The sequence below is a fragment of the Eumetopias jubatus genome, unplaced genomic scaffold (assembly GCF_037043125.1).
Source record: "Eumetopias jubatus isolate StellerSeaLion01/CBP00866 unplaced genomic scaffold, mEumJub1_p1.0 scaffold_13, whole genome shotgun sequence".
In the NCBI taxonomy this organism is placed as follows: Eukaryota; Metazoa; Chordata; class Mammalia; order Carnivora; family Otariidae; genus Eumetopias; species Eumetopias jubatus.
The window spans coordinates 795,358-1,075,509 of record NW_028274819.1 but is presented as its reverse complement, the minus strand read 5'-3'; the positions used below and the strand labels follow the sequence as shown (position 1 = coordinate 1,075,509).

The 280,152-nt window shown below is 57.6% G+C and overlaps 4 protein-coding genes across 11 annotated transcripts in view; 3 read left to right on the top strand and 1 right to left on the bottom strand.

Moving 5' to 3' along the window:
* The first annotated feature begins 38,718 nt into the window (after positions 1-38,718).
* DUSP8 (dual specificity phosphatase 8) lies at positions 38,719-47,948 on the top strand. The gene is made up of 6 exons (XM_028094295.2): positions 38,719-38,949; positions 40,611-40,749; positions 45,432-45,598; positions 46,135-46,294; positions 46,489-46,612; positions 46,889-47,948. Exons 1-6 carry the CDS (start codon positions 38,719-38,721, stop codon positions 47,946-47,948), a joined length of 1,881 nt encoding a protein of 626 aa, XP_027950096.1.
* A 20,905-nt stretch (positions 47,949-68,853) lies between these two features.
* MOB2 (MOB kinase activator 2) lies at positions 68,854-146,387 on the top strand. Of its 2 annotated transcripts, none has more exons than XM_028094249.2 (5): positions 68,854-68,935; positions 136,174-136,334; positions 136,902-136,995; positions 144,520-144,644; positions 145,340-146,387. In XM_028094249.2, exons 1-5 carry the CDS (start codon positions 68,919-68,921, stop codon positions 145,636-145,638), a joined length of 696 nt encoding a protein of 231 aa, XP_027950050.1. In that variant the 5' UTR covers positions 68,854-68,918; the 3' UTR covers positions 145,639-146,387. The 2 variants fall into 2 exon arrangements, with proteins under 2 accessions (XP_027950050.1, XP_087873863.1); XM_088017737.1 differs by lacking the exon at positions 68,854-68,935 and adding an exon at positions 135,536-135,624.
* Positions 146,388-154,745: 8,358 nt separating this feature from the next.
* Positions 154,746-215,381, bottom strand: BRSK2 (BR serine/threonine kinase 2). Of its 5 annotated transcripts, XM_088017902.1 has the most exons (21): positions 215,288-215,381; positions 178,393-178,487; positions 177,052-177,137; positions 174,745-174,885; positions 172,911-173,027; positions 172,266-172,299; positions 172,028-172,096; positions 171,805-171,951; positions 170,600-170,631; positions 170,103-170,267; positions 169,872-169,969; positions 169,636-169,786; positions 167,389-167,454; positions 165,429-165,489; positions 164,475-164,682; positions 163,791-163,839; positions 160,174-160,297; positions 158,881-159,061; positions 158,719-158,808; positions 156,102-156,149; positions 154,746-154,969 (listed from the first exon to the last, which is right to left on the bottom strand). In XM_088017902.1, the coding sequence occupies exons 1-21, from the start codon at positions 215,379-215,381 to the stop codon at positions 154,746-154,748; spliced, it is 2,280 nt and encodes a 759-aa protein (XP_087874028.1). The 5 variants fall into 5 exon arrangements, with proteins under 5 accessions (XP_087874028.1, XP_027950057.1, XP_027950058.1 ...); XM_028094256.1 differs by lacking the exon at positions 167,389-167,454; XM_028094257.1 differs by lacking the exon at positions 167,389-167,454 and having other exon boundaries at positions 154,746-154,921.
* Positions 215,382-266,418: 51,037 nt separating this feature from the next.
* TOLLIP (toll interacting protein) overlaps positions 266,419-280,152 on the top strand; it is an 18,556-nt gene continuing 4,822 nt past the window's right edge. The window contains exons 1-6 of one of the 3 annotated variants that reach the window (XM_088017904.1): positions 266,754-267,914; positions 268,265-268,514; positions 275,462-275,611; positions 277,348-277,530; positions 278,604-278,804; positions 279,558-279,648. In XM_088017904.1, the coding sequence (XP_087874030.1) occupies positions 277,372-277,530; positions 278,604-278,804; positions 279,558-279,648 (451 nt within the window). In that variant the 5' untranslated portion in view covers positions 266,754-267,914; positions 268,265-268,514; positions 275,462-275,611; positions 277,348-277,371. Of the gene's footprint in view, positions 266,579-266,753; positions 267,915-268,264; positions 268,515-275,461; positions 275,612-277,347; positions 277,531-278,603; positions 278,805-279,557; positions 279,649-280,152 lie in introns of those variants that run through there. The other 2 variants (XM_088017905.1, XM_028094229.2) reach the window with 2 other exon arrangements.

Genomic DNA, 280,152 nt, shown 5'->3' with positions numbered 1-280,152 from the left:
CAGGCAACAAAAGAAAAAATAGATAAATTGGACGTCATCAAAATTTTAAGTTTGTGCCTCAAAGGACACGGTCAAGATAGTGAAGAGACAGCCTAAGGTGGGAGAAAATATCTACAGATCACAGGACTCATAAGGCTCTAGTGTCCAAAATACATAAAAAAAAACTCTTGCAACTCAAAAATACAAAACAGATAACACAACTAAAAAGTGGGCGAAGGATCTTAATAGATATTTCTCTGAAGAAGACACACAGATGGCCAACAAGCACACAAAAATATTCTCAGCATCATTAGCATCAGGCAAGTGCAAATCCAAACCAGAGAGAGTACCACTTAACGCCCACCAGGATGGCTCAATAGAAAAGATGAGACACTAGCAAGCATTGGAGAGGATGTGGGAAACATGGGACCATCATGACTGCTGGAGTGGGTGCAGCCACTGCGGAAAGCAGCCTGGCAACTCCTCCAAGTTAAACACAGAGTCACTGTATGACCCAGGAAGTCCACCCAAGAGAAATGAAAACATAGGTCCACAGGAAGCCTGTACTCAAACCTCACGGGAGCACCTTCGCAACAGCCAAACGTCCATCAGGTGATGGATGGATAAAAGAGAGGTAGTTGATCCATAAAATGGAATATTATTGACAAATAATATCGATAAAAAAGAATGAAGTAGTGGCATAGGCTACAGCAAGGATGAAACTCCACACGTTATGCCAAGTGGAGGAAGCCAGTCACAGAAGACTGCCTATTATAGCATTTCATTTTTATGTAATTTCCAAAATAGGCAAATACATAGAGACAGAAAGCAAATGAGTCATTGTGTAAGGCTGGGGCCGGGGAAGGTGAGTTGGGGGGGTTTCTTCTTGAGGTGATGAGCATGCTGTATGCTTGATGGTGGGTGTAGTTGTGAAAACACTGAACACCACCCAGTTGTGCACCTTTGGTGGGTGAATCCTACGCTATGTCAATTTTATCCCAACCAACCATTACAAAAGAAGTCATCAGAGAGGTTGAGGGTCAGTGGAGGGGGTCCAGCAACCCTGGACAGAGGGTCCTGGTGAGATCAGGGCACAGGAGACTGTGAGCTAGAAAGGGGGTGGGGGTGGGGGAGGGGTGCACAAGCTGAGCACAAAGTGGGCTTGCACTCATTAAGAGCAAAGTTAAGGAGACCACCAACCAAGGGGAGAGGAAGTCAAGAAACCGACAGGGTTAGGAACAGTGATCCACCTGCCTACAGAAATCACCAAGAATCAACCCAGAAACTGTTGGAGAGCGTGGCCTTGAGCCAGCAGCCAAACTCACCAAGCAGTGAGGTCCTGGCGTCCTATCAGCATGACTGACAGACAGTGGCAAAGCTCCAGGGTTCTGGGGGGCATGGGAGGCGCCCTAGGTCCAGAGCCAGTTCCCAAACTCAGCACTGGAGCTTGTCATTTGCATTATTCAGTTCCTCTATATCCTTTTATTTTTTGTCCAAAGATAAGCCCAATTCTGAAAGTGAGATATTGAAATCGCCTTCCATAATTCCATTTTTATCCATCTCCCCTTACACTTCTAATCATTTTTGTTTATCAATGTAGCAGCTCTGCTGTTTGGGACATACGGGTCCATGGTTGTTTCAGCTTTTCCATAGAGCTCACCTTCTAGCATCAGCCTCTTTACCCTGTTTGGTGCTTTTAATCCTAAATGTCACCTTGTGCACTTGCTGCTCTGGACTTGTCCGTTCTTCTCCTCTGCCTGTCGTCTCTGTATCACTCGCTTGATTTTCAGCCCTTCTCCATCACTCTTTTACGTGTTTCTTGGAAACTGCATACCACCGAGTTTCACGTTTTTCCACAAGTCTGTGTCTTCATTAGAAGAATGCAGCCCCCTCCTGAGGAAGCTGTCCTGATACACAGTGTCTGGTCAGAGCATCCCTCAAGGATTTCTGCAGACAGGTGGGTGCCCGGGTGACAGAATGGCTGTATCCTCGTTCTTTCTGTTCGGGAGTTTCCCGCAATATTCTTCAGGGTTGTTTCTCCCAGCAATCCTCCCTGAGGCTGGGTGAGCCTTTCCAGCTGCTGACTCGCTGCTAACTAGCTCTGGGGATTGTCTTTTATTGGGTGCTTCGTTCCTGCTTCTCCCCTGGCCGTCTGCCTGCCTCCCGATGACACTCCCATTGTTCTTGCGTGCCATGTGCTGGATGGGTTCTCACCCCTTCCTCTCGTAGCTTTGCTTTATGTTCCTGTTATGTGATGTGAGATTTTCCTTCCACTTAATCTTCCAGAGCAATAATGTCAGCCCATGACTGTCCTTTGAGTCATCTACAACAGTTATTTTCTAAACTGTACTTCTTTTAGGGCAGTTCTAGGTTCATGACAAAACAGAAAAAGATGCAGAGGTCTTCCACATATGCCCCTGCCTCCCTGCATGCATAGCCTCAGCCACCGACGACAACCCCACCAGACATAGCTTTGTTGAAGCTGATGAATCTGCACTGACATCATTGGGTGCAAAGTCCTTGGTCTACACCCTCACATGTGGTGAGTGAGTCCTTCGTCTACAGCTCACTCATGATGTTGTATGTTCTATGGGTTTTAACACACATATAATGGCATGTATCCACTACCACAGTGTCATGTGAAGTGGGGTCCCTACACTAAACCCCTCCCTGCCCCGCCTGTTCATCCCTCCCCCCCAAACCCTGATAACCACTGGTCCCCATACTGTCTCCCTAGTTCCGCTTTCCCAGAATGTCATAGAGCTGGGATCACACAGTCTATGGTTGTCTCCTTGCACTTAGCAAGAGGCATTTAAGGTGCCTCCATGACTTTTCATGGCTTGATAGCTCATTTTTAAAAAATTTTTATTGTTATGTTAATCACCATACATTACATCATTAGTTTTTGATGTAGTGTTTCATGATTCATTGTTTATGCATAACAGCCAGTGCTCCATGCAGAACATGCCCTCTTTAATACCCATCACCAGGCTAACCCATCCCCCCACCCCCTCCCCTATAGAACCCTCAGTTTGTTTTTCAGAGTCCATCATCTCTCATGGTTCATCTCCCCCTCCAATTTCCCCCCCTTCATTCTTCCCCTCCTGTTGATAGCTCATTTTTTAGCACTAAAGAACATTCTAGCATCTGGATGGACTACAGTTTATTTATCCATCACCTACTGAAGGGCATCTTGGTTGCTTCCAAGTTTTGCCAATTATAAGTAAAGTTTCTATAAACATCTGTGTGCAGGTTTTTGTGTGAACATAAGCTTTCAGCTCCTTTGGGTAAATATTAAGTAGCACAATTGCTAGATTGTATGGTAAGAGTATGTTTAGTTTTGCAAGAAATCACCAAACTGTCTTCCAGAGGGGCTGCACCATTCTGCATTCCCACCAGTGGTGAGAGAGGGTTCCTGCTGCCCCTCATCCTTGCCAATACTTGGTGTTGTTTGTTTAGTTTAGTTTTTTTTTTTTTAAATCATGGTTTTTTTTTAGGTTTCAGTGACAAGATATTATTGCTTATGTAGAAAATCCCACATAATCAACAAAAAATCTAGAACTAATAAGTGACTGTAGCAAAGTTGCAGGATACAAGGTTAATATAAAATGTCAATTGCTTTTTCATATGCCAGCAATGAGCAATCAGAATTTAACATTAAAAACTCAATATCATTTACATTAGCACCAAAAAATGAAATATTTAGGTAAAAATCTAATAAAACATATACAAAATATATCCAAGGAAACTACACAACGCTGATAAAAGAAAATCATCCCAACTTGATCTGCAGAGCTGTAGATGAAGGATTCAGTGTGATCCCAATAAAGATCCCAGCCTGTTATTCCATGGATGTCGAGAAACTGATGTTGGCAACTCTAGCAAAAGGCAAAAGACCCAGAACAGCCAACACAAATAGAGGAAAACAAAGTCTGAAGACTAATATTGCCCAACTTCAATACCCACCACAGGCCACAGTAATCGCTGTGGCACTGGTGAGAAAACAGAAAAATAGATAGAGCCACAGAACAGAGATCCCAGAAACAGACCCGCACGAGTGTAGTCAGCTATTGTGACAAGGGAGCAAAGCCAATTCAGGGGATAAAGAATAGACTTTTCAACAAATGCTGCTGGAACTCTTGGACATCTACATTCAAGAAAAGAAAAAAGAGGGGTGCCTGGGTGGCTCAGTCAGCTAAGCATCTGCCTTTGGCTCAGGTCATGATCTCAGGGTCCAGGGATTGAGTCCCACATTGGGCTCTTGGTTCAGCAGGGAGTCTGCTTCTCCCTCTCCCTCTGCCCCTCCCCCTGCTTGTGCTCACTCTCTCTGTCTCTCTCTCTCTCAAATAAATAAATAAAATCTTAAAAAGGGGGGGGCGCGGGCGCCTGGGTGGCTCCGTCATTAAGTGTCTGCCTTCGGCTCAAGTCATGATCTCAGGGTCCAGGGATCGAGCCCCACTTCGGGCTCCTTGCTCAGTGGGAAGCCTGCTTCTCCCTCTCCCACTTCCCTTGCTTGTGTTCCCTCTCTCACTGTCTCTCTCTCTCTGTCAAAAAATAAATAAAATCTTTTTAAAAAAATCTTTAAAAAAAGATTGAAAAAAGGAAGAATCTATATTCAGACTTTACACTCTTCACAAAAATAAACTCAAAATGGACCACAGATCTCAACATAAGACACAAAACTATTTAAGTCCTAAAAGACAACAAACAAAAATCTAGGTGATCTTGGATTTGGTGACAACTTAGACACAACACCAAAAGGACATCCTTGAAAGAAAAATTTGTTAAGTTGTACTTCATGAATATTAAAGACATCTGCTCTATGAAAGACACTGAGAAAATGAAAACACAAGACACAGCCTGGGGGGAAAACACAAAACACATGTCAGATACAGGACTGGCATCCAAAATATACAAAGAACTTTTGAAACTCAACAATAAGAAAACAAACAACTCAATTTAAAAAGTGGGCAAAATATCTGAACATATACCTCACCAAAGAAGATACACAGATGGCACATAAGCCATCTTATGGTTGCTCCATAAGATGTTCCATATCCTATGTCCACACACCCCTGGTGGGAATATAATAATGGTGCATCTACTTTGGGCAATTTCTTATAAAACTAAATACGCTCTTACCTTATGATTCAGCAGTCCCATTCCCTGGTATTTACCCAACGGAGGTGAAAATTTACATCCATATAAAAACCTGCATGTGGATGTTTATAGCAGCTTTATTCATAATTGTCAAAACTTGGAAGTAAATGAGATGACCTTCAGTAGGTGAATGGATAAATAAAAAGAAAAAGACAAACAAACAAAACTGTGGGAAGTCCAGACAATGAAATATTAAAAAGAAATGAGCTATCAAGCCATGAAAAGTCATGGAGGCACCTTAAATACATCTTACTAAGTGAAAAAGTGAAAAAAAATCCAATCTGAAATGACCAAATACTGCGTGATCCCAATGCTATGACGTTCTGGAAAAGGCAAAACGAAGGAACTGATAACAAGACCAGTGGTTGCCAGGGGTTGGTGGAGGGAGGGGAAGAGCAATGAACAGACAGAGCCCAGAGGATTTTACAACAGTGAAACTATTATTCGGTATGATACCATAATGATGACTGCATGTCATTATGATTTTTCAAAACCATGGAATGTGCAACAAGAGTGATCCTAAAGTAAACTATGGACTTTGATTAACACTAGTGTATCAATATTGGTTCATCAATTGCAACAAATATACCACATTAAAGTGAGATGTTAGAAATATGGAAAATTAGGGGGTGGTAGGTAAAGGGGATATATGGGAATCCTGTGTACTTTTCACTCATTTTTTCTGTAAACCTAGAACTGCTAAAAAAAAATTGTCTGTTATTTTTTTTAAATCTTCATGTGCATACACCTGACTTGTCTGAACTGGTCTTCTTTTCTTGTTCACCTGCCATTCATCCCACCAGAAACTCCATTTTGTTGGGATCTGGTGCCCAGGCTCCTTGTCCCTCCAACTTGCTCACCCCCTTGTGTGATGCATGTGCCCTGCTGCCCTGTGAGGCCCACTTCACCTGCTAGAGTCTGTAATGGCTGCATTCCCACAAGATGTGAAAGGTCAGACCCCCAGTGAGGCAGTAGGTGGGATCCACTCTGCTCCCTGGTACTCCCATGACCTTCCAGAAGTAGAGGACTCATCTCAACTTTTTCTTAGCTATGTGGGAACAGAGGGAGAGAACCCTCAGGAGGCGGACAGAAACTGACTTGCACTGTGCTCCATGGCTCTCTGTTGTCAGTCCTTGCCCAGGCCACGGTCTCTGACTGTTCCCAACATCTCATCAAGCTCAGAGGTTCAAGGAAAGCCTGAACCTCATCTACCACCTCACCCATGACCTCCCTGCCTGCTGCCCTTGAAAGACACGTGGCTAGGAATTAAGGATGGCAGCAGGGAAAGGATGCTACATATTCAAGCTGCCATCACCCAAGAATGCCCTCGAAATTTTACTTCTGGTTGTAGATGCAAAAATGTTTAAATAGTAATCAACAGAATACAACAGTGTATCAAAATAAAAATACACTATGACCAAGCTGGGTTGCAGCCCCAAGCATGCAAGGATGGTTCAATACCAGGAACTCCAGTCAAAGCGGCAGATGTAGAAATAGCCACCTTCCCACTGACTAGGAAGACCTGAGATGAGAGCACAAGCCAGGCACAGATGCTGCACACTGATTTATTAAGTTCACTATTTAATCAAGTAAAAGGCTAACTTCATGAGGAACAAGGTGTATCTCTACAGAAATTATCATATAACTTGCTGATTTGTAGGATCCCTTGTCAGGACCAGAATCAGACGTAGAGACTATAAAGAAAAGTGAAAGAAAGGGTGGGAAATTTTCATACCAAGGGGAGCAGTCTAGCCAAGGGTGGATGGTTGGAGGCCAGAGGAAGAAGGCAGCCAGCAAGAGGCTGATGTCCAAAGGCATGGCCAAGAGAAATTAGGAGCAGGGACATCGGGGATGCAGACTTAAGTTTTCCTTTTCAGTAGAGTAATCCTCTTATGCTCACCTCAAGCTTTTTAACCATCCCTTCAACAAAGTAGCCTTGCATTAGCAATGGCTTGGTGATTAGAGAGAAACCACCCCTTCCCCTGTGGAGCAAAGCTGAGAAGGGGAGCAGACTCGGAAGCTAGACAAAGTAGCTCAGATGAACAGATGGTCTGAATGGAAACAGGACAAACAGTAACCAGAGATATTTGTGAGATTTTCAGAAATAATCAAGTGGGAGAAGGGATTCCTTTGCAAATACCTGGATGGGGGCTAGATTATTCTTATTTTGGTAGTAAAGGAAAGGGTGTTCCCAGAAGGGACAAAGGCATGGGTAAACTGAGGCAACATAAACATACATACACTTATTCATACTTACAGAAACCAACCAAAATGTCATCTCGAGATGACAAGGTTATGGGATTTATTTTCTTCTTTAGATTTTTACTGTTTCTAGTAAAGACCATGGATGATTTTTACAATCTAAACATGTAAGAAGAATATTGGAGAGGTCAGCACAGCACAGGTAAGGGCACCCGGGCAGGAGCATCAATAGGTCACTTGAGGCCAGCAGAGAGGGCAGGTGAACAGTGCCTGGGGCTCCTGGGGAAACACAGATATCCTGGGGCTGAGGTTCTAATTATAGGGCCCAAAACAAAGGTGGAGAAGACAAATTTAGGAAACAGAAAGTGGATGCTCACCTGAGCCAATAGGAAGGCACTGGCAAAGACGAAAAATAGGGCTTGGAAAAACAGTATAAACAGTCACAAGGAAGTCACCTTGTGCCCTGTGAGGCCACTAGACAGGTATAAAAAGGGCCCAGGCCAGGAGGCTCCACCCCTGAATACCTCCCCTCTGCACCTGCTCCTCTGACCTGCTCCACCCTCAACCCACCAGAACCATGGGCTGCTGTGGCTGTTCTGGAGGCTGTGGCTCTGGCTGTGGAGGCTGTGGCTGTGGAGGCTGTGGCTCTGGCTGTGGGGGCTGCAGCTCTGGCTGTGGAGGCTGTGGCTCCGGCTGTGGGGGCTGTGGCTCCAGCTACTGTGTGCCCGTCTGTTGCTGCAAACCCGTGTGCTGCTGTGTGCCAGCCTGCACCTGCTCCAGCTGTGGCTCCTGTGGGGGCTCCAAGGGGGGCTGTGACTCCTGTGGGGGCTCCAAGGGGGGCTGTGGCTCCGGCTGTGGGGGCTGTGGCTCCAGCTGTGGGGGCTGTGGCTCCTGTGGGAGCTCCAAGGGGGGCTGTGCCTCCTGTGGCTCCTGTGGCTGTTCCCAGTCCAGCTGCTGTGTCCGCATTGCCTGCTCCCAGTCCAGCTGCTGTAAACCCTGCTGCTCCCAGTCCAACTGCTGTGTCCCCATCTGCTGCCAGCGCAAGATCTAAAGCTCTGAACCCAGACCTTTGGTTTCTTTCTCAATGTTAGGCAAAACCTGTATTCTTGTGTTTTCCCTGAATCAGCTCCTTTCACACATCCTCTCCTGAGGTATCCACAACATTCTCCTACTTTTCTTTCATACACATACTCCTTCCTTGGCTCATCTCTACCTCTGGAACCTGACTCACTCAGAAGTGTATTTTCTATAGATGCCTCTGCTTAGAAGCAGGTGCCTGCTGACAGCTACAATAGGCCCTTCCGGCTTGTGTGGGAGCTGGCTGAGATGCGAAGCCAGGTCCAGGTTTCTGAGTGAAAACCAAGACTGTTTTAATCTGGCTTCTTAGCCATCGGGATGCTGGATCCTATCGGGCCACTTCCTACTCGCCTGTGACCCTCCTCTCCCTACAAGTTTCCTTCCTTTCTGTTGCCTCTAACTTTATCTGTTTAAAACAATAACAGTTGTATTTCCCTTTAATAAAACTGCTCTTGTCTCTGTAAGCCAACTGCATACTTCATGCGATTTTTTCTTTTCAACCTTTTTCCTGTATGGTGACAAGTTAGCAACTTCCTGGTAAATGGCCTTTTGGATCCGCCAACTATGCTGGAACATTCACAAAGAACCATCCATTGACTCCTATGTTCCCAATGGCCACCTAACATCTTCACCCTCTCTGCTCCCAGGATAAGAGGGCTCAGCCCCAGGGAAGTGGGCATGGGTGTCTGCCATGGGAGGTACAGATGGGCAGCAGGTGCTGGGTGCTGACAACCATCTAAGCAGGGACTAGATGTGTGCGCGCAGGTGAGTAAGAGATGCACGACCTCCCCCTCCCCTCTCCTCCCAGGTCCCATGTAGAATGCTCGTCCTTGGGAGGACCCCAGACCAGGCTAAGGTCAGGGAGAGGAGACGTAAAGCATCAGGATGTCCTTTCCCCACGAGCTGCAGTCCACCTTTGATTCAAATACAAAATTAGGATTTTAGACTTTAAACTGGAGTCGCCAGAAAGCTACAGCCCTGCTCACATCGCCGTGAGAGAGCAGTCTCCCCCAAGAGAAGCGAGATCAGCCTGGCACATTTGGGGGAACGTGAAGTTGTTTCACACTGACATGCACGTTGAGACTATTCTCAGAAGAGCTAACAGGCGCGGTTTTAGAAACTATACCATTTCTAGGGAGGAGGGGACAAAAGTTACGTGAGGATGTTCTCCAGCCAAATAAACACTGCGTGAAAACACAGGGGCCAGAAACACTGGTGAGTGGTGAATTCCAATAAAATGTACAGCAATACCTAAATGACGTGGATAATGGGGTGAAGAAATCCAGTATGCCCTTGAAGAAAGGATCCTTGAGATAAAGGAGATACGATATAAGAGAAAAAGACAAAATAATCCAGAAATAAAATATCAGATTTTTTCAAGCACATTTGGGAGGCAAGGAGAGGACAGAAAGGTGGTGTACCAGACGTCTCATCTCACCACGGAATATGGTTATTGTTTGCTTTGTGATGGCAAAAGAAAATATGGTTTAAGGTATTTGGGTCAAAATTTCAGTAGGGGAATTTTAGAAAGGTGGATGCACTGGGGCCTCGTCTGTATATTCCTACATCCCCACATAAAAACAGACCAGGCAGCTAGACAGAAAAACTAAAGCTCCATGGTTGAAATTTATAACAAAATCAGGTGAACCCCAAAGTGCAAATTCACAAGAGCCACGAGTCCTCTGTGGTGTCAGCATCTCTGCAGGAGAAGGCAAAAGGAGGCAAAGGGACATGTGACAGAGCTGAAGACAGGACAGCCTCAGAAGAGCCACAAATATATGTCAGAAAGTATGGCACATACCTTGAGTTCAGCACCTGAACCTGGAGGACTTTCCCCAATGTGGTGGGGAGGGGTCGCAGGGGCCTTTGGTGAGTCCTTAGGGCAAGAGACAGGCAACAGAAAGAAATGTATTTTAGGGGGCCATGTGTGAGTGCTCACTTCCCAGTCTCTGTCCATTCCCTGGTGGTTTGCAGTTCCTAGTACAGTCTAGACATTAACCCCTTAGTGGTTATAAACAGCAAGTATCTTCCCCCGAAAGTCAAACCATCTTTTTATGTTGTTCCACAGTGACCGCCACTGAACACATATATGTAATTCTGATGCAGTTAAACCCACCACTTTCCTATTATTTATGCTCTGGGATCATATTTAAGAATTCCGTTCCTACCCCAAGCATAAGAACCATAACCTCCAGCAGATACTATCTCCTACACTTTGTATTTTCCCCTTCACTTTTACATATACTTTTAGACCTTAAATCCATCTGTATTTTAGGGGGTGTGACATTAGCATCTAATTTTAATTTCCTGTATTGAGTGAGCCACCTTCCCCATTCAATTTCTTAAAAAGTAAAGTTCCCAAATACATGAGCCCTTTACGGGTTCCTGTTCTGTATCTTCATCTATTTATCTGTTCCTGTGCTAGTAGCAAACTTTTAATAGATAAGACTTTATTATATGTTTATTATATATTTAATAATATCTGGCCGACAAACCCCTTTTTGCTTATTATTCACAATTGTCTCTGTTATTCATGAAGTTTGCACATAAATTTTAGATCTGTGGGAGAAATTCCAAAATTAAATCCTCTGGGATTCCAACTGGAATTGCACGGAATACATGGACGAATATGGGGAAAGCTAATGTTTTATAATGCTGTCTGTCCATCCATGAACATGATATATTTCTCCATTTATCCAATTCTCTTGGGCTCTTTTTGAAAGAAGAGAGAGAAAGAAAGAAGAAAGAAAGAAAGAAAGAAAGAAAAAGAAAGAAAGAAAGAAAGAAAGAAAGAAAGAAAGAAAGAAGGAAGGAAGGAAGGAAGGAAGGAAGGAGGAAGGAAGGAAGGAAGGAAGGAAGGAAGGAAGGAAGGAAGGAAGGAAGGAAGGAAGGAGAAAGAAAGAAAGAAGAAAGAAAAGAAAGAAAGAAGAAAGAAAGAAAAAAGAAAGAAAGAAAGAAAAAGAAAGAAAGAAAAAAGAAAGAAAGAAAGAAGAAAGAAAGAAAGAAAGAAAGAAAGAAAGAAAGAAAGAAAGAAAGAAAGAAAGAAAGAAAGAAAGAAAGAAAGAAAGAAAGAAAATGAGGGAGAGAGAGAGGGAGGGAGGGAGGAAGGAAGGAAGGAAGGAGAAGATTTTTACATTTTCCCCATAGAGGTCTCAGGCATTCTTTATTGATTAGTTCTTAGATACATAAGATTTTGTTGACCTTTTAAATAACTTATTTCCCACTAGATTTTCTAATTATTTGTGGTGAATAGGAATGCAAGATTAAACCACAAGAGGGCGGAGCAAGATGGCGGAGGAGTAGGAGACCTAGATTTCGTCTGGTCTCAGGAATTCAGCTGAATAGGGATCAAACCATTCGGAACACCTACGAACTCAACAGGAGACCGAAGAGGAGAGTAGCAACAACTCTCTGAACAGAGAAGCGACCACTTACTGGAAGGTAGGACGTGCGGAGAAGTGAATCCGAGGCGATATTCGGGAGGATAGACGGCGGGGGAGGGGCCTCCGTCGGCCGCTTCTGGCAAGTGCTAGAGCCGCGGAGCACAAAATCGGACCTTTTAGAAGTCGGCTCCGCTGAGGGACGCCGCTGCAGTGGCTAAGCGGGGGGTGGAACCCTCCCGGGACAGTGTGGTCTCAGGACCCTCGGGGTCACAGAGAGACCGGGGGTGCCTGAGTGCGGCAGAGCTCCCAGGTGTCGGGGTGGGGAAGCCGGCTGCAGAGACGGAGCAGAGGCGCGGGCTCTCAGCTCGGGGTGGCCATAAACTGTGATCCGCGGCCCAGTCGGGGCACGGCTCCCCCAGCAGGGACCCAACAAGCGGCAGATCCAGGGAGACTCCCCTTCCTCCCCTGGGAGGAGCGGTGCGGGAGCGCACCGCAGGGATCTGCTGGGTTTGGAGACTCCGAGCGGGGTCGGGTGCCAGAGATAGCAACGCTCGGTCACAGGCCGGGTGAGCACGGAGTGCGGCCGGAGACCGGGGACACGGGAGTGACTGCTTTTCTCTGGGGGCGCACTGAGGAGTGGGGCCCCGAGTTCTCGGCTCCTCCGGGCGGAGACTGGGAGGCCGCCATTTTCGCCCTGGTCCTCCAAAGCTGTACCGAGAGCTTGCAGGGAACAAAAGCTCCTGAGAGCAAACCGGAGCAGCTTCCTTAGCCCGGACCGACAAGGGCGGGGCAATTCCGCCTCCGGCAAAGACATTTGGAAACCACAGCAACAGGCCCCTCCCCCAGAAGATCAACACAAACAGCCAGCAAGCCAAGACCAAGTTGATCGATCAAGGAGAATAGGAGAACTCCAGCGCTAGGGGAATACTGCACATAGATTCATGGCTTCTTTTTTTTTTTTTTTTTTACCATGATTCATTATTTCATCAAAGTTAATTTTTGTTGACTTTTTTTTATTTTTCTTTTTCCCTTTTTCAACCAACATCTTATAAATCCCTTTTTTAAAAAAAATTTTTTTTTAATTTTTTTTTCATTTTTAGAGTCATATTTTATCCCTTCATAGTAGTTATCCTTGTTTTTGGCATATATATATAAGTTGTTCTCTCTTTAAAATTTTGAGGTACAGTTTCTTCTAACAGATCAAAATATACCCTAAACCACTAGTGTATGGCTTTGTTCTAGTCTCCTGCCAGATCACATTCTCTCCCTTTTTCCTTTTTTTTTTTCCTTAAATCTTCTTTCTTTTTTCAAACAACTTATCTTACCAAGTCCTTTTATAAAATCTTTTATAATTTTCATCTTTACAGTCATCTTCCATCCCTTCATTGTATCAACCCTTATTTTGTACATATATGTCTTTCTTCCTTTAAAATTTTAGGAGGCACTTTTTTCTAACAGACCAAAATACGCCCAAAATCTAGTGTGTGGCCCTGATCTATGCACTAGCCTGATCATATTTGATCATATTCTGCCTTTTTTGAATTGTTTTGTTTTTGTTTTTATCTTTTCTTTCTTTTTTTTTTTTCTTTTTCTCTTTCTTTTTTCTTTCTTTCCCTTTCTTTTCCCCTGGTTTCAGGTCTTTTCTGATTTGTATACAGTATATTTGCTGGGGACGTTGTAAACCTGCTAGCCTTTTGTTCTCTCATTCATCTATTCTCCTCTGGACAAAATGACAAGACAAAAGAAATCACCTCAGCAAAAAGAACAAGAGGTAGTACCGTCAGCCAGGGACCTACTCAATACGGACATTAGTACGATGTCGGACCTAGAGTTCAGAATCATGACTTTAAAGATACTAGCTGGGCTTGAAAAAAGCGTGGAAGTTATTAGAGAAACCCTTTCTGGAGAAATAAAAGAACTAAAATCTAACCAAATCGAAATCAAAAAGGCTATTGATGAGGTGCAATCAAAAATGGGGGCACTAAATGCTAGGATAAATGAGGCAGAAGAGAGAATCAGCGATATAGAAGACCAAATGATGGAAAATAAAGAGGCTGAGAAAAAGAGAGAGAAACAACTACAGGATCACGAGGGCAGAATTCGAGAGATAAGTGATACGATAAGACGAAACAACATTAGAATAATTGGGATCCCAGAAGAAGAAGAGAGAGAGAGAGGGGCAGAAGGTATATTGGAGCAAATTATAGCAGAGAACTTCCCTAATGTGAGGAAGGAAACAGGCATTAAAATCCAGGAGGCACAGAGAACCCCTCTCAAAATCAATAAAAATAGGTCAACACCCCGACATCTAATAGTAAAACTTACGAGTCTCAGAGACAAAGAGAAAATCCTGAAAGCAGCTCGGGAGAAGAGATATGTAACCTACAATGGTAGAAACATTAGATTGGCAACAGACCTATCCACAGAGACCTGGCAGGCCAGAAAGGACTGGCAAGATATCTTCAGAGCACTAAACGAGAAAAATATGCAGCCAAGAATACTATATCCAGCTAGGCTATCATTGAAAATAGAAGGAGAGATAAAAAGCTTCCAGAACAAACAAAAACTAAAGGAATTTGCAAACACAAAACCAGCCCTCCAAGAAATATTGAGAGGGGTCCTCTAAGCAAAGAGAGAACCTAAAAACAGCAAAGAGCAGAAACGAACACAGACAACAGACAGTTAACAGTCACCTTACAGGTAATACAATGGCACTAAATTCATACCTTTCAATAGTTACCCTGAATGTAAATGGGCTCAATGCCCCAATCAAAAGACACAGGCTATCAGAATGGATTAAAAAACAAGACCCATCCATATGCTGTCTGCAAGAGACTCATTTTACACCCAAAGACACCCCCAGATTGAAAGTGAGGGGGTGGAAAACCATTTACCATGCTAATGGACACCAAAAGAAAGCTGGGGTGGCAATCCTTATATCAGACAAACTAGATTTTAAAACAAAGACTGTAATAAGAGATGAGGAAGGACACTATATCCTACTTAAAGGGTCTATCCAACAAGAAGATCTAACAATTGTAAATATCTATGCCCCGAACATGGGAGCAGCCAATTATATAAGGCAATTAATAACAAAAGCAAAGAAACACATTGACAACAATACAGTAATAGTGGGGGACTTTAACACCCCCCTGACTGAAATGGACAGATCATCTAAGCAAAAGATCAACAAGGAAATAAAGACTTTAAATGACACACTGGACCAAATGGACTTCACAGACATATTCAGAACATTCCATCCCAAAGCAACGGAATACACATTCTTCTCTAGTGCCCATGGAACATTCTCCAGAATTGATCACATCCTAGGTCACAAATCAGGTCTCAATCGGTACCAAAAGATTGGGATCATTCCCTGCATATTTTCAGACCACAATGCTTTGAAACTAGAACTCAACCACAAGAGGAAAGTCGGAAAGAACTCAAATACATGGAGGCTAAAGAGCATCCTACTAAAGAATGAATGGGTCAACCAAGAAATTAAAGAAGAATTAAAAAAATTCATGGAAACCAATGAAAATGAAAACACAACTGTTCAAAATCTTTGGGATACAGCAAAGGCAGTCCTGAGAGGAAAGTATATAGCAATACAAGCCTTTCTCAAGAAACAAGAAAGGTCTCAAATACACAACCTAACCCTACACCTAAAGGAGCTGGAGAAAGAACAGCAAAGAAAGCCTAAACCCAGCAGGAGAAGAGAAATCATAAAGATCAGAGCAGAAATCAATGAACTAGAAACCAAAAGAACAGTAGAACAGATCAACGAAACTAGGAGCTGGTTCTTTGAAAGAATTAACAAGACTGATAAACCCCTGGCCAGACTGATCAAAAAGAAAAGAGAAATGACCCAAATCAACAAAATCATGAATGAAAGAGGAGAGATCACAAGCAACAGCAAAGAAATACAAACAATTATAAGAACATATTATGAGCAACTCTATGCCAGCAAATTAGATAACCTGGAAGAAATGGGTGCATTCCTAGAGATGTATCAACTACCAAAATTGAACCAGGAAGAAATAGAAAACCTGAACAGACCTATAACCACTAAGGAAATTGAAACAGTCATCAAAAATCTCCCAAGAAACAAAAGCCCAGGGCCAGATGGCTTCCCAGAGGAATTCTATCAGACCTTTCAAGAAGAATTAATACCTATTCTCCTGAAACTGTTCCAAAAAATAGAAATGGAAGGGAAACTTCCAAACTCATTTTATGAGGCCAGCATTACCTTGATCCCAAAACCAGACAAAGACCCCATCAAAAAAGAGAATTACAGACCAATATCCTTGATGAACATGGATGCAAAAATTCTCACCAAAATACTAGCCAATAGGATCCAACAGTACATTAAAAGGATTATTCACCACGACCAAGTGGGATTTATTCCTGGGCTGCAAGGCTGGTTCAACATCCGCAAATCAATCAACATGATACAATACATTAACAAAAGAAAGAACAAGAATCATATGATCCTCTCAATAGATGCAGAAAAAGCATTTGACAAAGTAGAGCATCCTTTCTTGATCAAAACTCTTCAGAGTATAGGGATAGAGGGTACATACCTCAATATCATAAAAGCCATCTATGAAAAACCTACAGCGAATATCATTCTCAATGGGGAAAGGCTGAGAGCTTTTCCCCTAAGGTCAGGAACGCGGCAGGGATGTCCACTCTCACCACTGCTATTCAACATAGTATTAGAAGTCCTAGCCACAGCAGTCAGACAACAAAAAGAAATCAAAGGCATCCAAATCGGCAAAGAGGAAGTCAAACTCTCACTCTTTGCAGATGATATGATACTGTATGTGGAAAACCCAAAAGACTCCACCCCAAAACTGCTAGAACTCATACAGGAATTCAGTAAAGTAGCAGGATATAAAATCAATGCACAGAAATCAGTGGCATTCCTATACACCAACAACAAGACAGAAGAGAGACAAATCAAGGAGTCTATCCCATTTACAATTGCACCCAAAACGATTAGATACCTAGGAATAAATCTAACCAAAGAGGCAAAGGATCTGTACTCAGAAAACTATAAAATACTCCTGAAAGAAATTGAAGAAGACACAAAGAAATGGAAAAACGTTCCATGCTCATGGATTGGGAGAATCAACATTGTGAAGATGTCAATGCTACCTAGAGCAATCTACACATTCAATGCAATCCCCATCAAAATACCATCCACTTTTTTCAAAGAAATGGAACAAATAATCCTAAAATTTGTATGGAACCAGAAGAGACCCAGAATAGCCAGAGGAATACTGAAAAAGAAAAGCAAAGCTGGCGGCATCACAATTCCGGACTTCCAGCTCTATTACAAAGCTGTCATCATCAAGACAGTATGGTACTGGCACAAAAACAGACACATAGATCAATGGAACAGAATTGAGAGCCCAGAAATGGACCCTCAACTCTATGGTCAACTTATTTTTGACAAAGCAGGAAAGAATGTCCAATGGCAAAAAGACAGTCTCTTCAACAAATGGTGTTGGGAAAATTGGACAGCCACATGCAGAAGAATGAAACTGGACCATTTCCTTACACCACACACAAAAATAGACTCCAAATGGTTGAAAGACCTAAACGTGAGACAGGAGTCCATCCAAATCCTAAAGGAGATCACAGGTAGCAACCTTTCGACCTTAGCCGCAGCAACTTCTTCCTAGAAACATCGCCAAAGGCACGGGAAGCCAGGGCAAAAATGAACTATTGGGATTTCATCAAGATAAAAAGCTTCTGCACAGCAAAAGAAACAGTCCACAAAACCAAAAGACAACCGACAGAATGGGAGAAAATATTTGCAAATGACATATCAGATAAAGGGCTAGTATCCAAAATCTATAAAGAACTTATCAAACTCAACACCCAAAGAACAAATAATCCAATCAAGAAATGGGCAGAAGACATGAACAGACATTTCTCCAAAGAAGACATCCAAATGGCCAACAGGCACATGAAAAAGTGCTCAACATCGCTCGGCATCAGGGAAATCCAAATCAAAACCTCAATGAGATACCACCTCACACCCGTCAGAATGGCTAAAATTAACAAGTCAGGGAACGACAGATGTTGGCGGGGATGCGGAGAAAGGGGAACCCTCCTACACTGTTGGTGGGAATGCAAGCTGGTGCAGCCACTCTGGAAAACAGTATGGAGGTTCCTCAAACAGTTGAAAATAGAGCTACCATACGGTCCAGCAATTGCACTACTGGGTATTTACCCCAAAGATACAAATGTAGGGACCCGAAGGGGTACGTGCACCCCAATGTTTATAGCAGCAATGTCCACCATAGCCAAACTGTGGAAAGAGCCAAGATGCCCATCAACAGATGAATGGGTAAAGAAGATGTGGTATATATACACAATGGAATATTATGCAGCCATCAAAAGGAATGAGATCTTGCCATTTGCAACGACGTGGATGGAACTGGAGGGTGTTATGCTGAGTGAAATAAGTCAATCAGAGAAAGACATGTATCACATGACCTCACTGATATGAGGAATTCTTAATCTCAGGAAACAAACTGAGTGTTACTGGAGTGGTTGGGGGTGGGAGGGATGGGGTGGCTGGGTGATAGATATTGGGGAGGGTATGTGCTACGGTGAGCGCTGTGAATTGTGCAAGACTGTTGAATCACAGATCTGTACTTCTGAAACAAATAATGCAATATATGTTAAGAAAAAAGAAAAAGAAGAAGATAACAGGAGAGGAAGAAAAGGGGAGTATGTCAGAGGGGGAGACGAACCATGAGAGATGATGGACTCTGAAAAACAAACTGAGGGTTCTAGAGGGGAGGGGGGTAGGGGGATGGGTTAGCCTGGTGATGGGTATTGAAGAGGGCACGTTCTGCATGGAGCACTGGGTGTTATGAACAAACAATGAATCATGGAACACTGCACCAAAAACTAATGATGTAATATATGGTGATTAACATAACAATAAAAAAAAAAGATTAAACCACAATAACACACTGTTTCATCTGGCATGCATTGGAGTTGACAATGACAAGTGTGGGTGAGGAACAGGGACTCCCAGCCATGCTCAGGGTGAAGAGCAGCCCAGCCCAAGGCCTTCCACTTCAAAATGCAGGAGGAGCTTTAGGCAAGAAACTTCCAGTATGCTGTCAAATTGCAACAGAAAGGAAACAAAATGTCCATCAATGGGTAAAGGGGTAAGTCAGCGGTTGTAGCTTCAGGGAGAAAATGGGTTAACTAGAGCCATACAAACCACCTAGAGAAATCTCTTTAACAGAACCACTGTATTTTTTTTTAATTTTTTAATTTTATTATGTTATGTTAGTCACCATACAATACCTCATTTGTTTTTGATGTGGTGAGCCACAATCCATTGTTTTCGTATAACACCCAGTGCTCCATGCAGAACGTGCCCTCCTTAATACCCATCACCGGGCTAACCCATCCCCCCACCCCCCTCCCCTCTAGAACCCTGTTTGTGTCTCAGAGTCCATAGGCTCTCATGGTTCATCTCTCCCTCCGATTCCCCTCCTTCATGTTTCCCTTCCTTCTCCTAATGTCCTCCATGCTATTCCTTATGTTCCACAAATAAGTGAAACCATACGATAACTGACTTTCTCTGCTTGACTGATTTCACTTAGCATAATTTCCTCCAGTCCCATCCATGTTGATGTAAAAGTTGGGTATTCATCCTTTCTGATGGCTGAGTAATATTCCAAGAAGAAGTCAAACTCTCTCTTTTCGCAGACGACATGATACTTTATGTGGAAAACCCAAAAGACCCCACCCCCAAATTACTAGAACACATACACCAATTCAGTAATGTGGCAGGTACAAAATCAATGCACAGAAATCAGTTGCTTTCTTATACACTAACAATGCAACTGTAGAAAGAGAAATTAGGGAAAGGATTCCATTTACAATAGCACCAAAAACCATAGGATACCTCAGAATAAACCTAACCAAAGAGGTAAAGGATCTATACTCTAAGAACTACAGAACACTCATGAAAGGAATTGAAGAAGACACAAAAAGATGAAAAAATATTCCATGCTCATGGATTGGAAGAATACATTGTTAAAATGTCTATGCTACCCAGAGCAATCTATACCTTCAATGCCATCCCAATCAAAATTCCAATGACATTTTTCAAAGTGCTGGAACAAACAATCCTAAAATTTGTATGGAATCAGAAAAGACCCTGAATTGCCAGGGAAATGTTGAAAAAGAAAAACAAAGCTGGAGGCCTCACGTTGCCCAATTTCAAGCTATATTACAAGGCTCTGATCACCAAGAAAGCATGGTACTGGCACAAAAACAGACATATAGACCAATGGAACAGAATAGAGAACCCAGATATGAACCCTCAACTCTATGGTCAAATAATCTTTGACAAAGCAGGAAAAAACATGCAATGGAAAAAAGACAGTCTCTTCAATAAATGGTGCTCGGACAACTGGAGAACCACTGTATTTTGCAAAAGCAGTTTTCAGAAGGAGAGAAGTAGTGCATTACCAATTACCACACTAAGTGTAAAGCATGCAAAATAATGTTTAAAGAACACACATAATATGTTTAGTAAGAATGTAAACACCTGGGTGTCTGGGTGGCTCAGTCGTTAAGTGTCTGCCTTTGGCTCAGGTCATGATCCCAGGGTCCTCGGATCGAGCCCCGCATCAGGCTCCCTGCTCCATGGGCAGCCTCCTTCTCCCTCTCCCACTCCCCCTGCTTGTGTTCCCTCTCTCACTGTGTCTCTCTCTGTCAAATAAATAAAATCTTTAAAAAAAAAAAAAAAGAATGTAAAGACTGTGTGGGGATGATACATTCCAAATTCAGGAATTTATCTAGGGTGGGAGGGAAACAATATGGGAAGATGCATGGAGAGGGCTTCATCTATTTTTCTAATATTTTCATAACTTGGGCATCTTTACATGTTTTTTGATGTATCATTGTATATACTCTTTGTACAGCTAAAATAAACCATTTTTAATCAAGTGAGACTCTGTAGTTAAAGGGACTGGGCTGAACCCTCGGGCGGTGGGGAGTGGGGGGCACTCCCTCAAGCCTAGACATGGATTCTATGAGGGGCTGGGTCCCAATGAGTAACCAACAGCAGCTAATGCACACGGACTTTACACGAGGGGCTGAGGTCTAGAGGAAAACATGGAAGAAGATCCCAAATAACACAAACAAGAACCAGGAAGTGACTATGTGCCCAACACCACACCTGACACTGGCAGGTATATAAAGAGCTCCTGGTGTAGGAGGCTCCACACCTGAACACCTGTCCTCTGCACCTGCTCCTCTGACCTGTTCCACCCTCACCCCACCAGAACCATGGACTGCTGTGGCTGTTCCGGAGGCTGTGGCTCTGGATGTGGGGGCTGGGGCTCCGGCTGTGGGGGCTGCTGCTCTGGCTGCTGCAAGCCCGTGTGCTGCTGTGTGCCAGCCTGCACCTGCTCCAGCTGTGCCTCCTAAGGGGGGTCCAAGGGGGGCTGTGGCTCCTGTGGCTCCTGTGGCTGCTCCCAGTCCAGCTGCTGTGCCCCCTGTTGCTCCCAGTCCAGCTGCTGCAAACCCTGCTGCTCCCAGTCCAGCTGCTGTAAGCCCTGCTGCCCCCAGTGCAGCTGCTGCAAACCCTGCTGCTCCCACTCCAGCTGCTGTGTCCCCGTTTGCTGCCAACACAAGATCTGATTTTCCATTGTCAAAGGGACTCTTACCGAAGCCAGGGCCATCCCTGATCAGGAGTCATGGGTTCCAGCACAGCCATCATCTGGCTTTTCCCTGAACCCCTGATCCAGACTCTCCTCCAGCCCAGCACCCTGTGGTCCACCCTCCTCCCTTTCCCACTATGACCATTGCTCTTTGATCTCCTGCCAAGGAATACAGTGGGCATTTGTATCCAAGAATGACTTCCAAGATCCACCCCCCCCCCCAGCACCTGGAAACTGTCCCCAGCCACCTGCAAAAATGGCCCATCCCAAGCCCTGCCTGCCTGGCACCTTCTGCAGTGAGAACATCTTAGCAGGGGCAACACAGGGGTTCCTCAGCTCTGTTCCTCTGCAGTCACTAATTTCTCAGATATCTGTCCTTGAAGCATCTAATAAAGCCACTGCCCCAGAACCCCATCACTGTGCTGATGTATTTATCTGTTTCCGTCTCTCTGGTGGGAGGGAGGGGATGTAAACTGGAATAACACCTGCATCCATGCTCAGTTCCTGGACCTGCTCATAGGCCACCACTCCTAGGCTCCCAGAATGCCTTTGGCAAATGTTGGTCTGCTTCCCATCTGCAAATACTCAGTGTGTTTCCTACAGCCAACTAGCTGAGGAATGTTGAGCAAATCATTATTCCTCCCAGAACCTATGTCCACACCTGTAAAATGGGTTGCTGATATAGCACCTTCCTCGTAGAAAATGCATGCTAAAGCAGCCATATGAGATGGACTCATTATGATGGCCCTCTGGGTTCGTTCTGGCACATACCTCCTCACAGCTCCATGTTCAGCCAAGGTGGGCATGGCTCTGTGGTCTTTCCTGAAGCAATCTGACCAAAATGAAATTGCCTCTAATTGTTTCCTGTGTGGATCTGGTGCTGTGCTAAGTACTTTGCGTGTGCCACTGCACCAAATGCTCGCAGCAGCCCTGGCCTGTGGATGTAAAGTGAAGCACAGAGAGGGTACATGGAATAAAGAGCCCAACACCATCTTTGACATTGGACCACTGACAGTTTTCAGGGGTTCCCCACCTTCTTTTTACCCCAGCCAGGCAGCCAATGAGAAAGCCCATTACCACTGGCAGGGAAGTTCAAAGCATTTAAACTCCAGCCTGTGCAGGAACCCTAGGCCTAGCCCCACCCTTAAACATGGTAAAAACCAAAGCACATTCCCTCTCCTCACTCAAGTCATTCCAAACCAGCTTGGGTGCCTGCCCTGCTCACCCAGAGTCTCGTTATGTGAGTAATAAACCCTTTCCTACGCTCTTGGTGTATGTGTGGTGTCATCAGTCTGATATCTGCACCTTTGGGGCAGAGAATTGATCCCTCCCCCCGTGTGGAAACCACAAGATAGTAACACCTTGTCCACAGTCCCAATGTAGAGAGCTACAGAGCCAGGATTAAAATCCATGCAGTCTGGTTCCAAGCCCACCCATCTAACCCCTTAACTATGAAGGTTGATGATGATGTGTAAAAGCCAGGAGAGCAAAGTTTCTACTTCCAAAGGGGATGTAATATTTATGGAAGGTCGACGATCCTGCTACAACAACTAGAAAAGGCCAAATTAGTTTCAAAACCCATAGAGTAAAAGACAGTAGTAAATTGTATGTTGTGTGTATTTTACCACAATTTGTAAAAAGTGGAATACATGTATGAGGGCACTGTAGAATCAATGAGGACCAGAGAAAAACAAGTCTCGAGAGGGAAAGCTCTCAGAGATGAACTGAGTATCAACCACCATATTTTCTTACTTTGGGGAATTAACTACTTCTGGGTGTGGGCTGATCATCAAGTGTGACCCAGAAGGAGGGACTCTACTGGGAGAAAGAAAACCCACAAAACTGTTGCCATTGCCATCAAGGCTGGTGTAGAAAATTGGGACATTTGCTAACTTCCAAGGCTATGAAAGGCATAAAACTAGACCTGAGGCTTCTACAGGCAAAGTGAAATCTCCAGTAACCTCATGGTACTTAGCACATGAAGTCCTTCTAGACAAAAAGGTTTCTACCTCAGGCACAAGACAAATGTCCTGTAAGACATTTTCCAAGTTTTGAAGCTGACTGAGCATAAAACTAAAGAGCAGAGCTTAAAATATTTGAGGAAAAGTACAGAGTTCCCCACGGCCTTGAAGCACTGAGGTGATAGAGAGGAGCCAGGCTCTTAACCAAACACCAGAAGAGCCACACTTAGAAGGCTCACAAAAGTGCAATGAGCCCAAACCCAGCCCAGTCTCTACTGGATTAGAGTGTTCAGCTTCTTGCCTTACTGTGATAAGAGAGGAAAGGCCAAGTGCCCCATTAGAACATATCAATTAGACCCTCCATAAGCCCTTTTATACAAATATCTGGCATACTCTCAAAAAGTCCTAGATGCAGGAAGTGGAGTCCATGGTTAGAGGCTGAGTGACACCCGAGTGGTGCCATGATGGTCTGGGTGCCCAGGGCTGACAAAGGTCATGCTCTCCCAGGTGTTGGCCACAGCAGGCATCTCCCACAATCCACTCCACAGACTTGCTATTTGGATTTCTGTTTAATGATCATGGTATGGCCAACCCAGAGAGACATCCCCAAGGCTGATAAAATCCCACAGACACCACAGGAAGAGCTGTCCCAAGCCTAGGCTTGAGGCTGCTCTCGACTGGCCATATCAGGGACAGATGGGCAGCCCAAGGGCAAGCGCCTCACCTGACAACAACCAGTGAGCCATTAAGGAACATTCCACCTTTTCAGCACCCAGAGGTCTTGTGCTCCTGGGAGGATGTGAAGCTTTAGGGCCTAAAACGTCCTGGATAAAGATAGATGCCCCCCCCCCAAAACCAGGCAGTTTCCTTAGTGTTACATAAACCATGGACAGGATTACAAACGTTCCCCAAAGTGACCTAGCCACATTACATGGTAGACATGATGATTAAAACAGCAGGCCCCCAAATATAAAATAAATGAGGCAAGTACCCAGAAATCTGGGCCACATATGGAGCTATGGGAGGCCCCAAAGGGTCATTAGTCACCTTTCAAACCAAAAGGGCTGCCACAAAGCAAGATCCTCACAGAGGTCAAGTGCCCTCTGCCAGAGAAACTTAGAGCCAGTGTTTGCCTAAGAACAAACACCTCTTTGGGCACCCCCTACTACCTGACCCATACCCATGTATCCTGACTTGATGGTCTTCAGGGGAAGGGGAATTAGCATGGGGCTGAGGTTTCTCTGTCACAGGGAGGACCAAGGTCTCATGGCCCGGCAAGTGTACAGTGGGGCCAGGGGCTGCAAATCTTTATGGCTGTTTCAAATATGATGCTCAGATGAGCCACCCAATGGTGGTGCAGGGAGATCCCAGGCATTGTGAACAGCTAATTCAGATTGGAAACTATAGAATATTCTCCTTAAAGTTGGTTAACAGAATGGATGTCCACTGTACAGGACCCAGCTTGTTACCCTCCCATATCCACTGGCCCTTCTCCAGCCCTGGTCCCTGGCCTTGCTTCCAGAGAGGGCCAGCCTAAGGTTTGACCTTCATTATGCCTGCAGCAACAAGAGCCCCAGGAGGTTCTGCACGCGGGTCCAACTTTACTGGACCCACAGAAGCTTTGGCCCCTCCAGTGGTTTCCTAAAAGAGCTGATTAAACACACAACACAAAAGTTTAGAGAAGTAAGTAAGTTCCCCATGAAGTGAACTTTGATCTATGAGAACAGAAAACAGGAGGACAAAGTGTTCTCCTTTCTTCCTCCATGAAGACTGTCCTGAGATGTAGAGTCTCCATGAGACCTCCCTAGAGATGGCCTGTATAGACTAGCAACCAGCTGCAACTTCTTTTCCCCCTCAGTCTGGCCTCCTTTGGATCAACCCTTCAACAGCACACTTGCATTAAGCTTTGCCTCTGGCTGCTTTGTAGGCAACTCGGGCTGAGACTCTTAGCATCACCATGTACATTTGACATTATGATGGAGGATCCTAGCCAATGCAATATGACAAGGAAAAGAAATGGGTGATGTCAGGTTTGGAAAGAAACAAATGTGGGGATCCACAGATATATGATGGCCTACCTGGAAAGTCCATGTGAGTTGACAGGTAATCCGGTGGAACTAATGAGGGAATTCAGAAAGGCTAAATCAAAGTCTACAGGCAGGGCGCCTGGGTGGCTCAGTTGGTTAAGCGACTGCCTTTGGCTCAGGTCATGATCCTGGAGTCCCGGGATCGAGTCCCACATCGGGCTCCCTGCTCAGCAGGGAGTCTGCTTCTCCCTCTGACCCTCTTCCCTCTCGTGCTCTCTATCTCTCATTCTCTCTCTCTGTCGAATAAGTAAATAAAATCTTAAAAAAAAAAAAAAACAAAGCCTACAGACAAGTGACAACAAATCAGAAACTATGATTTTTACAAAGAGCCCTTCCCGGGGCGCCTGGGTGGCTCAGTTGGTTGGGCGGCTGCCTTCGGCTCAGGTCATGATCTCAGGGTCCTGGGATCGAGCCCCACATCGGGCTCCCTGCTCCGCGGGAAGCCTGCTTCTCCCTCTGACCCTCCCCCTGCTTGTGTTCCGTCTCTCGCTGTCTCTCTCTCTGTCAATTAAATAAATAAATAAAATCTTAAAAAAAAAAAAACAAAGAGCCCTTCCCAACAGCAATAGAAATTATAAGGGAAGTATGAATACATCTAACAGGCACGGATAAGACCTCTGGAGAAAATTATAAAGCAATATGGAAGAACATTTAAAAGCTAAACATGTGCATGGATGAGAAGAGCTGATGGTGCTCCCCAGATTAACCCAGCAATTCAGTGCAGCTGCAATCAAAATACCAAATGTTGAGAAAGATCATAAAAAATGGAGCTTTTACAACCCGCTGGTGGGTGATTATTATATCCCCACTTTGAGAGCAATTTAGCAACATTCAGAAAGCTAAAGGCAGGCATATCTTGTAACCTGATGCCCACACTTCTGGGCACACACCTCAGAGAAATCTGGCCCAAGAGCACTGGGATGGTATCTCTCAAAGGTTGATACACAAATGGCAGTTTCTGGTAAGTCAAACCTACACCTACCATGTGATCCAGTGGTCACACTCCTGGGTATTTACTCTGGAGACATGAAAACTTATATTAGCACAAAAACCTGCACGGGAATGTCTATAACAGCTTTATTCATAATCTCCAAAAACTGAAAACAACCCCAATGTCCTTCAGCAAGTGACTGGGTACACTGTGTTTTAAATTCACCATCAAATACTTCCCAGCAATAAAAAGGAATGAGCTATTGATACACCCAACAACCTGGATGAACCTCAAAGGCAATAGGAGTCTCAGAAGCTTATATTCTGTGTGATTCTACTCCTCTGATGTTTCTCAAAAAGACGAAACTATACTGATGGGGACAGACCAGTGGCTGGCAAGGGGTAGGAGTGGGAGGAGAATGTCCCCATAAAGGAATAGCACAAGGGATATTCTTGGGGTGACAGAACCATTCTGTATTCTGATGATGATGATGGTGCTTGAATCTACATAGATGTCAAAACCCAAAAGAGTCAATTTTGTTGAGATATTGAGAAATTGGAACCCTTGAGCATGGGCCTGATGGTGGAACTATAAAACAGTACAGCTGCTGTGGGAAACAGTTTGATGGTTTCTCAGAAGCTACACATGTATGTCATAGGATCTGGTCATTCCACATCTGGGTATATCCCCAAAAAAGTGGAAAGCAGGGCCTGATACAGATACCTGTACACTCGGGGCGCCTGGGGGCTCAGTCGGTTAAGTGTCTGCCTTCAGCTCAGGTCATGATCCCGGGGCCCTGGGATTGAGTCCCATGAGCAGGAGCCTGCTTCTCACTCTCCCTCTGCCCCTCCCCCTCACACGCGTGCTCTCGCTCACTAGCTCTCGCTCCATCTCAAATAAATAAATAAAATCTTTAACAAAAAATACTCGTATACAAATGTTCATGGCAGCATTACTCACAGTAGACAAAGGATGGAAACAACCCAAGTGTTGTCGACAGATGAATGGATACGCAAAATGTGATCTGGCCGCACAATGGAATATTATTCAGCCTTAAATAGCAGGGAGATTCTGACACCTGCTACAATACGGATGAGCCTCGAGGACACAGGATGCTCAGTGAAAGAAGCCAGACACAAAGGACAAATACTGCAGGATTCCACTCATGAATCCCGGAGGAGTCAAGTTCACAGAGACAAAAAGTAAAATGGTGGGGGCCGGGGCTAGGGAAAGGACAATGAGGTTTAGCGTTTAATGGGGACAGAGTTTCAGTTTGGAAAGATGAATGAGTTCTGGAAATGGATGCTGGTGATGGTTGCACAATGTGTAAGTACATCATGTCACTGAACTGTACCTTTAAAACTGGTCAAAATAGCAACAAGATATGCAAGTATTATGCATATCTTACCACAATAAAAAAGTCAATGAGTCAATGTTACTACATGATAATTTGAAAAATTAAATAAAATGATGCAAAAAAGAAAAACCAAAAATTGAATGTGCATACAAATCTCCTGAACTTGTTAAAACACAGATTCTGGCTTAGCAGGCTTGGGTGGGGGCTGGGAGTCTGTATTTCTAACACAGTCCCAGGTGGTGCTGGCACAGCGGGTGGGGATGACCATGAGTTACACGGTGCAAGGAGACATTTACCAGAATGTTCCTCGCAGCACTGCTGCGTGTAGAAAAACTTGCAAGCAAGCTAAATGTCCATCAGTAAAGGAATGGCTAAGTAACGGGTCTGTTCATTCAATACCAACCCGTACAGCAGCTACAATGGATGGGGTAGGCTCGCCCGCATCAACAAGGATAAACAGGCTGGAATGTGGAAAAAAAGCAAATTGAAGGACTAATGTTGTGCTCTGATACTTATACGTGAATTTTTAAAGGCACACAAGATAAGAACATGTGCTGTATGCAAGACCTATACACACCGTTAAATGATAAAGACAGAGCCGGCAAGACATCCGCCACTCTGAACATCAGCGGCCTCCAGACAGGGGGGGCAGGAGAGACCTAGGGAGCCCCCAGGACCTGGACTGCTGTTTTTGCAATCTGAAACAAAACTAGAAAACTGCTGACATGTTGGGTCTAGGAGCTAGATGTTTGTTATATCATTCTCTGTGTTTGCCGGGTTTTTTTTTTTTTTTTAATATCATGATTAAAACCCAGAAAAGAAAATAATCTTTAATGTGTTATGAAAAACATATGGAAGGATGCTGCTCACTGTACTGGCTGTAATAGCCAAAATATGGAGATAATCTGCCATATAACTATAGAAAATTCGTTCAAATATCACCGTACATGCATAAAATGCAACACCACACAGACATTTATCACCTAGTTGTGGGAAAGCAGGTCCCTGGATGAATCTCAAAAGCACTTCCTGGAGCTGAAGAACCGGGACCCAAAAGAATACACACCGCAGGCTACCCTTTCCGTGAAGTTCAGGGACAGGCAGCACCCGCTGAGTGCTAGATCAGAAGGTCAGGGGACAACTGCCTGGAAGGGGGTGAGGGAGCTTCCTGGCGCGAAGGGAATGCTCTAGGCCTTATGTGGGTGGTGATAACCGGGTGCATACAGTTGTCCAAGCCCACCTCCTTGGACAACGGAGATAGGCATTTTATTGTTAACAATGACGACTTAAAAAAAAAAAAAAGTCAGGTTGTGGGAAAAGTAATGGCATGGATACACGTTTACTATGAGCTATCGGTTGAAACCCTGAGTTGCAAATCAGCACGACAAAGCGGACCCCGCTTTTCTTTTTGCGCGGAGAGGATGCTTTAAGGAAAGTCCACCCTAGGCGTCCTCCCCGCGGCCAGTCGGGTGCAGGCGGGCGGCAGAGGGCGCGCACGGACCGTCCTGCTGCACCCGCACCTGCCGGACCCCTGCGCCGTCCCCGGGGGCGGACCGGACCCAGACGCTGCCCTGGCGCCTCACCCGCCCCGCATGGGGTCCTGCTCCACAGCTGGGGGCACGGGCCCACGGAGCTGCGATCACCGGCGGGGAGTCAGGGCCCAGCGGGCAGCCGGGCTCGGACCTGGTTCCGCCTGACACGGGCGGCTACTGGCTGGGGAGCTGGAAACCCCGCGAGGTGTTCTACGCACGGCCCAGGGCTCCAACCGCAGGCCCTCCCCAAGCCGCCCCCGCCCTTCCACATCCGGTTCCTTAGAGCCGGGGTCTCAGCGCCGGGGCGGTGAGCCAGAGGATAGAATTTAGTCCGGGGGCTGGAAAGAACCTAGGGCAGAGCTAGTGGCCTTGGGAAAATCACAGTACCTCCCTAACCCTCTGCTCCACTGTTGCAAAACTCCAGGTTTTAAGTGCTCATTTGCAGGAGAAATGACAGGATTATAAAATAATCATGGCCCAAACACACTTCCCTAGCCAGGCAGAGCCGAAAGCTGCAGGCCGCCCCCACCTACCCATCTCCTGTAGCTTCCAGAAGAAAGCGAGGACACCATCGCCTGCCCTTCAATTTACTGCCATCTGCTCAGGCCTCGCGAAGAGCGGCCCAGGGCACAGCCAGAGTTCTTTGGGGCCCGGGGCACTCCCAGGCCACATGTGGGCCCCGACCACATCTGGGCTGGGCAGAAGAGGAGCGCACCTACACACCTTCCACCTTCCTCCTCTCCTGGGCTCATCCTGGGCCTGGCCAGGGAGCAAGCCCAGCTCCTCAGTCTAAAGACTGACAGCCTCCCAACTCCTGCCAGCCCCAAGCCCTTCTGGGTCTGTCTCTGCTCCCCCAGGGCCTCCTGCAGCCGCCCGGCCCCATCTGAAGCTCAGCCTGAACCCTCCTGTGTCCCCTCCCAGGGCCCAGCACTTTTCGGACTTGGAGTGAGCCCAAACATAGGGAGGCCCCACTGCATCCCCCACCCGGCACTGACCTGGCCATGCATCTGGGCTGGGCATTCCCTGGAGCTCAGGGGCTGCCCCTGGCCAGGACCTCTCTTCTCAGCAGGGCCCTCTTCCTTTGGGTTCCATCTACAGGCAGAGAAAGAGGAAGGACCTGAACCCAGCTCCAGCCCCAAATAGCCCCTGGGTCACCAGCGCTTCCTTCCAGGACAGCCCCAGAGGACTGTGTGTCTGCAGTGTTGGCTCTGTGCCAGGAACGCACTCCCCACCCCCACCCCACACACCCCATATACTCAGCTACCCTGACATTCCTCAGGCCAGCAAGGAAGGAGGCCCCAGGCACTTCCTAAACACCTCCTCTGCAAAGCTCTGAGGCTGCAGGTGACACTGCCTGCTCTCTGGAACTGAGGATCAGAAAAGGGGCCCCCAGAGTGCCCGGCCCAGGCCCACCTGCGGCAGTGCCCTCCCACACAGCTCTGGGGTCCTGACCCTTCATTCAACCAGGGATGGCTAAGAGTTGCGTCCCAGCTCCCCCCCCCCCCTCCGTGGGAAGGGGCTGCACTCCCCTGGGTGCTGAAGCTCCTCACAGAGCCCCAAGGAGGCCCTGGGAGACCTGCCAAAGCCAGGGGGGCTCCAGGCTGGAGGAAAGACGGCCCTCACTCTCCATCAGGCAGTCTTGGAGGAGGGGTTTTAGAAACATCGGAGCTGTCTAGTCACACTCCCCCCCCCAAATAATTACCTTCAAAGGCTCCCATCAGCCCATGGGCAAGGGTCTTTGTCCTCTTTCTCAGAGCTAACTCCCCGGTGCCCAGCGCAGGGCCTGGCTCCAGAAGGTGCTCAGTAGTTACCTGATGAATCGGTAATGCATGAGTGCATCTCCTCTCCGGGCTCTCCTGGCTCCAGCCCCCTGACCTCCTCCAGGTCGTTCCTGCCTCCCTCCTGCACCACGGGTGCCTCCACAGCCTCCAGTCGCTGCTTGCATGTCACCTCCTGGGGTGGCCTCCAGACCGCCCACCGCCTTGTGTCTGGCCCCTGTTTGTTTCCGGCCCAACCTTGCTCAAGGTGTAATTACCTATGTTTGTTCCTCCTCTGGACTCCGCGCGCCCCGGCCCCCAGGGCTTGCTTCCCCACCGAGGTCGCCTGGGGGCAGACCCTCAACAGCCTTCACTGGAGGTGGGGGAGAACACACACTGTCAGGGTGGACCCCGATGAGCGCTGTGTAGGGGCGGCTTTTCACTGCAAGCGTCAGGGGCTGGAGGTGATCCGGTGGGGTTCGGGGGACAGCGCTGCACTGGGGACCCCCTCACCGGAGGACAGATGTGTGACCCGACACAAACCATCTCGCCTCGGAGCTTCCAATTTCCTGCCGAGGAACGTGGAAACCCAGCTTCCCACCCCGGGGGTCGTGGAAAGGGTCAGCGTAGGTGCTGCAGGTGAAGTGCTCGCCGGGCCTCGCTCACGGCGGGGTACCGAGGCTGGCGAGGGCTCCCCGGCCTGCAGGCCCCGCGCGAACAAAGGCTGCGGGGCGGGGGAGGCGGCGCCATCTCCCGCCCGGCCGCGGCGGGGGGAAGACCCTCGCGCCAAGACCCGTTCAGCCGGCCCCTCCTCGGGCGTGAGTGCCGCGAGGCCGGCCGTCCCCGGGTGGTGGGGCCGGGCGCCAGAGCTGGGAAGGCTTCCCGGAGGTGGGGGTCCCTGGCGGCAGGGGAGGGACGCCGTACGGTCCCTTTAAGAGCCGGTGCCCGGGCGAGGGGCGGAGGGCAGAGGGCGGAGGGCGGCGGCCTGCCCGGCCCCCCGCCCCCCGCGGCCGCGCCTCTGATCTGCGCTCGCGGCCCAGCTCCGACTGACGTCACCTGCCCTCGAGCCGCGCGCGCTGATTGGCTGCGGGTGACGTCAGGGCCTTTTTCGCTCGGCATGACCTCATCCCCGCCGGCGGCCCCGCCCTCCGCCCCGGGCCTGTCACTCGCGGCCGAGCGCGGCGGCCAAGCCGGCTCCGCGCCCCCCGCCCGGACGCCGGAGCCCGAGCCGCGCCGGAGCCGCACCGGCCGCGCCCGCCGAGCCCGGGGTGGGATGCGCGCCGCGAGCGCGCGTGCCCGCCCGCAGTGCGCGCGCCCCGGCCCGAGCGAGCGCTCCCCGCGGCGGCGGCGGCGACGGCGGCGACGGCGACGCGGCCCGCGCGCTCCCCCGGCCCCTGCCCCGGCTGCGCGGGCCCCCGCCGGGCCCATGGGCGGCGCGGCCGAGCGGGCGCGCTGAGCGGGCGCGGGTCCTCGTGCGCCCCGGACGCGAGCGACGGCGAGGTGAGCGGGGGCGCCGACTGGGGACGCGCGGGGTGCGGGCAGGGGGCTCGGCCCGGTGGGCGCCGCGTCTGGAGCGCCGGGGCGGCTGCACCGGGCGGGCGCCCGGGAGGAGGAGGCAGCCCCGAGGTGAGCGGCCCGGCTCAGGGGGACGCCGCGGACCGGCGCGGGAAGCGCTTCCCCCGCCTCCCACAGAGCCCAGTGGACCCCGGCCCGGTCCACGCTGGTCCCCCCGCTTCACCGCCTTTCTCCTCGAAATTCCTGCTTATTTTGTGGGGGGGGGAGGGGCATGCAGTAAGGACCCAGCACCTTGGCCCCTTGCGATCCAGCGTGGACCTGTACGGACCTCTGCGAGAGCCCCAGACTCCCAAGGATGCCCCCCACCCCGCCATGGAGGCCCCAAATTGGAGACGGTCGTTCCTGCCCCCGCGGGTTGGGGATGCAGGCCTTGACCAAAGGAGCGGAGGGTTTTAGCCTGTGGGAGGCTCAGGAAAGGGCCCATTCCGCGTTTGGTGGGGAGGAGCTGCAGATCCATGGCCCCTATCTGGCCAGGGCGCCACGGGTACCCCCACCTCAGGGTGCTCAGCTGGCCTCTGCAGAATAAAGACCATCCGCCAGCCTGCTGCAGAGGCAGCAGCGGGTGCTGGGGGAGGGGCTGGCACTGCCAGGCTGAGTGCAACCAGCCTCCCTCAGCCTATCTGCCCACCTTGGTGGGGAGGGGTACCTAATAGTCTGGATGGGAGGGGAGGGGGCAACAGTGGGCCCAGCCCCCATCAGGTCACCCCTGCTGGGAGAATTTGCCTCCTGACTTCCTGCGGTAAAAATGTGCGGGCTTCTGCAGGGGTGAGTTGGGGGCCTGGGTGCTGCAGTGACTGCAGGGTGCAGGGGACTCCATGGGGTGGCGGAGAGAGGTGGCAGTGTCTAATGTGGCCCCACAGTGTTGTGGTGCAGCTTGGGGTGGGCGTGGGGGTGCTGCCGGCTAGGGGAGCAGTGATCTGCTGTGTCGCCTGCCCCTGGGGGTCTGAGTGGAAGTCTGAGGGGCTCTGCACTCCCTACTGCCTCCCTCAGACCTTGCTCCAAGGGCAGCTCAGGGAAGGAGCGTAGCATCCAATGCCCCCACTCTGCTCAGGGAGGACAGATGTCCCAGGAATTCACTCCTCAGATGCTTAATAAGCACCTGCCCAGTGGGACAGATCATGTGACCAGGAGCTGGGAGTTCATCCTGAAGTCTGACTGAATACCTCCCCCTGCAGTCAGTCAAGGGCTCCAGGAGAGTTGCCGGGCAGGTTCTAGTCCCCTGCTGCCCTCAGCCCTCCGGAAGGCTCCTGTGCCCCAGGGGCTGCCCCCCCCCCCGCCCCCGGGAACAGTGGCTTCCATGCATGCAGATGCAGAAAGATGCTTGAAGTCATCCTCTGCTCCAGAACCCGACCCAGCATCCTCTCCTCTCCAGCTGAGGCTGACCTTGGGGCCCAGATGTTTCAACTGAACAGAGGGCCCAAGGGGGCGTGGAAGCCAGAGGGTATCCTGGCTGCATCTCTGGAGGCTGCAGCTCAGGGGGAAAGGAGAGGAAGGAGCCAAACCCACAGCAAGAGGGACATGGGTCAGATTCCGACCACCAGGACCGCATGGGCTGAGTCCACCTCTGCCTGGAGCCCTCCAGGCAGTGACTGGTAGATGTCCCGGGATGGCCCAGGTATGTAGCCCCGGGGGACAGTGACCAGAAGTCCTGCAGATCAGTATGACTAGAGCAAGCCAGGCAGGAACAGAAGAAACCTAGGTGTGTAGGGTCCTGAGCGTGCCCCTCTAAGGACCCACATGCTGAGACCTCTTACTGCAGGCTCTGCCCAGACCCCTGTGAACAGAGGGGACAGGGCGCCCACCCCACTGTCTCCCAGGCCCGTGGCTTCCCCAGACCAAGTTGGCTCTGCTTGGCCTTGCCATTGGCCCCTCCGGGACAGAGTAAAGGCCAGCTTGGGCCCTGTTCCATTCAGCCTAGGGAGATGAGGGGGGCAGGGGTGAGAGCATTTTGGGGTCCCTGATGAGAGCAGATGAGGGGAAAATGAGCTGCCAGTTTCTGTCCTGGCCTCTCTGCAGGAATTTCTGCCTCCTGAGGTGCCCCTGGGTCACAGCGAGCTGGACATCTCAGCATCGTGGGGGCCCCCACTGCCAGATCCTCCCAAGGGCCTGCCTATGTGTTCCAGGCACCACTCAGGCTAGGGGCACTGCTCTGAGTGAGAGCCACAGTCCACCCATGGCTGACAGTCCTGACGGTCATCTCTGGAGGTAGTGAGTTCCCCATCACCAGGTGCTGAGCAGAAGGCCTTGGTGAAGACGCCGTCAGTGGGGAGTTGGGAGTTTTCTGGCCATGCCCTGTCCCACGCTCAGGCACAAGAGTGTGCCCCATGGAGGCCCGGGGAGCCAACAGTGTAAAGAGATCTTGGAGCTGGCACCTGGGGTTTGGGGGAATTTGGTATGCAGAGGGTGAGGATGGCTGCACCCAGTGACCACATGTATGTGCATACATGTCTGTGTGTGAGTAGTTGCATGAGGGGCTGGCGTGGATCATGGGAAACAGGTGAGCCGACGGTGTGTGGACAGTGTGCGAAGGGGCACATCCTGGCACGCGCAGCACAGAAGTCAGGCTGCACTGTAAACGTGGCCTTGCAGGGAAAGGGGGGCTGCCTGCCACCTCCTAGGTGGTGCCCAGCCAGATACGGAAGGGCCTCCGGCCTTTCGACTGGGAACTGCCCAGTATCCTCAGCAACGAGCCCTTTGGGGGTGTACGGGGTTGTGTCTCTGTCCCACTGGTACCCAGGCTCTGCAATAGCAGGTGATAGGTACCGTTTCCCCTCAGTTCCCAAGAACGGGGTCTGGGCTGAGCCTGGAGTGGGTCCTTGAAATCAGAGAGGCCCAAGACCCTACAATATCTGTTTCCTCTGTGCCCGCCTGGCCTGCTCTAGCCCCACTCATAGGCTCAAAACTGTCCTAAGCTTCTGCCACTCCCACCTGAGTTCTAGGCCCCGATCCTCTCCCCGCCACCCCCCGCAGGTGAGGGTCTGCCCCCAGGAGCTTTAGATCAGGGAGGCCCTGGGGGTGAGGCTGCACACCTGGGAGGCCTGCTCAGTGCAAGGGGTCTCCTGCCGGAGGCATGCTTGGGCCAGACCTTGGCGACTTGGAGAAGGTGTCCCCAAAGGTGGGAGCAAGGGAGCCTGTGCACATGGGTGCTCCTGGCAAGCAAGGAGGGTTGGGACCAGGTGGGGCAGGGGGGCGGGGGGGAGGGCTGCAGGAATGTCACACCTGGGCTTTGGGTCTCATGGAGACCTGGCCCAGGGTCATCCCAGGCCCCAGCTCCTGGGCACCTGCAAGAAGCAAGGAGTGGGCCCAGCCATTCTGCAGAGCCAGCCTGCTCGGTGGCGGCGGCGGCGGCGGCGGCGGCCCTGCCGCAGGAGCTGCGGTTGCCTGGCACCTCTGTGGTTGCCATGGCAACGACGGAGGTGCTAACTTGCTAATGAGTCCCCCTCGGCTACAAATAACAATGCTACAGCGGGTAATAGGGCCAAGCTGAAGAGCTCCTTGGGGGAGTGGGGCTGAGACCAGGTACTGGGCAGGGGAGCATAGCGGCCCACCCTTCCAGCCCCCCGCACCCCTGCACCCCTGTCCTGCAGCCCTGCAGCCCGGCTGGGCTCTTCCCCACCCTCATCCTAAGCCTGCCTCCCTGCCTGTCCTGCAGATGGAGCGGGTGCCCCTCCACACCCCAGCTCCTCTCCTGGCCAGTTAAGGAGCCGAGGGCAGTGTTTGTGCCCAGCAGCTGCAGGGAGGGCAAAGGACCTCTCCCCCAGCCCCTTCCCTCGTCCCTGCCCTGAAGTGCTGTTTGGCTTCTGTGGCTTTAGGTGGGAAACAGTCAGCCCTCACCTGATAGGAATCATGAGCGCCCCTCTGCTCCCCACTGCATCTGTCTCAGAGACTGGGCCTCTGAGCTGGGCTCCTGGCCACACATCCAGGACAGGAGGCTTGTGGGAGGGGGCCTGGTAGCTGTGACCTGTCTGCCACAGTCTTGACAAGGTGCAGCATAGAACTCAGAAGCTTCTCAAAACACCTCACACAGGAGTCGAATTGGGGATCTCTCACCACACAGGCTGGGACCCCTCTCAGCAGGTGAGGAACCCCCTCCACAGACAGGACCCGCCCAGCCAGTGAAGACCCCCCCAGCATGTGGGGTACCCCTTTTGGCAGACGGGCCCTTTTGCTGTTGACCTTGTTTGGTATGGCCCTCAGGAGGGACAGCATCCCCAGCTGCACCCCAGGCCTCACCCCCACTGTGTAGTGGAGGAGCCTGGGCACCTGCGTGGGGAGCAGGGAGTCTGTGAATGGGATCCCAAGGCCCTGCCCACTGGCCAGGGCCATCCTGGGCACTTCTCTGTGGTCCAGCTCCAGTGGCTCAGCCTAAGGCAGCCCATGGCCGGCAGTCTACACCTGCCTGGCACCTAGTTCTCTGTGAATTCTGCCGTCCCCACCCAGGGAGCTCGCCTGAAGTGTGACGAGTGACCTCAGGGGGCCTCACCCCAACACCATCTGCAGCTGCAGGTTGGGGGCTTGCTGAGGGGGTCCCCCCTCTAACATCTGTCCCCTAGCCTCTCCCGTGCCTGAGCTGGGTGGGGGTGTGGTGGAGGGAGGACCCCGATTGAATGGCAGTGGTAGAGGCCTTGGGTCCTGACCGTGGTGTGACCTGAGGCTGGTCCCACCCCTTCCCCAAGCCTCCGTCTCCCCATCTTTAAAGTAAACTCATCGTCCTCACTGTGCGCCTCCCGGTGGGCTGGGAGGCTAGGTGGGCCTGAGAAAGGCCAGTCCTGGCAGGCGGCAGGGCAGGTGGGGCCTGGCAGGTGGAGTGGGGTGGGGGTGGGAGGTGTGTAGGCTTAGCACCAAACCCACAAAAGGGGTCTCCACCCCAGGATCTGGGGTCCCCCTGTCCCCATCTACTCCTACTTCCTCTGCCAAGATCCCTTACAGGCCATGCCAAGAGTCCCCACACCCGCAAGAGTCCTACATCTGGGTCACCTACTTTGCCTTTCATCCTTGGGCGCCACCCATCCCACCCCATCCTGGGACCTACCAGCCCCTAGAAGGGTCCCCCCAGACCTCAGGCCTGCACCGTGCCTGGCACACCCTGCCACGCTGCCCCCTCCACTCTGTGAGCGTGTGACACGCTCGGCAGGGAGACAGACACTGGCCCCAGACCATTTGTGCAGCCGGCACGCGGCAGGCACTAAAGCTCGGGCTGCAGGACTGGACGATGACAGCAACAGAGGACCCCCGCCTCCGCGCCCGAGACTCTGCAGCACCCTGGCCAGTGCCTGCCCCAGGAGCCCAGCAACGTGGGGAGGCAGCCCCACCCCCCTTCCTCTGGGTCCAGATGGTCAGCAGGGAGGGATTGTGCTGGGTGGGGCTGGAGAGGGCCGTGTGCTGGGGCAAGGGAGCAGGTAGCAGGTTCTGGACCTTGCCTCCCCCAGAGTTCTGGAGAATAAGACGTGCAGGCCAGAGAGGGGGAGCATCTGCATCCCAGCAATGGGATGCCAGAAGCCTTGGGGGCGGAAGGAAGGGTTCCAGATCGGAACGAGTGTTCATGAACCCAAGGGCCCAGGGGAGCTGTCCTCAGGCTTGTCCTGCCCCACTGACAGGCTGTCGCCCGCGGCCTGCATAGTGCAGTGCTGGATGGGACCATTTGTGACTGCTCTCCCAGTCCAGTGGTCCACCTCGCTCACTTCAGATGTCTGGGGACTTGGCTTTCATAGAGCCAGAGGGGCTGCCGATTTGCCCCAAGGGAGGAGGGGCCCCCGTGGGTGCCTACCAGCCTCAACCATATTCCGGTGCCCCTGGGTCCCACCATGGGCCCTTTGGAGGTTGGCCCTGCCTGGGAAGCCGGTCGGGTGCCCCTCCTGGGGGCCTGCAGCCCTCCTGACCCTCTGCCTCTCCCTGCAGGTCTGGCACCATGCCCGGTCCCTCCGAACTCTAGGCCACATCCCTGGCCTGCAGAGCAGCCCCTGTTCACTTCGGGGCACACCCCCACCCCACTGCCCACTGCCCCACCATGGCTGGGGACCGGCTCCCTCGGAAAGTGATGGATGCCAGGAAGCTGGCCAGCCTGCTGCGGGGCGGACCTGGGGGACCGCTGGTCATCGACAGCCGCTCTTTCGTGGAGTACAGCAGTGGGCACGTGCTCAGCTCCGTCAACATCTGCTGCTCCAAGCTGGTGAAGCGGCGGCTGCAGCAGGGCAAGGTGACCATCGCCGAGCTCATCCAGCCAGCCGTGCGCGGCCAGGTACCTGGCCCCTGCCACTCACACCCTGTCCCCCGCCCCCACCCAGGCACCCCTCACTTCCAGGGGCAAGGGCAGAGCTCTGCAGCCAGGTACACAGGGGCCCTCTGCTTGCGCCCCCCCCCCCCCCCCCTGTCCTCAAAGCCAAACTGAGCTCCTAGGGTCAGAATGTTCTGAGCCATTCCATACCTTGGGCCTTGTAGGCAGCTCCCACCCCACTCCCTGAGCTTCCTCTTAGGGTGCACAAATGTGCCTCCCCCGAAGGCCCTCTGCTGACCCTATCTCCCCAGATACGATTCATCACTCCTCCCGCTCAGAGCCTGCTGACCCTGTCTGGGTCCTCACTCAGCCCCCGAGGAGAGGTCTCCCCACATAAGACTGGGCAGTGTCCCTGGGGCCCAGCCCAGGGCTCAGAGAGGGGCACAGGGGTGGGGTGGGGGCACAGAGGGGCAGTGGACCAGGATGGCAGCTGGTCAGGCGCACAGCGAGTGCTGTGAGAACCCAGAGGAAGACGGGAAGGGGGGCCAAGAGGCTTATGCTGAGCTCTCGTGTGCCCAGCCTCCCAGTTCTTTCCCCTAGAGTTCTGAGTGACCCAGAATTCTCTCTGTGCCCCTCCCCCACAAATGTCCCAGGTCACCTGCAGTGGACAATCCTGTCTCTGTTAGCCAGGAGCATCAAGTGCAGCACTGGGAGGGACCACTGGCCCTGTGACCTGGGAAGGTGGGGGCACCTCCAGTGGGGGCAGTGACATGGCCAGCAGCCCAGAGCTGGGGAGGGGTCTCGGTCACAGGCCCTGTGCCAGCAGCCCTGGATGTGAGAGGACCCAGGTGGCACAGCCCCCATCAAGGCCAGAACCAGCTCCCTGCAGCCTCAGTGAGGGGAATCCGGTGATTAATCACCCCCAGCGAGGACTCCCTGCCAGAGCGCAATCCCATTGGCTGCTGGTGACATCATCCAGCCCAGGGTTGGCGGCTCAGCTGGCTTAGGGGCTGAGTGTGCTTGGGGGGCAGGGCATTAGCCACTTGGAGCAAAAGCTGCTCAGCATCTGGTCCCAAGGCTGGGCATTCAGGATGGGAGGAGGGCAGTGGAACCCCAACTTCTGGCTGCCTCCTGAATTAAGGAGGGCTCTTGCAGCAGCCACCACTTTTCCCATCACTGGCTGGGGAATTGCCCAGACCCAAAGGCACCCCACCCTCAGAAGCCCCAAAATGTGCCTCCCAGTGACCCGGGGGACAGTTTTCCCTTTGCCTCGGCCACCCTGACGGCACATCCCTGTGACTGTGGCCACCTGTGTGTGCGCCCAAGGACCCTGTTACATTCACCTGCATCTCCTCCATGGGGGCCTGGCCCATAGCGCATGTCCCTGGCATCTATTCCCTTAGCGCAGGTGCCCGGGCGTGAGGCCGTGGCATTAGGAGGAGCGTGCCCCTGTTTCTGCTTGCTCTGAGGGCTTGCCTGTGGGGCTGTGGTATCCACACCCATCCAGGTGTGAGCTGTGAGGCGGGTGGGTGGGTGAGAGCCCTCCCCTCCCCTCCCCTCCACGCAGCACGGCGGCACTAGCCCCTCCCTGCCATAGCCTGACCAGTAGCAGTGGGTGGCAGCAGGGGGTGGGGGATCTGGCAGGTGCCCAGCGGTTCCCTGACCTCTGCCCTCATGGCCTCCAGGTGGAGGCTGCAGAGCCGCAGGACGTGGTAGTCTACGACCAGAGCACACGGGACGCCAGCGTGCTGGCTGCGGACAGCTTCCTCTCCATCCTGCTCAGCAAGCTGGACGGCTGCTTCGACAGCGTGGCCATCCTCACGGGTGAGCTCCAGATAGACCCGGGCCAGGGGGCTCTGGGACGCCCTCTCCTCCCTTCCTCTCTCTCCTCACTGTGAACTTAGCTATGGGGGGGTGGGGGCATCTGGGGAGTCAGGTTCTGGATCCAACTCTGTTTTCTTCTCTGAGTCCAGAGACCAGCAGCTACTGGGTGGTGTTGGGGGGCGGAGTGCTCTCCCAGTAACTGGAGTTCTCCAAGGCTCCATTGTTTCCTCCCCCAGACCCCCACACTCCAGAACTCCCTCCACCATGGGCCTACCCCACCACTAGCAGGTGAAGAAGTAGGCAGGAGGAAATCCCTAAATGCATTCGTGGCAAGGGAGGAGGGAAGGGATCTAGGCGAAGACGTGCTCTGCCCCTCTAGCTGTCTGAGAGAGGAGGCATAGCCCCCATCCTCCGCAAGCCCCAATCCGAGCAGAACTGGTCCCAGACAGGGAGTGCCTCTGAACGCTGCCGGCAGCACAGGATGCCCGACCCCTGCCTGGAGGCCAGCAGAGATCCCTATAGGGCTTCCTGTTCCCCAAAAGCAGCCCAGGGAGCCTGGAGGCCGGGAAGCCCCCCATACACACACCTGCACACACACAGGCTCCACCCTGGTTCTTGATGATCCCTTCCTCCTTTTGGCAGGGGCTGAGGCACTTCTGTAGAACCCACCTCCCAGAGGTGGCCCAGGTCCCAGGGCTGGGTTGAGCTGGCCTGTCCCAGGGCTGTACACCCTCCCTGCCCAGGTCTGAGGCCTTTGTGGGTGCTCCTGCCAGGGGCCATGGAAGGTGGGCGGAGGATGGAGAGGGCTGAAGAGGGTGTCAGCAACCCCCCACCGCCGGTAGGACACTTCTGTACATTCACCATGTCTGCCCTGAGCAGCCCCTTATGTGTGGACACCCCGTGCAGTGATCCGTGGGCACCGGGCTCCCACCATTGGGAAGATGGACCTTCACCACAGCCCGTGGGATGCTTCCTGGTGGGTTCACATCGTGTGCAGGTGCGCGTGCTGCCATCTACACGCGTGCCTGGGTCTACGCTGTCAGAGGGCGTCTATGCATCTATGCACGGCTCTGGGAAGCTGGTGATCTGTGGTTGCTTGTGTGGTGGGATATGGGGTTTGTATGCATGTGTGTGAACTCTGAGAACCCAAGGCCACAGAATTGCAGACTCTGATTCAACCACTGCCCCCTGGGCTCAATTTGGGGGCTGAGCGGATAGGGAGAAGAGGGAGAGAGGACCCAGAGGCTCTGGGCTTCTTAACGGATGTCCTGGGCAGAAAAGGAGGTCAGCTGGGAACCCTAGGATGTGTGCGTGTTCACGCATGCGCATGTCGGGGTGTGTGTGTGTGTGTGTGTGTGTGTGTGTGTGTGTGTGTGTGTGTGACGTGCGCATGCTCTCTACTCAGAAGTGGGAGCCACCAGGCCTTCTGGGAGTCTGAGAAACTGGTCCCAGAGCAGCACCCTTCCCTACCCCAAGGCTGCCCAAGAAAGCCCAGAACCTCTAATGTCTGTCTTCTCTGGAGTCTGGGGCTCCTCACCCAGCATGCAGTGGGGCAGGCCTAGGCTGCGATGTGCCAGGAGGGCGCACCTGGGACCTGGCCGTGCCCCACTTGGTTCGCTAAATTCCTGGGGCTGCCACCTGCTCTTTCTCCCCTGCCTGCCCCTCCCTGCGAGGTTAGAGTATTTGCCCCCATTTCCCTGAGGGCCAAGCCAGTTAGAAGTCATGACCCACCACCGTGTGAGAAGAGCTCGCAGTGGCACCAAATCAGGACCGAGATTCGGGGGCCGCCTGGGAGCCTGGCCCACAGCACCCACCCCTGAGGCGAGCACAGCCCCTGAACCAGTGAGAACGGGAAGGCAAGGCTGAGTGGGACAGAGGGATGCTGCCCTGCCAGAAAGGGGAAGTGACTTTCCAGGATCACTAGCACAGGGGGAGGGGGCCCAGCGGAGGCCAGAAAGGGAGGACCCCATCCCTCGGTGGGTGGGGCTGAGGAGCGCCAGGACGATGTCGCGGCTGGAGGACAGGGAGATCCCTCTCGGTGACAGGGGAGCTCGCGGAAGCAGGAGAGGGCAGAGTGGGGCAGGCGCGCTGGGGTCCAGAACCGGCTGCTGTGACCGCTGCCCCCCCCCCCCAGGCTGCTTGGCGGTGACGTCCAGCGGGGCGGGGAGCCCGGAAAGGGAGCCTGTCCCTTTAAGCGGCGGGCGGCCCTCGCCTGGGTGCGCGTTGCTGCGGAATGCGGGCTGGTGATGTCGCGGCGCCGGGTCGGTGCGCCCCCGCGGTTCGACCCCGCACGCGCCGCCCTCGGACCCTGGCCAGAGACCGCGGCGGGAGCGACCCCTACGCGGAGGGTGCGCGGAGGGTACGCGGAGGGAGGGTGGGCAGGTGCGGACCCTGCCTGGGGCACGGGGACCGCGGCGGCGCCGGGGGGCTGTGGGGCGCGCCGCGCGCATGTGGGCCGGAGAGCGCCTGGTGGGAGCTGCGGGCGGGGGCAATCGGTGCGCATAGAGTCGGTGGAGTCGGTGCGTCCTGGGCATGAGCTTTTGTGCGAATCCGGGATTCCATTGTGCGGCGGCGCAGCAAGCTGGGAAACCGTGAGGCGGGGGGAGGTTGGTATCCCTCCTGAAAGAAGGTGCCCTTGGGGATGCCTGGGGGATGGGGGCGCCTCCCCTCTGCGAAGAGTGCCAGTACCTGCAGAGGGTCCAGGCCTGCTGCCACTGATTCAGCCCAGGGTGGCCCTCTCCTGTAACCCAGAGCCTGGGGGGTGGGGGTCCTGAAATCGCTGGAGGGCCGGGGCCTCAGGCTCAGCACTTGGCATCCATAGGGGGCTTGTGGGGTCACCACGAGCTGCTTGGCTCTGCGGGGGCGGAGGGGGGGGGCAGCCCTGTGGGGCTTTACCTGAGGGACTGCAGTCAAAACTGGCAGGACCGCTCCTGTCCAGAGATTCCCCCTTTGTGGGGGAAGTTCCTGGTGGAATAGAGCCCCCCACCCCTCAGCTTAGGTGACGCCCCCAGAGAGCATGGGAGGAATATGGTAGAGATGAGTCCTTGCAGAGATCCTGCAGACCTTACATCTCCTGGGGTGGGGGATGCTGTCCTCCATCAGGAACATCCAGGGGACCCCTGGCTCTGGCCAGTAAACAGGAGCCCAGCCCCAGCACCCAGGTCAGCTTTCACCTGTGAGCTGTGTTGTCAGCGATGCTGATAGTCAGACACTTCTCCTGTCCAGCCGGCAGGTTGCCAAGGTAGGGACAGCTACTCCTCCAAGGCCAGTGCCTCCACTCCCTCAGCATGGAGGTCCCCCATCACCGTGCCCCCTGCCAAAGGCAAGCTGTCTTTGGGGGCACAAGGAATGCACGTGGCAGGCACTCTGGTTGGGGTTTGTACAAACTGTGGCCATTGAGCTGGGCCAGGGGTGAAGGCTGAGGGCGCCAGGCATCTGTGTCCTGGGGAATCAGCCAGGTCTCTGGCCCCAGCTGTGTCTGCAAACCGGGAAAGAGCACTGGGGGTCTCGTGGCCTGGGACCCTGCCTCTCTCCCCTGCCTCCTCCCGTGCACTACGGTAGGCCTCCGTCTAGTTGAACTCTGTAATGGATCAGTCCACTGAGGGCAGGGAATGTCCACAGGCCTCGTGCCCCCGAAAGGGTGGTTAGCCCCAGGGCGGCCACCAGGGAGTGTCACCTCAAAAACCTAGCAGGCATTGGCCGTCACCCAGCCGCCTGGGTGTGGGCAGGTTAGCTCTCGGTGTGTCTTCACGGCCCCTGTCTCCTTTGAGACTCACAGCTGTGCCATGTGGCAGGCAGGATGCGGAAACAGGCCAGGGGTGTAATGAGCTCTGCCCGTGGTCACTCACTGAGTCAGAGGTGTGCTAGGGATTCCCACTCGGGTCTTTGAGGCCAGCGGAGGGGCTCCTTCCACCGACCTGTGGCCCAGGACTTGGATGTACAGGGAAGGCAGTGGGCACACGCCACCACGTGTAGAATGCGTGCCCGCTGCATGCGCTGCTTGCTCACTGTCCCCGGCATTCCCAGCTCTTAGCCCATCCTCTGGTGCTGTCCTCTGGGCAGAAGGGAGCCCTAACTAGAGCACAGGTGCCCCTGCAGGGTGTGCCAATTCCAGTAGGTGATGTCATGCCCAGGGGCAGGAGGGCCCCTCAGAAGCCCTTGCCTCCTGGTCCTGGCACCCACGCTTGGCCAGGGGCTCCCAGCCAACTAGAGCCAGGGAGGGATTGCATCAGCCCAGGGGGAGAGGCAGGAAGGCCCAGGCTGGCCCCTGGCCACCGGCACAGAAGATCCACACCCTCATCAGGAGCCTTCCATGGCGTCGGAACCCACCCCTGCCTGGGTCCTGCACGTGCTAGGCCGGCCCACAGCCTCGACCCCACATTTATGGGCATCACAGCGGCGTCCTCAGCAGGACCAGCTCCTAATTAGCCTGGGGAGGAATGTGGGTGTAGGGGCAGGCTGTATATGTGCACAGCACATGCCTTGACTTGGTGAGAGCAGCCCTCCGGCACCCAGCGCTGACTGCAGGTGCTCAGGCCAGAGGCTCACCCCCTGGCATCTCGTTGGGCTGGGGGTCCAGGCTGTTGCCAGAGATGTAGGGGTGGTTGGGTGCCCTGGGCTCTTTCTTGTGCCCCAGCCAGCCGACCGCCTGACCCACGTCTCCTCTGCTCCTCCTCCTGCAGGGGGCTTTGCCACCTTCTCCTCCTGCTTCCCTGGCCTCTGTGAGGGTAAGCCTGCTGCCCTGCTACCCATGAGCCTCTCCCAGCCCTGCCTGCCTGTGCCCAGTGTGGGCCTGACCCGCATCCTGCCTCACCTCTACCTGGGCTCTCAGAAAGATGTCCTGAACAAGGTGTGTGCACAGCTGGGGCTTTGGCCATTAGCAGGGGGAGGGGGGCGGAGGCAGGAGCTCAGAAGCAGCTCCTGGGCTGGTTTGGGGGGGTGGGGAGAAGGGAGCTGAAAGCCAATGAGGGGATGGATAAACATGGTGTGGGAGAAGCCTGGGTTGGGGGCACGGGGACACCGAGCGGACGGGGCAGGACCAGAGCAGGGCTGGGTGGAGGAGCAGCTCCCAGCCCCTTAGGCGGCGAAGCCCACATGCCACACTGCTGATGTCACCGGGCCCCTGGCCAGCACTGAAAGAATCCCGTGTTTTAAAATTGTGATGAGGGAAGAGGGTAAAGCCACCGCCCAGGCAGCCATAACATTCCTGGGAGCCTACCTCAGGCTGTGGGTGGCGCTTGCCCCAGACCAGCATCCCCATCCCCCATCCGCCCCCTCGGCCCCCCCTTCCCGCCCTCCGCCGCAGGCTCTGAGCTCCAGGGTGGAAGTGGGAGGGGCTCCCACCACCAGGGCACCCCTGTGCAGCCTGTCCTCCCATCCCTCCAGGACCTGATGACCCAGAACGGAATAAGCTACGTCCTCAACGCCAGCAACTCTTGCCCCAAGCCGGACTTCATCTGTGAGAGCCGCTTCATGCGCATTCCCATCAACGACAACTACTGCGAGAAGCTGCTGCCCTGGCTGGACAAGTCCATCGAGTTCATCGGTGAGGGGCGGGGGCGAGGGTGGGGGTCTCCTCTAGGAGGGCGGGCAGGACGCCGGGGAGAAGCACTGCGACCCTGGTGCTTGGGCCTGAGATGGGGCTGGGATTGTTGGCAGTAGGGCCGGTGAGGTCCCCTGCCTGGGTTAGGGAAGCGCCGGCACGCTGAGCCCTCACCGGCCCCGTGGCCCTGTCTCCAGATAAAGCTAAGCTGTCCAGCTGCCAAGTCATTGTCCACTGTCTGGCTGGCATCTCCCGCTCAGCCACCATCGCCATCGCTTACATCATGAAGACCATGGGCATGTCCTCCGATGACGCCTACAGGTAGCCTCTCCTTTCTTCCTGGGCCCTGAAGTTTAAGGCTGGAACCGGCCCTTCCCTGCTCCCTCTCCACCCAGGAGCAGCAGAATGGCCCTGGCCCCGGAGGGAGAGGCCTGAGCCGGGCTCCAGCCCTCCCGGGTGGGTCTGCACATCAGCTGTGTGCCCAAGCATGGGCAGGGGGGAGCAGGGGGAGCAGGGGGGAGTCGGGCAGGCAGCCCTGCCTGGCAGGAAGCCCCCGCTCGAAGCAACCCACCCCCCCCCCCCCCCCCCGGCCCCCAGGTTCGTGAAGGACCGGCGCCCATCCATTTCGCCCAACTTCAACTTCCTGGGCCAGCTGCTGGAGTATGAGCGCAGCCTGAAGCTGCTGGCTGCCCTGCAGGGTGACGGGGCGCCCCACCCGGGGACGCCCGAGCCCCTCCCGGGCCCTGCCGCCCCACTGCCACCGCTGCCACCACCTACCTCAGAGAGCGCTGCCACCGGGAGCGCGGCGGCCAGTGCAGCCAGGGAGGGCGCGCCCGCCGCCGGCGGGGAGCTGCCCGCGCCTTCCGCGGCCCCCGCCACCAGCGCGCTGCAGCAGGGCCTGCGTGGTCTGCACCTCTCCTCCGACCGCCTCCAGGACACCAACCGCCTGAAGCGCTCCTTCTCACTGGACATCAAGTCGGCCTACGCCCCCAGCCGGCGGCCCGACGACCCCGGGCCCCCCGACCCTGGGGAGGCCCCCAAGCTCTGCAAACTGGACAGCCCGTCCGGGGGAGCGCTGGGCCTGCCCTCGCCGGGCCCCGACAGCCCGGACGTGGCGCCGGAGACGCGCCCGCGCCTCCGCCGGCGGCCCCGGCCTCCCGCCGGCTCCCCGGCACGCTCCCCGGCGCACGGCCTCGGCCTGAACTTCGGCGATGCCTCCCGGCAGACTCCGCGGCTCGGCCTCTCGGCCCTGTCGGCACCTGGGCTGCCTGGCCCCGGCCAGCCGGTCGGCCCCGGGAGCTGGGCGCCGCCGCTCGACTCTCCAGGCACGCCGTCGCCCGATGGGCCCTGGTGCTTCAGCCCGGAGGGCGCGCAGGGCGCGGGCGGCGCGCGGTTTGCACCCTTCGGCCGGGCAGGCGCGCAGGGCGCGGGGGGCGGCGACCTGCGGCGGCGGGAGACGGCCAGGGCCGAGGCCCGGGACGCGCGGACCGGCTGGCCGGATGAAACGGCGGCCCCGGAGACGCAGTTCAAGCGCCGAAGCTGCCAGATGGAGTTCGAGGAGGGCATGGTGGAGGGGCGCGCGCGCGGCGAGGAGCTGGCTGCCTTGGGAAAGCAGGCCAGCTTCTCGGGCAGCGTGGAGGTCATTGAGGTGTCCTGACGGCGGCCGGGGACCCAGCGCCCGGCGCTCCGCTGCCCTCGGCTCCCTGGTCTGGGCGACGAGCCGCCGGGCCCACTATAAATATATATTATATATAATGCAAAGAAAGGTAAATGGTTTTACTGCGATTTTTATCGAGAAGTAAATATTTCGATTTTTTATTTATTTAAGCTGTTCATTCTGGCAATGATTTGGCAACAGTGCGGGCGGTCCTCGGAGCTCTATTTTTACTGTCTGGTATTTAAACTGAAACACACGTTTCTAAGCAATATGAGGCCACCTTCAGTCCCAAGCTGGGGTGCCAGGCCTGGGGTCCCCTCCCCGCCCCCCCCTCCCCCAGGAAACACTGCTGACGGTTGCAAAGAGGCTGCCGAGCTTTCGTGCACTTTTTACATAAGAAAAAGGGGAAAAAAGGAGAAAAAAAACTTTGCCACAAACTGAGCCGCAGAACCTCCTTGCCCCTCCCTGCTCCCTCCTCTCCACTCCTCCTCCTCTGCTCTTTTCTTGGGCTCTGCACCAAAGTCCAGGTGGGGGAAGTGTCCCAGGAGCTGGGGTGTGACCAAGGCAGCTCTGCCAGCCGGAGACACCCCCACTACCTGCCCCCCTGCCGCCCCCCCCACCCCGCCCCGTTGCCTGGTCAGTGTTGACTGGCATTGGGCCTAGAGAGGCTAGGGTGTTCGGACAGGCTGGGGAGAGAACAGGATGGGGGCTCGGTGAACGGCGCTCTTGAGTGTCAGATGATGTGTGTCCCCAGGGCAGGGATAGAGGTGGGATGCCCCCCGCTCCTGCCTGCGCGCGTGTCCAGTTTCACAGGTTAAGCAAGGCTGTTCCATGGAGGCTGCCCCCCTCAACTCCACTTTGCGGGTGCTGCCTAGCACCACCTGTGGGGGGGGTGGAACAACAGGAGAGGAGGTCAGCCCCTGGGGGCATCAGACGAGAGGAGCTGGGCTAGCCAGGCTGGGCTCCACTGGCCAGAGGGCAGATGGATTTAGAGTCTTGTTCTGGGCTCTGCCCCCAGCCAGCCCCCAGGCCCCAGGCCAGACTTGGAATTCAGGTGTATTCCTACAGGTGGAGGGCCTCCATGAGGAGCAGGCTGCCTCGCATCGCATCGGGAGGGAGTAGTTAAGCACTTGTCAGACCCTTACACTTCCAGGAGATGGGGGTCCTTAGCTTCGGGAGAGCTGTCTCCAGACAGATAAAGGCCCCTGATGTGGACAGATGCAGGTGTTCCCCATTACTGCCCCCAGCCCCACGGGGTCCTTGGAGAAGAGCACTCCCACACTGCCCTTTCCTGGGGAGCTCTCGCCTCTGCAGCCTCCCTGGGATCTTCATGGTGATATGCCAGGTGGCTTTTGGGCCCAGGTGGGCCAGCCTGGCAGTAAAGGCAGGGAAAAAGCCCCAGCTGCCCCCTGCCCCACACCTTCTTAGGTCATTGGGACCCATGGCTTTTGGAGGCAGGAGTAGGTGTCCCCCAACCTTCAGATGTCCTAGAGTCTAGTGTGTGGGGGGTGCTGGTCGCCTTGGGAAGAGGCCAGGGGCTTGGCAGGAGGGCAGCTGGGTGGGGCCGAGTCCTCGGGGCAGCTGCCCCTCTGGTTGTTTCTTCCGTTTGTTCTGTTGACCTGCCGCCCTGTGCACCTGTCATCCCTCCTTTAAGCAAAAGTCCTCTTCCTGTTCCCTCTGTCCCCGCCCCGTTCCCCAAGAAAATAAGCTATCATCGTTGTGTTTGCAATCTATGGATTAGAGGTTTAAGTATTTATTATTGGTTAATTATTATTATGATTGATTATGTAAACTTGCCTTCTGTCTGTCTATCGCGTTGGGTTTCTGAGATGACCCTGGGTGTGGAGGATGCACTGGTCCCCACCTCCGCGCCCCACCCCTGTGCTGTCCAGGAGACAGTGGTCCGGGGCCACTGGTTGGGCCCCGAACTCTGGAGGCAGGTCCCGCAGCCCCCCGTCCTTTCCTCTGTCTGCCCTCTGCCCTTTCTCTAGGGCCGCCAGCATCTCTTGTGACTTCGGTCTTGGAGTGTGGGGGGCTCTTGCTCTTGAGGCACTGGTCACCCCAAAGTGAGCAGCTGCAATGTGGGGGGAGGTCCTGACCCCGCCACCCCCTCTCCAGCCCCGGGGGGGACCGGGCCCTGGCACAAGCCCCTCCCCGGTCAATTCCACACACTGCCTGAGGTGGGGCCGGGGCCGGGCCCCAGCCCTCTCCAAGTTTCTCAGCCCTCATCCCTCCCCAACACCCCCCCCCTCCGCGCCCCCTACCCCACCCTGGCATTGGGGGTGGCCCCAGAATGGACCCCGCCCCCTCCTAATATTTGCTGGAAAGTCCAGCAGAGGGGAGGTGGCAGGTCCCCTGCATGGCTCCCAGTCTCTTTGGACTGGGCGGCCGCTCCTGCCTCAGAACCCCTCCCCCAGCGCGGCCACACTCTGCTCCCTGTCCTGTCCCCTTCTTTTGTATTTGGAGACAATGTGTTGTAATAAATCCCGAGATGGACGTTTTCTCCATGCCTCTGGCTGTCTCTTTCTTCCGGCTGGTGGGAGGCTGGAGTGAAGAGTGTGGGGCAGCGGCCCCGGAGGCTTCCTGAGGCCAGGAGGCTGGGGCATTGGGCCCACAAAACCAACTTCCCCAGGACTCAGCCCCTGGGACCCGGAGGGCAGGTTGGGCAGGGCAGGGGACCGTGCTGGGGGAGGGCCCGGCGTGGGTAAGGCCCCACCGCATCCTAGAATGTGGAACACCCTTGTTTGTTGTTACCTGCTAGTGAAAATTTTTTAAAAAGTTACCACTATGTCCAATAAAAATGCGGTTTTGCCCCTCACCCACTTCCCCGGGCGTAAGGACGGCAACACTTGGCCGCATCTCGGCAGGGCTCCGTGTGCGTGTGTGGGCACAAGCCTGAGCACACCACACCATTGCCTGCCTTTTTAACGGAAACGGGGGTCCGGCTACAGAATGTTTGCAACTAGCTTTTTAATTATTTAAATGATCTGTTGAATGAATCCATGCATGTGCTACAAGGACCAAAGGCACATGAGGGTATCTTGTGGAAGGTACTGGGGTGACCCGCCCACTTTTGTCCCCAGCCCCCGGGTTCCTCTCCCTGGAGTCCGCCGGCCCGACTGCGGCTGCGCATCACCGACTGGCACGAGCGTGCAGCCCCCCGATGGCGGGGTTGAGCTTAGTCCGCCCAGTGTGGTGACGGCCGCTGCTCGCAGCATTCAGGCAACGCTCTCCTGGGACAGATCTTCAGACATGACTCCTCTGGGTCACTCCAGCGCCTCCCTGGCCGTTACTATAACGACGGCTCCTGCGTACTGAGCTCACTGTGTGCTGAGCTCACCGTGTGCCTGCACGACTTTCACACACCCGGGCATGTCCTGGGAACGGGTCTCCCAGGCTCCAGGGGGGCTGCCGGGCAGGTCTGCGCCCTCAGCCCCACGGCCCTCTGGCTAATGCGGTGCAAGGCCTCCAAGGGGGTCTGAGCCTTCTTGGAGCTTTGGCCTGCTTCTTCCTAGGAACACTTCCCTAGTTCCAAGTGGCAGGGAGCCCAAACCAGGTACTCAGGCCAGACCTGTGTGTGTGTGCACGCGCACGTGCACATAAGTGCCCACACACGTGTGTAGGATGTGTGTGTTGCAGGAGGCTGGGAGAGAAGAGGAAGCAGGAGACAGGGAAAGGGCTCAGCTGGCCCCTCTCAGGGGCTGCGGGAGGAGGAGGGTCCTTGAATCCAGCATCCCTAGGAGCCCTCAAGAGGCCGGAAACTAGAAGCATGGGGCTGTCGCTAAAGCAAGGCTATTTTTAGCTTAAGAACATCTATTTATAACTCTGGCAGCCCCTTGGGGTCCATAAAACCCAGGACTGGAAGAAAGCTGATGGCTGTCTCAAGCAGCACAGTGGTGCCTCCCACTCTGAGGCATGTGAGCCCCTGCAGCGTAGGACGCAGGCTGATGGTGCCTCTCCCAGGATGACCAGCTGGGGCACAGAAGGTCAAAGGACCCTGGAGGCAGCGTAAGAATGCACGTGGGGTGGGGGGAGGCCATCTACTAAGTTGCTCAGGCTCCTGGAGGTCAACTGGCCCGAGGGCTGAAGGAAGCAGGTGGCGAGGCCAGACCTGCACACTGCTGGGCAGACCTCCACCTGCTCTCGGCCACACGGTCTGGTACTGTCCCAAGGCGTCTTCGGTAAACACTGGGCACCCTGCCTGCTTCTGTCTCTCCCTCCCCCTGCCCCACCTTGGTCAAGAGCTTTAGGCTCTTGATGGGTCTTGGATCGGTGAGTACATCGTCAATAAAGTGTTGTTCTGTGTGGGTCTCGGCCTGTGGTTAGTGATGCTGGGACGCCCAGGCCCTCCCCTGGGCCCGTACTACTGGTGGTGGGCCACCAGACGCATTTCCCCACAGGGGCCAGTGTTGTGGCTGGACGGGCCCTGGTGGTCCTTCCTATGATGACAGGACACGCTTCAGCAAGAACCATCAGGGGGCTCTGAGGAAGCTTTATTACTCACAGGTCCGGGAGGGCATACGCACACCTGGCGCCACACAGCAGGGTCGCAGGGAGAGAGGGAGGCAGCGTGGACCTTGGTCTCTAACTTTTGGGGGTTGGGAGTGGGGGCTGGGGTTTCTAGAGTGGTCGATTATCAGGTCACCCAGGACCTTCTAGAGCAGAACTGCATGGGTGGGGCAGTCTGGCTCTCCATCTAGTTGGGTAGCTGGCAACATGTTTATTTGAGATGGATGTCTTCAGAGTGAATGTCTCAGCAATCAAAAGATTAATGCCAGGCACTTATATTAACCATCAGAAAAGCTAACTGTCAGGCACTTATACTCCAGGGCTGGCTGGCTCGCTGGGTTAGTGGTTGGGCCGGTGGGTGATGAGGGAGTGGACAGGTGAATAACAGTGTATGGATGGGGGGCTGAGATGGCTGTATGGGTGGGGAGATAGTTGAGTGTGTAGATGTGTGGATAGATGAGTGAATGGGAGGCTGGCTGGGTGGGTTAGGGGTTGGGTGGGTAGGTGACTGGGTGGACAGGAGGTTGATGGATGGGTAAATGGGAGGAAGGCGAGGAGGAAGGGAAAGAAGGTGGGTAAGTACTAACATATTATATAGTGCACTTCTGGTGGTCTACCTTATGTTACAGCTGTGTGATTACCTCCATCCTATCACCGGACTCTGGAGGTCATCCAGTCCTGCTTACAGAAGATGATCAGTAAATGTTCAATGTATAAACCTCTGGACACCATTGCAGAGACCCAGTTCAGCCCTCTCCAAGGCCCAAGGAGGTGCTGAAAGAGAGACAACAGGCCCAGAATGGAGTCACCTGTGCTAAGCCCCCCACCAGCAAACCAAGACTTAACACCTAACCTAACTGCAGTTTCAGCCTCTCCCAGGATTGGATCAGTCTGGAATTTCCTGGTCAGCACCAGTGAGGTCATCTGCTGGATAAGATCCCTGCCTTCCCTGAGGGAAGGTGACCTTCCTGAAATAGTCCACTTTCAGCTTCTTTGTCCCCCGCAACCCTTCTGCCTATAAAAACCTTCCATTCTATACAACTCCCCAGAGCTGCTTTCTACCTGCTAGGTGGGATGCTGCCCAATTCATGAGTCTTTGAAAAAAGCCAATTAGATCTTCAAATTTATTCAGTTGAATTTTATTTTTTAACAAGGGGAAATGACTTTCCAACATCCCTCAGAGTCCGGGCAGAGTTGGGGTGGGCTCAGTTCCTGATCCCTGGGCTCTGCTCGTCCCAGCTGAGCAGTCCGTGGAGGTGTCCTGGAAGGGGCCAGCCTCTGTGGCCCCTCAGGCCCCTTCCAGCTCAGATGGTGCTTCTGAGGCTCAGACATAAAGGGGCTTAGATTTGGGGAAGCATGAAGCCACTGGCTCTCGGGAAGGCTTGGGGCGAGGGGGTTGGCCTCTGAAGGCCAGGTTGGGTTTGGAGGGCTAGGGCATGTGTAGTGAGGGGACACTGCAGTCAGGGCCACAGAGAAACCGTGGAGGTGGGACTGCATGCCGCGGGGTTCAGGCGGAAGCTGACTACCTCTGGCAAAGGTAAGGTCTAATGGGAGCGGGAGTGTCTGGCTCTGGATGGAAGGGGGGTGGAGGGGTTCATCTGTTCACAGAAAAGTGGTCCTTCCTGAGACGCCACAGAACCCCCAAGGATCTGAAAAAAAAATGCAAACTGGCAGTTGGGTGTCCCATTCTCCAGAAAGGGGCACAGAGGCTGCTGGGTCCTGGACAAACAGGCTGACTGCTAGTGGAGCTTACAGGGGGTGCCTAGTGTAACTAGCATGAGCACACGGGAAGTGGAGTTCTCCCTCCCAGTGGACAGGGCTCCTCCAGCCGACCCCCCAGAGTGACCTTATCCTTTTGTCGGGGGATGGGGGTCTAGGCTGATGAGGCAGTCTCAGGATCTATCTGTTCCTGGCCCTGGGGTTGGGGGGGGGTGTCTCCAGACACAAGGTCATCTCTGAAGGAGTGGCGATGGTGCTGGTAGCTTAATGGAGGTGAGGGGAAGGACAGAGAGCACGGGCCCAAGGACAGAAACAGAGCTAGTCTTGGTCAGGCAGGAGGGCCCCAGGCTGAGATGTGGGAACCAGTGCCCAGGGCCCCAAGGAGGTCTTAGTGGGCTGGGGGAAAGACAAACATGCTCCCTTGCCCAAACACACACAGGCCATGGGGCAGGGTGATGCCAGGGGTGGGGCTTTGCCAACTAAGCAGGTGCCTGGGGAGCCCCTCCAGCCTTTCAAAGCTGAGCAAATCTTCCAACCACCCCGTTCCTGGGGAACACCAGGAGAGGGGCTGGGAGTGGGGTGGTCTCAGGAAGGAAAGGGGTGGGTGGAGAGGGGCTCCCTGAAGTCGGATAGGACCAGAGCAGATTGGGTTCGGTTCATTCCAGAGGGAAGAGGCAGAGGCCGCCCCGAGGGCAGACCTGTGCAGCCCTGTGGAAGCCTTCTCCCTGGCTCTTTGCAAATTCCAAAGATGAAACCAGAGCCGGAAAGGCCCTTCCTCAGGGCAGCCCAGCAGGTACTTCCAGGAACAGAAGGGAAAGCTCCCCCCACACCTCGGTCTTGAATTAGGGGGCTACCACCCCTAACCCAGCTCCTGTGCTCCCTCGGCTCCTTGCCCACATCTGAGCTCCAGCCAGGGGGCCATCAGCCCAACCGGTGCGTGCGTGTGCACCCGCGTGCGCTCGCACACACACACACCTGGCCGCCTGGGACCCAGCAGGCCAGGTAGCTGCCGGCACAGGGGTGTTGGCACCCTTGGCGTGGGGCCGGCCTAAGCCAGACTCAGCCTGACGCAATTGGCGGACGTAGCTATAAATAGCCAAGGAGAGCTTGAAATAGAAGTGGTGGAAGAGGAGGGGGAGGGGGCTGGACTCCTGGAGCGGGTGGAGAGGAGAAAAGGCCAGAGCGCCTGACGCCAGAGGAGGAAAACAAAGCCAAGGCGTTGTAGAGCGCCCCACCCCCACCCAGCCCGTCTAATGGGGTGTTTGCACACAAAAACAGCTGGGGGAAGAAGGGTGAAGTCAAGAACCCTGCCGGCCCAGTGCAGGGGGCAGTGACCAAGGGCCAGAGGGCTGGCCCTTGACTGAGAAGGGTGGGGACCTGTGCCGGCCACAGCTCCCCACCTTCTGTCCCAGGTGGCAGTGGCCCCTCCTCCTGATGCCTAGCAGGGGTGAGTTTCTGTGCGTCTCCCTCCTCCCTTCCCAGTTCAGCCCCTGGCACCGGAGCCCCCTCCAAAACCCCTCACACAACTCCCAGGGACTGAAACTAGCCTGCCCAGGCTGGGCAGGAAGGGGGCTCCACTAGGCACGCCAGTACCTGCAAGGCCCAGCAGGAACGTCCTCTCGGCTCAGAGGTAACTGGACACGCTGTGGCTGATGGGGAGGCCCTGGGGGGAGGGCGATCTTTTCTCTCTTCCACCTATTTCTCTGGGGGTCCGGGGACTTAGTGTGGCCCAGAGGTGGAAGGTTGAAACCCAGGGCCTCCTCCCTGCACCCCCACCCTCCCCATGATTTCTGCCCAGGTTCCTACCCCGGGGACGCTCCTCCCAGACGCCCGCCCCTCTCTGCTCCTGATCTCGGTTGAGGTCAGCCTTGGAGACAGAGTGGGCAGGCTGGTGGCTAAAGAACGAGGGGGTGTCCCCGGGCGCCACTGATAAGCCCTGTCCCCGCGGGCTAGCCCTAACGGGAAACTGCCGGAGAGGCAGGATTGGGGGCATTAGGGAGGGGTGGGGGAGGGGACGTTGGGGCCCTCCCCCTCCCTGCAGGTGGTTGGCTGCCCCACCCTCCCCGGAGCCAAGGACCCAGCTGGGGAAGGAGGCCGCTGCTCCGCCAGTGGGAGAACGGGCGCGGTCCCACTGGCGCGGGCGGGGCCGCGGGACGGGCGGGACCACGGGATGGGTGGTGACGTCAGCCCAGGTACAGGGGCACTTCGAGCCCCGCAGCTGGAGCGTGAACAGCAGGTCTCTGGGCTCCCTGAGAGGTGCCCCCACCACACTCTGACCCCCGGGGCGTCCTCCCCAGAGGCCCGATCCCGCCCACCGCGCCCGCAGTGCCCGGCCAGCCCCGGGCTCCGAGGGTCGGGAGTTTGGGCGCGGTGGGTGCGCCGCGCCGCTCGCGATGAGCTCACGCCGGGAAGGGCCGCGCCCACTCCCGGACGCCCGCCTGCCCGGCCCGCCGCGGCGCCCTTCATCCTCAAAGCGCCGCGCCAGCGCTCCCCTCCCCCGGGCTCCTCCCCTCCGCGCGCCCTCGCCGGCCCCGGACTGGAGCCGAGGGCGGGCGCGGTGAGCACCTGCTCCGCGTCGGAGCCCGAGGCCATCGCGCCCCCACCCCACGCCCCGGTCCTGGCCCCAGGTGGCCAAACATCTGCTGGGCAGCGGGGGCCGAGCGTCACACACACACACACACACACACACACACCCCTTCCCCCGCAGACTGCCTTCCAGACCCGGGGGTCGCAGTGTGCGTCCTCTTGGCCTCGGGCTCGGATTTGGCCTGGTTGGCCGCTCAACCCGACACTCCCGGAGCCACGAGGGCAGAAAGCAGCCCGGCAGCGCCATCTGCCGCCCGCGCCCGCGAAGGGGGGGCAGCCAATTCGCCGGCGGAGTAGCCCCAGTCCCTGCTCGTCCCACCTGTCCGGGGTTTGGGGGTTTGGGTCTCCGGCGGTGTTGAGCCCCGTGGCTCCCACCTGGCCCTCTAGAGGCCCTCCCCTTGGCCCATCGGCAGCCTCAACTGCCCGAGACCTGCTCTGGGTCTCCAGGCCCCACAGGAGGGTCGGCCACACCCGGAGCTTCAGGGACACCCCTGTGCAGTCAACTGCCCCAACTGTACCTGCAGTCAATTTCATCCTTGACCTTCAGACTCGGAAATGCCAAGCTGCTGGGTGTCATCTACAGTCTAGCTGGATCTCAACCCTTCCAACTGTCTTCTCTGCCCCACATCTTCCCTCCCTCCCCCTCCCCCCTGCAGCCCCAGTAAACAGACTAGCTATTGTTCTTGACTCCTACCTGCCCCCCACCCCACCTCTGCACCTCTCACCTGGATGGTTCCATCTACCCCTACCCCCACCCACCCCTCCTCCGAGGAGCTGTCTACAAGCACCCTCTTTTTCTCTTCCTGGAAGGTGCCCGTCCCCTGGACTGCCCACGAGCTCCATGCCCTCACTGGCCTCCCCCAGCCCTAGATGCAGCGCCTTGCCTGAGTCCCCTTGCTGCTGAGGGGGCATACACTCTGGCCCCCCTCTCCTGGGGGTCTGCCTCTGCCCCCTGCTGTCTAGCAGGGCCTAAAACTGAGAGTCCGCTTCTCTGCCTCCACCCTCACATGGGATTCTCCCTGTGTGTGTCTGTGTCCAGATGTCCCCTCTTTATAAGGACACCACTTGTATGAGATTAGGACCCACCATCTTAACTAATTTCATCTGTAAAGACCCTATGTACAAGTGAGCTCGCATGCTGAGGTTCTAGGGGTCAGACTCACATATATCTTTTGTGGGAGGGACACCATTCAGCTTATAACAAGTATCAGTGGATGGAGGGAGGGAGGTACCCCACACATACTTTAGGACTATCTGGGGAGGCCCCTCAGCCTCTTTCACAGACCTGCTCAGCCACCCGCCTGGGCACAAGGCTTTGTGGCTGTGGGTCTGCAGAGAGAGCCTCCAGGGCTGACTGGAGACTTTGCAGAACAGAGGTTGACCAGGAAAAGCCAGGAGGGGCCATCTGGCCCAGGGCTTCTCGCCTGACCACCTTTCGGGGTCACCTGGGAGCATCTTTATATGCTGATCCCGAGGCCCCACCCAGACCTACAAAGTCCACCTCTAAGGGGGGACAGGGCCCAGGAATCCCTCCTGTGCCTCCTGAGTCAGCTGTGCCAGTGGCTGGGGAGATCTAGCATCTGGGACCCCCAGTCTCATGGCTCCCACCCATCGGATGGAGGGGACAAGGGGTGAGCCCGAGCTGGCTAGTGGCAGGGCCAAGAGGAAGGCGGCCTCTTGTCTCCCTCCCAGGCCCGCTCCTTCCCCTCCTACTTGCCCAGGGCCCTGCCCCAGGCAACCCTCGAACTGGAGCTGGGGAGGGCTGTATGGAATAGGGGGTGGGGGGAAGGAGACTTGGCGATGCAGTGGCTGCTAGCCCTGACCCCAGGCACCTGCTTGCAGCCCAAAGCCACCCAGTAAGGGAGGGTTTGGGGAGGAGTCCCATGAGAGCCCCTGGAAGGAGTAGGTGGGAGGATGTGAGACCTCTGTGGTCCCTAGCACCTTGCCCACCCTCTTCTCCCTCAGACATTCCTGGAGACCCCACCCCACCCAGGGGAGAGGGGCCGAGGGTGGCCTTTTAAGGCCCCACTGAGGTCTCTGCACAGGAGGTCCAGCCATCCCTGCCATGGCCAAACCGCAGCCAAAATTGGGGATGGAGCTGGGCCCCACTGTTCCAAGGCCCTCCAAGTCCCCCACAGCCCCAGGCCACCCCCAGCCCATCTCCACAGCACCCCTCCTGGGGCGGGGCCCAAGGGTCCCACCAGGACAGCCTCTGCCCCACCTGATCTGGCTGCTCTGGCTCCCAGCTCTGGGCTGCTGCTGGGGTGGGGTGGGCGTCAGCTCCCCCAGACCTCCTGCAGAGCACAGCCGGCCTCTGCCAGTACCCATCCCATGGGCCTCGGGGTCCCCAGTGGGAAAGGCAGTGGGGGCAGAGCCGGTGGCCCCCTCCTGACCGTGAGTCTTGAGTCAGAGCCCACGTCCTGCCTGTCTCCACCAGCTCCCCACAGCGCCACGCTGGGCAAGTGCTTCCTTCCCAGGGCCTCGGTAAGGGTCTGTGAGGCGGGGGTGGGGCAGGGAGAGAATATCATTCCCATGACAGGGTACGTACAAGGAACGCCGCTACTTGACGGGAGTAGTGCCTGGAGGAAGGGGCATTCGACAGAGGCCTTGAGGGATGAGCAGGAGTTCTCTAGAAGGAAGGGCATTGCAGGTAGAAGGAACAGCATGTGCAAAGTCCTGTAATGCGAGAGAGCCTACTAGTTCAGGCAACACAAGTCATTTATTGACCAGGCATCTGCCCTGGGCTGGACACTCTCTGGGGTACAGAGTGAGGTTAGTGTGGGGAGAAGGATGGGGCTGTGTCAGCCCCTAAGGATTGGATTCTGTTCTGAGGATGAAGAGAGCAGACGGGATCAACACCGCAGAAAGGGGAGCTAGGGGGCTTCCCCGACGGGCTAGAGGTGGTAGGACCAGTGGTGGGCACAGACCGGAGGGCAATTCCTAACCCAGCTCTGGCTGTTGGGGAGGATCCCCCGTCCCCTGAACGCCTCCTCGCCTTGCCTGGGAGTGGAGGAATATGAGGCTTCCTTCCAGAGCGCTCTGGCATCCCGGCCTGGCGGGGGAGACCCCAGGAGGCGGGGCGGGGGCGGGACCCCCGGGGAGGTGGCATTTCCCCCCTTCCCCCCGGAGGCGAGGCGGGGTGGAACTCCCAGGGAGGCGGGATCTCTGGGAATGCAGGGTGGGACCCCCCGCCCCGGAAGGCGGGTCCCCGGGGAGAAGAGCGGGGGTGGGTTTCCACCGGGAAGCGGAGAGGAGGCGGGATCCCAGGGAGGCGGGAGGCTGGCCCGGTAGCGCACCGTCTGCAGGCCGGCACCTTCCCACCTTCCTGCTTCTGAGGTTTCTGTTTCTGAACGCGGGTCTAGGAGGGGGTCCCGGGGCCAAGGCCGAGGCTAGAGTGAGGCAAGAGAGGCCCCTAGGCGGCCAGCACGACGCTGACAGCGAGCGCCTCCTCGCTCTATGTGGCCGTGCCTGAGACTCCTCTGTGGATCCACCCGGCTTCCAGCCCCGTGCTGGGGCCCAGGGTGTCCTTTAACGCGCACGTGGTCATTGACACCGCTCCGGGGGGGCAGTTCCTGCTGGGCTCGCAGGCGGAAGGCTGAAGACCGGCGCTGCGGCAAGCTGGACACCTCCGGCAAACGCTCGCGTCTTCCTCTCCTCCTCCTCCTCCTCCTTCTTCTTCAAGATTTTATTTATTCATCTGACAGAGAGAGAGAGAGAGAGGGAGAGCGCGAGCACAAACGGGTAGCGGCATTCAGAGGGAGAGGGAGAGCTGAGCAGGGAGCCCGATAGGGGACTGGATCCCAAGACCTGGGGATCATGACCGGAGCTGAAGGCAGGCGCTTAACGGACTGAGCCGCCGAGGCGCCTCCCACGTTCATCTTTTGGGGGAAATTGGGAGACCTGACAGCGCTGGGCCTGGGGTCCTAAGGCGCAATAATCAGAGGGAGAGCATCAGGGTCGGGGGCCCTTTGCTAATGGGACGTGTGAAAACTTGTGTGGAGACACTTACCTTCCTGACGTCATTTCTTGCTGACCTGGGCTGGATGGCAGAGCAAACAATAAAATGGAACGCATCCCTTCCTGTGGGAGAGAAGCTAGCGGCGCAGTCAGGGTCCTGCAGGTAGGACAGGTTTCCCGTGCTTTCTCTTCTGCTGTGGGGGGTCCAGGAAGGGGGTGCTCCTCTCCTGCAGCGAAGACCCAGAGAGAACCGAGGTTAGCCATGCTGTTGAAAATCCCAACTGGAGATTCAAGCGAGGGGAAAGCCGAGAGGCTGGGGAGCACGTGGGAAAGCTCCAAGTTCTGCCTTAGCGATTCATCCCTAAGGAAGAAGCTTGCCGACCACCTTGGAACCCGGTGTTTGGTTCACGACAAGTCACACGTAGATTCATGACAACTGGCAAACCTGTCAGTCTTTGGGGACTTACCGAGTCCCCTCTAAATCCCAGCGAAAGTGAGTCATATGTGCTGAGGGTCATGTGACTAAGGAACCACTCCTGTTATGGGTTGAATTTGTGCCCCAAAAAGATACATGGAAGTCCTAAACCCATGGTGATTGTGACCTTATTTGGAAATGGGGTCTTTGCAGAGGTCATCAAGGTAAGGTGAGGTCATGAGGGTGGGCTCTAGTCCAATGACTGGTGTCCGTATAAAAAGGAGTTTGGAGGCAGACACAGACCCACGCCAGAAGAAGGTGGTGTGAAGAGGGAGGCAGAGACTGGAGTGAGTGAGGTGGCTACAAGCCAACAAATACTGGCAGATGCTAGTGAGATGCTGCCCTGAGATGTGCTGTACCTCGATTGGGACTTTGGCTTCCTGGACTGTGGAAGAATATACTTCTGTTGTTTTAAGCCACATGGTTTGTGGTCATTTGTTACAGCGGCCCTAGGAACTAAGACAGCCTCCCACCCAAATCCCAATCTGGTTTTTGTAAAGGTTAAGTCTGCACACACACAAGTCCTGGGAGTGACAGCCAGTATGGGGGGGGGGGGGCTGGGCACTGGCACAGCCTCTGAACTTAAGCATAACGATGAGACTTCAGACAGCGAGGGAAACACAAGACGTCCTTGGTGTAAAAGGTCCCACTCTTCAGGCACCGCCCGCCCTTGGGTAAGTAAGCAAAGGTGGATTTCTGGAGCAGAGGCTCCGCTTGTGACTGGCTCTCAGGTCCAAAGCTCTTGGGCGGCCAGAGCTTTGACCTTGGCCGTTGCAGCCACCTGCGTGCTCCAGAGAGGGAGGCTCGGAGGAGGCTCCGGGGGAGGAGGAGGGAGCACCTAGAATCCAGGTGTGAAGCGGAAGGGTGAGAAACCTGGGAGCAGGAACTGCTGGCCTTCTTGCCTCCCGGAACGTAACATGGGCCAGCCCGCCACGCCATACCTGTAAGACAGGGAGCTGAGGGCCCCCACCTGGAGGGGCCTGGTGCCTGGCAGCTGGTTAGCACCCCAGATGTGATCCCAGGTGATATGGATTACGAGCCTCCCTATTGATGTCTTGGCCATGAGCCCTAGTTGCCCCACGGGCACGGGTCCTCCCCCTCCGCACCTAAGCCAAATGCACCATCAAAGGGGCTTGCTGCTCCCTGCAGGGGGAAGGAGCTGAAGCCTGGAGGTCTCTGGAGGCAGCTGTGCTGTGGTTTCTCTGGAGGGCCACTGGGCAGGTTGTCCCCCTGAGGGACCACTGCCACTGTTTCTCAAACTCAGGGAGGAGAGTCCCACTGGGCCGCAGAACATAGCGAGAAGATGGTGGGCTTGGGAGCAGGTGGTTCTGGAATCCAACCACACCCCCCCCCCCCCCCCGCCCCGCGGCTGCTTGCTGAGGGACTTTGGACAGTCCCTGCTCCTCTAAGAGCCTCAGTCTCCCTCCTGACAATCACTGCCCAAACGGTGTACAGTGTAAGTTAAGGAGCGGGGACACAGCAGCCTGGCCACTGTGGGTCTGCAGGAGGGCGCCTTGAGGGCTGCAGGAGGACTGTGCGGGGTCTGCGGGAGGACACTGCAGGTGTGTGGGAGGGCGCCCTGGGTCTGCGGGAGGACTGTACAGGGTCTGCGGGAGAGCGCTGCAGGTCTGCGGAGGGCGCCACGGGGTCTACAGGGTTTGCTGATGCCTCAGGAGAGACAAGGGGGCCACCAACCACGGGAGCTCTCCTGGGATGGGCGTCCCGCAGTACCCTTCCCAAGACAGACCCCCAGGCTTCTCAGACAATCAAACGCCGACCCTCTGCTGGCCCTCCCTGCCCCCTGGCACTGCTGTCGCTCATCCTCAGCCTTACTTGGGATTGTACCAAGGGACCAGTGCGGGAGGCAAGAGGGAGCCATTGTTCTCTGGCCTCCAGAGGGTAGGGGAGTGTGTCACGAGGCCCACCCGGTGCCAAGGCCTCCTGGCAGGACAGCTGAGCCCAGGGAAGGGATGCTCTGGACCAACCCACACTGTGGGGAGGGGCCCGCTGGAGGGTGGGGAGTAAGCCCCTGGGACAGACGGGGTCAGTCCAGACAGAGGCAGTGAAGGAGGAAAGAGGACCCAGCAGGGTGGTCAGCTGTGGAGCAGAGATTCATCTTTCCCCTGAGTCCTGGCCACGCATTCACCCTTATGCCAAAGCGTCATCCTCCACCCCACAACAGAGGACAATTTCCTTTGGGGGGATTCCTGCAGATCCGCGTCTAGAGCAAAGCATAGTTGGGAAAACCAAGCCCCGTTTCCCCGTGCAGGAGCTCCCAGCTGGCACAGCCCCTTGGATTCCAGGCAGGAGGCAGGTGCCTGGTGGATGAGGTGAGGTTGAGGACCGGAGCCTATATTAGTAACAAAGTAACACAAACTTGGTGACTTAAAACAACAGAAATTTGTTGTCTCACAGTTCTGCAAATCAGAAACCCCAAATCTTTGGTGTGGGCAGGGCCGGTGCCTCCCGAGGCTGTGGATGAGGATTGGGCCCAGGCCCCTCCCAGCCGGGAGATGGCTGTCTTCTCTGTGTCTCCTCCCATGGCCTGCCCTCTGTGCCCTCGATTCCTCCCTTTTTATAAGGACACCTGTCGTACTGGATTAGGGGCCCACCCTAATCTCTGGGTCCTCATCCCGACTAATTTAATCCGCAATTACTCTCTTTACAAGTCAGGTCCCATTCTGAGGTCGTGAGGGGGCAGCCAGCATTCCTTGTCTCTGTCATTGGTGTTACTGTGTCTGGCGTGTTTTGTGTCTTTCTTCCTGTTTTTTCATCACCTGTCTGCTCCCAGTAGCCTGTAAGCTCCATGGGGGTAGAATGTTGTCTGTTCTGTCTACCCACTCTATTCTACGCACCTTATGAGTGCCTGGCACCTAATCGGGGCTCAGTACTTATTTGCCAAATGAATGAAGGAATGGCAAGAAGGAAGGGCTAACTGAAAATCCGACATTTCCACCTCCCTGCTCAAGTAGACTGCAAGCAGCCCTTCATCTCCAGAGAAGTCATGGAGGTGAGCACCACCGTCCGAGACCTGAGAGACGCAGAGGACAAGGCTCCTGTCACTCTCGGACATTGCCTGTGCAGGGGATGGAGGCGCGTCGGTGATGGACCGAGTGTCCCTGCAAGTTTGAAGACGTAATGACCCCAACTGCTGCTGTCCCTCCAGATGTGAGGCCCTTCCTGGAGTGAGTCAGCACACTTATTACTCAGCCATGGATCATGCAGAGAGGCCCTGCCCCATCCCATAAACTGAGAAGCCGGGAGCAGTGTGCTGTCCTTTGGCAAGACCAGTGGTGTGCCTTTACCTTCATGCCACAGGGTCAGATCATTGCTGATGTTTTCCACCACGCTTCAGTCCACACAGATTTTGACTGCCCCAGCATGCCTTGGGATTTCGCACCACTCCATCGTATGGATGACGTCCGGCCAACAGGCCATGGAGCCCAGGACTTAGTGATGCTCTAGACACTGATAAAATACACCTGCTTGCCAGAGGGATATATCCCCTGACAATTTAGGAACTTGGACACACCCACGTGAAATTTCGTGAGTTCAGTGGTCTGGGAATGTCATGACATCCCCTGCAAAGTGGAGGACAAGTTTTTATACCTTGATCATCTTAACACCAGGAAGAAGACATATATTTTCATGAGCATATCAATTAGGCAATTGCTTTTAGCTTTAGGTAACAAAAACGGGAAAGAACAGTGACTTAATCGAGACTTTTTCTTTTTTTTTTAAGATTTTATTTATTTATTTGTCAGAGAAAGAGAGAGCACAAGCAGGGGGAGTGGCAGGCAGGATCCCCGCTGAATAAGGAGCCCGATGTGGGACTTGATCCCAGGATGCTGGGATCACGACTTGAGCCGAAGGCAGACAGACGCTCAACTGATTGAGCCACCCAGGTGTCCTCAGATTTTTTTCAGTTAAAAGAAGTCCGGAAGCAAGAAGTTCCGGACTGCTGTGGATGTTCCTGAGTGGTGGCAGGAACCTCAATTCTATCCCTCTGCTCTGCTGTCATCAGCATGCCTCACGGCCCGAGATGGCTGCAAGATCTTTGGCCGTCGCTTGCCTATTGCCAGCAGGAACCAGGAGATTGGACCAGGGCTCAGGGTGGAGAGGAAGGACTTCCTGGAAGCCACCTGACAACTTCCAGTTCCACCTCACTGGCCACCCTGTCCACATGGGAAGCTGGGAGAAAGAGGAAGTGGGGAGGGTATGGAAGAGGGAGAGAAGAAAATGGAGGAGGAGAAAGGGTCTGGACACGGAGGCAGTTCCTTTACCACCTCTGACTGGTGCTCACTGATCGTGCTGTTCTCATCCGATTAGCAAGGGGCCCCAGAGCAGACCGGCTTTGACTATGGGAAGGGTTAGCCGCGGCTGCCGGACAAGTGCTCCCACCCTCACCGCGGATGAGCCCACTGGTCCAGCCGTGCTCAATGAGGTGCTGCATGCAGATGGCGGTGAGCTCTCATACAAGAGAAAGAAAGATAGGAGGGCCCCAGGGCTTTGAAGCAAAGCCATATCCTCCTAAAACATAAATCACGATTCTCTGAGGTGCGAGTTTCGGCTTGCCACTGAGCACCAGTGCAGACTATACATTAGATTTCACAGGCCCATGTGATCTCAACTCCCCATTATGGACTGGGCGACATGGAGCCATAAAGTGGGGTGTGCCCAGCAACACGCCATCATCAAGGCAAAGGAGACCAACCTTGAGCCCAGGTAAATTGCCATGAGCAGGTAGGTCATACTCCTGATATGCCTAGTTATACTCTCTGCCTCCTCACCTTCAGCCTACACCTGTGACCTCACCAAGTTTCTTATGACACGTTTGGCAACATTATTATTCCCATTACACGAAGACACTGAGTCACAGAGACATTAAACAACTTGTCCCAAGTCACCCAGCTGGTAAGTGGAAGAGCAGGGATCTGACCCCCAGACTCTGGAGGGGACGTAGGATTGCTGGTACACAGTGGGGGCAGGAAGAGAGATGGGTGGAGCCTGCAGCACTTCCTAGCACCTCGAAGCCCAAGGGTACCAGTTAATGGACAGATACAGCAGCTGGATGCAGGTGGGACCACCCAGAGCTCATATTCCTCAGGGTCACTGTACTAGGTGGAGATGCAACCCGAGGAGGGCTTGGCTGAAGGCAGAGACATGAATATCAGCCACAGCCCCTTGTCCAGTTGTAGAGATGAGGTCCCTAGCATGTATCTGCATGTTCTTCCTCTCAGAGGTACTCCATATTAAATGAATTCTCCTCTTTCCATTGCCTTTCCTCACTGCTTGATCTCAGATGGTTGTTGGTGGTAAAGTTTGCAATTCCCACCCCCCTCCATGAGCTTCACAATCACAAAGGCAATAAAGGGAGAAAAGAAATCTCTGCAGATCCTGGCGGTCGCCCATGAGACTCAGTCAGGCCCATCAGGGAGGAGTGAGCCGAGTTTCAAGGGTATAAGGGGCAGGGGCATTATGGTGCACAGAACTTTTCTTTTTCCCCCCTTTTCGGAAGTATGGGTGCGAGGAGAGCGGTGTTGGTGTAAAGTGGCAAAATGGGGTGGACCGTGGCGGCGGGCTCTGCTCCTTACCTCCTCCACTGGAATTTCCTTCCCAGGGATCCTCTCCTCGGCAGGTGGGGTCTGCCTCTAGAAGCTGCCAGCCTCCCACTGAGCCCAGGCAGAGGTGAGTGCCCCAGGCTTCTGTGCCCGGCAGCACCTGCCGGCCGGGAACCAGAGGCAGCGACCACAGTCCAGGCCCCCGCGCGTCAGCATTACCAGGGTCAGCATCTGGGGGTGCCAGGGGTATCGCAGGCGGAGTCGGGGGGAAGGACCCGGCCACGCTAGCAGGAACTCCAGTGGAGTCCCTGTCTCTCTGGTCTGGAGGACTCTGGAGGAAGGCAGTCTGCACTGGTACAGCAGCTCCATCTTCTCGTTCCTTCTTCTTAGCCAGGATGGCTCTTGGGCTTCCAGGCATCCTGCCCCTGCATCAGGCCCTGAAGCCCCGGCTCCTCTCTGCCCAAGGCTTGGCCCTTCCATCGGGAAGGGAAGCCCACGGATGTCTGGTTTGCCTCCCACTGCTACCAGGGAGGCCGTGGGCGACAGGTTTCCCATGCTGCTCTGTGCTCTGGACAGAAGGAGGGCAGCGGCTCAGAATCATCCAAGAGGCCCCTGGTCAGATGCACGGCCTCAGAAGTCCTCCAGCCCTCCAGCTGTCCCGGCTGCACTGTGAGCTGCCCTACGCCTGTCCATAAATCCCTTTCCACCTTAAACCATCCTGTTGATGGCACCTGAGAGCCCTCCTGGGTCTGGAAAGAAGGCCAGGTGGCAGCAGGAGACGTGAAGGGGAAGGGAGTTCTGGAGGGGTCCCTCTGAGAGTGAGGAGGGGGCATACTGGGCGCAGGGGTGCAGTGTAGATGTGGGGCTGGGAACAGCCCAGATGTGGGGAGACAGTCCCAGTCCAGGGGGACAGTCCAGGCCAGAAACAGTCCAGGGTGCAGGGGGTCAGCCCGGGGGTTGAGGGGTCAACCCAGAGTGTGAGGGGTCAGCCTGGAGCGTGAGAGGTCAGCCAGGGTGTGAGAGGTCAGCCAGAGTGTCAGAGGTCAACCAGGGCATGACAGGTCAGCCAGGGTGTGAGAGGTCAGCCGGAGCGTGAGAGGTCAGCCGGAGCGTGAGAGGTCAGCCAGGGCGTGAGGGGTCAGCCAGGGTGTGAGGGGTCAGCCTGGAGCGTGAGAGGTCAGCCAGGGCGTGAGAGGTCAGCCAGGGTGTGAGAGGTCAGCCCGGAGCGTGAAAGGTCAGCCGGAGCGTGAGAGGTCAGCCCGGAGCGTGAGAGGTCAGCCAGGGCGTGAGAGGTCAGCCCGGAGCGTGAGAGGTCAGCCCGGAGCGTGAGAGGTCAGCCAGGGCGTGAGAGGTCAGCCCGGAGCGTGAGAGGTCAGCCCGGAGCGTGAGAGGTCAGCCAGGGCGTGAGAGGTCAGCCCGGAGCGTGAGAGGTCAGCCCGGAGCGTGAGAGGTCAGCCAGGGCGTGAGAGGTCAGCCAGGGTGTGAGAGGTCAGCCAGAGTGTCAGAGGTCAACCAGGGCATGACAGGTCAGCCAGGGTGTGAGAGGTCAGCCAGAGCGTGAGAGGTCAGCCGGAGCGTGAGAGGTCAGCCCGAGCGTGAGAGGTCAGCCAGGGCGTGAGGGGTCAGCCAGGGTGTGAGGGGTCAGCCTGGAGCGTGAGAGGTCAGCCAGGGCGTGAGAGGTCAGCCAGGGTGTGAGAGGTCAGCCCGGAGCGTGAAAGGTCAGCCGGAGCGTGAGAGGTCAGCCCGGAGCGTGAGAGGTCAGCCAGGGCGTGAGGGCACATCCGCGGTGTGAGGGGTCATCTGGGTGTGAGGGCACATCCCCGTGTGGGTCGTCAGCCAGGGTGTGAGGGGACATCCGGACGTCAGGGGACATCGGGGCATAGGGGGCTGTCCGGGAGCGGGGCGCCATGGGAGGTGTGGGGGGTTGGTGTAAGAGGGGAAAGGAGGAGCGGGGAGGAGGGCCCGGCTCAAGATCCAGGCTGGGCGGCTGGGGCGGCAGAGGCCGCCGGGACTACGTTTCCCGGCAGGCGGCGCGCGGGCGCGTCACTTCCGGCGGCGCCCGCGGCGCGCGTGTGGGAGTGTGCGAGCGAGTGTTTACTTCCGGCCGCCGCCGCCGCCGCGGGCTGAGGGCCGAGCGTGTCGGGCGGCGGGCCCCGAGCAGCCATGGACTGGCTCATGGGGTGAGCTGGGCGACCGGGCGGGCGGGCGGGCCGGGGCCGCGGTGGGGGCCGCGGGGCGCGCTGCGGGAGGCCCCGGTCAAGGGCGTCGGGCCGGGGCGGAGGGGCTGGGCGGGCGAGGGGCGTCTGCTCGGGGACGGGGTCGCGGATGCGAGCCGCCCGGAGCGGGGCCGGGGCCGGCCTGGGCAGGACGGGCGCCCGCGCCGAGCCGCCGGAGGTCGGGCGGCCGGGGACGTTGGGCGGCAGCCGCTCTCGCCGGGCGCCGCGGGGAGCTGGCTCTGGAAGAAAGAACTTTCACGCCGGCCGGGCACAGTTCCGCGGAAGCGAGGAGGAGAAGCCGAACGGCCCGAGTTCGCTGGCACGGCCGCCGGGCTCGGGGCGAGGCTGCAGGGGAGGCAGGCTGCCGCGGGCGAGGCGTCCGCCGCGGGCGGCGGGCCGGAGGGTGGAGTGGGAAGGAAGCATCGGGCCGGCAGCCGCGGGCGGCTCTGCCGCCGGGGCGCTGTCTGTGCGGCTCTTGCTGGAAACTAGAGCAGCGAAGGTGGAGCGTCACGTCGTCTTCAGAAAGTTACTCCGACTCGAGGGACCCTTTGTCAAAACTTTTCTGTTTGAGGGGCGGGAAGGGCAGGCACTTCTCGCCAGCGGCGTGGTCCTTCTCCCATCTCCGCTTAGCTCTCATCTCCCCCCTCCCGCCCCCGGGGGCAGGGCCGGGCAGGGCAGCCGTCCCAGGGGCTTGGGCTGCGAGTGGGAGCTGTTGCCGTCGGCCTGGGGCTGGTGGAAGCGCTTGTGTGACGCTGAAGTCCTGGAAGGGAGGCGCAAGGTCGGATGAACGTTCTGTTCCTGGGTGCGGCGGGTGCCTGCGCGGCGCAGGGCAGAGGGGAGGGTGCCCAGGATAGCCGAGGAGATGGCAGACCCATTCTGGCCTGCCGGGTGGCTGGAGGCCAGCGAAAGGGAAGCCGGGGGAGGTGAGCCCACGAGGGCTGGGGGGGGTCAAGAGGCCAGAGAGAAGTGCCCAGCGTGGCCGGGGGCCGGAGGGCAGGGTGCGCGGCGTTCGCAGAACCCCGTGGGGCCGCCGCTCCGCAGGCTTCTGGGAGAGGCAGACAGCCGTCCTAGCCCTGCTGCTTGTGAGCCGTGTGACTTGAGGTGAGCGCTGCACCTCTCCAGACCTGCTCTTTTAAAGTCTTCTGTGAAATGGAAAGTGTAGGGCTCTGGAAGGGTAAACCGAGGTGGTCAAGGAAAGCGCTTCGCACACTCCTTGGCATTGGTGAGTGTTGGCCACTGTTAGTAGGGAGATGGGTTTTGTAGGAGGCCTTCGTAACCCACAGGCGCCAAGCAGCCGTGTGCTTTATTTTGAATCACAGATGCTTTCTGACTTTATTGGGAGGGACTGTGTTGGAGGCCACCTGGCCTCCCAGGGCGTCTGTTTCAGGGAAGTAGACTACTGATTGGGTGGTTTGAATTCGCCGGCCTTTGTGTCGGAAGTCTGGGGTTGTTGAGGAGGCAGCTGATAGTTATTTTGTCTGTGTGTGTTCCTGTCCATGAGAAGCAGGTGTTCCTTGCTGACCAGCAGACACTCTTTTAAACTGAGTGGGTTCTGTGCTTTGTGGACTTTACTGTCATCATTGTGAATATCCAGAAATTAACCCCAAGGACGGGTTCTTGAGGCCGCCTGGTCAAGACTTTGGGAAGCAGGCGGTCATCTGGGTGAGGTCTGTGGAGCCCTCCCCTCCTGGGTCCTGTGCTGAGGAGGCTGGTCCAGGTGCTGGAGGAAGACAGCTCTGAAAGGGACAGGGCCTGGAGCTGCTGCTTCCATGGGCCCTGGAAGGGGAAGGAGCCTTTACTGCCGTCTGGCTGTAAAATAGGCAGCTCCAGAGGATACCAGACATCTCAAAAGAGGGATGAGGATGGAGTTTGGTATCTTTGTGTGTTTCTAATTTTAGTGGATTGCACAGTGGACATTGTGAATTATGAATTCTTTAACAGTTCCTTAATTGTGAATCCCCCACCCTTTTTAAACAAAAGTGATAGGATTTCAGTTGTCAAGTAGTGATGTTCCCCCAGAGCTTGTTTTCAGGGTATTATCACAGGACGTGAGAGCTGGGAGGGCCCGTGCCCTCTGCCCCTCCCACGTGTTTACTGAGCGTCTGCTGTAGAAAAGGAGGCCGAGGCCTCTGCTTTCCAGCTGCAGATCAAGTTGGCAGCAGAGGCCCCCCTGTCCCCCCCCCTGTGGTCCGACCCTCCTTGAGGAGAGCCAGCCAGCGGCAGGTGAAGGAGCGCCCCCTGCCAGGCACCTTTTGTGTGATCTGTGCTGGGGCTTTAGTTGGCCATTAACCCTTTAACTGGTTTTCAGCCTGGAAGAATTGAGGAGGTGTGTTATTTTTGACTATTTCTTGATTACTTTTATTAATTCACACCATTATTATCAACCAGGTAGTTTGGAATGTGATTGTCTTCTTATGTTTTAAACAGTTTTTGTTCTTTTTTTAAGAAAGAGTTTCTCTGCGTTGGTTCATCTCAGGTGACAGTATGGACTCCACTGTAGTAGCAAACACCGCTCCCGCCTTCTCTGCTGACAGCTGTCGCCAGCAGAGCAGTGAATGGACCCACTTCCCTGTCACAGGAAGTGCTTTGCTGAGTGACACAGGCGGCTGTATCTGAGGAAAGGGAGGTCTTGCAGGAAACCTGCCAGGGGAAGCCAAGAATAACGCCAGCATGTTACGACTTGCTGTTGGAGTTTGCTGGGACTTATTTGGAGAAAAATTTGTGATGTGTAGCTTGCATCCATGTGTTTTACTGTACATTTCCTCTGCTCAACTTGGAACTGGCTGGTGAAGTAGGTGTACAGTCGTTTTTCTTTCTTTTTATAAGGAGTAATTTCTAACTTGAAAAAGGGTCACCGCTTGTGGTGTGGTCGTGTCTTTTGTGCTTGGCTCTCTCCCTTCTGGACAGCTGACGACAGGACGGCGCCCCTGCCAGTGGGAAGGAAGTGAGCCCCAGAAGAGACACTGCATTAGCTGCGTCAGATTCCACATGGCCTGAGACAGTGAGGGGCCCCACAGCACAGGGTGTGGTGGTGTGGGGAAAACGTCTGTCTTATTCTTAACTGACAGTGACAGGCATTTGTGCGCAGATGATAAAAGTGCAGTTTAATTTTTACCCAACAGAAAGCACAGTCCAGAAGCTTCCAAGCATCTGGGAATATAGAAGAGGAAATGCACCTCCTCCCACTTCAGAGTCAGGGTAGCAGATCAACCCTCCCACGGGTCCTGGGTGGGGCCGACAGGGTGGAGTTTGCAGGGACATGCCCGCCCTGTGCCCTCCAGCCTGGGCCCACAGCCAGGGCAGGGGCAGGCACACACAGCCCCCTTCCTGGAGCTGCTGCTGTCCTGCTGCTCCTGGAGCAGTGATGAGGTGGGTGAGGTCTGTAGCTGAGAGCTCTCTGGCTCTGGCTGGAGACCCACCTCCGGGGTTGGCAGTTGTACGCGGAGTGCGATGGAAGTTGGTGCTCTTGGTCAGCGGGCAGGTATTTCTAAATGGCCGTAGGGCTTTCTGGCCTGTCTGGCTTTGCCTTCAGGAATCTTGCGCTAAGTTGAAGGAGATCGAATCCTGTGCGCAGGTACTTGTGTGGGGATTTCGTGGGGTGCTGGTGACTTTTTCTTTGCACTTTGCCTCAGGGAAGGACGTTGCCTGGAATGACAGACCTCCCCTGAGGTGAGGACACCCCGACTGAACTTGCTTGAGTCTCTAGCCCTTTTTTAACAGCCTCATTGAGGGATAATTTACATGCCATAAAGGTTACGTGTTTTAAGTATAACAATGAGGTGACTTTTAGTAAAATCATAGGGTTGCGTAGCTGTCAACACTGTTTAACTTGTAAATGTTGCCATCAGCCCAAAGGAGCCTTGTGTCGTCAACATTTCATACAGATAGAATCACAACATAAGGTCTTCTGTGACCTGTTCACTTAGCATATATAATGTTTTAAAAGTTTGTTCATGTTGTACATGTATCAACGATCAGTCCTTTTCTCTTTTTTTTTTTTTTTTAAGATTTTATTTATTTATTTGACACGGAGAGAGAGAGAGAGAGCACAAGTAGGCAGAGTGGCAGGCAGATGGAGAGAGAGAAACGAGCTCTCCCCTGAGCAGGGAGCCGGATGTGGGGCTCGATCCCAAGACCCCAGGATCATGACCTGAGCCGAAGGCAGCCACTTAACGGACTGAGCCACCCAGGCGCCCCATGATCAGTCCTTTTCATTGCCAAATGATATCCCAGGGTACGGAGATCTGCATACTTTGCTTCTCTGTTGATATCTGGATTGTTCCCACTTTTTGCCCATCATGAGTGATGCTGCTGTGACCAGCCTTTTCCCACAGTGAGCTGGACCACTTCCTAAGCTGAGACCGCTGGGTCTTGACTGCATTCACTGTCTGTCGTGGGCCCGGCCCTGGGCCTCCAAGATCAGGGAGACACAGTTTCTGCTTTCCCAGGCTGGCACAGGAGGGCCACGGACATGGGAGACGGAGCTTGGAGGAGTGAATGAGGTGGAGCTGGAGGTGGGGAGGCCAGGCTGTCAGGGTGGCTCAGAGCAGGGGTGCTCAGTTGGCTCCTATGGGAAGATGCATAGGAATTTTCCAGGTAGGAAGGAGGAAAGATCCTGGCCCAGGCCTGTGCAAAGGTGCGGAGGCATAAGTGGCAAAAGTGTCCTCCCACTGTTGACCCCCTTGGAAGCTGTGATTGTGGAACACTTCCAGGGACAGCCGCTGGTCCGATGGCTCCACCCAGGTAGTCCGTAGGGCCTGGGTCTGCTGAGGTGCTTGCCTGGGACGGATTTGCATTCAGATTCCCTTTGAAGAGAGCAGCGGTCACATGGACCCCTTTGTGGGATGAGCCCCGTGCACCCGGGAGCTCTCAGCAACACCTCATTTCTCATTTGTCCCTCTGCTTGGAGTGTCCCCTAGGAGCCATGTGCAGAGTGTCCTCGAAGTTGTGCCTCTGGTGGGAGATAGGATGGGAGCTCAGCGGAGGTGCTGCAGAAACACCTTGCCGGGGAGCAGGTGGTTGGGCAGGAAGTGTTGCCGGCCTTGGGCAGGGCAGCCTGTCTTCATTGCAAGGGCTTCCGAGACATCTGCAGCCCGGGAGGGCCTGCGTCTGCCCTTGTTGGTGTCCTGCCTCTGGCCTTTGTCCTGCTGTTCTTAGCACCGCATGCCACCACCCAGCGTCCTGGAAAAGCCAGACGGCCCTGGGACTCAGGCTGCCAGACCTTGTCAACAGCTAGCCGCAGCTTGGGAGGGGTTCCCTGGGTACAGCGGGGCCATCGTCAGCTCTAAGGTCTCCTGTGGGAGAGAGCCATGGCCTCTGCTGTGGCCCTGTGGTTTGGGAAGGTGGCTGTTGGGGGCCTCGGTAGGGATGCCTGTGTGCCTGTGCTGGCGTTCCCGTTGTTCCGGCATTTCCTGCATCGCCCTTGTAGTGGTCCCAGAAACTCAGACACAGCCAAACCCCATGCTCTTGACTTTGTTGTGAACGTGCTTGTGTGGCAATTGAGGTACTTGGTGAGGTGCGCTCTGCACTTTTTTCAGGCACCTGGACACTGGGAGCTGGTCAGGGAGCTGGTCTTGGTCCCCGCTGGTGACTCGTGTGTGCCTTTCCTCCTGCCGGTGTCGGCCTGTCCGGAAGAAGAGGAGATGGGTGCTGTTCCTGTATGACTTGGCGGGAGTGCCTCCTGCTCTTTGTCTCCCCATGTTTGTTTTTCTTTCTGTACAGGATTTCTCCTGGCTGGGGCACACCCATCCGTGTTGAGTGCTGCTCTGTAGAACCCTGCCTGGGAACGTGGAAGTAGGAACAATCGAAACTGAGGAGTGAACTGTGGAAGCTTAGAGAAGGAGGTGGTGGTGGGTGGGGTGTCCAGGCCACGTGGGAGCTGTGGTACGGTTCTTGCATGGAACTGTGTGGCTTTGGGCTGTGGCCACATTCACGTTGTCACGTTCAGGTTCCTTTCTCTTTGAAGACGGTTTCCTTTGCTAGCTTGAAAGAGCTGAAAACGCACAGTTGCTGGGGTGGGACATTCATTCTTTTCCTTCCTGTAGCTGTTCCTGGGTACATCCCAGGGATAGCGTGGTGTGTAGTCACGACCTACGACTTAACGCATCTTTTTGTTTGTTTGGCATGTTGCTAGTATGTTGGGTAATGGTGGCAATTTTTGGTGTTAATTGAGCATTTCTGGTGGTGATTTTTGGTTAGTGTTAATTCAGCATTTCTGTGTAGGGTGAGGGCACAGAGCTCCCACAGAGGCATGCAGCTTCTCCCCCAAAAGGCAGGTTGATGTTGGAAAGCATGGATATATGCCGTCTTTCCCTTTAGGGTAAAGAAACCTTTCTCCACCAGCCTTTGCACCAGGCTGGCCCTGGGCTAGCGGAATGTTCTCTCCAAGAGCCTGGCATCTCTGGAGTTCCACTGTGTTGGGGCTTGGCCTGCATTGCCCGCACCCAGCAGAGTGGTCAGCCCCCGCTTCATTGGCTGTGTCCTCCACGGGCAGCAGGGAGAGCCCCCCTGAATGGCTTGCTGGTTCGACTCCCAGCAATAGTATGGGAGGCCTAGCTAGGTTGTAGGTGTGTGCCCCACATCCAGTCCTGGGGTCCACTGTACTTGGCCCCACTGTGCCAGATATACGTGTCTCTCTTCTAGGGTCTGTCTTAGCAGTTTCTCAGCTTGGGCTTTGGGTGGTGTCTGTTGCTCTCAAATGAACCCAGGACTTAGTGGCTCCAAACGAGGACCACCACCTCTCCCAACTTTGTGGGTTGATGGGTAGGGGCCTCAGTTTCCCCATACGGCCTCTCTGCACATGGACTCTGGAGCAGGGTCCTCAAACTTTTTGGTCTCAAGCCCCCCCTTACATTCTTAAAAATTATTGAGCTTGTATGGGTTATATAGCTACCAACATTTACCATATTAGAAGTTAAAGTCAGGGGGCGCCTGGGTGGCTCAGTGGGTTAAGCGTCTGCCTTCGGCTCAGGTCATGATCCTGGAGTCCTGGGATCGAGCCCCGCCTCGGGCTCCCTGCTCAGCGGGAAGCCTGCTTCTCCCTCTCCCTCTCCCTCTGCTTGTGTTCCCTCTCTCGCTGTCTCTCTCTCTCTGTCAAATAAATAAAATCTTTAAAAAAAAAAGTTGAAGTCAAGAAATTTGTAAAAATATTCTTTAATTCATTTAAAAAGAATAATAAACAGTGTATGTTAGCATAAAATTTTTTTTGATGAAAAGATAACTATTTTGTAGAATAAAAAGCATGATGCGAATGGTCTGACTTTTCTGCAAATCTCGTGAGCTAGATCCTTATATCTGCTTCTGGGTTCATTCTGTTATAATCTTACAAGTCTCGTCGCTTCTGGAAAGCTCTGCCGTGCATGGGTGCGAGAATGGGAGAGGTGAGTTCCATCTTCGTGTGGTTAGGAAAAGAGCTTTAACCTTGGCCCCGAGGCCACACTTCAGACGCCAAGACGAGGGCTCTCTGCGTGGCCTTGCTCCAGAGCAGAGCCATGGTGGAAGCTGTTGGAAGATGAGTGTCACCTCTGCTGTGCTGTGTTGGTCAGACAAGTAAGTCACAGAGCCACTTCTTGAAGGAAGGGTCTCCCACGTGGGGAAGGGGCCGTGGCTGGCAGCCCCGTCTGCAGACCAAGGCACGTGGGTGGGAACGCCGGGTCTGTTATCGCTGGCAGTCCTGGTGTTTGTAACAGCTCTGAGCCTTTCATTCGGGGTGCCAGGTGAGCTCTGTCAGGAGAGCGTGCCCAGCTGGACTTTTCTGCACAGAGGTGTTGAGGACAGTGTGGCTCAGGGACCAGATGCTTCAGGGTTGAATCCTGACTCTGCAGCTTCATTAGGGCTCCCTGAGCCTCAGTTCGCTCATCTGCAACACGGCCCCAGTAGTCCCCTTCCTAGCCGTGGTTGGGGGATTTTGTGAGGTGTCCACACACAGCGTGAGTGCGCCCCAGGGGGATGTTGTGGAGGACCCCCCTCCCCCAGCTGAGCTGGGGCTTAGCGCCAGCCTGGCCTGTGGCTCCTGCTTGGAACCCTGGGCGCGTTGGGGTGGGAGTTGTCCTCCTCCTGCCCGCCCTGACCTGGGGCCTGCTGTGGTGTGCGGCTGGTGTGCATAGCACCCACGCCCACAGCAGCACAGTACCCGCGGCCACCTCTGGGCAGGGCCTGGTGTGTGCAAGGCACATCCCGCTGCCTTCCCTCTCAGCGTGTCCTCACTGAGAACCTCACGGTGCTGCAGCCCCTAGAGCCGGGCTGTCACCCAGCATGTCACCTCGTCACTGTCACGTCTGCTTGCTCTTGGAGAGCTGCTGTTGTGTGCAGGTAGCCCTGGTGTCCTGGTCCCTAAGGACAGCCCAGCCTGACGGCCACACTGTCCTGTGGGTCCAGCTGCTCTCAGGACGGCAAGGTTGGCACCCGGAGCATAGCCCAGGGCTTTTGTGGCAGGTCTGGCTTTCCAGGGTGCCCACGGGCCGAGAGCAGGAGTCCAGGGGCTTGGCACTCTCTGAGGCTGCCTGACGCCATCCCCAAGTGGACAGCACCTTCCATCGGTGGCTTGCCCATTCCCAGAGCTGTGGGGCCCGAGCTGGGAAAATGTCGTCATGCCAGGCTTGCCTTCCCCTGCCAGATGCCAGCACCTCTGCTGAGACAACTCCAGTGTGGTCGGAAAGGCGCTGGCGAACCCTGTCTGCTCTCCCACCTCCACCTTTGTGCTTGGGGCTTGCCAGGCCGTCCCTTGGGTTCCGTCCCCCAAGCCCGTCCTGATGCCTTTGCGGGACAGCTCGCATGGATGCTGCCGCACCGGGTAGTGAAGGCACGGCCGCCTTTGTCATTGAAGGCATGGGGCCGTGGCTCCTTATTCCCTGGGGTCTGCCACCTTGTTCATTGCGAGAGTGTTCCTGGTGCCGGCCTGGGAGGTGCGGTTGGCCCTGGCCTGGCCTCACTGAGACCAGCTCTTGGTCAGTACCCATTAGTTCTTCCAAGAGCGTTTGAGAGGTGTGTCCTTGCCCCTGCCCGCACCCACCTTGTTCATCTTTCCCCTCCGTCCCGGCCCTCCTCACGACCGTCTGGCCGGACTGTTCTTCCCATGGCAGAGCTCTGTATTTCCTTCTCCTGTTGCCTCCCTGCTGGGGGCAGCCGCACCCAGACCCACTTTCTTCACACACTCCCCTCGTGGGCTCGGGTGCCTCGCCCACCCTCCGGTGCCGTCCCAGCGCCGAGACCCCACTGCCTCCCGTCCTTCCTCCCTCTGCCCTTCCACCCCTTTCTTTCCCTCCACATCCAGGCTGGGGGGCAGTGCCAGGGCAAGGCAGGGAAGTTCAGGAGCAGAGACCATGCCCAGTGCCCCCGCCTGTGCGCGAGTGGCCTCGAAAAGGAGGCGTCTGCTTTAGCATGAGCCACGTGCCCCCACGGAGCTGTCTGATCCCGAGTGAGCAGCGCCCCGGTGTCCGTCCTCCATCAGCTTGGCCCTCTGGTGGGGGTAGCCGTTGCCCTGAGCCTGCTCCAGGATGCACGACATTGCTTTTCACCTTGGCCTTATTTCTCTCAGCAGCTTGTTGAGGCAGCAACGAGGGGTCTATCTGAGCTGAGGTTAGGCTTGCCTCTGTACCTGGGTGACCATTTCTCCTGACTGCTTCTCCACCTGCGGAATGAAGAAGCAGGCCCAGCCCTGTGAGGGCCAGCAGCACAGAAGGAGCCACGTGTCCCGGACAGTTTGTGGCTTTCACACTGCTTGTTCCAGAGAGGGCTGCCACCTTCTCTCCCTGTCTGCCCCTCCCTGGGCAGGCCTTTGAGGAGGCCGTGGGGACCTGGCCTCAACTTGGTGCTTTAGTTACTGTCAAGCAGGTGATTTGGTGAGAACCAAGGCCATGCCAGCGACACTCCTCGGGGCGGAGACTGTGCTCCCTCGTTGAACACATGTGGTCCATCAGCACAGGACACGGAGCCAACAAGCAGGTTCCAATCTTGTAGGCTCCCAGATCCCACGCTCAGGGCCCGTCGGCTCAGTCCAGCCTCCTGGGTAGGCTCTGGCTCCTGCACACAACTGCGGCCCCTCTGGCCCATCCTGTGGGTTCCTTGGGAACTGTGGGGCCATGGAGAGGCGCATAGAGGATCACCCCTCCAGGAGGGAGAGGAGAAGGTGGGCATTTGCACCCAGCCCCAGCTGCTCATTAAGTAGGTGCTTCCAAAACAAATATGCTTCCAGGCTGTGGCTGTTTTCATTTCAAGGCTGCTCCCTACCTGCTAGGGCTGTCTCCCCCTTACTGTCAGCCTGAGGTGCGGGGACGGAGGAGGGGGGCTGACTGGGAGTCGCTTCCTGGGGTGCAGATGGCTGCCCGTGGCCACATGTCCTTGAGGGCACACAGCCCGCAGCCTGGTGTCCCTCTGGAGGCAGAGCTGGACTCTGGAATGTGAGTAGCACCTGCCTGGCAGAGCATTGGCCCATTGTGTTCCCGCTTGTAGGCCGCTTTGGCCCAGGAGTGCCTTTGGGGAGGGGTCGCTCCCAGCCCATTGAGCAGCCGTGAATGCCCCAGACCCTAACCCTGCAGCCAGGCCTCCCTGCCTGCAGCCAGGCCTCTGAGTGAAAGGAAGGGAAGACTGAACTCCCCAGGGAAGGTACTGCCGGAGGTGGGGAGAGAGCCAGGGATGGGGATTAGGGAGTGTGATGAGCACAGGGCGACGTATGGGAGTGTGCAGCGGCTGGATTGTACCCCTAAAACTAGCCTTATACTGTAGGCTAACTGACTGGGATTTCAATACAAACTAAAAATAACCCATCCGGCAGCAGGCGTCAGAGCACACAGCGTTCCCCTCTGACACTTACGCAGTGGTTTAGAAGCCCCAGCCACCAGCCCCTGGGGCAGGCCTCTCCTTCAAGGCAGTTTACCCCTTCAGCCACCCTGTCTCTGCTTAACCCTGGCTCCCCGAAGCAGACCCCTTTGGTAGGTTCACGAGGACTGTCTCCAATTCAAAGAATGGGGACATCAGCATAGCGTTCCCAGCAGAGGCGGTGGGAGGGGGTGCCTGGGAGGTGATACTTACCAAGTGGGCCCCCCAGGTCCGGCAGCAGGCCCAGCAGCGTAGAGGGCACTGCAGGCCGATGGGGGACAGCTGTGTGCTTTATCTTGGTAGTGCCTTCCTAACCGCTGCTGGGGGCTGGAAGTGAAGGTGTGGGCAGCAGGGCTGGTCCTGTGTGGCCTTCCTAAGGTCCTTATCCTCCTCAGCCTGTTTCATTTCCATAGAAGTGGGAGTGAGCCATTTTTCTTTCCTTACAGCGTGGCGGCCATGGTTATATGTGATTGAGGTTGCCCACGTGGAGGTGCCTGGGGCCGGGGTGGCCAGCGAGGGTGGGTGAGGACGGGTCGTTAGTTGATTGGGAGTAGAGGGTGGGAGGCTCTGCACCGGGAGCTCCTGGGGCATTCTCAGTCCCTTCTGGCTGCTCAGAAGGATGGGCATGTGGTGTTGGTCTCCTTGGGGTTGTAGTTTGTCTTCTCAGACCAGCCGTGTGTGGTGGGTGGCCCTGCGTTGACACTGCAGACGCGAGCTAGCAGCACCAGCCTGGTTTGTTTCTATGCCCACCAGGCTGTACCTCTGAAGAGTGGGGACTGACTCGCACCTGCTTTCAGTTCCCCAGAGCTTGGTGCATTGGCACACTCAGGACCCAGTCCCTGCGTGAAGTGAGGGACGCTCCTGTTGCCCTCAGCAGCATTGCATGGAGCAGGCTGCCAGTGGGTCTCATCCTGGAGTGATCTCACCTGCTGGGGAGGTTTTGGTTGGGGACATTGCAGGGGTTGGATGGGGGCTTCTGGCTCCTGGTAGGTGGAGGCCAGGGCTGCTGCTTAGCATCGCGTACTGCCAAGATGACCCCACAGGGGGAACGATCCGGCTCCAGGTGTCAGCCTTGTGCAGGGGAGCCAGCCTGGGCCAGGCCAAGACCACACGGCTGCAGGCCATGAGTCACGGGAGGTGCCCTGAGCAGCTGCGGCCCTGGTGTAGGGCTGTCCCCGGCCTTGACTGCTGTCTGCGAGTACTGGTGATCCTCAGTGCCGTGTGTGTGGCTTGGCAGGCAGAGAGCCCTGCAGAACCAGACCAGAGGGGCCTGTCACAGCAGCATGGGTGCATTTCCCCCGCTGGTTGGTTTGGGATATACAGGGGAAACGTGGATGGGTAAAAGGCTTCCCATGTGCTGTGGGGGCTGTCTTGGGGGGGCTCTGCCCGGAGCCACCAGAGTGGACATGTGTGCATTTGTTGTTTCTAGTGGCTGCACCCTTTTGAACCAATACCATGACCTCTACGGAGAGTGCTCTTTGAGGCCTAGGGAGGAGAGAGAGTAGTGGGGGCAGGTGCAGGGGGCACTGGGGCGCTGGGCCACCAAAGTGCATAAGAAGGTGGAGGTCCACTTGGATGTCCGGGGACTCTAAGGAATCCCAAGATCTTAATTAAACACCCTGAAGAGTTTCCTGAGTATAGATATGCTGACACTCGCGTACTCCTGCATTGCTTTTTGAGTGCCTCCGGCTGTTCCTTTGTGGCCCCTGCTGGCGTGGCGTGAGGGAGCAGACAGAGTCCCTGCTCCCGTGGTACTTGGTTTCACAAGTCCATTGTAGAAACATAAAAACACAGGAAATGCAGAAATCAAAAAGTGAGTGATCCCACCACCTCGAGACTGTGACTCGACGCTGAAAAGTGGTGTCACACGGGGTGCGGACTCCCCCCAGCAGTCAGTGTCTGTGGCAGGAGATTAGGGTGGCCCCTGTGGGTGTGCCGTAACTCCCGTAGTCCTCCATGGCGGGGTGTTTAGGGTGTCTTCTCCCAGCGGATAGCGGTTCTGAGCATCCGTGTACATCAGTTGCTGCCCAACGTTGGCATTTCCTCCGGTAGGGTTTTGGAAGGGGACTGGCGGGCTCCGAGAGAGGTCCCGTGAGCGTCTTCCTGGAGAGGCTCTGCACACTCACATTCCTGGAAGCACTCGCGTGCACTCATGTCCGCTTTGTGACCAGCTGCCTGTGTTACTCTTTTATGAAAAAAATCTTTGCCGCTTTGGTAAGTAAGGAGGGGTGTTTGGTTAGTGCCCGTTTCCTTGAAGAGGGCTGAGGCTGACGTTCTCGTACTCGATTCACTGAGGACCCTGTGTCCTCAGTGAATCATCTGTCTGCTCTTTGTGTGCAGAGTGGTCTAGCTTTCTTATGACTGGCCTGAGGCCTGTATACTTTAGGGGTATTAATCCCAAGTATTAAGATTTTAGAGTTTGTTCTCAAAGGAACAAGAGCAAAGACAGAGTGGGGGAGATGCTCAGACTCGCCCAAGTGGGACTACCCCCATGACTCTGCTTCTTGCTGTGTTTCCCGAGGGCATCCATTCGTGAGTTGAGCAGAGTGTGCGTTCGGCTGCACTGGAACCTGGCCAGAGAACCCAGAGCGGTCCAGTGTGTGCTGGGAGACCAGAGCGTTGGCTGGGGAGCAGCGATGCCTCAGGGTGTGAGCGTGTTTGGGCCGAGAGAGTGAGCCCCAAGCCTTTGGCTTGGCAGCTCCGGGGCATAGCCTGGGGAGGGCCGTAGGCACAGACCGGAGCTCGGCCCTGTGCCCTGCCCTTTTCCTCCTGTGGCTTGTGTGTGCGGGGTGATCTCAGCATATTCCATACTTTCTTGTACAGTCTTTATCCTCACTGCCCCCCCACACGCACACTCGCACCCATGCATGCATTATTGGAAGTGTGTGTACCATTTGGTTTGTTCTCTTGGGAAGAAATTCAGTTCACGTTGGTGTCATGAACTGTTCAGGAGCCCCTTGCTTGCCCAGTGCCCGCTGGGACTGCATTTGGTCGCTGAGGCTGCAGAGAGTATTGAGAAGGCAACGTGGAGAACCTAGAACAGGGTTTCTCAAAGCGCCCCTCAAGAAGTACTCATCCTCTGAGGTGCTGGATGAGTTTGGGGTCCTCTTGGAAGCTCAGTGGACAGTAGGAGTCCTGGCTCTGAGTAGTCCCCAGGAGGATCATCATGCGAACTGTTCACACCGTGGGCGAGTCACACTCCCTCCCCTCCGCTCCCCCCCCAGCCCTCTTCCCAGTCCCTCTGCCCGGTGTCCTCTTGGCTGTTTGGTGAATGAACAAAGAAGGGCTGAGAAGGAATCTAGGCCGCCGATGCTGTTCTCACCCCCCAGCCCTGGCCTCCAGCTGACGATGGGCTGCAGAGAGGAGTCCTCCTAGGAGGCCTGGTGTCCTCTCGGCAGTGCCGGACAAAGTGTGTTTACTTCTTGCTGTGGATGTGACGTTCCTTCCCATGCTGGGGTGAGCTGGGTAGTGGCCCAGGGCGGAAAGTGCGCCCGGCCTGAGGCTGCCTGAGCTTTCCTGAGAGTCCCTAATACGGGCTGTGCAGCTGAGGACTGTGGCTTCAGCAGGAGAATGGAGCTGGCACCTTTGTGCTCCCTCCCTTCCATAAGAGGGGCGTTTTGTCCTGCACTGGGTTTCCCACACCCAGAATAAAATACGTTATGAGTGCTGCCCCTTCAGGGCCTGGGCTTTATCTTCTCTCCCCAGACCCCCAGGGAGCATCTGCCATACATGGTGTGGTCAGGGAGAAGGCCATGCTGGGGCACCCCGCGCCTGCCAGTGGGCAGCTGGCCAGGTGAGTTGGCAGCGGGCACGTGTCCTGTAGGCACCGCTCTTGGGAGGGGGTGCCGGCACAGAGGCCTGGGTGCTCCTTCAGTGTGCCATCTGCAGGCCAGGTGGTCTCGGGCATCACGACTGCCCCCTGCGCTTCAGCACCCGGGTCACAGCTCCTGCCCTGCAGGACAGGATGGTTTTGGCTGGGACAGAATTTGTAGCAGGTGCCTGGTGTGTGGTCGGCATGCACCTTGTTGTCATCAAGTTTCTGGTTTCAGAGAGACAGACGTGCTTAAGCCCCAGAGAGCTCAAAGGCACCAAGGGCACACGGGCGTGTGTCTTATGGGTCACTCTGTCACCACACAGGCTGTCCCTGCTGCCTCCTGGGAGCCGGGCATCCAGGCTGAGCTCTGTATGGGGATGGGCAGAGGGGACTTGTTTCTGCCTTGGGCTTTGGTCTTGGGATGCACGCTTGCTCCTGGCTGTCAGGGTGGAGACCCATGCCTCTTCTCTGCCCGCCAGGGTTTTGAAACGCTTTGTAATTAAAATCCTTGTTTTCAAGTACATTCTATTGTTCCTGCTGGGAAGGCCTTCTACCTTTTTGGCTGAAGAAGTGCTGGGCTCAGCTGAGTTCTGTTGAGAGTTCCTGGCATTTATAATTCATGTGAAAATAAATGTGTTGTCTTGTTGTGACCTTGTTGGCTTTAGTGTACTTCCTCCAAGGCCGACTGAGAGCAGCTGTTGTTCAGTGATGCGGATGGTCCCCCCGAGGTGTTTCAGTGTCTTCAGGGCGATCTGGGAGGAGCAGGGCTGCGGCTGCGAGCTGTGCTGCTTCCTGGGTGGGTGGGGGGGTTTGTGCTCCATATTGGTCTCCTCATTGGACTCATGGTTTTAAAGGAGTAGTGTTTGTGGTTTGCTGGCCCCTGCGGTCTGAGCTGTCACCAGGATGGTGGCAGTGGTCCTTGGTTTGCTTGAAGAGTGTCCTCTCTCCTGAAGCTCCATGTGAGGGCACAGCCCACTGCCCTGCTGGTGGCCTTTGTGGATGGAGCTCACATCCCTCTCAACTGGGTTCCAGGGCCCTGCCCAGCCCTGACTCAGACTTCGCCCTGGACCACTGGGGCCTGAGATGGATGAGGGAGCCCAGGAGGCCTCAGAAGGTGGGTCTGTACCAGCCAGCGCTGGGGCCCAGACCACCTCCTGCCCAGCAGGTCCTTCCCTGCTCTGTGCCACGGCCCTGGACACTTCCAGGGGAACTCCCAGATGGAGACCTCAGGGGAGCTGCCGTGCTTTTTCGGGATGGAGCACCTCAGCCATGTGCTGGCGGTCCTTGTACCTGGCGTCTGGCCAAGCCCTGGGGGCGTTGCTGGAGTAACACACAGGCCGAGGGGCCTGAGGGGTCCTGCTGTCCATGTTCTCTGCTGCCCCGAGTCTGCTTCCCGTTGCGTGCAGCGTGCTTCCTGCTCCTGTCAGTACAGGAGGGACATGTGGGTCAGGGCTGACCAGGGGCCAGCGCTGGTGGCAGGCTCGGTGTGGTCAGAGGCACTGTCTTTGCTGTGCCGTAGACTAGCTGCAGCCCCTTCCTGCCACCAGCGGTGTGTATGTGGGCCCTCCTGTTGGGTCCGGAGTTACAGCCACACCCACGTGGGAGGACCGTGGTACCCTGGCGGCTGGGGCGACGTGCTGGTGTCTGGCTCTGGTGGCACCCGTTTCTGTTCGCTTGCAGTGGTGACCACATTGTAGGAGCAGGCACTGCTGTGTGGGACTCGGTGGCTGGGGTCTCCACAGTGTCCTGGCCCTGTGCTGACCTGGCAAGGTACTTTCTCAACCTCCAGCAGCCAGTACCTGCAGTGCCATAGGTGACGAAGGTGCCGGGCCTGGGCTGGCTTGTCCCCTGGGGGAGCAAGGATGGGACCAGGCAGTGGGAGTGTAGCTGGAGCGCTAGGGGCCAGAGCCAGGGCCCACGGGACTCAGGCCTTTGAGTTTATTCTGATGGTTTGTTTTCAGACCAGTGATTCAGATGTAGGATCAAGATGTGGTACCTGTAGATATCCCCAGTTGTCCTGGTAGTGCTTTACGCTAATTCTGCTGTAATTGGGGTCACAGAGTGCTCCTGGTAACACGGCAGCTGGGAGAATAGTAATTATGGGGCCAATCTGCCCCGCAGAGCCAGATGTCCCTGCCAGGAGCAGTCGATAGGAGCACTACTGTTTTCCATGTGTCCCTTCTTTCCCAGAAGTCTGGGTCCTTTGATTTCTAATACAAATAATAAAACGTCCCCTGAAATGACATTTGCAGGGGTCTAGGGTGGAGACTGTACTCTTTGGCCTGTGTGCCAGGGCAGGCCATGTCCTGGCTGCTCAAACACCTCATGGTTTTGGGTGTGGGCCTGGTCCAGGGGCCAGTCTAGACTGCAGGACCTCGTCAGGGCCACGGCTTTGCTGGGCTCCCTCCAGGCGGGCCCTGGGGCCCCGGGCTCTCCCAAATGCAGGTACCAGGGGCGGCTTGGGTCCAGCCTTCCACAAAGCCACCAGAGAGCTTTCGTGTCATATTCCTGCTCAAAAGACCCTTTGTCCAAATTTCCTATCTCCCTCCAGCCCCACCCCCATTCCCACCCCAGGGGTGCCTGCAGCCTGGTCAACCCTCTGATGTGCCCTTTCCAGCTGAGAACCCTGGCCTATGCTCACGCGATGTTCATGGCCCGGAGAGCCTCCCATCTGCCTGTCTTCCCAAGAAGACCTACAGATGGCCAACAAAGATAGACCTTTGTTTAGATGTACCTACAAAGATGCTCATCATCGCTCATCATCAGGGAAATGCACATCAAAACCACACTGTGCTATCACCTCACACCTGTCAGAGTGGGGATCATAAAAAAGCCAGGAGATACCACGTGTTGGTGAGGGTGGGGGAGAAGTGCCCTGCTGATGGAAAAGTCAGTTGGTGCAGTGGGGGGGTGCCCTGGGGAAGACAGTATGGAGGTTCCTCAAGAAATTAAAACCAGAGTTACCATATAATCCAGCAGTTTCTCTTCTGGGTATTTATCCAAACAAAATCATGATCTTGAAGACATGTCTGTATTCCCATCATTGTTCCAGCGTTATTCCCGACAGTCGAGGTATGGAAGCAACCTGTGTGGGTCGACAGAGAAATGTGGTATCTCTACACAGTGGAATGCCATTCAGCCTTAACAAAGAAGGGAATCCTGTCATTGGCGACAACATGCGTGACCCTGGGGGACACTGTGCTAAGTGAAATAAGCCAGATGGAGAAAGACAAATACCGCATGGTATCACTTACGTGTGGAATCTAAAAAAAGAAAGAGTCAGACTCAGGAACAGAGTGATAGAGTAGTGCCAGGGGCTGGGGGAGATAGGGAGAGTTTGGTAAAAGGACACAAAATTTTAGGGGGAAAGAAAATGCTTTTCCTGGCTCTGCCCCTCCTCTTGCTCCTATATACCTTCCCGGGTCCCTCGACAGCTCCTGGGGAGGGTGTGGAGCCGCCCTGCTGGCCTGCGGCCTTGGGAAGGTGTTGGGAGGCCGCCCTGCACTAATCAGGGGACAGAAGGGTCCTTGTCACAGCAGCTCAGCTTAGCTGTACCTTAAGCATGCATGCCAGCCGGCGTGAATACTTGAAAACCACGATTCACACATTTGAGCCAATAGAACGGGGAGCCCAACAAACGCAGGCTACACACCTCTTTAAGCGCTCAGAGAACATTCCCAGACTGACGGAAACCTCAACAGGTTTCAGCCAACTGCAGCCACCCAGGGTGTGTTCTTGGCCAAAGTGGAATCCAACCAGAAATCAACAGCAAAGAGAGGCTATCTCCCTATATTTAGACGTTAGGATGTATACTTTTAAGTAACCAGGGGGACAAAGAATGATTTGTAATGGAAAGTGGAAAATATTTTTAGCTGAAAGATAACAAAAATACTACCTATTGAGACTTTTGGGCTGCAGGTAGACCGGAGAGCAGTTCAGAGCCTTGGATGCACAGATCAGAAAGGAAGGGGGTCACCTGCAGAGTGGTCTAAGCCAGAGGAAGTGGAGGACCGGACGGCAGGGTGGGAGCATGGGAGCGGCAGCTGATGCGACAGAAACTGGATCTTCAGCAGAGTCATCAAGGCCAGAGCTTGATGTTTTAAACCTAGGGATAAAGTGAAAATCTCTGGCAAGAGTGTTCAAGAGAGGAAAAAAAGAAGGTCCAGAGAGTCTTTGTAAGAAAGCATGCTAGGTCAACTGCATATCCATATAGTAAAAAAAAAAAAAAAAAAAAAATCTTTGTCCATACTTCACACCACACAAAGAATAATTGAGCCAGGAAGAGTGTAGATATAAAAGTTCTAGAGCCATGCGTGCTCACCGAGCACTTCAGATGTGTGGAAGTGTACAACACCTAGACGTTGGAAAAAAATAATGTAAAATGTTTTGTATACATGTTGACGATAACTTGGGCAGACTTAGTAAAAATTAATTTCACCTGTTTCCTTTTATTCTTTAATGTGGCTTCTAGAAAATCTGAAATTATAGACGTGGCTGGCATTTGTGGCTTGTGGTGTATTTCTCTCGGACAGCACTGTTCTAGAAGATAACACAGAAGATGCTATTCTTGGCCTTTGGGTTAAGAACGGTTTTCCTAAATAGGGCCAGGAAGTGCTGATCATAAAGGGAAAGAGAATTTGGTTTACGTTAAGACTGAGAAGCTCTGTTCATCAAAAGATAGCCCCGGAAGAATGAAAAGGCCAGCGCCCCAGGGAAACAGGTGGCCCGCGGCATGGACGAAAGGGGCGCAGCCAGACCTTGAGGAAGAGCAGGAAACAGGTGGGAGAGTCCTGGAGGGGGAGCTGCCCCAAGGCTCTGCACTGCAGACTTCGTAGGTCTGGTAATGGTCACAATAAGTGGGTGGCACACGGATCGGCTTTCCTTTTAGCCCATTTCCCCTTAATGTGTATGATGGTGGCTGGATGTGTGGGCAGACCATCCACCTCGCCAGGCCTGCCCGCAGTGCTGCTCATCTGCCTTTCATTTGAATATGCTTATTATTGTTCTTTAATTTTTTATTTTTGGGGGGGAGGGGCAGAGGGAGAGAGAATCCCAAGCAGGCTCCATGCCCAATAGGGTCTGACGTGGGGCTCGGTCTCATGACCCTGAGATCGTGAGCTGAGCTGAAATCACATAACCGACTGTGCCATCTGGGCACCTCTCACTCTTCTAAATCCTGCCTCCTCCTAACCCCCTCTGCTTTGGGAGCTATGCACTCAACGTTCCTTTCTCTTAGAGGTTACGTACAACGCAGACCCTAAACTTAACACCTGATGCTGATGAGCCACTTTGTCCCCCTCCCTGCGGCACCCAGCCCTCAGACCCTTGTGCGGTCATGGGACTCACGTGCACTCACGGACACGCTCATTCACTTAATGAGTTGTAACCCCGAAAGTGTTATCTCTGGTTCATATGCTTGGTATTTATTTAGATTTGTGTATTTTCTTGATAGCAGATTTCTGTGGATCTGCTGCTTTTGTTGCTCCCATCCATGGCTGGTTTTCTCCCTCCTGAAGGATGTCCCTTCCATTTTCTTTCTTCAGTGTTGGGCCGCTGGTGAGGGGCTCCCCATCTTTGTCAGCCTGAAACTGCCTCCATGCTTGACACACGTTTTCACTGCATGGGGCAGTTTTGCTTGGCTTTCTTCCTGCCCGTTTTAGATGTCTGTCCACTGGCTTCCGGTCCCTGGTGTTGCTTTGAGAACCCGACTGTCCAGGGAGCTCCTGCTCCTCTGGACGTGAGCCGCTCTCCCACCCCCAGCTGCCACTGTTTAGATTTTATTTTCAGTAATTTCACAGTTAGAGAGGTTGCAGAAATGCTTTCAGTACTTCCTAACACTCCCCCCAGACTCCCGAACATCACATGCAGGTGTGTGCTCTCGTTCCCTCCCCCCACACATATTTTTTTTTCTTAACAGTTTGAGAGTGACTTGCTTCTTCAACCCAAAATAAGACAGAACGTGTTTTCACGTTGAAGGCGCTTGGCCGCGCTGCTCTAAAAGACGCAGTGAAGGAGGCCGCTGCCTCTGCCCCACTCCGTGTAGCTGAGAAACAGGGTCTGAAGTCACTGGATAAGAGCCACAGGGAAGGGGGAGGCAGAGGTGAGGGAGATGTGGTATTGGGGTGAGAAACAGTCCAAGGGTGGGGCGCCTGGGCGGCTCACTCGGTGAAGGACCCCAGGGTCCTGGAATCAGGCCCTGCGTCGGGCTCCCTGCTCCTCGGGGAACCTGCTTCTGCTCTCTCACTCTCACCCTCTCTCCCAAATAAATAATCTTTAAAAAAACACAAAACAGTTCAGGGCTTGCTAGCCTCTGAAGCCCATGGAGCAGAGTCCAGGCGGGGGCAGGGGCCCTGGAGGGCCAAGGTCTCTGGGGGTCGTCAAGCCGGTCTGCCCTCGGAAAGCCCCACTGACGTGGAGGTGTGTGTCCACTCTCTAGCTCCTGAGGCCACAGAGACCAGACCCTTCCTGGGAGGCAGGGGAAAGGGAATGGATGGGACCTGTGGGGGAAGTTTGGTGGTCGGCTCTGGGGTCAGAGGCACAGTAACACAAAGCAGTAGGTATTCCCAAATAAATGCATTCGTTGAGTGTTTGTCACAGCCTGGATTTCCTCTGGGAGATTTTTAAAGCCACCTTTATTAACAAAAATCAGTAGGATCCTTGCTTTTCCTGTCTCTGCTGCTCAGTAGCACTTTGTTTCAGGCTGCTGAGAAAGAACATCAGATCGCCTTTGCTGCTCATCTGCAGCCGTCCCTCTGGCTTCTGTGTTGCTCGCCTCAGCTGTGAGGTTGGAGATGCTTGAGTCTGGGGTTGCAGAGTGGAAGAAGGGGTCAGCTGGGACTTCCGGGAGCTGGTCCTTGTTCCAGTGAGCTTCCTCTTCGCCGTGACCTTCGGTGAGCCTGGGCTCTGGCGTCCCTTCCTAAAACAAACCTGTTCTTTCGTCGTGAGGCCCACGTGACCGGAACCCTCGCCGGGCCCCACCAGTAGCCGCCCCCTCTCCTGGGGCAACGTCCCCATCAGTGCCACAGCCTGTCTTCCGTTTCCCCACCAAGGTGGCTGAGGCTGCCCAGGACAGAAAGGTTCCAGGTTCCAGGTCCCAGCCCCAGTCTCTTGCTCGGGTCCCGCAGTGTGCTGGATTCTCTCCAGCCTCTGTTCCTTTCTGTCGGCTCCACTTGCTGGCCATCCCCTTGGAGGCAGGGCAGTGAATTCTTGGGTGCCATGTCCCAGGGTCTCTAGGGCTGGCCCAGGGCAGGTGCCCGGCGGTGCATGTCCCGTGGGTGCACAGAGCCCCGTGCACTGGGCCACCTCAGCCTCCTCTGCTGCCTTCACCCAACCTCTCGCCAGGGACCGCAGGCCCCGGGGAGCACAGGCCTGCCTGACCATATCTGTCTTGGAGGGGCCCCTGCAAGGGCACGGGGCTCCTGGGTCGGGCATGAGTGAGAAGAGCCCTGAGGCTGCTTTCTTTGTGCTCCCTGTGTGGAGGTGAGTCACCCAGGCCCCTGCAGAGGTGTCTGAGAGGCTGGGGTCTGGGGCATCAAAGCAGCCACTTGGTGAAGGGAGCTGTGGTTTTGTAGTGGGTACTGTGGCCGTGCTGCCTCCGGCTTGCTGACCCACCCCGGGTAACTGGGGATGCCGCCCTGAAGTCATGATGCCCGGGAGACGGAAACAGACCCTGAGCCCCGTCAGAGTGAGTGGACAGATGAATGGATGAGGCCCTGTCTGGCCACTGAGCACCTCCTCCTCCCGCACTCCAGGAGGGTGCTGGGCCCGGCAGAGGGGTCTGGCCTCACCCCACAAGAGATGATAGGTTCTGGCAGCGGCCATGGGCAGGGAGGGAGTGCGATTCAGAACACATCTGGTGTCATGAGTCTCTCCTTGTGCTGGCCAGAAAACCTCCCTTTGCAGAGATCAGCTTTTGCGTGGTCCCCACGTGCCACTGAGGTCCGAGTTGGGCACAGGCTGTTGTTCACTTGGTGTCTTGTTTCTCCTCCTTGGGTGAGAGGGAGAGAGCAGGTGGTGTAGACGCATTGCTGAAGGTCGCATGCCTGTGTCCAGGCAGCCTGGAGCGCAGCGCTCTGACCACAGACCTCTTGTCAATGACTTGGTTACCCCAAGATATCCCAAATCAACGTAGGAAATTCAGGATAAATGCTTGATTTTTCCCTCTGTGTACCAGCTCTCAGAATTAAGGAGTTGATTCCCTAGCATCTGCTCGGGGCGGCCGGCAGGGTTTACAGTCCTACGTATTTCAAAAAGAGTTAATGGATTGAAGCAGTCTTGGTCTCTGAGTCCAGGCGCACCAGCCACTCGCGCGCCTTTCTGGAGGGAACAGCGAGGCCCGGGTCTACGGTTGAGCTCCTCTGCCTCAGGCGCTGAGTCTCTAGTTCTGATGTGTCAGCACAGTTCTCTCACGGCTGCTTGTATTTTCCTAATTGTTAGAAGGGCTTTGAAATTGTGAGTTACGGTTTTTACTTGAGGCGCAGGCGTCTCATGGTGCAGGGCGTCCTTCCCGTCCTGGTCGCTCCTTCTGTCCTTCAGTGACCAAGTACAGTTCACCCACCACCCTTTTCTGTTGACCTCTTTCTAATTAAGTAAAACAAGTTTTCTTGTTTGGTTGGGCTTTTTAAATTTTTTTTTTGGTGGTGTGGGGGGAGCACCTAAAATGTCTTTTTTTTTAGTTTCGTGCTCTAGAGGACCCCCTCTTCTGTTGTCTGGATTAACCTCCTTGCTGCTTCTGTCTGAGCTGAGTCTTCTGTCCTCTGTCCAGGCTCCGACTTGGAAAGGAGCTGTGGTTAGTGTTTGTGCGATGGCTCTGCACCGTCAGACCTTGCTGCATTGGGGCCTGGGGGCTGCAGACTGCCTCCCGGGTTGGACTCCTTTCCCAGACTGTCCTGCCTTGCTTTCCAGGGGCACCTGCTGTCAACAGTGGGCTGACTCCCTGTTACTCAGAAAGCCTGGTGGCCTCCCCCTTTTCCCCCCTGTGGCACGTGCTGCCCCGTTTTGTGACTATAGTCCAGACGCTGGCCCCGAGACGGAACCCGGCAGCAGCCTGCTCACAGCAGGTCAGTAGTGCCCACCCCACCCCCTCAGCAAGGTTGAGTGGACTGCTCTGCCCTCCACTCCAGTCTGGGGGGCTGTGTGGCCTCACCACCACCTCCTGGGCCCAGGCTGGCCTCTGGGGAGGAGAATCCTGGGGCTCTTGCACCTGGGAGTGAGGCGTCGACTCTTGAGTGGCTCTCTCCTGGGTGTGGCAGGGTAACCATTGGTCATGACATCCTTGGCCAGTCATTTATTACATTATACAATAAAATGTGAAGAACGAACCGTTGTGTGTTTGCCCTGTGATGTTCCTCATATGTTTCTGTATAAGCTCTCTGAGGACAGCAGCACAAGGCAGTGTCCTCTGTCCCGTGGAGGTTTTGCGGGACAGGCGAGGAGTCCTGGGTGGCCGTGGAGCCCTGAGTGACCGTCCCCTTGCTGCCCTGCTGTTGGTTTTGGCTCGCCCCTCCTGTCTCAGCTTCCTCCTTTCTCTGTGTGTGAACAGTGGTCTAGCTTCCCTCCCTCTTGCTCTGCTTGGGGTAGTTGTTGGGAACATAGCTTCCTAACCTGATGGAGGACGGGCCCTGGGTTTGCGACACCAGGATTTCTGATCGTCTGTGTTGGGGAAAGACCCCAGCAGGATCACTTGGGTTAGGAGCCAGATTTGGTTATCAGAAGGGACCCGATCCAAGGAGGCCAGGAGCTGGGTGCTGGGCTCAGAGCAGAGAGAGCAGCTGCCCCAGGTGCTCACGTCCCGGTGCCAAAGCACAGAGTGGCAGATCCCAGACTTTTACTGAGCTGAGGCCACCTGAATGAAAGGCAGGGTGTTATGCTTCTTGATAACCACTTAGGACGGAATGAGGACATGGGAGGAAGGGGCCTGGGCCCTGGGTAGCATCCCCTCCCTGAGCATCCCCACCGATGCAGCTTCTCTCTTAACTGCCACAGCCTGTTGGATAGGCAGAGTTCCAGGGATGGGGAATTCAGTCATGGGATGATGCTTGAGGGCCCCCACAGAAGCAGGAAATCCACGGGTACCTCGACTGCAGAGCTGGCTAGGAGCCTGGGTGGTGTTGGGGTATCCGTTCTATAAGACATGTTTTAGAATAACTTCTGTTAAGTGAAGTTTTGAATAACTGGAGCAGAATTTGAAAAGCAGCTCTAAAAATAGCAGACCTCATTTAAAGTTTATGGCTAGCTTGTAAAAACACCGATTCAGTGAACACACTTAACTGTGTTGTGTTTGGAAAGCATTTTCCATCGGTTTTATTTGTAAGTGTAGTTTTGTTTTTGTCCAGCAATCCCTCTTCCTCAGGACTGGGGCCAACCCGTGCGTGCTTGCTCTCTTGCCGCCCGGAATGGCCTCTTCAGCCACGTTTTGTTGTTCCCAAAATATGTACGTTTTGGACGTTTTGTTGTTCCCAAAATATGTACACCTTCCAGTAGATGGATCTCAACAGGTGGGCTTGCCGAGGCCCTGTGTCCCACACAGATCATCCCGGATGATAGGCCAGACACAGCGACCATTTGTTCCAGAACAGTCTTTTGAAACTTTGTGATCATGAAATTCATTTTATAATGACTTAGAATACGCTGTGTGTGTGTGTGGGGGGGGGGGTGTCTGTGTGTACAACTGAAACAGACTAGTCTGGTGCATGTGCCAGTGATCATTTCTGTTGTGTGTTCTTTAAAGATCTGACCCACCAAGGCAATTTTACAACCCACATTAGTGGGTTCAGCTTATAGTTTGAGAAACATAGTTCCAGAGTCCTTTCCACTTTGAAATAAAAAGAAAGTGGAAGAAAAATCACACATGCAAGGAGATCTGTTTAAAATGTGAGAAAATGCAGGCTTACTAACTCAGAATTGTTTCCTAACAAAAAAGGACATTGTACTTTAAAGGAGGAGACAGATGGGGACGACCCTATGAGTGGAGTGTACTGAGGCACTGGCAGGAGTTCGTGCACGGACCCTTGCGTCGCACCACGGAGGGTGTGCACCGTGTGCACGGGCGTGGTGTGTGGGCTGTGCACCTGCCGTGCATGGTGGGCGGTGCCTCTTGGAAGGGCTGCTGAGTTAGTGATCTGTGCCATGTGGCTGGTTGGGGTGGGCCAAGACTCCCCACCGCCACTGTGGGGGTGGGGGTCCTAAAGCCAGTGCTGTAGGGAAGAGTATGCACGAAGCACAGCCTCACCCCTGGGTCGGGGTCCCTGGCTCTTGAAGTACCAGGACCTGGGCTTTTCACTGCAGTCCCTGGTTGCTGCTGGGCTGCAGAGGGCAGGATGTGGGTTCCCGTGTCCCCTGCTCTCTGCCCCTTCCCAGGCAGCTCCCTCCACTCCCTGTCCCCAGCTCACCCTGGACCCTCAGCAGGCCCAGCAGCTTCTGCCTTTTATTTCCTCTTCTTGTGGGGACCGAGTGATGAGGCCATGGTCAGCAACCAGAGTCAGGACTCCTTTGAGAAGATGAGGCCCTCACATTGTTAGTGCAGGTGTGATTCTCTGTCATGAGCATCCAGCTTTCAGTGAATGCGCAAAGGCTTTTCTCAAGCAGGACAGTCTTACCTGGCATCCCTCTGTGGGCCAGGCCTTTCCCCCAAGTGTGTGTGGTGCCTGCCTGGAAGTGGGGGGCCCCCTCCATGCCTGGGTGTCTGGCCCTGAGGGCAGAGAAGTCCCTGCCGTCAGCAGCAGGTAGCCGCCAGCCGTGCAGGTGGCCCCAGTGCCAGAGCCATGTCTTGTTCTGCAGTGGGGGCGGCTCTTCTTTTGGGGGTGCTCAGGATGCAGAGCCTTGCTGGGAAGACATCAGCAGAGCAGGGAGCAGCCTCAGGCCTCTGCTCGGGTGCAGCGTGAAGGGGGATGAGAGCAGCAGGAAGGGTTGGGTGGGAATGATTCCCATCTCCACTTCAGTGGAGGGCCTTCCCAGGGATGGGTTGCTGTTACTCTCAGAGCTGTCCGAGAGTGGAGGAGCCAGTGCTCCCCCCCCCGCTTTTGCTAGGCGTTCAGTAGTGAGTCGCTAGGGGTTATTTCTAGAAGTGTCGTTTTGGGCTCTTGAGAGTTCTCTGGAGGACTTCTGTAGGCCCCTTCTCTTCCCACGTCTGTGAGCCTTGCACTCTTCTCTGGGTGTGCCTGTGCCCTGGCTGGACCAGGCTCGCTGCCTCCTACATGCCCCGAGTTCCCGTCCTGTGCCTGCTGCCCCCCGTGTCTCTACCCACGTGGCCAGTCTTCACCTCAGACTCGGTGTGTCTACAAGCGAGCTCCTTGTTTCCCCGGCACAGGTGCCCCTGTGGGCCTTCTTTCAGCAAGTACTGCTCGTTGGCCCACTCAGCTGCAGCCTGCGTCTCTGGTCCCCCCCCCCCCCCCCAACCTTGGGAGGTCAGCTCTACCGCCGAGGCACAGCCCAGGTCTGCTGGGTTCTGGCCATGCACATGAACCTGGCGTCTTGCTCCTGGGCCACCTCCACGGGATCGTGGCTGGTGCCTTGCTGCTTCTCCCCCTTTGCACTGGACGGCCTTCTGTGGCAGCACATCGGCCACGGTACGGCCTCCAGGGCCCCCTGGGATTCTGCTGCACCAGACTCCGTGGCAGCTTGTGATTCTGGACTCTCAGGCCTTCGCCCCCTGCTCCGCTCTGCTGCACCGCTCTGCTGGCTTCCTGCCTACTGCATGGCCGGCTCCTCTGTGCCCTGGGGTCTTGGCACTTGCTGTTTCCTCCATACCTTTGCTTGGCTTATCCCTTTACATCACTCAGGTCTCAATGCTGATGTACCCTCACCAGGACGTTGTCCCTGACTTCCTGCTTCCACTAAACTCTCCCTCCCTGCCCTAGTATCGCCACCTTTCTTCACCCTTCTCTTCTCTGTGGCACATATGAACCGGAGAGCGCCAGAGTTCTCCAAGTTTGTCTCCATCCCTGGAAACGTCCCGTTTCCTGGAGACGGGGAAGGCTGCACAGTGTAGCGGAAGGTAACACAACATGACTGACTCAGCCACGTTCCTGACACCACAGCAGTCCAAGCACAGTGTCTGTAGTGCTTAGTGTGGTGCAGGCAGAGTGAACATCGGCTTGCCTGTTGGTCCCCCGCGGCCCTGCCCGGGCCTCCCTGCTGCTGTGCATCAGCCTGTGGGTGGCCGGGATGGCAAAGGCCTCCCTTCACTGCCAAGGCCGCCAGTCTGTGTGCTGGGGCCAGGCCTCCATGGCGAGTCTTGCTGGCTAAGCCGCCCTTGGCACTCTCCCAGGCGGGGAGTGGATGGTAAGAGGGGCCTCGTCAGGGCCCCTGGGGCCAGGGCTCCATCCCAGCTGTGGCTGGTACCAGTGGAGACCCCACCGTGGATGGGAGTGGTGACGGCATCCATCTCGAGGCAGAGCTGCAAGCAGCAGAGAGGCTGTGTGGACCGTGCTGTGGACAGGGCCCCACTGAGGCACGGGCTGCCAGAGGGCCCTTTGGGCTGGGGGTGATCCCGAGGAAGTATGCTTAAACCAGTGAAGTTTAGGCACTGGGCGGAGATGAGTTCTGAAGGACACAGGAGGCATGGGGTGTGGTGGGCAAGGAGGGCGTGAGTGGGTGCTTCCCTTGAGGCCGGAGGGACAGGTTTCAAGGTGGCCTCTCAGAGGTGAGGCCTGTTTTAAGCACATCAGAAAGCCTTCGGAGGGACTTAGTGTGGCCCCGTTGTGTTTTTCCACAACCCTCCGGGTGTCGCAGGGAGAGGATTGCGTTGCCAGGACTTCATGAAGGAGGCCAGTTAGGACACCTCTCAGGGTCCCAGCAGGTGTCAGGATCCGCTTGGGGGGACTGAGGTGGGGGTGGAGATGACAGTAGTGTGGCAGGCAGCCTTGTTCCTACCCTCCTCAGTGCATGCCTTCAGGGGTTCTCATAGTGGCCCCATGTTATAGGTGACAGAAACAGGCACAGAGTGGGTAGGAAGCTGCTTGAGTTACTAGGAGTCTGGGTGCTGGAGCTCAGCCTGGCACAGCCATGCTGCAGCCTGTTCCAAGGTCCTCTCGTTGGGTTTGAGAATTAATTGAGGGAAGTGACAGTAAGCTTCGGATTGGGGGAGTGTGATGGGGGCCAGGCACTGCATAGACATGAGCGGGCAGGGCACAGCCTTGTTACTGAGATGCAGGCGTGCACGTTCTGGTTGTACTTCGGGGTATGGTGAGTTGGAGGTGCCCTGGTATGTCCGTGTGGTGGAGCAGAGGTGTGAGGTGGGCCTGGGAAGCCTGGGCAGGGGGAGAGGAAGGGAGGATGGAGGGAGAAGGGCAGGTGCAGGGCTGGGCTCCAAGGATCTGGGTGCTCGGTTGGGAGGAGCTGTGGGGAGCACTCGGTGCGTGGGGGCCTGCGCTCACCGGACTGGACCGAAGAGTGTGGGGCTGAGGGTGACCTTAGCAAGAGCTGTTTTGGTGTGTGTTGGGGGACAGGGATGGGCAAGTGAGTGTTTGAACCTCAGGGAAGGTCAGGAGGTGGAGCCAGGGGGTGAAGATGTGATTTTTCAGAAGCTTGGTGATGAACAGCTGAAGACAGTGGGGCTTGTTGGGTTGGCTTCCCTACTGGGCACTTCTCCTTGTCTCTGTCTTCCTTGCATTTCTTGGCATTTTTTCTTGTGTCGTTGAGAACCACACAAGAGCATAAGCTATTAGAGGTGTCGGCACCTTGCCTGCCTCACGAAAGTTCGTCTGGAGGCTCTGCTGTACGCTGTTCCATGTAATGCTTTTCTTCTTTGTAGAAGGAGACTCAAAGTCAAGTCACGCATGTGTCACCTTTCAGCAGCAGAGGTGGAAGATCACCACATCCCATCCCCCCGCCGCCCACTTCCCTCCCAGGGGCACACCTACCCCTAGATCTGGACACATGGAGTGGTCTCTCCTGGTTTTGTTTGTTTGAAACAAAAACGGGGCGACTGTATTCTGGACGTTGCTTCTGGTGCCGCGGGCCTCCCGCCCCGCCCCCCAGCCTACGTGACTGTTGATCTCAGGTCGGCTGTCATTCCTGTTGTGGGTGGTGGTCATGAGCAGTGTCACAGGGCCATCTCGGCCCATTGTCTTGGCTGCTTATTTTTTACTGGGGGAGTCACCGCTGTCCCCTCCCTTGGTGACACATTCTGTTACCTCCTGCCTGCTCGGTGGCCGGAGGCCTGTTTTGGCGGGGGGTTGCCAGTGTGCTGGGACATAATTCCACTGTCTTCTGTGTTTCTTTGGTAGTGGGGCTGAGCCAATTTTTATGTCTTCCTCTGACATAAGTTTTTGTAATTTTTTCTCTGACTTGCTCTTTGCAGTCTCAAAGTGCTGTGTTGATTGGTGTGGTCACTGCCAAGGACATTTTTCTTATTCATTCCTTTAGCCGTGGTCACCATGCAGAGGACTTCCCTCCGGGTGGCTGGAGGCAGTGTTACAGAGGTGGCGAGACCGTGGAAGCAGCTAGTGCTTGGTGCCCTCTGTTTGCCTTGCTCTGGCCACTGCATGGCAGGAACATTCCAGTTTCCTGCTCACAGCCATGCTTTGCCAGAGGCTTTCCCTTGTCACCTCAGTTCTGCTAGTTTCAGAGACCGTCCCTCGCCGGGTGTGTTCAGAGGCCCAGGCACCCTCCTCTGCGGCAGCCAGCCTTCTTGTGCCCGGGGATATCCGGGAGCTGTGGTCAGATGCTCCCTCGGGACACACTGGAACAGGAGGCCCAGAGAGGTTGAGTAGCTGCTGGGGATTGATGTGCCCATTCTGCTCTGGAGCCCACCAGACCACTCGCCAAGGCCTCTGGCAGGCTGACCCCACTCCTGCCCACCCCCACCTGCCTTCTGGACCCCCTGACACAGGCTTGAGCTGCACACCTGCTGTGTTTCTGAGCTGAGGGGGCGTTTGCGGTGGAGAAAGCAGGTCCAGACCATGCGGCCCGCAGTGGGACTTAATGGCAGCTTACTGGGACTTGGAGCAGGACGAGGGTTTGAAGGAGCCGCTGTGAGCAGAGGGGGCCAGTATCCACCAGAGGGCGCAGGTGATCATGCAGGTGGGTCTGGGGCCAGATGGTCCCCATGAAAACGAGTGGGGTCATAGTGCTGGAGAGAGAGCCGCTCTGTGCGTGTCTGTTATGTTACTGGTCCTTGCCCTGCTGCCCCACATGCCTGCTGTGGGCTCCTGGGAGCCAGAGGGGTCCTGCTGGGCGCACACTGGTGCAGTGTCCTCCCCAGGAGCTTGGAACCGACCGAGCGCTTGGTGGAAATTGCACTCCAGAATAGCCAGCCTGCCTCCAGAGTGCACGCACCTGTCCTGAGGACAAGAGGCCTCGGCGTGCTGCCGCCAGCAGGACCCCCTGCGAGGCTGGCTCACCTGCTGTCCCTGCTCCTCCCCCACAGCCACAGGAATGTCCTGCACTCTTAGTCGGCCAGCGCTGGGGGGCGTTGACGGTTCAGTCTTGGACTCTCTGCTATAGATGAAAAAGGTCTTTTATTGTCCTTCCTGGTCCACCTTGGATCTCGTTTATTTTAGCCCCCTCCCTCCCCCCCAGTTTTGTTTGGGAGAGTCTAGGCAGCCTGTGACTACCCCTGCCTCGGAGCGCCTGCCAGTGTGGTGGTCTTCTGGGGAACATGTGCATTTTGTGCTTGTGTTGGGTTCCCCGCTGGGCTCTGAGCTCTGCAGAACAGGTGCATGTTCCTCCCTGGCTGCATGCACGTGACTAGCCGTGTCTGGCTCATAATAGGTGCCAGTGTTTGAGTACCTTTCTAAGGGGGCGCCAAGAGGAGGGGTCTGCATTTTGCCACATGGTTTACCTTGAGTTAAGTATTTGCTTTTCAGGGTTCTTCATGAAGATAGTAACCCTGTTCAGAGCTTACTATCCACTTGTGCCCACTCTCCCATGAGGGCCTGGGGCCGGGGGCCAGGTCACTGCCAAGATAGGAACTCTGCCTGTGGCTGCAAGGGGGCGATGGGGTAGGGACCTCTCTGAGCCACACAAGCACTCTCCACGTGGTTTTGGAACTCCGCGTAGGTAGAGTGTGAGTGGTGGCAGTTGAAGCTAGTCAGAGGGGACCCCCTTTCTGAGCAGGCATGTTGAGCCTTCCCCTGCCTGCCACACTCTTGCTGTGCAGATGTGAGACCCAGTTAGCAACCTCAGCCAGGCTCTGGGTTGAGGGTCCCAACAGGTTTGACAGATCTGTGCTTTGCCCTTGGCCTCTGAGCACACCTCCATGGAGACAGCGGGTGTCTGTTTGGAAGCCTTGGGCCGGGACTGGGGTATATAGCCCATGGCCTTGGACAGGGAACAACTCGCTGACCCTCAAGGTAGGGTCAAGCCCATGGTTTTCTGACTATCTGGGGATACGGGACAGAGGGAGGGGTTATCCCGAGGTGCAGACTGGGCTGCCTGGGGGAGGCCAGCAGGGTGCGTTTCCCCTGAGGCTGGCCGGCCCTACCGCTGAGTACAGGTGCGTCCAGGTGGGGCAGGGGCTGCCTCTGTGAATCCACCTGAGCTGGGTGGAAAGTCCTGCTGACAGATGCGTAGGACTGACAATGCCAGCAAGCTCCTTTGTGTGCCAGAGGCCCTGGGCCCCGCACGGAACCCAGGGAATGGTATGGGCCAGCACTAGCCAGGCTGCTCAGACGCCTCACCACTCCCCTCTCAGACACATGGAGAAGTGGATGTGGCCTCAGTTGGTAGGTGCTCCTGAGGGTCTTTAGGAAGGGAAGAGCATAGTGGGTTCTCGAGGGAAGGGGAGCCGGGAGCCATCTGCCTGCGTCCTGGGTTGCACTTGGCCCTGATGCCTAAATAAGACGCACTGGACTTCTGCATGGACCCTGCTCCCTCCCCAGCCCTGCTGAAGTGAGAGCCAAGGGAACTGTGGACAGGCAGAAGCCCTCAGAGACAAAGATGGGGGATGGGATGATAGTAGATGGTTTTGGAACCATCTGGTTTTAGAAGCTGGGACGGCTGCTGGTAGACTGGGTGCAGACTCAACAGAGCTGAGACCTGGCTGGCAGGAGACCAGCTGTCCTGAGGAAGCTCAGAATGGCTCCTGATTGGTGGAGTCTAGGAACCTCCCAAGGGGTAATTGGAGGTCTGGAGGAGTATTTCAGAAGCGACTGGACACCCCCACCCCTCCTGAGGGCATGAGTCACAGGACTGCGCACCAGGGGGCACTGTCAGGCAGGGAAAGCCTTGAGAACATCCTACAGCCATGGTGTCGAGATCCCCCTCCCCACTCGAGGTCTGTCTCCAGGACCCCAACCTCCAGGCAGAAGAAGGAGAGTCTGAGCAGCCTCAGGGAGAAGACCTGCAGAGCCTGACATGGGGGTTTCCCCCATGCTCCCACCAGGGAGTCAGATGGCCCCCAGTGAAGCACATGGGACCGTCGATGCTTTCTTCGGTGCCTCCTTTGAAATGGGAGTGGACTGCCAGGGACCCACAGACACGTTGAGGAATGCCTGAACCAGAGAGGGAAGGAAGGAAAAGGGCACACATTCTGAGCAAGCGCATAAAGCAGGGCATCACTCATCTCCTCAGAGGCTAGAGACTGTGTGCCCCGAAAAGAGTAGATGCCACAAAAAAGGAACATCCAAAGAATTAAAAAGAATGCTTGGAAATTAGAAATGCAAGAGCAGATTAAAAGGCCAAGGGATAAGAGGAAAGATTGGGTGCATTTCCCAGCAAGTAGAACAGAAAGTCAGGGATGGGCCCCCGGAGTGCAAGAGTGTCCGCGCCTTTGCAGGGAGCTCCCTGCCACGGAGGAGTGTTCCAGAAAGAGCAGGAAGCAGGAGGGGGCTGTTACCAAAGCCGTCCAGCCTGTCTCCAGAACTGCAAGGCTGTGAGTTTGCATTGAATAGGCTCGCCCGGTGCCCCACACAGGGGATGTCCCTTGTTCCCACAACATTTCAGAACACCAGGGGTACAGAAAGGATTCTGAAAACTTCCAGAGAGAAAAAGACAGAACAAAACACCAGGAATCCAAGCACAAATTCCAACCTAGAAATGAGAAAACAGTCTTCAAGATACTGTCAGAAAAGGACTTCAACATGGGCTTCACGTCAAACCATCAGTCATCTGCGAGGCTGGGATAAAAGTCTTCTCGCACGTTCTGAAACAAAGGGTTACTTCCCTGCACCCCCTTTTAGGAAGTTTCTGAGGAGACCTGAAGCTGAGGGGGAGGAGGTGCAGCCCTGTGGACAGCTGGGGAGTGGGTATGGTCTGCGTTGGGCACCACCGGGGCGGGACACCTGCCCACAGCTGAAGGACAGGGCGGAGACTTCGCTGCCAGGGTGGCCGGCAGGAAGCCCCGGGGAACATAATGAGGGGCGCTTTGGGCTCGCTCAGGGGGCTGGATCCAGTCCCATGTCTTGGTTGGGCCCCGTCCTCCTGTCCCTGACTTTCCTCATTAATAATTCCTGGCTTCAGGTTTTCAGAAAAAGCCGCGTTAAACCTAGATCTGGGCGAGTGGTGTCGACACGCCTGTCGCTCCTTCAGTCCGCTCCCCCCTTCTCACTGTGCGTGCTGCTTAGTTTCTGAAGACGTGTTTTTGGGAAGAGGCAGGAACAGCAGAGGGAGGCTCACCCACAACCCCAGAGGTCACCGCGAGGTGGTCGTAACGGAAGTCCCCTGGACGCTGGTGGCTGCCCTGTCTTCTCGCCCTCGGCTCAGTGGGTCCGATCGGCCCAGAAGGCCTGGCTGTGTGCGCGTGTGCATTGTGGGGGGGGGGTGGGCAGCATCCATACCTGCCCCACTTCTCACGTTCCCCAGGGCAGTTGGATGAGTGTTGACAAAGGCATGGGTTCTTGTCAGCATTTCTCTCCCTTCGGATACTACCTCCTTGTGCCTTCCACAGCCACCCCGTTATGTTGTGCCTACAGAGCCCGTCCTGGGTGCTGCCTGTCCGGTGTCTGCCTCGAGGTCACCTGCTGTACGTGTAGCAGTGAGTTAGTGGTTAGGGTCATGGTTCCTCTCGAGTGCCGAGCAGTCCGCGGTGTGGCGGCCTCGGCAGGGGCACTGCATTCTCCAGCCGGTGGCCAGTGGGGGGTCGTCTTCCCATTGTGGCCAGAGCTCCTTTGAGCAGCTTTCCAGGTCCTCCTGTGGCTGTCAGTTCTGCCCCTGGGGGCTAGTTAGGAGGGACATTGTCCTGGGGTGCCCAGTGTGTGTTTCACTTTTTGGGAAACTGCCAAAGCTTTAGCTGCATCTCATTTTTGAAGATCTTTATTAGGATGTACATAGTGACTTTTTTTTCAATTATAAAAGTAAGGTAACAATATTTGGAGACATGGGGAAAAAAATCACCTTTTATCAGCATCTTTTTTGTTGGCATTTTCATGTATGACTTTATCCAAAATTACAGTAACTTTTTCTTCCCCTTCTGATTATATGGGAAATTCTAATAATGCATAAATTTATAAAGAAAGTGAAATCTACATCAAATGTTGCCCCCAAGGAGCTGTTCCGGGCCACACCTTCTGGCACCTTCCAGTTACCCTGTGCTGTGGCCCATCCGTGCTGGCGCGCACCCCGTGCAGACACACTGCGGCCACACCGTGCCTTACCAGCCAGGCCCCCGCGGGCACAGGCTTAGGCAGTTTCCAGCATCTTTGTTTCAAGCAGTGCTTCTTTCTATTTCCTTATTTGTAAGTTGTTCTGAGTTTGAGTATTGGTGATAAATTCCTAGAAGTAGACTTTCCAGTCACAGGGTCTTCTCATTGTGCATTCCAGAACATTTTGTGAGGCAGCCTGTGGGTGGGGGGTTCAGGTGATCCACCCCAGCACTGGCTGCCCTTGTCCTTGATCAGAAACAAAAAAAAAATGATCTTGTCTTCTGTGGGGTTGCTTCTGAGTTAGGAAAATTGATCTTTTCTAATTATGTTTATTGACCATTCATAGTTTTTTTTCCTCTTACGGATGGATTTTTCTTTGCCATTTATTGTTTTTCTGGGAGGAGGCAGGGAGGGTGGTCATGCTTTTCTTGCTGATTTGCAATTGTTCTAATTTGCATATTAGAAATTAATTCATTCAGGAGCATGTGTTAACACCGCTGCTGATGCTGGACCAAGTGCTGTCCACCAAGGTGGTCGCAGAAAATGACAGGCCCATTTCCCACTCTCATTGAGCTCATGTAGACGCAGCAGAGTCAGAGGAAGACTGTAGGGAACTGTGTGAGTTTTGGAGGGTTGAGGGTTGAGGGTGACTTTGGGCTGAGAGGGAGGAGTCTGTTCTGAGCCTTTTTGGGGCTAAGGACACAGCATGACAGGGGTTGTGAGGTGGCCATCTGTGTGTGTCCCTGGGGCCAGGCTGGCATGGCGGGCATTGGGCAGGGGCACACATCATGAGGGGCCTCGAAGACCCTTGAGAGTCCATGAGCCTTCACCGCAGTTGGGGTCCTGGGGGGCTTCGAGCTAAGAAGGGAGATGAACAGGCACGCCTTCTGAAGACTGGGGTGGGGGGCCAGTGGCGTGGCTGTGGGGGGCCGCAAGCAACTTCCATGCCAAGGAGGCACCAGGGCAGGAGGCCAGGCTCCTGTCTGGACCCTCTGTCCCCAGATCGGCGCACTGTGCTGAGTGTCTCCTCCCCACAGCTTCTCTGAGCCTCCCACTGAGGAATCTGAAGTATGGGCCTCGGCATGTCAGACTCTGGCTTTCCTCTCGCTTTCTGGAACTCCCATACCTGATGCCTTCCTCCTCATCTCAGAGAAGAAAACAGCACTTCCAATTAGAGGGGAACGTGCTGTGGGGGAGCAGGTGGAGGGGGAGGGGACCAGGGTCCCTTCTCCCAGCACAGCTTTGGTCTTCCCTTCTGCAGCTGCAGGGCCGGGCCTGTCCCAGGCCCCACATCCGCCACAGTATGTGGACGGTGCTCGGCCACAGGGTGGCTGCCGGCAGTGCTCTTGTGTGGATGGAGTTCTGGGGGTTTCTGACACTCATGCTCTTATTAACAGGGTAACCAGGTGCCACTGGCTTTGCCTTGTGAGGCTTTTGGGCCAGCTCGGTACCTCCTGGCACACTGTGTCCTCCCTGGACCTGCGGTGTGCAGTGCTCTTGGGCTGTATGGTGCAGGGCTGTGAGAGGCGGGCTGACCCTTCAGCTGACTAACTGGGCCGACCCATGGGCCTGGGGGTGCTGTGGGGGAGAGCTTGTCCCCACCCCCCTTTGGCTCCTTGGTCTGTGCCTGTCTCAAAGTACCCCCATCTCTGGAGGCTTCCCTCTGTCTTTCCATGTTGTAGAGGTGGCCTTCTGTTTCTTTCTGGCATTTTTCTAATAAAACGCTGTTCCTTCTATTTCAGTGTTTGGGGTGGGGGGCATGCTTGCCAGTGTTTGTGCTGAAGTCCCTGCAGGGAGTAAGGGCACTGGGAGGGGCTGGGGCACAGGCGGCATCTCACTGGGCTCTGCTCCCCTCCCATGTGGCCTCTGAGCCTCCTTCCTGGACTGAGCCTGGGCTAAATCTTGCAGCCCAGGCTTTTATACCAGCAGGGAGGGCGGGGCGACGTGGCAGGACCCACAGTGCCCTATTCTTAGGCAGGCTGGGCTGCATGCCTTTTAGGCTTGTAGAGGCTAGGGGGTGAAGAGAGGAAGTCACCTGTCTCCTGCCTCGAGCGTACGGGCCTTCCTGAGCCCATGCATTCCCCCCGGGGGAGTCAGTGCTGATGCGCCTGCCCCTTGTTTGTAAACACCACGTCTGGCACTCACCTGGGCCCTGAGATGGGCAGGGGAGGGCTGGGGCACATGGGCTCTCCTGCACTAAACAGAGGGGTGCTGTTGAGTCAGTGGGTCTCAGCCAGCCTGCCACGAGCAGGCCACCTTGCTTATGCCCTGGCCAGCGGGCGCTTGTCTTGGCAGATGCCAGTGTGGGGATCAGGAGGGAAGACTTGCCAGAGGTGCCTGCCACGTGGCCTGGACGCCCCTGCCCTCTGTGGTCAGTGGTGGCCAGGGGCCAGGCGGGGTGACTAGGCAGGCTTCAACAGCCACTTTCATTGTTTGGAGTTTGGCTTGACTTGAACTTGGAACAGAACGATTTTGGTGGTGTGGTGGTGCATTTCTCTGCTTTCTGGATGTGTGCTAATATCCTGGCGCCCAGCCCTGTGTGGGCCACAGCCTGCCTCCTCTTCCCACCCAGGTGGCTCTTTCAGCCTGACCGCACACCTGCTCCCTGGTGACCTGGTAATCCATGGCTGCCCTGGTGCTGGGCTCCAGGAGAGCGCTTGACCTCCAGCCTGATCCCTGCATGTCTTCCTCGCCTGCCACCCAGAGGTTCTTCCCTGACCACCTCAGCCTGGTTTACAGGGGTGTTGGGCAAGTGTGTGAGGAATGCAGGGTGAGCCGCACTTGGCCACGGGCTCAGGCCTGTGGCCCTAGCTCTCCTCCAACCCCTGTGTCTACATTTTTGCGTTGCCCTAGCAGCTTTGGCCCCCACTCAGACGCCAGTACCAGGGTGAGCCTCGGAAGGGGCTCCTGTTTTCCGTGGCCGGTGTGCATAGGAAACGGGTGTCCTGTGTTGGGCATTTCCTCTCTTTGGTGCGAGATGGTAGTGCAGCAGTGGTGGGTTTGGGGCTTTCTCCCTCCTTCCTCTCTCTGCTGCCGGGGCTGTAGGGGAGCAGCGCTGCTGTGACAAGGCCGCCTGGGGCCAGCTCTCTGCTCGGACAGCTGAGCTCTGGGCCGGCATGGAGATAAGCTTCTTTCCTTTCCAGATGTGCCCGTCCCCTCTTGGGGGGTGGGGGTGGTTCAGAGCAAGGGCTCTGGAGGGGACTCCCTGTGTCAGATTTCTGTCACAGGGGATGTCCAGACACCTGGAGGTGAGTGCACTGTGCTGGGGGGGGCTGCTGCGGCCTTGTGCACAGGCATCACCCCCAGACACAGCATCGCCCCTTGTGGCAGAGGCAGTGGGGATGGGGTGGGGACACTGAGTCCCAGGGCTCCAGTGGCTTGTTCTTTGCTGTCCTTCCCCTCTTGTGTGCACAGGGCGCCTGGCCCAGCAAGGTGTTGGGGAAGCCTATGAAGGCTCTTTCTACCCAGCTCAGGGTGCCCCAAGTTACGGCCCGGTGGCCTGGCGCACGCTGAGCCGTGTCACGGATCCTGGCCACCTGTGTGCAGGGGCACCTGCCTAAGTGGACCTGGCCTACTGTGGGCAGGATTGTGCCTCCGTCCTCTGTGTCCTGCACAGTGTGGAGTGGGGGCCTTGGGCCGCAGGGCACGGGGTCAGCCCCTGCTCCAGGGGCTCTGGCCACAGGAAACCTGCCCCAAAGCCAGCCACCGCCCCCCAGCCCGAAGCCCACTTCCTCTCTGGTTCCAGTGCTCCTTCTCCCACTGCTGCTGAGGGTTCCCCAGGTGCTCTCTGCCTGGTTCCAGCCTGGTTTAGCTGTGTGACGATTCAAGCATTCCCTCTTTCTTTCTTTCTTTCTTTTTTTTTTTTTAAGATTTTATTGATTAGAGACACAGCGAGAGAGGGAACACAAGCAGGGGCAGAGGCAGAGGGAGAAGCAGGCTTCCCGCAGAGCAGGGAGCCCGATGTGGGGCTCAACCCCAGGACCCCGGGATCATGACCTGAGCCGAACGCAGACTCTTTAACGACTGAGCCACCCAGGCGCCCCAAGCTTTCCCTCTTTCTGACCCCACGTGGGTGGTAACCGCCATGACATCGGCTGCCCGAAAGAACAGAAGTAGCATTCTTCGGGTCCCTCCCTAGCCGGTTCCACTAATGGGGGCAGCAAGCTTCCTGCCACAGAAGGTTTGCTTACATTCCAGGGGAGGAGCCTGGTGCGGTGGATGGGCCCTGCCTGGCCATGCGTGCTGTTGGGGGGCTGCTGCGCCCCTGGATGCGGCCCTGGGGAGGGGGTCGCTGGGGGCTGGCTGGCTGGCAGCTTCTCTCCAGGCCTCACCAGCAGCTGGGCAGGTGGGACCTTCCCCTGGCATGGGCAGGACCACTGGTGCTTGTGCAGGAGTCGTGCAGAAAGGGGCTGAGAAGACGGGGCTGCTGCCCAGTGTACAGACAGGGTGTCACAAACACTCTGTGTGAATAGTTCATCACTGCATAGCACGTGGGGAGAGCAAGTTGCAAGTGTGTCTGCATGTGGCTTTCAGATGAATAGACCACATTGCCGCCCACGATGTCCCGGAACTGGAAAGGGGCAGCATGCAGAGGCCCTTGCGGCCCTTCCTGTCCGCCCCTCCTGACTCTAGATTGTGCGCCGGGTGTCTGAGACCCCACAGCGCCACCCCCCCCCACCTTGGTCTATGGCTTCCTGTAGTCTCCACTGTGTGGGACTCGAAGTTGGTGTCCCAGGCAGCAGCTCCTGTTTCCCAGTTGGCACATGGTGTTCTTTGTGTATGCGTGCCTCTGATCAGTGTGATGGGCACGTATTTACATTCATCAAGACTTGCCAGTCTGAAGTGTGCACTTTGATGTGCTCTGACATCGTGTGCCACTGTGGGAACTCCTTCCCCCGCAGTGACGGTATGGAGCATTCCATGTCCCTTTGCCACACCCTTGGCCACCACTGCCCTTCTCCCCAGCACGGTGGTTTTGTTCTTGCTGCAATTCGTGTCCACGGGATCACAGAGTGCCAAGTGTGTGGGCTCTGCCTCTGTCGTGGCACCGATGCTCGAGACCCGGCCAGGCTGTGTGTGTCTGTTCTGCGGTCCTCGTTGCAGCTGAGCTGTAGCCCCTTCCGCAGATGAGACACAGTTTGCTTAGCCGCCTGCCTTGGTTGGGCATTCGGGTCGCTTTCAGCAGTTGGCGACTGCCAGCAGCACCGCCGTAAACCGTCCCGATCCCGTCTTCGCCTCTCCTGCAGAGGCCGTAGACCTGGGTCTCAAGGAGGTGCACGCGTGAGCGGGGAGGACTGCATCGCTCCTGAAGCTCCCGCCGGCAGTGCTCGCCTCTCAGCGGCCTCTTCATCCCCTGTGAGCGCACAGACCCCCACCCTGTGGGAGGGGGTGCTGCCTTGTGGTTTCCCTGCTGACTGATGCTGAGCGGCTGCTCACGTGCTTCTCAGCCCTCCTTTCCTTCTTTGGGGCAAACGTCTTCTTGGATCCCTTGCCCACTTTTTAATGGGGTACTTTGTCTTTTTATTTTAGAGGTTTGTTTTGTTTTTTAAGATTTTATTTATTTATTTGTCAGAGAGACACAGCGGGAGAGGGAGAAGCAGGCTTCCCGCTGAGCAGGGAGCCCGATGTGGGGCTCGATCCCAGGACCCTGGGATCACGAACTGAGCCAAAGGCAGACACTTAACGACTGAGCCACCCAGGAGCCCCTTTATTTTAGAGTTTTGAGAGTCTTTTATCTGTTGTGGACGAAAGTCCTGTGTCTGTTTGCGATTTGCTCATCCTCTCTTCCAGTCTGTGGCTTGTCCTTTCATTGCCTTACCGGTGTCTTCTGAGACACAGATGTCCTGAACGTTTGGTGACGTCCAGCTTCTTCTGAGACACAAATGTCCTGAGCGTTTGGTGACGTCCAGCTCATCCGTCATTGTCTTCTAGGGACTGTGCTGGCTTTTCTCCGTGTGACCCTGAGGTCTTGCTCCTGCTGTTTCCCAGAAGAATTTCCAGGCTTGTCCATGCTCCTTTCTGTGTGTCATGTGAGCTCCCAGGGGGCCAGGGTCAGGCAGGCAGGGTGCCAGGCTGGGTGTGAGCACCTGTCTGTCTCTGTGTCCTTCTCAAGCTAGCAGGTGTGCACGCAGCAAAGCTGGGGGGCGAGGGGAGAGACGTTCTGACACCAGCTGTTTCACTGCGTATGCTTTTGGGCTTTATGGATCCGTTCTCTGAAACTGTTTTTTGCACCCTCTTTGGATGTGGATATACCGGCAGTGGAAACACTTGAGCCAGCCAGGAGCCTGGTTGCCAGGTTCCTTGTCTTTACACAGACATCAGGGCTCATCCAGTGTTCTGAAATTTTTATTTATTTATTTTAAAGATTTTATTTATTTACTTGACAGAGAGAGACACAGCGAGAGAGGGAACACAAGCAGGGGGAGTAGGAGAGGGAGAAGCAGGCTTCCCGCTGAGCAGAGAGCCCGATGGTGGGGCTCGATCCCAGGACCCTGGGATCATGACCTGAGCCGAAGGCAGATGCCCAACGACTGAGCCACCCAGGCGCCCCTGAAAATTTTATTGCTTCTTGTGCCAGTTTGACAGAAATGCCAGGAAAGCAGACAAAGGGCAGGGTGAAGTTAGCATGGTAGTGACCCTTCATCTCAGCTGGAAGGCTGTCAGGAGCATGTCCTCATGCCAGAGGCATCAGTCATCAAACTCTGTCTGCAAGTTGTGGTGGTAAGAGCTCTCTGGGAAGATGACAAGATGAAGTCATAGCCAATGAAACAGTTCACAGGAGAAGTGAGAAAGTGCTTGGGTCCTCACCGTGTTCTGCTGGGACACGGCCATTCACAAATCTGGTGATGTCCGGCTTTCCTGATGTGAGTCCTGGTGTGGCCACGGAGGGGAGGGGCATGACCAGTAAGCTGTGTGCTAGCAGAGAGCGAGGAGAACAGTGGGGGTTGACTGTGGTGTGGGGGGAGGCGCCTCTGGGAGCTGACGAGTGAGAACCTGAAAGGTCAGGAGAAAGAGTCGAGGGAGGGCAGGAGTGCCTCAGCCTTGAGGTGCCTGTGAGCTCCTGCTCTTAAGGGCGTTGTCAGGGGCTGGCGTGGCCCAGCAGTGCAGGGGTCACGGGCTGGGGAGGTTAGGGCAGGAGCCGTAGGAAGAAAGGAGCACAGTTGCCTAGTGGTCACATGCGGCACGCACACACACACACACACACGTACTTGTATACATGTGCGCACACAACTTGCATTGATTCATACATACAACTACTCACATACACACTCACACAACTCGCATGTACTCATGCACACCCACCTACATACATTCACATTCGTACGTGAATACACACACAACTCACGTATAATACACACACACACATAGTCACAAATGAACACACTGTGCACACATATGCAAATATATACACACTACTTTGCAATATGTGGCCCCTGGAGGAGTCCATGTGTGGGCTGGACAGTTCAGACTCTTGTCTTTCGTAGAGAAAAGCAGTAGACACATTGGATTAATGGCTGGAAAGCTTTCTTGGTCCACTCGACTGGGGGTTTGTAGAGACATTTTTGTGTTCATGCACCTGGCATCTGCCCTGTATAATGTCTTTAAGGGGTTTGTATGGATCTTCTTCATCGTTGGTTTTCTGGGCATAAAAGGGGTATGAAAGTATCCACTCTGGTCGCCTCGCTGGGTTAGGAGGACCTGTTGAGATCGTGTACGTGGGGCGGTGCCCGAAGAGGTCTGGTGTAGAGATGTTCCGTTGTTTTGACTGGGCTCCTTCTGGAAGCCAGCATTATGCCAGCTATTCTGGATTTAAAAATAGCAATAATCCTGTCTCTGGCCTTCCAGGCCTCTGGGGAGGTTCGGGGCTCTCCACCCTGACTGTTCAGTGCTGTAAAGATTTTCTCACCCAGGATGCCGGCGCGCCTGAACTAAATATCGTGACTCGCCTTGTTTACCGAGAGGGCAGGCAGGGTCACAGGTCTGGAGCAGCGGGAGAGGGTGTCAGAGGAGCGGCTCCCAGGGCCTGGCTCTTCTCTGAACCCTGCTCCCTCCTTCTGGCGGGCCTAGGCCGGTCTGTGCTCCAGGAGACACTGGGGAGAAGCCCCCACTGTTTACCTGCTCGAGGGCCCCTTTCTTGTGCAGTGGTGTCTCTGCCTCCAGCTTCTGACCGTGGGATCTGCCTGCTTCGAAGGCCACTGCGGTCCGTAGAACCAAGGTCCAAGGCAGAATGCGTGTTTCCTGAAATACCCAGCCCCTCTCTCTCCCTGGGAGAGCCACCTATCCGAAAGGTCTGGTGAGCAGGGGCTTCCTTCTTGTGGAGCTGAAGTCGGTGGCAGCCCGTTCTGGATTTCTTCCTGAGAGTGCTCCCTCCAAGCTCCCTACAAGTGAGGCTTGTAAGGAATGGCCCTCGCTGGCCAGGCTCGTCAGGTGGGGCCTCTTCTCCTGCCAGGTGCAGCCCTCACTTGGGAACAAAGCAGTGGGACAGCAAGGAGGCAGCTCTGGTGGCTCAGTGCCCCTGGCCTGGGTGGCCTGAGACGTCTGAGTGTGAGAAGGTCCTCCACCTGTGGAGAGGCTCACCTGCCTTTGGAACCGTGCAGGGCTGGCCACGTCTAGGCGGTGCTGGCTGAGCACGCCCTCATGCTCTGGGGGCATTGCTCAGCGGACCGGTGCCTGGACAGGGTTGAGGGGGGCTGCTGCATCCCTGTCTTCAGGGCTGGACGGGGCTTTTGTCAGGGCCGCTGGACCGAGCCGAGGGTCCCGTGCCTCCACACGACAGACAGATGTCACCTGAGGTGACAGTGCCAGCACCGTGGTCACCCAGGGCATCTGGGCGGCTCTGTGGCAGCCCGGGGGCAGCCCTGTTCACGGAGCCCTGCACTTGCATCCGCTTCTGTCCTCTGCCCCGTCCTGTGCCATGACCCGGGCCTCCTGCCAGCCCATCCCAGACTGGCCGTCCCGCCCTCTCCACACAGGTCGGGCCTCTGCTCATGGCCACTCACATCCTTCACGGGTTCCCACATGCCTCAGGCACAGTTCACACCTCAGCCTCGCTGCCCCCTGTCTCTTTAGCCCTCTCCACGTGGCTCTCCTGAGGGTAGGGTCTGTTCTCTGCACACTGTCCTTTCCAGGGCTCTGCGTGCGCTGTTCCCTGCACAGATTCTTCTTTTCCTTGCCCTCCTGACCCCTCTTCCCTCAGCCCTCGCCCATCTGGACCCTTCCTCACAGCATGTTGGGGTCAGGTGCTCATGTGTGCTCGGGGCTAGGTGAGCTCACTCACTGCCCCACTCAGAGCTCCACTAGGCGCTAGTGCACCTTTATTGAATGAAGGGCACACGGATGCGCAGAGCCTGAGTGTGGGCAGTGCACCTCTCTCTCACACACACACACATACCACATGTAAGCCCAGCACACTCCTTGGACAGGCTCCCTGAGGAGGTGGTCCCGTTTACTGGGGAGCAGTACTCTGGCCTGAGGCTGCATCGTGGGTGTGGAGGAGCCAGGGGGGACTTCAGCAAGCCCAGTGCCACCATGCAGTTACGCTCTGCTCAGTGCTTAGGGCACCCTCAGCCTGGCCACGTGTCCGCTGCCTGTAGTAGGTGTTGGCTCGTGGAGAGAGCGCCAGGGGTCAGAATTACCAGTGTGCACAAATGTGAACCCCCCCCACCAGGAGCTCGCAGGGCATGTTGGGGGTGAAGCCACCTTCCCCACATTGGCATGCAGCACACATGCTGTCCTGTCCAAGTCACTGTGCAGTTAAAGGGGTGTGTGGACACCTACGAGGCCGCCGCTTACTCCTGGGCTCTTCTGAGGCTGAATGTCAGGACTTCCTCCCTGTGGCAGAGTCACCCAAACCTCCCGGCTGTGGCAGTCCTGTGGAGGACGGGCTTTCATGGTGGCCTGCAAGGCCTCAGATTGGTGGCGGGCAGAACGCACATGAGTGGGTCTGTGTGCAGTTGAGGGGGATTGGGGCTTTCGGTGGCAGGCAGCAGAGCCCTGATGGGGTGCGGGTCTTCTCCAGAATGACCACATCAGAAAGACCTTTTTCTGTCCTCCTTCCTTATTTAACAACAGGCTGGCCGGCCCGCCTCTCTCCACACGTGTTCTTTTTGTGCCCTCAGTGTGCCAGTCATGCTCTCCAAGTAATGGAATGTAGCGCTGAGGAAGCAGCATGCACCCCAGCCCCCAATCTGGCATTTCCTGGGAGCGGGGAGAGCCAGCCACGCACTTCTGTGCAGCTCAGCCCAGCCCGGCATAGACTGGCACTCCGTCCACACTTGTGGGAGGGGCGGGGGGAAGGGTGGTGCCCGCCCAGCACCCTCGCTCCCTCCTGGTGTCTACCACATTTGCAGACAGAATCACTGTTCTGTTGTGGCCGCCCCACGTCTCCCATCGTGGAAGGAGCAGCGAGCATGCACAGGCACCTGGCCAGGGTCTGGATGCTGCGCCAGGGGACATCTGCATGATGCTGGCTCGGTGTGGCAGTGCACTTGGGGCTCCTGGGCCCTGTTGCTCCAGTCCTGGTGAGGCACTGGGGGCGGAGGCAACCTGCAGGAGTCAGGAGAGGAGCCAGGCTCCTGGCCGAGCACCTGGAGGAGGCAGGGGCAGCACACAACTGTGCTGGCAGGACGCAGGGGTGGGGGGTGGGGGGCTGGCTGCATGTCACAGTGCCTGACCCAGAGCAGGAATCACGGGCACTTAACACCTCCCGGCCTTGGGCCTGCTGCTGCTTTCAGCTGGAGTCAGTTTACTTTAGATGGACAATACACCTTTCCCCTGAGGACCCTGGCCCCAGGCAGGCACCGTGGCCCACGGGTGTCCTTCTGCATCAGCCCTCTTGTGGGGCGACATGGTGTTTTAGGGGATGTGGCTCCCTTCCAGGCATGTGCGTGTGTTTAGCATTGCCATCCTGCCTTGTGTGCGTGAGTGAGCACCTGGCAACATCCTGGGACAGAGAGAACAGACTGGAGGGGCATGGGAGAGAGGAGGGAGACCCGTCGGCCACTGCCATCCTGCAGTGAGAGCAAGGGGGTCTTCTGCCAGGGCGGCCCGGCCGATGCACTCTGTACATAGACCGGAGGCCCTGCTCGCGGACGGGTGTGGGCGGGAGCGGGACAGTGGAGCACGTGTCTCCTGAGGAGCCAGGAGGGGCCGCACTGGAAGGGCAGGCTGAGTGTACGGAGCCCATCAGCACGGTGGGGCAAGGGGGGTGACGGGAGCCGTCAGGGTCTGCCGGCCGTACCTGACACACGTTTTCCGCGCATTGAAAGGGTCCAGGCCTGTACGTGTTCCCGTGTGTGCACACAGCCACAGAGCCCTCTCCACAGTCAAGGATGGGAACCTACCCATCAGCCCCTTCCAGGCAACCCCGGCATGCTTCTCTCCTTAACGGATTAGTGACATTTTCCAGCCACTTATGTGAACAAAACCCCCTAGCGTGAGTTTGCGATTGCCCACATTGTTGTGTGTGTCAGGAGGTCGTTCGTCCGTGTCCTCGGGTGGGACTCTGTGGCACAGGCAGGCCTCAGCTGGTCCATCTGTCCACCTGCCGGGGGCCGTGAGGGCTATTTCCCCACGTTGGCTGGTACAGGCGAAGCTGCTCTGAGTACGTGCGCACAGGTCTGTGTACAGACACACGCTTTCTCTTCACTGGAGTGCCGGGGTCGAACGACACGTGTATGTTAAACATTTTAAGAAACTGCTGAGCCATGTTGTGCAGCGATTGCCCCCCGGCCCCAGTGCCAGCTGCGAGTGAGAGCCCCGGAGTTCGCCCCTCGTCAGCCCCAGGTGCGTGCCCGCAGGCCCTGCAGTCATGGCCCTTCAAAGGGAGCAAGGCTGTGGCTCGTGTGGTTTTATGCTGCCTTTCCTCGGAACCTAATGACCTCCAGCGCCTTGTTTGTGCCCGCTCGGCTCTGTGGTGAGGAGGGTCTACTCAGACTCTGCCTGTTTTCTACTGGGTTTGGTCTTCTTGTTGAGTCATACGGGGCATTAAACCTAGATGCAAGTCCTTTGTCAGACATGTGCTTTAAGAGGGTGTGCCTCGGCCTGCAGCTTGTCCCCACGCGGCTTGCTGGGTGGTGTGGGCTCACGGTGGGGGGGGGGGGGCTGCTCCTTGCTTCAGAGTCTTTTCCTAGGTTCCATTTTGGGAAGCCTCTCTTGCCACGTCTTCAGGTTCATTCGTCCTTGCTCTTGCTGTGTTTGGTTGGCTCTTAATCCTACCCAGAAATTCAATTTGGATCTTTTTTTTTTTTTAAGATTTTATTTATTTATTTGAGAGACAGAACACATGAGGGGGGGAGGGTCAGAGGGAGAAGCAGACTCCCCGCCGAGGAGGGAGCCCGATGCGGGACTCCATCCAGGGACTCCAGGATCATGACCTGAGCCAAAGGCAGTCACCCAACCAACTGAGCCACCCAGGTGCCCTCAATTTGGATCTTAAAGCAAGTCTTCCCTGTCTCTCCCTTACATGCTCAGTGTTTTCCTGCAGCTTCTGGAGCAGGTGGGGACACAACTGTGCTGACCTTCGCATGTTGTCTTCGTCTTCTGTCACCTGGTCATTTTGGGGTCCTTTTCCATCGATTGCTTGACTCTTAACAATGGGTTGCATTTTCCTCCTTCCTTGAAGGCTTGGCATTCCCGAATAGATGAAAGACCATGTGAGCTCTGCCTTTTTTGGTCTGCATGTTTTTGTACATTTATAGCTATTCTTGAGCTGTGTTGCTTGGACTCCTTTTGGAAACGGTTGCTCGTCTTCAGTTCTTGTCTGTGTTCTTTGTTTGCTGGGGTTATGGTGCTATTTCACGTAGAGCTAATGCTTCTCACTGCTAGCAGATGCACACCTTCTTGAGTATTACACCTGACACCATGGGCCAAGTTTTTCCACTCTGACCGGTGGCGAAGGGACTCCTTCCAGCCCCCACGTGAGCCTCAAGGACTGGCCCTCCACCCCTCCCAGGTGGCTCATACCACCCCTCAGTAGTTCCCTTGCAAACACAGCCCAGCCAGTGCTCGGCCAAGGACCCCCTGGGGCCCTGAGCACATCTCTCCTCTTGGGTGCCCTGCCCCTCAACCTCTGGCTGCTCTGGCCTCCCCAGCCTCCTGGTGGAGACTGGTCAACTCAGGGCCCCACTGGGCTTCTCCCTGTGGTGCAGACTTACCTCGTCAGCTTCCGTCCCCAGGGTTGCTGTGCTCTGTTGTCTGGTGTCTAGGGTCTCGAAAGCCGTCACACATTTTATCCGGTGTCCTGTTGTTTCAAGCAGGAGGTAAAGTCTGGTCCCTGTTACTGCACCTTGACCAGGGTGGATGCCCCGATTGGAAGTTCTGTTTTGAGGACCTTCTGGTTTGAAAGGTATGCACACTTAGCAAAACCGAGTGAGGTTTGAAATTGCTTTTATTTCCCCATTCTTGCTTTCTTCAGTGTGTGAAAGCAGTGGGCCCTTTGGTGGCAGAGAAAGGCAGCTCTTGGCATGGGAAAGCCCTGTTTCTGTTCGCTCCTTTGGTGTGATGTGTGTGTTTGGGGGTGGGGTGCACACTGGCTGCCCTGCGGTCCCACTGAGCTTCCAGCCATGTCCCCCGGCCACCCGGTGATCACAGTGCCAGGCCTGGCGGGACCACCAGCTTCCCACCCTGCCACAGCACAGGGCCACCCCAATGGAGCACCTGCACGAGTCAGGACTACTGGGTTTCCAGAAGCTCCTGGAGCACACGTGCGGAGCAAGACTTGACCTGTGACCCACGCAGGTTAGAGGGACAACTCCAGAGGGTGCTCGTCTCCCTCCCGTGCCTTCTCTGGAGGAATGGAAGTCCCCACCCAGGCCAAGCAGAGGTGGGCCTGGGTGTGAGGAGACAGGACGGGGTCTTGGCAGCAGAGACCTGCCTCCCTCCATGCCTCCCTCCCACCCGCTGGGCAGTTCTGGGGAAGTCAGGACAATCACCACTAGTTGTTCTTAGACTTTGCTTTAAAAAGTATGCGTTTGCCCCACAAAGGGCCCCCTTCCATTTGTTGTGAAAGCCACTGGTGCCACTGGCCAAAGGCAGACCATGCCTGGAGGGGCCCAGGGAGCACCGTCACCCCTGCCACGTGCCTCTGTGCCCCAGGTCCCCCTGGAAGGCCCCACGTGCAGAGCCAGAAGCCCTTGCTGTCTGTGGAGATGCAAGGAGGAAGACATGCTTTCTGTCACTGTGGACAAGAGTGTGGCGCCCCTGACCTGGCAGAGCACTGCCTCTGTTGGTTATCCAGGGATGTCGCTATGGACCTGATTTCTCGCACACCAGTTCACACTCACATGGGCTCTGTTGTACCGTGTGTGACATCCTAATGCACTGCGGCCTGGGGCTTGACCGGGAGTGACCACACCTTTGCCGTGCTAGCTGTTCCAAGGCAGCCCCTGCGCACTGAGGGAGGGTGCTGCCAAGGACTCCGTGAGCCCGGGTGTTCACGAGCAAGCCTGTCTCTTGGCTGGAGGCTGGATCCATGTCCAGATTTTAAATGAGGAGTGTGTAGTTCAGGGTGAGGCTTCAGTGGGCACGTGGGCTCTAAGCTCTGTTTCCTCACTCACACCCAGTAAGACCCTAATCTTCCTGTTCTCTTCCCTTCACCCCATCACCCGAGCTACTCTGAAGCAAATTCCGGACGCTGTGACAGGACAGGACTGCTTTTCCTTAAACAGAGAGCATTTTGTTATATCAAAGCCGCAGTCCTTATAATAACGTCACATAATCCAGTGTTCATGGAGTCGAGGAAAGTCCATATGTTGCAGTTCGATGACAGGTTTTATAATTCTTTTTTAGCTTTGTATTTTGAAATGATTATAAGCTCACAAGAAATTGCAGAAACAGCCCGGAGAATCCAGTGTCCCATTCAGCCAGCCCCTGAGTGGTGACACTGCACACAACTGCAGTATAAGAGGGTGACGTTGGCACAGCACTGTTGACTAGGTTGCAGACTTGACTCAGCGAGTCGCTCAGTCCGCAGGCTCTGCGCGGTCTCTTTTCTCCCTGTGGGCCCATTGAGGAGACCCAGCAGCTTTGCCTGTGCTGCTTCCCAGCCATTCCTCTGGGAGAGTTTAGCACATTCCTCTGTGTGTCCTGTAAGTTGTCAGCTATCCCGAGACACTAGTTGGATGGAGTTCTTCTCTGGGGGCAGGACTCCTCGGCAGGGTGGTGTCTCTCCAGTCGGAGGCTTGTACTCTCAGGCTGTCTGTGACTTGCTTGCGGACTCTAGACCACTGCCCAGAATCACTCCTTTGTCGGTCATTACAAAGGCCACGTCGCGGCCTCTCTTCCCCGTTGGTCAGATGGAATACTTGCATAAAGAAAACCTTCCCCTCTTCAACTAACCAGGCTCCTTGAGGAGCGGGACAAGTGCTCACTCTGTCCTTTCATTGACTGCCCTTCAAAATAGGCTTTGGTTCTTTGCCATCCAACAAAGGTAAACAACGAAGTGTTTTTGTGAAAAATACCATTAGACAAAGGTTTGAACAGCTCTGTTTCAAGGGTTGGGTGTTGTCCTTCCCTGTATCCTTAAGTTGCCCCACCCTTGGCCATGGAATGTCTTCAGGCTAGTTCTGAGTCATGGTGACAGGACCCTACTGGCATCAGACACTGTGGAAGTCCTTTCCCCTGACGGCAGGGTACACACCTGGAATCCGTGTTCGGGAACCCGCCTGGCTGCCACAGGGGCAGCGACGTGTAGAGGCCACAGTCTGGACATCAGGTGTGTTCTCCGCTTCTGAGCTGGTTATGTTTTCTTGGCCTTCTCAGTGGACAGAGGTAGAAAAGGTGTGAGTGTAGAGGACCCATGAGTTCTTCTGGGTCCTTCAAATCCAGGTTCAGGACCTCCCCTTCATCTGCATCTCGACACCGCAAAGCCCGTTCTCAGCCATACCACCCCCCTGTGCCCATTCCACGCCAGCCATACCCACAAGAGGAGCACAGAAAGCAGAAACCCCGCGAGTGGGAGCACGTGCAGGGTGGACCCTCCCGCTCACTCAGCGGGAATGGAAGCCGGTGCAGCAGCCGTGGAAAACGGCGTGGCGGTTCCTCAAACAACTGAAAATGGAATGACCGTGAGTTCCAGCGATTCCTCTTCTAGGTATTGACCCAGAGAGCCAAAAGCAGGGACACGAGTGGAGGCTTGCACACCCACGTTCACAGCCGCTGACGTGGGGAAGCAGCCCAAGCGTTGTCGACGGACAAGTAGATAAACGTGGTCCGTCCACACACCGGACCGTCACTCAGCCTGAACACGGAGGGACACGCTGACACCTGCCACAGTGTGGGTGGACCTGGGGGACGTGATGCTGAGTGAGACAGGCCAGACGCAGAGGGACAAATACTGCAGGATTGCCCCCACATGAGGTCCTTAGAGTCTCCAGATTCACAGGGAACAGAGAGTGGACGGTGGGCGCCGGGGGAGGGATGGGGGTCAGTGACTCGGGGGGACGGAGAGTGGACGGTGGGCGCTGGGGAAGGGATGGGGGTCAGTGACTCGGGGACAGAGAGTGGACGGTGGGCGCGGGGGGAAGGAAGGGGGTCGGTGACTCGGGGACAGAGTGGACGGTGGGCGCAGGGGGAGGGAAGGGGATCAGTGTCTCAGGGGGGCAGAGAGTGGACGGTGGGTGCCGGGGGAGGGATGGGGGTAGGTGACTCGGGGACAGAGAGTGGACGGTGGGCGCAGGGGGAGGGAAGGGGGTCGGTGACTCGGGGACAGAGAGTGGACGGTGGGCGCGGGGGGGAGGGAGGGGGGTCGGCGACTCGGGGACAGAGAGTGGACGGCGGGCGCGGGGGGGAGGGAAGGGGGTCGGCGACTCGGGGGCAGAGTGGACGGCGGGCGCAGGGGGAGGGAAGGGGTCGGTGACTCGGGGGGACAGAGAGTGGACGGTGGGCGCTGGGCACTGGGGGAGGGATGGGGGTCGGTATTTCATGAGGACAAAGTTTCCGTTTGGGAAGATGGGAAGTTCTGGAGACCGTTGGTGAGGACAGCTGCTGAACATTGTGAATGTGCTTAATGCCCCTGAGCTGTGCACTTAGAGACGGTGAAGACGGTACATTTATGTGTATTTTGCCACAATAAAAAGATTGTTTAGAAATGTTGATCTTTTAAATAAATTCAAAATGGATGAAAGATCTAAATGTGAGACTGAACCATCAAAGTCCTAGAGGAGAACATAGGCAGCAGCCTCTGTGACCTCATCGCTAGCAACTTCTTACTAGACATATCACTGGAGGCAAGGAAAATAAAAGCAAAAATGAACTATTGAGACTTCAAGATAAAAGCTTCTGCACAGCGAAGGAAACAATCAGCAGAACTAAAAGGCAGCCTACGGATGACCTGCAGGATAAAGGATTAATACCTAAAATCTATAAAGAACTTACCAAACTCAACACCCAAAAAGCAAATAATCCAGTTAAGAAACTGGCAGAAGACATGAGTAGATACTTTTCCAGAGAAGACATCCAGATGGCCAATAGACACCCGAAAGGATGCTCAGCTTCCCTCATCATCAGGGAAGTACAAATCAAAACCACACTGAGATACCACCTTACACATGTCAGAATGGCTAAAATGAACAACACAAACAACATGTGTTGGCGGGGATGCAGAGAATGGGGACCCCTCCTACGCTGTTGGTGGGAATGCAGGCTGGTGCAGCCACTCCGGAAAACAGTGTGGAGGTTCCTCAGGATGTTAAGAATAGAGCTACCCTGTGACCCAGCAGTTGCACCATTAGGGTACAAACATAAAGCTTTGAGGGGGCTCATGCACCCCAGTGTTCACAGCATTGTCAACAATAGGCGAACTATGGAAACAGTGCAAGTCTCTACCCACTGATGAATGGGTAAGGGAGATGTAGTGTGTATGTATGATATGTAATATTTACATAATACATATATATTTACATGAAATGTTACTCAGCCATCAAAAAGAATGAAATCTTGCCATTTGCAATGACTTGGATGGAACTAGAGAGGTTTTATTTTTTTTAGATTGTATTTAGTTATCCAGTTATTTGAGAGCGAAAGCATGCGCCCCTGGGCGAGAGGAGGAGCAGAGCGAGAGGGACAGGCCGCCTCCGAGTTGAACACAGAGCCCGAATCGGAGCTCCCAGGGCATTATGCTAAGTGAAATACATCAGTCAGAGAAGGACAATGATCACATGATCTCACTCATATGTGGAGTGTGAGAAACAAAACAGATGAGCGTAGGGGAAGGAAGGAAAAGAGAAAGAGACGGAAGCCGACCATAGGAGACTCTTAATGATAGAGAACAGACGGAGGGTGGATGGAGGGAGGTGGGGGATGGGCTGAGTGGGGGATGGGAATTAGGGCACCCGTTGTGATGAGCCCTGGGTGCTGTGTGTAAGTGATGCATCCCTGAATTCCACTCCAGAAACCAACATCGCGCTGTATGCTAACTAACTAGAATTTAAATAAAATTTTGGAAGAAAAAAATAAATTAAAATTTTTTTAAATGTTGATATTTTTCTGCAGTTACCTTTGTAAAGCCCCCAGTCCCGTTGTCTTCGTGTGAGAAATGTTAAATTAGCCCAAAACTTCTTCCTGCTCCCCTTCCTCCTACACCTGATTTGGAGTGCTGTTACTCCTCTCCTGTTGTTGGTTCGGTGTTCTCACGTGGTCGTGCCACGGATGTCCTTAGCACTTTGGTTGTGTCAGAACCACCTGGAGAGCTTGTTCAGCCACATGCCAGCTTCACTGCAGAGTGTCCGGGCTGGTGGGGCCGGGAGGACCTGAGAACTGGCGTTTCGGGCAGGCTCCCAGATGCTGCTGCTGCTGCTAGTCTGGGAGCAGCTTGAGAAGCCGTAATGGACGTGCAGAGAGGCCTGGTGGGCACCACGGGGCCCGAGCTCCTTGTCTGCACCTGCATACAGGCTTGTTCGCCTCTGCAGGATCAGTGTGTGCGGCCGGGTGATTCATGGGGCGGGGGGCGCTGCCCTGGCCTTGGCCCACGTCTCCAGATATTACCCGGTGTTCCCCGAGGTAGTATCACCCCCAGCTGAGAACTTCGACTTGAAAGACACTTTGGATAGATGCGGAGTCTTCGGCTCACCTTTCCTTTCCTTGTGCCTCTTGGACCACACTCAGCTGTCTGAGCTCAGGCCACCAGAATGGAACACTACAGATGGGTAACATAGACAGCACCCCTTTAGTCTCACGGTTCCGGAGTTGGACATCAGGGTCCTGGCTGATTTGGGTGTGTTGGGGGGGTGGGGGGTGGAGATCCCTTTCTCTCCTTTTAAGGTCACCATTCCCATCGTGGGGCCCACCTTCATGACGTCATTCACCCCTGATCACCTCCCAGAGTCTACAGGTCCAGACAGCACCTCACTGGCAGGACCTAAATGTAGGAATTGGGGGGTGAGGGACACACACGCATTCTGTCTGTAACAACAGCCTTCTGACAGAAAGCATCACTGGGAGTCTGATGAAAATACAGCTTCCCTGGCAAGCTAGTGGTTTTCTGGAAGGATTTTTCAGTGTCCCAAGTGCACTGATGGATGGTGAGTCCTCCGTGGGCAGCTGTGCTTTTGATGGGGGCCTGTTCACTGTGCAGTGTCGAGTCTTCTTTCACCAAAATGCTTTATCTTCCTTTATAAAAACTTTCAGTCTTTTAAAATTGGTGTATAATTTACAGACAGTATAATGCACAGACCTCAGGTGTACAGTTGGCTGAGTCTTGACGGATGTGAACACCCTGTGCTTTACACCCCCAAGCCCAGAGAATTCTGTCCTCACTGTTTCCCTGCTGCTCCCCTCCCGAGGGGCAACCACCATTCTGATTTCTTTTTGTCGAAGATCAACCTCACCTTTCTAGAACTTCATATAAATGGAACTGTATGGACCTACGATTTTCTTTCTGGCATTTTTTTTCTCAGCATGATGTCTGTGAGGTTGAGCACATGATGCGTCTTATCAGTGATGTTAGGCATTTGATTGCTGAGGAGTATTCGTTGTATGAATAGACCATAATCAGCCTGTTCTTCTGTTGATGGATTTTGGGGTTGTTTGCAGTGTTTGGCTATTGTAGTAATGCTGCTGGGAGCATTCTTGTGTGCCTTTATGAGGACGTGGGTTTCGTTTCTCTTGGGTAAATCCTTAGGCACTGACTTGCTGGTTCATAGCATAGATGACACGTTTCACTTTATGACAAACTTCCAACTCTTTTCTCAAGTAGTTGTGCTGTTGTCTACTCTCACCAGCAGTGTGTCAGAGTTTTGGTTGTTTTGCCTTCTTACCCACACTTGGGTTCTTAGTGTGTTTAATTTTAGCCAGCCTAATGGAATCTCATCAGGGATGGATCTAATCTGCATTTCTGTACCGACCAGTGATGCTGAGAAGTTTCTCTTGTGTTTATCTGCTATTCCAATAGCTTCCTTGGTAAAGTGTGCTGGTCTTTTGCCCCATGGGGCTTGAACTCACCAGCCCGAGATCAAGACCCTGAGCTGAGATCAAGAGTCAGGCACTTAACCGACTGAGCCACCTAGGTGCCCCTTAACTTTAGACTTTTTTTGTGGCTGCCCTTTTCCAGTTGAGAATGTCCCCTTCTATTACTTTTTTGCTGGGCGCGTATATGAACGTTTTGCCATGTACTGTTTCTATGTCTAATTGAGATGATCGTCTTTTCTTCCTTTAGTCTGTTAATATGGTGAATTATATTGACTGGTTTTTAAATGTTAGCTAAGCTTAGATTCCAGGGGGGCGCCTGGGTGGCTCAGTCGTTAAGCGTCTGCCTTCGGCTCAGGTCATGATCCCGGGGTCCTGGGTTCGAGTCCCATATCGGGCTCCCTGCTCAACGGGAGGCCTGCTTCTCCCTCTCTCACTCTCCGAGCTTGTGTTCCCTCTCTCGCTGTGTCTCTCTCTGTCAAATAAATAAAATCTTTAAAAAAAAAAAACAAAACTTAGATTCCAGGGACAAACCTCTCTTGGTTATGATCTGCTACTCCTTTTATATATTGCTGGATTTGTTTTGTTAATATTTTCTTAGGGAGTTTTACATCTGTGTTCATGGATGATATTCTGTAATTTATCTTATCCTGTGATGTTCTTATTTGGCCTCATTAAATTACCTGGGTGGTGTTTCCTCATCTATTTTCTGGGAAAGTTTTTGTAAGAATGGTATTCTTTCTTTTTTTCTTTTCTTTCCTTTTTTTTTTTTTTTTTTGAGAGAGAGAGAGAGAAAGAGTGCCCAAGTGGTGGGGGGAGAGGGAGAGGGAGAGCAAATCCTCAAGCACACTCCCAGCTGAGTGAAGAGCCCGAAGCAGGGCTTGATTCCATGACCCTGAGATCATGACATGAGCTGAAACAAGACTCAGACGCTCAACCAGCTGAGCCACCCAGGCGCCCCTGGTATTATTTCATCTGTGTATTTGGTAGAATTCACTCATAAAGCCACCTGCTTTTGGCATTTCCTTGTAGAAAGGTTTTTAATTATAAATTCAAATTTTCTATTTGTTCTTGTGTCCGTTTTGGTAACTTATATTTGTAAAAGAACTTGTCTGTCTCATTATTGTCAGCATTCAGTGGTTTACTGCCTGTCAATCCTTGAATCATCCAGTGTATTTATTCTTGTGGCTTTAAAGTCTTTGTTACTTGCAGCATCTTTGTTGTGTCTGGGTCTGTTTCTGTTGACTCTTATTTTTCCTGGTTGTGGGTAACATTTTTTGCTCCTTCACATACATGTGTGCATGTGTGTGCCCACGTTAGACATTGTGATGGCAAGTGTTATTAAAGCTCTGGTTTTCGTTGTCCTTCCTTAAAGAGTGCTGTGGTTATTCCAGTATGCAGTTCGTTTGCTGTTGGTTCAGCAGGACCCTTTGAGGCTTGGTGAAGCCTGATGAGGGCAGGTCTAGAGAAACCTTCCTCTGGGGCTGCTGTAGCCCTGTTCTGGCGTGGCTTTCAGTGGAGGTCCTGTGGAGCCTCGGTGGAGTGCCCTCTCTCTCTCTAGTCTGGGAGTGGCTGTGCCTGTCTTCTGCCTGACAGTCTTGACAACACCCCTTGAGCTTACAGCTCTCCCCATAGCTGCTCTTTGCCAGGCCTTCGGAGGGGCCCTGCATGCCCCCATCTGAGTAGCTGGCCAGAGGCTTAACTGGCTCTGTCCTTTCTGGCATCCCTTCTCTGGGCAGCCCGACTCGTCTGGTTCACTGCACATTACAGCTTCAATCCTTGCCTCCATCTGAGGCTGCGGGACCTGCATGGGCTTCGCCTTCCTGTACCCCAGCCTCCAGCAGGCAGTGGATTGCTGCTCACCCTTGGGTTCCCTGCTCTTGGGCACTGTCCTGAACCACCAGCATGTTGTCCGGCATCTGAAACCCATTGCTTTGTGTATTTCACCCAGTTAGTAGCTGCTGGTGGTGGAGGTCAGCCCGGGACCTGTCACCCTGTCATCATGCAAGTGAATGTCTCTTCGTTCCTTTTTTATCTAAAAAATTGCTCCTTTCCATCCTGTGTTTCCTGCCATGTTGGCTTTGTGTTCCTTCTGATTTAGCCTGCATTTCAGGGGCTCTCATTTCTGGTTCTTCTTTTGAGTTCTTTTGCCTCTCTCTTCAAATCTTTAAGTCACTTAATTTCTGAGATTGCCTAATTTGTTGGGCTATAGTTTTCATCTGTCTTGTGCATGTGTCTTTCTGGGGTGTTTTGGTTCTCAGTGGGGGACTTATTCTGTCTTGTTCCCTTCTGTTTCGTTGGACTCAGCCACGGTGCTTTTCTCACTTGCTTTTTTTTTTTTTTTTTTAATATTTTACTCATTTATTTGACAGAGAGAGAGAGACAGCGAGAGAGGGAACACAAGCAGGGGGAGTGGGAGAGGGAGAAGCAGGCTCCCCGCTGAGCAGGGAGCCTGATGCGGGACTCGATCCCAGGACCCTGGGATCATGACCTGAGCCGGAGGCAGACGCTTAACGACTGAGCCACCCAGGCGCCCCTTCCCATTTGCTTTTAAGCGAAGCTTGCGCTTGCCTGCACCATTAATAAGGGTACCGGGCCCGTTTGCTTTGCTGCCTTCACAGCGTTGGAGCTCCCCTGCCGTGGTTTTGACTAAGTGATTCAGACCCTGGTGGCCTCTCAGAGGTGTCTCCCGATTGGAGGGGGAGAGGTTATAGACAAGCCAGGGGAGGAGGCTGGAGTGATCCACAGGTGACAGATCTGTCGGGGCATTGGGATGAACACATGCACAGGGTTATACAGATGCAGATGTGCACAGAGATGGGGGTTTAGGTGTATAGGTGAGCGCACACACGTCTCCCTTCTCTGTCAGCGGAGAGGACCGAGGAGAGTACCACCCAGCAGCCAAGTGTCAGGTTTTCATCTCCAATAGAAGGGACCAGGGCTTCCTGGAGAAACAGCTGGTTCTGACGCCAGGGCAGGCAGTGGAACAAGGTGAGCCCAGAGCGACCTTCTAGTGCTCTGCTGCAGCCGCTGCAGGCTGGCCCTCCCCTCCCGGGGACTCCGCATCTCGCCTGCCAGGGGCTGTGTGGTCACCCCATTAGCGCCTCTCCCCTGGGCAGTAGTACAGGAGTCATGCCGACTCCCAGGGTGGCCCCGGAGACACTGTCCTGCCAGGACAGAAGGGGCCTGTTTTGTCCTGCCTCCCAGGTGGCCAGAGCTCTGTTGCGGGTGTCCTCAGCTGTGCCAGGCAGAGGTTGCCTTTCGCCGTTGCACATTGATCTGTCCTTTCGGTGGCTTTGGGGTGGTCCCTGCAGAGTTGGGTTGAACTTGGTTAGATGAGAAGGTCAGCAGGGCCCTTTGTGGGATGTGGCCTTTCGGGGGTGGAAGGCAGAGCTGATCCTGGGCATATGGGTACAGGGGCCTGGCAGACCTCTGGCTGTGCTCTGTGCTGGGTGGGGCTTCGCAAGGAGCGTGGGGATGGGCTGTCACTGTCTCTGTGGTCAGAACTGAAACCAGGGCTGAGCAGAGCACCATCCTCTTGGAGATGTTTGGTTTTTCAGTACTTCATGGCCTCCTTTGTCTACAACAGCTGCGAAGAAGGCCTTGGGCACTCAGCTTCTTGTACCCCCACAGGAAGGCGTTGTGGGGCTGCCCTCCAAGAGCAGCCTTTGCCCAGTTCCAGCCCAGTGCCTGCTTGGGACGCCCTGGGAGCCAGCCAGCCTTACCTCTCCACGGCTGTACCAGTGTAGGTGCGCCTCAAGCCCATGTCCATGCTCTGCAGGTGCGTGGCCAGCCTGTCTGCAGCCCAGCTAGCCTCCACCCCACCCCGCCGCCGGTTTCTTGTCTCAGCTAGGCTGGGGTCAGGCAAGGGGTGTGTGTTGCCCCCCACTCCCCTCCGAGCTCCTGGGGCAGAGCTGCTTCCTGCTCTGTGGTACCACCCTGGGGCCTTGCCGATCGGTCCTTCCCAAGGGTGGTGTCCATCTCCTCGACAGTGGCCTTAACCCCACACAGCGCCCACAAGGCGCCACTTTGAAAAGGCGATTGAGACACTCCCTCATGTACCCAGACTTGGCCAGCCTTCGCCTGTAAAGGAGCAGCTGTTTGTCTCTGCCAGGCCGGAGCCCTTCTTTCTCCCCCTGCTGTCCTCATTGGCTGGTCTCCTGGAGGGAAGGAGAGAGGGAGGGGAGGAAGGAGGGAGCGGCTATCTGGTGCCCTGGTTCCCACTTTCCCGCCCCATCTCTGCACTGCCCCACCATGCTTGGAGATCACAGCAGTCTCCCCACAGACCGAGCTCTGCTCAGCCAGCCCCCCAAAACTGGACTCAGCTGCAAAATGGTGCTCCAGGCAGTCGGCAAAGTGCTCAGGTGAACTGGGCAGGGGGTGGTGGGGGTGGTCTGACTGTCCCTAGTTCCTACCCCAGGTCAGCCTGGGGAGGAGTGGCTGTAATTGCCGCGCCTCCCAGCTAAGGTCCTGGTGGTGTACAGCCGCTGGGGGCCGGGGGGCTGGATCTGGCCAGGAACTTCGTTTGGAGCCAGGTTTTCCCTAAATGCCTGCACTTCTGTTGCTTGTGGGAGGGAGCTCATGCTCCTTGAGGGAGTGCAGCCCTGGAGGATCTGGATGAGAACAGGGGGCCCACAGGGGACCCGTCTCCCTTGTTGTGGCTAACCACTTTTGTGACCACGGCAGTCCTGCCTTGCCCTCTCCCAAGCCTGCCAGAGCGGCAGGGTGATTGTCCCGTTGTCCCCAAGTGGGATGACCGGAACCTATCCAGGAGTAGCCTTGTCCAGAGACCTGACATGGGCCACAGCTGTCTGCTCTAGGGACTGGGGGCTGCCAGAAAAGCCATTTCCGACCACTTTTTAAATTTCTTTTTTGACCTGCAGAGGGGTCTAGAGGAACTCACTCCAGTCCCGGGTCTATGTCTGAATAGAAGCCTGCTTCAGGCTCTGGGTCGAGCGAGTGCAGCCTGCTGGTGGGAGGGTGTGGGGGCGGCGGGCTGCAGCAGCAGGCTGACCTGACCCTCAAAGATGGGCAGGCCTGTTCTGGTGCAGTGGGGCTCCGAGGGGCGCCGGACACCTGTGCTCGCAGGAGTCAGGAGCACAGCCAGAGCCTGAGCCCAGAATGGGTCACACTGCAGACTCAGATCTGTCTTCCTTCAGTAAACATCTTGCATTTGCCTGAGACTTCAGTGGGTCATTTTTAAAATTGAAAGTGAATGTCTCTTGCTTTTCCAATTATGTCTTTAATTGTAACCAAAGTAAGCAGGCCTCTTGGTGTGACGGTCTGAGGGGAAGCCAGGCCCAGCTGGTGGTTCGTGTGGAGTGACCGAGGCAGTTCTAGAGTCTGTGTGTGTCTGTGCCTCTGACTGTCTGTGGGCACCTCTGGCTTCTGCCTGTCTCTTCCATGGGCTCCTTCCCCACAGCTGGTCGGTCACCTGTGTGCCACACAGGAGGACTCACAGTGAATTCTAAGTAGAAACCAGAGATCCCACCTGTCAGCTGGCCAAAGCTGTCCTTTCGTAATGTTAGGCTGTGAGATTTAGAACCGCTGGCAAGGTGTGGGTGCTCTCCTCCAGGTCTTTGGTTCAAATCAGGAACGGTGACCATCACTGGCAACGTGTAGGGAACCGTGGGTGCGTGTACTATGGGTGCGGGCACGCCTGTGCGTGTGTGCGTGGTGGGAGAGAGCCGAAAGCTGAAGCGGGTTCTGCAGAAGACAGAGGCAAGACTGACCCGGCCGAGCACCAGCGTGCCGCTGTGGGAGACTAGAGGCCCAGGCCCTTCTTACTGGGGGAATCTGAGAGGACTTCCCGACAGAGGTGACTTTTCAGCCCAGCATCAGAGGAAGAGCACTTACTTCACCAATGGAGAAGTGAAAGTAAAATTTGAACTCTGAGCATAGTTGGCCACATTGTGGCTCCAGTTGTGGGTCAGACAGCACGCAACAGCGCCTGACACGTGTGGACGTTGGGTCCATGGTGTCTGCCTACTTTTCTCAGTCTGCCTTGGCTTTTTCCGTCTTGGTGGGTCTCATTTTGTAGGGGACACAAAGGCTTATGAAAGCATGCATTGTTTGGGGGTGCTGACCTCCAGGCAGTTAAACCAAGAAGAGAAATGACCTGCTCGTCCCTCTCCACAGCATCCGGCTGGCCGTAGCCCGTGGGGCTTTGATGGGGGTCCCATGGGGGGGTTTCCTAGCTTTTGGTTTCCAAGGCTCTGCAACAGGAGGGAGTACAGTGACACCGGGGTGCTAGGAGTGGCAAGAACGTGATGCAGGCAGGGCACCTCCACGTGTCAGAGGTGGTTTTCAGGCCCCGCTCCAGGCCCGCTGCATCAGAAACTTGCGGGTTGGGAGTGGTGCCAAGCCCTGGTGTTTTCACTCGGCCCGGGGTTGAGGGACATGTCTGGCCCTGGTGGTGGGCCCAAGTGTGCCCTGACCGCCCAGGTGACAGGGCTGTCAGTGAAATCCCTGCGGAGCCTTTGCCCTCATCAGTGTCCTAGGAAGGAGGTCAGGAGGAGCCTGGACTTTGGGCCCTGCTGCCCCCTGGGGAGTGGGTGGGTCCTGTGCACACGGGACCCACAGGCCGCTCTTGCTGCACCCAGCATATGCCACCCCATATAGTTGCGCTTGTCAAGCCTGGGCCTGGGAGCTCCCTCCTGCGTTAGCCTGGTGTGGGGAGCAGTGGGCTGCACCCAGGAGGGTGGGCACCCTCGTGCTTTCTGAGTCCTCAGATGCCCTCTCCATGGGCCCCTCCTTTCCCAGACCACCACCAGCACAGGCTCTGTTTCCGTGGGAGCACTTTCTGTGGGGCCTCTGCATGCCATGGGTCCACTGTTCACGCATCCATGGTTCCTCATAACGCTGCTCCCCACCCCCGGATCTTTGGTTTCCATCCCATGAGGCTGCCTCCGCCACTGCCCACCTCCTCCAGGGTCAGCGTCTCCACACTTCCCTTGACTTCCTACATCTGCCCTGCCTCATTCCTGGCCAGAACCTCAGCTGTCCTGGGATGCTAGCATCCAGTGAGCACCGCAGGGGCCAGATTGGGGGACAGAAGGCTGAGCAGGACTCTGAGGAAGGGGGGGGGTCTCCATCTATCCTGCAGTTTCTTCTCCTGGTTCAGTGTGCCCCCCGCTGGGCGCAGCTGGCCCTGCTCTGTGCCTGGGGACCACCAGGCCCTTGCCTCAGCATGACTGAGGCCTTGAGGAGGCATCCGTGTTCTAAACCTGACAGTTACTGATTGCTCCTTGACAGCCCCACATCTGCCTGTGGGGGCCAGCTCTTGGTGGGGAGCGTCAGCACGGGGCACTCAAGTGTTTCCAGGCATTCCTGGGCAGGTGCATCCCTCACAGTGTATCTGCCTCCCTAGGGGAGACTCCTCTCCTGTGGCTGTCAGGCAGGCGTCACTCCCGCACCCTTGTGTCCCCTTGCTCGGTGTGGATGGGTTGCATGTTGGTGCCGGCTCACACTGAGCAACTTGAGGGGCCTTTTTGGTGGGACTGGTGGTGTGACATTGGACAGAAAGTGTGTCAGGCCAAGCATGTGTGGGGTCTGGGGACTCCTGCGGAGGTGGTAAAGGCGTCAGGAGCAGGGGAGGGTGAGGAGACAGTAGGAAGATGTTCTTGGTGGAGCCTGGGCCCCTCCCAAATGGGTGGTCCAGCCTTGGAGCCCACCCGTTAGACCAGGAGAGCATGTAGGGTTCTGTTGGAGGTTCTCTGCATGTGCCTGTAGCCATACCCCCCGCCCCCCGCAAGGTGCCAGCAGGCCCTGTGGCAGGCCACAGCCTTGTGTCCACCCTCTGGTCCGTTCAGTGCAGCTCCATGCCAGGGGCTCCACCTTTTGCTGCCGCTGTGGGGGTCCCAGCAAGCAGTGTGGGGGGAGAGCCAGAGAGAAGGAGCCCAGGCGTGTGGCCCCCGGGCAGCCCTCTGGGCCTTGGCTGGACAGAACCTGCTCCAGAGCTCAGTGCCTGTGGGGTGGGGGTGCACGGTCTTGTGCTCACGCGTGTGGCCACAGGGGCGGTGTTACATAGCCTGTTCCACCTGGAAGCCACAGGGCGTTTTCTGAAAGCTCGGGTTTGTTGCTGCCAGTGGCAGAGGAGCGGGGCTGGGCCAGGGCCATGTCTGCCACCCAGAGGAGCCAAGTGGCTTGGCAGTGGCCCGGACAGAACTTGGGGTGGAAGGGACCCGTGTGGCTGGGCTTGTGCGACCACTTCCACACAAGGGCCCTGGCTTGTACCCTGTCCTGCTGCCTTTGGGTCAGTGCCCATCATTGCTGCCTGCCTGTGGGACTGAAGGAAAGAGGAGCCCATGACCAGACTCCATAGACGTCTGCTCTGGCTGGCCTGGCACAGGGGTCATCCCAAATTACACGGCAGTCCAGGAGTCCCAGGCCGGCTCTGGATGATGGGGACAGGGGAGCTCAGGGGAACCAGCTTGGAGCAGTCGAGCTTGGCGGGCCTGGTGTGCACCTGCCTGTTGGGCCTGTTTGTTGCAGGAGAACAGGTGCGGACAGCAGCAGGGGAGAAGGGTGAGGAGGCTGAGGCCTTCTGACCACATACACATCACAGCCCACGTCTTCCCATGGCTGCCTGCCTGGCCCTTGGATAGAGTGGGCCCAAAGGGGCTCCCGGTCTCCCCTGGAGATGGACTTGCCAGCACGAGGGTGGCATCCCCAAGTGGGCCTGTGTGTCACCCTGGGCACGTCTTGCACCAGGCCGCTTCCTGCTGCTGCTCCACTAACAGCTGCCCCTGGGCTGGTTCTGATGTGTGGTCCTCGTCACTTTGTGACATGGCTCCTGGACAACAGGCCCCCACGGGCCCCATCCCTACACGTGTGGTCATAGGATCCTCTAGACCCCGAAGCTGAGGCCCAGCATGTGTGGCCAGCTCGGGGGTGGTCCTAGCCAGGTGTGAGTCAAGGTGAGGCAGGGGCGGGGGTCAGACTGGGCCTGGATGCAGAGTGGAGAACCTTCCCAGCAGATGGACACTTGGTGGGGGGTGAGCAGAGCAGAACCGGCTCAGGCTGAACGTGCGTCCCGTGGGCTGGCCCCTCATGCCTGGGGCTGTAGGCACAGGACATCTTCTAGGCAACTTCAGGCTTTCTGACAGGTCGGCGTGTGACTCAGTAGCAGAGACCAGGGTCAGGAGAAGGGCGAGGGGCAGGGAGCAAAACGGCCTGCCCACCCATTTCCTGGTGGAGCGTCTGAGTGCATCAGCAGAGCCCCTGGGCTCCCTGATCCCTCCCGTGCTCTGGGGAAGGGTGGGAGCCTCGCTGTCTTGGGCCAGGGGACCACAGGGCCCGGAGAAGCGTGTGTCCACGCTTGTAGCCATACCCCCCAGTGAACAGCCTCCTTCCCCCCACCCCCAGCCAAGGGGACCCCTGAAGTGCTCACTGCGGTTGTGTATCTAACAGAGATCAAGAGAGACAGAGACATCCACGCCCTTGCTCCGGGTCAGGGGTTCTGTCCCACCCTGTCCCCAGGACATTGTGGCCCTGCGTGGCCTTGGCCACTCCCGGTGGTGCACCGGGAGGCTGAGAACACGTCGCCTTTTAAGGAGAAGATTTGCTGAGAAGCTGAGGGAAAACATTTCCCTGGCATTCAAGGAGCATTTTTCCTTCCTGTTTCTCTTAAATAAACCACTAGCAACTTTTCAAAACAAGAAGAAAAGGACAGGGTCAGGGAGCTGCGGGGACCTTTGGCCCTTTTGCTGGAGCAGGGCTGGCGGGGGAGGGGCGCACAGGGAGCTGGGTGCCCGGAGCGCTTAGGATGGCCGTGTCCAGCTCAGCCACCGTTAGGCTGGGCCCCAGCCAAGACCCGCGGAGCGTTCCCATTTGGGCAGCTGGGCCAGACAGAGGCCAGCTGTGAGCTGGTCTGCTGCTCCCTCCGTAGACGCCGTAGGTGGGTGGGGCCGGGCCAAGTGTGGCGGCCCCCCGAGTCCAGGTCCTCAGCCTGCCTGCCCCCAGCCCTCCGGCCCAGCCAGCACCCTCCCAGGTGTGCAGGGGGCCCGTGGCCATCCCAACAGTGGTGCCTGTGGGTTTGCCGTGGTGGGGGCCTGCTCACTCCTGCCCTCTGCAGAGCAGGACTGGGGGCTCTGGAGGGTGCGTCTCCTGGAACTCCGAGACCCCTGGCTGCCTTATTCTGTCCCCAGGGCAGGTGTACACACTTCCCCTGAGTTTCTGCTCTCGGCGCGGGGGTGACCCCTCCTTGAGAGTTTATAGCCAAAGGTGGCCTTTTCTGGTCAGTAAGACGTCCTGACAGTATTGATTTGCAGTTTGTTTCTACAAGTCACAGTGTGTACCATTAAAGAATTTAGTCGTCCAACTAAGAACCAAGAGACTCATTCATGTTATTAGGCATTTTCCTTCAGTTTCTCAAACTTTCCGCCAGGAACCCAATTCTAACCCTTAAAAGGTTGGGGAGTCCTTGCATGTGCAGGAGGACTGTAGCGTTGCTCTGAGCTGCTCCCCAGATGGCGGGGAGCCTATACCCTCCTACACCTCCCTGTTGGGCGGTTGCTGCTGGGAAGGGCCATGTCTGCACACGGCCCTCCACTGGGTCCTCTGTTCCAAGGCCCGTGTGCCCAGTGTGGGCTCCAGTGTGACACTCAGTGACTTAATGACAGATCCGGCCTGGGCTGTGTTCCCAGCTGGGGGCTCTGGGCCACCGTGTTGGTCACTTTTCCCTCTTAGGGGACGTTCCATCTTGTTTGTGGACCTAGGTTGCACACACCATGGCCCTGGCTCCGGCCTTTGGGCGGCTGGCAGGAGACTGGTTTGAGGCCCACGGCTCCCCCACCAAGGAGGGGGCCTCTTCAGCACCGAGAACTTTGGTTTGTGGGCTAATTAGGTACCGATACTGGATTTGAATGAAAACAGACATTTCAAATATATGTATTTAGTCCTATAAAAATAGCTATAACAAGCCCATTCTGTTTGTATGACAGTATATTTTCATGGAAAGTAACTATTTTTGTAAATAAAACAAACAAACCTTTTGGTGCAGAGTGGTCATTTGAGCAGATCTCTGTAATGCCTGGCCTGGTTCATGCCCACCTGTCTGTCCCTGCCCAGATCCTGCACTGTGTGCTTGGCACGGAACCCAGGTGAGCAGGACAGGGTTGTGCAGGGGAGCCCCGTGTCGGCACACGGCAAGGGCTCTGGAAGGCCAGGCAGCCAGATCGGCTGCACAGAAGGGTGGGGGCCCTGGGCTAGGGAAACTCACCCCTGTGTCCCACCCGGCAACCCCGCGGGCCAGGGTGGCTGCAGTGTCATCCATGGGGATGGAACCTGACTAGTGTGGTCACCACCCCAGCCCTTCACTGGGCCCAGAGCTGCCTGCCTGTCGTACATTCCAGGTTTGGCCCTGCGGCATTGGGCCTCTGGCATGTGTCTCTGCATCCCACTTGCCCCTTGTGGTGGCAGGGAGCTCAGCTGGTCAGGCCATGGGTCCCTGACAGTGGCAGGGGAGGACAAAGGCAGCTTCCTTCCGTTCCTGGCACCAACTGGGAACAGAATCTCCTGGGGTGTCTCAGGAAGAGCCCCCCGGTTGTCCCACTGGCAGGGACAGCCCCGCTCATGTCCTAGGACCTGGCTCGTGGCCTCCATGCCTGTGTTTGTCGTGCAGTGACCCTCTGCTCCCTTCTCTCTGGCAGAAAGTCTAAAGCAAAGCCCAATGGAAAGAAGCCTGCTGCCGAGGAGAAGAAGATGTACCTGGAGCCAGAGTACACCAAGTCCAGAATCACCGACATCGGCTTCAAGGAGCTGGTGGTGCTGCCCCGGGAGATCGACCTCAACGAGTGGCTGGCCAGCAACAGTGCGTGTGGCATGGGGTGGGGAAGGGCACCACAGTGGCTGCAGGTGGTCACCTCCTCGAGGACTCCCCGGAGCTGCAGCCCGGCCCTGCAGTGCACTTAGGGTCTCCACCGGGGAGGGTACCAGGGATGGGCCGCCAGTGCCAGGGACTGTCTGTGGAGCGGGTGTGCAGCTGCAAGGCCGGCAGCGCCAAGGTCATGGGAAGGCCATGACCTGTGGGAGGGGAGGGTGGCTCTCACCTCCACGCGCTGGGCCGGCCTGGGGCTCAGGGCTCACAGCATGTCTGCCTGCCCCACCCCTTGTGGAGGGGACTCCGTCTGGATGGCCGCTGGCTCTCTGCCCAGCTTGGCGCTGTGCAAACACATGCCAGCCCACAACACAGCGGCTGGTGGCCGTCTTCCAGGGCCAGTGCTCTGCACTGGGACGTGTGTCTCTGGTCTGTGGTGCGTGCTGGCTGCCCCAGGGCCCACAGGAAGAAGTGCTGGGCCTCCTGGGCCTGCAGGGCACTGGGATACACAGCAGTGCTGCAGTGGTGGTTTTCACGCCTGGTCCTTCTCTTCTCTCACAGCCACCACGTTTTTCCACCACGTCAACCTACAGTACAGCACCATCTCAGAGTTCTGCACGGGAGAGGCCTGCCAGACGATGGCCGTGTGCAACACGTGAGTCTCTGCCGGGCTGCAGCCCAGCCCCTGCACCATCTCATGGCACCCGTGCGGGGTCTCCTCTGCTGTGTCCTGGCTGGGGCTGCACCTCCTGTCCCCGTGGGGCAGGGACACAGGAGGCAGAGCCCAGCAAGGGGAGGCACTCGGTGGTGTGGGTCCTACTGGGACACGGGGTGCCAGGAGCCAGCCAGAGGCTGGTGGCCGAGCTCCTTGGGGGTAGGGGTGAACACGCCTAGGTTGGTTTCCTAAGACAGCAGAGCGTCGTGAATTCACTTAGTTGAAGGATGGCTTTTCCCGAGAGCTCCCGCCCTGTGGGAGGGAGTGAAGAAGGGGACAGCGAGGGACGGGGTGGAGGAGGGCACTCGCTGCCTTCCTCGTTGGCTGGTTTTGTGGGACCGGGGTGCCTTCTCGGTGAGTTTTCAGTGGGCCTTGGGTGCTGTTCGTTCTCTTCTGGAGGCTTGTGCACATTCGTGTCTTCAGTAGGCAGGTACCCCAGTGGGGCTTCGAGGCACCTCACTGGATTTGCAGTAGCTCCTGACTGGGGTGTGGGGAGGAGAGCCCCTGCACGGCACAGGCTTGCCTTTGGCCTCTCATAGCAGAAGGGATGGCAGGTGGCTTCAGACGGGAGGCCAGGTGTGCTGGGGCTCAGCCTGGGGCTGTTGTGACTGAGGAGGCGGCACGGAAGCTCCTTTCTCACACCTCCTTTTTATTGTCGGGGCTGCAGGTCAGGGGCCAATGCAAGTACGCATGAGCTGCTAGCCCCTGCTGGCGAACACACATTTTGTGTGCTGTCCTGAGTTCATCCTGCCCACAGATGCTGCTGGCCAGGCTCCTGGGCACAGACCCAGCTCAAACGCAGGCAAGTGGAGCTCTCCTGTCACTGAGAGCCCACCGAGCCTTGGCACAGGCCTGGCTCTCAGCCCCGCCAGGCCCCACTGTTGTGGCCCCAGCAGGTCAGAGCTCAGGGCTAGGTCCCGTGCGAGCAAATGTAGACAGTAGTTGGCTCTCCACTCTGTCACCCAGAAAAGGCCACTGATGGGAGCCCAGGCATTACATGTGTCCCCATTGGCCACAGGCAGGGATGCCCCAGCGGAGGTTGGGGCTGGTGAGCTTGGAGGACAGTGATATGGGAGGGAAGTGCCCTCGGTAGAGTAGACTGCCCAGCGGCAGATGCTGGAGGCGGGTGAGGACGATGTTTTAGAGCTGCCGTGTGTGTGGCACGCTCAGGAGGACACTTGCTGGCCCTGCCCGACCCAGAGGTATCAGAGGTGGCCTGTAAGGCAGGCGGGTGGGGAAGCTCGTCTCCTCTGCTCCCATGTGTCCTTCGGTATCCCTGTGTTTGAGAGGAGACTCCTGGAAAGCACGCAGAGCTTGGTGTGAGACTGGGGTGCCCACTTCTCGTTCTTCTCGACTGCAGCTGCTTTCACAGGGTCTTTAGGCTTATGGAGCCTGGCGTACTGTACTGCCTTCCTAGCAGTTGTTTGATGTCAAATTAATTGAAGAGAAGAAAACGGGTTTACCAGGGGTCCCAGAGCTGAGTCCTGCCCCAGGACCAACATGTCTGCCTGGGGCCTGGAGTGGGGCCTAGACATGGAAACCAGAGGGTCGCGTTGGAGTCCCAGAGGTGACGTGAAAGGGCCACGCGGAGACTGTATTTGAAGAAATAATGGCTGAAGCTTTCCAAGCTTGGCAGACACAAACCTACAAATTCAAGGAGCTGAATGAACTCCAAGTAGGACAAACTGAGGAGTCCATGCGCAGAAACGTCATCACAAAACTGGGCAAAGAGAAGGCCTTCCCGGAGCAGAGCCAACCCTCGAGAACACGGGCGAGTGACTGCAGCGCTCATCAGAAGCCTTGGGCCACAAGGAAGCCCTGCCACGTTTGTAAAGCGCCGAAAGGAAGGAGCAGTCCACCCCACAGTCCTCCTTCCAGCACACATGTCCTTCAAGGGTTTAGGTGAAATACGGACCTTTCTCAGATGGTGGAAGACTAAGAGCATCCACAGCCAGCCGACCTGCTGCTGCAGGGAGTCCCAGAGCGAGGGGACCGGACCGTCTGTGCAGGACGAGCGACAGGGATGGACCTGGGGACTGGCCCTCTGGAGCGCTTTGAGCCACACCCATGTGCTGGGTCACAGCAGAGGAGCCGGCGGTGGGCTGGGCTCTCGGTGCTCCTGCCGGAGTGGTGGGAAGTTGGTGCAACGGACAGTGTGGAAAGCAGGCGGAGTATGTATTTTATACTCCTGTGAGCAACCTCTGAAAAGTTGTGTAAATGATGTAGTCGAAGTCGTAATGGGTAAACTGAAAGGAAGGACTAAAACATGACCCAAAAGAAGGCAGGAAAGAGGAGATACTAGGACGAGAAGCAAAAGGGACAAGCGGTAAACAAAAGATGGTAAAAAATTCAAACACACCAGAAATCCCATAAATGTCAGAGGGCCAAATAGAGCTCCCAGAGTCGGCCACCAGCCGTGGAGGCTGTGCTTCCAGCCCCGCGGGCGCCTGAAGCTCCGGACTGCATCAGACCCTGTGGTAAAATTGCATTGATAAATTAGGTACAGAGATAAGTAGTGATAAAACGGAACAGTTACAACAGGGTGCCGTCACGGAAGCTACGTGAACGTGGTCTGTCTCTCAAGGTCTCTTATTGCACCGTACCCACTTTCTTCTTGTGATAGCGTGCGACCATGAGATGCCCACATGGGGCAGCGAAGGGGGGTACTGAGGCAGGCGGCGTGGTACGCCATTCTATCGTTCTCAGCCTCTGACGCTGCGTCCGAAGGAGGAGCAGTGTCTGCTTCTGGACGGCGGCCGCCACGAGGAACTGAGACCAGGGAAAGTGAAGCCACAGGTGAAGGGGCTCCACTGTGCAGGAGTGGATTTCTGAACTGAGCCAACTGTAAGCGTTCACGAAATGCTTCACGTGCATTGACGTCTGTAGGTTAAAACTAAAAGGATAGAGAAGCTGTATGCACAGAACAGCAGGAAGCTGCAATGGCTCTGTGAATCCCAGATACCGAAGACCTCAGAGCAAAGTAAACCACGGGGGATAAAGAAGATTGCATATTTACAAGAATCAGTTAATCAAGAAGTATTGATCTTAAATGTGCACCAAGTAGCCGCTTTTACACAAAATAAATGGACAGAACTTAGAGGAACGGAGAGAAATCACCTCAGAGTGGGAGACTTCAGCTCTCCTCTTTTGGAGGCAAGACAGAGCTGGTGGACAGCAAGTCAGCAGGGATACAGGACGGAATGGCACTGTCGGCCAGCTGGGCTGGATGCATTTCACCATTGGCAGCAAAGGACGCGTTCTGCTCAAGTGCGCATGGAATGAATAGTCACCAAAGGAGATGGCATCCCACCTCACAACAGCCCTTCACAAATTTGAAAGAATCAGAATCGTACTACGTTCCTTATCTGCCTGTCATGGGATTAAACTAGAATCAGTAACAGAAAGATAACAGGAAAATCTCCAAACACTTGGGAATGAGCACGTTTCTAAATAATCCCCAGGTTAGAGAGGAAGTGTCAGAGGGAATTTGAAACGTTTTAAGCTGAGCACAAATGAAAACGCAGCGTACCTGAATTTGTGGGACACAGCAAAGCTTTGAGGGGAATTTATAGGGTTATGTGTTTATTGTAGGAGAAGGATCTCAAATCGGGAACTAAGCTTCCATATTAAGAAACTAGAAAAAGAAAAAATAAACCCAAATTGAGCAGAAGAAAAGAAATAATGGAGTAGAAATCACTGAAATTTATTTCTGAAAACAGGAAAATCAGTGAAACCAGAAGCTGATTTCTCGAAAAGATCAATAAAATTGATAGGCCTTTTACAAGATGACAAAGAAAAGGTGCCGTATAAGGAATGAAAGGGGTGTCACTGTAAACTCAGCAGATACTAAGAGGATATTAAGGAAACATACCAAAAATCCCTACATACATAAATTGGACAGTTTGAATGGACCAGTTCCTTAGTAGGAACAAAACACCAAAATTCACTCAAATGGACAGTGCTGTACAGCAAGAAACCAGGAATGAAAGGCATCCACGGTGCAGAAGAGCTAGAAGTGCCCCAATTACTGTATACGGCATGGTTGTGTAGAAAACCCCGAGCAGTGTACAGTTGGAGCCCCAAACTAAGAGAACCGCACCATTTACAACAGCCCCACAGACGACGAAATGCTCAGGGATAAACCCGGGGAAGCACACACACGTCTGCACACTGCGAAGGGCGAGGTGCTGGGGAGCAGCCGTGGAGAAGCCTGCCCGGGTGCCAAGTGGGAGTTCTGCCGGGTCCGTCTGCCCCCTTCCTGCCCTCTCGGTCCGAATTCCAGCAGAGTTTTTGCAGAATGAGACAAGCTGGCTGACTGTGCGTGGACGGGCACAGTCCCTGGTCCCACTATTCAGGACACAAAGGCGGCCCTCTGTTGACAAAGATGAAGAAGAAAGTGCAGAAAGGATAGTCCTTTCAACCGATGCTGGTGGAAAAACCAGTCATCTGTGTGCAAAAAAAAAAGTGAATCTTGACCGAAACCTTTATGCCAAAATTAACTCCAAATGGATTCTAAATTGTGAAACTATTAAGACTTCTGGAAGAAGATGAGGAAATCTTCATGACCTAGCTCTAGGGGAGGAGCTCTTGGCCGTGACACAAGGCACGCTCATTGATGAGAAAGAATCAGTAATACTGTCGGGCATAATCAACAGTTAGAACTTTTGCTCTGAGAAGGACGCTGTTAGGAGGAAGAATAGACAAACTACGGGCTATAGTCATATACCCAAGAAGGGACCGGTGCCCAGCGTGTGAGTATCCCTCACAATGCAGGCGTGCGAACAGCAGCTGGTCCCCAGTGGGTCCAGGCCTCGACACAGAGAGGTCAGCAGAGAGGACCCAGGAGAGCAGACAAGCCCCTAGAGCAGCAGGTGGGGACAGCGGGCCCCATGCTGGCAAGGATGTGACGGCAGAGCGATGCACAAGCCGGTCTGACGGTGGTTTGGTGGCCTCTTACGGGCCCAGCAGTGCAGATCGTGAACATTCCTCTTAGACAAGTGAGAGCTTGTGCTCACACAGAAACCTGCCCAGGAGCATTTATAACAGTCGGAGCCATAATTGCCCCAAACTGGAAACGAGCCAGGTGTCTTCCAGCAGGCGAACGGCTGGGCGCGCTGGCCCTTCCACGCTGGTGGGGGCGGGGGCCGCGGGGCGCACATGGAAATGTGGCTGGAGCACGGAACCCGGCTCAGGACGTCCTGTGGCGTTTCCCTGGGGCCATCCCTGGTGTGCTGGGGACTTACTGGGAGAGGGGGTGGGAGCTACCTGGCTCTCTGGACAGGTGAAGCTGTAGGCCTGCCTGCCAGAACGTGTCCTCTGTACTGCACGGTAATTTAAAAATGAAAACAAGCGGAACGTTGAGAGCACAGTGTCTCGTCTTTCAAACAGAGGGGCGGTCCTCATTGTCCCTCAGGAGCTAGTCTCTCTGGGCCGCACGCTGGGGAGACACGTGTCCCAGTTTCTAGTTGCAGCTGTGTTTTCTGACCCTCTGGCCCCTGTGGCCAGGTGCATCAGCATCCACATGCGGTGCCGGGGGGATTGGTGGAACGGAAGTCTGTGACACCCGCCTGGCCTTTGGGCCTTGACCTCTGGACCTCACTGCAGACGTGGGCCTCAGCCTGGCTCCAGAGGCCGGGCTGCTCCACTTCCCCGCACAGGGACCCCCTCAGGCTGTGCAGAGTGACACACAAAGGGGCTTTGCCTTCTCGTCCTCAGGTGATCTGACCCGCCCTGTGCCCGTGCCGGTGTCTGGGCAGGCGGGAGGAGGGTCAGCAGAGCCACCTTGTGGCGGGGAGGGTGCTAGGGCAGGTGTTCTAATGGACAGGAGCGCCGTGCTGGATTTTTACTTCCTGGGGGCAAGCAGGGAATTTGGCAAGCTTCTTAGGGCTTTGTCTAAACTAGCTCCCTTGCCTGCTCATGTTTCTGGGCCTTGTGGGGCACCTGGCACCAGGCTCTTGTGAAGCCCGGCCTCCCTGTGGGTGCATGGCAGTGCCCAGGAGTAGCCAAGTAGCCCCCTGCAAAGCCCCGACACCCCAGTCACACCCCAGACCTTCCACCCCCAAGTGGGCAGGTCTGGTGCTGAGTGGCAGTCGGGCCATGTCCCCTTATCCACAAAGGGCTGGCCTCCTCCGAGGGCCTGTCCATTAGTGTGGAGGCCGTGCATTCCCGATCTTCCTGGCCAATCCCACACGCTGCCTGGGGCGGAGCGGAGCCCCAGTTCCTACTCAATGGAGGTGGGCTTGCTGGAGCAGAGGCAGTGGCCGTGGAGCTGTCTTGAGGTCATTTGGCCAGGGTCAGGCTGGCCATGGGAAATGGGGACCCCCACTGTCCCGAGGACAGGCCTGACAGAGTGTGGTAGGAGTGGGTTAGCCTTCATGGCTGTCATCCAGGAGTACTTGGTACACTCAACAAATCAGGGCAGGGTACTCTGAGCCAGTCTGGGGTCCCCGAGCAAGGTGGGATGTTGAGGTTTGGGGAAACCTAGTCTAAGCCGATTCTGAGGCCAAGTAAAGCCAGCTGTGTGAGGGGGGTGAGGGGGGTGTGGGTGGTGCTGGACAGAGGGAAACGTCTGTGTGAAGCCTTGTGCCCGAAGGGGGCCCGTCATCTGGCTGGGGCAGGGGGCTGAGAGGGTCGGGTGTAGGCCACTCAGTCACTCACGGGGAAAGCCCCACACCCACATGCACCACACCCCTGAGCGGACTAGAGGCCACCCCCCCCCCCACTTCTGCTCTCCTGTGGCTCCGGGTCCAGCCCTTGGTGAGCCAGCCTGCAGGAGCACAGCAGCCCTCTGGGGGAGACGGGAGCAGGGGTAGGGAGAGCAGAGTGGCTGCCAGATGAGTGCCCATCGGGCACTTGTGTGTGTTCTGCTGGGGAGAGAAGCGCTGGGGCAGGGGGCAGTCCGCACTCACACAAGCTGGGAGACTCGCACAGTGAGAGATCCTGGGTGTCTGCCCGCAGGTGCTCCAGCTGTTCTCACTGAAGACTGGTCACCCAGCCCCACTGGGCCAGTGGAGGGCATGTGGCTCCTAGTAGGGGCAGCAGGGGTGTTCCCAAGGGTCGAGGCCTGGCTGACAAGTCACAGCAGTGTCCCTGGAAGAGGCAGAGCAGCAGTGAACAACGTGCCCTCCATGCCTCTTCAAATCATACAAAACACGCGTCCCTCTAAAGGAATGAAACTTGCAGGCACGCGGTAGAGAAAATGAACACACCTTCTGTTGACGTTGTACACGTGCGTTCAGACGGCATGCTCTGTCCTGGACGTTCAGAATCGGTGCAGGCAGACCCCTTATGGGATGCAGCTGAGGGTCTCCAGGTGGTGGGAAGCAGTGTGTCTCCCCTGGGGGCTTTGGGAGGAGAACTGGACACCTGCCACACCTCCACCCCTGGGACCGGGGCAGAGTGGGGTCGGGTAAGAGTCGCTGGGTGTCTCTGGGGCACCGTGACCGGCCCTCTCTGTCCCCACAGACAGTACTACTGGTACGATGAGCGGGGGAAGAAGGTCAAGTGCACTGCTCCCCAGTATGTCGATTTTGTCATGAGCTCCGTGCAGAAGCTGGTGACCGACGAGGATGTGTTCCCCACGAAATACGGTATGTCTCTGCCCCGCTGTGCGCCTCCTTGCTGGGCGGCTGTGGCTGCCGATGCGAAGGTGCCAGACCTGCGGGATGGAGGGGGGGCAGCTGTGTGACCTGGGCTGTAAGGCCAGGCAGGTGCGCTCTGGCAGGGGTCAGCCCAGCCTAGATCAAGATCACACCCACCCCAGGCTCTGGGGCCTGTTCCCTCTGCTGCCCGCTCCACCCCCAGTACAGTGGGGCCGCTGCAGGCCACCTCACTGGGGACCTGACAGCCAGCAAGCAGTAACAGCCGCCCTGTGTCCCGACCTGGGCGGGTCCTGGTGGGGGGCTCCAGGCCAATACGGAGCCAGCAGGAGGTACCCGTGCACCTTGGTTCCTGTCCTCCTCTGTGGCCCAGGCCATGTAGAGGCCCAAGAGCATCCATCAGGGAAGGACATGTGACCCCGGGGCCGAGTCCAGGCTTTGGGTGGTGTATGGCAGGGTCTCGGGCCCCTTGACGCAGATTACCTCTTGGGGCCAGGCCCAGGGTGACAGGTCACTCGGGTATACCTGCCAGTGGGCTGCTCAGTGGGGAGGGTGTGGCAGGCAGGAGCCCTCCAGGCTAGTCCTGCAGATGATCTCCTTCCTGACGGTGGGAGCCCAGGCCCCTGAGAGGTACCGCGTCGTGGGTGGAGTGCAGTGCAGGCTGATGCTGTGGACTCTCTCCCCAGGCAGAGAATTCCCCAGCTCCTTCGAGTCTCTGGTGAAGAAGATCTGCAAGTACCTGTTCCACGTGTTGGCGCACATCTACTGGTCCCACTTCAAGGAGACCCTGGCCCTTGAGCTGCACGGACACTTGAACACCCTCTACGTCCACTTCATTCTCTTCGCCAGGGAGTTCAACCTGCTCGACCCCAAAGACACCGCCGTCATGGACGACCTCACGGAGGTGCTGTGCAGCGGCGGGGGCGGGGGGGAGGGGGCCAGCAGCGGGGGCGCGGGGGCACAGAACCACGGGAAGGAGAGGTGAGCCCCCGGCCGGACAGGCGCGCACCTGTGCAGAGAGACGGTGGTGCGTGTGCCTGTGTGTGTGCGCACACGCACCGGGCACGCGCGGTGGGAGGCCTGAGAGGTTGCCGCTGCCCCCCACCCGGCCCGGGCGCGCTGAGTGTGGGCTCCCCAGACGCTGGCAGGCCGTGCATCGGACTGGCCCCCTGCAGGGGTTTTCCTGTTGGACGGATGAGTGCCGCTTGTCAAGAAGGACCTTTGGATTTCATTCATTCGCTCAACAAACGTTTATGGGACTGCTGGTCTGAGTTTCCTTCTCCTGTGGGGCTTTCCTTTCCTTGGTCTTCCATGTGGCCCCCACTCCTCCCCTCGGGGCTCTGCTGTTTGAGAGAAATACACCCGTGGGAGCTGGGGCTCCTTCCCAGGAGAGACTTGGGCTCACTTTGGTTTGTTTCCAGGGTGGGGCTGTTTTAGAGATTCCTCCCCACCGCCCCCCCCAGGCCTCCCTCTCCTGGCCTTGCTTGGATCTTGGCTGCCAGTGGCTCAGCGCAGGTGGGGTGGGCGTGGCCAGGGGTACCCCACAGGGGCCCTGACCCTGTGGCTTCGTTCCCCCTTCTCCTGCCCTGCTGCCCACGAGGGCCCGTGGACTAGCTGGGCCTATAGGACCGAGGTGCCTGGGCGGGCAGCCTGTGTGGAGACGCGGCTGTTGGCGGAAGGCTGGGTGTCCCCACTCCGCTCACCTGTTCGGTCGTAATAAAAAGAATTCGCTCAGGTCAGTGCCTGTGTGTATCCTCGGCGTCTCGGAGACCCGTGCTGAGGGCGCCAGGGCTGGTGTGATACCAAGGGCGGCCTGACATCAGAATTGTTTCAACATGACTTTAATGTGCTGAACTCACTCATGTTCTGAACCCCTGGGCAATCTTGCCTGCCCTGCAGGAAGGCTCCTGGGCCCTGCTGTACCCCTCAGGGTTTGCTGCCATCTCACTGGAGCTCATGTTTCTGTCCCTGTCTGGTCAGGAGCTCCAGGTAGTGGGGAAGCCTCCTTCCCTCTGTCCCCTAATCACTGGACACGTCCGCAGCATCCAGGCCGCACCTGTCACCAGGTAGGAGACCTCACTATCTCACTAGCCCTGACGTCTCCCACAGAAGCCAGCAGATGTTCACTCCCAGAGGGCTGGGCTCCTCTGACCCGAGCGTAGCCACACTACCCCGCTGCTTCCCAAAACCCTGAAGCTGGCTCTGTGACCAGCACGGAGGTCATAGCCCCTCCTGAGCAAGGCCTGGCCCCGGCGCCACCTTCAGGTCACCCCTGTCCCTTTCATGCTCTCTTCCCCTCTGCTGTCTGGGCCTCACTGTGACCTCAGCCTGCTGGGCTGTGTGGGCCCCAGCCCCTCCCCCGCCTCCCCCGCAGGTCATTCGCTTCTCTAGGCATGCACGCCCTAAGTAGAGGCCTCAGGAACTTGACCACAGGGCTGGGTGTGGGAGCCAAAGGTAGGGGTCTTCCTTGGCCTGAGGCGCTGAGGACCACCTCCTGGGGGAAGGCAGAAGGCCAGGGCCTGGCTCCACTGGCCTTTCTGGGCAGTGTCCCAGGCTGGGGGTAGGGAGCAGGCCAGGCAACACCTGTGTCCAGTGTGTCTCTAGGAGTGGGGACCTGCCGCTGCGTGTAGGCCTGAGGTGGCAGGACTGGGCCCGAGAGCAGGCGGGGGCTCTGTGGCTGACCGGGGAGGACACGGGGCCTTCTAGCTCAAGCTGCTCGATGGAGTCGGAGGTACAGTGTGTGTGCACGTGCACGTGCGTGTCTGCAGAAAGGTGTCTGGGGCACACCTGGTCATGTTTCTCTGACTCAGGAAGGACTTGTGGACTCCCTGGGCACATGGGGGTCGTGGGTACAGCACTGGTCACCAGGCCCCAGAACGTCTCCCAGGAACGGACAGGCAGCCAGGGTGAGGAGCAGCCTGTACTCCTCCGAGGGTGAGGGCGATGCCCGGTGCTCTCCACCAGCTAGCGGGCTCTTTGCTGCAAGAGCCAGAGCATCCTGGCCCACCTGGGCTGTGGGGAGGCCTCCTGGCCTCTGCAGCAGTTTCTGGGCCCACCCAGTGAGGTGGCTGCATGTGGCGCTCCTGGGTCCCGCCGGCAGCTGGGCTCAGTGCTGAAACTCAGCTGCTGGTGAGCACTCTCAGTGGCGTCTCAGCTCTGCCCGGACAGCCCATCTCCCCCCGTCCCTCCCACCCCCCACCCCGCCTACTTGTTAGCTCTGTCCTGGCAGCCAAGACACAGCACAAGGGTCCTTGTCAGCAGAGGAGTGTGTGGCATATGAGAAAGACCTGGCCACCACAGCTGGGAGAAGGGGCCATGAGCCAGGGGGTGCCAAACCTTGAGAAGCTGGAAGAAGAAGGACATGTTTCTTTTCCCCCACTTGAGCCTCAAGAAGAACCAGCCCTGCCGACACCTGGATTGGAGCCCAGTGAGACGCAGTTCAGACTCCTGACTTCCAGAACTGAGATAAGCCACTACCTTTGTGGTGACCTGCCATAGCGGTGACAGGAACTGACTGCAGACTGTGGTCCCGGGGGTAGGGCGCCACCGTAGCAAACACAAACGTAGATGTGGCCTTGGGCTGAGGCTGGAAGAATTTTGAGGGGCACGGAAGAAAAAGTCCAGGTTTTCTGAAGCAGATGATCAGTAGGAGGAAGTATGGGTGTTCCTGACGCCGCTACCAAAGACTCACACGTAAACCGCACAGAGGGGGACCTGGCAGAGTCACCTTGAGGAACGCCTAAAACCGTCATGAGCACCTGTCCGCAGAAACAGGCATGTGACAGGCACTGCTGGGACGGGCGCAGGGAAGGGACGACCGTGTCCGTGGGCGCGGAGGAAAGGGAACCCTTGACGCGTAGTGTCACGTTGCAGAAAGCCCAGCTGAGTTCTGCCCCACCGTTCTTGGAGGGCAGGACTCGGGAGCCGTTCGCCTGGGTATTTAGCCAAGGAGGTTGCCAAGCACAGTGTGGAAGGGGCAGCCTGGTTTCTTGCTGCTCATGTGGCGTGGGAGAGGGAAGCCCATCAGAAGGCAGAGCTCTTGAACAAAAGGGGCCTGACCCTTGACAACTTGGGAGCTTCGTAGCCAAGCCAAGTGACAGAAGACGCTAAAATCAGGAGGTTCATGGCCAGAAAAAATGTGCTCTAGAGAACGAGTCGAGGCCGTAGCGGGACAGCCTTTTGCTGATACCTCAGCTCAGTGTCAGTCACGTGGAGGGAACTTTGAAGAGACCGTGTGTGTGACTAGTAGGCACCTCACGCGTCTCCACAAAAGCCACAACAGAAAAGACAATTTCCTCGTAAGGATCTGGAGGCGCGTCCGGTCTTACGGAGCAGACCCCCGTGACACACACGGGAGAGCCACCCCGTCAGAAACCCCGGCAGCTGGGCCCGCAGGGCACGGAGGGCCACCCCGTCAGAAACCCCGGCAGCTGGGCCCGCAGGGCACGGAGGGAGGGTGGAGTACAAGGCTGTTGGACGCCCAGGCCCCGTGGGCAGGAGCACTGGCGAACCGTCAGCTGCAAACTGACGCCGAGTCTCTCTAGAAGAAAGCATGGCCCGGAGGGGAGGGCCTGGAGCCGCACGGCTCTTCCCAGGCCTCGTCGGCACCTCGTGGAGTTTGCCTGGCGGGATTTTGAAATTGCTTGGGACCTGTGATGCGCACCCTCTTCCCTTGTCGCCCTTTTGGGATGGGAATGTCTGTAACCTTTGCATTCTGGAAGCAGGTAGCACTTCTCGTTTCGAAGGAAAGGGTTTTGCACAAGGATGGATCATACTCAGAGTCTCACCCCTACCTGATTTAGGTGACTTAGATGACATTTGGGGCTTGACTTGATGCTGCTGAGAGTTTGGGGGACCCGGGTTGGAGTGAGTGTGTTTTCCATGTGAGATAGATGTGGAACTTGCTAGAGGGCAGTTCCACACCCAGAATAATGCCCCCTCCAAATATCCACACCCTAGTCCCCAGAATCTGTGAGCGTAACACCTTCCACAGCAGAGGGGAGTTAAAGTTGCAGATGACTTAAGTTGCTAATCAGTTTAACTTGAAATGCAGAGATTATCTGGGCCAGTATAGTCAGAAGATTCCTTAAAACTGGTGGAGGGGGGGCAGAAGAAGGAACCAGAGGGACCGGCAGGCAGCACGAGGACTCAGCTTGGCGTCCCTGGCGGTGAGGATGGCGGAGGGCCCCATGCCAAGGAACGCAGGTGCCCCCGGAAGCTGGGAAGGGCTGGGAAGTGGGTCCTCCCACAGAACCTCCAGAAGGAACCAGCCCTGCCCACACGGTGATTTTAGCCCAGTGAGACCCAGTGCTCGACCTCCAGAACTTAAGATAGCAGTTTGTGTTTTAGGTCTGTGCTGTGAGGGCCGCGGTAGGGCACTAATACATGTTGAAGATGAGCCACAGAGCTCTCGTGGGGTCATTCTGGGGGCACAAGGACATGACCTCTAAGACACTTAGTCCAGGGCCTAACACGGAGGAGGAGTTTGACAGAGCAGCACGTGGTCTCGTAACCAGCAGTGTAGACTCTGCTGTCCCGCGCGGGCCCCAAGGCTGGCACGTCCCCCGGGTCGGAGGCGCGCCCTCCCTTGCCTCCATCAGCCCTAGCTGCCCTTCTCCTCCAGCCCACATCACCGCCCTGATGCTCTTCCTGTCCCTGGCCATCTCCTCTGCTCCCTGCTAACCTCCACCCCTCGAGGAATCACGCCAGAAGAAATTCGGGTTGATGGTGGGGAGTGGGCTGGATGAAGGAGGGGGAAGAATGAATGGGGAGGCGAAGCCGGGGGCAGGGGCAGGCACTGGACTCGATGGCACCCCTGGTGGCCTGGGGCGAGGGCAGAGGGGAATGGGCCCTGAGCCCCAGGGAGAGGGGGAGGGCAGAACCACCGGCAAGGGCCTGGCCACTTCTGGTGCTGAGCGCCCTGGCGTGGGAGATGCGTGAGCAGGGGTGCCATAGCACCGCTCCCTGAAGCTGGCCTCACACACCAGCAGTCGCTCTACCTCAGCTCAGGAGCCTGGGGGGCCCTCTGCCTCCACCGTCAGCTGAGAGCAGGGAGAGGGTCAGGGCCGGCTCTCCGCAGAGCCCAGCACGTGCCCCTCGCGGGTGTCTGTGCCCTGCCTCTGCCACCTGCCGGCACCCAGAGCCCCTGAGGATGGGCACACGTCAGGTTCCCTTCCTCCACCTCCCTTCTGCCGTGACTCTGGTGGTTGTGCAACCACCAATTTGTTCACCAGTATCCCAGGCCAGCAGCGGCCGGCACCCAAAGTGTGCAGTGCCCAGGAACGCGTCAGGCCCAAGAGGCCAGCCCCTCACCGGGTGCTAGACCCACCAGCATATCGTTCTGGGCTTAAGTACCCATTTCCATTTCTACCTTACAGAAATAGCATGAGGACCATTTGGCTCAATGCTCAGTGTAAAGTGCTCAGGACAGTGTCTGTTACATAGTTTTTAGGGTTGGTTTTTATTTTATACATACTTTATATAGTGGTTGTCAATACCAACAGTTTTTGGCCTCACTTGCCTTGGTTTCTGTTTCTTACAACCGAGAGAGAGCCTAGTGTCAGGAGTGGGACTGCAAGGCGTGGCCTTCCTGCGGAAGGGGTGTGGCGGCGGGCAGGCGGAAGGCCGGCCGGTCTGTTGGGTGTGCGGTGATACTCGGGGGGGTTCCCGCCGTGTAGGCCGTGAAGGCTGACACGTTGCCGGTGTTCGAGAGGGCCGGGTAGAGGAAGATGAAGTCTGTGTCGGATGCAGGTGCAGAACCACCGGTCAGGGAGACTTTTCCCGTGGCCAGCAACCCGGGAGCCCAGCGGTTGTATGACCAGGCCTGGCTGAGCTGCAGCAACCAGACCCCCTCCTCCAGCCGGTCTTTAAGCTGAAGCTAATGGGACGCGTGCAGCTCAGTGACTGCAGCGGAGCCTGGCCCCTCCGCACCTCTGAAGTGCCTTCTGGGCGCCCACCTCCCAAAAGGCTGGGTGCCGCTCTACAGCTGATCCAGGAAGAGCCCACCCAGTCCCAGGTCCCCCGATGCTTCCTCACGTGCTGGGCCTTGAGCAGAGCTGGAGGCAGCTGCCGTCCCCGCAGAGCCGCCACACTTAAGAGTCAAGCCAGCGCTCCCCTCTATAGCAAGATGGCACAGGAGGTAAGAGCGTGGAGCGGATTCTGCCCACCGGGGGACCCACAGCAACATCGGGACTAGTTTTGTCACGCAGGGTTGGGGGGCAGCTATGGGCATCTAGTGCCAGTGGGGGGGCTGGGCGGAGACCAGAGACGATGCTGACATTGTACGGAGCGCAGGTCAGCCCCCGCCCCAGAGAGCCATCCAGCCCCACTTGTCAGTGCTGTGGTGGTGGGACCCTGCTCTGGAGAGACCCCTGGGTGCAGTCAGGTCCTGCTGCCAAGCCCCGTGGCCACGCTGTGCCTGATCTCCTTCACATACGGGGACAGGGTGCCCGTGTGGGGGGCCTGGGAGGGCTTCTGCGGGCGGCGTGGTTTGCTCCTCACCCATTGTCACGTCAAGGCTGTGTGGTGGGTGGACTCCCAGAAGCTCCCATGTGACATGGGGCTGGCAGCCCTGGGGCTTGTGGGGGTCTGGACTTGGCTTTCATGCTGCAGCAGCAGAGGGGTGGCTGGCAGGCGTGGCGGGCACGGCTAGGATCTTTCCCCTCTGTGGGAGAGGCCAGCCCAAATCCTCCAGGGGCTGCCCACCAGCCTCGGCCCATCACTTCCAGGGCTGGGTCACGGTGCCCCATCCGCCCCTTACCAAGCAAAGAGCAGAAAGGAGGTCCATTCTCCAGACGCCAGAGTGTCCCCATGAGGTCTGGGGGTGGTACAGAGCTGCAGTGGCCAGGCAGGGTGGTGGTCCATGTCAACCTCAGGTGGCACCTCCCTGCCCCCGCCCCCCCCGGGGGCCTCCCCCCGCCCCAGCCCAGCATGTGATCCCTGCTCGGCCTGGGGGCGGGCCCCTGACCCCCCGCCCCCCCCCCCCCCCCCCCCCGCACAGGGGTCCGTCATCTTCCTCTGGGGCAGAAGGGGGCGCCAAGCACCGTCCACACCCGGCAGAGCCCGAGGGGAGTGTGTGGGGGCAAGAGCCGGTCCGCTTGTCCCGCATCCCGGCCCCACCCGCCTGGACGGAGACTGGCGTCGGGTATTTTTACTGAAGGAATTTATTGTTCGAGAACTAAGGTTGCTCACAGTTATCTGACAAGGGATACACTGGGTGGGGCTTGTTCATTTCCGTGACGTCTGCGTGTGTCCCAAGTACAAAAGAGGAAGGCTGACAAGAGGTATTGCTTTCGGTGTCTTCTGTCTCTGGAGAAGCCCCTCCCGCTTGTACCGCGTGGCTTATGCTGTTATAGGTGTTTAATTGTTCATGTACTGAAACCCCAGCCTGTGGCGGGGGTCAATGTAACAGAGCATTAAAAGCTATCCACGATGGGAGGGAGGCAGGGTGGGGAGGGGCGGCTAAGAGACACCAAAGCAAAGTGGACTCGTTACAGCGAAGGCATGCAATCAAAACCTGCCATCCTGGCCCGTCGCCGGCCCGGTGCCTCCCGAGGGCAGCCAGGCGCCCCGGGCACTCGCAGCACCACGGGGTCCGTGCCAAACTGGAGGGACCGGGCCCACCAACACAAACAAGCAGAAGCTGGGGACAGGGACGAAGTGAGGCAGCCGCACCCCACCACCTCGCTGTGTACAGAGAACACACACTGTGGAGGACGCCGCCAACTTTTTTTTTTTTTTTTTTTTTACTTTTTGTCATTTTAGTAAAAAACCCTGCGGTGCCTCTGCTGTCCTGTGTGGGAGCCAGCTCAGGGCCTTCGTCCTACCCCCACTCTCAGACACAAAACCAAGATCGTCCCTAGCCTGGGCCTGACGGGGGGGGGGGGGGGCCCTGGGCGGTGCCATCCTGCTTGGAGACCGTGCCCTGCCCCCCCCCCCCATGGGACTGGAGTCGCTTCTACACAGTAACGGGACAGAACGTGGGACAGAGCGAACCGCGCTGTTCTTTAAATATATATATGTGTATGTATATAGAAAGAACTGAACACAAAACCTAGCCCTGCCCCAGCGGCTCCCCCCACCCCCACACCCTTTTCCAAAAACAACCAAGAAAAAAAAGTTTATAAAAATATCTTGCAGGAATTCTTTAAAGTTTACAGTAGCTTGCCGGCGCTGCATCCGCCGGCCCGCCCCTGCCATCCCCCCGCCCCCCCCACCCCGGCGCTCTGACGGCTCCATCCTCGGGCGCCTCGGCCCTAGACCCCACCCTGCCCAAGACACACAGACAGACAGACGGCAGGAGGACGCTGCTGCTGCCCCTTCCCTGAACAGAGAAGTAAGGAAACTCAATAAGTTAAAAGAGCAAATAAATAATACTGATCTCGGCCAGCCCTGGCGCAGGCAGGCGACTCCGGGGCCTCCGGGGTCAGTGTCCACCGGGGCCGGGAAGGGTCGCCAAGCGCGAGAGCACGCGGCAGCCCCAGACGAGCAGGGGACGGGGGACGGGGCGGACGCGAGCGAGCGAGCGGCGGGAGGGGCGGCTGCCGTGTCGGGGGCGGGGGGGGGGGGGGCGGCCGCGGGCAGAGGCTGGCCGGCCGACTCGGCCGCTCCGCCCGCCGCGGCCCTGCCCCGGACGCCGGCCTGGCCGGGCCGGGCCTGCCTGCCGCGCGGTGGTCCCCGTGAGTCCGGAGCCGAGCCCCGGCGGAGCCGCTCCGCGGGCCGGCGCGCGGGCGGGCGGGCGGGGCGGCAGCAGGAGACGAGGGAGGGCAGGTCCGCGGCAGCTGCCTTCGGTCAGCCGGTGTCCGGCGCGGAGCACAGAGGATGGCCTCGTGGAGGTGACATGTTAACTTTTCGGGATACTTCCTGGTATCAGAGCGGAAACAGTGACGTTGTCAGAGACAGGCAGAGAGAGAGACAGCAGGAGAAAGAGAGAGCGGGCACGGGCGGGCCCAGCCGCAGGCGGTGGCCCCCGGTGCCCCCTTTCCTTTCCTCCCCGGCGTCGCCGCGGGCCGGGCGGGGCGGGCGGCGCGGGCGGCGGGGCGAGCCGGGCGGGCCCCTGGCGGGCCGAGCCGGGCTGGGGAGGGGGCTATGTGTCTAAGGCTGCTCGCGGCGGGCGGCGGGCGGCCCCGTCCTGGCCGTGTCCTTGGCCGTCGGGTGCTCGGCGTCCCCTCCAGGGCCGGGGCCAGCGGCCGCGGAGTCACCGAGGGGGCCGTGGGCACTCCGCTTGGCGGGCGTGCTGGGGGCCTGGGCCGCCTGCCCGTTCTTCTCGTCTGAAAAAAGTTGTTTAATTACGTCAAAGAAGTTACTCAATGGGCTGCCTGGGTACACAGAACAGAAGACAAAAGAAAAAAACAAGAAAAAAGAAAAGAGAAAGAGGAAGGGGTAAGGAGAGAGAGAGAGAGAGAACAAACAAATGAACGAAAGGGTCTCCACGAGAGAAAGAAAACCCAGCGAGATGAGGTCTGAGCCGGGCTCGGCAGGCGGGGGCAGGTGGGCAGCAAGCGGGGCGGGCAGGTGGAGAGACCCCTCCTCCCTCACCAGGCCTGGCCCCCTCCACCTCAGCCACCAGTCCCCCCCTCAGCCCCCCCAACGCCTGGCCAGCCGGCCAGCCCCACTCTGGACACTGAGGCACAGAAACCAGCACTGCCCCAAGCCCCAGGGCTGAGCAGGAGCCTGGGACCCCAGGCTGGCTCCGTGCAGGGGGCCAGGGGGTTCTCTGGGCTGGGGAGGCTGGAGCCAGTGTGCCCACCACACTCCTCCCAGGAGGCTTGGAGCCCGGCCCCTGGCCAGCCCAGGCAGCACCGCGTGGACAGAGGTCAGCAGCAGACAGACAGATGGACGGATGGGTGGACAGGCATGGAAGGCTTGGGTGCGGGAGGGCTGGGGGCAGGCAGCCAGAGTGGGAGCCCTGACCCCAGAGGGAATGTCCTGAGGGCAGGAATGGTCTGACCACCCCCACCTGGGTGGGCCTGTTCTCTGTCCCGACGCCTCTGCTCTGCTCTACTCCTTACACCTGACGCCCCCAGCCCAGAGCAATGGTGTGCATGCACAGCACACGGTCATCCCCCCTCCAGTGGACAGAAAGCTCTACACCAGCCTCCTGCCCAAGATCTGGAGTCTACCCAGACCCCAGGCCGGAGCCCACACATGGGACCCTTGCCAAACTTGGGGCTTGGGGACCTTTTACGGCTCTGAGCCTTTGGGGTCCCTTCCTGGCCTGCCTGGATCCTAGGGCCGGGCCTATGGCTGCCCTAGGGGGTGGGTGACTGAGGCTGCTCCTGGCAGAGGTGGGGGACTGGGTGGGCCTGAGTGTGCACATCTGGACCCCGCGTATACACAGGGACCCCAGGGTAGCCCTCAGGGTGGCGGGGGCGGCACCCTGCCAGGAGCAGGCTGCAGGTGGGGGTGACAGGCTGGGGGGGGTCCCAGGTGAGCGTGAGGGGTTCTTACCACATTTGGAAAGCCTCCCCGTCATCATTTCCATACAGTTAGTGGTGTCTGGAGCACAGAATGGAGAAAGGAGGGAGGGAGACGTGTGAAAAAGTCTTCCCACTTGGACCCCTGGCCAGGCGCTGCCCTCAGCCTCTGGCCAGGCCCTCAGGGAGAGGCAGAGCCCGGCGTGGGGCTTGGCCATAGCCAAGCAGGGGCTTTGCTGGGACCGGCTGCCTGGGGGGAGGGGCAAGACGGGGTGGGGGGGTGGAGCCCAGAGCAGGGCGGGGCTTGCGGGGGGGGCGGGGCCGGGCTGGGGCGGGGCTGGGGGTGGAGCCTGGGTGGCGCCGGCTCAGACTGTGGGCACTGAGTGGGGGCCTTCTCCTGGGCGGAGGGGAGTCGTCCTACAACCAGAGCAGGAACATGGGACGTGGCCCTGCCCCTTGGGTGCCCTGGGCCTGCCTGGCCCTCGGTCCGCTCTGTCCCGCCCTGGGCCCAAGACATAGGCTCTGGAACCGAGAAGCCCAGGGCTCTGGCTGTGGTCTACTCCGGCCATCTGTGTGTCCTCACTCTGCCACTGGGCAGCTCAAGCAGCTGCGTGGCTCCCAACTGCCCCTCAGCTCGTGTTGCCCCCCCTTCCCTGGCCCTCTCCCACCTTCTGCTGGGCCTGCGAGTATTGGTGCTGGCAGGGGCCTAGGGTGGGAGGCTGCGCCCTCAGGGCCCTCACAGGAGCTTCTGTGGGGTGGGATGCGACCTCTGGGCCTCCTGTCCCTGTTGGAGCGACCACCAGGTCTCTTGCCCTGGAAGCTGAGGGGCCACTTCTGCCCCCTGCTCACAGCGGCTCTGGAACTGAGCTCACCAGACAAGAGCACCTGGAGCAGGAGGGAGGGTGCTGGGAAAGGCCAGGGACACCCATCAGGAGGCCTGGGGATGGGGCCAGGGTACGGGCTGGGGTCCTGGCTTAGGCTCCCCAGGTCCAAGGCCCCCTGAAGGAGGGCAGGGGAGACGGGCTTGGGCCCCAGATTGGGTACCCAAGAATTTGCAGGGACAGAGGTTTGGGCACAGGGCTAACCAAGGCCCCTGCTTTGGGATGGGGTTAGGACTGGCGGTAGAGCCCAGGGGGAGGGTGGTGTCCACCTTGTTCACTGCTGTGCCTGGGACTTGGCATGAGGGACGCCTGCTAACAGGGGCAGAATGACCTCTCTGAGGTTACTGTCCATGGCCTAGCCAGGAGCAGGGAGACTGCAGCCCCCAGACAGTGGCTGCAGGCCTGGGCATCTGCTGGGGGGCACACCAGGCCCTAGCCTTTTGCTCACCTCGCTGGACAAGCTCTGTCCTTCCCTGGCCTCAGTTTCCCTCTGTCAGCCCTACTGTGCTCTGAGATGGAAGCCTTGAAGGCTCAGGGAGCCACCTCCACCCCACGCCCTGCCTCCAATGCCAGACTGGCTCCCGGGACCAGGCTGCTGGGGCCACCCCTGCCCTGACCTGCCCATGGGGTGACGAGGCACGTGTTGGGGGAGAAAAGGGTAACACACACGATGAAATGAGGATGGCAGGGGCGGGGAAGGGGGGCGAACAGATGGGGCCAGTCTGGCCTCTCGGACCCCACCAGGCTGGAGGAAGGGCCCACTGAGGCTCCAGCCAACGGGGGATGCTCAGGGCTCGGGCTGGATGCCGTGCTCCGGACCCCAAACCCTGACACAGGCCTCACGGCAAGCCGTGCCTTACCACCATCCTGACAGCAACCACACCCTTGCTAACGGACCACCCTGCCCAGACATGGGCTCTCCCACTCCCACCCACGGTGGGCACGTAGCCCACTCCCCACCAGATGCTGAGCGGTGTGGGCCCTGAGGCCCTCGGACCCCCAGCACCTCCAGGCCTGGGCCACCCCTTTCCCTGTGTGACCCCTTGTAGGCCCAGCTGGGGAGCCCCTCCTTTGGGAACTCATGGCCAGACAATCACAGGCCTGTCACAGGGAAGGCAGGCGGCAGGCAGCCCCACCACGTGTCAGCCAGTGTGGGCGCTAGGCCCACAGCCTCGCTGCGTGCCGCTGGGGGAGCTCCGAGGGCGGAGGGCTCCCAGGCAGGACCTTGGCCGCTGCTCTCCTGGAGCCCGCTCTTGCTGGCCCGGGGCCAGGCTGCCCGGGCCTGGCTGCTCAGCCTGGGTGCTGGGCCCTGTGTGGCCTGTCCAGGGCCGGGAGCTGGCCGCTGGGTGTGTGAGTGGGCACAGGGCGGTCTTCTCAGGGCCAGTGTGGCTCTCGCCGGAGGACCTGCCCACAGCCCCCTCCCTGCCCCTGCAGCGGGGCCGGACACCTTACCTGCCAGCGTCAGAGGCTACTCTCGTAGCTGGTGGCCACCTTCTGGCCCTTAAGCCCAGCGCCCCAGCTTAGTCCTGGCGCTGGCGGGGGGGGTTCTACAGTGGACAAGAGGCGCCTTTCAGTGTGGTGTGCTGGGCCCCGCCCCCTGGGGGCAGGGAAGGGCCGGGAGGGCCCCGCCCCCTGGGTGGGCAGAGACGGGCCGGCCCACTGCGCCGGGAGGGCCCCGCCCCCTGGGTGGGCAGGGAAGTGGGCACGGCGGAGGGGCCACACCCCTGCTCACCAGCCCGCAGGGCGGCCCGAGCTGAGCCCCCGCCTCACCTGACAAATGCTGGGCGGAGGGCTGGTCATGTGTGCTCAGTAGCTGGGTCTGAATGGTCTCCACGACCCTCTTGAAGCGGCGGCTGGGGCCTGGGGGAGACAGGGGGTCATGCCCAGGACAGGGCTGTAGCCCGGAGCCCGCGCCCTGGGCCCGTGGCTCACCTGACAGGAGCGTGAATGTGACGGAATAGATGCCATTCTCCTTCTGTGCCGCCCCGCCCTCGGTGTAGGTAATGTCCACCTGGAACTTGACCGGCTTCTGGAACACCGCCGGGCCCCCCGTCGCCTTATACTCAGCCCGGAAGCTTGTCTGGGAGATGACGCTGTGGCTGAGGCTGGGGATCTGTGGGGTGGTGGGGCAGCATGAGTGCGCTGGGCACCGGCCGGCCCCGCACGGCCCCCCTCGCACCCCCCGCGAGCCGGGCAGGAGCCTGTACCTCTCTGCCTGTGTGCGGGTTGGGGACGTGGGAGCAGAGTGGAAGAGGAGAGGGTCGGGGGAGACAGGAACAAGGAGACCCCGTGGAGCAGCTGCTGGGACCAGCGTGACAGCCTCCAGAGGCTGGGGCCACACGGCCACTGCCGAGGACAACACCCTGCCGCTCTGTGGGCTCGGGAAGGGCGCCGCTCCCAGTGCGGGCAGAGGGGCCCCTATGCACTTGACATACGGGCAGCAAAGGGAAATGCCCTTGAAACAAAGTCAGGAGGCAGTCTTGCCCTGGAGGAGTCACTCCTACGACAGGGCTCTGCGGCTCAGGAGAGGCCGGAAGGCCCAGCCCGTGCCGGGAGGCTGACCAGGGGAGGGATCTTGCAGAGGTGGAGGGAGAGGGAGAGGGAGAGGGAGAGGGAGGCCCGGAGCAGGGGCCCTAAGGAGGAGGGCAGGCTGCCATGGCAGGTGGTCCCCCGCCCTTGGGGAACTTGGGCTGAGGCTGCACCAGGCTGAAGAAACCCCCGTGGCAGGCCCCGGCCCTGATGGGGGTGGGGCAGCTTCAGCTGCAGGGCTGCTGCGATCCCCCGGGGACCCAGCACCGGGCCAGGCCCCCTGACAGGACTCTGGAAGCAAACCTTCAGGGCTTTCTGCTCCACGTGCTCAAAGAGCTCCCAAAGACAAACGGAGTGCACCCAAGGCTTGAGTGCGGCCCACCCTCGGGGAGCCGCCAGGCCTCAGCAGGAGGCAGGGGCTCCAGGAGGCGGCAGCCGGTGGGGGTGGGGGAGCGCACACGGGAAACGGAGATAGGCCTCTTGGGACGGGACCCGGCAGAGGTCCCCTCCCCTGTGAGCTGCCTGTGCTTTACTCCCTGTCTCAGTGGTGCTCCCAGAGCCAGGGCTGCTCAGAACGAGGGCCGGCCTCCCTCCCCAGGCCAGGGGCCCGTGCAGCGACCCTCTGGTTCCAGCCAGGCAGGCCGGAGCCAGTGTCTGTGTAGGATGTGCGTCCCCAGATGGGTGGGAGAGGCTCACCGACAGGAAGGCGTGAACAATGTCAGCTTTGATGGAGCTCAGGGGCTTGTCCTTGATGACCACGAAGATCTGCTCCTCCTTCTCCAGGTTGATGAAGTTCCCAAACCAGGACTTCTTGGCAAGCCTGGGGGAGGGAAGTGCGGGCAGAGGGCTGCTCGTATCAGGGTATGCTCACTGTCAGCCCAGCCTCTGAGGACAGGCCCGCCCGCCCCTCCTGGCCAGGGCCAGCTTACTGCCCCAGCTCCTCCCTTCCCACCCAACTCCTGCCCTGGCCCCCGATTCCTTCCACCCTCACCCCACAGCCCTAATGCTCATCCCACAGTCTTGGCCGGGCCCCATTTCCCCATATGCCCGCCTGGGTCTGGGCACTGCCCACCAGAGCCCACCAGAACCCACCAGAAAGGAAAGTAGAGCTCACCCTGACCCCCAGCCTTACTCCTCTCTGTTTAAGCCACCAAGTTTTGAGGGAATTTGCTATGCAGCAATCCTGCAGCAGCCTGGAGGAAGGTGCCCCCTGGCCTGGGGCTGCATGGGGAGCAGGGGCAGTGTGGGAGGCTGCGGTACGGGGTCGGGCCTGGCCGGGGAGCTCTGCGCCCATATGGACAAATGGCTGGGAGAGACACTGCATGGACGATGGGGCCTGGGGGCCCAGGATGCTACATGCCCCTCCCATCTGGTGGGACAGCCCAGCTCCCCCCCCCACCCCCGGCCACCCCGTCCTCGAGGACCAGGGGCTGCCCGGCTGCCTGCTGCCCAGCCTGGGTCACTCTGGGACATGGAGGCTGCTTCCAAGCCAGGTGCTGTGCTAGGTGGGGCAGGGGTGTATCCTGCACGAGGCCCCTCCCCTCACTGCTGCCCAGGGCCTCTCAATGTCCTCTGTCCTCTGTCCAGCCTTGTTATTCTGTCCTGCACCTGCATCTGACCTGCGCCGTCTGCATCCCCCCCCACCGCGGTGCACACCAGCGTGGGCGTCCCTCAGCTGGCCCCAAGATCCTGCCTCCTGGGTGCACGCCTGCACGGGCCCCTCCCTGGGGCATGGACGGGGCCGGGCTTTGCTTCTAAGCAGAATGAATGGACAGATGTCTCCTCCGAGAACACGTGACTCAAGGCCACCCACGTCTCCTGCTTGCTAGCAGGTCTCCACTGCATGGCGACGGAGCCCCCTGACATGACGGAGAGGCCCGCAGCCCAGCAGCCCACAGGCCCTGAATCCCGCCGACGACCGAGGGAGCTGGGCCACAGGTGCTGCCCCAGCTGAGCCTGCCTGGAGGTGACCACAGCCCACTGACTCTAGAAAGCGGAGGGCCCAGCTGGCCCGGCCTGCAGCCCGACCCGCAGAGCCTGAGACGTGGAGCTCGTGGTGTTTAAGGCGCTGAGCTCGGAACAGTCCGCCAGGCTGCAGTGCTGACGCGTCCTGACAGCCGCCCTGGGGCTCCGCCCCTTCAGACGGCGAGGCCCAGGAGGGCCCCAGCCCAGCATCTTGCTGCGCCACCGGCGCTGGCAGCGGGAGCCGCAGGGGCCTCTCGGTGGTTTTCCTGACCATGTGGCTTCCCCTTTCCCTGCCCAGTTCCAGAACTGGCCTCTGCTTGGCCCAGGGATCCCGACCCAACAACAGCGCAGAGGTGAAGACAGGGAGGTACGTCCTGCCGGACGCCCTGGTCACCGGCCACTTCTGCCTCCTTCCCCACATCCTGCCCTCCTGCCCGCTGTCCGCTCCGGGTCTGGCGCTCTCTGCCGTGCCCCGGCACATACTCGGGGGGGGGGGGGCGGGGGGCAGTTCTGGAACCCGCATAAGGGGTTTCTGCTTCTCCTCCCTTGATGAAGAAGAACACCGAAAACGTGACTTGTTTATAGTTTGGCAGCCAGCAGTTTTCGCATCTAGTGTAATAGGCAGTCCCGTGCCTGGAAGAAGCCTGAAGGAGCCAGAGAGGCAGCGCCGGCCGACTTCAGTGTCAGCTGGGCCATCCAGCAGCCGCCGGGCGTCTCCAAGTAAAGCAGACCACTCTCCTTGGTGTGGTGGGCCTCGTCCAAGCAGGTGAAGGCCTCAGGAACAAAGGCTGCAGCTTCCCCAAGGAATTCTGCTCAACTCAACACCGCAGCGTGAACTCCCCACCTGCACACGTCACACTCAAGGCTGTGACGTCACCCAAACTGGAACCTCCGCCTGCCGAACCTACGGCCTCAGACCTGCCATCCGCCCTAGCACCGCACTGGTGCTTCCCTACGAGCCCTGACGCGCCACGGCCGAGCGCGTCCTCTGCAGGAGGCGGTGCTGGGGCGTGAGCTGCTATGGCCTCCCGGGCCACGGCGCATCTGCTCGGGCGCACCGGCCACAACTGCCGGGTGGTGGGCGCTGGCCAGGACCCCCGGGAGGGGGCGAGGCCCCCAGACGGACTTGAGGATGGGAGGCTGTGGGCCACCTACACGGCGTCGGGTGCCGTGGGCTCTAACCTGCCTGGATACCCAACAGTTACGTTACAGGGGTGTCTGTGAGCGCGGTGACAACAGCAGGAAGTGCCGGCCGAGGGGCACTGACGGTGGGATGGGCCGCGTGCCCAGGCCCCACGCAAAGCACGCCAGCTTGTAGCACCTCCTGTTCCGTGATGAGACGGGGGCCTCTGAGGAGGCTGCCTGTGCCCCTCGCGAGGCCTGCCCTGCACCCACAGCGCAACTCCTGTTCGCGCGGCGTCCCCCAGGGCTGCAGGCCCAAGGCCACCGCCAGGGCGGGAGAGTGGGGGCAGGGCCGCTCCAGGGTCTCCGCCCCAGTCCAGACTGGCGGCGGGGTGAGCTGTGGATCTGTTGCCCATCGCCTCCCATGGACCCTGCTCCTTCCTCTTGGTGAGGGTCAGATGAGGGCTTGCTCTGCTCCTGGCCCTGAACAGTGCCACCCTCCCCTGGACGCGTGCCCCCACCAGGCCGTCCCGGGGCTGTCCCTCCGCCTCTTTGGCCAGCACTGTGTTTTTGCCTCGAGACGCTCCATCCCTATGAGCCCCCACGTTTCCGGCTGTATTCCAGGCTCCACTCTGCCCAGCGCAGCCCTCCCTGGTGGAGGCTGCCTGCTGCAAACACCACAGGCTGGTCCTTCTTGGGCTCCCCGGACTGGGCGTGTGCAGGGCTGAGCCTGTGTCCAGAGCAGGGTGAGCACGCCTGCCCTGCCACGAGGGCTCGGCCTCCGGTCCGCAAGCCTCCCCGCCGCGTGGAGGCTGGGGCTTTCAGCTGGCGTGCCTCAGCCCCTCCGAGCATGGCTGTGCCGTCCCTTGCCTCCAGCCAGCCCCAGGCTGTGGCTTTGGGGTAGGGCCAGGAAGAGCCGGCCGGCTCCCTCAGCAGCACAGGCCCTGCTCCCCAACCTGGCGTTCAAAGTGCCGGAGACAGAGATGTGGGTGCTGAAGAGGAGGTGTCCCAGGCAGGGGCTGGCGGGGGGATCTGGGCAAGCACAGGGTCCCAGGGAGAGGGGAACAGGACCTGTAGGGGCTGGGGTTCTTTGCCCCGAAGCCCTCGTGGGCCCCCTGGCCTGCCATACGGGAGGGTCCAGCATGGGCCCCCCCACGTACTTGGCGTCTGGGCACCGGGAGGGAGGCCAGTGGCTCACCCTTTGACCTTGGGCAGCGACCACTTACTCTGGAGAGGACTCCGGGGTCAGGTTGGACATCTCTTCGGGTGTTGGAACTGCGCACACATGGGAAGGACAGGGAGAGAAGGCGTGACCGCTCTGCCCTGCCCTCACCAGGGCCCCCCCAACCCCGCACTGTGACCGGGGTCTCACAGGGCCACCCCACAAGCTCCCGGCCCCCGCCGGAGCCTAGGGCCACGGGGCTGCCCCCGCCTCTGGTGCTGCAATCGGGCCAGAACGTCTCTGGCCTACAGCCAGCCCTGCTGTCCCCCCGACAGATGGCACTGGTCACCCAGGCCCACCCATCGGCTGTGCCGGAGGCTCGGGTGGCCAGGCAGTGCTCACTGACCTTCGGCACCCAGCGCACAGCAATGAGCTGCCCACCGCTGCCCCATCCCACGGGCTTGCTGACGGCCCTCTCCCCCACCCACCCGGCGGCTGGCTGTCCTCCCAGGGCTCAAGCAGCCCGGCTTCAAGTGGCCACTGGGCTGAAGAGAAGCCCAGGAGCTGGGAGGGGCCCCCGACACACAGTGGGCAGGCCTGGGAACAAGCAGCCGTCCGCAGGCACCGCCTGGGCCTGTGCCAGCCTAGAGGACACCGACCACTGCCCTGCTAGTGGCTGGGGTACTGGCACAGCACAGAAGGGGGGGCAGGCCCTGCCACCCTCGCAGCCCCCCTTCTCTCCACTGACCCTGCAGTTTCCGGCGGTGGAAGCGGGGTGACCCCAGGAAACTGTTCTTGATGGAGTTGAGCCGCGTCCTCCAGGGCACCCCTCCGACGCTGGGGCTGGACGGTGGCGTGGGGTTGGGCGTACCTGCCGGGCTCTCCTTGGGCGTGTGCACAGGCGTCCCCTTAGGGGTGGGGAGGGGACTGCCCCTTGGAGAGGGGTGAGGGGTCACCTGTATGGTAGGGACAGATTTGGTGTTGGGTTCAGTCCCGGCGGTCGGGAGCCGGATGGGAGCCGGCATGGTCGGCGGGCCCGGGGGCAGGGCCAGCTGGGGGCCTAGGCCCCCCGGGACAGAGGGTCGGGCCTGGGTGCCGGCCGGGAGTGGGTTGGACTTGGTGCCCTGCAGCGGCTTGTCGGTCAGCTTGGCCTTGCTCGGCAAGGTCTGGGTCTTGGGGTTGGGCCGCAAGGCGGCCTGTGGAGGGAGGACGTGTCCGGGCCGAGAGGCGCTCCGACAAGCTTCAGGCTCCACGGAGGTGGCCAGGGGGCAGGCCACAGAGGGGCTCTCGGGGGGCGGGGGAGGCAGGGCAAACTTTCTAACAGGCTACAGGGCAGGCACAGAGGGCAGGGAGCATAGTGCGAGGGTCCGCGAGAGCCGCCATGCAAGTGCCCGCCGCCCCCCGCATGCACAGCACCAGGCGGACCACAAACGTTCAAGCAGGACCCCAGGGCAGGACCAGCGGGGACAGGCAGGCGTGGGGGTGGGAGCGTTTGCCATAAAGGAAAACAAATAACACAGGAGAAAACAAAACAAAAGAACGTGCAGTTAGCCCCAGCAGCAGCAACCACGCGGCAGCCCCAGCAGCAGGCGGGGGACGCGGGCCCAGCCCGGGCTCAGGGAGCCTCCCCTGCCCCCCCCCCCCACCCCGGTGCACGCTGGGCCTCTCGGAGCTGGGGGGGTGGGGCGGGGCAGGGGCTCACCCGGGGGCTGCTCAGCGGGCTGGTGGACAGGCCCGAGGAGGCGCCGCTGATGGACCTGGACCTGTGGACACAGGTGCGGGGCGGGTCAGCCGGGAGGGGCCGCGGCTCTCAGCTTCTCTCCCCCGGGCGGACCCTCCAAGAGGCCGGGAGCCCCGGCCGAGAGCCTTGAGGCCCCCCTGTCCTGCGCACACCTGGCCACACGCACGGCTGTTCCCTGTCCCCACCCCGCCTCTCCCGGGGCCCAGGAGGGCCCCACAGCCCCTTCAGGGGCCCCGTCAGAGCCTGTCTCCGGGCTCCTCTCCTCTACGTGGGAGCTGTCCCATGGCCAAGGCCCAGGCCCAGGACGGCCCCGGGAGCCTTCAGCAAGGGCCTGTCAGGGGCTTGGGCGGACAGAGGGATGAGGGGAGACGGGCGCTTCCTGGGAGCTGCATCCAGCCCCCATGTCAGGTCCATTGTCCAGCCTCCAGTGCCCCGAGCCCAACCGGAACCCCCAAGGCTGAACTGCCATAGGCCCTGAGTCCTGTGCTCGGCGGACAGCCTCCCATCCTAGCACGTGGGCCACCAAGTGGGCACTAGCCCAGCCCTGCCATGCCCATGTCCCACCTGCCCGGCCCAAAGGTGCCCACAGCACGCCAGCCCATAGCTCTCTCCTCACTGGTACCACGGGGGTCTGGGCAAGGCCAAGCTGGGGTGAGTGCTGGCTGGGACCACCAGCCTTGTCCACCACCAGCCCCACTGGGCCCGCAGACCTGGTGGGGCAGGAACTGGGCACCCTGCGAGGGAGGGGCCTCACTCCAGCACACCACACGGCCTCAGGGAAGGTACACCGTGCCTGCTCAGCCCTGGGTGCTGGCACCTGCCACCCTTCGAGGAAGGAAACAGGGGGCCGAGGCAGCCACAGGAGAGAAGAGGAAAAGAGTGAAGGCCTGCCCGCACCAGTCAGCCCGGCCCCAAGAGGGCTCTCGCCCACCCACTCACACCCCGGCCCAGTCCCTGGGCCTCAGGGAGGAGCTGAGCCCACTCTGACCAGGGCCCTGGCATCTGTGGGCTGGGGCCCCATAGCAGTGACCCTCCAGCTCCTCCACCTAACAAAGCCACAGACAGAGCCAGGGGACGGCGCTGACCTTGCTCCCGGCCCCCCAGCCCAGCCTGCCCGCAGCCAGGCCTGGGTCCAAAGCTTTCAGGTGCTGGGAAGGGAGTGGGGGCCGTCGGTCCCGGCTGGTGCCCACCCCAGCAGTCACAGGCTGGCCGGGCAGCAGCCAAGAGTGAGGCCCAGTGCCTGGGGCCTGCCTGCCACTGAGCCAGCCATGCGCTCGTCACTTGGCACAAGGAAACCAGAAAAGAAGCAGTGGAAGGAAGAGGGGTGGGGGCTGCCTCCACAGCGTCCTAACCAGGCCGCACCTGTCCGAGACAGAAAGGAGGGGGCCAGCAGGCAGAGCAGCCAGGGCGGGGCGACAGGGGGGGTGGCAAGAGGCCAGCAGTGAGCAGGCAGGGGCACGGGCAGGTATGGGAGCAGGCGGGGGGGAAACGGGTGAGGCCCGACCGCTGTCGGCCACGGGCAGGAGGCCCTGCAGAGGCAGGGCTGGGGGGCTCAGGAACGCCGGGCCCCATGCAGAGACCCCTGAGACCGTCATGCCTCCTGCCACATCCTGGGGAGCCTGCCACCGCCCTGGGCTGCCGCTTCCACTGAGGCCTCACAGCCTGCAGATGCTCGGGAGTCCCCGGGCAGGGAGAGCGCAGTGGGTCTCCCCACCCGGTCAGGCCGGCCACTGGCCTTGCCCCGGCAGCCCACGCCTCCTCGGGGCCTCAGGCCCGCCTGGCCCAGGCCCTTCCCCAGCTAGCTGGAGGTCTCCCTCGCCAGAGCTGCGAGGGCTGGAAGCACCTCAGGCCCAGCCCTGCCACCAGGCCCACCGTCATCCTTGGGGCTGGGGGGCGGGGGATGGGTGGGCAGGGTGTATACCTGTCTTCTTTGCTGAATTGGGGGTGGGCTTCAGCGATATCCAGGCTTTTACTGAACATTGCTTTACTACAGCAGGAACAAAGCGAGAAAACAGAGTTACTGACGCAGCCCCACCAGGCGGCCCGGGAGGCTGGACCTCCGCACAGCTCCACACAAGCTGGGCATGGCCCACCTGGCCCCAGGCCAGGCACACAGGCACGAGGGGAGGTCAGGCAGGAGAGAGCCAGGGCCACAGCGCACCCCACCCTGGTGACCTGCTGGGTGTGGGGGGGGGGGTGGCCAGGCCGTGGAGGATGCCCAGCACCCACCACCAGCCCTAGGACCCCTGCAGCCCCAGCCGGTGGCCCAAGCCAGAAGAAGCAGCGGGGCCTGGAGCGGCAGTGGCAGGTCAGGTGGTGTCGGGAGGAAGGGACGCTCCAGGGGCCGCCGGGACGGTCCACAGCTGACCCCGTCCCCGCTCCTCCCACCCCGAGGCAGCCAGGCCTGGAAGGCAGAGCAGGACACTGGGCTCCGTGGCCTCCCATGCCCAGCCCCTGCTCCAGGCAGGTGAGGGAGGGACGCGGGGTGGCCAGGATGCAGTGGGCCCCATGCCAGCACTCAGCGTGCACTGAGCAGGGGCAAGGCTCAGGAAAGGTGGGCTGGGGAGAGGTGGCCTCTCACCCCGGGGGCCTGCTGGGGAGAAGGACGCGAGGCGCAGTCGGGGCAGGAGCTCAGCCAGCAGAGACCTTTCTCCCCCCACCCTCACCAGCCCCCCCAGTGCCGGAGCCCATGGGCAGTGGCCCGTGGCGGTCTAGAGCCAGCCCGTTTCCATGGGGGAGGCCTGGGACCACCAAGGGAGCTGAGGACCACCAGCCCAGTTTAATCCTGATGGTGGCCGTTTCCTGGCAGATACCTTGAGAGGCCCGGCTGTCCCCAGCACTCAGCCCCCAGCTGGCCAGGGGCAGCCCCAGAGCTGGGTCTCCAGGTCCAAGAGCTATGGCAGAAATCCCCACCTGGGCAGGAACGCTGGGCCCCTCCCCAAGCAGGCCCTGCCCAGCGCCAGGATGAGGACTGGCCGAGGGCCCCTCCTGGCCACGGCCAGAATCAGCAGAGGCTCTGCAGGACCAGGACGCCCTTCCTTCCTCCAGGGGGCGCTGTTGGGACAGCCCGGACCTGCTCGTGGCCAGGCAGATTTCCACTCTTGTCCTTGACCCCCACTACCACAGGAAACCCAAACATGGGGCCAGCATCAAGCGGGGACAGGCCTGCTGGGTGGCTCTGAACACGGCCTGATCCCAGTGTAGCCAAGTGCCGCCCACTCCAGTCCAGCCCGACCCTGTTCCAGATGGCCTGCCCAGCCCAGTACAACCCAGGCCAACAGAGCAAAGCCCGGTCCACCCCAGTCCAGCCCAGCTCAGTCCAGTCCAGCTTAGTTCAGCTCAGTCCAGCTCAGTCGAGCCCAGTCCAGGCCAATCCTGCTCAGTCCAGTTCAGCCCAGCTCCGTCGAGGCCAACCCAGTCCACCCCCGTCCAGCCCAGCCCAGCTCCGCCCAGCCCAGCTCCGTCCAGCCCAGCCCTGCCCAGTCTTGCCTAGTCCTGTCCAGCCCAACTCAGCTCAGTATAACCCACCCAGCTCAGCCCAGCTCTGCTCAGTCCACCCCAATTCAGCCCAGTCCAGTCCAGCTCAGTCCAGTCCGGCTGAGTCCAGCCCAGTCTAGCCCAGCCCAGCTCAGTCCAGCTCAGCACAGTACAACCCAGCTCAGCCCAGCATAGTCCAGTTCAGCCCAACTCAGTCCACCCCAGTGCAGCCCAGTCTAGCCCACCCCAGTCCAGTCCAGCCCAGCCCAGCCCAAGCCCAGCTCAGTCCACCCTGGTCCAGCTGAGTCTACTCCAGCCCAGTCCAGCTCAGTCTAGCCCAGCTCAGCGCAGTCCAGCTCAGCGCAACTCAGTCCACCCCAGACCAGGTCAGTCTAGCCCAGTCCAACTCAGTCCAATCCAGCCCAGCCCAGCTCAGCACAGTCCAGCCCAGCTCAGCTCACTCAGCCCAGCCAAGTTCAGCTTAGTCCAGTCCAGCACAAGCAGCCTGAGCAGCCCGGCCCAGCCCCTAGCACAGCGTGGTCCAGGCCCACCCAGTGGCCTTGGCCCAGCCCCAGGGCTGGGGGGCAGAGATGAGCCATGCCAGGCCCAGCACAGGCCGTGAGCAGTGCCAACGCCAACCGGGCCAGGCCACCAGGAGGCAGAGCGCTGAGTCCTCCTGGAAGGCACGCACCTCTGGCCATGCTGGGCCATCTCGATGGCCCGTCGTGCGGGCACCGGGGAGCCACCGTCCGTCACGCTGAGCACCTCCATGGACTTGCGTTCAGGCCGCCGCTTGCCGTGCCGGTTCAGCATTGGGGAGTCCACACGCTTCCGGGGAGGGTCTGTGTGCAGACAGGGGTCAGGGCGAGGCAGCCCGCTGGGCCTGGGAGGGGCAGCATGGGGCCAGGCCACCCTGCCACCTTATACCTATTTCATTTCTGGGGGGCAGGTCCTCGTCCTCATGGCTCGGGTACCTTTCTTTCCGGTCCAGGAGAAGGAAATAAATCATCTTCTCCTGGTTTTCCCTGCAGTGGGTGAGAGGCACCAAGAAGGGTTGGCAAGTCCGTTCCTGGATGGGGTCCCACCCCGTGGCCGCCTGCCTGGGAGGGGCTGCTGGGGCCCCCGGCCAGGCTGCACCGCAGCCCCCCACCAACGTACTCCTCGGACAGCAGGTCCTGCAGCAGCTTGTTGCGGTCCCGGAAGCAGCCCAGAGAGTGCATGCTGTCCAGCACATCGGGGTCAATGTCCTCCAGGCTGGGCAGTGAGCGGATCTGCACCTTGCGGGGGATGGGCTGCTCTGGCTCTGGCTCGTTCTTGCCCCCTCTGTGGACAACAGGCACCGCGGGGTCACTCCCTTGCCCTCTGCAGCCTGGGGCTCCTCCGCCCCCCACCCCGAGGTGCCGGGAGGGCAGGGCCCACCCCTTCCTGGGGCCCCGAGTCTTGCTGCTCTCCGTGTGCCCAGCCCCTGCACACCTCCTGCATCCTGCCTGAGCCCAGTGCAGGCCGGCCTGGGGGCCTTGAGAGCCAGGAGCGGCTGAGGCTGGGGGCAGGCCTGCCCTGGGCTGGGTCACCCCCCCGCCTTCCCTAGCAGGCCCTCCAGGCCACGGTGACAGGTGGCAGGCAAAGCAGGCGATGTGGGAGGAAGAGCTACTTACATATACCATATGTGTTTCTGAATGTGCTCTAGCTACAAGGAAAGAGAAACAGGGAGTTAGTGCGAGGAGGGATGGAGGAGCCCACGTTAGGAGGTCGGGGGGCGGGAGCACGGGGAGGGGCGGAGCGCAGGAGCGTGCAGACAGCAGGACAGGAGGGGGGGGAGGGGGAGGGGAGGAGAGAGGGCATGGCGGAGGGGGGTGTGGGTGGAGGGGGGGGAGCGTGTGGGGAGGGGCTGCGTTCCCGGAGGCTCCAGGCTAGCACCCCTGACCCTGCCTACCCCAGGTCGAAGAGAAAATGCTGACCTAGAGAGAGAAGGAGGTGGGCAGGGCCAGGGGGCTGCAGGCAGGGCTGGGGGACCTGGGTGGCAGAGGGAGTGAGCACGGAAGCAGAGTGGCCTCCGGGGTCTCAGGGCTCTGGGAAGGAGGCCAAGGGAGGAGGGCAGGGGAAGCGGCCAGGGTGGCCCTCCTGTGCCCAGGAAGGCGCTGGGTGCAGGTGTGAGCAGGAGGCTTGGGGGCCAGCCCTGCTCTCCCCCCAGCTCCACTCGGGACAGCTTGGCTGGGGAGGGTAGGCGAGGGTGGCCTCTTGGGCACTGGGCCGCCCCTGTCCTGGGAAGGCCAGCCCGGGGAGTCCTCCTTCCCTTGCTCTGGGGACCCGCCCTCCCGGCACTAGCTGAGCCTCAGGGAGGCCGGAGGCGGCCAGCTGGGGGTGTCTTTCGGAAGGAAGAGCTGCCCTCAGACCTTCCCTGGCCCCCAGGCATCAGCAGTGGCCATGGGGAGCTACTCACATGGACCGGGCCCAGGACTCGGGGGTCAGCGTCAGTGGGCGCTCACCTGCCAGGCACACCAGCACTCCCAAATCACGCGTCCACACCCGCGCCAACACTCACACCCACGCACACGCAAGTGCATGCCTGTGTATGTGCACCCAGGCCCGTGCACCCATGCACACACCCACACACCTGTGTATGTGCCCACACAGCGCTTACTTACCCATATGCTCTCACACGTGTGCACACTCACACGCACCATGCACACCCAGGGCCCCCCGCACCACACTCATAGGCCTAGGTGGGGTTGCCCTGCAGGTGCCATCCCTTGCCCCGGGAGGAGACGCCGGAGATGGGACCTTGCAGGCTCTGGGGGTGGGGGGCGGCATAAGGGAGAGAAGACGGCCCTCCAACCCCTCCGGGATGCCCGGGACCCACCGTGAGGCGTCGGGCCGCGTCCACCTCGATCATGCCGCGCAACAGGCTCTGGCAGTCGGGCGGGATGAAGTGCGGCATATGGAACACGCCCCGCTTCACCTTCTCCAGCAGCTGCCGCAGGTTGTCGTCATCAAAGGGCAGAGCCCCCTGCCGGCAGGGGACTGGGGTCACCTGGGGAGGGGCACACAGGGGCAGCGCCGCGGGGGAGGGAAGGGGGCCTCACCACCAGCAGGGCGAACAGGATCACGCCGCAGCTCCACACGTCTGCCTTGCGGCCGTCATACTTCTCCCCCTGCGGGCGGCAGTGGGGTTGGGGGGTTGAACGGCCGAGCTCCGCAAAATGGTGGGACCCAGGTACAGGGTGTAGAGGGGGGAGTCTGCCAGGGCCCGGGGTCTGCAAGGCTCGGGTGGCGAAGCCCCCTGGACAGGCGGCAACCAGGGCGGGGGCGGGGGCTACTTACCCGGATCACCTCGGGGCAGGCGTAGTGGGGGGATCTGGAGGCAAAAGCAGCGGTCAGGCACGGGGTTCAGGACCTGCTGTCTGCCCTGGCCACCCCACCCCACCTGCACTCAGGGCTGCCCCCCAGGACCACAGCAGTGCAGACGCCCAGAGGCACGCTCTGCCTGCAGAAGACGCCCCTCTGGGGGGCCCCCAGGCCCACCAGGAGGCTCAAGGGGCTCTGGTGCCACGTCCTCACAACCTAATCCCTACTGTGTGCTTCTGGGGGAGACGGAGACACAGGAGCCTGTGGGCTCCGCCACACTCAAGGCTGTCTGCCTGCTGCCCTGGTCCAAAGGGAGTAACATCACCGGAAGGACCACGGGGCTGAGTGCCCGCTGAGCAAGCGGGCAGCCACTGGGACCGGACCCGCCTTCCAGGGCCACGGAGCCGAGCGCGGGCCTGGGCCTGAATGGTCACGGGAATGGTCCCTCCACAGTGTCACACTTGGCAGCAAAATCTGGGGGCAGAGTCAAGGTCCTGGGGTTCCTGGGGCTCCAGGCACCCCCCCCCCGGCTAAGCAGCTGAGACCACTGGCGGCATGGCCGGGACGGGGGCCGTCAGGGACAGCGGCCGGGCCCTCTCCTGGCCTGGCAGGGCCGCTCACCCGCAGCTGGTCTCCAGCAGACTGTCGCCAACCTGCAGCGACGCCATGCCGAAGTCAGCGATCCGGATGTTGTTTTTCTCATCCAGTAGGAGGTTCTCTGGCTTCAGATCCCTGTGGCTGGGAAGGAAGGCAGGATTGAGGCTGACCAGTCCCCCTAGCTGCCTCCCCTCCCCAAAAAGCCCATCTGCACAGCATGGGGCCAATGGCAGCCCAGCCTGGTGATGTCACAGGCAGCCAATGGGAAGTCACCTGCCTGGTCACTGTGGTCTCGGGGGACAGAGAAACAGAGACCCTCTGGGGTCACACCACCTGCTCCCACCCGCCCCCGAGGCAGGCTTTGCTTTACTCCCTGGGGCCCCCCCATAAGTGCTATGGGCCAAGGCCAACCTAGGACCCCCAATCTAGGGTGACCTGGCCCCAGGACCCCTGAGAAACCTGAGGAGGGGGCTTCTAGAACCTGGGGTGGACACCTGGCAGTAGCTTCCTGATGCTCCTAAAGGGGGGGGGTCAATAAAAAGTGTGCTGTCTGCTCCAGGGGCACAGGGTAAGTGCAAGGGTAGGGTGCAGATACCTGGTCTGGGGGTACCTGGTGGGCGGTGAGGGGTACCTGGTGCCAGGGGTACCTGGTAGGGGGTGGAGGGTACGTGGTGGGGGGTACCTGGTGGGGGGTGAGGGGTACCTGGTGGGGGGTGAGGGGTACCTGGTCCTGGGGGTACCTGGTGGGGGATGGAGGGTATGTGGTGGGGGATGGGGGTACCTGGTGGGGGATGGGGGTACCTGGTGGGGGATGGGGAGTACCTGGTGGGGGATGGGGGGTACCTGGTGGGGGATGGGGGTACCTGGTGGGGGATGGAGGGTATGTGGTGGGGGATGGGGGTACCTGGTGGGGGATGGGGGTACCTGGTGGGGGATGGGGAGTACCTGGTGGGGGATGGGGGTACCTGGTGGGGGATGGGGGTACCTGGTGGGGGATGGGGGTACCTGGTGGGGGATGGGGAGTACCTGGTGGGGGATGGAGTGTACCTGGTGGGGGATGGGGGTACCTGGTGGGGGATGGGGGTACCTGGTGGGGGATGGGGGTACCTGGTGGGGATGGGGGCACCTGGTGGGGGATGGAGTGTACCTGGTGGGGGTGAGGGGTACCTGGTGCCAGGGGTACCTGGTAGGGGGTGGAGGGTATGTGGTGGGGGGTACCTGGTGGGGATGGGGGTACCTGGTGGGGGATGGGGGCACCTGGTGGGGGATGGGGGCACCTGGTGGGGGATGGGGGGTACCTGGTGGGGGATGGAGGGTACGTGGTGGGGGAGGGTACGTGGTGGGGGGTACGTGGTGGGGGATGGGGGGTACCTGGTGGGGGATGGAGTGTACCTGGTGGGGGATGGGGAGTACCTGGTGGGGGATGGGGGGTACCTGGTGGGGGATGGGGAGTACCTGGTGGGGGATGGGGGTACCTGGTGGGGGATGGAGTGTACCTGGTGGGGGATGGGGGTACCTGGTGGGGGATGGGGGTACCTGGTGGGGGATGGGGGGTACCTGGTGGGGGATGGGGGTACCTGGTGGGGGATGGGGGTACCTGGTGGGGGATGGGGGTACCTGGTGGGGGATGGGGGTACCTGGTGGGGGATGGGGGTACGTGGTGGGGGATGGGGGGTACCTGGTGGGGGTGAGGGGTACCTGGTGGGGGATGGAGGGTACGTGGTGGGGGGCACCTGGTGGGGATGGGGGCACCTGGTGGGGGATGGGGACACCTAGCAGGGAATGAGGCTTTGCTCGTAGAGAATGGGGGTGCACCCCGCAGGGGATGGGGACACCTGGCAGGGGTCGGGGCACGCACCATATGGAGTGGCTGTGGCAAAAGTCTAGCGCAGAGATGATCTGCCGGAAGAACTTCCGGGCCTCTTTGGGGGTCAGTCTCCCCTTCTTGACAAGGTAGTCGAAGAGTTCCCCACCAGACACGTGTTCTAGCACCAGGTATCTGTGGGGGACAGGTGGGCGTCGGGTGGCTGCACGTAGTCCAACCCGCCCGCCTTGGGGCCACCCAGCCACAGCAGCACTGGCCAGAGGCTGTAGGCCAGCACCCCGTCCTGGCACCAACCTCTGCCTGTCCCAGCCTCCAGCACCCTCAGCATGAGGGCTCCACGCCCCCCACTTCCTGGCAGGCCTGCTTCTAGGACCACCATGGGGGGAGCCCTCTGCTGGGGGGAATCCAGGCACAGGGTCACCCCTGGCCCCCTGGCTGAGGGACAGCCGGGCCTCCAGGCAAAAGGGGCACTGTGGCCACGGACCCCCACGCAAGCTGGGGCTGGGACCATTCCAGGCCCTCCCTGGCTAGTCCAGCTTGGGCTCCCAGAGCAGGGTCCTGAATCAGACACTCAGGCCCTCAGGGAGCCCTGGCCAATAGGGCAGGCCTCCAAACAGGGTGAGCAAGGGGTTGGAGCAGGGCAGGGCTAGGGGCGCCCAGGGATGGGCCCTCACACTGGGTCTTGGAAGACAGAGCAAAAAGGTGGGCGTGGCCCAGCGGGCAGGGAGTAACTGCCCCCACTCGGCTCCCCGGGGCCTGGTGGCCTGGACTGGGGCAGGGGCTGGGGGCTGGGCCCCCAGGAGGATTCTAACAGGGCCCCGGGCTCCCTGGCTCTGTGGGCCCGTGGCCTCAAGGCCTGACACCCGCCTCTGCCACCCCTCGGCGCCCTCGCCTCTGCTGCATCGACCCCTGGCGGGGGCCCAGGGACTGAGAGCCCTCCAGGCTATGGCGCAGGGCTGCGGTGGGGGCAGGGCGGGATGGGGAGAGCTGGAGGGGCAGGGCATGCCGTGTCTGGGGTTACAGGCAAAAGGAGGGACCCTGAGGCCCCCGGGACATGTGCGTACGGATGCCTGCAGGACCCCCAAGGAGTTCCTGGAGGAAGCCAAGGGAATCTCCAGAGCTGGTCTTGCAGGAGCAGAGGGGTCAGTGGGGGTGTGGGAGCACAGGGAGACGTGGAGGGGGCACTAGGTGGGGTTCAGGCAGGAGGAGCCCTCCTGGGGGGGTCTCGCCCTGCTCCCGAGCGGGAGGGTCCCAGCACAGCACAGGCCGCAGGCTGATCTCGTTGGCAGAGGGCCCCGGGCCCCTCCCTCACCTGGGCAGCCTTGGGCTTGGGAGTCCTGGGGAGCGTGCGGGGCCCCGCAGGACCCAGCCTGGCCCCCGAGCACCTCATACTGGGCACGGTGTCCCTGTCATCGGGCCTTTGCCCAAGCTGTGCCCCCCCCCCCTCGCTGGGCTGCTGTCCTAGGACCCCCCCCCACGGTGGCCTCCTTGGAGCCAAAGGCTCTGCCTGTCATTCCCCCCACACCAGGTCTATCCTCGAGAGGATCTCAGCAGAAATGAGGTGTGACAGGTCTCCCGCATGTTTTCGCCCCGAGCTCATGGGACGCCACTGACACTGCAAGGTGGGCCCCCCAGTGAGGCCAATGGTGGGGGGTCATGCAGGTGTGCGTCTCGCGGGGGCAGAGCTCCCTGTGCTCGCAGCGTCAGGGGCCTGCCACCCAGCACCCGCACGCCCGTGCTGACCGGGTGGCTCCCGTCACCCTAACCCTCAAACACTTGGGTCCTGGCTGGCGCAGCGAGAATACCACGGCGTTGAGGAAACAGGCCCAAAGAGTGAGCCACGTGTAGGAGGTGCCGCGGTTTGCACCTAGGGCCCATCCTCCATCTGTGTGCCCGAGGCTTCCTGCTCCCCCGGGGCAGCCCTGGGTGGCCGGCTTCGTGCCCCAACCTCCACTGCCCACGACAGTGTGGGCGGGCTGCAGACAGCCACCCGGGCCAGCCCCTTGCTCATGTTTCCTCACTCAATGCCAACGTGCCCAAGGACAGTGCCGCTGGGGCCCCTCCTGAGGCCTGGGCATCACAGGCCGGGGCCTCCTACAGTCACACAAGGAGTGACAGGGATGGACGCCCCCTTGCAGTGACCCTGGGAGGGACCGCCACCCACAGCCCCGGTGAGCTCAGGGAGGCCGTACAGTTGGTGACTCTGCCGTGGTCTGGCCTGGGAGCACTGACTGTGGACGCCTCCCGAGAGCTCCCTCCCCACCAGGGCCCCCTGCCTGGGGGGCTGCCTGTGCCCTCCCCAAAGCCCCACCCCGGCTCTCCAGGCCCGGCAATACCTACAAATATTTTTTGTTTTCATAAACATCGTGCAGCTTTAGAACATGAGGGTGTTCGATGAGCTTCAGGATGGCGATCTCCCGCTCCACCTGCATGGGAAGAAGAGGTCCAGCTGGGGGCAGGCTCACTGCCCTGGGGCTGGGCGGTGGGGGACACCAATGCCATGTTGCCCTGCCCTCCAGGGGTCTCTGGCTGGTGGGGAGACGGAGGGATCAAGTGGGCCGTGCCCCCCTGGATGCCGTGGCTGGGTCATGGGGGCAGCAGGAGGCTTGGAGGAGGGCCAGCCTAGCGATGGAGTCTGCACCCCTATGGACTGGCCCAGCCCATCCCAGGGACATCACACAAGGGGTCTGCCTCCCAGCCCCTCCACCCCGGCCCTGCCCGGCCTCCAGGGAGGTGGGCCCCAGCTAGATCCCCAGGCCCCTGCCACTGAGCTCTTGTGTCTCTGCTCGGAGAGCTTATGGGCATCTAGAACTCAGTGTCCCCGAATGAACATGTGAGTCCCAGGTGCTGTCTGCCCGCTCCCATCCAAGCAAGCATCACCTTCCCTTAAAACTGCCCCATCTGTGGTCTCTGGGGTTCCCCAGTGGGGCCCACACAAGTCCCTCCCTGCCCTCTGGCGAGGACTTCTTCCCCATCAGCAGCTCCCCCATCAGCCTCCACCCCTCGGGCAGCCCATCGCTGCCCTCCTGGCCCCACGTGCCCCCTCAGGAGACGTCTGGGAGAGGGTATGAGGCACAGTCCCTAGGGCAGGGGCAGGCGTGGTGAAAGGGACCCCCCAGCATGCCACCTGCCTGCAAAGGTCTGAGTGCTCCACACCCACAGGTGAGCAGGCAGATAGGTGGGGGGACCCGCGGCCTGGGCAACCCCTTCCCGCTGAGTGTCCAGCCCCAAAGGGGGCCCAGACTCCACCACGCGAGGGGCTCCCAGGACTGGGGAGGGAGGAGGGCGGGAAGCAGGAGGGGGTGGTGTGGTCCCGTCCGCGAGGTGTCAGCTCCTCTTTCCCTCCTCAGAGGCAGGGGCCTCCTCCTGAATCCAACTGGGGAAACTGAGGCCCCAATGGCTATCCCAACAGGTTGGCACAGGGCCTGGACGGTGCCCCAGGATGCGGCCTGTCCCTCCCAGGCTCCGGGCTGAGGCCAGGAGAAAGGGCAGGCAGGGCCGGCGGGGGGCGGCCAGCACGGAGGGTGCTGGTCACGGTCAAAGGACAGTAGCGCAGGGAGCCCGCTCTGTGGCTGGAGCCGCCCACCTGTGCTGCAGCAGAACCAAGCCAGTGGGACCCGCCTGGGCTGGCCTCTCTGCAGCCCCCGGGGTTCTCACCACAGGCCCCCCACCTGAGCTCACCTTCATCAGCACAGACTCGCTGAGCTTCTCCCGGTTGACAATTTTAATAGCCACCTTCTGGCACGTGACACAGTGAATCCCCAGCTTCACAAGGCCTGCAGAGTAGAGAAGCCCCCTGAGACCCCATCCAGGGCTCCAACCAGCAGGGGCCTACCTGCTCCCCCTCAAGGCCCTCACTCAGGGCCTGGGCCCTGCCCCCACCCCCCTCCGCCCAGTGCGCCTCAAGCTGGACTCCCACAGCTGCTGTCCGCCGTCCCACGCTCCTTGGTCAGTGCCCAGAAGAGCTTCATCTTGGAGTATCCCTGCCCCACACCACATCCTCTGCCCATGGGACCAGCCCTCTGACCTCCTTGAGTCCCCCTTTGCTCTGGAGGCCATGACCCCCCGAGTCCCCGACTCCAGGCCTTCAGCCACTGCCCAGCAGGGGAGCCAGGGTATCTCAGACTCAGGGCCACCCCCTGCCTGGACCCTTAGGGACCCCTCCCCCCGGGATGCTCAGCTTCTGCCACCCGACCCACCAACCTCCTTCCAGCCTGCAGATCTCTGGGCAGAAGTGTCCAGACAGTGTCCGGCTCACTGCTGTCTCAGGACAGTACGATGGGCCCAAAGCCACTGCCTGGACGGCACCACCCCAGCCTGCCACGCCCCCTGCCCCCCACTGCTGGACCCTCCCCCAGGACAGAACACTAATTCACTCTTCCTCACGGCCCCACTTCTGGGACCTGAGCCCCAGCACACTTCTCTGGTCCTGGTCACCGCCCCCTTGTCGTGTGGCCACAGCCAGGCCTCCGTCTCTCCTCCCTCCCCTCCCTGGCTGGGACAGGCCCCCAGGGCCACCAGCAGCCTCGCCCCCACTGCAGCCCAGGCCGCTGCCAGCACCCTCCAGACCTCTGGCTGGACCGCTCTGTGGGCTCGGGCCCAGGACACCCCACCTCTCCATCCCTGAGCCTAGGCCCCCAACCCCGACATTCCTCAAGGTGATTTCATTCCCAGGTGGGCACGTGAAGGCAATCACGATGGCTGAAGCCACCTCCTGCACTTGGGGGGACAGGGGGCCGGGGACCCCGTTCACTGTGGCAACGCAGCCCAACCTTGGGATGCCCTTTCTGTGAACACTGAGGGGCACCCGCACTGTGTCATCAGACGTGATCAAAGTCAGGACCCCGACCGCACACCCATCCCATGGTTCTGGGGTGACCCGGCCCCCCTGTTGTTGCTGCTTTAACCATGACCTTGAGCTCCTTCTCATGCTCACCAGCTGCTTGGGTTCACCTGGGTTTGGGGGGATTCTTACCAACTTGCAAGAGCCCCTCGGTTTTTATGGGAAATGAATCCCTTGTCACATGCATAGAAAACACCTTCCCTTAACGGACCGCGTGTCCGTAACTTTACGTGGCCTCTGTGTCCTTCCATGGAGCATGGTCATGGCTGTCCTTTCCAGCACGGCTTCTTGCCCTCCCCCGGTGCTGGGCTGGATGGGCCTGCAGGCTAGCCTCTCCGTGTGCAGGGAACTCGGCCGCGGGAGGATGCCGTACTTGCCCAGAGGCAGGAACAGCGGCAGGTGGGGGACCTGGGCCTTTGTGGATGATGCCCAAGGGCCAGAAGCTCGTGTGCACACTCAGGGAAGGACAGATGGGCTCCTGGGCTCCAGCAGGGTGTGCCCACAGAGCCCCCCCGCCCCCGCCGCCCAGCTCCCACCCCAAGGAGGCCTGCAGACCCCTGGGGCCTCTTGCCAGCTGCCTTTGATCTGGCCTGAGTCCTGCGATTCCAGGTCAGCAGGAAGAGCACAGAGCACACAGCAGGAGGGTGCTGTTGGCGTCCATCTGTAATTCAGGCTGGAAGCCCAGGGACTCAGCCCGGGATGCGACCGGCCCCGCCACCGGCCCCGCCACCTAGACAGCAGGCGCCAGCCAGAGTTAGAAGCAAAACGTGTGCCTAGCAAGTCCCCAGAACAAGGCTGACAGGGCAGGGGAGCTGGGGAAACAGGCAGCAAAAGCCTCTACCCCACGGGGGACGAGCTCCTCCAAGTCCAGAAGGCCCAGGTCAGACACCGGACGAGGCGGCCGGACACCTCCCCAGAGGAGACAGCTACAGGTCAGAAACGGCTGGAACAGGAGCCCGAGAGACGCCCCCAGGGCAGAGCGTCATCGCTGTGCATTCCCGAGCACAGGTGGGCACGGCCCTGGGCCAGCTCTGAGGGCCGGCTCCTGCGGCAAACAACGGGAGGCACAGGACGTCCCCAGACAGGAGCGAGCTCAGGAACCATGGCTCAGGCACCGGGGTACCGAGCAGACGGGGTGGCGCGCCCGGCCGACAGGCAGGAGGACGCGCCCACGTGCACCCCTCACAGAGCCGTGCACACGTGTCCTCAGGAGGCAGGAATCGCAGACACGAGAGGGGAACTGTCACCCTGCTTCCAGAAAAGGGAAATAAATGGGTGTCCGAGTGACAGGGAGCCCGACAGCCATGCCGGCCCCTCTTCCAGAGGCCCAAAGCCGTGCCGCCGGTGCTGCCGCCCAGCGCCGTCCCAGGTGCTGTGTGCCGCGAAGGGCCACCGTGGCCGCCTCACCAGCTGCTGCACGGCTGCCCAGCAGACAATGTGTACCAGACAGGCCCCACGCCACGGGCCTGCCCCTGCCCCCCCCCCAAGCTGCTCACGGGCCTGGCCCCCAGGAGCCTCCCGCTGAGCCCAGGTGAGGCCGGCCAGGACGCAGGGCTGGGGCGGGGGGGCTGCCCTGCGCAGGGTCCTGGAACCCTGGCAGCTCCCTCCCTGCCTTCATCTTCCTCCACTTGCTGCCTCTGCCAAGGAAATCTTCAGAGCTGCAGACTTCTACATACCCCTCAAAACCCAGTGTAGAGGTGCCCCTCCTTAGTGAAGCTTCCTGCCACCCAGGGCCGTGGCTCAGCCCTGGATGTGCTGGCCTCCCACAGCCCTAGGGTCCTCTGGGGTGAGGTATTTGGGTTTCTAGCAGCCCTGCCACTTCCCTGGAGGCAGGGAGTGGGCCATGTGCCCTTGGGAGCCCCCACTGCGCGGGCTCGGGATGGTGCGAGGACAGCGTCTGCTGGGGAAGCCCACAATCACCCTAATTACCCAGCCACTGCAACAGCTCAGCCTTGTCTCTGGACTGTGACACATTCCCGTCTCTACAGCAAACACCTGCTCGTACCAAGGCAGGGCAAGCGTCCTGTCACCGATGACCGCCAGGCCCAGGCAGCGGGCGCAGGAGGGCTGGACTGCCTGAGTCCACTCTGCAGGAAGGCTCCAGGCACCCAGGACCCCCACGGGGAAGGCGTAGGCAAAAGGCCAAGGAAGAGCCCCAGTCTCCTGGGGCTACCCCACCCAGCAGGTCCTCACTGCACCCCAGACTTGGGCACAAACGTGCATGGGCTTTAATGAGCGTGCCCACCCCCTGAGACCCCAAGCCCGGCCCGGAAAGTCAGGGGGACCTATGGACTGTCCTCCTGAGCACCCCTTGCCCCTCCACTCAGCTATTACTGTCCACGAGACCCAGAGGGGGCCAGAAGGGCAGCGCCAGGGGGCTGCGGGCGGGCTGGTGCTCTCTAGGGTGGGCTCGGGAGCACTCTGCAGGCAGTGCCCACTCCTCCTGCCCCATGGCTCCAACCGGTCCTCACGCCCACTGCACGGTCTGGAAGGAGGGGGGAGTGCTGGGCCCCACATGGCTCTGAGGGGTGCAGGACAGCCCCAGAGCAGTGAGGAGCAGGGCGCTGCAGGGCCAGGGGTCAGGGCAGGGGGCAGTCCTGAGCGGATGCCTCCTGGGGGTCGTCCTTGACCTCGCTCTTCTTCTTGGTCGTGGTCCTTCATGAGCGCCCTGAGCCCTGGGGGCCCCCAGAGAAGGCCCCAGACTCCCACCGCCCAGAGGCTGCCCTTTGGTCTGGGCGGGGGTCTAGGAGCAGGTGACGCTGTTGCATCAGGGACGGCCACCTTCTCTGAGTGTTCACCACGTGCCGGGTGTGGAGGGCCCTCCGCAGAGAGGAGCCCAGAGCCTGCAAGGTGAATGACCAGTCACACCTGCCCCCACCGCACTGCCAGCTGGCCGTGGACCAGGGCCACGTGAGTGCCACAGCCTCTGCAAGCACCTGGGAACACCACGGGCCCTGCAGAGTCCTGTGAAGCGATGCACGCAGGGCACACGCAGCTCCTGCCCGGGGTGGGGGTGGGCAAAGGGAGAAATGATCGCTTCTGCCGTTTCTCATCCAAATCACCAAATACCTGCATCGGTGGAGGCCTGGCCCCTCCCCATTGCTGACTCAGTTACTCTAGACTCGCCTGGCCCTCGACCCCGCACCCTACCTCCAGCCGTGGCCGCGGTCCTGCCCTCGGGGGAGGCAGCTCTCCTGAGCCCAGAAGGTCCTCCTGCGGCTCCCTCCCGGCCTGGCAGCCGGCAGTCCCCCCACCCCCCAGAAGAGGCTGAGAAATCAGGGAAAGGGTGGGAGTCGGCTGTCCGTCCTCAAAGCCCGCGAGAGGAGTGGACGTGGGACGCGGGGCAGGAGTGGGTAGCAGGCTCACGGGTGGTGAGCGGTGGTCCAGACACAGCCGAGTCCCTCTGGGGAGCAGGGAGGCTCTCCGGAGAGGAACCTGGCCGCGGAAAAGGACGGCCACTGTCCGCGGTGCTGACCGAGCCTGCACCTGCTCGCAGGGCCCCCTGCCTGTGTGCTCACACCCGCGACTGGTGATGGCGCTGTGTCAGCTAGTCCTTGCACGTGGGGACCAGGGGGAGCAGTGCCCACTGCAGGGTCTGGGGAGGGAGACTCATGACGCGGGGGGCGGCGGACGCTTCTGCTGAGCCAGGGTGGAGGAGCAGGGCAGCGCGGGGCTCCATCTGCGTCTCGGGAGAAACCAGTGTCCAGCCGCTAGTGCTCACAGGGCCACCCGAGGGCCCCTAACAGCTGGGGCAGGAGGCTGCCCCTCCTCTGTCATGAGCCGCTGCACCTCTGGGACCCTCAGGTCCCAGGGCTGCCAGCATAGCCAAGGGGCACCCACTCTCCGCCTCCTCACCCAGCCTCACCGTGGGGCCCCACTTGTGGGCACGAGAGGGAGCAGTCTCCGGGGCGTGGCGCAGCAGACACGCCTGTCTTGCCAGGTAGACGGCCCTGTCACCCCTCCTGCTTGGGCTCTCCTGGAAGGAGCGGGGAGGTGGCAGCACACTGGCTGTTGGGAAAATGAGTCAGCAGGGCTGGTGGCCCTGAGCCAGCCCCACCTCCCCGGGCTGGGCAGCCCACAGCAGGCTGGGCAGCAGGAGAAGCCTGAGAGGACAGACAGGGGCAGAGGCACACAGGCCTGTAGGTGGGGAAGAACTGGGAGCCCCCCCAGCCCTAGCTTCAGCGCACAGTATCCTCACGGGAGCAGCCTGGATCCACGCTCAGAGCCCACACACTGCCCTTGACCGTCTCTGGGACCTGAGCTTCCCAGGCTCTGCTCTCAAGGGCCAGCTCGGCAGCCATACTGAGGGAAGGCCCAGATGCTACAGGGAGTCCTGCCCTGGCCACTGTCCCCACATGGACAACTACCCCATGCCGAGGCCAGGACCCACATGCCTGGATCTGGAGGCAGGACCAAATGGGCAGGAGCCAGGCATGGCGTTCCTCACAGGACAAAGGCCCCTGATGGGAGCTTGATGCAGCCAGACACACCCGGGTGGGCAGCCAGAGCCGTGGTGGACCACCCAACCTGCTGGCCCAGAAGGGCCAGCTGAGCGCTGAGCTGAGCCCAGAGGAGAGCAGGTTTGAGGGGGCTGTAGAGGCCCCGCCCCCACCTCCTGGGAGCAGCTCATGCGCAGAGGCAATGAGCACAGGCCGCACGCACAGGAGGGTGGCTGTCTGCCGTGCTCCCAGCTGCACCTGGCCCTGCACCCTCTGCCGGCCACCCTGTCACCCTGCCTCTCCAGGCTGCAGCAGCCTCCAGGAGGACCCCTAGGGACCCCACTTCCTAGAAGCCAGCATCCCGGCCACACGGCCCCTCCTGTACTGCACCACGCTGGCCTGTGTGGCCAATGAAATGTGGCAGAAAGAAGCACTCATCCTCCAGGGAGGGTGGTAACCACAGCTTCCCTCCAGGGTCCGTTCCCTGGGATCCCTGCTCTGAGGAGCCTGCTGCCTCGTCCTGAGCCAACGCCCTGGGGCCAAGAACCAGGGCCTGCAGCCAGTGCAGCCTGACCCGCACCCAGGAGCCTGGAACGCGGCCTGTATGACCGAGAGAAAGAAGACGCCGTTGTTCTGGGCACCAGGTATGGGGCAGTTTGTCACAGCGGCCCTGGAAACCCAGCAGAGGACCTGCTCCACTCACGGGAGCATTTACCTGGAGTTTTCTTTCCTCTTGAACCAGATGCACCTCAGAGGGGCTTTCTGTGCCTTCTACTACAAGCCCAGCTAAGCCCACGTCTCCAGACCCCTCACCGTGATGGGAGCTTCTCCCCCACCACACACTCAGCAAACTGTTCTGCCGCACATGCCCCTCCCCGGCCTCTCGGCCCCAGCAGGACTCTGGGGATTTAAGGATTTGCGGGAGGGAGGGTTCCGCTTCCTCATAAGAGGCTCTCAGCACTGCGCCACCTGCACCAGGCACAGCCCTGGCGGGAGGCACCCTATGAGCTGCAGACTCAGTCAGCTGGGGTCGTGCTAAGGCTAAGGCCCTAGGGCAGGGTGGGCTCTGGGGGGTTGGTCAGGCCTGGATGTGGCCGCCTGCTCCAGCGAGACCACTGGCAGGAAAGGAGGCTTCTAAGGATCCTCCACTTGAACCTTGATCTTCACAACAGCCCACTTCCTTTCTCAGAAAAGGAAACTGAGGCTGGGCCTGCCTGACCCTAGGGCCCATTCTCCTGTCACTGCCCAAGGGAGCAGGGTGAAACCTGCCCATGCCTGAGCCTGGGGACAGCGCTTCCCCAGCTGGTGCAGGCACAAGCGCCACCCCCAGGACCCCCTCACAACAGGCTTAGGGCGTCAGCAGGATGCTGGGCAAAGACATGGGCTGAAGCCCAAAGATGCTAAAGGGAATGAGTCCAGGTTCCCAGCACCGCACCCGCCAAAGGTGGGGGCAGGGTCCTTTCAGCACCGTGGACAGAGGATCAGTGTAACTTGGGGTCCAAACACAGCAGCTGACTTGCTCTGGGCTGCACAGCTGGGGTGACACCAGAGCCAGGGTGCCCTGGGGAGCTGGTTGTCAGCGCTCCCTGGGCACCTCCTCCAGCCACACCCCTGCTCTTCCCTGAGCCTGGAGCCAAAGCCTGCCTGCACCACATTCTGGGAGTCGTGGCACAATGGTAACCTCTAAACCCAGGATACCAGCAGAGCACAAAGCTCTCTGGACTACCCTTCTGGCACCAGCCGTAATCTCAGGAGGCTGAGATCTCCTGAGATCTCTGGCACCCGGGCACAGGGTGCAGGTAGGGCCAAGGGGCCAGCCCTCGGCGGCTAGAACACCTCCTTCCAAAAGGTGGGGAGGTGCAGGAACCCCCACCCCTCCTGGAAGAGCACCCTGCTTGTGGCAACCTTTAGCTAGGGAGAGTCAAGGAGGCCAGGACTGCTAGGGACTCACAGTGCGCTCCCAAACCCCCCAGGTGTGGGGTGGGAGGGGGATGGAGCCTGGCGGAGGGATGGCTGCCTGCTCTCCAGTCTCCAGAGGCTCTGAGCCCCATGCTCAGGGAGAATGCAAGGTCCCTCTGGCCTCCAGTGGGATGACAGCAGTGCCCAGGCCCCATGAGGAGTCCCCCAGCCTGGAAGCCCCACCGGGTCTTGCGTGGCCCCTCTTCAGAGCAGGTGGGGGGGGGGGGCTCCCAGGGAGGCTGTGCTGGGAGACAGTCCACACCAGGCATGTGTGGTGGCCATGCTGAGGCCCAGCCCCTCCACCCCAGCTGCCTCCCCCCCCGCGACAGGGGATGGGCCCTCTCCAGCTGCTGGACTCCCACTCCCACCATCCTCACTCTGCTGGGGAGTGAGGGGCTTGTGGTCAGGCTGGGGAAGTTCAGGGAGAGAAGGCCCAGCCTTAGGCCCCTCCCTGATGTCCATGCCCCTGAATAAAGGGCCACATGCCCCACCCTCCTGCTGCCAGCTGCCCCGCACCCTGACAAGGCGCCAGACGCCAGACGTGAGCCCAGGAAGAGGGTTTGGGGCCCCCCAACACAAGCCCTCAGCATCGTGCTCTCCTTTCTCCCAGGGCTGGTCCAAGGCCACTCCTCCACAGGCAGAGGGCGCATGCCCCTGCGGGGGTAGGGGCACTGCGTTGGGTTTAGTTCCCAGGTTTCAGGAGCACCCCTGCCCACTCAATTGCCCTAGGCTCCAGCCTGGGGGCGCCCGGACCCAGGGGACTCGCTTCAAATGCACCTCCTTGACAGATGTGCAGGCTTGCAGCCCACCCTCCCCAGCCCTGTGCTGCCAGGGGCGCCTCGGACTTGCAGATGCAGGAGGGCAGCCCCTTTGAAGTTGCCCAGACATCAAAGCGCCCTCGTTCCCCGTAGCCCCCGTCTGGGCCTGCATTCTTCCCATGCCCCTACCCAACCTCCATTCCTGCCTGCAGGCCCCTTGCCCCAGCTCTGGGGAGTGGGGGGTGCTGGGCTGGCGCCCTGGCTCTCTCAGCCTCCTCCTGGGGCTCTGAGCTCCCCAAACCCTTCTTCCTCCATTTGGGGGGGTGGGGATGTCTAGATCCCGTGCCCCACCCCCAACCTGCGCGGCGCTGCATCCACCCGCATCCATCCGCATCCATCTGCCCGGCACGCCCACGCTTCTGGGCCCCGTGGAGGCCCTGCAGGCCGCAGCTCCCAGCGACACCCCTACACCCCCCCCATCACGCGGCCAGCTCCTGGTTCGCACCCACACACGCTCCTCCAGGTTGGGAAGGAGGCCCCAGTGGGGGGACCCAGAGGGGGATGGGGGACGGGGGGTGCGGAGGGAACACCGGCCGCAGCAGGCTCAGTCTCAATATAGATTCCGATGTATCCTTCGCCCACCAGGCGCCAGGGGGGAGGCGGTGGTGCGCGTCTCTTGGGAGACAACTGTTCACGCTCTGAAAAGGAACCTCTCAAATTAAATTAATTAAGCCCTGAAATATTTCACACCCGCTGCAGCCGCTGGGCTGCCTCTGCCAAGCTCCCCGCCCTCCCCACCCACAGCACCCAAACACGATGTAGGGGACTGCCACCCCCTCTGTACGATGGACCGGAACCCCTCCTCCTGCTGCCCTTGACCCAAGGGAGGAAAGGGGGGGTGGAGAGGCCAGTTTTCTACCCACCCCCATGCACGTCTTCCTGCCTCCCCCATTGCAGAGCTCCTCGTGTAACAGTGGGGCTCTTCTGCTGCCCAAAAGCCCTTTGCAGGTGGAGGTGGTCACATGTGCAGTAAGCAAGGACGGCTGTGGTCCAGGACCAGCTTTGAAGCCTGGCTCCCTCTCCCCTCCTGGGGTGGGGGCTTCGGTGGCCCCTTCAGCCTTGGGGGTGTCCTAACACCCTTTCCTGCCTGGGGTAAAGCTGGAATGACGACCCCCCCACACATGGCTGCAGTCCTAAGCACCCTATCCTTGATCCCTGCCCCTCCCAGAGGCAGTCTGGGACTGCCCCCGTGAAGGGGCCCAACCGTGTGCATACGCAGGGGGTCTCCGCAGGGGGCCAGTCAAGCCAGGCACCCTCTCTCCAAAGCCCAAAGTCAGGCTTCAGAGGCTTCACAGGTTTTCAGGCCCAGAGCCAGTTGAAAATCAGAAGACAGTTCCTCATGCCCCCTCCTCCTAAAAAGCTCTCTCTTGGTTCTTCACCCAACTGGAAGATGCTGATAGGGACGACCCACTGGAGCCCCAGGGTTAAGAACTTGCTTGCCAGGACCCAGCTGCAAGGCTGAGGGAGAGGTCATGGCCCTCCTGGGAGCACAGACCCTCCTCCCCCACGAGACACTCAGGACAGCCTCCCAGGATCAAAGCTGAGAAGGGTCGAGATGCTGGGTACCTGCTGGACCCTGAAGGCAGTGACAGAGGCAGTCCCTACCCCCACTCAGGGGCTAACATGTGTTTAGGAAGTACTAGAGACATTTCCTAAGCAGGCCACAATAAGGTACCATTCGAAAGGTGTCTCCACTGGGGACGTACGACAAACGAGAGAAGGAAGCTGAGGGAGGGGGATGGGTCCCAAGAGGACTTTGCTGGCCCAGGTGTTGGAAGAGGAGGCAGAGCCGGGTGGAGTCCTGGGGAAAAGAGGGGGCAGGGACAGATGCTTGGGGTGGGGGGACTTCGGGAAGAGGTCCAGGCTGTGGGCAGGTGCCTGGAGAAGCTGCCAGAACCCTGCCTGCCAGAGAGACCCCAGGTCCCTTGTGCTTGTCTGCTGTCAACGCCACCCTCTGGATTAAAAAATGGTGGTGGAGAAGAGGTCTTGAAGTATCCCGGAAACAGAAGGCAGGGGGCAGGTGATGACGAGGACTGGGCCTGCCAGTCTCCAGAGGACCCAAGAGAAGCTCCAGGCTTCAGCATCAGCCAGGGAGCGCAGGGCAGGCCTGGAGGTAGGGCTGCAGAGACAGACGTGACACTTACTGAGGGTGCCGATGTGGGGACAACCCAGGTTGGCATCCCCCTCTCCATGCCCAGAATGGGACACAGACTGGGACAAAATCCAATATTTTAGGGGCCAGGAGGCTGCGCTGAGCAAGCCTTCCTTCTTCTGCCAGGCCCAATGCCCAGTCCCCGCCCGTAAGCATGCCCCCACCAGACTGACCACACTCTGAGCTGTGAGCAGGAGTCCCCTCCCAGAGAGACCCAGGCAAGAAAATATTCTTCCTTCTCACACAAGGAGCCACACCACCCACTCAGGCCCCCTCATGTGGGTAAACAGCCAACTACATGTTTCCAGAGGGAGTCCAGACAGAAACAGAACTGACCTGGGAGAAACAGCTGTTTAGAAAAGCTTTTACTGATTATTGCATTGACTCACTCAGATTTAATAACTTGCTACATCTATAAAACAAGAAATCTACAAAAAAGATGAGAAAACAAGAAAGAGCTCTAGGAAAGCAAAGACAGTAATTGCTGTAAAAAGAAGCAGGTGAAAGAAGGACCAAACCATGGAAAAATGCCAACGAGGCTAAGAACAGAGACAAGAAGAAAAGATGAACCAGGAGGCACGGATAACCCAGGAAGTGAATATCTGACTAAAGGAAGGAGCTGAGAGTGGAAAGCAGATGTTCCCAAGACCCAAGACCCAGTGGGCATGGACACGTGCCAGTGAAAGGCCCCATAGCCGCCCGGCCACGGAATGCAAGCAGAGCCACATGCAGCCACAGACTTGACAGTGAGGTCCCAGGAGTTTGTTTCATTGCTTCACTCACTCATTCGCTCATCGAGGACTCACGGGGCTTCTACTGGTGACAGGCATTCAAAACAACAGAGAAAAAAAGAAGAGATGCCCACAGTGTGGGGTTCACACCCTCGATATACTTAGCTAGAGCTGAACAGAAACTCACTGAAGTGACCACTCAGTCCTGCCCAGATCAAAGTGACCAGCCCCGCCCTAAATGCCTGAGAGGGAAGGCTGAGCCCATTCTGGAAAAACCAAAAACCTTCCCTACTGCAGCTGAACTGTCTTTTTAAATAAACAATGTCAGCATACAATAAAAAGGATGTTGTACACAAAGAAGTACAAAAACGTGACTTATGCTCAAAACAAAAAAATAACCCATAAAAAAAAAATAACCCACAGAAGCAAGCAGGCTACAGCTAACTCAAATATTAGAATTTTCAGGAAAGTATTTTAAGATAATATTATAAATACAAATATTTTTTCTCCTCTCTCTCCCTCCTCTTCCCTCAAAAGTATATATATTTTTTAAATTACACTAAAGGACAGACCAAAAGAATTAATTGGATGGGCTTAACAGCAGAGTGGACACAAAAGAAAGGATTAATGAACTCTACGGTCAATAGAAACTGCCCAAACTGAAATACAGAAAGCAAAAGCATGAAAAAACAAACATAACAGCACATCAGAGACCTGTGGGACAGCTCCAAAAAGTCTAACATAATCGTAACAGGAATCCCAGAAAAAGAGAAGAGAAAGACATATTTTAAGAGATAACAGTCATGATTTTCCCCTAAAGGTATTACATATATATCAGCCCACAGATCCACTGAGCTCATTGAAGCCAAAGCAAGACAGAAACACGGAGAGCCATGCCATGGCAAATCACTGCTAATCTGATACAACTGAAAGGAAAAGAGAAAATCTTAAAACCAGCCAGAGAAAAGGACGTGTATAACATCGGGGGAGTGTCAGTAGTACATGACTTCTCACCAGAAAGAGTATGGCCAGGAGGCAGTGGCTTAACACCACCTCGGTGCTAAAAGAAAACCCAGAATTCTATATCCAGCAAAAATATCCTTCAAGAATAAGGCAATATAAAGACATTTGTAAGGATCTCCCCAAGGGGTCCCTGGCCTGAGACTCTGAGAATGACTGCCCTAGAGTATCCCCTAATGAGCTTATAAGGGGAAAGAAGTATAGCAAAAATATTAGTGAGAAAAGAAAGTAAAATAACCTTTAAAAAATACCTGTTTGATGTAAAATAAGACAGGAAAAGAGGAACAAGTGTACCAAGAACAAACGGGACGAATACAAAGATGGCATATACTTAAGTCAAACTGTATCAATAGTTACATAAAATGTAAATGATCTAAACACTCCAATAAAAAAAAACGGTCAGAGAGGGAAAAAGGGTGCCTAAGATCTAACTGTATGTTGTTTACAAGAGACATGCTTTAAATATAAGGACACACACAAGTTGCAGGTAAAAGAGGGTGATAAAGATGGACCATGCAGACCCTCAGCCCATGGGAAAGGGTGGGATCCCCCAGGATGACTATCGAGGGAGAACACCCAAGCTGACCTGGGGTACTCCTGGATGAGGAGGAGCTGGCAAAGCAGACTGGGGGAAAATGGGTATTGGGATAGGAAAAAAGGACAAATGTGGAATTTCATAAGCTAGGTGAAAAGAGGAATACAGGAGAATGTTCAACTATACCAAATGCTCATTGAGAAGGGACCACTGGTTTGGCACCAGGCAGGTCACTGGAGTAGGGTGGCAGGGTCAAGAGATAAAGAGAAAAGATGTGGGTTCAACAAGAGTAACACTTTTCAAGAGCTTTAATGTAAATGGAGGCAGTGACAAAGGCAGGTGAATCAGACTGGCATCTTTCCTCCATCTACCTGAGGTCAGGAGCTAATGGAGCAAAAATCTTTGGAAGTGCTGGGGGCAAAGGACTCCCTGTGGGGGCATGAGTGCACAGAGGAGGTAATTTCAGTTCTGAGACTGAGAATTTCACTTCTCTTCCATGTAACTTTTCCTAGGAAGTCACCCGACAAAATGAGGTGGTAGACCAGATGGAAGGAATGGATCCCATCCAGAGGGGGGTCCTGGGAAACCCCCTGAAGGTGGCTTTTTTTTTTTTTTGAGAAAGAGAGAGAGAAGGGGGAGAGGAGCAGAGGGAGAGAGACAGAATCTTAAGCAGGCTCCACACCCAGAACCAAGCCTGACGCAGGGCCCAAGCTCACAACCCTGAGATCACAACCTGAGCTGAAATCAAGAGTTGGACATTTAACCGACTGAGCCACCCAGGCGCCCCTGAAGGCGGCTTTTTTAGAGAAACACAGCAGTTTTAAGAACAGAGGGCTCTCAGAAGGAGGCTACCATGAAAAAAAGAGAACTAGATAAAATGAATGGTCTCTCTCTCTCCTTCCCCACCTCCATCGCCCCATGCCTCTTCCCCCATTTTTCTTTCTCTTTCTCTCGCCCTCTATACACACACAGACACTTAAATGAGTTTATGATAAATAGTGCAATGAAAAAAAAGGCAACTGGGAACTCCAGAAAAATCAAAGGACCCAAAGAAAGTGGTGGTGATGCAAAAGGAGTGTGTCACAAGTGTAAACATTCATGGGATGTCAGAAAAGGGAATCCACTCAAAGGACTTTGAAACGTGTGATTTTCCCAAATCCATAACCACCAGGTCAGAGCAGAACCACCAGGCAGGTACACAGACACAGCTTCCTTCTAATGGGTCATATCACTCCAGCCTGACAAGGGCAGGTAATCCTGGCACATGATCCAGCCTAGCACTGAATGACATTTCCACACTGATAATGACGGAAACCCTCCTCGTGACTTCACTTTTGAGAGCCAACCAACCCTCCCCAGAAAGCATGGTGTGGCTAAAGCACAGACAGAAATGTTATTTGGGGGAGTGGGGAAGCAAAAGTCGCTCTGGGGAGGATGCGAGTGAAGAGAAGAAGCGCTGCAGCAAGTCCATGGAGCCAGGTTAGGGTGTTATTTACAAACCGAGCAAGAGCGCCTGGGAAGAGCTGGACTGCCGCAGCGGGGAGAGGGCAGTGCGGGGGGCCGCTAGGCAGTGCCTCAAGTGCCAGTCAAGACTCTGGCGTGAGCTCCCCACCGGGAGTCCTGGAAATGGGAATGGTTCAGAGAAGTGGCCTTGGGGGCTACGCTCTGGGAGCCTCCCACAGCCGGACCACTCAGAGCACAATGTGCAGCCCAGGACTTGCCCTGGTGAGCACTCGTGGCCACCCGGTGGAGAGCAATGTCTGGAGAAGCCGGTAAGACACATGTCTTGTATGCACAGACTTCAGGTATCTTTCCCGCCACTTTACTCCCGTCGCGTCACACTAACGTCCGAGGCTAAGAATTACACCAAGTCGGCCCTCCCCGGAGAGGCTGCAGAGCCCCGTTCTGGACCATGTGATTGGCTACCCGGGCCCCCCCTTGATACAGAATGAAGATAACCTGGCCGGCGGGGTCTACTGTGCCGGAGAGATCCGCGGCACCTGCTCAGGACCCTGCAGAAAGCCTGGCCAGCACCTCTACACAGGTGGCGGTCCCACACACAGCAGGACACAGCTCTGGGCCCCCGAAGCCAAGAAGAAGTCCTGCCACTCCCCACACCTGCAGCCTGGCCTCCTAGCTGCTCCCTCTCCCCAGCCCCGCCGGGGCCACATTGCCCCCACCACTGGGAGGAACCCCGTGTGCCAGACAAGGCCTGGGGTTGCCACAGAAGCCAGTGATGAACTCTGTCCATCTTGTTCTGGGTGCCAGCTGGCCATGGACTTCAGAACTTTTGAGTTGCAAAGATCTGTAAAAACTAAGTCACAGAACATAAGTCCTGAGAGCACCGGTGGCCCCAGGCCAGGAGTTCGGGGAGCTCTGTGCAACGGCGGGGGGGGGCAGAGCCCCCTACCAGGAGCACCTGTGAACCTCCCACAAAAGCTGGCGAGGCCCGCCTTTCCTCTGAGCAGGCCGACTGCACGGGACAGAGTGCGCATGTGAGGGAGGGGCAGCAGGGCGAGCACGCACGCGGCAGGTTACCCGTGCGTGCGTGTCGCCCCCCAACCCCGGAGCTCTGCTCCCCTTTAAAAACCTAAACCAGTGACACAGGGTGAACTTCGGGCGTGATTTCGGGCATAAGTACTAATCTTAGTTCCTATGTGATGTATTTTACTTTGAAAATGAAAGTAAATTCTTTTTAAATTAATTAATTGATGATAGTTAATTGTTTTAGAACTAAAGCCCAGATCAAGCAAAAGCAGTTATCACTGATTAGCACATGACAATTACCAAACAATTTGCTGTGTAAAGAACCGCTGAGACACAGCCCACTCTGAACATCAGGGTGCAACGCAGGTACCAGTCCTGGGGAGGGGCCCATTCTGCAAGGGGGTGCAGCTGGGTTGGGGCTGGCTCACCACGTGTCCCCACAGGCATCCAGACACAGCTGTTGCGGGCAGCCCCACTCCCATGCCAGGCTCTGCAGATGAGCCTTGACCCCAGGGGTGACCCTAGTCCCATGCCCTGCTGCACTGACTGGGGCTGCCCTTGGCCTTGGTCTTTGAGCCCACCCCAGGGGCCACGTCCTTCTGGCTGTATGCAGCCCAGGCCAGAGCCAGCAGTCAGCATGCCTGGCAGAACATTCCTGCACTTTCCCAGGAGGGTCACAGCCACTGCCAAGCTCACCCACCCCTCGACCAGCCGTGTCACTAAAGATGGCACGAGGAGCTGGTGCAGTGAGGGTGGATAGCAGGTCGTCCCGCTGACTGTGGGGCTGAGGTCAGGACCCCTTCCCCAGGTCCCCATAAGCTCTTGGATTCGTGGGGTCAGGGGATAACAATAATGGGAACAGTGTGTGGGAAGTCCCCAAGGCAGGGCTCGGCCCCGGCTCTGCAGGCCCCAGATGCTCCAGGTCCACGGGGGCTCCATCAGGCAGCTGGGGCCGGGGGACCTGGAGCGCAGGGTGTGGCTGGAGGAGCACAGCCACAGCACCCTGTTGTCCCAGACACAGCCCAGCCTGGCTGCCCCCCATGTCTCCTCACTCAGTGGACTCGCCCCACACTTCTGCTGGCTCTGGTGCCCCTCCCCCACCTTCCAGGAATACCTTTCTTTGACTGAAAACAGTCAAACTAAGTCCAACCAAAAAAGAAGCGAGCATTTTACCAAACCAGCTATGAAATCCATTTGCTTCTCCACCTCCAGGAGCGGCAACCACCCCTTTGCCGCTAACCAAACTTCTCCAAGGGAGGGAGCCTTGCAGGCGCAGCCCCAACTCTGAAAATGACCCCTCGGAAAAGGGACTGGAAGCTGCTCCCTGGACTGACCCAAGGTCTTCCTCTGGCTTCCCACCTCCTCCCAGAGGCCTGTGTGCCCCCACCCCACGTCCTCAGCCAACCACACCCCAACCGGAGGGAATGGGGAGCTGGCCTGTCCCAGGACCCCAGCCTTGGGAGCAGGCAGAGACCCCACAGGAGCGGTGGGCAGAGGAACAGGGGAGCTCCCCCAGAGCCAGGAGCCAGGAGGCCCCCACCGGCAGCTTTCCTGGTACACTCTCCTTCCCAGGAATAGGTCAGCTTGTCTGCTCTGAGGCCATGTGCCCAGAGGGGATGCAGGCCACACAGACTGGAGGTGCGGGGGCAGGCCCTCATTACCCCAAAGGGGAGGGCAGCAGCAGGGGCTGGGCCTGGGGGGGTTGCCAAGCCCACCACACAATCCAGCTCTGCCCCTCCAACATCCCACCTCTCTGCTTTGCCCACCACCCACCCCGGCCCTCTGGTTAGTGCTGGGCGAGGGGGTGAGGGATGGGCCTGGAGGCCCCACCTTCACAGAAGTACATGCGTGCACACATATGTCCTCGAGCAGGGCAAGTCTGACATGCTTCCCATCACCACACAGGTCATTCCTAAGGAAGGATCAAGAAGCCAGCCCGCAGCCTGGGCCTTCTGGACCCTCTGCTGCAAAAGCCTCCAAGGGTCAGCACTGGGCTCTGGGGCCAGGTCCTCCCTGTGGTCTTTGCCAGGGGCTGCAGGGGAGGTAAAAGAAGGTGGGGCAGAGGAGGGGTCCCCTGGGCTGATGAGAGAGGGTGATGGGGCTGAGGCATAGACCCAGGGGAATGGGTCTGCCCTTGGGGTTCCCAAGGAAGCCTTTGGGAGGCGTCAGGCTGAAGGCTGCCAGGAAGGGCATTGCCGGGGCATTGGTGATGGGTCAGATGCCCCCCGGGGGTGCTCACAGGGCGCTGAGGCACAGCAACTGAAGGACAGGCCCTGGGGTGCCGGCCTGCTCCCTCTGACCCTGACTTCTGTCTCAGCCCTGAGGGCTGTAATATGCCACAGAGAAACCAGCCCCGGCGCCCCTGGATCTTCCCAACAAGGCCACAGGGCAGAAGGCACATAAGCTCCTAACAAGGGCAGTGGGGGGCCTCTGGGCGGGGGCAGGAGGAGGGGCCAAGGGATAAACCCCCCAGAGTGGTCTCTGGAGCTGGGGAGAGGCAGCTCCGGTCCCCAGGCCCCACCCACATCCCTGCCCCGGGCTGAGAGCTGCTTGTTTGCAGGAGGAGCTAGTGGGGGTGGGGGGCAAGGACAGGGCCTCAGATACCAAACTGGGTTGGAGAGCCTGCCCCGGAAGTAGCCTGGCTTGGGTCCAGAGGATCCGAGGTCCCAGGGGACCCGAGGCTCGGCAGGTGGCCAGCAGCCCGCTCAGCCGTGGGGTGGGTGGTGGCAGGCCCAAGGACTCAGCTCAGGTGCATGCATTCCCACCTGGGAACCTGACAGCTGGGCCTCACCTGGTGCCGGTGGAAGCGCAGAGTCCTCCCCATGGGTGACTCTCTTCTTGCTCTCACACTCACACACGCGCATGTGCACACGGACTCCCATTCATGCGGGGAAATAACCAGGCGGTCTGGGCTGAGCCCGCAGGGTGGGAAGTTGCCTCTGCGGTAGGAGCCGGCCTGGCTTTGAGGAGCGGGTGGGTGCAGGAGGAGCTGGGGGTGCAGGCTGCGGGGACCCAGGTGATTACCCCGGGGGGCCTGGGCCTCCCCTTCCCAGCAACCAGGAGAGAGGGTGTGTCCCCAGGGCTGCTGGAGACCCGACCATGCTGGGGTGGCAGGAGCCCCTGTGGTCAGAAGCCAGTCCAGGGCTGGGGCAGAGCCATGCCCACTGTTCAGTGCAGCACCCTCCCGAACCCTGCTCACTGACCCAGGCTCTTGGGATGTCCAGGTGGGGGCTCTGGCCCAGGAGCAAGGAGGAAAGAGGGAGAGGGCCCCACTGTGGGCAGGGACGAGGCTGGAGCTCCAGGGAAAGGAAGCTCCGCGTGGGCTTACTTTTGCCCTTGGGGGCAGTTGGGCCACTCTGGGGGCCGGGGTTGGGGAGCCTGCTCAGCCTGGCAGCCAAAGCTCCCACCCTCCCCAAAGGACCCCCAGCTGGTCTCCAAACCCTGAGCAGCCTCATACAAAGCCCTTCCCCTCCTCTCTCCTGCCAAACCACCATCTGTTGCCATGGCAACGAGAGCAGGCACGGCAGGCGGCACTAAGCACTTTCCCCCCACCCCTGCTTTCCCTGCTCCTTGGGCTGGGCAGGCTCCAGGGCCTGCAGCCCCCACTGGCCTCCGGGCCTCTCTGCCTGCAGCAAGCAGGCCTGGCCTCAGCCGGCTCACAGCTGCTTCCTCCTGCACGAAAGGCCAGGTGAGGGCCCCCAGCCACTCCAGCCACACACACACCCCCCCCCCCCAGCCCCTGCCATGGGAACAGCCCGCCCAGGGCAGGACCTGTCTTGCACTGGGGATGGCCATTGACCCGCCGGGTCCCTGACCCACCTGCCCTGCGGTGCCCCTACCAAGGAAAGCCCAACCCCAGTGCATCCACAGGATGCCAGCCACCCACCCAGGCCCACCCTGAGGCACGCGTGTACCCCAGTGGGGAGGCTCGGACAGTCCTGGCTACCACGTGGGTGGCACCTGGCAGGTGAGCAAGCCACACAGACACAGTGGGTACTTCTGCCTTCACCTGCTGCCTCAAATAAACTCCAGGTGGGCCAAGGGCACCTCCCAGAAGGACAGCAACCACCATGCTCTGCTGTCCGGGCTGGCTACGGGGGCCCGAGGGCACAGGGCAGGTGCCAGGACAAGAAGACAGCAGCAGGCCACCAGAAGCCCGATCCAGGCCCGGCCCCGAGACCGTGGTGAATTCTCACGCCTCTGGGAGACACACACTACGAGGGCCCATTTCTCAATGAGGCCCAGGCTCAGACAGGTTAGGTGACTTGCCTGGAGGTGCCCAGCACATGAGCAGCAGATTCAGGTGGCCACACACAGCCTGGGACAGAGGCTAAGCTCATGCTTTTTCTTTTTTGTTGTTTTTTGAACCCTGGTTACTTCCTAAAACCTGCCTCTCCAGCCATCTGCCCTTGCGGCTGCTCGCAGCACCTCCGGGGAGGTGTAACCAACACAGACTCAAAAGCGCTACTGTGGGTTTCTACCTAGGCGCCCACCTGAGAACCGTCCACACGACCAGACAGCCATAGGCACCCTCCTCCAGGGTCCTCATGCCCCTGTGAGAGCCCAGAGGCCGATCCACCTGCCCTGTTGGAATCACCAGGTGTGTGGAGTAAAGCACCAAGGGCACAGGCACTCAGGCAGCCTCCCACCGACTGACTCAGAGCATCCCGGCTCCCCCAGACCACAAAGGAAAGACCAGGTGAGTTGGGGAAAGATGGCCCTCTGACCAGCTCGAGAAACCCACCGATGCCACATTGTTCAAAAGAGCCGAAGGTGAGACGAGCAGTTTCCTGAATAACACGCCCAGACAGGGGTTGCAGGCCGGCCTCCGCAGGCGGGAGCCAGGACCCTCCTGGAGGGCACTGGAGGACTTCCTGGAGGACCATTCCCAGCCCGGCCACAGCTCTCCACGCTCAGGCACAGGGCCTGGGAGTGGGGGAGTCAGGCGGGCTCAAGGCAGAGTTGCAGGGGCCGCAGGAACAAAGAGGGTGCCAGCCCTCCCAGGTCGGTCCTGCCCTTTCTGCCCAGTGCCCACCCCCTCCATTCACCGGCCACCTCCCTGGTGGGTCCAGAAGGCCAGGACAGGGCAGGCATCGAGAGCCCCCTCCAGCCTGGGGCTGTGGTGTGAAGCCCCCCATGATACTGCATCCACCTTCTGAGGGCTGCTGCCCAGGGACCCGTCCACCAGGTTGTGTCTGGGACACTGGACTCCATCCCACCACAAGCGGGGACTTGCTCAGGACCACAGGAACTGGGTCCCTCCTCCCAGGTCTGCGGACATGGGCCGTGGGGGAAACCAGGGGATGCCCCGGCAGGGCACTGTGAGCTCCCCGGAGGGTAGGGAGGGGGGCTGGGGGCTGCCCCAGATCTCCAGACCGGCGGGGAGTGGAGGGAGGCTTCAGCCAGTAGGGCGGGCGGGAGGGGGAGGGAGGGGATTCCCCTCTCGCCCAGAGTCACGGGCTTGGCGCTAGGTGGCTGCCATGGCAATCACAGAGGCATTGAGATTCATGGGGTGTGTGATGTGATGGGGCACCCCAGCCTCCCTTCCCTCCCCCGCGACGAGGAGCCCCCAGACGGCCCACTCACCCTGGAGCCAGACGGGAGGGCAGCCGCTCCTCCCTCAGCTGCACACCCGTGGCTGACATCCAGAGCAGAACGTCACCGTCCCTACCTCCAGGCTGGGGCTCCCCCCAGACCCAGCAGGGCCCACCTGCCCAGCCAGCATCTCTGAGGGGCATCCACCTACTGTGTGCTCAGTTCTGCATCCTATGGGCACGAGTCCCAGGCGCTCGGAGCCCTGAAGATCCAACCTGAGAACCACGGGGGGCCCTCTGCGGGGGAGAGTCAGGGAGAAAGTGAGGAGGTGCCCACCACCTGGGCCCCAACTGGGGCCCAACGCCCCTCTGACCACAGCCCTGTGGGCAGGTGGGGCTCAGCTAAATGCATGCAGGCATGAGGCAGGATGCCCGAAGGGAGCCCACAGCCTTGTCTGGGGGGTAGAATGCTGTGAAGCCATTAGTTCTGGGGCTCCCCTGGGTGGTGCAACAGCAGACAGCTGGCCCCAGCCCTGCATGCCCCTCTCTGCACCCCCTGCCCAGAACCTCCACCCACTCCGCACTGGGAAGTCTGGGAGGAAGGAGCCATGGGCGGGGCACGCAAGCGAGAGCCACGTCTCTGGTTCCAACAGCGGCAGACGACCCCATGAGATTTCTCCTGACTGGCTTTTCAATTCAATACTGTAAAATTAGCCCAGTGAAATATTTTGATTAAGCCCAGTAACTATTCAGAAACTCAATCTGGTAAATTGTGTTTTTTTTTTTTCTTAAGCTGGTGTCCTATTTTCAGACGCCTCAGGACTAGGGGCTAATGATGGGGTCACCTGCCAATGCTCACAGCCTGGAGGCAGGAAGGTGGGTGCTGAGGGTCCTCAGGAAGGGGGTGGGCTTGCCGGGAGCAGGCGGCAGAGGGCGAGGGCCTGGGGGCTGCTGTGAAGGGAAGGGGACCGGGTCTAGCCCACAAGGAGCCCCACGTGCAAGGAGGCAAGACCCCAGGGGGCCAGGGTCACACCTGCAGTGTGGACACCACGGTGCGGCCAGCAGCTGTCCAGCCTCCCAGGGAGGTGTGGAGGGACACAGTGGTTCAGCCGGCAGAGCAAATGAGTCAGTGACCGAGTGCCTGGCAGGGGGGAAGATCAGGGGTCGCCAGGAGAGGCCAGCAGCCAGCAGTCCAGGCCCCAGGGGGTCAGCAGCAGACACAGACCTCAGCCTACCTGCCCAGCCGAGCACAGAGGCCTTCCCTCTCTACCGTCTCCACACCGGCCAGCCCCTCCCACCAGACCCCCGGGACGGCAGTAGGATTGCCCAGCCTGGGAAGCCTGAGGGGACCACCACCTGTCACTGCACACACAGACACCCATGGCCTGTGGGGGCCAGGCACAACCCCATCCAAATCCACACACGCCTGCTGTGTGGACGGGGGCCCCTGTGTGCACGGGGGACCCTCAGGCACAGAGCCAGGGGTGCCAGTACTTCCTAGAAGCCACAGGGCCTCCCCGATAAAGCAGAAGCTGCAAGTGAGCAGACGCCAGAGGCCAGGCACCCTCCATCCCTGCCTGCTTCCCAGCTCCCATGAGCACCCTGGCTGTGTCGCCAGTCCCGACACAGGACACAGGGAAGCCACATGCCACTGAGGGCCCTTGCATCTGCCAGCCAGCCTGTGGTCAGGCAGACGAGGGCACAGCCCCGCCCCGCCTGCGGCCACCAGCACCCCCAGCAGCCCCTTAGCCCAGCATGCCCACGAGGGCTGCCCGGGTCGGCCTTGGAGACACACAGGCTTCCACAGCCCAGCAGGCTGGAGAGGACGAAACGGGAGGGCAGACGGACCCCTGAAGGGCAGTAAGGTCTCCTGCCCCCAAGTAGGACAAGTCATTGGGGGTTTCCCAAGAAACTGTCTCTGCAGGGGAGCAGACACCACGGGGACCACTCTGCACTCTGTCAATTTGGAGTTTAGCATTAAAAACAAGCAAACCAACAACAAAAAACAACCTGATCTGCACTTAAAAAACTATCTAACTTGGTTTCCCCAAACATTAGGATGGTCTTGTGTCCCTCCCCCCGCCAGGGGCCCGCAAGCTTGTGCCCCCTCCCTGCTTATGGGGTAGGGGCACACTGATTCAGGCCCTCTTCCTAGACTCCTCCCTGAGAGACCGGTCCTGGCTCAGGGGTCCCGGGCAGAACAGGGTAGCTCTACCTAGCAAAGGAGGCCAGGATAGGAAGTCTAGTGCCCAGGACCTGCTGGGTGCTGGCTGGGGGCAGGCCCTGGGGCCCCACTCCATACGAAGGCACAGATACTCCGACTGAGGAGCACCTGACCCAGGGGAGCTAAGGGCTGAGGCAGGTGCTGGGGCAGGGTGGCTGGGCTCAGGGACCCTGGCCGGTGCCCCACATGACACAGATGCCAAGGCACCAGGGCTGGGGGGGGGGGCAATGAGTGGGTTGCTTGCCACCTGGCCAAGGCTGCCCAGGGAGCCTGGCACTGGGCTTGGGTGAGGCACAGAGGTCCAGGGTACTTCTTAGCCCCTCTGCCAAGGGAGCTACCTCTGCGGGGGCAAACCCAGACGTGCTCGGGTCCCTCGGAGGGATGTGCTCCCCAGACAGACGGCTGGCCTCACCCCCTGCCTTCAATACCAGCAGAAGCGGGAGAACAGACCTGCGGCCCTCTGCCCTGCCCCCCTGCCGCCGGGGTTGGGAACCAGGAGAGCCTGCCCATCCCCGGAAGGGCGCCATGAGGATGTAATCTCCGGCGTGGGGTAATAATAGAATCTGCTTAGCAGGCAGTGGGCAGCTTGCTCCAAAGGATGGAGAGAGAGAGAAGAGAGACAAAGACCCGCCTGCCCATATGTGTCACTCTCATCCTCCCAAACACCTGCATGGGTCCCCAAGGCCCACCTGCCCAGAGCTGTCCACAGTCACGGAGCCGGAGTGGGATGTCTACCTCTACCACCTCTTCTCTCAGCGCTGGCCCTCGGGTGATGGGCTCGGCCACCCAGAAGGCAAGAATGGGCACAAGGTCCCAGAAAAAGAGCAACCTCTCCCCCGATGTGCCCAACATCCGCCAACACACAACCTCAGGCCTGCTGCTCCCTGGACCACTGCCCTGACCTCCTGACCCCCGATGCCCTGAATCCTGAGCCACGCCCTGTCCCACAAGCCGCCCCTACCCCCACCAGCACCCACTGCCCAGGGCCCGGAGCAGGCAAGGTGCTAATACACAGACACGTGCCCTCTGCAGGCCAGTCTCAGTGCAGGCCCACTGGACACGGGGCCAGGTTAGGAAGGCCCGTACCCAAATGCAGGCCACCTATCCTGAGGCCACGCCAGAGAAGCCGACATCACCCTGCCAGCATGGGGCTCCCAGGCTCTGTCTCTGCTGACCCGCGGATGGGCCTGGCCCCCACCTGCCCTGCGCCTGCTTAGAGCTGATGCCCACCCCCCGCCCCACATGCCCATGCTGTTTCTGGGGGTTGCTGGGTCACCAGGGCAGAGAGCCCTTGTCATCTAAGAGAAGAAGCGCCTCCATGGTAGTGGGGGCTGGTCTGCAGCCCCCCAGGTACAGCAGGATGCCCCACAGCAGCGAGCTCCTGAGGTCCAGCATGGACGTGTAGAGCTGACCAGACGGGGCCTGGGGATCATGCCCACAGCTGCCAGCCCCTCTCAGGGGGCCTGGCTTCCCCACGGGGCTCTTCCAGACCTCCTAAAGGGCCAGCCACACAGATGCTAAGGATAAGGATGTCCCTCGGTAGAGTGACCCACTGCCCCACGTTGAAGTCCTGGGCAGAGGCAGATGGGCGGGACCTTGCTGGAGCCACTGGGGGCCACCAGGGGTGTGGCAGGGACTGTCACTTGGGACTGTCACCTACAGGCCGCCCGCTGGGTGGACTCAGGATGCTGCAGACACCTGGACAGAAGGAGCAGTAAGTGAGACCACAGGGCTAACCGGCTCAGGCTTGTTCCCCAGCTTTCCCCTGGATGTGGCCTTCAGTCCAATCCCCCTGCTGGTCATCCGCAACCCACCCCCAGGCTGGCTCCCAACAGGGGCATCAGCAGCATCAGCCCGACAACGAGGTGACCCCCATAATGATCTACGGACCGAGGATGGCACGGCCTGGGGTGGGGAGTGGCCACCCTTCTGGGTCTCTGGATGTAGGGACAACTGTGACTGACCCCCAAGTGACCCAACTGGGCTCCATACCCCACTCCTGCAGACACCAGGGCAGGATGGTATGGAGGGGGTGGTGTGATGCAGAGACCCAGAGTCAGAGGCCCCATGGCTAGCTGACCCCAAAGGCAAGCTGTGGAACATGGGTCTGAGCACCCCACAGGCAGAGGGACCGGGGGGCTGGCCTGTCCCCTCCTCCACAGGGCAGCGCCCAGGACAGCAGCCCTCTGGGGACTCAGAGGGCAATGCACACCGCAGCCCTCCCCCAGCCAGCAGCAAAACCAGAAGTGAATCTGACAGGGGCACCCTTGAAGACCCTGGGCCACCGGTGCCACCTAGGGGTTCCCCTCCAGCCCCCACCAAGCCCCCATACATCTCTTGTGCCAGCCAGAACAACAGAGCCCACGTGTGCAGATGCCCTCTGTCACTCCGTGCATCTGCTGGAGGATGTTCTATCTGTGCCACTTTATGATTAGTTATAAATCCCTTGGGATTTGGGGGTTTAGAGTCAGCAAACCTCCAATCTGAGACAAGCCCTCCGCCTCTTTAGAGATAAGCCAGAATCAACCCCCCGCTATCCACCAAGCCCAGCATCCTTCCAACAACAGGAAACACTCCCTTTTCTGCCTCATTCTCAACCTTCCGTGGAAGATACCCACGCCCACCCCCTGCTAGCCCAGGATGGTGGTCTTGGGCCGGGAGCTTGGCTTCCTGAATTCTACACCATACCCACCCCCCCCAGTTCCCAGCCCTGAGGAGGGGGCGGCAGGAGCAGACTGTGCAGGGAGCACCACAGGCCAGGGAGACAGGGACATACCCCCACATCTCTGTCCCCTCAGGTGAGGGGCTTGAACAGGCATACCTCAGACCCACAGCCTAGCCCCTTCGGCCCCCCCAAGGGTATCCACCGATGGCTCAGTGTCCTGCAGAAACTCCTGCACATCATCCACCCTCAGGCCACAAGACCCCTGAAACAAGGGGGCCCAGAGGGTGGCCACAGGGGCAACAACCGGCCAGTGGGGACCAGCCTTCCTCCCCAAGGAGTCCCGATGATGCAAGCCACCCACAGCCTCCAGGGCACTGGGCCAGGCGACCGGTCAAGTCCCCCAGATGGCTCTGTGCCCTCGCAGCCCCCACAACACATCCCCAAGGGACCTGACAGGAAGGTTCCTGCCACTGGAGATACGAGGCAAATATCAGAGGGGGACCAGGGGCTGCCCTGGGAAGTCACCTCAAATCAACCCCAGAGTCAGGAAGGGCTCCCTCGTGCCCCCACAGCCTTGGAGGACAGGCGGCAATCATGGTCATGACTCTCTGGGGCCTTGGCCCTCCCCTTGTCCCCAGAGAGTCAGTGGCAGCCCCAGGAGACCTGGCCACCAGCAACTTCTGCAGGGAGAGGGGGGACCGGGGGCTGGGGTCCCCCCTGGGAGCTGCCACTAAGCATGTCTAGCAGCCCGGTGGCTTCCACCTCCTGCCCCACATCAGCACAGAAGCTGTCCCACAGCAGGGCCTGGATGCAGGAGCCTGCCAGACATCTGGCCCTTCCCCCAGCAGCAGAGGTCTGAGGACGTGTGGCTAGCCGCAGCCTGGCTCACCGGGCGCGGAAGCTGCAGACTTCAGCACAGCCCTGCTGGACAGCTCCCCACGCAGGTCGGCCTAGCCAGGGACAGAGACCAGCCCCAGGGGCCCCCTCCACAACCAAGACCCCACACAGGGCAGTTTTCTCTCAGTCCTGAAGACCCCAGAGTCAGAGTGTGGCCAGCAAGCCCCCCCACCCAGGAGGGTGGCACGACCTGAGGGCTTGCGGCTGCTCCCCATGGAGACTCGGAGAGGGGGGACAAGGTAAGGGGGGGCTGGCAGGGACCAGTGAGGGGTACTCCCGGGCAGAGTGCAGGGATCCCAGGTTGTCTTCCCACCCCCAGCCACCCCCATTCCAGCTTCTGACAGCCCTGCCGGCTGTTACGCCATGCTCCAGGGACAGAGCTCCTAGGGAGCCTGCTAGGGGCCTCGGAGTGGTGGCTGCCTCACACCCCGAAAGCCCTGGGCTGGCGAGGAGCTCGAACTGTCCCTTCCCTCTGCCACACGGTGCCATGCGGTGCCACGCTGCCCCGGTACACTGCCCTGCTCCATGTCCTGCTGCTAGCTGGCAGCTTTGTCCTGTGCTTAAAGAGGGAGATTCTTTCAGGTGACCACGATCCTGGTCAGATGGCTCAGCAGGACATGCACGCATATTTGGGGAATGCATCTGCATGGAGAGTGTGAGCCCCGACCGCAGGGCTGCCTCAAGCAGGCCTCGCACCAGGCAGGAAGCCCAAGAACACAGACACCACAGGGGAAAGCAGGCATCAGCCGCTCCTCCGTGAAGTCACATGCGGAAGGCAGAGGCCAGGTGTGCTGGCCGAGCAGCTCCGGGACGACGGAGCTGCCACGTGGGCCCGGGGTGTGTGTGTGCCTCGGCCACCCAGCCTGAGCTCCGGCCACCCCACACACGGCTGTCTGCGTGCCCCTCCAGCGTGCCCAAGGCAGTGAGTGCTCCCACCGGCACTCAAGGAGAGGACCAGCACAGCCAGGAGGGTGAGGCTGACGTGGACGCGAGGACCGGCAGGAGGCGAGGAGGGGCGGTGGGGCCCACACGCAGAGGGGGCCTCCCTCTTCCACTCTGCTACGGCCGCAGGGGGCTGGGGAGGCTGGCCCCACCCTGCATGACCCTGCATGACACCCACTCCTGCATGTGTAGCAGCCCCACTGGGCCTGTCCCTCTGTGTGCACAACGGGCAGTGATGCTTCGGGACAGGGCAGACCCGTGGCCCCCAGGCAGCGCTGAGCCCGCCTTCTGCTGCATCCCATACCTGGCACCCAGCACGGAGGATCCGTGGACTGGAGAATGCAGCCCACACCTCCGCCACACTGTTCTCACCACACCAGGATAGGACACAGCCGCACATCGTGCTCTCCCCCAGTGGGGTCCCCACCTGCAGCAGCATCCCTGGGGAGCACAGGAATGCAGACCTTCATGGTCCCAGGCCTTGGGGTGACACTCAGCTTGAGGACTCCTGGCAGCAGCCCCTAGCCCCGGGCCCCACTGGCCTCAAGGGAACAGCCACTTCAGGTGAAAAATCTAGCATCAGGCTGGACTCCTGCCAGTTTGGGGAATCGGTGCTAACTTCACAGGGTGATCTGGTACTGTGCTTTTCTAGAATCTCTGTCAGACACACACACCAAAATATTTAAACTATGTCTGGGACTTGCCTCCAAATAATGCTTGGGGTGGGGGGCAAAATCGGCCTCCTGTTGCCGAGGCTGGGGTGGGCTTTCGGGGTCTTCTGTGTCTGAAAATGCCCCTGTGCAGACGCAGACAAGAAGCCGTTCCCACGAGAGCCCCAGCTGCAGTCCCAGGAGCCAGTGCAGGGCCCCATCCCAGGTGGGCCCCAGGACAGAGGAAGCTGCTGGCGGGCCAGCAGCAGGACACGGAGCAGGGCAGTGTCCCAGGGCAACGTGGCACCGCATGGCACTGTGTGGCAGAGGGAAGGGACAGTTCGAGCCCCTCACCAGCCCAGAGCCTTCGGGGTGAGGCAGCCACCACTCCGAGGCCCCAAGACTGTGCCCTCCTGCTCCCCAGCCCCACAGCCCAGCACAGCTGGCCCAGCCAGGCCTTGCAACAATCCCCACCCACTCACCCCCAAACTGAGAACTGTGAGAACACCGCACCCCCCCAAGGGGAGGAGCAAATGCAACAACGCTCGTTGTTGCCTGTTTCTCCCTGCAGTCCCCTGCCCCGGCCAGGGGCTCCCCTCAGGCACCATGGCCAGCCCTAGGGGGACACTGGGTGTAGCCACCACGTTGGGCCCCCTGCCAAGCCCTAAGCTCACTGCGTCCCCCCACCCAGCACCACACGCGAGGAGAACCGAGAAACTGAGGTAGGAACCTGAGACTCTCCAAGGGGTCACACAGACTACCCACAATCTGAGCTCTTCACTGACCGCCCGGGGCGGGGGGGCTGCCTCTGGGGGCTCTGTACAGAGGCCGACCCTGGAGACCCTGGACAGTCACAACACCCGCACCTTCCAGCTGGCTCCTGTGGGGGGGCGGCAGGCCCGGCCCCTTCCAGGCTACTGCACACCATATGCCAGGAGTGGATGCGGGAGGGGGGGACAAGGCAGGATCCTCAGGGTCATGCCTATGGGCCAGCTGACCGCACACATCTCAATGGTCCCAGGGGACCTGGAGCTCCCCCGGCACACTGAACCTCCCTCCCTGAAGAGCAAAGAGGCTGGAAAGTTCCAGGGTGCCTCTCCCCACAGGCATCAGGGGCTCATTCCTTGGTGCTGCCCATACCCAGCAGGAAAGCTGCCCAGTGAGGGCCCCCAGGCTACACCCAGGCCCTTGGCTCCCCACCCTGGGGAAGGGGCTTCACCTGGCCTCTGCAGACCTGGGCTCCTGACTGCCCCTGCCCACCCGTGCCCTGGCGTCCAGCTTGAGGTCAGTGGCACCACCCCAGGAAGCTGGACATGTGAGGGCCCCCATGTCTCAGACAGAACTAGGGGAGTTAAGCTACCCTGCCTCAGGGCTGCCTCCCCACTCTAGCCCTGGCTCGCCCAGTGGCCACCTCTGCCCATCACCTTTCCCACCTCGGCATGGCCCCCGTAGGAGGCCCCCTACCCAGGGAAGCAGGCAGCCAGGGCTCAGGTGAGCTCTCAGCCAGGCCAGGCCAGCCCAGGCAGCCACTCCCCAGCGTCACTTCTGCTCTGGCCTCCCAGCCTGCAGCCACGCTGACACTGGCCATGGAGGGGGGCCCCATCAGATTCCCAAGCGGCCACCCCCAGGATATAGGGCCACCAGGCGCTGCCTCCTCAGTCTCCTTCCACTCTGACCTTTGGCCCAAGTCAGTAGTTACCCAGTAGGTACCCGGGCCAAACCACCCCTCACAGATGCCACATTCCTGGCCAGGCAGCCTCCCACCACCCCCACAGACAGCCCACGGCCCCGCGGCCTGACGTGTCCCCGGTGCCTGCTGCGCCACACGTCACTCAGCCACATAAGCACTGTTTAGGCTGCCCTCCCACCTCTGCCCTGGGGCCAGAGAGGCCAGCCATGCCCTGCAGGGCACACCCTTGGGCCCTGCCTGAGCCCAGAGTGGGCAGTAGTGGTGGGGTGCCTCCATCACCAATGGCAGGCTGCTGAGCCCCTAGTCCCAGGGACCCTCAGCCCCTCCACCAGTCCCCAGCCCAGAACCATAAGGCCCTGGGAATCTTCTGCGCCCCGTGGCCAGGCTCACGTGGGGTCAGCCCCATCCCTTGCGTGGACAAGGATGTGGCAAGCATGGGGGGAGCGGCTCTGTCCTCACAAGCTGACCCCCCGCCAGGGTGTGTGTCCCCAGGATCTCACGTGGTGCTCTCTACCTCCGTGTCCCCTCGAAATCCGCCCGGGGCATCGCTGCCACAGGGCACAGCGGGGAGACCGGCCGGAAGAGAAGCACTGTTCTCAAAAGCCGCAGGGCCTTCGGGAGCACAGTGCTGCGGGCTGGGGGGGCTGCTGCCTGGCTCCGGAACACTGGCCCTCAGAGGCTGAGGAACAAGGCCCGGGCCACCTCTCGGGGTGGGGCCCAACACAATCCCCGCTTTGTGCCCACAGCCTCGGGCCCAGCCCAGCCTCCCTCCTGTCCAGTGTCCGAGGCAGCTGGCCCGGGGCAGCCCTGTGAGCCAGCCGACACTACTGGGGCAAGGCCTCGGGCAGCCTGCAGACGGCCTGGCCACCCCTGGCCGGGCTCATGCAGGCTCACCCCAGGCCTGGGGCTGACCTGGCCCGGCACCAGGAAGGGCTCCATCAGGGCAACCGTCAGGAGACACCAGCTCTGCCCACGTCTGACAGGACTTCCTGCAAGGTCCTAGGGAGCCCAGGGGCCCCTCCTGTCCTCTGAGACCCCAGATGCGACCCGACAGCTGTGGACCCTCTGTCCTCCGGCCCACCACAGATGTGCACCCCCTCCGACATGATTCCCGGCACGAGCCTCACGGAAGCCACAGGAAACCTGCTCTGGGGGCGAGGGGCTGAGGCTCCAAGTCCATCAACCACTGAGCGCCAGAGTCCAGCCTGCCCCCGGCCTGGGCCTCCGGCACAGAGCCACCCCATTAAGCTCCGAGGCGGCCACAAAGGCCTATGGGCCCCACCCTGCAGGCCCGGAGGGACATGCTAACATGGGGAGCACGCGGGGCCACAGGCAGGCAGCAAGGCGCCTCTCACAACAAAAGTGTGCGGCCCCCACACTTGCCGTGTGGCAATGGGCCCCCAGAGGGCACGAGGACTCCCAGGCCACAGGGACGCCATCCACCAGAGGCAAGCAAGGCAGGAGGGGCTCTGGGGCCTGGGGAGCTCCAGGCGCAGCCACGCCCCAGGGGGCCAAGGCAGGGTCGCCACAGCAGTCAGCCCAGCACGGCCACCTAAAAGCCAGTTCTGAGCCCCGTGGCCTTGAAGACACAGGTGTTCTCCAAACCAGAGCACCAGGCCACCACGAAGGTGCCGTAACTGCTCCTGGCCCACAGCAGTCACAGACCCCCCCCTGCCCAGCATCTGCACACACAGGCAGCCCGGCCAAGGCACCAGGCTCAGCATCCAGCCTCTGGCCTGGGAAGACCTGGCTGCTTCCGACACACTGAAGGTGCCAAGCACCGGGCAGAGCTGATGTCCAGGCAGAGAGGACGCGGATGGTGTGTATTCAGGCCCAGAGATCACCCCACAAACACCCACGGAAATCAGGACTCCCATCAGCCAGAGACATGTGCCCCTGCCTGGGGCCCAAGCCAGGCCGGCTTTCTGCGGCAACCCGCTTGCCGGCCCCACACAGTCCTTCAGGTGGCTGCTCGGGGAGGGGCAGGGGAGCCCAGGGAGCCAGCCCTGGAGGCCCCCATCCCACATGCTTCGCCAGACGTGGCCAAGCCTGTCAGCCACAGAAAGGATCAGGTTGCCCCTGGCCACCCTCAGGCAGGCGAGGTATGGGGCAGGACCTGGAGCCCCTCACCTCGATGCTCCTCTCCCCCAAACACAGTCCTGGGTGGCTGTCACCCCTCGAGCCTTCTGTGAGGATCCGCTCTGGCCCTGCCTCTGCACTTGCAGCCGGGAGCACCCGGTTCCCAGACAGCTCGAGAGACAACTGGGCATCTGGGTGCAGGACATGCTCTTCCTACATCACACTGGGAGCCCTGGGTGGGGGCGTCCTGTGGGAACCCCGTGGTTAGAGCTGAGCCCAGCAGCACCTGGTTTCCCCTTTGCACTGCTGCCCAGGCTGTGCCCTCCACCTGGCAGGTCCTTCCAGATACACATGGCTCCCCGGTCCCCAGAGAGCTGTCACCGTCGCCACTGTGGAAGCGCTCGGAGCTGTAGCTGACCGTAGCGGGCAGGGGGCACTTTGAGACCAGGGTCCTAGGCCTTGGGCCACCTCCAGGACCCTCCCATCTTTACCTTTGGGAAACGGCCCGTCCTTCAAGGCGTGACCCCAGAAACCTCCAAGCTGAGCTGCCCTCCATCAGCAGGGACAGCCCACCCAGGGAGAGCTCTCAGCCCAAGCCGGGGGCTTCCGGGGGAGAGCCTGCACCATGGGAGGGGGACTAGGGTGGGGTCTGTCCCGCTTGAACGCTGGTGGGACACAGGCCTTGCATACAGCTCCAGGGGGGCAAGGGAGACAGGCGTGGGGGGCTCCCTACATGCCCTGGAGCTCTGACCACAACTATTTGAGAATAGGGTCCTGCTACTTTGAACTTTTCAACCGAGCCTGTGCCATGAGCAGGCTGGGCTTTCCCTCCATCCCCAAGGAGCTGCTGCCCTTGAGCAGAGCACTCGGTTCTGAGCCTGCTTCCTGGCTGGTAGGCGGGTTAGACAGACAGAGGCATGCCTGCAGCACCGAGGGCGGAGGCGCACGGGGTGGGGAGAGACCCTCAGACACAGTAGGTAGTCCACACATGGCCAGCAGAGGCCCACCTGAACCCCCGCCCGGTCTCCCTTCATTTTGCTCAGGCCGCACCCCTTCTCTGGGCCTCAGCCCCCAACGGCACCCCAGGGCCAACTCCAGCCAGTCCCCCACCCCCACCATCTCCAGGGTCCACACCCTGCAGCCTCTCACTGGTTCTCAAACTGCCTTCTGCTCAACTTTCTAAAACCAAACACATCCTCCATGCCCCAGGCACCTCCCCTCCCACTCCTGCCTCTGCTCCCCCATCTGCTCCAGCTCTGGGCCACGGAGCACCTGCGGGTCTACCTGTCTCCCCCTCCCTCACCTGCTGGCTTCCCCCACCTCAGGACTCCTCTCCAGCCTGCCTGACTCCAACACCCCACACGAATTCTCCGAAAGGCCCCTCAAGGACCTGAAGGGGACACCCCAGCTCCCTCGGTGTGGCAGTCCCGGCTCCTCCCTGGCCCACCCACTAGAGTCGGGAAGCCCAGCCGGGTGAGCTGCGGGGCGGCCCCCACAGCCCCACCGTCTCTCATGAGCTGGACTGACCCTTCATCTGACAGCCCTGCCCCAGCCACCTCCTCCTCAGTTCCCACCCACAGACAAAGGGTTTCCGAGAGCTCCACATCTTCCTGTGGACCCAGCTCTGGAAACAGCACGCAGAGCCTGCTGTCCTCGGGCTTCTGGGAGCGGAGCCCCAGGCACATCTGCTGCCCTGCTCCACGTCCTGAAGGGGCCAGAGTGATACAGGCCAGAAGGCCACCCGGTGGCCACAACAAGCCCGCCTGGACCTGCTTGGGACCCACCTGCACCCTGTGCAGGTGCCCCCTGCCCTCCAGCGAAGAAGCCTTTCCTGCATCAGGGACCGGACAGACAGCCTTGGCAGTGACACCTGTCCCCCAGCAGAACCTAAAGACCCATCCCCCCACCAGAAAACATGACACCGCGTGGGACAGAGGCCTCCCTGGGGCTGCCGATACAGGTGACCCCAGGACGTTAAGGACAGCTGTGCGGAGATGCCCTCGAAACCACAGCCACACCAGCCCGGGAGAGGCGGCCTAACACCAACGTGAGTGACAGAACCCGCGTGCTGAGCCCAACACCACACAAGAACTCTGGCCACTGAAAAGATGCAATAAACAGTGTAAGCTGGACCATTCTTGCCACCAGAGGGGCGTCCGGCTGGGTGGAGGGGGCAGCCCCGCCCACACCTGCACTCCACACTGGGCAGCGGCCCCCCACCCGGCCTCTTATTCTGGAAGTCCGCATCTTGGGGCAGAGCAGCAGGCCCACCTGCCAAGGGGCCCTGGCTCGGGACCTGCCGGGCTGAGAGGCCCAGCGGTCGCCCAGCTGACTCCCTCCCTGACCGCAGCTTCCCCTTTGCAGGACTTGGGCAGAGCTCAAGGGAAGAGCAGGGAGGACCCAGGCATGCTGTCGTCCAGGGAGGGAGGCAGCACTTGGAACTACAGTCGTTCATTCTTCCACTGAGGTCTGCTGGCAGAAAGCCTAGCCCCAGATAAGGTCAGACGTTTATCCCCAGAGCTAAAGAACAGGCTTGGGAAACTGCAACTCTCTTGGCATTTGACGCCGAAGACCCGCCAGCAGGCCCGGTGCACCCACACCCCAAGGCCCCACGTCCACCAAACTCCAGATGACCCTTCAACAGAAGGGACAGAGAGACAGCACCAAGAGGAGAGCCTCCCCCAAAGCCCTCCTGGGATGCAGGTGTTCGGTGAAGCCAGAAGGAACACGGGATGGACAGACGCCCCCCCCCCCCAGGGAGGGGGCCTCAGCTAGACCAAACGCCGACTCCCCTCAAAGGGGAGAGGGACCCGAGGAGGAAGGCTGCTAGCTTTGTGTGCCACTTGGAGCTGCTTCTAAACATCACATGGCAACGTGTTGTTGACACACACGCGCAGCATAGCCTTTTGTATTCATTACTGTTAATTACAGTGGAAACCTCCTGTAATTAACTGTACAACAGGATAACTCGATGAAGAGTAAGGAGACCAGCCCCTGCCATGGAGACGGGCGAGCACGGCGCACGTATAATTCATTGCTGTCACCACTCACACGACGATGCTTCCTTATAATCACATTTTATTGGTACGATAATTAGATTATTTCACTGCTTCCCACATTCTGCTGCCCCAGGTCCCTCCCCCACTGAGGATTTCACCAACTACAGTTGTTCCTTGTAGGAAACATGCGTATTTTGAACTCAGATGAACACCGGCAGTCTGCCACCTCCTCCTTGAACCCCGGGCCACACCACCCCCACTCCCAACAGCGCTGCCCTGCTGCCAGGGGCCCCTCGGGGCCTCAGCAGTTGGCACCCAGAGTGGGAGAGGGGCAGCTCCCCCCGCCCCCTGCCAGGTCCCTTCCTAGGCGCTTTGCCTTAGTTACATCACAGCCACTGCCCTCCCTGGAGAGCCCAGGGCCTGGCCCACTTTCCTCCCTAACACCACCTCCTAGCTCCACCTCTGTGCCACCAACGGAGGCTTGGGAAGGGCCTGCGGCCTCCCTGGCCAGAGCAGCTCCCTCCTGGGCCCCCCCCCCCCCCCCCCGCACCAGCGAGGTGGGGCCAGCACTGCTGCACCCTCCTCCTCCCTTCCTCCTCTCCCCTGCCGGCCCCAGGTCTAAGGAACTTCCCAGAGAGACAGGGAGAAGCAGTCAGTGCCAACTGGACCTCTGGGCTGCCAAGAAGGCCCATCCTGGGAGAAGAAAGAAAATGGCTGAGCCTGGCCTCCCACAAAGCCACTCTGTGAACGCCTGGCCAGCTGGATGAGGGGATGCCTGCTAGGCTGGGACCTAGCCTCATCACCAGAAAGACAGCCAGGACCAGCCAAGGAGCTCCCTCCTCCCACAGGCCAGGGTTTTGCAATCTATGGCCTGGGATCCCGAATAGGGCCCAGTACCAGCCTCCCTGTCCCTCCCCTGGGGCAGTGCCCTGTCGCAGGCATTCCAAACAGCGGCTAGGAGTGCCAGGCGCTGTCCAGCCCTCCGAGTCGCCTCGGTACTCTCCCACTCTCACCGTGGAGGAAGGCCCGAGCCTGGCCAAGGTGGCCTGGTCGGCCCGCAGGATGCATAGGGCCACCTCCCTGCCCGCCTGCCTGCCCGCCGCCGCCGGGAGTTGGGGGTCGCGGCCGGGGGCGCGCGGCCCGGGGCGCAGCTGCTCGGGCAGCACGCCTATTAGCAGGGCCGCGGCAGACGGCAGATGGGCGCCCGCTCGGCCCCCTCCTCCCGCGGCACAATGGGCCCGGTCGCTCCGGCGCACAATGCGGCCGGGGCCGCGCACCTGCAGCCGGAGCCGAGGGGCGCTGGCCCGGCCCGGCCCGGCCCATGCGCCCCCGTCAGCGCCGCGTGTCCTTGGGCCGCGCCCGGCCGACAGCAGCCGCACGGCCTGCGGGCTCCGCGGCGGGACCCGGCGCCCAGCTGCCCATTGTTCGCGGCCGCCGGCCGGAGCCGCGGGCCGGGCCTACAGCTCCCGGCTCGGGACGACCTCCTTCCGGGCCTTCCCCCACCCCCCCGCCACCGCTCGGCGCGCAGTCAGCACGGCCTCCCCGGCGGCGGGCCTGTGCGCCCCTGCGCCCCTGGTCCTTCCCGGCGCCCGGGCCCCATCCATGTCCCCATCCTCTTCGATGTCCCCGGTCCCCTGGTTCCCCCCCACACACACGTGTCCCCGGGCCCCCTCGGTGCCCCCGGTCCCCACGGACCCCTGGTCTCCCCGAAACCCCCTGTCCCCCGGCGCCCCGGTCCCTCCAGCCCCCGTTCTCCATCGACGTCCCCGGTCCTCTACCGCCCCCCTCCTGTGTCCCTGGTTCCCTACCCCCGTTGTCCCAGGTACCCTCGGTGCTCCCGCTCCCCCCGGACCCCGGGTCTTCTCGAAAGTCCCGGCCGGCGGGCCCCCCGGCGCCCCGGCCCCGCACGCACCTGTCTGCCCCTTGCCCAGCGTCTTCTCCAGCCGGTAGGGCCCCACATACTGCGCGTGCTGCGCCCCGCCGCCGTCCTTCCCCGTCGATGTCATCGCTCCCGGGCCCGGCGCCGGCGAGGTGGGAGCCCCGGGCGGGCGGGCGGGCGGGCGGCGGCGGCAGGGAGGGGCCGCGTCCGTCCGCGTCCGTCCGTCCGTCCGTGCGCTGGGCCGGGTCGGCGGCGCCCGGGCGGGCCGCGCTCGCTCCGCGCCCCCCGCGCCTCCCCGCGCCGCCGCCCCCCGCGCCCGGCTCCGCTGCGGCCCGGCCGGCGGCGCTGCCTCGGCTCTCAGAGAGGACCGGGCGGGCGGGGGCACCAGGCTTCCGCCGCCGCCGCCGCCGCCGCCGAGGCCCGCGCCCCGCGCCCCCCGCGCACGCCGGTCCGTCAGTCCGCGGCCGCACAGCCCAGCCGAGCCAAGCCGCCGGGCCGAGCCGAGCCGCCGAGCTGAGCCGAGCCGAGCCGAGCGGCCGAGCCGAGCCGAGCCGCGCCGAAAGGCCGGGCCGAGCCGAGCCGAGCCGAGCTTAGCGGCCGAGCCGAGCCGAGCCCGAACGAGCGCAGCCGCCTGCCGCGGTGGCGGCGAGTGGCTCCTGCGCCCGCCAATCAGCGCCACCAACCAATCAGCGGCGCCCTGGCTCGTCGCTCCGCCTCTCAGCCCGCCCCGCCGCTGGGAGCTCTTGGAGGAGATGGACTCTGCGAGGCGAGGCCGGGCGGGTCCGGGGCGGGGCGGGGCGGGACCGGGACGGGTCCGGGGCGGGGCGGGGGCGGGGACGGGCCGGGCCTGGGCGTCTCCAGGTCCGCCGCCCCCCCATTCCCTGGCCTTCGCCCCGCCCGGACCCCGCCCCGACAGCCGAGCTCCCGCAGCGGAGCAATTGGTCCGGGAGGCTCTCCCCTGGCGGGTGCTGCGGCGCGACCCCCGGTCCCCGCCGTTCCCCCCTGGTTCCCCTGGTCCCCCGGCCCCCTCGTGCCGTCCCTGCTAGCCCCGATCACCGCGGTCGTAACGAGTGTCTCGCCTCCCCTGCCCCGGGAGGGGCAGCGCCGCGGGGAGCGAGTGGCCGAGTCGTGACCTTGCACCTCGCGAGGCCGTGCCCGGGGCGCTGGCCTCTGCTCCATTTGCCCGGGTGTCCACGGTGACCAGAACAGCGGGGTCAAGGAACTCACCCAAGGTCACACAGCAGCAGCGGCCTCCCTCCGGGGGCGGCGGCTCCCGGGCTTTTGCGCGGACCATCTTCCGTGGGCTCGGCGGCTGGGCCAAGGCGCACTGGCCCCGACGGCTCCGGGGAGGCGTCTGCAGAGGCCGCCAGACGTGGAGGGCCCCCGTTTCTCTGGGAAAGACGCTAGCGCTGCAGAGGGTGGGGGCGGGGAAGGGGAAGGCGAGGGCCAGGGCCGAGCCCAGAACCCTGTGGGTGCGGGGGTGCCCGCAGCCTTGGAGCCGCCGGGCTCCTGGCGGAGGCGCTAGTCTGCCCAGGGCACACCTGCAGGTTTTGTGCTGCGCGCTCCCCGCTGTTTACCGGCAGCTCAGGACCATCCCCTGCTCCTGCTCACCCTGGGGGGAGGGCTGTGGGAACTCTGCAAACTCCCGGATCTTTCTAGCGCCCCGCCCGGGGTGGAGGGGGGGCGGGCGGGGGCTGTTCTCATTGCTTTCTCCCCTTTCTCAGCTCAGCAAGGGGAGACCGCCCTCGGAAGGACTATTTGCCCCGCTGGGCCCACGCGCTAACCAGGTTGTGTTCTAAGTGCTGGGGCCTCAAAAGGTGTGCAGCTCTAATCAGGGCCCTGTCCTGGGGGAAGGTGGAGGGCGTGCTCATAGCATGAAACACAGCCCGAGGCTCAGCTCCAGGCTGGGAGCTGTGGGCTAGCTGGATTTAAGGAGCATTTGGGAACTTGGACTAAAATTACCCAGTGGCCAGTTCTCCCTGGAGGCAGACAAGTCAAGCGTACAGGGTGAGTGAGGGTCCTCTGTAGGCAGAAGTGGAGGGCTAGCCCAGGTGTGTCGCCAAGCCGCGACTGGGGGCACATGCCCTGCGGACCGCACACTTCCATGTGCTGGAACAGTACCACTACAGTCTAGAGGGCCGCCAACCTGCAGCACTTGTCAGGACCCACCTTCCCTGTAGCCTCAGCAGCATTTGGGCCGTTGACTGCTCTCGTCTGACACTCCTGGCTTTCAAGACTCCCATTTCCCATCCCCACCCCACCCCACCCCTGAGCTCCTAGGGTCTTCCCTCTGGGGCCACATGTCAGTCTTTCCCGTGGAGCCCCACCCCACGCATCGAGGTCCCGCAGGGCTCTGTGTGGGACCCCTCCACTTGCCCGTCTGAGTCCTCCAGGCAACTGCCTCAGCCGGTCACCAGTCCCACCCCAGCTCCAGGGCCGTGGGGCCACCTTCCTTCTCCTTGTGGCCGTTGCACAGATTCTCAAACTCAACACATTTACAGCAGAACACACCATCGCCCCATCTTTGTGGGGGTCAAGAGGACGACCCCTCATGGCCAGGCTTCCGTTTGCCTGGTCCAGGGATCTGGGGGGAGGGCTGCACCGGACACTTAAAGAAGAAATAGCACAGAGCAGGGGGCGCTTCCAGCCCCTCCTACGAGACCATCATAGCCCTGGCACCAGATCCGCACGCAGACAAGGCAGGAAAAGCAGATCCAAGTCCAGTACCCCTCAGGAGCCCAGACACAGAACGCCTTCCCAGAACATTAGCAACCCGATTTCAGCAAGGTAAAAAAGAGTAAAGCGTATGACCAGGCGGGCCTTATCCCAGGAAGGTAAGGTTAGTCTAAAGTTTCAGGACTGATCGGTACGGGTCACCGTGTGATTCAGCACCCATTCGTGATTAAACAAACAAAAACTCTGGGGAAACTAAGACCAGGCTCCTTCAGTCTGGTGAAGAGAGGGAAGCAGGCATCACCTGGGTGATGAAGGACCTGCCGGAGGGAGGCGAGAATGTGCCCTGGCACCACTTTATTGCAGCCCACGGGGCCTAGCCAATGCAATAAGGCAAGGAAAACAAATCCCAAAACACTTCTGTTTATGCTTTTACATGACTGAAAAGGAAAAATTAAAACCATCTCAATTCGCAGGTGACATTATTGTCTGTAGAAAACCCTAAACTACAAAACTAACAAGTGAATTTGGCAAAGTCACAGGCTATAAGGCCAGTGTAGAAAAATCCTGCTTCTGTATCCTAACAATGGGCAATTAGAACCTGAAGTTATAAAGACAATACCGCTTACAAAAAGAATCAAAAGCCTTGAGATACTTAGAGGTAGGTTTAACAAAATATGTGTGAAATCCATTCACAGAAAACTACAAAATACCACTGAGAGACTAAAAAAAGACCTAAATAAATGGAGTTGCGCCCTGTTCACGGACTCCAACATTCAGTATTAAGATATCGATTCTTCCCAAATTGATTTATATTTTTCATGCAATTTCAAGCAAAACCACAGGTAGCTCATTTTTTTTGTAAAAAAAGAAATTAACCAGCTGATCCTAAAATTCAAAAAGAGATACATAGGACCAAGGAAACCCCAAACAATGTTAAAGAACAATAAAGTCAGGCATTCATCCTCCCTGATTTCAAGTCTCACTATAAAGCTGCATCAGTCAGGACAGAATGTTGGCTTAAAGATAGATGTATAAATCACAGCATGACACTAGAGCCCAGAAATCAATAATTATGTTTATGGCACTAGGTTTTCAACAAAGGAGCCAGGTAACCCACTGGAGAAATGCAGTCATTGCAACAAAAGGTGTTGAAATGGACATCCTTATGCAAATCAAGAGCCTCAAAACTTCCCTCACACTATCTACACGTGCGGACTAGATTAACTACCCGATATTAACAAATATTAACTAGGAATGGTTCATGGATCTAAATGTAAAAGCTGTAACTATAAAATTTCTAGAAGAAAACACAGGAGAAAACCTCTGTGTCCTTGGGTTAAGCAAACATTTCTTGGATAAGATGCAAAAAGCACAAAGCAGAAAATTTTAAAAATAATAATTGGACCTCAACAAAATTAAAAAGGTCTGTGCTTCAGAAGGCACCGTAAAGAAAATGAAAAGCCACAGACTGGGAGGAAATGTTTTCAAAACTTACCTCTGGTCAAAGATTTGTATCTAGAATACATAAAGAACTCTTACTACTCGATAAGAAGATTATCCAGTTGGAAGATTGGACAGAACACTTCATCCAAGAAGAGGCGCCGATGGCAAATCGACACCTGAAAACGTGCTTCGTCATCCGAAACAGGAGAGGAGAACCCACGGTGCGATCTGCAGTACACCTGTGAGATCGGCTAAAATTCGGAACACCTAGACCACACAGCGGCGAGAACTCAAGAGCCCCGGCGCCTGCACGTGCTGAGGGGAAGGCAAAACGGTCTGGCCACTTTGGAAACCGGCTTGGCAGTTTCTCGTAACATTCCACACACACTTAGCACTCGATCTAACAATCCCACTCATAGGTGTTTTCCTGAGAAAAAGTGAAAACTTCTGTGCACACAAGAGCTGGATGCCAACGGGTAGAGCAGCTTCATTTGTAACTGCCAGAAATTGGAAGTGATGCAAATGTCCTTCAGCAGGCGACCAGCTGGATGGGCTGCGGTCTGGTCACACGTAGGTGGAATCCTATGATAAGGAAGGGCGCCCTGCACGGACGGATCTCGGAGACAGCTTGCAGGGGAAAGACTCGGGTGACAGGATTTCATGTCTACGTCACGGCCGTGAAGGCAAGACCGTCGTCACAGAAAGCAGACTGTGGCTGTGCCAGCCGCAGGGGCAGGAGGAAGCTGCTTGCAGAAGGGCAGGGGGCCCCTTTTGGGGCGCTGGAAATGCTCCGTAGCATGATTGTGGCAGTTGAACAGCTGTGCATTTGTCACACACACCCCACCTGTGCATGCAAGGTGGCTCGGGGTTACTGCACAAGGGTGACCGAGAGGAGAGAACGAGTTCCACTTTGAAGAGCTGAGGGTCCGGGTAGGGAGAGAAAGCCCATATCCCTGCGGGTGTCCTACATCTGATGACTGCGGGTAGGGGAGTGGGAGAAGGCTTCCTGGAGGAAGCAGGCCTGCTCGGCGTTCAGGGGGACGTGCCATCTCCACTGCAGCCCAAGTGTTCCCGTGGGCAGGGCCAGTGCTGTCCATTCCAGTGGCCCTCAGGAGAACGTGCTAGAAAGAGAAGGTCTGCACGTGGCCCCCGAGAGAGACACAAGGCAGCGGCGCAGCTGTGGCCAGAGGCTGGTGTGGGGGTGCGGGCGGCTGCGGCTCAGCCTGGTGGGGCTCGGGGTGCGCCTCGGTGCGTCCCACACCCCCTGCCAAGTCCCGCCAGCGTCAGGCTGTCTGTGGCTGCCCCAGATTCGGGGGCATGTGAACAGCCTCATCTCTGCCTGCCCGACCCCGCGGCTCACATCCCCAGGCCCAGGGATGAGCGCTCCCGGCTCCACATTGGTTTCCTGAGGCCTAGGGCTGATGGATTCATTCCACTGCCAGAGGTTCATGGACGCCGGGCATTAAAGACAGTATGACACCCCCACCCCAGCTGCCGCCCCTCGGCCGCACAAATGGTGACGAGTCCTGGGTGGTGGGCGTAAGTGAGCTGGAACACTGCTCCTGGCCGAGGAGGCTGGGGCGCCTTGAGCATCCTCCTGGGGAGAATGCACACGTGGGCAGCTGACCTGACAGGTGGGCAGGTCCTGGCTGTTATTTGCATTCCTAGGGCCCGGAGAGAACAAAGAGGACTCCTAGCCCCCCAACCCCTTCATTCCCAGGGAAACGGGCTTCCCACGCCCCTTTTCAGGAGCAATGTGCCCAGAAGGGAGGGACGGCGACCTTCTGGATTCCCAGCATCGTTTAAGGACTCGAGGACCTTCTCTGACCCCAGCCACCTTAGGAACTTGTCCATCCTGCCTCCCGGGCTTCCTTCCCTGCTCATGCACCACCCCAGCTGTGCTGGGTCTCCCTGTGCCCCCCCCCACCATCCTGTGCACAGGCCCCTGGTTCCCTCAGGGGTGCACTAGGCCACCCGACCCTCATCTGGCCAGGGCCCCACCTGTCCCTCAACCTCGCCCTGGGACCGGCCCTGGCCCGAGAGCTGGACCAGGGTGGCTCTGGTCAGGGTCTCGGATGCCACTTCCCCGCCCTGACCCTGCTCCGCCTCTGGGTCTTGAGGGTCAGGGGAGGGAGCCCTAGGCTCCCACCTTCCTCTGCCCCTCTCCTCCTTCTTTGCATCTCAGAGGAGGATGGCCCTGGGTCTTCCTGCCAGCCTCCCAGCCCCTCCACTGTCCTCCCTTCCTCTTCCTGCCCCCCACCCCAGCCCATAGTCGCTTATGTTGCATGATCACCACCCCTGACCCACACATGCCACTCTGGAATGGAGTGGTGCCGTCCTAGACATGACAGGCTTCTGTCCATCTACAGGGGTCTGATGTACCCCCTTTGTCGTCCATCAGGGGCTGGTCACTGTGTGGGTGGGGGGTCTCTTGTACCATCCTGGCCCTGAGGGCCACCCTGGGTCCCCCCCAACCCTAGGCATCTGGAGCTGGGCAGGGCTGGCCATCCCTGAGCTCTACCGGGAAGGGGACTGTGGCCGGGACCTCCCTGTGCCCGGCCTCTTGCCTGCACCCTGCTGATGGATTCCTACTGGGCCCACTGAGAGCCCCTCTTCCTGCCAGTGACCCTCAGTGCCCACATCCCTGACCCCAGGACCCACCAGTCATCACCTGCAGGCTGTGCCGCTGCTACCCCCATGTGCCCGCTCCCCCAGGCAGAGTTACTGCTGCCCACTGCATTCCCCACCCCCAGCCCTGGTCCCCTGCAGCTCCTCAGCTAGCACACTGCTGGGTCGCTCAGGGAGGATGGACCTCTGGGGGGAGGGGCGTGGGGGCTGCAGCCCTATCTGCTGGGTGCTGCTGCTCATGCCCCGTGGCTCGAAAGTCTTTGTGGCAAATAGTTAAAATAATGACAAGAAAAGGAGAAGGGATGGCACAGTGTGATGGGAGGTAAGTCAGCCCCCAGGAGGCAGGCACTGGGCAAGAGCCCAGCTGGGGCACTGCCTGTCCCGAGGCCCCAGGAAGGCACCTGTAGGAGGAGCCTGGGTTCCTCATCTGCAGAATGAGGGGCGACACTTCCTGGGTGGGCAGAGAAGTAGTGAGCATTAGTTATGGTCAGGAGGAGGGGGACAGGGCAGAACAAGGCCTCTGGAGCTCACCTCGTGCAGAGAGGGAGCAGAGGGGGAGCCTGACCACAGGACCCTGGTCCTGGGGGAGCAGAGGGGGAGCCTGACCACAGGACGCTGGTCCTGGGGGAGCAGAGGGGGAGCCTGACCACAGGACCCTGGTCCTGGGGGAGCAGAGGGGGAGCCTGACCACAGGACGCTGGTCCTGGGGGAGCAGAGGGGGAGCCTGACCACAGGACGCTGGTCCTGGGGGAGCAGAGGGGGAGCCTGGCCACAGGACGCTGGTCCTGGGGGAGCAGAGGGGGAGCCTGGCCACAGGACCCTGGTCCTGGGGGAGCAGAGGGGGAGCCTGGCCACAGGACGCTGGTCCTGGGGGAGCAGAGGGGGAGCCTGACCACAGGACCCTGGTCCTGGGGGAGCAGAGGGGGAGCCTGACCACAGGACCCTGGTCCTGGGGGAGCAGAGGGGGAGCCTGACCACAGGACGCTGGTCCTGGGGGAGCAGAGGGGGAGCCTGACCACAGGACCCTGGTCCTGGGGGAGCAGAGGGGGAGCCTGACCACAGGACGCTGGTCCTGGGGGAGCAGAGGGGGAGCCTGACCACAGGACGCTGGTCCTGGGGGAGCAGAGGGGGAGCCTGACCACAGGACCCTGGTCCTGGGGGAGCAGAGGGGGAGCCTGACCACAGGACGCTGGTCCTGGGGGAGCAGAGGGGGAGCCTGACCACAGGACGCTGGTCCTGGGGGAGCAGAGGGGGAGACTGACCACAGGATGCTGGTCCTGGAGGAGACTTGGCCCTGGTTCTTGGGGCAGTGGGAGCTGTGGAGCGTCACCAGGACAAGGGATGCAGGGTGGGCCGTGCTGTGGCTGCAGGTAGAGGATGGGCTGGAGGGGCAGAGCTGGGAACAGGTGACCAAGGGCTGGTTTGGGGATGTGAGTGAGGCTCAGGCCATGAGGAGCCAGGAAAGGGGCAGGTCAGAGCCCTGGGGGATCCTTTCCTGGTGGCTGTTGGATGTGCCAGTGAGGGGGCAGGGGGCTAGGGTAGGAAGGGAGCTGTGAATCCCCATGGGACTCCCGAGTTGGAGGTGCCTGTGCCCCAGGCAGGGATGGCCGAGAAGCCCCGGAAGGACATGTCGGGCCTCAGATACTCAGAAAGACCTGCTCTCTGGCTCTTTGTGTACTCAAGCCACCCACATAGATGGCATGTGCACAAGAACAAGACGGGCCATGGGATGGGGCTGGCGGACTTGGAGGTATGGCACAGTAAGGCCTGCGAGGGAGACAGAGGACCCAGGATGAGGGGCGGAAGGAGGAGCCAACAGCTAGGGTCTAGAGGGAGGGTGGACCAATGGGTCTGAAAAGGCTCTGTTGAGAAAAGGACACTTATGTGTCTCTTAATTACCAGAGGAATATGTGTTCATTGAAAACATTTTGAAAAATATAAACATACAAAAGGCAAAAAAAAAAAATTCACCTTTGGTCCCACCACCCAGAGAAAACCACTGTGGTGGTGTGATTAACTGTGAGCACATGTGATTGCCAGGACTTTTCTTCCAGCTGGTTTCTGCCAAGTGTGATGGTGCTGAGAGTCGTTAGGACAGAGAAAGAGAAGAACAGCCTCTGTATGGCGACATCCAGTGCCCTGTCCATGAACATGGTCTGTCTCCACATTACATGGTCTGCAATGTTTTCTAGCTTCCAGAATACAGACTGGACACTTCTTTTGTTAAATTTACTCCTAAGTATTTATTCTCCCCAATGTTGTTATAAATATAATTACTTCCTTAATTTCATCTTCGGGTTATTCTTGCTGGCTTAGAGAAACAAAAATAATGTTTGCATTGCATCCTGCATGTTTGCCAGACTTATTCTTCTGATAGTTTTCAGTAGAGTCCTCAGGTTTTCTGTATTCAAGCTCATGCCATCTGCAAATGTAGTATTACTTCTTTTTTCCCCCAATGTGGATGTCTTTATTTCCTTTTCTTGCCTTATTATCCTGCCCAGAACCTCCAGTACAATGTTGGATAAAACCAGCAAGGACACACATCCTTTCCTTGTTCCCAAAGAATGTTCTTGGTCACAAAGAATGCATCTAGTCTCCCTTTATTAAGTATGATGTTAGCTGTAGGATTTTTTGTAAATGCCCTTTATCAGGTGGAAGAAGCTCACTTCTATTCCTAGTTTGTTACATGTTTTTTGTTTTTTTTTTAATCATGAAAGGGTGTTGGATTTTGTCAAATGCTTTTTCCCCATCTATTGAGACAACACTGTGGTGCTTTTTTTTTTTTTAAGCTATTGACAAGGCATCTTACATGAGCTGATTTTGATTTTCTTTTTTTTTTTTTAAGATTTATTTATTTGAGAGAAAGAGAGTGAGCTCATGCATGAGTCGGTGGAGGGGCAGAGAGAGAGGGAGAAGCAAACTCCCTGCTGAGCAGGGAGCCCAATGCAAGGCTCAATCCCAGGACCCCAGGATCATGACCTGAGCTGAAATCAAGAGTTGGATGTTTAACCGAGCGACTCAGGCACCCCAATGTTAGCTGATTTTCGAACACTAAACCAGCCTTGCATTGCTGGGTTATGCACTGCTTGGTCGTGGTCTATAGTCCTTTTTTACACTCTGCTGGATTCACTCTACTAATATTTGTTGGGGATTTTTGTGTCTTATATTCATTGGGTGTGTCAGTCTGTACTTTTCTTGTGATGTCTTTGGTTTGGAATCAGGGTTGTTCTAGCCACACAGAACGTATGGGGAAGTGTTCCCTTTCTTCTTGGAGCAGTTTGTGAAGGACTGGTGTTACTTTTTCATTAACCTGCGGTAGAATTCACCAGAGAAGCCACATAGGCAAGGGTTTGTCCTCGTGGGAAGTTTTTAAACTACTGACTCAATCTCTTTACTTGTTACAGGTCTATCCAGGTTTTCTGTTTCTTCTTGAGTCAGCTTTGGTGCTTTGTGTCTCTCTAGGACTTCGCCATCCCCCCTGGGTTATCTGATGTGTTGGTGTACAGGTACATTCATATTTCAGTGTCCCTGGTGGTCTTTGGCTTTTACCCTCGCCTCTTATGGGGTAACTACCGTGCGCAAGGGACCCTCTGAGAATGCAGGCGAGATCTCGTTCCTCCTCTGCTCATACCTTCCACGGGCCCTGTGTCACCAGGGTGCCCTCTCTCATGCACGTGCTTGTCCACATCTCCTCTTCTTGTAAGAACACCTCTTGTATTGGTTTAGTACCCACACTAATAACCAGGCAGTGCTGCCCACTTGACCTGAGGACACAGAAGCCTGGGAGCTGTGAGGGTGGGATGGCCCCCAGGGGCCCTGAGATGCTGGCAAAGTCAGATTACAAAGGAGAGGGAGGGATGCCTGGCTGCCTCAGTCAGTAGAGCACCCGACTCTTGATCTCAGGGTCATGTGAGTCCAAGCCCCATGTTGGGTGTGGAGCCTACTTAAAAAATAAAATAAAATAAAATTTTAAAAAAGGAGAGGGAGGAGAGGAGGAGAGGGCTGGGCTGGGAGAGGCTTGGGGGGGTGGGGACAGGGACAGGGACAGAGACAGCACCCTAGGCCTGCCCTCTGGCCCAAGAAGCCCCTGTCCTGTGTCCTTGAGGTCATTTTCCACTTATGCTGGGCTTAGTCAGGTGCGTCACTTGCCACAAGAGACCCTTGATCAAGCCCATCCAGAGGCAGAAGGGCTGGGGGATGTGTCTGGCAGCTTTACTGGTTGTTGTCATCCTGGAAATAAAACCCTTTGAGAGCTGCGAAGCCCTAGCCCACCTGTGTCACTCCACTCCCACCTCGCCCTGGAGGCAAACCCAAGAGAGAGCTCTCCTTTCTTCCCAGCTGGGCTGGTCACCACTCCCTGGGGGTCACCACTCCACCCACTGAGCTCAGGATGGGGGAGGGAGTGGTGTCAAAAGCAGGGGCTTGGAGCAGGTGCTGGGACACAGTTCACTCCACGGGCCCTCAGAGCCAGCCGCAGCTGCCCTCCCTGGCTGTGCCGCGCGGGGATACGCCAGTTCCCAGTGACTCTGCAGAGAGCTTGGCTGGCTCTTGGAGCTGGTTGGCCTGAGGGTCCCAGTGGCAATGCCTGTTACTTCTACCTGCTGGGGGAGAGACCAAGCCCCTGCAGGAGGATGGCAGCTCCTCTGGGGCCCCTTTGCAGCGTCCTGCCGCAGACGCTGAGGCTGTGGCTCCTTCCCCATCTTTGGGCACAAGAGAAAAGAGCTGGAGAGGGAGACAGTAAAGCAAGGAGAGTTCAGGAGTCTGTGCCCGCCTTTGATCAGCGAGGGCTGTTCTGGGGACAGATCCGTGAACTCAAGCCCCGGAGCCACAGGATCCAGAGCCCAGGATCTCCGGGCACAGAAAGACTTCCGGGTAAATCAGAGGTGGGGTGGGCTGCCCTGGGGCCCCAGGAGGCTCTGGGCTCCTGCCCAGGGTGGTGAGAAGTCTGCACATCAGCAGGTGGGCGTGGAGGAGCGTTGAGAGTGAAGGGACCTCCTACCTGCAAGGTCAAGATCAAGGACGCATGGCCCTGCTCCTGGTCCCCTAAGGGGTCATGGGTGGGAAGGGAAGGCACTTGCATGAGTCACACTCCCCACGTGTGTATTTCCACTGGCATCTGAATAAGAAATAGGCAGTTAAAACCCCCCAGGCTGCTGGAGAGTGGCTGCAGGACAAGGTGAACGCACTTAACACTACCGAACAGCACACTTAACAATGCTTAAGATGGTAAATCTTACCTTATTTTTAGTCGCAATTAAAAATTTAAAAAATAGGCTGGAAAGAAAATGGGGGTCGCGTTCTTTAAAAGCGGAGGATTTTTGTTCCGTCCCCCCCTCCGCGGACTGTCAGGGATGGGGGCGGGGATAAAGCGCCGGCAGGCAGCCGGCTGGCCCTGGGGGCAGGGGTGGAAGGAGGGCATTGTTTCCCAGCCGGCTCTCCCAGCACTGGCCGGATATTTTTGGAGCATTAATCCGGTTCCTCCCGGGACAGCCCAGCCCCACACCCCCTCTTCCCGCCAAGGAAGAGAAGGAAGGAGGAAGCCGGCCGAGCTTGCAATTACACTCACGGGGTGAAGGCCTCAGAGCGGGGACTGCACCTGCGGGGGGAGTGCGTGTTTCCTCCCCCACGTGCCCCGCGAGCCCGCGCAGAGAGAAACCGCGCCTGGAGCACTGAGCGCGCCGCGGGGTCTCCCCATCTGATTGATAGCGGCCGCATCCAGCGATGAGGACGCTTGCCTGTACGCGGGTGAATTGTGGCTTCATATTCCATGCATTTCGGGACGGCTCTCTGTGCACTTATTTGACGGATGCAGACCGCGCTCCAGGCCTCTGAGAGGCCCCGGCCCCGCGTCCTGGGGAGGACAGTGCCGCGCCCCGGCCCTGCACCCCCGCCCCGCCTCGGGTGCCGACGCTCCGCGCCCAGTGACCAGGCCGGTTATTTATGTTTTCAATTTGTTTTTATGATGATTATCATTACTATTATTTGTTTTTCAGAATTAGAAGTCCATTAGACATTCTCTCGCGCCCAGAAGCGGGTCACATGTCTCCAAAGGGCGGGCAGAGCGCTTTCTTCGGATGCAAGGGGAAGAAAAATATCTCGTAATTATGTTGAATGTTAATAATTGAACTTCCTATAACTCAGCGGATGGTCTGTATTTCCCCAAGTGTGTCTGCTCCCTCTCAGGGCGAGCCCACGCACCCCCTTTCCACACCCGAGCAGCTGCTGGATTTGCAGCTCTGCAACGTCAGTGTTTCCCGTGACACCGGTGTTTTTCTCAGGACCCACACCACGATGGGTCACTTGCCCTGACCCATTTCCCGAGTCACCTGCCTGTCGGTGTGAGGCTGTCCCTGCTCCGTGTCTGCCTTACCTGATGCAAGCCGTGTTCTGCTCCGCCATGTGCTCTCACTCGCTCACTCCTAGCCACACGCAGGCCCATGAGCTCACACTCACATGTTCTCACACCCACACACACTCACCTGCGCTCACCGTCCTGTCCAGGACCCAGAGAGCCCTGATCTGTGGGTCCTCAGACGCCCCCACCTGCCTGGTCCTCCCATCCCTCCCCAGGACCCAGGAGGAGGGCTTGAGCTCTGAGCTGGAGCTGTGGGAGCAGCCGGAAGGCCAGGTGCTCCTGGGAAGCAGCTCCCAGTCGGAGGAGCCCCACCAGGGCATCTCGGACTGTGGGTTAGAATTTGGAATTCTTTTTGGTCACCTAAACCTGACCCTTTATGGTTGGGTGTGGCTGTTGGAGACCCATGTAAAGTCCTAGAGACCACGTTCTTGGGTCTGTGCCTCTCGGCCACATGTCAGGAGTTCAGTGACCCGGGCACCACTGGTCAAGGCAGTGGAGAGCTGCCAGCCACTGATCCTGGGAGGGACCCCTCCCAAAGAGGAGGGGAGTGCTGCAGCCACACTGGTGCGGGGAAGACACCCCTGCTGGATCTGCTGTCTTCCCAAGGATTCCCTGCCCCTTGGCTCTGGATGGGCCGGTGTGGCAGCCTCAGCAGGGCAGCTGAAGACTTGTCTCCGGGAGCATTCAATCCTCCAGCCGCACCCTGAGGGAGCTGCTCATTGCCAAGGGCATCAGCTCCTTCTGCACTCCCCCTGCACCTGCTACCCCTCTGAGCGGGCTTGATCCCACCCAACACTCTCCGTGCTTGAGCTTCCTTGCTCCCGTGGCTTCGTGGCTCCTGGGGCCCCTGGGGCTCTGTGCCGCCTGGCTCCGGGGCTCCCCTTCTGCCACTTGCCCTCTTGTGCAGGTGTTGTGGGGTCGTCATCTTCCAGTCTCCTGGCCTCTCCTGGACAGCTGCCTTCCACTGGTGCAGGCGCCAATGCCACATGGCCACGTGACTTGCTTTTGCCAATGGGGTGTGGGTACAAGCGGGGGCATTTGGGTCCTTGCCTGTCTCTGAGGGGCCTCACCAGAGAGGACACAGGGAGCAGGCTGACCCCAAGCCACAGCCGTAGCCATGGCCACTGACCCCAGAGATCCTGGCGTGACTCTGCTGGGCCACACACACTCATTTTGCAGACTGGAGTTTGGGGTTCTTTGTATGCAGTGCTTTGTAACAAGGCCCGCCTAATACGGGGATGCTCCCGTGGCCTTTCCCACTCCTCCATACGCCCCGTGAGAGTGCCGGGGAGCCCACACCCACCCATGTGCACCTCTCGCCCCAGGACCGGGCTTCCACTCCTTGTTGCCTGTGGCTGCTCACGGCGTCAGGTGCTCCACCAGGACCCCAGGCCCGAACATCTACAAGGAGCAAAGAGGACCTGACCCACAATGAGGAAACAGGAGCATTTCCATGACGGTGCTCAGACGCCAGGACGCCTACAACATTCCGTTGATCGAGCACCTGCCGCGTGAGGCCCGGGTGGTTCTACAGATGACTGATTTGATGGTGGGAGGGAGGGAGGCAGGTGACCCCACCCAAAACGTGAGACTGATGACACGGCACATACCTCCCACAGTGGAGGTCTCTGGGGAGGGGAGCGACGGTCAGTCTTTGTTTGCTCACGGGTGGCTGCTGTGTGAGCCCAGACCTGCTGGGCTTCTGTGGCCCATGGGCGGCCGCCAGCCAGAGCCGCTGGGAGCTGGTGCCTAAGCGAGCCTGTGCTTGGGGACAGGGCTGCAGGGGTGTGGGCCAGCCCGGGACCCATGTCACCCCCACTCTTGCTGCCACCAGCACCACCACGGCCCTCCCCAGCGGTGCCCAGAGAAGCCTTCTGTCCGCAGAAGAGCTTGTCCCTTCTTTTTAAGTTGGGTTGGAGCTTTCTGTTTGTTTCCAGAAGGTCTTCTCTTCTCTCTACCTGGGCTCCAGGAGGACACAGGGGTGACCTGTCCAGCGGGTGGGGAAGGGAGTGGGCCCACGGTCTGACCGTGGACCATGGGGTGGCCAGGTGGCACGGTTACATCGTGAAGATGCATCCTGGGCTGGGCCACTGGCACTGGCCTCAGCGAAGCCAAGACGAGCCCTGGGATGTGTCCAGACCCGAGTCAGGATGGCGCCCAGGGAGGGCCCTGAAGCAGGGGGAGGGCAGAGACTGGGAGGGGTGGCCAGCCTAGGAGAGGGGCTCAGGGCACGGGGCTGGGCTCACCCTGTCCCCGAGGGGGCCGGGGGCAAACAAGGTGGCACATGGGGCAAGTTTGCCCTTCGCCAACATCAGTGTCACCAGCAGGATGGCTGGATTTAGTGAATAGAAACACAGAATGCACAGTTAAATTTGAATTTCAGAGAAGCAATGAATAATTTGTTCAGTCTAAGTGTGTCCTATGTAATATGCAGTGCACATTTATGCTGAAAAACTATTCATTGTTTCTCTGGGGTTCAAATGTGTCCTGCATTCTGCCGAGCACCTCTGTGGGGAGCCCCCACAAGTAAGAGGTGTGTGCAGGTGGGGCCAGGTGGGTGGACGGAGTGAGTTGGGGGAGCGGTCGGAGTGTGTCCCGGGGCCCTGCCGCCTGGAGGGAACTGAGGCAGGCAGGGGGAGGGACAGAGCTCCAGAGATGCCCCCACACCCAGTCCTCAGGTCCACAGGAGGGACGAGGCCCAGCCCGTGGGGCCATCCCCCCACTTCTGCTGGGTGCCCCAGGCGCCTGTGCCCTGCCCATTCCCAGCCCTGCAGCCGCAGTCCGCTGGAGGAGGGAGGCCGCGTGAGCCCCATGTTCACGGTCAGAAACTGCTTCCAGCCGCACAGCCTCCCCAGCCTCCTGGGCTCCAGGCACCCTGTCTGCAGGCCGGTCCCGGGGCTCAAGACAGAGCAGCATGCAGCTGTGGGGGCAGGAGGGGGCTGAACCGCCCCAGCGCCCCGCAGCCGGCCGCACAGACCGAGACGATGCGTGCCCTGCTTGGTTTTAGATGAGGAGAACACAAGCTGCGGATAAGAAGGAACTGAAGCGGCGGGGTTTAGCAGACCTGAGCTTCCAAGTCCCTCTGAGCGGATTAGAGCGAGGAAAGAGGGGGCAGGACCGGCCACTCGTGGCATGAAATCCAGCTGCAGGTGGCGCCTGCCGGCTCTAGGAGCCTCCTCTTCAGCTGAGGCTCTAAGCTCCCGGGACTCCAGACACCATGGGGCACACCTCCAAGCTCCCTGGCTTTACTGAGGACCGGACGCTCCGTGTCATGGTCTTCGCAGGATGGTCCGGTGGTTAGACGCCCCAGGTCAGGGTTCCGCCCGCCGGGTTCAAATCCTGCCTCCCCTCCCAGCAGCGGCAGGACCCCTTCGCTCTCCTGGCCTCCCCGGTCCATGAGGGACGGTGGTGGCAGTGTGCCCTGGGTGCAGGGGCGCAGGGACTGTTTGGGAAGGTGCCCAGGCAGGATGGCATTAAGGTCCTGGCGGTGTCCCCTTCTTGGGCCTGTCCCATGAACAGTGCCCGGTGTTCTGGCCACACAGCTAGTCCAGGACCCTTGGCTGCACCCCGCACGGCAGCCTTCAGGGCAAAGGCTTTGCTGGACGAGAATCACTGCCTTTCTCCGTGTTGGGGAGGGGTCTGGGGCTGCCGCGGGTCTGCCCTCACTGCCGTCCCCAGAAGGTGGGGGCAGCACAAGAACGCGGAGTGTGCAGGTGGCAAAGCGAGGGTGGGGCCCGGGGCTGGAGCCGCGGAGCCCTGATGCCGGCCCAGCCCAGACAGGACGTTTCTGCCCTGGCTCACCACTGGGCGCAGCAGTGTTTCCGGGGCTCTGCGGTCTACAAGGGGTGGGGCGGGGCCAGGAGCGGGGAAGTGTCCCCAGGACGTGGGCCTCACAGGAGGTGGCAGGTAACAAAGCACCACAGATGGGGTGCAAACAGCACCCGGTCCTGGAGGCTGGGGTTCAAGGTCGGGGGACAGGTGCAGCAAGATCTGGGGTCTTCCCACTGCAGGACCGGGGTCCTATGGGACCAGGGCCCCAACCTCATGACCTTATTTAACCTGAATCGTCTCCAAAGGCCCCGTGTCCAAATACAGTCACACTGCAGGCCTAGGGCTTTGTCCTGTGAATTTTGGGGGGAAATTCAATCTACAGCAGGAGAGCATCGGATCCCTCTTGTCTGCTTTTGGGACCCTGACTTCTGCCCAAGTCTTGGGGATTCTGTTTTGTCTTCACTCTGGGGGCCAGGCCTCTCTGTTCCCGGAAATGCCTCTCTCTCGGGGTTCACAGTGCCCTCGCCCTCAGGACAGGTGTACGAGGCAGCCCCGCCCATCCCTCATTACTGTAGTCACACAGAAGCCCCACTCAATGCCAATGCCGCTGGGCCTGCCAGGTGGGTGCCACGCGCTCAGGGCACCCAGAGGGACCCCAACCTGGCCCCCTCATGCCCCAGGCTTGCGGGAGGGATCCATGCTTGCCGTGTTCTCAGTACCTACTGCTCTATGGCCATGTAACAAATCTCCCCAAAACTTAGTGGCATCAACAACCACTGTTATGCTCATGGATCCTGTGTGTCAGGAGCTAAGATTGCGGTGAGCATGGCTGGTGGCCGTGCCTGATGCCTGGGGCCTCAGCCGGGAGGCTACAGAGCTAGGCTGGAATCCTCCAGAACCTCCCAAAGGCTCATCATCACCCTCCTGACCGGTGCTCACTGTCAGCTTCCAGCTGAGGGCTTATCTGGGGCCGTCGGCTGTCACTGGCTTCCACACACTCTCGGCCTCCTTGGCACTTGGAGTCTGGCTTCCAAAACGAGGAAAGAGAGAGAGAGGAACTATTTTGCCTTTTATGCCCTGGCTTCAGAGGTCACTCAGAAGTCCCTGTAGATCCAAGGGGGGGTGGGTGGACCCCACCCCTCGATGAGGCCTGCAGGACTCAGGGGAGCACATGGGCCAGATACACGATGTACCAGTCAGCATCAATCTCCAGCGAGCCTTGACCGGCTGCTCCCGGCTGCCAGCCCCCACCATCGCCTGCTTTCCCCTCTGGACAGCTCACAGGACCCCAAAGCCTTGGCCCAGCCTCACCCAGCCCCCTTCCCTCTAGGCCCAGAGGGAGCAGCACCGGACCGGCCTCCAAGCCTCCTGCCGCAGCAGTCCCTTCGCTGTGCCTACTGCTGACCCTCCACCCTGGGCCTCTCACTCCGCTGGCTGGGAAGTCGCTCATGGAAACTTTCACTGGGCTGGTAAGGAGGTGGCAGGTCCTCTCCTCCTGGAAGCCCTCCCAGATACTCCCACTGGGCCACATGGCGCACCATGTGCCTGTATCCAGTGGGGTCCTGGGATCAGCAGCTAGAGTGACGTGAGGCTGGGTCATTGCACTGTGGCCAGGGACCCCTAGATACAGCCCGCACCTCCCCCAGGAGGACCAGCCCTGGGGCCTGGGCGCAGCTGAGCCTGAGTAGGTGTTGGGGTCCCAGCCGATGGCCAGAGGATGTGGGCGCAGGAAGGTGAGTGGGTCATGTAAAGCTTTCCTTGGTGACTCTGCCATTCCTCCCCCTGCCCACACATTCTTGCTCACCAAACTTCTCCTCCATGCATCTGTGGGATTTATTTTGCAATTGCGTCATTCCATCGAAATGATTTTAGGTCGGTCCCTGCTGCCTTCCCGACTCCAGTACAAGCCCCAAGACCCTGGGGACACATCACCTCCTTACGTTGCCCTTTGCGGGGTCTAAGAACAATGACTTGTATGCGAGCAGATCTCCGAATTTCATAAAACAGGCTTGCCCACATCATTTCACTCTTCAAGCAGCTGTGAGGTGGGCAGAGTTGTCCCCAGTGAGAGGGAGCCCACTGTAGCTCGAGGCGAGGCCTCGATAGTGTGAGCGGCCACAGGAAGACCTGGGGGAGGCCGAGACCACCCTGCAGGGAGCGAGGGAGATCACTGGGTGGGCAGTCCCCTACAGTTAGACTGGAAGGCTTGCGGTGGAAGGCGGGGGCATGGGGACCGCAGAAGGATGGGAGATGGATGGTGGGCGGGCTGGTGCAGAATCGGAGTCAGGCGGGCAGGTGAGCAGGGACCATGTGGCCCCCACGGGGAGGCGGAGGAGTGGGGATGAGCCGGCCCCACAACATGCCTCCGGGGCCGAGCACATTTCCCAATTTCCAAAGATGTGGTGATCCCTAGTGACGTTCTTGAGCACACACTGTGCATGGTGTTGACATTCGCTTTGTGGACCAGCACACGGTGTGTTTTTCTGGATGTTGTATTTACACCTGGAAAGAGGGATGTCCCCACGGTGTCATTGCTGGGGACTAGTGTGTTTTATCGTGGGATGCAAATCTCCTGTAGAGTGACTGTTTTCCCCTTGTTTTATTGTTTACCCAGGGAAGTGAGCTAAGATTTCCAATAACAAATACAGATTTGTCTACTTCTCCTTTTAGCTCACACATTTTTCTTAAATTGAGAGAAAAAAACATATTTCTGAAATGCGAAGTTTACAGCAAGCATGATTTCATGCGTTTTGATGAATGCACACATGTGTGCGGCCAACGCTCCACCTTGGGGGCGATCAGGCGCACTGCCGTCAGCCCCGGACGCTCCCACGGGCCCCTCACAGAGACCCTCACTCACCACTGGCCAGCACCGCTCTGACTGCCGGCGCCCCACACGCCTCGCCTGTGCTCGAATTTCACATAAATGAAGTCAAACTGGGTGCAGTCTTTTGTGTCTGGCTTCTTTCACACACACTCATGCTTTAAAATTCTTTATTTTTAAAAGGATTTCACAGCTTGATGGAGGTATAACCGAAATACAAGTGATGGAAACAGAGCCAGGGGTCACAGCACGAATGCACTCCAGATAAATTAATTTTTTAAAATTGTGGTAGGGCGCCTGGGTGGCTCAGCTGGTTAAGCGACTGCCTTCGGCACAGGTCATGATCCTGGAGTCCCGGGATCGAGTCCCGCATCGGGCTCCCTGCTCAGCGGGGAGTCTGCTCCCTCTGACCCTCTCCCCTCTCATGCTCTCTATCTCATTCTCTCTCTCAAATAAATAAATAAAATCTTTAAAAAAATAAAATAAAATAAAATTGTGGTAAAATATACACAGTATAAAATTTAACATCTTCACCGTCTCTAAGCCCACAGCTCAGGGGCACTAAGCACATTCATGTGCAGCCCGCCCACCATCCATCTCCAGAACTTTCCATCTTCCCAAACTGAGACTCTGTGCCCCTGAGACACTGACTCCCATCCCTCCCCCAGCGCCCACCGTCCACTCTCTGTTCCCTGTGAATCTGGAGACTCTAGGGACCTCATATGGGTGGCATCCTATAGTATTTGTCCCTTTATGTCTGGCCTATTTCACTCAGCATCATGTCCCAAGGTCCACCCACACTGTGGCAGGTGTCAGCGTGTCCCTCCGTGTTCAGGCTGAGTGACGGTCCGGTGTGTGGATGGACCACGTTTATCCGCTTGTCTGTTGGTGACACTTGGGCTGCTTCCACATGTCAGCTGCTATGAACATGGGTGTGCAAGCCTCCACTCACATTGCTGCTTTCAATTCTGTGGCATAAATACCCAGTCGTGGGATACAGATCATATGGTAGTTCTGAAACTGCCACATTGTTTTCCACCGCATCTGCACCAGCTTACATTCCCACCAACAGTGCACGGCATCCCAATTTTTCCACATCCTCACCATCACTTGTTAGCTTTTGGGTTTTTCTGATAGCAGTCATCAGATGGGTTTCATAACTGGTGTGAGGTGATGTCTCATTTGCATTTCCCTGGTCATTAGTGATGCTGGGCATCTTTCCATGTGCTTATTAGCCATTCGTATATCTTTGGAGAAATGTCTATTCAAGTCATCTGCCCATTTAAAAATAGTATTATTTGTTTGTTGTTGAGTTGTAAGAGTTATTTATATAACCTGGATATTATTTATCAGTTATATAATCATAGAAAATTAACTTTGTAGAATAGTCTGACAAAGAGCACTTAGAATGCTCAAAAATAAAAATAAAGGATTGAAGTCTGTGTTGATCGGGGTTCTTAATTGCAGACAACAAAATCCACTCCTGGTAATTTAAGCAGAGAAGCACTTGTTAAAAAAAAAAAAACACAAAAATTGCTCAGGAATCATTGTTCTAGAAACAATTCCCAATCCTCATAGAGTCCTGGCCACCAAAGGGGCTTCTGCCTCTGCTCCAAGAAGCTGCCACCACTAGGAACAACACCACATATCAATGCTGGGCAGGTGGCATTCTGGGAGAGTGCCCAGCCTTGTAAAGCGTTTCCCTCCAATCTGGTACCATGTCTGAATCTTTGATAAGCCATTGCAACATTCTATATACGTTACAGACTAACAGAAGGGAAAACGTGGAATAATAGAAAAGATTCAATCAATTCAATTGAAAGCAATATTGGGTAGAAAAAGAAACATGGAACAGTCAGGATAAATAGAACTCATGTAATAAGTAGTGTTTTAGCCCCCAGTACATCTGTAACTATATTAGATATAAATGGAATAAATATTCCACCTGAAAGACAAAGATTGTCAGATAGGATAAAAATAAATAAAACACAATTCCATGACATATACAGGAAACATATCTAAATCACAAAGATGTAGAAGACTGAAAATAAATGATGGGAAAGCAAATACCATGTAAATGTTAACCAAAAGAAAGAAAGGATCCCTACATCAATATCAGAAAGAAGTAAACTGTAAGGCAAAAAGCATTACTAGAGATAAAGAGGTGACTTCATAATGAAAACAGGACTATTTCACCAGGAAGGTATGAATTCTAAATTTTATGCACCTAATAACATGGCCTCAAAATATGTAAAACAGAAATTCACAGTACTTCAAAGAGAGGGGAATAATCCCCAATCACAGTGGGACTTTTTAACATAAAACTGTCAGTAACTGATACAACAAGGAGAGAAGGTATCAGTAAGCACATAGATTATATGAACAAAGCAAACAATAATCTTGACCTAATGGGTGTATATAGAACACTACACCTAACAACTACATAGCACCTTTGTTTTTTTTAAGCACGTGGATCATTTACAAAAACTATCCTGGCCCATAAAGCAAGTCTTTAAAAAATTGGAAAGGATTGAAAGTGTGTAGGGTCTGGGGCGCCTGGGTGGCTCAGATGGTTAAGCATCTGCCTTCAGCTCAGGTCATGATCCCGGGGTCCTGGGATCGAGCCCCACATTGGGCTCCCTGCTCAGTGGGGAGTCTGCTTCTCCCTCTCCCTCTGCCTCTCTCCCTGCTCATGCTCCTTCTCTCTCTCTTTGTATCTCTGTGTCTCAAATGAATAAATAAAATCTTTAAAAAAAAAAAAAGAAAGAAAGTGTGTAGGGTCTGTTTTCTGACCACAGTGGAATTAAACTAGAATCCGATAGAGAAAAGATAAGCAGAAAATACTCATATATTTAGAAATGAAGACAAAGCATTTAGTGCCAGATTGTTGTTAATTCAGGATAATCCCTCTTCCCTCTGCATTCTCTTCTGTGTCCCAGTAGAGAAAGCTAGTAGCAGGGCTCCCAGGGTCCCTTAAGTGTACCCTCTGACGGTAAGAGACACTTGAGCAAGATCTGGAATGCAGAGGGAAGGAACAGACATTCCTTTCCATGGCAGCTTCAGGGAGGCCATTGCAGTTGGTGGTGGTAGCTTCCCTTGGCTTCCAGGGTCAGCCTGAGACTCTCCTTGGGTGCTGCAGATGGCTGAGGTCACTGGGCAGCCTCTAGCTACTTCAGGGCTGCAGTCACCTGGGGTCCCTGATATGGCCCCCCTGCTCTTTCTGAAAGTGACTTTCCTCCCCTGTGATTTCCAAATTTCTCAATGTTTGTGCAAGCCTGGAATTTCCTACAATATATCTCTTTCTACCCAAAATACCTAATGTGACTTCAGTTTTTCTGACCAACTACCCCCCTCTGACCTTCCCACATACCAGCAGTGTTTCCAGGAATGTAGAACCTTAAAAATAGGAATCTGGGATTGGTTATCAGGTCAGGTTAAGTTTGATGTCAGTAATGACCTTATGACCAGTATAAAGCAGGATACAGGGGGCACCTGGGTGGCTCAGTCGTTTGGACATCCGAGTCTTGGTTTTGACTCACCTCATAATCTCAGGGATGTGAGGTCAAACTCCGAGTCAGGCTCTGTGCTCTGCAGGGATCCTGCTTGAGATTCTCCCTCTCCCTCTGCCTCTGCTTCTCTCCCCTCAAATAAATAAATAAATAAACTTTTTTTTAAAAAAGGAGGCTACAGATAATCCATGAATATAGTTACTAATAAAATTATCACCTCTAATTGTTTGTGATGAAGGGGCTCTTGCAGCAGAACGTTACAATGGAAGTGGTGAGATACTCCTGAGTATACTGGGGGTTGACAGCGAGGAAGTGACAAGCGTGGCCTCATTCTCAGCTCAAAACATGGCCAGAGAACCAGAGGGCTTCTATGGCTCCTTTGGGGAAAAAAAAAAATTATCTCTTGTAGCTTTCAGGGCAATATTTTTAATTTTTTTTTAATTTAAAAAATTTTTTTAAAGATTTTATTTATTTACTTGACAGAGAGAGACAGCGAGAGAGGGAACACAAGCAGGGGGAGTGGGAGAGGGAGAAGCAGACTTCCCGCTGAGCAGGGAGCCCGATGCAGGGCTCGATCCCAGGACCCTGGGACCATGACCTGAGCCAAAGGCAGACGCTCAACAACTGAGCCACCCAGGTGCCCCAGGGCAATATTTTTTAAAAAGAGGACCTCAAATGGATAAAGAAGATGTGGTGTATATATATTTACATGGAATATTACTCAGCCATCAGAAAGAATGAAATCTTGCCATTTGCAATGACGTGGTTGGAGCTAGAGGGTTGTATTTTTTTTTAAGATTTTATTTATTTAGTTATCCAGTTATTTGAGAGAGAAAGCATGCGTCCCTGGGTGGGAGGAAGAGCAGAGGGAGAGGGACAAGCAGACTCCGAGTTGAACACAGAGCCTGAATTGGGGCTCAATGGAACTAGAGGGCATTATGCTAAGTGAAATACATCAGTCAGAGAAAGACAATGATCACATGATCTCACTCATATGTGGAGTGTAAGAAACAAAACAGATGAGCGTAGGGGAAGGAAGGAAAAGAGAAAGAGAAGGAAGCCGACCATAGGAGACTCTTAATGATAGAGAACAGACGGAGGGTGGATGGAGGGAGGTGGGGGATGGGCTGAGTGGGTGATGGGAATTAGGGCACCTGTTGTGATGAGCCCTGGGTGCTGTGTGTAAGTGATGCATCCCTGAATTCTACTCCAGAAACGAACATTGCGCTGTATGCTACCTAATTAGAATTTAAATTAAAAAGAAACAACAGTATTTCATAAACTTTAGCAAGTATAAGAAAAATTAAATAAAAAGAGGACCTCAAATTTAATCTTGCAGTCTAAAGATTTACAGCTGAAGTAGAAGTCAATGTTTTCCCGAGTCCCTTCAGTAAAAGGGCATTCATTTGGAAAGAGTGAGACCATGGGAATTGGAGTGGATTTTATTGAATTTGAGCACCAAATCCCCCGAACCGCCCTCGCCCCAGAAGCAGTGCTTTCCCACCACCTGAGAAGGCGTGCCTGTGCCCAAGAACCCCCCATGAGGACCTTGGCCAGGGAGACAACCAAGGGAAGAGGTGACCCATCTCAAGCCTCACCTACACCAACTCTCATTATCTCCAGATCCATGGACTTGTTTGTCCACCCCGGACGGTGTCTCTTTGCAGGAAGCAAGCGTCAGGAAATACGTTGACGGGGGGAGGACCAGGAACAAGGATGATGGTGAGAGATGCTCCCACCTCGGCTGACTCCCTGCCTCAACACCATGATGTGACCCTGAGTGTCAGAAGCCAGGAGACACTCCCAGCCACAAGGTGACTGTCATTGCCTCAGCAGGAAACAGCCCAAGCAGAGCCAACACAGTTTCCCCGCAGGACCATGGGCAGCAGCTGATCGCTTACAGTGTCCCTGGGATGGGAATAGACAGCCTACCTGAGTTGTCATGGACCCCATGAGTGCACGGGAACACCTGCAGGTCTAGTGATCAGAGAAGTGACTCAGGTCAGCGTGGTGGAGACTCATGACCCTGCCCCAGGTCCCAGAGCTGAGCCACACACACACACACACACACACACACACACACACACACACACGCCACACACACACACACACACACACACACACACACACACACACGGAACCCCAGGATGAAAGGAGTCCACATGTCCTGCTGAGGGGCTGCAAAGACAGAGTGAGTGTCACACAGCCCCTGGTCTCGATGCTCCTGCGTCTCACCTGGGACTGGAGCTGGGACTGGAGGCCGGTGTCCCCTGCTCTGGGGACACTGGGGAAGAGCATTTCAGTACGAACTTGCACCAATACCACAGACCATGTTTCCATCTTCCTCGTCTACTTGGCCTGTGAAAGAAACAGACGGATTTGGGAGAATGACAGCAGATTATTGTCAACACAGTCAGACCGGTCTGCCAGTTGTGGTCTGTGTCATGCAACACAGGAACCTCTTTTTTTAAAGATTATTTATTTATTTGAGAGAGAGAACTAGCAGAAGCGAGAGAGGCAGAGAGAAGGAGAGAAGCAGGCTCCCCACTGAGCAAGGAGCCCGACACGGGGTTAGATCCCAGGACCCTGAGATCATGACCCGAGCCGAAGGCAGATGCTCAACCGACTGAGCCCCCCAGGTGCCCCCAACACAGGAATCTCTTGCCTGACAAACCCTCACAGGAGCTGACCGTGGTGGCGCGGGGGCGGGGGGGGGGGCGTCCGCCTCTACCTGGCAGGGACAGCAGTACACGGCCACCCACTGGCCTCGGGATTTGTTACTGCCCCGTGTTGTCAAAATGCAGACCTCAGGACCTCAGGTCATCCCATAGAACAAAAGGCCAGTTAAGTCTGCTGATGGCATCATGGTGATCGGGGCTGGTGGTGGGCAGTAATGAATGTCCTCACCCCCGTGGGAGAACACACTGATGCTGGCAGGGGGAGATAAACCCACAAAATCAAGGACTCGGCCCTCGCAGTGCAGTGTGTGGACACTCTGTGGCTCAGGGGTGGCCGCCCCACAGCTGCTGTTTGCACTGCACACCACAAGGAAGGTGGCACAACGTTTGCTGGGCCTTGTCGGAGTCAGGAGGGATGACGCACTGTATTTTGGGTGTACCGTTTCAAACAGTCGTCCAGAATCGGGTCTGTGGCAGGACTGGGCTGCCTTCCGGGCCTCTGCATGGTGACTCAGCAGACTGGTGTCTGAAGAGCCCGTGTCAGACAGGGATGCTGTACGGAACCCCTGGTAAGCCCGGCGGAAGAGCCCCAGTGAGATACCCACTCTCCTGGGAGATTCGGCCCCTGCCTCTCCATGGGGCCATGGTAGGGAGTGAAAGCTGGATCTGGACGTCGAGTGACTGCATGACCTACCCATCAGGAGGGATGCAAGACCCAGCGACCCCTGAGGTCTTCTGTCCCCACAGCCCCCTGCCAATCCTCAGAAGGGGGACACATGACATCGTATGTTCACAGCCCTCTCGGGAGCTCCCGCCTGAGATCTCGTGCCCAGGTCACAGGTCAACTGGCGGTCATGTCTTTCCGATGACCTTCCCTAACACCCTTCATGGTTCAGGTCGCTCACACTCCATCCGCACAGCCATCTGCATGGACAGAATGTCTGTGTCCCCCATGATTCTTACATGGGAGCCCTGACCCCCAGCGTTAGGAGGCGGGGCCTTTGGGGTGAGCAGGTATGAGGGTGCAGCCCTGAGGAGTGGGACTCGTGCCCTTGTCAGAAGGGAGCAGGGACAGTTTGCTTCTCACTCTCCCTGCTCTCCACCATGTGGAGATGCAGGGGAAGACAGCCGTCTACACACCAGACTCAGGTGCTCCCCGCACACCATGTCCTCGGGCACATGGATCTCGGCCATCCAGCCTCCAGCACTGCCTGAGGTGCTGTTTGCAGTTGGCCCAAGACTGGGTAGATATTCCAGCAGCCAGAGCTGTTGCATCCCAATACCATCACCTTCTGTTCAGACCCTCCAGTGACTAAATGACCCTCCATCACCTGAGCCCTTGCCACCTTCCTGACCTTACCTCTGCCAACTCTCCTGGCCACCCCCTAGGTCTGGCCCCATTGGCCTACTTGCAGGCTGCACACTCTGGGCCTGTTGCACCCCTGGACCATTGCACATGTTCTCACTCCCTGCAATCATCCTCTCTTGAATATGCACATGGCTGTCCCTGTACAAGGTCTCAGTGCATCCTGGCAGGGAGGCTTCACTTTCCTCCCTGTTTACACCACCACTCTCCCTACACACACCAGTACTACCAACCCCTCCCTCCTTTATTCTTCCCTGCACTGTCCATCCCCAGCAGGGTAATGTGCAACTTGACATTTATTTCTGCATCTCCAGGTAGTCTCCTCAAGCTGAGGTCTCATCTGCCTTGTGCACAGAGGCCTCAGTAATACTTTCTAGATGCACACAATTTTATTTGCTATTTATTTCTTCAAAATTTTTAAATTCTGGTAAAATACACATAACGTAAGATGTACCATTTCAATCATTCTTAAGTGTGAAATTCAGTGGCATTAAGTGCATTCACATATGCTGTGAAACTATCTGCTATCCTCTACTACCTCTTAACTGGTCACTTTTAGACATTATTTACTAACTTCCATATGCTAGATGAGGATTAGCTCTGCTATAACCCCTCACCTGTCCTTTCCCACACGCTCAATATAAAGAAAACTCTTATTTGAATGAATAGTCAATATTTATGCCATTGTGGCCAAATAGCGCCCATCCTAGTGAACAGATAGTGTATATTTCCTTCCTTGTACAATTTACTGTTTTTCCTGGAGTTTATTATTGCCACATATTCTACTTGCATCAATTGCTACCCTTTTATCTTTAATTCTTTCCAATTGTTCTACCCTATTGTAGTAGTTTTCTATTGCTTCTATACCAAATTGCCACAAACTCAGTGGTGAACAACTCAAGAGACATGGGGACCAATGGAAAGTCTTAGAAGCATCTCTGTGTGTCAATTGGAGTAGGTCATAGAAGCCCTCCCATGACCACAGTGTCAGGCCAGGGACTAAAGGTACATGAGGAAGAGTGTGAAAGTGTTTCTGCCCCAGAAGTGGAAGACAGTGCCCACCTGGGAGGAGGTGTGACAGCAGCAGGTGGCCCCTGGCAGTTACATGACACTAAGGACAAAGGCATATGACCAGAACCTGCTCCACCAGAGATGTGCCTCTTTGGCCTACTCCCTCCCTAGAGTGCAGGACCATCTGGCTTCGTTCACCATTCTGCCCCAGCATACAACAGGCCCTCAGACAAGCAACCACTCGGAGACTGATTAAGTTCTGTAGCAAATGTTTGCCTGCATGGGACCAGACAGCCAGAGGTACTTTTGGAGAAGGCCAGCCTCTAGCTGACCCTGGAAATAGAGGGGGATATACATTCCTAGGGAGAGAACAGGGGGACCCAGAAAGTGGAGGAATATAAGCAAGAGCTGGCTGGACAGCAGGGGCAGCCCATGCGACGAGGTGTGGCTGAGAGGGACATCTGGGAACAGTGATAGAGTGACTCTTTCCCCAACAGCCTCCAAAAGTAGGACTATGGAGCTCTCAAGTTAGGCTCAGCCCCAGGGCAGGAAGAAAATCTGATGGGATGGGCACTGCAGAGGGCTTGTGGTTAGGAGGGGGCTGGGTGTCGTGACAGGCAGGGGAGTCAGCCAAGACAACCCAGGGTGAAGCACCAAGATGGCAGGAAGAGAGGCCACCGGAAGGTTCTAGAAGGCCAGCAGGACACGTGGACACTTGCTTCAGGGGCAGCAGCCTGTGTGGGTCTGAGCCTGGGCCGCCTGCAGCCCCAAAGCCCATGCCCAGGGGACTCTGAGGTTCCTCAACAGCAGGCCATGGGCACTCTAAAAGGCTATCCAGCCCAGCACCTGGCCAGCCCCCAGGGTCACTGTCAGGCCTGTAGGGCGAGACCCCACAGCCTGGGTCTTAGAGGAGGACAAAGGCAACAAAGACAGCAGCTGGAACGCCAGGCCTCCCCCAGAGTCAGGCCAGATGGAGCAGCTGAGGCCTTGGGGACTCAGGCCTTTGTGCTCTTCGTCCAGTGAAAGCCACAAACCATCCATCAAACTGAAGAACCCTCATTTAAATTCTAATAGGAAAGGGGCCAAGAGGCAGGGGGCTTCCCTGGGGCTGCCTTCCCTGCCTCCCCAGCTGACCGCCCACAAGCTGAGAGCTGTCCACACCAGGGTCACAAGGCCCCACAAGGCGAGGCACACAGAAGTGGGGGCTCTTCTCTAGGAAACTCAGGATGCATACTCTTGGTGGCTTTCCCAGGGACCCCCTTGAATCATGCCACCTGCTGCAGGAAGAACGGCAAACGGCCCCAGTCAGCTTGCAGAACCGCTCCTCCCCTGACACGGGGTGGGACTCTGAGGCTGAGCGCTCTGGTGTGGACAGACGTGTGTCCCATGAGTGGCTGGATTTTCGGAGAAGCTGTCAGTCCAGCCAGCATCTTGTTTGCATGAGTTACAAATGCCCATTCCCCTGGTGCTAGGACGCAGCTCACCCTCTAGTGCCCCACACTGGGCTGCAACTTTGTGCACCAGCGCCCTGTGGTCCAGTGGTTAGACGCCCCAGGTCAGGGTTCCGCCCGCCGGGTTCAAATCCTGCGTCTGTGTTCTCATTTGATCGAGAATGGGGGCAGTGGAGGGAGCGCCAGCGAACCCCCACAGCATGTCCAGTGAGCGGGGAGGGGCCCTGAGGCTGGCACACGCTGGGGAAGGTGGCATGGACAGAGGTGGAGTCGTTTGCAGAGGGGGTTCCAGCGGGCACGGTAAGGACTTGGGATTTTATTCCAAAGGAATACCCAGCTAATCGCTAGGCAGATCGCGTGACCCTTCTGCTGGACCCCCGCCAGGGACTGGAAATGGGGGTGAGGGTGAGGGGAGAGTCGCAGGCTCTTAGCTTTCTTTCTGCCTACACAGCTGGTGGTGGTGCTTCTGTTTACAGGGATGGTGTGGAGGGGAGTCCAGGGCCCTGGGGAGAAATCAGGGCTGCAGACTCCAGCTCAGGAGTTACTGACGTGTATGAGCAACAGTAGTAAAACCGATAAAGGCCAACGTGCTGGACATAGCCATGCACGAGGTATTCTTCTCCGTGTTTAAATGCATTTGTAATGGATCCTGATAGGGATTCTATGATAGAGGAACTAACCCTATCCACATTCTAGAGATAAAGGAATAGAAACTCAGAGATTGAGGACCCCAGAAGGCAGGTAAGGTGAGCCCCCATTGTCTCGACACAAAGGCATGTTTAGGTTTGGTCGACTCGGACAGATAACCTTCAGAGATGGGCTGGAGCGGACAAATGTCGGAGGATGACCTTTGATCATTCATTCACACACCATCTCACTGTGCAACATGTCTACTTAGAAATACTCATTTCTCTCCCCGATTCCATTTCATGGGAGAGCCTTGCCCTGACTGCACACGTGTCTTCGTTGCCCCAGAGCTGTGGAAGCGCTTGCATACTTTTGGGGCGCATGGGTCCAGGAGGAAGCACCTTGTTATTAAACTGTGGGGGAGCTGTCCCTGGGGTCTTGCCTGAGGGGGCATCGTCCCCCCCTCCAGTGTGGGCACCGTGAGGTTTGCAAGGGCTGTGCCTCCCCGGGCCTCCAGCTCGTGCAGCCATGAGGACACTGGCACAGGCCGGTCTCCGGGGAGCTGCCTCATTCGCCACCACCCTGTCCCCTCCCAACCAATGTCTGGGGCTCCTCTGGGCCCCAAGCAGGGGGGACCTCACTGTCCAAATCAGAGTAATAGAAAGCAACCCATTCGATGACAGTCTGTGTGCAGACCTATCAGAAAGCCCCTTTCCTGAAGACCAAGTTAGGGAAATGTGCCTCACGAGCAGACGTGTGAGGAAAAGTGTGCAGACACTCAGGCTGGGCCTTCCCGACACAGTCTTTGCCTTTACACCCTGCTGTCATCCACCAGGGGCCGTTGGGCAGCAAGCCCCAAGGCCTGTCTCCCAGATGGGTGTCCTGGCAGCAGCTGGGTATCCCGGGAAGGACTGACGTGGACAGAAAAGGGGAGGCAGGAAGGTGGGCAGTGGCAGCCCCAGGGCGGGTGCGTGGAGTGCAGGCATCCCCAGCAGGGGCGGCAGAGAAAGGGGGAAGGTGGGCTCTCTCACAGCTCCCCTGGATCAGAGGCTCCAGGGCCCCGTCCACTGTGAACAGGAGGGTGTCAGCCCTGCCATACCATCCTGCGGCCTCTCTTCACTCTGCTGCTCACCTCGGCCCCGGTGCCCAGTGGCCCCTCATGGGGCACGTCAGTGGGCCTCCAATCAGCAGGTGCTCCATCCTGGAGCAGTCTTCCAAGGTGGGATGTGGGAACCAACCGGGTGAGAGTACCATAGTGTGTTTGGGAGGGGTCAGTGTTCTGCAGGCCTTTCAATCTACTTTGGGGGAGAATTGCTTTTAAAAAAATTTTTTTCAGGGTCAGCTGGGCGGCTTAGTCAGTTAGGCACCTGCCTACGGCTCAGGGAATGATCTCTGGGTCCTGGGGGAAGCCCGCTTCTCCCTCTCAGTCTACCCCTCCTCCCACTCATGCGCTCACTCTCTCTGTCTCTCAAATAAATAAATAAAATTTTAAAAATTTTGTTTCCAGAGTTTGGCACAAGTGCTCGCCGGGGAGCCCCCCGCAGAAGTGGCGAAGGCCTGTTTCTGAGATCAAGCTTGTCCTTTCCCACCGCGTGGGTACAGATCCTGGTTCCACGCACCGGTTCACGGCTTGCGCCGCCGTCTCTTCGTGGGGCTGATTCTGGCTGACGGAGAGCCTAGGCGAAGCAGCAGACCCTCCTCTGCACCTGCCAGCCCTCTGAAACCCGCGGCCCTGGCGCACCAGCCCACCCTGGACCAAGTAGCTTCCTTCCCTTGGGGTCTGGCCTGGAAGCACTGGGGTTTCTCTCCCACTGTGCCTGAGGAAGCTACCGCCAGCTGCCCTTCACCCTGGGGTGGACACAGGTGCCGCCCGTCCGCCACAGCCACCAGAGGACCCCACTCTGTGAGCCCGGGGCTTCCTTGCAGCTGCACCCCCATTATTGCCTGCCTGTCAGGGGAGGAGTGGGATCTCACCTTACTTCAATTTGCATTTCTCCAAGTATAAGTGACTTTAGGTACTTTCTATGTGTTTGGGGGCCGCTTTTACACCTTGTTTGTGAAGTGTTCATGTCTCCCCTCTGTTTTTCCAGAGTTTGATCTCATTTCCCTCAACTCGGAAGGGACGTTAAATGCTCGGGACTTTAGCCTTTGTCCCCGGCCAGCTTGGCCAGCAAGAATTCTCCCCAACCTAAGCCACAGGCTGCTGCTTTGTTTGTGGGTTTTGCCCAGCAATTAAAGCATTTTTTAATATAGTCAATTTATCCATCATTTTCCTTTGTTGCCTCTGGATTGTGCCTCAGGCTGGAACATCTTTCCCCACCCAGAGGGTGAAGAGGCCCCCTCGTGTTTTCTCCTGTTCCTGCGGCTTCATTTCTTCTTTCCTGCCTAATCCGTTTGGAGCAGTCGTCTCTTGTCCACGGGGCCACTGGGCTCCCCCAGTGCCATTTATTGTGAACCCCATTGTTCCCAATGCCGCCTCGGTCCCAGACGGGCCTCCCATGGCGCCCGGCCTTCCAGGATCTGTGCTCGCCGCTGAGCCGTACCAGCACCACTGCTTCCAGAGGGTTTGGGGAGGCTGTGGGGACGTCCCCACATCGGCTGCTCCAGTCCCCGCTCTGTGTTTCTTTTCCCTGAGAACTTTGTCACCAGCTCGTCTGACTCCATGGAAAAGTGTCTTGGTGTCTCTGCGGGGGTCCCTCTGAATCTGTGGGCTCGTTTAGGAAGCAGGGAGCTCTGTCCAAGGCCAGGCACCTCCCATGTGTGCGAGAGGGCCCTGGGCCACCTGGGAGGCGCGGACTCTCCGGCCCAGACTTCATTGCGGCCTTCCTGGAAACACCGGCCCGCTGTGTTCCCTAGGGGCCCTTCTAAGTGGCTGATGCCAATTTTGCAACTTCTGATGCTGGCACTTAAAATCGCACTGCAAGGTGCAAAGCAGGTCTTCAGACAACAGTCCAGACTCATCCGCTTTCCAGGGGGTCCTTTGGTGGCTTTTTGTGTGACACATGCAGAGCGGATGCAGCTATCCAGCCAGGTCCTGAGGTTGTCCCACATGCGGGCAGTGACCACACATCGTGTCACGATCTTCCCTGGGCAACAGGGATGATGAGACTGCATGCTCTGCGACACTCACCCTGACTCCACAGATGGTGATGGTGATTTAGAAAATAACAGGCAAACGGAATGGAACTTCTTCAACCCAACTCGCTGGCGAGCTATGGAAAGCTCGGATCCTGTCCCTCCGTGTTCAGTGCTGGGGTCCTGACCGGTGCTGTAAGAAAGAGAAATTCAAGGGAAAACAAAATGACATTTTGTTGGAACTGGGTATGCAGAAAATCCAAAAGATCTTCTTGAGAGCACATGGAACATTATCCAGAATAGATCACATCCTGGGTCACAAATCAGGTCTCAACTGATACCAAAAGATTGGATCATTTCCTGTATATTTTTGGACCGCAATGCTTTGAAACTTGAACTCAGTCACAAGAGAAAATTTAGAAAGAACTCAAATACGTGGAGGTTAAAGAGCATCCTACTAAAGAATGAATGGGTCAACCAGGAAATTAAGGAGAATTTAAAAAATTCATGGAAACAAATGAAAATGAAAACACAACTGTTTCCCCGAATAGCCAGAGGAATGTTGAAAAAGAAAAGCAAAGCTGGCGGCATCACAATTCCGGACTTCCAGCTCTATTACAAAGCTGTCATCATCAAGACAATATGGTACTGGCACAAAAACAGACACATAGATCAATGGAACAGAATAGAGAGCCCAGAAATGGACCCTCAACTCTATGGTCGACTCATCTTCGACAAAGCGGGAAAGAATGTCCAATGGCAAAAAGACAGTCTCTTCAACAAATGGTGTTGGGAAAATTGGACAGCCACATGCAGAAGAATGAAACTGAACCATTTCCTTACACCACACACAAAAATAGACTCCAAATGGTTGAAAGACCTAAATGTGAGACAGGAGTCCATCAAAATCCTAAAAGAGAACACAGGCAGCAACCTCTTCGACCTCAGCCTCAGCAACTTCTTCTAGAAACATCGCCAAAGGCAAGGGAAGCAAGGGCAAAAATGAACTATTGGGACCTCATCAAGATAAAAAACTTTTGCACAGCAAAACAGTCAACAAAACCAAAAGACAGCCGACAGAATGGGAGAAGATATTTGCAAATGACATATCAGATAAAGGGCTAGTATCCAAAATCTATAAAGAACTTCTTAAACCCACACCCAAAGAACAAATGATCCAATCAAGAAATGGGCAGAAGACATGAACAGACATTTTTCCAAAGAAGACATCCAAATGGCCAACAGACACATGAGAAAGTGCTCAACATCGCTCGGCATCAGGGACATCCAAATCAAAACCTCAATGACATATCACCTCACACCAGTCAGAATGGCTAAAATTAACAAGTCAGGAAACAACAGATGTTGGCAGGGATGTGGAGAAAGGGGAACCCTCCTACACTGTTGGTGGGAATGCAAGCTGGTGCAGCCACTCTGGAAAACAGTATGGAGGTTCCTCAAACAGTTGAAAATAGAGCTACCACATGATCCAGCAATTGTACTACTGGGTATTTACCCCAAAGATGCAAATGTAGGGAGCCGAAGGGGCACGTGCACCCTTGTGTTTATAGCAGCAATGTCCACAATAGCCAAACTGTGGAAAGAGCCAAGATGTCCATTGACAGATGAATGGATAAAGAAGATGTGGTATTTATACACAATGGAATATTATGCAGCCATCAAAAGGAATGAAATCTTGCCATTTGCAACGACGTGGATGGAACTGGAGAGTGTTATGCTGAGCGAAATTAGTCAATCAGAGAAAGACATGTATCATATGACCTCACTGATATGAGGAATTCTTAATTTCAGGAAACAAACTGAAGGTTGCTGGAGTGGTGGGGGGTGGGAGGGATGGGGTGGCTGGGTGATAGATATTGGGGAGGGTATGTGCTATGGTGAGCACTGTGAATTGTGCAAGACTGTTGAATCACAGATCTGTACCTCTGAAACAAATAATACATTATGTGTTAAAAAAAAGAAGAAGAAGAAGAAGATGGCAGGAGGGGAAGAATGAAGGGGGGGAAATCGGAGGGGGAGATGAACCATGAGAGATGATGGACTCTGAAAAACAAACTGAGGGTTCTAGAGGGGAGAGGGTTGGAAGGATGAGTTAGCCTGGTGATGGGTATTAAAGAGGGCACGTTCTGCATGGAGCAGTGGGTGTTATACACAAATAATGAATCATGGAACACTACATCAAATCTAAGGATGCAATGTATGGTGATTAACATAACATAATAATAAAAGAAAAGAAAACACGACTGTTCAAAATCTTTGGGATGCAGCAGAGGCAGTCCTAGAGGGAAGTATATAGCAATACAAGCCTTCCTCAAGAAATAAGAAAGGTCTCAAATACACAACCTATCCCTATACCTAAAGGACCTGGAGAAAGAACAGCATACAAAGTCTAAATCCAGTAGGAAGAGAATTAATAAAGATGAGAGCAGAAATCAATGAAATAGAAACCAAAAGAACAGTAGAACAGATCAACGAAACTAGGAGCTGGTTCTTTGAAAGAATTAATAAGATTGATAAACACCTGGCCAGACTTACTGAAAAGAAAAGAGAAAGGACCCAAATAAATAAAATCATGAATAAAAAAGGGGAGATTATAACCAATACCAAAGAAACACAAACAACTATAAGAACATATTATGGGCAAATATATGCCGACAAATTAGGCAATCTGGAAGAAATGGATGCATTCCTAGAGACATATAAAACTACCAAAACTGAAACAGGAAGAAATAGAAAACCTGAACAGACCCATAACCAGCAAAGAAATCAAAGCAATAATCAAAAATCTCCCAACAAACAAGAGTCCAGGGCCAGACGGCTTCCCAGGGGAATTTTACCAAACATTTAAAGATGAAATAATACCTATTCTTCTGAAGCTGTTTCAAAAAATAGAAATGGAAGGAAAACTTCCAAACTCTTTCTATGAGGCCAACATTACCTTGATCCCAAAACCAGACAAAGACCCCACCAAAAAGGAGAACTATGGACCAATATTCCCGATGAACATGGATGTCAAAATACTCAACAAGATCCTAGCCAATAGGATCCAACAGTACATTAAAAGCATTATTCACTATGACCAAGTGGGATTTATTCTTGGGCTGCAAGTTTGATTCAACATCCTCAAATCAATCAATGTGATCCCCTACATAAATGAAAGAAAAAACAAGAGCTATATGATCCTCACAATAGATGCAGAAAAAGCATTTGACAAAGTACAGCAACTTTTCTTGATTAAAACTCTTCAGAGTGTAGGGATAGAGGACACATACCTCAATATCATAAAAGCCATATATGAAAAGCCCACAGTGAATATCATTCTAAATGTGGAAAAACTTAGAACTTTTCCCTTAAGGTCAGGAACATGACAGGGATGTCCACTCTCACCACTGCTGTTCAACATAGTACTGGAAGTCTTAGCCTCAGCAATCAGTCAACAAAAAGAAATAAAAGGCATCTGAATCAGCAAAGAAGTCAAACTCTCACTCTTCATAGATGACATGATACTCTATGTAGAAAACCCAAAATACTCCACCCTTAAATTGATAGAACTCACCCAGGAATTCAGCAAAGTGTTAGGATACAAAACCGAGGCACAGAAATCAGTTGCATTCCTATACACCAACAATGAGACAGAAGAAAGAGAAATTAAGGAGTCGATCCCATTTACAGCTGCACCAAAAACCATAAGATACCTAGGAATAAACCTAACCAAAGAGGTAAGAATCACTACTCTGAAAACTATAGAACACTTATGAAAAAAATTGAGACAGACACAAAGAAATGGAAACACATTCCATGCTCATGGATTGGAAAGACAAATACTGTTAAAATGTTTATGCTACCTAGAGCAATCTACACATTCAAAGCAATCCCTATCAAAATACCATCAACTTTTTTTCACAGAGCTGGAACAAATAATCCCAAAATTTGTATGGAACCAGAAAAGACCTGAATAGCCAGAGGAATGTTGAAAAACAAAACTAAAACTGGTGGCATCACAATCCCTGACTCAAGCTCTATTACAAAGCTGTGATCATCAAGACAGTATGGTACTGGCACAAAAACAGACAACTAGATCAATGGAACAGAATAGAGAACCCAAAACTGGACCCTCAATTCTACAGTCAACTAATCTTCAACAAAGCAGGAAAGACTATCCAATGGGAAAAAAGACAATCTCTTTAACAAATGGTGTTGGGAAAATTGGACAGCCACATGTAGAAGAATGAAACTAGACCATATCCTTACAGCACACACAAAAATAGACTCCAAATGGATGAAAGACCTAAATGTGAAACAGGAGTCCATCAAAATCCTAGAAGAGAACACAGGCAGCAACCTCGGCCACAGCAACTTCTTCCTAGAAACATCGCCAAAGTTAAGGGAAACAAAGGCAAAAATGAACTATTGGGACCTCATCAAGATAAAAAGCTTTTGCACAGCAAAGGAAACAGTTGACAAAACCAAAAGACAACTTACTAAACAGGAGAAGATTTTTGCAAATATTTTATCACATAAAGGGCTGGTATCCACTCTATAAAGAATTTATCAAACTCAACACCCAAAAAAAACAAACAAAAAAAAATACAGCCAAGAAATGGGCAGAAAACATGAACAGACATTTCTCCAAAGAAGACATACAAATGACTAAAAGATACATGAAAAAATGTTCAACATTACTAGCCATTAGGGAAGTACAAATCAAAACCACAATGAGATGCCACCTCACACCACTCAGAATGGCTAAAATCAACAAGTCAGGAAACGACAGATGTTGGCGGGGATGCGCAGAAGGGGGAACCCTCCTACACTGTTGGTGGGAATGCAAGCTGGTGCAGCCACTCTGGAAAACACGATGGGGCTTCCTCAAAAAGTTGAAAATAGAGCTACCCTATGACCCAGCAATTGCACTACTGGGTGTTTACCCCAGAGATAAAAATGTAGTGATCCGAAGGGGCACCTGCACCCCAAGGCTTATAGCAGTATTACCAACAATAGTCATACTAGGGGCACCTGGGTGGCTCTGTCATTGAGCGTCTGCCTTCGGCTCAGGTCGTGATCTCAGGATCCTGGGATCGAGCCCTACATCTGGCTTCCTGCTCAGCGGGAGTCTGCTTCTCCCTCTGCCGCTCCCCCTGCCCCATGCTCTTTCTCTCTCTCTCAAATAAATAAGTGAAATCTTAAAAAATAAAATAAAATAAAAAAAGAAGGGGACACCAGGACACAGACACGCATAGAGGGAGAGGCCGGCTGTGCACACACAAGGCTCTGGGGACTCTGGAGCAGCCCTGTCATGACCACCAGCTTCCCTGTGCCCGTGCGCCTGAGAAGGCGAGGTTCTGTTTGCTTCTCCCCTCCTCGAGCTCATGCACACACTCGGTCTAACTCAGCAGCGAGGGAACCCGGTCCCGGGCACCTGCTTCTCTCCTCCTTCCTCACTTTCTGAGAGTCTCAGAGGGGCTCACTGTGACAATGGATCTGCTCCACACCCCGGGTTTGCTTTCTGCGCTGCAGGGGTGAGCGCAGAGCTGTGCGCCCCAAGCGTGGTGTCTTCTGGGAGGGACTACCCCTTTAGTAGATATAGAAGTCCCTCCTTTTCAATCTCATGCCCACTGAAAAGGACATTTGTGCTACCCAACCGTATTATCTGCATGAGGCCGTGACCCGTCCTTTCTCTTCTGTCGGGGCCCCCTGTCTGCGCTGGTCCCTGGAAGTGAAGCCCACCATCCTTCTCTGGGACCACCGAGGGCTCTGTGTTTTCTCTTGTGTCTCGTTTTGCATCTCCTGTTTACAGAGGGTCTTGCTGAAACCCCTCCAGCCTTTTGCTGTGTTCCCTGACCTTGCCTGGTCCGTGAGGATGCCTGGCAGTTTGCACCCTACTTGAATTCTGCAGGACCCCACCTCCCGTTGGGGCGTCCAGAGGATCCGTGTGCATGGGAGCACCACTGTACCGTGGACGCCGATGAGCAGGGTCAGAGCATGCTGAGGGACACGTGGACATCTGCCCTGCTGGTCACCATGGTGTTTGGAGCCCCGTGCCCCTGGGCAGTAGCGGCCCTCACCCTCACGGGTGTGGTGGGGCTCTCTGCTCTCCCCAGAAACGGAGAAACCCTTTTACGCTGGATTTGAAAGGCTCACATCAAACCCCCTACACATGCGTGTGCACGTGCATGCACACATGCATGTGCAGATGCACCACACACCCAGGCATCCCTACGCACACTCACATGTGTGTGCACTGTCACGCGGACCCCACAGCTGCAGGGCTGGGATGCCAGGAGCAGGGGCTGCTGATACACCCAGGAAGGGCAGGCTGAGAGGCCCGACACCGCGCTGGTGAGTGTGGAATGCACATGGGCTTGGTGTGGCCCTTGCAGGAACGGAGTCTCCAGGTGCCCAGCCACACAGGCAGGAAGCCACTTCCTGTTGGTGGCCAGGCAGCTGGTGGCCAGTCAGCAGCCAGGGGTCACCGAGGAGCCTCGGCACAGGGAAGGCTCCCAGCCGCCAGCCCCAGGGTGCATGCACGCTGAAAATGGGGCTGCGGGGGGCAGGGGCGAGGACAGGTGCAGGGAAGGCGGGAGCCTAGGCCGTGGGGAGGCTTGGGAGCACGGAGATCCCGGCTCAGAAGGGAGATCCAGAGGAAGATCAACCACAGCAAGTGGGGAATGAGCACCTGGACACGAAAGAGAACCCTGGCGGGGGGGTGGGGTGGGTGTAGTGAGACGCAGAGACAGAGAGGGAGAGACACAGAGACAGAGACAGAGCGATAAAAGGAGAAAGAGACAGAGAGACCAAGAGGAAGAGATGAAGAGAGAGCCACAAATTAAGACAGAGACACACAGACAGGGACAGAGATAGAGCCTCCCCAGGGGACACCCAGATGCTGGATCGTGGGGTCCGGAGGGGATGGTGGACTCTGCTGAGGAGGGGTCGTGGGATCCAGGGACACCTGCCCAATGACCTGGAGCCATGGATGGAGAGTCCTGAGCATGGCGCCTCCTGGCGTGGGTGCCTCGTGTCCCCGCGGGTCACCTCTCCGCAGGGCTCGGACGCCCCGTGTCTCCGCGGGTGGCCGCCAGAGGGCGCCGCCGAGCTCAGGTTAGGACGGCGCCGGACTGGGGAGTCTCCTTGCCCCCCACTGTCTTCTCAACAGCACCTCTCCCGAGGGGGGGGGTGGAGAGAAGCCGCGCTAGGGGCGGGAGCAGCGCGACAGGCGGGGCCCTGCGAACGGGACGAGCTCCGAGCTGCGGGAGGCAGGTGCCTGACCCCGCGGGGGAGTCGCAGGCGGTCTGGGAGAGCGCCGAGAGGGAGCCTGAGGTCCTAGTGGGCCCCGTGCAGCTGGGCATCAAGCCTGCAGCGGACCCCTTGCGTGCTTCCGTGGGCGCTCCTCGGCTCGAGGGACTTTCTGGAAGAGCGTCTCCTCCAGTGACCACGTTACCTTTAATACGTGTTATCAACACTTTCTCTAGTTCTTTCTGCAGCCCGTACAATCAGAAAAGCTGCAGCCTGTGCGGGTGGGTGTGAACCCTGCCCCGGCCCTGGGGCTGCAGGCGGACATGCAGGATGCGCTCACGCCGGCATCTGGGGCGGATCCCCGCGCGCACCACTGACCCAGGCAGCCCTCCTCCGCATAAGGATGCTGCCCAGTGATTAGGAGGTGGTGAGTTTTGAGTATTTGCTGCCTTTGCCTTTAATATCATTTATTTAATTAGAAGTCTACATACATTACTTTTTAGCAGTGGCTGAGTTTATTCGGGGCTTGCTAGTCCCTGGGAAGTTAGCGGTCAGATCTGCAAGCCTGTAGGGGCTCTGCCAGCCAGACGGACACGCAGCAGACCGCTGGACAAAGCCGGCCAGAGGTTCAGCTCCATCTGGATGATGTGTGAGAACGTGAATTAAAAATGATGGGGCGCCCGGCTGGCTCAGTCCAAGAGCATGTGCCTCCTCATCTCTCGGTCCTCTGAGCCCCACGTTGACATGGGGTGTAGAGATCACTTACATAAATAAATAAAAACTTAAAAGAAAACAAAGACCTGGGCTTTGTTACAACAGAGTTTTGCGCCCAGAGATTGTGTTAGTTGAAACTTGCCCCTCCAAACATCTCTGAATTAGTTAACACTTAGAAAGTTAACACGCAATCGTTTGCAAGAGCTGCTACTTAGAGGAATCTGGGATTTAGCCGATTCTCCGGAAAGGCCGTTCTTCACCAGCTGACTGTCTCCCTCCTGGATGGCTGACTTCCTGCAGCGGCCTGGGCACACCTGCCCAGTCTACGTTGTCTCGTCACGCAGGACTCTGCCCCTGCACAAATTCACCCACTCACCCCCTCACTCTTGGCGTGTGATCTTGAGCAAAGTGCTCAGCTTCCCTGACCTCAGTTTCCCCGTTTGCCTGAGCCTAGGTCTGAGGGAGCAGTCAAAGCTGCCCGGGAGTGTGAGCAGAGCCTTAACACAGGAGGTGACATGGAGCGAGTCTTGATGGCTGAAGAGGAGTTTTCTACGCAGCCGGTGGTGGAGAGGGACTGGCAGGCAGAGGAATCAGGTGGACGAACACCGGCTGATTCCTCCGAGTGGCGCACTCAGCATGAAAGCCCTGACCCATGGATCTCCTCATCTGCACCCTCTAATGTCCTTCATAATAAGCCAGTAATCTAGTAAGTTAGCTGGTTTCCTGGGTCCTATCCGCCGCTCCAGCAAGTTAACCGAATCCAAGGAGAGTTGTGGGACCTCCGATCTGTAGCGGGTGGGTCAGAAGCACAGTGACAGCCTGGACGGCTGTCTGCACTGGGAGCCATCTTGTGGGACCCGGGCTTTGCCTGTGGGGCCTGATGCTGTCTCCAGAGACACAGGTCAGAACTGAATTAAATCTGTAGGACCCGCGGCTGGTGCCAGGGGATTGTGTGGGGCTGTGGGGGAAACTGAGTGGTGTAATAACCGAGAAGAATGAAAACACGTCCATGTTAAAACGTGCAATGTCCATAGTGAGGTCATTCATAAAGGCAACACGTGGGAACAGCAGGTAAGCAAGATGCCATCGCCATCCATGAAAGAGATGAGGTGGGAATGAAAGCAGGAGCTCAGAGCCCCTGGCTCATCCCGGGTCACAGCAGCGTTACTCACGACAGGGAAAAGGTAGAAGCAGCCCATCGCTGTGGTCGTGGGCCGTATGGTCCATCCACACGCCAGACTGTCACTCAGCCTGAACAAGGGGAGACACACTGACACCGGCCACAGTGTGGATGGCCCTGGAGGGCGTGGTGTTGTGTGAAAGAAGAAAATGTCCAGATGAGGCAAGTCTAGAGAGGCAGGATTTGTGGTTGCCAGGGGCTGGGCCGGGGTGGGGATGACAGTGAAGGGGGTGCAGAGCTTTTTTGGGGGGGTTGGGAGTGTTCTAAAATTGGTGTGGTGAGGCGTGCACACCTCTGGATGCCCCGAGCGCCATCGAGTTGCACGGGGTGAAAGGGTGGTTTGTAGGGTGTGCTAACAGGGGAGGGGGCGGGCCAGGGAGGCAGCCCAGGGTGTGCGGGCCCCTGGGTAACAAGCAGGGCTGAGACGACCCAGGGCAGGACGAAGCAGGTGGGGGTGGTGGACATGGAGGGCGCTGAACACAGGGGACTGCGAATGGACCCCCAGAATCTGTCCTTGCCTCTTTCCGACACTAGGGCCACAAACCCGCTGGCTGGGACCACGTTTCCCAGCCACTGGGCTCTGCACCACACGCGGGTCACGTCCCGCATCCTCAGAAGGCAGCCCAGTCTCCTCTCCTGGAGCAGAAGCAGGAACAGGCCGCAGGGACCGAGGCAGGCAGTGGAGCGGCCTGGGTCTCCTGGGTGGACCCTGACGGCTGCCTGCGGGGACCCAGCTGCACACAGGCAGAGGAAGGGAGACAAGCAGCAGGTTCTGGCTGCTCGGAGAGTAAGGGGTGTGCAGACACTTCCTTCTGACCACCCCCCCCACCCCGGCCTGACCGACCTCGACCCAGAGATGGCGGGTCACCTTCTACGGCACTCTGGGACCGCGGAGCCAGGAGGCCCACTGCTCGGAGAGTAAGGGGTGTGCAGACACTTCCTTCTGACCACCCCCCCCACCCCGGCCTGACCGACCTCGACCCAGAGATGGCGGGTCACCTTCTACGGCGCTCTGGGACCGCGGAGCCAGGAGACCCGCTCGGGCTGAGACGTGCTTCTTCTGGGCCTGGCAGCTTTCACCACAGAAAACCTTTATTGTGCTTGCTTTAAAGGTCATATTTGTAATTTCTCACCTGGCCGGCCTTTCCCGATCTGTAATTTGGCCCGGCCCATCTCTACCCTCCTGTGACTAATGCCTAGGGGCACAGTGCTTCCAGCAGCTCGTCCTGCAGTTGGAGGGCAAGCAAATTGGCTTGTTTTATTAAACCTTATGTTGCACACACTGTAACTTGGCTGCTTGTGTCCGCACTCACCTGCCTACGCATCCTTCGGCACACTGTGTGCCCGCTGGGGGAATCGCCTGAGCGTGGCCGGGCCTTCGTCCTTTCCCTGGGATGACGTGGGTGTCACTTCTTTCCGGAAAGAAGATACAAGTTCTGGCGCGGGGCCCTGTCTGTGCCTCGTGATTCCAGGGGAGGCCCCGGCTCTGGGAGCCATGGAATGAGACCCATCCGTCGACAGACCCTGAAGGGCGTCCGTGTGGCGAGGGCTGAAAAATAAAAAATCCTGAGCATAAGGCACCATGGCGCTGCCTCCGCGGTGGGGGAGAGAACCTCAAGCTCCACGCAGGCGTTCCCACTGATACACGGGAGAAGAGGCAGGGGGCCCAGTCACCGCCGCTCCTGGAGGACCCAGAGCAGCAACAGAACCAGACACGGCAGGGCTCCGGCGGTCTGAAAGGACCAGGACGAACACGCTCGGGGCTCTAATGCATCAGGCCGACTGCGTGCAAGGACGGACGGGCAAGGTGAGCAGACAGGAGGCGCCGGAGATCGACGACACTGGGACGGAAACGAAGGACGTCTTCGACGGGGTCATCTGTACAGTGGACGCGGCCGACGCAGGAATCCCGGCGCCAGAGGCCAGCTGAAGAGAAACATTCCAAACGGCAAACCAGACGGCCTGCCTTCTCGGAGACCCAACGAAATGCAGCAGAATGGCCAAGGACCGTGGGACAAGCAACTCGTGCGTCAAGGGGACACCCGTTCTGTCTACGAGCAAACACTGGTTCTTTCATTGGGGATGCCCCTTGTTTCTCTTCCTTGACTGACAGGCCTGCCTTTGGCCTCCGCACAAGCTGGGATAGAAGTGGCAAAAGTGGGCACCCTTGTCTGGCTCCTGGGCTGGCGTGTGACGCCCGCTGGGCCTGCCTTATGGATGCCCTTCATCCTCGGGGCCGCCCCTTCTACTCCTGTCTTGCAGAAAGTTAACATCTAGGATGGATTTGGGATTTTGTCAAATGCTTTCTCTGACTCCAGGTGATCGTCTGGCTTTTCTTCTTCAGTCTATTACTATAGTAAGTTACATTATAGGACAATTTCCAGGTGTTAAACCGCCCTTGTATTCCTGAGATGGCTGCCATGTTGTCATGACGTATCAGCCCTTCTACGTGTGGATGAGCTCGGCGTGCTAAAAATTTTGTTGAGAATTTTGCCTCTTGGTCACGAGGAATTCTGGTTTGGGGTTTTCCTGCAAGGTCTGTGTCTGGTTTTGGTGCAAGCATGGTGCTAGCCTCACAGAATAAGCTGGGGAGTGCTTCCTCTTCTCTTTTCCAGAGGAGTCTGTGTAGAAATGAGGTTATTTCCTTCTCGAATATTTGTAGAATTCACCAGTGAAGCCATCCGAGTCTGGAGTTTCTTCGTGGAAAGGCTTTCAACTTCTTTAATAAAGAACTATGTTGGGGGGGGGCGGTGGCGCCTGGGTGACTCAGTCAGTTGAGCATCTGATTCTTGGTTTCCACTCAGGTCGCGATCCCAGGGTCCTGGGATTGAGGCCCACATCAGGCTCTGTGCTCAGCGCAGAGTCTGCTTCAGATTCTCTCTCCCTCCCTCCCTCTCTCTCAAATAAATAAATAAATAAAATAGTGCCCTCTCTTGATGGCTTCCTTGGCTGTGCAGAGCTTCTGGTTTTGTGTAGCCCTAATTGTTTATTTTGTTTTTGTAGCCCTCACCTGAGGAGACCTGTCCAAACACACATTGCTAGGACTGAGGTCCCAGAGTTTACTTCCTCTATTTTCTTTTAGGAATTCTGTGGTTTCAGGTCTTACATTGAAGTCTTTCATCCATTATGGATTTCTGTGTGTGTGGTGTGAGGAAGGGGTCCAGTCTCATTCTTCTGCACATGTCCAGTTTTCCGGCACCATCTGTTGAAGAGACTGTGCTCTCCCCATCAGGTGTTCTTGCCTCCTTGTTGTAGACTAATTGACCCTGTACCTGTGGGTTTATTTCAGGGCTCTCTGTTCTGTTCCACAGGTCTCTGCACCTGGTTCTGTGCCAGCACCACACTGTGTTGATGACTATATATTTGTGGTGTAGTTTGAGATCTGGGAGGTTGGTGCCTCCAGCTTTGTTCTTTCTCAAGATGGCGTCGGCCCCTTACACCTTTACTATGCGTCGAATTTGTAGTGACGTCAACTTTCTCCTTCCTGGCATTGGCAATGTGTGTCTTCTCTCACTTTTTCCTAATCAGTCTGACTGGGGGTTTATCAATTTTATGGGTCTTCCAAAAAAAAAAAAATGAGCTTTTGTTCTCACTGATTTTCTCTGTGGTCTTTCTATTTTCTATGTCATTGATTTATTTAATGATGTTTATTTTTTCCTTGTTTTCTGCTTACTTAGAATTTACTTACTTTGCTCTTCTTTTTCTCATATCCAAAGGGGAATGCTGAGGTCAGTGACTTCAGATCTTTCTTCCTTTCTAATGTAGCCATGGATTTCCCCTATATGCCGTGTTAGCTGCACCCGCAAAAAAATCACGGTGCTGAGTTTTTAATCTTCACTCAGATCAAAATACTAATTTTCCTCTTAATTTCTTCTTTGATACATGGGCTATTCATTTATTATTATTATTTTAAAAGATTTTATTTATTTATTTGACAGAGAGAGACACAGTGAGAGAGGGAACACAAGCAGGGGGAGAGTGGGAGAGGGAGAAGCAGGCTTCCCGCCGAGCAGGGAGCCCGATGCGGGGCTCGATCCCAGGAACCCGGGATCATGACCTGAGCCCTAGGCAGGTGCTTAACGACTGAGCCACCCAGGCACCCCGATACATGGGCTATTTAGTTTCCAAATAACGGGAGGATTTTCTAGGTATATTTTTATTGATTTCTAATGTAATACTATTTTGGCCAGAGAATATAATTTGTATGATTTGAATCTTTTAGACCGTTTTCTGGCTCAAAATATGGTCTATGTTGGTAAATGTTCAGTGTGCACTTAAAAATACGTATTTTACTGTTGTTTTCTGTGTCAATCAGATTACATTGCTTGGGTCGTGTGTGCCCTTACCGAGTTCCCATCTGTCTGGCCGAACGTTGATGGGAGGGTTGTGGTCTGACACATTCTGTTCCAAGTGTTCCAAAGCTCTATAACTGGACATGTAAATTTGTAGGATTCTTATGTCCCCTTAATATGTTTATCCCTTTATCATTTTAAGGAGACCAACTTTATCCCTGGTGGTATTAAGGCTGACCCTGCCCAGTGGTCCACTCGGGGTCCTGTTGGTCATGTGGATTTTTGCTCTGCCTGGTGGAAAGAGTAACTGGTCCAGACCCTGGGTGGGCTAGTGGTATTACTCTGTAATTCCTACAAATGGTTCTTTCCCAGCCTCAGGCAGTTTTATCCCATGTGTTTGCCACTCTGTCCTCAGCCGAAGACTGCAGGGGATGTGCTGCTGGTACCATTGCTCTTTCTCTGTGTGGCTCCCCTCCCTGAATCCCACCCTACCGGCTCCAAGTCTCCTGGCTCAGGGAGACCACTGGTGCTCGCCTCGGTCACCCCTCCCTGCCTAGCAGCCCAGAAACCCTCTATCGGCGGTGAGCAGGGACAGTCCTTGGGCTCACCTCGTTTCCTGTCTCACGGGAATGCTGCCCTGGCTGCCTGATGGTTGGGTCCTGAAAGCTGCTGCCTAAAATATCCGTGTGCATTGTTTAAATGCATGTGCATTGTTCTGCAGACACCCACATTAGTGTTTCTCCCTACCGCATAGCGTTCTGTATACCCATCACACTGGGTTTATTCATTCCTCTAAAGGTGAATAATGAGGCCGCCCACTTCTGCTACACAAACAACCCTGCCGCAAACAGCCTGAATGCATTCCCTTGTGGATCAGTGTGTGTGTTTCCAGAATGTGCCCTCAGGAGACGGCTCACTGGCACCACTTACCAAGCATGACTGCACTACTTTTCAGAGAGGGTCCAGCAGTCTATCTTCCTACCAGCGCCACAAGAGCTTCCCATCACGATCCTCACCTTGACCTGTGGCCCTTCCTCCCTAAGTTTTACTATTCTGGTGAATGTCAAGTGGCGCCTCATGGTCATGTTATTTCCCTTATTATTAGTGAGTTTGGGTGCCCCTCCATACACCTGTCAAAGCTTTGAATTGCCAGTTCGAAACACCTGTTCCTTTACCTGCCTGGTCTCCTTTCTCATTTTACGGGATTTTGCGACTCGCGGGAAGTATTTGTATATTGTCGGTACTAGTTACTTGTTGGAGGTAGACACTGTAAACATGTGCATCCTTCACCTGTTACCCCTATCTGTAACGCAGAGAAGAAAAGCACGCCCTCCGTAGGACCGTTGTGCAAACTCATGAGATGATAAGCATCAAGCATGCGGAACAATACCTGACACAGACTAAACACTCAAAATGTTATTTTAACAATATTATTTCTCAAGAATCCCACCCAAGACACCCAGGAAGTCCGTCTGGGGCTCCTGGGCACATTAAGGTGCCCCACAAATACTGAGACCCATGTGTGCCATTGAAACCCGGACACAGAAAGGCCAGGGAGGGTGGGACTCCCGTGACAATGTGGCAATGGCCTGGGAGCAGTGATCCCACGGGCAGACACCACTCAGGTGACACACGGGGCCAAGGCTCCGAATGTTGGCACTGGGTCTGTGAGACACCATGAGCCATCAGTCGGGGGAACCAGTGTTTATGTTACAGCTCCCTTCCCGGAAATACAGTTGGCCTCTAATTCTGCCAAAGGCGTGTTCTCCACCCCGCTCTGCTCATGAAAGCCCCATGAGGACAGCTCATTATTTCACCTGACTCCCCACTCTGGGTTTGAAAACCCCCTCTCTGGCCTGCCTCACTCTCTTTTTTTCCACCTTCCGGATCCCTTTCCCCTTCTCAGGGACATTTGGTCTGTGCCCTGATTCAAGATGCGTGGTCTGCTGAACAATTTGCTCTCACACTGGGTTTACTAAATAGCTCCCATTATAAGGGCCACCTTCCAACTCCTCGACTCCTGCTCACATCTTTCCAGATGGATCAGAGCAGAGGTGACAGCTCACCCTCACTTTATCCTTTTCAAACATAACATAGATGTGGGATCCATCAGGTATCTTTTGGATCCATTCCATCCCAGCCAGGAATTGCTCTTTTGGTTGGCATAAAATAGGGGTCCAATTTAAATTTTTCCCCAAGTACAGCTAATTGTTTTAGCACACTGATTGAAAAAAATTTCCTTTCCCAACTGTTCAGCCAGGCTGGCACGCTTGTAAATCATTTCCATACTGTGTCCCACTGGTGAATCTGTCTGTCCCCACATCAACACCAGAACCTTGATTGCTAGTTTTATACTATTTTGACATCTCCTAGGACAGTTCCTTTCCATCTCTGCCTCCTTCTCGAATGTTCCAGCTATTATTCAGCCTGTGTTCTTCCATACACATTTAGAATCAGTTTGCTAAATTTCTTTTAAAAAGCCCTTCTGGGGTTTTAATGAGAATTTCTTTTGTAGGGCAATTTGGGGAAGAATTGATGTATTTCTGATACTGAACATTCCTATCCACAAATACAGTATATAGTTCTCAATTTATTCGGGTACTCTTGTCTTTCGGTAAAGTTTTATAATTTTTCCTTAATGATCTTTAGAAGGTTTTTTTTTTAAGATTTTATTTATTTATTTGACAGAGAGAGGCACAGTGAGAGAGGGAACACAAGCAGGGGGAGTGGGAGAGGGAGAAGCAGGCTTCCTGCAGAGCAGGGAGCCCGATGCGGGGCTCGATCCCAGGACCCCGGGATCACGACCTGAGCCGAAGGCAGATGGTTAACGACTGAGCCACCCAGCCACCCCTAGGCATTCCTGTCTTTTCTATTTGACAGAACTGTACCCTCCCGTGGGTGCTGATATTTAATGCATGTGTAGGGCAGTCTCCACATGCTCCAGACTCACCCTCCACCTTCCTCTGAATTTTTTGTGCTCCAAAAAGGGGACCTCTGCAAACTGGTCACCTGGTTGGGTTAATGGGAGACACCTGGAGATGTGTGTGGGGGGGGGAGTATTTATTTCCCCAGGCCCCGCCCCCAGGCCTGGGGTTCAGGGGGGCTTCATTCGTCTGCCTCGGCTAAGCCTTTTGCGGAGGGAGCCTCTTCCCCTGTTCACTGCTGCCTCCCTCACCAAGCCTTGCTCCTTCACTTAACTCTGTTCCTCCTTGTAACTCGTCCATTTATTAAAATTCCTCCAATTATCTTTTGTGAGCACGCCATCTGTTTCTTGCTGGGACCCTGACTGATACAGTAATTGCCACCAGAAGTGGCCCCAGAAAACAGACTCTCAAAACGGGGTTCAGGATTGAGTTGCTCCTCTGTTTGACCAGCACGGGGATAAAATCCTGCCGGGGGCACTTGAGCGCTAGGGATGTGTCATGCGCCGGCGTCCCAATCTTCAGATTCTCACCAGGGGTGCCATGGGACGTAGGCAAGCGGAGGGCAAACAGATGGGTAGTCGAGCGGCTGGGACTCCCCGGTGCGCTGGCAAACAGATACGGTGCCCACACAGACCCGCAGCGGGCCGGCCGCTTGGGACAGCCCTGGCGAGCTGCACAGAGGGCAAGGGCTCAGGTCTTGCGTGTAGGGCCCCCCGCTTGGCAAGCGGGGGTCATGAATGAGCACACACACCACGGGGCACTGGGTTTCCGCAGGTGATCATGCAGGTTCAAGGAAGCGGGTTCTGCTCGGATCCGGGGCACAGACAGTTCTAAGACGCGGCTCCGTAACTATTCTCGTCTGGACCGAGAGGCCAGGGGAGGACAGAGCTGCAGCCTCGGGCCAGGGGGCGCGGCGGGTGGGCGCCGCCCGCCGTGGTGGGGGTGGTGGGACCCAGGAGGGCGGGGAGGGCCGGGGGATGAGCGACCGCGCGCGGGGCGGCGCGGGGGCCGCGGCGGCGGGGGCGCCGGAACAGGAGCGCCCCCGTCCCGGCCCCGGGGCCGTCCGTGCCGTGCGCTCGCAGACCGCTGCAGGGGCCTTGGGGGTGCCGCGCCGCGCCGCGCCGAGCGGGGACTGGGGCGCGGCCCCCGCGCCGCCCGCTCCGCGGGCCACGTGACCGGCACCGGCCGGCCGCTGGCGGGCATGCCCACACGACCAGCTCGGGAGCCATTTCGCAGGGCCGCGGCCCGGGAAGAGCGACTGCGCAGGCGCCCGCCGGGAGCGCGCGTGCGTGCGTTGCCGGAAGGGGCGGGGCGGGCGCGGCGCCTGCGCAGTGAGCAGCGCGGGGGGCGGGGCCAGCCGTCAGCTGACCGAGGCGGCGGCGGCGGCGGCGGCGGCGGCGGCGGCGGCGGCGGCGGCTTTCGCGGGACAGCAGTCGGCGTCGCAGGCTCCAGCGCCGAGGGTCGCGGTCGCGGTCGCTCCCGGTGGGCGAGGCGGGGGCCGGGTAGCACCATGGCGACCACCGTCAGCACGCAGCGCGGGCCGGTGAGGCTGCGGGCGGGCGGCGGGCGGCGGGCGTGGGCTCCGTAGCCTCCGGGGAGGGCCCGACGACGGGCTCCGGGCGGGGCGGTGGCGCGGCGGGGCCGGCCCCGGACGGAGGAGGCCCCGCACCCCGGGTGGGTCCCCCGGACCGAGGAGGGTCCCCTGTGCGCCGGATGGCCCTCACATGGAGCAGCCCCCCCGGCGGTGCCTCTGTCGTGGAGGACCCTGAACCCCAGGTGGTGCCTGTCCTCCCCCCGCGCAGAGTAAGGCTCGCTAGCCCAGCTGCGTCCCCGGTTAGGGGCCCTTGTCACACCGTCAGTTTTTCATCTGCGAATGAGAGGGTGGGAACCGAGGACCTGGGAGGGCCCCTCCCAGTTCTCAGTCGGAGGGCTCCCGTGTGGACCCCCACACTGTGGCATTGCAGGAGAGCTGGTGTAGACTGGCCCAGGATGGCCGGGCGGTGAGGTAGCCTCCCAGCGGCCCATTCAGACTGCCTCGGGGGCGGGTTGTCACAAACCTGAAGTTTTTATGAACAGCAGCTCAAGATGCCCAGCAGGGGAACAATTTGGTCCTTTTGAGCAGGGAAAAAGGTTCCTTTGATGTGATCTCACAGTCAGCTGCTGAGGGTAAGTTCCCATTCCCAGGGCTTCTCACCCTTAACGCTGGACGTGGTTGGATCTTGTTTGTGCACACTAGAGGAGGATCTGTCCACAGAACGCTTTTTCTGAGGTTGAAAGGAAGACCCTGGTTTTGTCGGAATTCCCCTTTGGGCACAGGTACTCCTTCTGAGAGCTTTGAAGGGGACCTCACCCACACTTCCTGTCGGACTTGGGTGTGGGAAGGTCCCGGAGCCAGTGGGGAGCGTTCTGGACTCGTCCTGGGGCTTCCAATGCTCCGTCTTCGCAGCAAATTACAGCAGGTTCGCTGCCAGCAATTTCTCATGTTTATGCAACTGGCTGATCAAGAGCAAGGGAACCCCAGCGGCTCCTTTCCTTGTCCTCCCACACCCCCCTGCCAGGGAGGAGTGGGCTTAATGGTCTGGCAGGACAGCTCCTGCCCTGGCCTGTCATGTGTCCTCAGCCTCCTGGGAACCCAGTGCCCTTGTGCGGGACTTCACTGGAGGCGTGGGACTGAGCGTAAACACGCATGAGGTTGGGCGTGGTGTCTGGTGTGAAGGGAGCACTCTGGAGCTCAGCTCGTCCTGTTACCAGGGGAACACGGAGTTCTGTGACAGCATAAAGCCGAAGCCCCTACAGTCCGGAGGGAGGGAGCAGGAGCGTCTGAGAGCGTTCACACACGTGGGGCCTGTGTTGTCCCGTGCTGCTTCTCTGTCGACTCCGTGAGTATGGTGTTTCCTGGCACATGTGACTGTGCTGTGGCCTTAACGTGTGTCGTTGGTGTGCAGTATGGGATGCCCTCGACCTGCAAACACGCAGTAATGTCAGGGCTGGGCCGGAGCTGGTGGGGGCTCCCGGAAGGTGTCATCCGGGGCTGGGGTCTTGAGTGCCAGTGCAGGGCAGGAGACGTCTTCCTCAGCCAGTGTTATCGATCATGGTATTTGGGGCAGCACGATACAGTGAACACCCAGGTGTGGTGCCCCCATCAGGATCTTACAGGGCAGCGCAGCAAACAGCCTGCGAGCTGGTGAGCTGCACACTCAGAGCTGTGGGTCTTTTCTTCTTTTTTAAGATCTTATTTATTTGAGAGAGAGTTCGAGAGAAGAGTGCATGAGCAGGGGAGGAGCAGAGGGAGAGGACAAGCAGACTCTGCACTGAGCGTGAAGTCCGATGTGGGGCTCGATCCCACGACCCGGGATCGTGACCTGCGCTGAAACCAGAAGTCAGACGCTCAACCGACTGAGCGCCCCAGGCGCCCCAGAGCTGTGGGTCTTAACTCAAGACTTAGATGTGAAGGTGGCCTGTCACGGGCCGTGGTTGAGGTGGGTAGGGTTCCTGGGGGGAGATGGCACCTAACGTAACACTTGAAGGAGGAGCCCGTGGGGAGGGGCTGGGCCTGGAGGGAGAGAGGGTGGGCTGCTGCTGGAAGGCCAGGGAGGGTGGGTGCCTGTGCCAGTACGAGTAACAGGCATGGCCAGGGTGCTTTTCTAGATGAAAGGCCTGCCGGCAGCAAATGGATTGGGTGCTTTAGTTTTATCTGGTCACTACAGTGTTAACTTTTTAAGAAAGCTTTTTGCCTGGCACACAGCCTCTTCGTGTCCCCTGCTCCCTTCTGGGCTAAGCAGTCCTTGTAAGGACCATGTTGCCATTGTTCGAGTCTGGCGGGCCTCTTCCTTTACCCAGGGTGCCCGGACTCCACGGGGTGCTGGGTGCTCTGCAGGCACAGGATGAGGCGAGGTGCTCAGCTATCCCAGCAGGCGGTGGTGAAGGAGCACTGGGCGGGGCTCAGGTGCTGGGTGGTGACTGGGCGGCTCTCCTGAGCATTAGCCCCGAGCCGCTGGGCTGCATCCCTGTGCATGGCACCCAGGGCTCCACCAGGGCTCCAGGGAGCCCAGAGCCTGGACTCACACGTGTGGGACATACTCTGAAGTCTGACCGTCACCCCCCACTTGCCACAAAGGAGTGAAGGCAGCGTCCTTGGGGACGTGAAGGAGGAACGGGAGTCTGCCTGGTCGGGGTGAGGGGGCGTTTCCCATGTCCTCACACAGGGCAGCCTGAGGGGCTGGGTGAGGTGGGCTGAGGATGGGGCAGTGCTGGCTGCTTCCCTCGGTGGGGCTCAGATGGTTCTTAGGCATCTGTCTGTCCAGGCTAGTTCCTTCCCTGAATCGCCACTGAGCCATGCCCCAGGCCTATGCTGTTTGCCCCGCTTTTCACGTTGCTAGTATTCTTGTGACGACGTCTATTTTCTGTCCAGGGTTTCTGTCCAGTCCACAGATGCGTTCAGAAGCACCTGATGGGCCCCTGCCTTCCTTGTTAGAACTTGGGGAGTTTGTAGGACATGCTGCTTTAAACCACATAGTGCCTGTCAACTCATGGGGATGGCGATCGAGGCTCAGTCAGGGGTGTCGGAGCCTTTCCAGCCTCCCTCACAGATGTGTGGCTGGGCCCCCTGGAGTTCAGGTGTGTGGGTGGGCCCCCTGGAGTTCAGGTGTGTGGCTGGGCCCCCTGGAGTTCAGGCGGACCACAGCCACTCGTCCTCCCCCTGGAGGTGCTGAGCGGGCAGTGGGTTCAGGCTGAGCGCACCGTCCTCCTCATGATGGCTTTGCCCTCCTGACCTGAGCTGGTCTGCTGGGTGACACTTGGGTGACTTGAGACTGTCCAGGTCCTCGTCAGCCCTGATGATGATGATTGTTCTTGATAGACGACGTAGTAACAGCGTTCTTAATTCCGTATAAATGTAAATAGATATATAAATATACAGATAAATTCAAGTAAGTGGTGAATGTAAATAACTTCGATATTGATAATTATTGCTGGATCAGTGACGACTCTAGGGATGGGAAAGGGTGATATTTGTATTTTATGGCTTGTTCTGTTTTTATTAACTGGGACTCCTTGCTAAGATGGCTTTGCAGATGGTCCACTGTCTGTCTGTGCTGAAACACAGTTGTGCAAGAGAGGTCAGGAAATGCTCAGCTCTTGCCCGTTGGTTTCCAGGACTTGGAGGGAAGGCCTGGCTTTCTCTTTAGGCTCGTGCGTGGCAGCGTTTCCTTTCTTGAGCACCGTCGTGAGCCCGTGGGCCTCGTGTGCACACCCTGCCTGCCGTGGCATGCCTGCTCGCCCTACCGGCTGGCCCAGATCCTCCCTGCTGACAGCCCGGGCCTCTCCCTCCGGCCTCTCCGAGCCGGGTGGGGGTGTGTCCAGGGTCGGGGCGCGGTGCCCTTGCCGGCTGCACGGAGCCTTTCTTGTTTGGACCCATGCTAGTGTGGGAGTATCCACCTTGTGTTCGTGTCTTCATTCTTTGACGAGACGTCTTTCTGTCTAAGGTTGGTTTATCGTCAGCATGTCATTAGACCTTTAAGAAGTCAAATCTAAGAAGCGTCTTCGTCTCTTAGCGGGAACACGTTAAGTAATTGTATGTGGTCACGCACATGCGTGCCCTTCCGCTGTTGTCCTCGGTGCTCGGGTCTACCTTTTCTGTGTCCGTGTCTCTCCTTGTGTTCTCTGGGGCGGTTGAATAGTTTCTCAAATTCAGGTGTTCATTCTGTCCTGGTCTGGAAAACACACGGATTTCTGTTCTCTTGGTGGTTATGGTAGAGACTTTCCCATGCAGACTCAGCAGGGTGTAAGTCAGCTGCTGTGTTTGCGCTCCTGCTGAGCTGCGGCCTCGGTGAATCTAGCGGCAAGTGTGCCCTTGCAGGGCCTTCAGCAGGGCAGGCCCCTGCAACGCCAGGGAGGCTTGGGGCTCCTGGCCCACCAGACACCGTCCCGAGGTTGGGGCTCCTTATCCTGTGAGCTGCTGACTTCACCACCTGGCCCTCGGCCCCTCTACAGCTCGTGGCCACATGGGCTTCTCTGTGTCTCTGTTGTCACCTTCCTCTGTCCCTTTCAGCCGTGGTTCCAGTGTGAGTGATGTGGACGGAGAGCCGAGTGATAGCTGTGGACCAAGGAGGCATTTGTGTTGGGGTGTCTCTTTGGACCGTGGTGGGGGCTCCGGAGCCCTGAGTGCCTGTGTTCTCACGGGTGACACCAGCCCCAGAGGGCAGGGCAGGTTCTCAGAGGAGGCAGAGGGAACAGAAGGCCTCGCGGTGGCTGGCGGCCCGCACTGGGGCTCCCCGCTCCTCGCGGCATCGCCATGCCCTGTTTCATTGAGTGTCACGTGGCCATCGGCTTGGTGGGGCACGTGGACACGGGAGCTCTGCCTCGTTCTCGTGTTTGTTTTCATACCACAGGCATTTTCCATCCCGTCACTATGTCGGGGCGCCAAAAAGAACATCCAGCGGGTGGCTAAAAAGTATTTTCTCGTTTCAAGCAAAAGTTAAAAGTTCACTAAAAATATTTTCTAAGAAAATTTTCCAGATGTTTTACTGGAAAAGTAACAGTTGAATTAATTTTTAATTCTTGATTACATTGGTACTGTGTTTATATAAATTGCTGATTTGTGTGCGTAATTTGACGCATTATAACTTGTAAGTAAATATGTTCAAAGTTCTCAACAAATACAGATACAAAGCATTAATAGGTTTTCGGTTTTTAACCTAACTTTTAACTTAAAAACTTCATTCCTTTTTTTTTTTTTTTAAAGATTTTATTTATTTGTTAGAGTGGATGCACACCAACAGGGGGGAGGGGCAGAGGGAAAAGCAGGGAGCCCAATCCCAGGCTCCATCCCAGGACCCCAAGATCATGACCTAAACCAGCAGCAGGCACTTAACCAACTGAGCCACCCAGGTGCCCCTAAAAACTTTATCGTAAGCCTGCTTTAACTGAGGAGCACTGTGTGTATGCAGAGCACGAGTCCGTGGACGGAATGTGGACTGATAGACACTGTCTGCAGACTGTGAGGGTGGCGAGGGGTAGATGGTCCTTGTGGGGACAGTGACGACAGACAGGCCCAGAGGGCCCCCTGCCCCAGCCGGCGCACGGCTGACAGTCCATTTTGGACTCTGTATCCATCTTGTAAGCATGAGCCAGATGACAGTTTACAATGTTCATTATTTATTTCTGGTCAAGATTAACCATTTTCTCTAGTCCTTGAGCCAGGATAAAGCATGTACTTTGATGTGACCGTTCAGACGTTTCCTCCATTGTTATATTGCAAAAGTAAATTTTAGGATTAGCCCTGAACTTCTGTATGTCAGTAACGCAGGCGCTCATGACAACCTTCCCTGGCTGGTCTCTGAAGCGGTCGGGCTTGTGTTGGTGTCTGGGCTCGCCTGTCGGGCCTGACTGCGGACTGGTTTCATCTGCAGTGCTGACTGCAGGTGTGGGAGTCCGCTCACGTGGACAGACTCTGCCGTGGTTGGAGCAGCGGGCAGACCTGTCTGCCGGCTCCCGGGGCCGCAGGTGCTGCTTGCATATGACCAAGAGCTTGGTATTTCGTAAGAAGTGGGGCGCTGTTTCCTTTTTTCTTTTTAGTTAAGTTGACATGTTTTCTGACAAACTTCACATGTTAGAGTTACGCAATGGCTGTAACAGTTCGGAGAGCCCTAGCGTCTTTGCACCTTGTGTGAGGTCCTCGCTGGTGACGTCAGCAGGGCACGTCTGTCACAACCAGAGACCTGGCTTTGGTGTGTGACTGCTCACTCCGGGCTTTATTTGGATGCCCCGTGTTTGCCTCACTGTCCCTTCTGTCGTAGGGTTCCAGCCCAGACCCCACAGGGCACAGAGCTGCCACGGACCCTTGGTGGCTTGCTCTCTGGGACCATCTCAGACTTTCCTTGTTTTGGGGTCTGCTGGGCAGGGATTCTGTAGCCTGTCCCTTGGGTGGGAAGAAGCCTCTGGGATGTGGTGCCCTCCTTGAGGCTTTTCAGGAACCCGGCATCCCCCAGCCTGTCAGTGCTGGCGTCGGCCGGGGAGCTCAACTTCTGTCCCCTTCCCGTGTTTTGTTTGCACTCTTAATTTATGTTGTAAAGATCCTCAGTTCACATTTATAGTTTTATATTAAAGCGTGGTTGAAAACACTAGATGTTTGACTTTTTTTTTTTTTTTGGTAAAGGTTTACTTGCTCAAAAGAGCACACGCAAGCGCCGGGGGGAGGGGTAGAGGGAGAGTGAGTCCCAAGCAGACTCCCCTCTGAGCAAGGAGCCCATCATGGAGTTCGATCCCAGGACCCTGAGATCGTGGCCTGTGCCGAAATCAAGAGTCGGACGCTCAACCGACTGAGCCACCCAGGCACCCCGATCTCTGACCTTTGATACAATTTTATTCCCCCCATTAAAAAGGAGTGTGTTCTTCTCGAAGAAACCCAGACGAGTACAGTAGAAAGGAAATGTGGTTCTGCAAGTCCCATTCAGATGATGGGATGATGGGAAACAGAAATAATGATCCCCATGCCTGAGCACACCCTGTTACCACTGTCGCTGCAGACGTATGCCTGGCCATCCCCGGCGTGCCCCCCCAAGGGCATGGCCCATTCCCTGCTGGATCCTTAGAGCTGCCGTGTGTGATATGGGGTGAGCGGTTATTTTTCAGAGTAAATGAGAATCTGGTTGGCATGAGTCTGTGTCTGCCAGATTGTGTTCACAGGAGCGGGCAGAGCTCACCACGGCCCCTGCAGGTGGAGGCTGGGAGGCTCAAGGCCGGCTGACAAGGCAGCATCCGGCCCCGTGTCCGCTGGGAGGAGCGCTGGCTGGGAGTGTGGCTCCCGGTTGCCCACAGCAGCTGGCGATGGGTGTTGGTCTGGTAGCTGCCAGGCCAGCTGCAGCATCTCAGCTGTGATGGAGGGTGTGCGGCCTTTTTTCCAGGGCAAGCCCTGGGCCCTGCTGGTGAGCCACGTGGCACAACGGGGGAAGGGCACCTGCGAGGCCCCTTGGGAGGCAGTGCACTCCTCACCTGGCAACCCTGGGCCTCCCGGGCGCCGCTGCTTTTCCTTCCGTCTGTAATGAGTGCTCGGGTCCCCTCTGGGCCCACCGGGGCCACCCACCCCAGACCGAGAAGGTGTAAATTGCTGTCCTCTTCAGGTGCGTGCCTGAGTCGGCCCGGTGTGGGGTACAGCCGGGAGAAGGGTGCTCTTGCTCTGCAGAGGAAGCAGTTGGAGCACCAAGCTGATGGGTGCCGAGGTGGGAGTGGCCAGGGCGGAGCCCCTGACCCCAGGGTCTTGAGTGGCTTTCCATCGGTTTCAGTGCCTGGTTTGGGTGATCTCCAGGCCCGGGATGGGGACATGGAATCTAGACCTTTCTAGGGATGTTTGAAATGAAACAGCACAAGGCGCCTGGAGAGAAATGCTTTCCCATTGGTGCTTATGACCTCAGCGGGTGCGGAACCCTCTGGAATCCTGCCAGATCCATGTCATCTGGAAGGCCAGAACTTGAGCAACAGAGGCCTTAGGATATTTGGTGCGTGGACATCTGAGGTGGTCCCCGGTGGTTGCTGTCAGGAAATGCAGTTTGCCACAACTCCCTGTGACACAGGGTTATCCTTTTGGCATTTCTTGAAAATAACACTTCTTCAAGGCTCTCAGCCTTGTGATGTCTCCTTGGGGCGGCCAAGGAGGACCTGGGGACCCCTGCAGGCGGGCCCTGGGCTGTAGCTCTGCTGCTCCCTCCCACGGGGATCTGTGGCCCGGGGGCTGCGCACCCTGAACCCACCCTGCCCGGGGAAGAGCGGAGTGCAGGCTGCCTGGGCGTCCGACACCCGGCGGGCCGTGCTCTGCTCATCTCTGCAGGGGAAGCCTTGTCCACGGCCACTGCCACATGTGGCAGCCAACTCCCGCTGCCTCTTCCTGGAAGACGCTTCTGGGAGCCCTTGGGGCCTCTGCACAGTCCACTGTCCTGCGTGTCCCTGGCCCCGTCTCTGGGAGGCCAGGCAGCCTTGTGGACAAGGAGTTCGGCAAGAGGCAGAAGGGGGCTGTTTGGGGCTTTGTGGGGTCTTCTGGGCTGTTGTTGCATTTGAGCTGTGTCAGCATTGGGGGTGGGGGGGTTCCGTACAACTGGAAATCCAAGCTTCCGATTTTGTCTCACTGCTTGGTTTCAACCAGTGCCTTGCAGTCCGCAGGGAAAGCCGATGACGGACACGTAGGCAGAGGGTGTGTGACACCTGACCACGGCCCAAGAGACCGTCGAGGAGCCGTTCTGAGCATGAGAACTGCGGTCAGGGCCTGAGCAGAGGCCCGTGTGTGTTTCTGTGTCCACCAGGAGTGGGCTCCATGCTGGAGGGCAGTGTGGTGGCTCGAGGCGCTCAGGCTGGAGACCCTGGACCCAGTGGGCCCCTTGCTTTGTAGATGACACCCTGAGCTCCCGCCACACTAACGCACACGCTCGCCCCAAAGGTGTACGTCGGTGAGCTCCCGCAGGACTTCCTCCGCATCACGCCCACGGCCACGCAGCAGCAGGTGCAGCTGGATGTGCAGGCGGCCCAGCGGCTGCAGTATGGAGCGGCGGCGAGCACAGTGGGCCGCCTCAGCATCACCGTGGTGCAGGTGGGTGTCGGGGCCTGCCTGGGGCCTGCTCGGGGTGGGGGCGGCCCTGCATGCGGTTGCTCTGTGGGCTGTGGCTGTCAGGCCGCATTTTCTGTGTGGACAAAGGGTTTTTGTGATTCGTTTTTCTTGAAACATACCTGATGAGAAATGATGTAAGTGAGGTACTGAGAATGACCCAGGCTTCTACCAGAAAAGCAGAAAGAGCCAGTGAGCGATGTGCTGGGTGTGTGCTGTGTGCCGGGCACCACCCCTTCATGCCAATGCCTCTCCCGAGGGGCACGAAGGGAGGCCCTGGCTGCTGAATGGACCGCAGGAAAGCCAAAGGCGTGGTCAGGATCTAACGTGGCTTTGGTCACCACAGCTTTCTGTGAAACCAAGAAGAAAGGGGAGTCACTGGGAGGCAGAGTCACAGTCGGGCCTTGCGAATACTGTGGGTTTTAAGGGGACTGCCGGCCAGACACCTGGCCACACTCGTGGGGCTGACAGGGTCACTCAGATACGTGTTTCTGAAAGTCCGACTTCTCACGCGCCCACACGAGCGGCCGGTCCGCACCCTCCACACCATCCTCCCAGCCCCGTTTTGCCTTTTGGGCCTCTCAGCGTGGCCCATGGCCCTTTGTGATAAGCCTTTCTCCCCTCGGTCTGCGGGGGGCCCCACCGTGCTTCCTGGCCTCCCTCCCTGGGGTGTGTCCCCGGTGGTTCCTGCTGATGGAGCGGAGCGCTCTGTGGTCAGGGCCCTGGCTCCCCTCTCCCCTCCCTGCCCCCACGCCCAGGCTAGCCGTCCACTCAGCTGCAGATGGGAGCATCCACACCATAGCCCATGGGGCCTCTTTCTGGGTGTCCAGTAGGCGTGTTGTCTGCTTCCCGCATGCAGGGTGCAGGTCCTTCGCGTGATCAGGACAGGGCTGGTTTGGTTTGGGCTTGTTGGGGTTTTCCTTTGTGTGGAGCCATCTCGTTTCTCCTGCGGGCCTTCGCCCACATTCTACTGGGCTGTGTTCTCGTCGCTGAGATTTGAGAGGCCCCTCTGTCCTGGGCCTGGCGCTCTGTCACACATGCACCTGCCCGTGTGCCTCTCTTGGTGGACGCGTGCAGGTCCGTGTTGGTGCTGGCAGGCGGCAGCGCACCGCGCTCCTTGCCAGGGCCGTGGTGGCGCTGTCCTACCCAGGTGTCTCCACGTTGAAGTTATGTGGGTTTTGGTTTTATGTTCCAGTGTGTGATACGCTTGGAAGGATGTTTGCTGACCGATACCCTAGGCAGCCAAAGCCTTCCCTCTTCATCGGTCCCTGTGCTTTTTCCCCTGCAAAGGCAGCCTGTCTGGCTGAAGGTTGGGCTCCTCAGGATCCATAACCTGCAGTAGCGGACAGAGAACAGAAAGGGGAGCCAGGCGGTGGCTGGGCAAGGTGCCCTGAACTCACCACCCCGCTGCTCCAGGCTGGCTCTCGAGCCCCGTGTCCCGGGTGGCTCTCGGCTCTGGCCCAGGACAGCCTGCCTGTCACCCTCCTCTGCAGCCTCTTCTGAGGGGGACGCTGGAGAAGGAGCTGCCCCACACGGCACAGCGGCTCCCTTGACTTGAGCTGGGACCTTCGGCACCTGGTGCCCAGGAACAGTTTTTGGCTGTGTCCTGTTCCCCGGAAAACCCTGGGGTTGATGACTCGAAGAGGGTGGACAACTTAGGTGAGCGTGTGTCTTTCACTCTGACGGCAGCTGCTTATTCAGTAACAAGGGCTGTATTTCAGGCCAAGTTGGCGAAAAATTATGGCATGACCCGCATGGACCCGTACTGCCGACTGCGCCTCGGCTATGCGGTCTACGAGACACCCACTGCCCACAACGGTGCCAAGAATCCTCGCTGGAATAAAGTCATCCAGTGCACGGTGCCCCCGGGCGTGGATTCCTTCTACCTGGAGATCTTTGACGAGGTGAGAGGGCCGCCCACCACCACAGGCCCAGCGGGTGCAGGCCGCGCATGGCCACACCGGAGCCACAGCTGCCCTGTCTTCCACCGCTGAGGCTGTCCAGGAGCTGCAGGCGTGCCCAGACACAGAGTGTGTCGTTGCTTTGTGACGGGTGTGCTGGTGTCCCCAGCAGCAGTGAAGGGTACACAGTCTCATGCAGATCCTTTCACCCGTTAGATTCAGAAACAGCATCAGCAGGGATGGGAACACCAGGCACTCCAAGGAGACAGTATTGGCTGCACTCCTTCCCCAAGCCCCAAACACATCCCCAAACCAAAGGCACACGGAGGCCAGCTCTTACAACCAGGTTGGACGTAAAGTGGGTCAGACCCCACACTGGGTGGAACGGCGTTCTTGGGCAAGTTGCCAGCCCCCCAAGTGTCCCTGGGGGGGTCAGATAGATGCGGTGGGGCTCTTCCTGAGCATGGTCCTCTGGGCACCTGTGTGGGGCAGCCCAGTCCTCCGTGGCTGTCCAGGAAGCCCCAGGGGATCAGTTGGCAGGATGAGAGGTCAGAGCGCTGGGGGTTGGGCAGCAGGGCCTGGAGGTGACCCCCCCCCCGCCTGGTGCAGTGCCCTCTGCCCTCCCTCTTTCCTAGGTTTCTCCCTCCTGCTCTTCCGTTACTCAGCACAGGGGTAGAAGGGAGGGCCTGCCCAGCAGGGAAAGGGCCTCCTTCCCTCCATCCATGCCCATTAGGCTTTGGACTTGCAAGGGGTCCCGAGAGGGTGGGCAGAGGCCAGACCACACTTGTGCAGATGCTAACCGAGGCCCTCTTGGCCTCATGGGGATGAGGGTGGTGGGGGAGCCAGACCTTAGGGGGGTGGGGGGTAACTCTTGGAGGTGGTGGCCCCTTGGGGGCAGGGTGAGGGTGGGGGTGTGGGCGGGGGTCTCAGGGCAGGGATGATGGGTGGGGCTGAGGGGCTGTGAGGGCACCGGTGGGGAAGTGGGGCATGGGGCCGGGGGGCGGGGGGCGGCAGGGGCGGGGCCTCAAGGCCGGGCCTCGCGGTGACGGCGGCACCGGGGCCCCCATCTCCCTCAGCGGGCCTTCTCCATGGATGACCGCATCGCCTGGACGCACGTCACCATCCCCGAGTCCCTGAAGCAGGGCAAGGTGGAGGACGAGTGGTACAGCCTCAGTGGCCGGCAGGGCGACGACAAGGAGGGCATGATCAACCTGGTCATGTCCTACACGGTGAGCGCGGGCAGGGGGCCGGCCGAGTGGCTGGTCACGTCCTACACGGTGAGCGCGGGCAGGGGGCCGGCCGAGCGGCAGCCTCAGCTTGGCGGAGTTGTCCGTCCCCGAGGGACGGGGACCTTGGCTTGCAGGCATCGGGCGTCCTGGTGGGAGGAGCAGCATGGCTTGGTGGCCTGTCCCTCAGGGTACGGCCTCCCCCATGGTCGGAGCGGGCCCACCAGGTGGTCGGGAGGGGTCTCACATGGGGTTTAAGGGAGCGGCCGCTGGCCCTCTGGCCCTCAGGTGTCCTGGCTCGTGCCGGCTCCATGGCCCGCGGCCTGCTGCTCCTGGGGCAGGTCGGGGTCTGGGACCTTTGTGCCACCGAGGCGGTGGTGGTGTCCCTGTTGTTTTAACTGCCTGGAGGAAGTTCCCTGCAGGTGTCCCAGCCCAGCAGAGCTTCATTCCCCTTCTTTAGCCCGGGGCTGTTAAAAGCAAGTCCCAGCATCGGTGTGATGCGATTCGTAGACGTTCGATTACACAACTGCTGTTGTCACACGAACACACAACCCCGGTTCTGTTAACGGAGCCGGTAGCATTCTAGAGGCAGTTGGGAAGCGTTACAGGTGTAGGTCCTCAAAGTACCTGTTTGCTTCCCGGGACCACGTTCCCTTCTGATCCCACGTCAGTCGGCCACGGCTCTGTAACAGCCCCTGTCGCCAAGCTGCTCGCCCCAGCCTTCCACCAGGGCAGTGTTAGGGTGTCCATTGCCATGGGTGCTGTGTTCTCTGTGACGCCATGATCGCCTTCCGTGTGTTCCAGTCACTGCCGGCCACCGTGATGATGCCGCCTCAGCCTGTGGTCCTGATGCCCACTGTGTACCAGCAAGGCGTCGGCTACGTGCCCATCACAGGTGTGTGTCACTCCCCCTCCCTGGTGCTGTCCTCGGGGGCTTGCGGCGCAGCGTGCAGGCTAAGTCCTGTCTGCGCACGACTCTCGGGATCCTTCCAAATACAAGGATGTGGTCTTAGGTTTGAATTATTTTATACGTCTGTAGGATACAGGTTTTTTTCCCGACTGTTGGCGAGTTGAACTTTCGTGGAGGTGTAGAAACGTAATCTCTGAACATGTTGGTATACGAGTTATCGTCATGAAAGATCCTGCCCCGTGGGGTGACGTGAGCCATGTGCCCAAATGTGCCTGTTCTGTCGTGTTTATTCATCTTTGTAAAGTAGCAGTTTGTGACAGCAGTTGGGTTGCTTACATGTCTTTGGATTTTCAAATGTTAATGTCAGCCATCGGCTCACTTCTGCCCTGGCTGTGATGGTAACTGGACTCAACCAGCCCCTGCCGCAAACAGCCATGAACCCAGGCAGAATGGATGAGGCGGCAGCTGTGATCGGGCATCAGCAGACAG

Excerpts from the sequence above, each read along its gene's own strand:
- DUSP8 (XM_028094295.2), top strand. The coding sequence starts at position 38,719 with ATGGCTGGGGACCGGCTCCCTCGGAAAGTGATGGATGCCAGGAAGCTG. Across the intron at positions 38,950-40,610 it reads AGCCAGCCGTGCGCGGCCAG|GTGGAGGCTGCAGAGCCGCA; the intron begins GTACCTGGCCCC and ends CATGGCCTCCAG. Across the intron at positions 40,750-45,431 it reads CAGCGTGGCCATCCTCACGG|GGGGCTTTGCCACCTTCTCC; the intron begins GTGAGCTCCAGA and ends CTCCTCCTGCAG.
- MOB2 (XM_088017737.1), top strand. The coding sequence starts at position 135,551 with ATGCCTGGCCTGGTTCATGCCCACCTGTCTGTCCCTGCCCAGATCCTG. Across the intron at positions 135,625-136,173 it reads GTGCTTGGCACGGAACCCAG|AAAGTCTAAAGCAAAGCCCA; the intron begins GTGAGCAGGACA and ends TCTCTCTGGCAG. Across the intron at positions 136,335-136,901 it reads CGAGTGGCTGGCCAGCAACA|CCACCACGTTTTTCCACCAC; the intron begins GTGCGTGTGGCA and ends CTTCTCTCACAG.
- BRSK2 (XM_088017902.1), bottom strand. The coding sequence starts at position 215,381 with ATGACATCGACGGGGAAGGACGGCGGCGGGGCGCAGCACGCGCAGTAT. Across the intron at positions 173,028-174,744 it reads TGCCACAGCCACTCCATATG|CCACAGGGATCTGAAGCCAG; the intron begins GTGCGTGCCCCG and ends CTTCCTTCCCAG. Across the intron at positions 167,455-169,635 it reads ATGGCCCAGCATGGCCAGAG|TAAAGCAATGTTCAGTAAAA; the intron begins GTGCGTGCCTTC and ends TTCCTGCTGTAG.